Source organism: Coccinella septempunctata, chromosome 4, assembly GCF_907165205.1.
Source record: "Coccinella septempunctata chromosome 4, icCocSept1.1, whole genome shotgun sequence".
Taxonomy (NCBI): domain Eukaryota; kingdom Metazoa; phylum Arthropoda; class Insecta; order Coleoptera; family Coccinellidae; genus Coccinella; species Coccinella septempunctata.
The window spans coordinates 3,608,787-3,847,114 of NC_058192.1; the positions used below are offsets into that span (position 1 = coordinate 3,608,787).

Below are 238,328 nucleotides of genomic sequence, written 5' to 3' on the forward strand. Positions count from 1 at the left end.
GGAGTTATAGGTTCTTGATTTTCTCCTTAAAATAGTCTTCTTTATTATCCACGAATTCTGCCAAACGAAAATCACTGAAATTGGTAAGCAGGAGTGTTATCGGAAATCTCATAGAGGTACCTACCTTTTTTGCGATGCCTTGAGACACTTTTACCAAGATCAAGACAAACGAGTTTTTCGATTGGATCAAACTATTCAATAATTTCCAAGGAATTCAAATACCCATGATTTCCATAGATTTTTTCAATTGTAGCCTTCGAAAAATGAAGAAAAATTCTATAAAGATAAAGTATATTTAGTTATTTTGATTACAAATCATTGAAAAGAACAAAACAACATATGGAAACTGATTTCATATTCCATTTTCCTTTTAGAAATAGGCCTCTGCTGATAACATTCCATTTCCAAGTGCAACAACGCAACAATACAATAAAAACAACTAATAAATTTCACTCAGAATATTCTTTTCGCCTTCATTTTGTCCACGTTGCGATGAACATTGCACTGAAATTTATTCAGACAATACTACATAATGAAAATGCTGACAATTATCGGAGAAATCTGTTACAATTAACAGCTATAAACATTTAAAGAAATATAATAGATTGTCCATTTCAAAAAAGTTCAATAACGGGTATTAACGAACTGAACAACAACATTAAACATTAGATTTTGATCTGGTCTTTGATTTCAATATCAATTTTAAGTTCACACTTTTCGATGAGTAAAATCTTGAATGCAAGAAATGTAGTCTATATATTTGATCCAAGTATGCACCCTTTTGGATAACTCAAGCCAATTTGTGAATTGAATCAATTCCTTCAGTTTCTGTAAAAGGAACCATATGAAAAACAATTCCTGCATTTTAGGAGGGTCCGAACTAGACTCGGATGGATGTGAGGGACGTTCAACTTGGAAAAACGATAAAACGTAAACAAATTTCAATCCATTTTCTATCAGCGATATTCTGAATATTTGGTGGGACCTCCACACATCGCTCACACATCCGAATGAACACTGAAACCAATCAATATACAGTAAGCTCCGGAAAGTATTCAGGATTACAAAAATATCGGTTAAAAATCGTTCGACTCTTCTTAAAACATCTTCTGATGGAACTAAAAAACAGTCAGATATGATATCCAATCTGCCATTTTTGATTAACTTCAATTTAACTATATATTACATCCACTTCAATTCACGAAATCATCAAACCGAGATCTCCTGTATCTGGACCCGTTTTTTCATAGTTCCAGGCGTGGTGGGGGCACCGTGTGGTCTTAAAATACCAGTCTGATTGCACACCGAAACAGTCTTAGGCTGCGAAGGTTTATCCTCGTCTGGATCGTTTGTTTGCGAGGCCACGCAAGTATTGGACACAGTGGTGATGTCCGGAGGTTGACAGGAAGTGGACTGCGTGGATATGACCACTTCCGGTGGACGTTTGATGGGGGATGAATTGAACTGTTGGAGGGGGAGTTCTGTCATCTGCACGTCGGCGAAGATCTTCTTCTCGCACGCGTAGTCGTCGATGTAGTTGTGTAGGGATTTGCAGCTGTTGCCTCTGGGTAGGTATGGGCTTTTGCCACAGTCGTAGGAAGACATATGGCGGGTCTCGTAGCTCTTGCTGTACATCTCCGCCGATGAACTGCAGCTTCCTGGAAATTTCGAGAGACAAATTGAATTCAAGAAGGCGATGTTTCCATGAAGATCGAGAATCATAGTACCTAGTCATCAGATAGCTACAGAATGATGCACCACTCGACAATTGCTGAAGATCACGTATAGAATTCTTTATTTATTCGTGGCTTTCGATGAGTTACGAGGATGTATTGATGTCAAGTTAGCCTAAACCAGTTCCATGCATGAAAATATATTGCGTTACCATAGCAACGAACAATAACTCATTAGAAGTGTCAGTGTGAAGTTTGAGGTCAAAAAAGTAAACCAGAGTTTCGCAATAAGAAAGATGTCCACCTCGAGTATCGAGCCATCATCAAGTACCTATGTTTAAAAGGGTTAAGAGCTAAGCAGATTTACGAATATATGCTCAATACCCTTAGTGATCAATGTCCTTCGTATGCGACCGTGAATAATTGAACTGCAAGCTTCAAAAGAGGTAAATTTTCCCTTTAAGATGATGACCGATCGGGAAGACCAGTTTTTGTGTCAGTCCACGAAAATATCGATGCAGTTCATGACATGATTTTATCAGACAATCGGATATCTGAAGCACTGAATATTTCATACGAACGCGTTCATCATATAGTTCACGTCAATTTGGACATGAGAAGAATTGCTGAAAAATGGATCCCCAAATGTTTTAATGTTGACCAAAAGCGTGCAAGGGTAGAAGCATCGCGTTCGATCTGTGCTCGATTTGAAAACGATGTAGATTTCTTGAACCGAATTGTTACTATGGATTAGACTTGGGTACATTTTTACGATCCAGAAACAAAGCAACAATCGATAGAATGGCGACACTCTGGTTCTCCAAGACCTAAGAAGTTTCTTGTCCAAAAATCTGCTGGAAAAGTTCTTGCATCAGTTTTTTGGGATTGCCATGGAGTAATCATGATTGTTTTTTTGGATAAGGGTAGAACAATAACTGGAGATTACTATTCGACATTACTGACCACTCTACAGGAAAAAATTAAAGAGAAAAGACGCGGAAAGCTATCCAAAGGTGTTTTGTTATTGCAGGACAACGCCCCCGCACACAAATTTCATGTTGTCATGATTTGAATTACTAGAACACCCCCCTAATTTACCAGATTTGGCTCCATCCGACTATCATCTCTTCCCCCAACTGAAAAAACGTTTAAATGGTCGTAAATTTTCTTCCAGGTAATAAAAGCTGTGGAGGTCTGGTTTGCAAAGCAAGAAGAAACATTTTTTTTTTGAAAGGTCTACCCCCGGTTTCATAAAGCTCGATCGGGGAATCAACGCTTGATTGACAGATAAACGTCAATTTGTTTTCAATCAATAATTCAGCCATAAGAATTCGGAATTCAATTCTCGAATCAAATTATGATCTATATACATCTATTCAATGATTCTAAATTGCTTCTTGTTCAATATATATAGGAATGAAAAAGTTTTAGTGAGTTCGTTTTTGAAATCCAGTGACTGTCAAATCGTTGATCGGGCAGTAAGAGTTTTATGAAACCCGCTGGTAGAGACGTTGCAGGTCCGCTGTAATACATAACTGTATCCATTGAAGATGAGAATATGTTGAGTAATAAAATATTTTGAAATTGAAGTTTTGTTTGGTTCTAGAGTAGGCTAAGAATTTTTCAATATATCCTCGTATCTTGACATCCTCTTTTAGAAAAACTGGGATATTGAAGTTGTTTTCATCAATTATTTTTTATTTCATCAAGATTTTTCCTCTGAAATTGATTTATTGTAGTGGGCTATAGATGGTGGCATTAAAAGTATGTGATATTTGTTGCTGAAGCTGTTTTTTCTCGTGACTCCACTGAAACAAAGCGAATGACTCACCCGCTTCCGCCTGTTCTTCCTTTTTCTTCTGTTCCTTCTTCCCCCTGTCCCTCTGATGATAAATACCAGCGAAAATGAGAATGTTCAACAACAGCAAAAAACATCCCACGGCAATGGTCACTGTCAGGGCCGTAGTGTACGACTGGTATTGATTCGATGCCAGCTTTCGTAGAAGGTTGTTGTGGTTGTTCTTCGAGATGCTGGGTACGGCAAGGGTCACGTTTGGGGGACACTCTGTGGTCGTGGCCTGAACGGCTGTGTCCGATTTTGGAGGGGCAGGTGTGGAGGACGTGGGGTTGGACGTTGTGGTGCGGCTGGTCAGAGCTGTGTCGGGGACGCCGTGTATGAACGATGGTTTCTGGTTGGTCTGGGCTCGGACGGAACCTGAGTATAGAAGAAATTTCGATATTTTGATATTGAATTTCAATGAGGGTCACTATATGAGGTCTAGGCAGAATAAATTATTCTGCTGGTGTGATCATTCATTTCTATACTTCCGAAATTGAGTTACTTGTGAAGAATTTTCCAAGAATCGTATATTTTTGGTGAAAAAGCCGAATTACCAAACATATTCAGTGTTTCTGTTGGTTTTTCATGCTCATAATGCAAATGGGAGAATTCTATTCAAAATGATATTTTTCCTGGGTTCAACTAGCGTTTGGAAATGTGCTCATTACTTCTTCCAACTGTTTGCACAACTTTTCCCGCATTGGAAGTAGGTACCGCTTTTCCAGCTCGTCAGGAAAATAACCATTGAAACGATACATACTGTGAACCGGTGCATTCACCAATTTGCAACAGTGATTTAGAATTGTTGGGTTTGACTGAAACACTATGCGGCTATAGTATATTTATTTCGCCCTGACTGAAATGATAAAAAAGGAAGAGAATCCATTCTGTGATCGTGGATTCGTTCGCGTTTCGTAAATGTCAAAATTCTCGAGCTTTTTAGTCGTTTCCTATTTGTCTGCAGGGTCGAGAGTGACATCATGGCATGGTTGGATTATTAGAGTTTCGTTTGGTTTCTTTGCTGCTGGCAGAATGGTTTGGTAAAACGGAGCAATTTCCCTATTCCCAACTGTCTATATCAACTCATCGGTCATCTTCTCTCCTCCCCTCTGCTTGGTGCTCAGGAAATATATTTTTTTTTAATCGTCTCTTTATGAAATATTAGTTTTTTTTTCGTAGGATGTTTATTTTCCGAGAAGAAAACATGAAGAACATTAGTATACAAAGTGATGTAATACTACATTGTTCTTCATTTCTTTTACGATGGCCTCTATCAGACTTTTATGGAAAACTAATCGATAATGAGCTTTGCACCCAAAATATTTTCAGACCTCTGAAATAACCGGAAACAGCCTACTTATTTCAAATGATATACTTAGTATGTCGTTGGATAAAATTTCATAATTCTTTCAATTTTGCCGAAAATGGTTCATGGATTATCAACAATCCCAACGAACAATTCATTAGGGAAAATTCATGGAGATATAGCTATGTTTTTTTAGTACAACTCATGGAAAGTCAAAACTATTCATCGATTTTCATCGAATTTCAGTTTCCTTCTATGGTTTCCGGTAGTTCCAGTAGTTATAGGGTTTAGTTAGGTAGAATCTACTGGAATAATGGAAAATATAGTAAGAAAATCTTGAGTTTTCATGAGTTCAATTTGTGTAACTAGATGATCTTCTCACAAACGCCCTGTATAATTCGGTCCGATCAGCATACAGTGTTATAATACTACACAATAGATAGATAAATTATAAATCGTTAAAATTTTCCTGAACAAAACTTTTCCACAAGAAGTATAAAAATTTGATCTCCTATTTTTACCATTTATTCCATAAGAATCCCACTAACTATAAGATTGTTCAGTTTTCACCAAAAGTATGGCATATGTTGCAATTTGCATCAAATCAACTATCTAAAGATTCAAAGATATACTGTGTGTGCTGTTTGAAATGAAACTGTAGTGGCCAGTTTCCGGTATCAGTTGCAAAGGTCTCAAAAACATGAAATAGAAAAACATTCAGCACAAATTTGTGATTAATTTTCCACAAAGGCTTAGTAAGCCACCCTGTATTTTTCGGGAACTGCACAACGCAATTTTGGAGAGTACGCGATTTGCTCCGCGCGTTGAAGCCATCATAGTTTGCCCACTTATCGGGTAATCCCTTCTATCTAGCTAATCACCGAAATCATCTCCAATCCCGCCCTAATTCTTCCTGACAATATGTCACCATCCAGAAGAACCCTGCGCGCAACAAATCGCTCCCATCCTCCGTTGCGAGATAGGCGCCATTTCTGAATTTCCCGATACATTTGAATCAGGACCATACATTTCCATAAAACACACTGTCGCACCTGAATGGATTTATTTCTGTTGGCATTGAGTTACACGGCTTGTCTCATATTTCAGTTTTCGATATTAATCACGCGAAAAATGGATAAAACCCGACGTGTATACGCGGTCTTACCGTCATAATATTGATCTCCTTCCTCCTGAAAATGATGATGTCTCATTGAGATGTCATCTACAGGCTCGCCGGGACGGTGCAGCTGCGGTATTAGGTTCAGCCACAGCGACATTTTGTGCCCTCTGTAATGATTTCTCATTTCCGCTCGATTTCCTAAAATTCACATACAGTGGTTATTGATAAGGATGTATCCAGTGGTGCGGAATGGTTAGAGATGGGCTGGGGTTAATCTATTGGAGTTTAGAGGGATCAGTTTGTACAGTAATCGTCGATCGAATTACAGAATCGCCAATGGTGAAGGTGAACATTTTTGTGAGTTATTTTCCCTCTCACTTGGGATGGTAATAATTGAATTCTTCGTTCTACCAAAGTTCATGTATTGTTTCAAGACAGGACGAGTACAAGTACAAGACAAACTCTACTGTCCAATGAGTTGATATTAATACTATCTACTGGTGGATGAAGAATGAAATGGTGATGAAGAAGATATATAGAACTGAAATAAGGAGAAGATGTGTACAAAGTTAAACATGAAATGTTTACTGCATTCACATTTATTTTAGCAGTCGGTTGGCCATGAAATAATTTTCTCAAGTTTTTGTAACTAGAACGGAGTTAGGTTGGCACTTATGAAATATAGTTATTGTCATAACGCCGTTGCCACAACTAATATCAATTTCTATTACGACAATGCCGAAAGTGATTGAAAAAAGAGACAGGGTTTCAGGAAGTGCTATTTAGAATTCAGGTCCGCTCATTCAAATAGTTATACCCTGATATTCTAAAATCCACAGTACGTCAGACGGTAGCGAACATATTCAATGTAAGTGAATTTATATAATGTTTCAGCTTAATCCAGAGGACTTATATTTCAGCTGAATATTTCCACAATCAGAAAGATTGTGAATGAAGAGGATGACAAAGAATTTCCTTCTATTGGGAGACCAAAAAGAGTGGTGGCATTTGAGAATTTTATGTTTGAGTGAATTAATGCGAAAAGTTTACTACAGGATTTTCGATGAATGTCATCGTAGAATAAGTTCGCGAAAATTGATTTTTCTATTTTTCATTTGACTTGTCCTATACATTATGAATGTCTTAAGGTACCAATAAATACCTAATCATTATTATTATATCAATGTATTAAGATGAACAGCCACAAATACGCGCCAGTTGTCCTGTTAATTTTTTTATTCATGTGAAATTTTTGTTCAAAGGTTCATCTTGACTTGAAACTTCCTTCAATTCCTTTTAGTTACATTGATGCAAGATGATTTTTGTTGAAGAATTTAACATTCTTGTAATTATCTGTCAATTCGTTCGAAAGATACCCATTCCCAACCACTGCATCATATGCATTTCATCTTCGGGTAGATATTTTTGAAATCTACAAGTGATGTATTTAAAGTTTAGCCAAAGAAGATAACGAACATTAACTCTCCTCAAGCTAGCGCATACTATAATATTATACTTATCTCTTATATTTTCCATGCAAATAACTGGATTTGGCATGCCTTCAATCTGTTTGTATAAACTTCAATTATGTTCACATATTTTCCGAAGAGATTCGACATTGTGATTAAATACGTAATAAGAGAGTGTTTTACGTAGAACGGGCAACATAGCGTTGATTTAAAACCCAAAAATGTTTTGACAAGCTTCATAACCCCACGTTTTCGTACTATACAGAGCGAAATGTGTCAAATTTCCATGGCCAACCGAGTGCTAAAATAAAAGTGAATGGAGTATAGAAGAGATGAGGAGAATATGCATATGTTCCTGTTCCATTTCAAAACCATCCCTGAACAGAGATAAAAAAGGTGCTTTCGGGATGGAAGAGACACACAATTTTTCTCAATAAACAACTTCAACGCTGTCGGAATGGAAACTTCGCGAAGAATTGGTTAAACATGAGACTACGTCCCAAAGATTTATACCCTAATCCGAAAATTGCGAGAAAAATCTGAGCGCTGATTAATGTCGGACATTCGGCAAGGATCAAAAAAATTGTTCGCCATTGTTTCAAATGAATGAAATCCAATTACGCTGCACTCTTCCAGATGCCCGTGGAAGGGAGATAACGCGAGCCAGGAGAGGCTGCAAGGAAACAAATCCCGACATCAATTCTCATCGCCGCGCGGACGAAATATCAAGTTTTTCGTCTCCTCCATCCGGCAGGATTCAACGTTCTGATTATGATATAAGCAGCATGAACATTTCTCATCAGCAGATAAAATGAAACCATTTAGAGTGGCCGTAGCAGTACGCAAATTTCTGGAGATTGCAATTGGTGCCCTGGCCAGGATACGACATCTGAGGGTTGAGTTTTAATTGAATTTTCATCCCACTGAACTGTAGGCAGTTATTAATCATCATCATGGGCAAGGAGGATATTAAAAATACGGCTTCCAACCCTCCCGATGAATCCCAAAAAACTCATTCCGCGGCCGTAACTCCGGCTTTTTAATCACGGAAAAATTTCATAATTGGACACACGCATCGAATATCGTTACATTTGGGGCCATTTGGAAATTCTTCAGCGATTGATTGTCGGATATTGTTGCTGATTCTGGCTCGCGCATCGAAGAGACTGTTTGAAAATAGATACCCACATTTACGAGCTATTCCAATGGATGGGATTTTTGACCACTTAATTTCATTGTGATTTGGAGTACTCACTCTAGCCTTTTTCAATATTCAATATCAAAAGGTATGACAATGACAAGAGTAGTAGGGAACAATTCTTTATACAGGGTGGGTCTTCTAACAAATATTTTAACAGTAGATTCTTGAGGTAAAAAGAAACACTTTTTTCCTTTACCATTTTTTCCGAATCGGCTCGGTTTGAAAGATACAGGCTGTTGAAAAACCATAAAAAATGTTATTTTCAGTTCTATCTCACAAACGGTTTTGGCGAATGAAATGAATTTCTGAATATAGTTTTTCCTTTATTGGATCAATCTTTTATGAAGACAAGATATCACCTACAATTTCCAGTTTTCTCAATACGATCCTTACGTACCATAAAAATACCAAAAATTCGAAGAACCTATCTCTTGAAACTAAGTTGGACGCTATCTGATGAATATTTGAACATTTTTTAAAATAAAAGTATTCTTCATATTTTCTCGTATAATGCACTGTTTTCGAGTAATTTCATGTTCAAAAATTGAAAAGTATCTGTGAAATTCGAAAAAATTGTGTACTTTGACCGAATACAACTCTGAAGATCCACAGATGTGAAGTGTCATAGATTTAGCTAGTTATTCTGAAGGTAATTTTTATATTCCATTATGAAAACTTAAAGTGGCTATATTCATTCATTCATTGCTGTATCCTGTTACCGGGAATAAATCTACAAAAAGAAGAATAGACTTATAGTTTCTCAGGGCTAATTGCGACTGTGTGCCCTCCTGTGACTGAAGAGACCCAACCGTGACCTACAGATCCTTCCACACTCCAGGCGTGGACAGTCACCAACCAGATCTGGCCACCGCTGTATCCTTTTTGAGTCTCCATTATAACTGTGTACCAAAGACCTACACTGTGACCTGTCTAACGCTAGTTGTTCCCAGTTATGATTGGCATTAACTGATTTTAGGGATGGATGTAGTGTATCCTTAAACAGCTTATACTGGCCTCCTGGTTTCCGGGCTCCCTCTGTCAATTCGCCATACATAGCTATTTTGGGGAGTCTTGTGTCTTGCATCCTCAGAATGTGGCCACTCCATCTGAGTCGGGCCCTCGTTACTTGAGTCTCAATTGTTGTACAACTCGCGCGTTGCAAGACTCCTGCATTCGAAACTTTGTGGAACCATCTGATGTGCATTATCTGTCTTAGATGACGTTGTTGCGTTTGTTCAAGCTGTTTAATATGTCGCCTGTAGGGCGTCCAGCTTTCGCTTCCGTAAAGAAGCGTTGGGAGGACGACTGCTTTGTAAACAGCTGTCTTGGACTTCAGATTGAGGTCGTGGTTTTGAAACACTCTGACCTTTAGCTTCCAGAATGCCCGTGATGCCGAATTGATACGGCAAACATACTGAAAACAGCTGTCTTGGCTATAAATTTTTATCAGGGCCGAATAGGAAAAAATGGTAGTTTTTCTTTCGACCTCAAGAGTCTACTGTTGAAATATTTGTACGAATCAAAGACTCCCCTGTATATTTTAGTTCACTATTAACAATCAAGCTTCACCGAAATATAAGATGAAATTTTGTCTCTCTAGAAGAAAACTTGATTATAATCTGCGTCCAAAAACAATCGTCGAAAAGTATAGGTTATGGAATTTTGCATATTCTGTGTCTAAACGTAATTCTTTGCTTCTGCTATACCTTTTTCTAGGAAAAAGTTGAGTTATCGTTCTGTATTGTTATCAGATCATCTATATATATTATGAATCGATGATGAACAAGGTGATCCAATTTCCAGGATATCCTAAGACATAACTTAGCCGACTACTCATCGGTCGCAGACATGATTTACTTATCGTCATAAAACTGCCGCGGCATTTCCGCTATTCATATTTCCCGAAAACCGTAAATCATGCTAATTAAAAGCGATCCTGTATTAGATGACATCTCCATCGTCGTCGGCCCCGTAGATTAATGAATTTGTAAAATTATTCGCGAAGAATGTCGGCGGAAAATCATTTTTCAGGAGGGACTATTCGATGGCTCTATGGCAGAGCGCCCTGGTTGGGCGGTTATTTATGAAGGCATAAGGGCGTCTGATATGTGGGTAGAATGGGGGGGCCTGAAAATTAATTACCGTTTGAGAATTGGGTTAGTTATGCTCCCTACGTCGCGACTGGAGTCGCTGATATTTTATGTAGCCCCAGATAAGCTAAGAGGGTTTGCAGTTTCGAGTTTCCTTGATCTCGTTTGTGGGTAGATGTGGTGCCTGCTGAAAGTAGTGCTTAAAAGGGACATCGAAGTGACGAGAGAGATGCATACACCAGTTTTGAAGCTAAAAGTGCCGTATTATGAAGGGAGTAAAGGCTGATTCCTTGTCACAATTTTATTTTTGCAATTATTAATTTACACCCAGTATATAATACTCATTTTGAAGGTGATAAAAAATGAACAGAACATGCGAAATGAAATATCAAAACCTCAGTATTCCACAAAAATCGAGAACCCCAAAAACCACGTTCAAAATCATCTCAACCACGTCGATTCTACCCTATATATACAGTGTGGTCCAGATCGTAACCAAGAAATTTTAACCACGTATTCTTCATCAAAAATAAGTCCTAGTGTGTCATATAAACGTATGTCGAGAAATGTTTCCTCTCCGAGATACGGGTGTCAAAATTATAGGAAAAAAAATGTTTTTTTTCCTATAGCAGCGGTACGGAATATTTTCAGATAAAAATGATACGCTACTGATTTTTCCGACAATAAAAATTACTATTTGAATCCTTATTTAATTTGGAGCAAATTCGGTCTCCTGACTTTTTGCTATACGAGGCACCGTTTCCGGTTAAAAAATAAAACACATTCTCATGCATGAAGAAATCGTTCACAAAAATAGTCTTATTATTATTATGTACCTACCATATCAAATTTTGGCAATTTCTTCAAGCATGAGAATGTGTTTTATTTTTTTAACCGGAAACGGTGCCTCGTACACCAAAAAGTCAAGAGACCGAATTTGCTCCAAATTAAATAAGGATTTGAATAGTAATTTTCATTGTCGGAAAAACCACTGGCGTATCATTTTTTATCTGAAAATATTCAGTCTCGCTGCAGTACACTGGTAAAATAAATAAGGAATGATATTATGCAAAAAGTGTTCCTTGACACTCAAAACCTATGTCTCAAATTTCATGAAAATATTTCAAGCATTGTGAAAGTTATTAATAAAAAACATTTTTTTTCCTATAATTTTAACACCCCGTATCTCGGAGAGGAAACATTTCTCGACATACGTTTATATGACAAACTAGGACTTATTTTTGATGAAGAATACGTGGTTAAAATTTCTTGGTTACGATTTGGACCACCCTGTATACCTAACTTCGATTGGCTTCAAAACAAAATGATCGCGCAAACCTCCATCCATGTTCCGAATGTTCCGGCAACTTTTCACACGCGTAACTGAACACGCCAGAATATTCTTTCGGGCGCATATCAGAACCAACCAACTGATTGGAAGCTAATTATTTCCTTTCGTTTAAACAACACCGCCTATTCAATAGCAAGGGTGGAAAGTTTAGGGAGAATAATCATCCGGTCCGGAATTATTGCAAACGAAGGCAACAAGTGTGATATGGAATGTGGAAAATGAATTGGGGCTGAAAGAATGACCAGAGGAATGGTTCAACGGGAACTACAACGAAATATGACACAAAATCGATTAATATTCAGTCTAGAATCCACTGAACTGATTGAAAAATGTGCACATTTGAACTTTCACAGCTTCTGTAGCTATAGCAATGCTATAGACAGGCATCAATATGGTCAATACAAGGATGGTATCAGAGTACCTGAGTTAACGCGCGACAAGCTAGGCAAGCCACTGAGGTTCCCTTGGTATGGGAAAATCAGAAGAAGACAGAAACCCCAACAATAGCTAGGAAACATTTAGGGCCTCCTCAAACCTGAAGAATTCACCTGACACCTGACAACGATTAGATGACTCCCTGACTTCCTCAGAGACTTATACAAGGACTATTTTGAAACTCAAATATGTCCATCCCCAGACAGAGCTGTATACTGTTCTTGTCTGTAGCCTAGATGATATTAATCGAAATAAATTCAGATAAATAACATCTATTGATATAAAAATCAACGTAGATGAGGATATAAATCAAAGAAGCTAACCAACATCACTCAAAGTATCAACAGAAAGCCTATTACGTCGAGATGCTGACAATGGTTCCGTTCTTATTCGACCTCCTCAGAGCAACGAAAGGAATTGGTCCCTTTATTCGTTGCCAGTGGTAGCCACGGTGTATGAATATACCTCAGCGCCACCTGGCAAGAATCTAGGACCAACTCAATGCACTGTGTTAACTCTCCGAGTGAAGATCGCAGCGTGTACACTTCTAATGTCATGAACTTTATCGATAGTTGTTCTTTTAATCTTTATTGCTCGGTGTAATCAAAATGTCAGTCGTCGTTTATGACTTGAAACCGAAAGATTCATTCGGACATTCCAAGTAGTGAGAAATAGAGGTAGAGACAAAGGGTTTTTCCTCACCTAGCTCCAGATAGAGTTGATTGATGGTGTCGTAGGTGTCCCAGTAGTATGGCGCACCGCCCTCCTCGACGTCTTTGGCTTTTTGTTGTGCATTCTTGGCTTCCGAAGCAGATGCATTTGGAACAGCGCCATTCGGGTCTCTGCGGAATATAATACGTGTAATAAAAGTTTAATGTATAACCCTGGTTTTCTCGAATAACCGATTGCGGACTGGAAACTTTGTTTCCGCTTTTCGATCTTGCGGATCAAGGTCCGATGGTTTGGTAACCTTGATCGTTTCGCGAAATCGTAAATTATCGTGTACGAGACTGGATGAACTGGGAAGTTGACCAAATCCGCTGGAAATTTTATGACGGCTCCGGAGACAGATTTATTTTATTCCGATATTTTGACGAGTCTGATCCGAGTTGGGAGGAATCCCATATGAATTGGATCATTTCATAACTAGGTTAGGTACATACGATCGATAAGTAGTTTTGAACAAAAATGAGGCGTACCTTTTGAATATCCCTTAAATTTGAGGAAATGAACTCCTTTCCCCCCATAGCTCTATAAAAAACAACTGTAATCTTCTTTAACTGACCTCATCTTATTGGGAATTTTTCGGAGGTCAACTTTCGAGTCTCGTATCTTCCAGGAAAATTTTCGTAGATCTAAATGTGATACATATTTTGAAAGAGCAACTGTTCTAGTAATAAATCTGAGATTTTCATCCATCTCGGCACAACCGTTCGGTCTTGACAAATTTTTAACTGGCCCCATCTTTTTGGGAATATTTCGAAGGTCAACTTTCGAGTTCGGTATCTCCCAAACAAATCGTCCTGTATCAGAATGTGATACATATCCTGCAACAGCAACTCTTCCACTAATTAATCTCGAAATTTCATGGAGTTCAATGTAATCGTTCAGTCTAGACGATTTTTTAACTGATTGACAACTTTTGGGGAAATTTTCGGAGGTCAACTTTCAATACGCGGATCTCCTAGAACAGTCATGGTAGATCTAAATGTGAAACATATTCTGAAAGAGCAACTTCTTCTAGAAGTAAATAATCTAAAGGTTCTCAAAGGGGTGCAATAGCCCTCATTCGGCAAAGACTCTTTTCCATTCAATTAAATAAAGGGATAAGTTTCACATAAAGTCCTTAATGGAGAAGGAAAACTTAGGAAGCGGTGTTTTGTTGTTAACCAGTCCGTGGGGAGTATTATGTCAAACCTCGCGATCGTTTGCGTTAAAACATTTATATGATCCCTAGGGAGTTTTTTCCTTCCTTCATTGCATTTTCGATAGGCTCTTTCGCAATTCGTATTGGTAAAATCTACGTGAGGACTTGATTTCAAAATTCGATGACGTATGTAACAAATTTTTGAAGATAACGTACCACACGAAAGCAGTAAGGAAAATTTTTAAATGAAGGTAGTCAAAATCAAGTCATGGGGCTGAATAAAACCTCCTTATTCTCTCAATAAGAGGTTTCCACGAGGGAAGCAACGCATATATATAAAAAAATTCCTTAGGCACGTGGAACATCGTAGGGTTTCGAAATCCAATAATATACAGGTGAAACCGGGGATGGGGGCAATAAATCATAATAAAAAACGTCGACAGGATATAGGGGCACCGAGAGAAATGATAATTCAGTCGCATAACACAGAAATTTTCCGGGTAGGACAGGCCGCGAACAAAATACGGTTACGTGACCGCAAACATTTCCCGATTTAAACGGTGTCGACGTAACTGACTGGCATCGATCGGAAAAATATAATGGGGGGAAGCGCTCTCTCATCGTCCGGAATCGGAAGCGTGTGGAAGTCACTCGTAACTCAATTGGTTTCGCTTTTCAGCCTTCAATTTTCATGATGTTATCGGTAATTGGGAATGCATCAAGAAGACTCGGTGTTTTTATATTTTTTGCCGAATTTGATGGGTGATTCTGGGTAGGCTAGAAGCGCCAAGGAATTATTTTATTTTCCGACTTATAAGTCGGGATTATAACCTATAACTTTCGGATTCATAATATCTATCTTAAGACAGACTCGAATATAAAGATTCTTTTTAGTTGAGGAGACGACGATGCTAAATCGGGATTTACTCGAGCGTCGTGGAGACCTAGTGGATTTTGAAGATTAGATGGTAGAAAGAAGAAAAGGTTCTATGATGTATACACTTTCAGCGGTGGGGAAAGCGTCTACAGATTCTGAAAGATGTAAAACAAAAATTGTCAGGTGTACATACTCGAGCGTGTCAGATTTTCATATAGATGGTTAATCTCGGTGTTGCAGAAGTGTTGACCCATTAATCTGACACTAATCAAGAGGAGTTTTCTTAATCTGACAGTTTGAAGATGATAACAATGCATTTTTCTTAAATATCTCCTTTCCTGTAACTCTAATCGTTTTTGTATTCATCATCAAAGTCGTAGATACTTAAATTCTGAACAACTTTTGTCTGAAGCAATTTTTCCTACCCTTACCAGTATTCGAGTTACAGGGCGATAAAGGCCAGGAGCTAAGCCACACATGCGAAAGACCAAGGTCAATGTAGAAACCCAGTCTAATGTAGTATATTTGTTGCCATATATCTGGAAAACGTTCAAACGTAGAAAAAATTGCTTCGGACATAATTTGTAGAAAATGTTATGCCCAACAACTTTCATAATCAATGCGAAAACAATTTGAAGACCAGGAGAGTAGATAATTAAATAAAAACTGATTTCTGTGACCTTTATGCCTAATTTTCATTGCTCGGCTTGCTGAAACTGTCAGATTATATTTTTTCCATTTTTCTTGAAATCAATAGCTTCAGTATAAGAAAAAAAGTCACCGTGCTCGAGAATGTACACGTGACGTTTTTTATTTGCAAGTTTGGCGCCCTCCCACACATTTTCGTCACTCTCAAATTGTCAGATTAGGAGAATTTATACTTTTCCTACAGGGTCCAAGGTATATCTCCTAATATTAATCTGACACGCTCGAGTAAATCCCGAATTTACCTCTTTGGCTTCCCAACTATTTGGGAAATTGAAGAAATATAACTCATGAAATCGTATAAATCAATCATGTAGTTTCAATTACTTTGCAATTGATTGAATTATTTTCTCCGAGAGAACTTAGTTTGAGTATGTAGGTACTGTTTTGCTGTAAGAATCTGTACTGTCTGTTATTTTGTGTCGCAATTTTATCGAAAAATTGGTGACTTTCTTTGGAGTTTAGCAGCATTGGATCTCCTTAGCTTAATCGAATTCATTTTATGATCAATTTGGTTTCTATCAGTTTTGAGCATTTACCACAAAGTTTCGTTAAGCATTCTCCAGCCTTATTCAGGAGTTCGTCTGTTAATAATTGAAAAAGTTATTCAGTCACTTATCATTCGAAGAAGAATTGTTTTAAACCATTCTCTCTCAGATTAATACAGGGTTTGGTCATTCAGATGTTGACCATTCAGTTGATTTATGAATGTAGGTTAGGTTAGATAGGTCGGAACATAAAACATCGTTTTCTTTTACTAGTTAGTGGATGCGCATCTTTTTCTTCATACTGTGACGACAAAATTGAATGTGTGAATTCTTGCTTACCCCGTTTTGGCAAAATTGCTGAGGTAGTGAATCAGGGCTTTAGCTACTGCTATGTCAGTTCGGCTGTAATTGTGTATGAAGAATCCACCTTGGATTAAAGGCAATCCAAGGACATAAGGCAAGTCTTCTCCTCTCACGCTACCAGTCCTCTGAAAAAAAATCAAAATTGACAACGATACACCAAAAACTGTTTCGAAAAAATACCTAGATCGTCGATAAATCGATTTTATGCGGAAAATTGAGATTTTACCCTAATATTATCGGTAGAACGAAGACGTTTTGGTGCAATTTGAAATGCTAAAGTTCCTCGAGGAGGGAGATCGTAAAATCTCTCACGATCTCAAAACTGCGAAAGCATTCTCATCCGGGGCATAAATAACATATTGTCTTCTTCAGCGACAAGTTGAGCGAATGACACTAAACTCATTCAACTTCCCTCATTCCATATTCGACGCGACCATCCCAAAGATCTGCATGTATCTGGTATAAAACAGGCGACTTGACGTCCGACCAAAATCAACAAAATATACCGGCATATAGACAGCGTCGTTCTGAATAATAAAAGAGGTACGAAATGCACAGCAGGTGAGTGTAATTTGGTTTCGGGTGTCCCCTTAATGTCTCTTTCATGGTTGGATCTTCTTATTTTCGACCGGATGCTGCCGCGTGGAACCGTCGGCTCGAAATTAAATGAATTTGAGCGAAACCACGCCTGAATTTGCGGATATTTTATCGCCAGTTTTGTCGCCATTAAAACGGGTTCATTCGGAAGAATTAATACATTTTGTTACAGCTTCGCCACATTCATTTAATGAGAATTTGAATTTTCCGTGAAAGGAATGAAGCTCTAATGGATGCCCTAGTAAAGCTCCTCGTGTTATGCGTGTTGATTTATATTCGTACGATTGTAATGGTAAGAATATGAGGGCTAATTCGAAGGAGATTTGTACTCAAGTTGAAAAACATCTCGTGCAGGGTTATTTTTTTCAAGCTCTTCTTGTTGTACGAGGTTTAAAGCAAAAAAATCCAGTGTGAGAGGTGAACATCGCACATCATCAAAATAATGTAGAAATTATAACTACATATACTCCGTTCACTTTTATTTTAGCAGTCGGTTGGCCATGGAAATTTTACACATTTCACTCTGTATAGTACGAAACTGTGGGGTTATGACGCTTGTCAAAACATTTTTGGGTTTTAAATCAACGATAAGTTGCCCATTCTACGTAAAAGTTTCTGTTCTTACGTTTTTTATCACAATGTCGAATCTCTTCGGAAAATATGTGACGAACATAATTGAAGTTTATACAAACTGATTGAAGGCATACCAAATCCAGTTATTTGCATGGAAAATACAAGAGATCAGTATAATATCATAATATGCACTAGCTTGAAATGAGTTAATGTTTGTTATCTTCTTTGGCTAAAGTTCGGATACGTTACATCAGTTGTAAATTTCAAAAATATTAACCCGAAGATGAAATGCATATAAAGCAGTGGTTAGGAATGGGTATCTCCCGAAGGAATTAACAGATAATTACAAGAATGTTAAATTCTTCAACAAAAATCATCTTGCATCAATATAAGTAAAAGGAATTAAAGGAAGTTTCAAGTTAAGATGAACTTCACCTTTGAACAAAAATTTCGCATGAATAAACAATTAACAAGACAACTGGCGAGTATTTGTGGCTGTTCATCTTAAAACATTGATATAATAACTTATTCTACGATTACATTAATCGAAAATCCAGTAGTAAACTTTTCGCATTCATTCACTCAAACATAAAATTCTCAAATGCCACCACTTTTTAGGTCTCTCAATAAGAAGAAATTCTTTGTCATCCTCTTCATTCACAATCTTTCTGATTGTGGAAATTTTCAGCTGAAATATAAGTCGTTTAGACTCAGATGAAACATTTTATAAATTCTCTCACATTGAATATCTTCGCTACCGTCTGACGTATTGTGGATTTTAGAATATCAGGGTATAACTATTTGAATGAGCGGACCTGATTTCTAAATAGCACTTCCTGAAACCCTGTCTCTTTTTTCAATCACTTTCGGCATTTTCGTTACAAAAATTGATATTAGATGTGTCAACGGCGTTATGACATTAACGACATTTCATGAGTGCCAACCTTACTCCGTTCTAGTTACAAAAACTTGAGAAAATTATTTCATGGCCAACCGACTGCTAAAATAAATGTGAATGGAGTATAGTAAGTGTCCCACATCAATATTGGATCCATAAACATCTCCACCCCGAAGAAGAAAAACTCTAACGCGATTAACCCCTCCGAGCATCTATCCAAATCTGGACCCAACACGTGATGCATAACTTCCTAAATCGCTCTTCCTTTCACGCAACAAACGAGCGGATTAGAAAAGCTTCTGCACCAAATTTTTTCCTCGCAAAATACATTATGATACTGGCGAGCCCGATCAACTAATAATGGCAGGATTATTGTTGATGGATTATTGCTCAATATCAAACGACGCAGGGAGTCTGTACAGAAAGCCGGTTCACGGAATATTAGGGTAGGAGGTATTACCCAGTCCTTTGTTTTCGGAAAATTTGCTTCATCAATCAAGATCGGGATCGATGGGATATTGGATGACCCAATCCAGATTTTGTCGCGATTCTCAACCTTTTCATCGGAGGAAGCAAGAAGGCCTTCATCGATACTCATTCAATAGGCCTCTGAACTAATGGTTGAAATGAGATACAAAACTGAACACTCAGTATAAACGAATTCATATTACAACTATTTCTTATGAACGTGCGTCTTAGGATTCGGTAATGTATCAAAATTTTCTCACTACAAGCATGATTAACAAATTAAAGAGGCTGATTTATACACCAGTATGATTTTTTTCGATCTGCGAAGTTGGTGAACTGAAAAACTGATTGGTCAGACCGAACACCTGTAAAACTACATCCTGACCATCAACCAAGACGTTACTCACCATGGGAAAGTCTCTCTCTCCGTTCTGATGATTGAAATGTAGAAAAAACGTCTTCCCTCCCCTCAAGGCATGCAGGTAACCTATCCTAATGAGAGGCGCGGCAGTGTGACCGTCACTTAACACGTCCAACGCGGCGTCCCGCACACTCAGCGGATTCTGCGTGGGCCGCTCCCAGTCCGTGTACTCGTTTTTTAACGTCGAAAATATCTCGTTCAAATGATAGTAATAGGAATTTCTCACGAACGTCCTCAAAATGCGATCGCGCCTGCTCTCGTTAAAGCCGAATTCGAGGTCCTGCGCGCTGAGGTCCAGGTAGGACTCGGTGCTGGTCAGGGAGAGGATCAGGTCCCGCTCTGGGAAGTCCGCAAACTCGAAGCCGGCAGAGGTGGCGACGGTGCTGGAGGTACCACCGCCTGTCGTCAATGGCACATTGGTAGAGGGATTTAGGAGAATCGTACCGTCTACGAACGGTGCGAAACCTGTGGAAAAAGGTCAATTAATACGCAGTACTAACTTCGGGAAATTATGAGGGTTGAATCAGCTTTTGGGGGAACCTTCCTCCCAATCGGCTACAGAACCAAGATAAGATGTTCCTAAGGTTTAGGAGGATTTTCCCTAATAGCCGAAGGATCTTATCCTATGAAAAATACTTCGTTACTCTTCATTTGGCCTTGTTGTCCAGTTCTTGCAATCAGTGTTCGGTTACATGAATTCCAGAAGTGATGGGGTCACCTATTACGAGGATATATTGAAAAATACTTAGCCTACCATAGAACCAAACAAAATTTCAATGTCAAAATATTTTATTACTCAACATATTCTCCTCTTGATTGGATACATTTATTACAGCGAACCTGCAACGTCTCTAGACCTTTAAAAAAAAAACGTTTCTTGTTGCTCTGCAAACCAGACCTCCACAGCTTTTATTATATCCTCGTTGAAAGAACATTTGGGATCTTTTAAATTTTTTTTTAGTTAAGGAAAGGGATTATAGTCGGATGTTGCCAAATCTGATGAATAAGGGTGGTGTTCTAGTAATTCAAACCCTAAATCACGAATCTTTTGAATGGAAACATGAGATTTGTGTGAAAGGGCGTTGTCCTGCAAAAACAAAACACCTTTGGATAGCTTTCCGCGTCTTTTATCTTCAATTCTTTCCCGTAGAGTGGTCAGTAATGTCGAATAGTAATCTCCGGTTATTGTTCTACCCTTATCCAAAAAATTAATCATGATAACTCCATGGCAATCCCAAAAAACTGAAACAAGAACTTTTCCAGCAGATTTTTGGACACGAAACATCTTAGGTCTTGGATAACCAGAGTGTCGCCATTCCATCGATTGTTGCTTCGTTTCTGGATCGTAGAAATGTATCCAAGTCTCATCCATAGTGACAATTCGGTTTAAGAAGACTACATCGTTTTCAAATCGAGCACAGATCGAACGCGATGCTTCTACCCTTGCAGGCTTTTGGTCAACATTCAAACATTTGGGGATCCATTTTGCAGCAATTTTTCTCATGTCCAAATTGACGTGAACTATATGATGAACGCGCTCGTATGAAATATTCAGTGCTTCAGATATACGTTCCAGCACAATTCGACGGCTTGTTAAAATCATGTCATGAACTGCATCGATATTTTCGGGGACTGACACAGAAAGTGGCCTTCCCGATCGGTCATCATCTTCAATGGAAAATTTACCTCTTTTGAAGCTTGCAGTCCAATTTTTCACGGTCGCATACGAAGGACATTGATCACCAAGGGTATCAAGAATATCTTCGTAAATCTGCTTACCTCTTAACCCTTTTAAATACAGGTACTTGATGATGGCTCTATATTCCAACTTTTCGATTTTCACAATTTCGGTGAACATCTTCTTTCTGTTAATTTATTGCGTAACTCTGGTTTACTTTTTGGACCTCAAACTTCACACTGACACTTCTAATGAGTTATTGTTCGTTGCCTTGGTAACGCAATATTTTTTTTATGCATGGACCTGGTCTAGGCTAACTAGATATCAATACATCCTCGTATACCTTGCACTACAAAAAAATCGAATAAACTGCACGTGGCTCACCTGGTAAAAATCTAGGAGATTCGATATTCACACTAAGAAGTTGATCTAATGATTTCAGTCTCAAACAAGGCGCCAGGTCGTCTTCGAGTAGGTCTCCATGACACCCGGTATGTTCCGCCACAGTCCTTTTCACATATAACGGGTCCCTTTGAATCGCCCAAGGACTCAGACCCGACCCACTCAGCAGGATCACTCGATGAAGAAGTTCTGCAACAAATAAGAAATGGCGTTCTTCAGGGCTTGACGTCAATTGAACGATTGATTATATGACCAGGGATTTCATTTCGAATGGGAAAGTCATTAAGACCCGCTAGAGATGCGGAGGTGGAACGACAAAGAAAAAGATCTCTCGCTCTACTATGTTGAATAAAAAAAAATAATGATGTAAAAAACATTGAGATCTTGAGCACAAAACCCGAAGGGCAGTACATTTTTTGTTGAACCCTGAATGATCAAAAAATGATTATTTTGTACGAAGGGATAGATATGACTTTCAGACATGTTTCGAGTGAAAAACATGAAACTATTTCTGGAAACTTTCGTCTTTCCATCATGGAGAACAAAGGTGCAATTCTTTCAATTCGAAAACTGACTTGATCTTCATATTGACATCCGCATTGAAACATTTCACCGGTCATATCGAATATTCCAGAATATTTCCCATTCGAATAACAATAGCAGTCAGCATGCATGAGTCAGTCGTAAAATCTTCAGTTATCCCCCAATTTATTCACTGTCGAACGCTCTGTCGTAGTGTTTTACAGCTTTCAAAATAAAAACCGTAGCCTGTTCGAGCAACTTGTACGTTTGAAGAGGGTTCGTTTCAGTTTTAGTGGCACTCCAACAATCTTGCCTTGGCTTTTCACCAAGAAACTTCGCCCCAGACTCTGAATACAACTAATTTTCCAACGTTGTGGATCCTTGTTTGTGCAATTATCATGTATCACGGATGCACGCTCTATTGTGAAATGGCAAAAAACTGAATGTTTATTATTGCAGAGAATACTCGGAAAAATGAAATATATTTAGCCGTTATCGCCCAGCTGGAGATAGCGGAAAACTGAGCAAAATACCGCAGAATATTGAAAAAACGACGCGAGATGTAATGGCTGCAGATACGGGTATATATATGGAAATATTATTGAAATTAGGGTTTAATTCCAATTTCGTATACGTGGAGCCAAATCCTAGAAATGTATCGTCAAAACAAACATCTTTACTGACGTGAATCAATCAATAAACTGAAATTTCGTCTGCTCCATCGCTCCATCACCATCAGGTGAATTTTCTACTAAACGATCAAAACAATTGGGTTTTCCCTCTTAAAGGGCTGCTGTTGGCGTAGTACGAATAAAGTTTTTATGCCCATTAATCCCACCTAATTCGGAGGCAAGAACAATTCCAGTTTAAAGGTGTGCAGCTTTCTCCGGATGCTATTCATACTCGGGGAAGACTTCAAAGCAATAAAAGCACGACATCAAACTGGCAAAAACGGGAGCTGTTTCTAATAAACTTCTTGTTAGTTGTTGTTACGGTAAAATAATAATGCCCGTATTAGAGGATCGGGAGCGGCGAGATAAATCTTTCATTTGAAGTGGTTTCGGGGATTATTCTTGCTCTAATTTCGGAATGAACGCTACTTTTTCTCGAGTGGGACGAAGAAAGGAAAGGTACGCCCTTCTCAGATGGAATTACTGAACTTGATCTTCGCAAGATTCGTAAATCTTATTATTCGTTTCTGGAATATTCACTTGAAACGTTATAACTTTCGGGGAAGAAAAAGCTTCGTTATAAGCAAAGGGGAATTAACGGAATTTTAGCTAGTTACGAATTCTTCCTTTCATTTCGAAATTACTGTATTCATAGTGGGAGCGGAAAACAACCAGATGATTTTCCAGCAATGATCAGCGAGAATGAATCAGTCTATAACTGGGGAAAACAAATTGGATAAAATTACTATGTAGATTGTCTGACGGAACAAAGGTAGCAGCACGCTTTCCAGTGTAATTAATCAGTTAGCCTACTTCCACTTCTTCAAAATTAGGTTGGAGGTGTTTCTCTTTTGTATAACTACTTAGGAGAATTACCTACAGTTTTATATTACTAAGGTGGTGCCTGCTTTATACCTGACGCCACTTATTAAGCTTCACGAGTTGAAAGGAGATCATTCCAAGGATTAGGAAGATCCATCCATTTCAACGAATACTTGCTACATTGACCACCCTGACACAAAGGCTTCCATCTTCTAGAAAACCCTTGAGGTATAACAAAAATAGTCTGCTCATTCCCATAAACTTGATTCTACATACCTATAACTGGAAATTTCACACATAATCTAATACTCTCTCTCTCTCCCTCTCCCTTATAGATTGAACGTTCTATACTCTAGAGCAACTCCATGCAGTCTATAACATAGAAGCGTGGCAGAATTCCGAAGACATGAGCTTGTTGAATTTCAAACAATCCAATCGATGAAAATTGACTTCAGACCAACATAATGAATTTTTCCGTTCGTTCACTTCCCTGGTGACTGAACCCTTCGATAAAGCGTCTGGGTGGCCCTTGTGCATCTATGTGGCATGGTGATTTTTATTGTGTTCTTAGCGGATTGTGCGAGGCGGGCTCGTGACAAGGCTCTCAATCCCGACCCTGTCAGCGGTTCATTCTCTCCTTCAGTATCGCACAAGAGGGAATACATAACTTGGAACGATATAGAAAGGTTCGTGGGAGTATACAGGAGCGGATGTTGCATGCATAAAACTGGATCAGGAAGAAAGGGGATGAATTTACGGTTGATTCGATTATTTCGGGGCATACTGGGTTCGATCTGATTCTAATCGAATCATTGGAAGGTTTCGATTCTCTGCTACGTTCTGTTTTTTCCCATTCGGAACCTAACCTACAGTTGTTAGAGATCTAGAACTCGAATTCTGCATACACAACTTGTGGACTGAGCATTTTTTCATTCATTCATTCATTGCTGTATCCCGTTACCGGGAATTAATCTACAAAAAGACATAAAAAAAGAACAGACTTATAATTTCTTGGGCTAATTGCGACTTTGTGCCTTCCTGTGACTGAAGAGACCCAACCGTGACCTACAGATCCCTCCACACTCCGGGCATGGATAGTCACCAACCAGATCTGGCCGCCGCTGAATTCTTCTCGAGTCCCCATTATAACTGTGCACCATAGATCTCCACTGTGACCTGTCTAACGCTAGTTGTTCCCTGTTATGATTGGCATTAATTGATTTTAGGGATTGATGTAATGTATCCTTAAACCGCTTATACTGGCCTCCTGGTTTCTGAGTCCCCTCTGCCAATTCGCCATACAGAGCTATTTTGAGGACTCTTGTGTCTTGCATCCTTAGAATGTGGCCGCTCCGTCTGAGTCGGGCCCTCGTCACTTGAGTCTCAATTGTTGTACAACTCGCGCGTTGCAAAACTTCTACATTTGAAAATTTGTGGAACCATCTGATGTGCATTATCTGTCTTAGATGACGTTGTTGCGTTTGTTCAAGCTGTTTTATATGTCGCCTGTAGGGCGTCCAGCGTTCGCTTCCGTAAAGAAGCGTTGGGAGGACCACTGCTTTGTAAACAGCTGTCTTGGTCTTCAGATCGAGGTCGTGATTTTGAAACACTCTGTCCTTTAGCTTCCAGAATGCCCGTGAGGTCGAATTGATACGGTTGTGTATTTCCGTATCTAGGTTAGCCCTAGTATTCATGAAGCTTCCCAAGTATTTGAACTGCTCGACCTGTTCTAGGGTTTCATTCTCTTACCATCCTACTGAATTGCAGAAATATTTTGAATAAGAATCAATTTGTTGAGAAAATTCTTTTTTTTTCTACCCAGTGATCTTTCAAATATGTAAAATATGCATCTCAGCAGTTTAAACTACCCCAGAAGAAGCAATCATAGAAACGAAAGCACCAAGCACCCTCCCATAAATTTTTTTATGGCGTTACATCTCGAGTTCCTGTTTATGTTCCGCATAATCTTTCGATATAAATCAGGGGATGAAGTCCCTTATTGTAGTTTCGAATTCCTGTTGATCTATGGCCGAGCCTCCATATTTTCTTGTTATGTTGTTAACACAGAGAATGTGCCCCGATTGCGAACAAACAGATCTGGTATCTTTCTGGCGCTCATAAATGAACTCGGTGGACGTCCTATATTTCGCGGATATTGATCTAATGAATTGGCAGTATCGCCTTTTATAGCTCCGGCAGGACAGGCTAACAATGCCGCTGTTGGAACATATTTTAGCGGCTTTGGGACGTTTTATTTCTCAATTTTCGATACAAGCTGTATTTCGTTAACTCCGTCTGGGGCGTTCGGTTTTTTCGCGTGAATATTTTTTTCCAATTTATTGGTTCATTTCGGTCCTTCACGCTCTTTCTGTGTTCAATCAAAGAAACAGATTCTCCCGATAATGGTGAATATAAAACGAAATTAATTCAGAATGTCACGATCTGAACCAGCAAACCACCATCACCAAAAATATTGACAGAAATAGAGAAAGGGTAGATGCTGACTATGGTTTTGGCCTCATTTGATCTCTCATCAAAGCTACACAACTTATACCTCGAGGAAATTAGTTAGGAAAGTAAATTGAGATGGTCCTGGTTTCCTCTCAGATGGCCCTAGCGTGATGGGGATAGGGGATGGATGAAAGGGCCATCAATTTCGTCACATTTTCGTCGAGGTATGAGTTGTGTCACACTGACGAAGCCAAATGGAACCAAAACCATGGTCAGCTACTAGTTTTTCTCGACGAATTTGTATTAGTGTCGTTGAGGCCTATTTACAGAAGAAAAGTCGAGCAGTTCAAATACTTGGGAAGCTTCATAAATACTAGGGCTAACCTAGACACGGAAATACACAACCGTATCAATTCGGCATCACGGGCATTCTGGAAGCTAAAGGTCAGAGTGTTTCAAAATCACGACCTCGATCTGAAGACCAAGACAACTGTTTACAGAGCAGTCGTCCTATCAACGCTTCTTTACGGAAGCGAAAGCTGGACGCCCTACAGGCGACATATTAAACAGCTTGAACAGACGCAACAACGTCATCTAAGACAGATAATGCACATCAGATGGTTCCGCAAAGTTTCGAATGCAGAAGTCTTGCAACGCGCGAGTTGTACAATAATTGAGACTCAAGTAACGAGGGCCCGACTCAGATGGAGCGGCCACATTCTGAGAATGCAAGACACAAGACTCCCCAAAAGAGCTCTGTATGACGAATAGGCTGAGGGAACCCGGAAACCAGGAGTCCAGTATAAGCGGTTTAAGGATACACTACATCAATCCCTAAAATCAGTTAATGCCAATCATAACTGGCAACAACTAGCGTTAGACAGGTCACAGTGGAGATCTATGGTGCACAGTTATAATGGAGACTCGAGAAGGATTCAGCGGCGGCCAGATCTGGTTGGTGACTATCCATGCCCGGAGTGTGGAAGGATCTGTAGGTCACGGTTGGGTCTCTTCAGTCACTGGAGGGCTCACAGTCGCAATTAGCCCCAAGAAATTATAAGTCGGTTCTATTTTTGTGTCTTTTTGTAGATTAATTCGCGATAACGGGATACAGCAATGATGATGATGAGTGTCGTTGAATTGTACCTCCGTTTTCCAATTTATCAACTCTTTTTCTGCCTCTACACCCACCCAATCTCTTCCCTTTCAGCTAATTCCTTGTAGCAGTTAAGAACCTCGCAAACGAATGCTTAGGTGAGTTAGGGATTCGCCCGGTAACCATCCATTCAGTGTAATTGTCTGCGTACAGTGACGTACTCCACGTGTTCAGCCGTAACGTAGACACAATTATACAATCCTATCTGCCCAACGAGGATAACTAGCGCTGAAACAACAACGCCTCGATCGTTATTCCATGTACGCTTTACCGCCAAGGGAGTCGGTATCTTATTTCTCACGCTATGAAATCCCCATTTCTGGATGACAAACGTTCGCGGGGAATATCATGGAGCTGTACAACAGTCGAATGCAGGCAATTAGGGTTATGCCAAAGCAAATACATGTGATCACCTAGAGGTTAATGCCGGATTATCCTTCGGAGGCAAAATTGGGACGTCCCCGATGAAATTGCTCGCGCATACTGCCTCCGAGCTGTGGCGCAATTGGAATAACCATTATTAGTTTTCCATCATCAGGAAAAGCCGACGTGAAAATTCCGCGCCTGTTCGGAAAACGGGACTGCTTGGATGGGAAATGAACATCATGAATTAGCCGCTAAGGATACGGACTGATTATGCAGTTATGGAAACATCCATGTTTGTTCTGGCATATCGCCACGTGCGTTAAGCTGGATCCTCTGGATGAATCTCATTCGGCGGGGCTTTTCGTGTGTACACCGGTGATATGATATCTCTGTAGCCATAGCTTCGACTGAGTTTCATTTTCGAAACCATTGTCATATGAAGAAGACCCAATTGGTTGGCCACCGTTAAGAGGAAAGGTTCCCATCAGACTATCAGAGGTTCATCTCGAATTGTCAGTAACAACCTTAAAGTATTAGAGACTATAGTTAATTATCTGGTGTACAAAATATGATTCGAGATCGTAGATTACGAATATGCAATTAGATTTTTTGTAGGATCAGTATTTTAGAAAATAAATCACCTTAAGTGAAATATTTCGAAAAAATTGGTCAACTTTTAGGAGCTGTTGCAGCCAGAGAAAAAGAACTGGACATAAGCTGTTTTTCTTTGGTGATATATGGATTCTTTGCAAATATAAAATTCCAATTTTTATCCATATACCGCGAACAGTTTAGATTTTATGATTTTTTCCGCGAAGGTCCAAATTTTCCAATTTTCCATCGACCATAACTTGAGAAATGAATTTTTAAAAAAATATCCGTTTGCATATTCGTGTTATACGCCCTCGAATTAGTCGACAGCATGAGTTTGGTTTCGATCGGAGACCAAAAATTTTCTTAAAAAAAATCGCAATTTTTCCATGCATATGTATGGAAAATTTGAAAATTTTTCGATCTTCCCAATTTCCACCAAAATTTGAGTATTCACTATAGCGAGGGTGTAGATCACGAATATGAGAACAGAATTTTGCTGAAAGGATTACTTTTCAAGTTATGGTCGATGGAAAATTCGAAATTTTGGACCTTCGCGGAAAAAATCATAAAATCTAGACTGTTCGCGATAGGTGGATGAAGGTTGAATTTATTCATTCGCAAAGGATCAATCTATCACCAAAAACATCGGCATATGTCCAGTGCCTCTTTTCTAGCTGCTACAGCTCCTCAAATTTGACCAATTTGTTCGAAACTTTTCACCAAAAGTGATTTATTTCCTCAAATACTAATCCTAGGAAAAATAAAATTGCATATTCGTGATCTACGACGCTGAATTAGTCAAAAAAATGACCTGGGTCGATATATAGTTCGAAAAATTAAAAAATTTCGGATTCAGAATAATTTGTCAATTACTTGTTTACCCGCGCTTCAAAAAACAATTATTATTTTAGCTATATCGACCCTGGTAATTAAACTGACTAATTTGAGGTCGTAGATCAGGAATATGCTATTAGATTTTTCCTAGAATTAGTATTTTAGGACATGAACCACTTTTAGTGGGAAATTTCGAAAAAATTGGTCAACTTTGAAGAGCTATAGCAGCCAGAAAAAGAGGATTAAACATATGCGAAGGTCCAAATTTTTCAATTTTTCATAGACCATAACTTGATAAATAATTTTTTTTTTAAATATCCGTTTGCATATTCGTGCTATACGCCCTCGAATTAGTCGACAGCATGAGTTTGGTTCCGATCGGAGACCAAAAATTTTTTAAAAAAAAATCGCAATTTTTCCATGCATATGTATGGAAAATTTGAAAAATTTTCGATCTTCCCAATTTTCACCAAAACTGGAGTATTCACTAAATCGAGGGCGTAGATCACGAATATGCAAACAGAATTCTGCTGAAAGTATTACTTTTCAAGTTATGGTCGATGGAAAATTAAAAACTTTGGATCTTCGCGGAAAAAATCATACAATCTAGATTGTTAGCGGTAGGTGAATGAAGGTTGGATGTTTTCATTCGCAAAGGATCAATTTGAAACCAAAAAAATCGGCATATGTTCAGTGCCTCTTTTGTAGCTGATACAGCCCCTCAAAGTTGACCAATTTGTTCGAAACTTTTCACCAAGGGTGATTTTTTTGATCCTCATCCCTCTTAAAAGTTTTCTCCCTACAAATTGGAGCTTTTCCAATCAAATTGATTAATTCGGGAATTTTCTCAACATCCGAACAAGGCGTCACGTCTCAATTTACACAGGTCTTAATCAATAAGAGTACACTCCATAGGAGCCAGATGTAGACAATCCCTTATATTAACAATTACAATCTCGATGACAAACAGCATTTGGCCGCCTGGACCCAGGAGCGAGGTAACGAGAAATCTCTGAGCCACTTGGCCAGGATAACACGGTCCAGAAGCCTGGAAACAATCGGGACAACAAATTGTTATTTATAAGCGGGACCCCGGGGAAACCGGGTCCTATAATCTCTCAAGGAGGGATCCTTTAGGCCGCAAGTGAACGGTTGCTTCATCGCGTGGGAGAGAGTCATTAGGAGAATTGTTCGAGGATGGGAAATATCGAGGAACGGAGCATTCTTATCGAACGGAAGAGTTTTTTTACGGTTTCGGTGTAAATGAGATCTTGTTACGGGGTTATTCGAAGTTGAAAACGTACTCCGATCGAAACTCTTTATCACCTGGCTGGCAATTTGGTCCTGGCTGAATTTGAAGGAAGATATTCGAGAAATCAGTTTTCGGAGTTTTCCAGGGAGTGATTGAAAATGACAATTAGAATATGAAATTCACACTTACAAGGTGCCATAGACATAGAGACATGAACTTTGCCTTCCCTTTCTATCTATGCATGAAATGCGGTCAAAAAAAGTGACAGAGAGAAACGCAAGTCGGGCATGCAGTTGTCTTTTTCTAGAGTTTTGATTGGTCCACACTCACCTATATGTGAACAAAAAAGAGGCAGGTAAATGCCCGACGATCATTTCTCATTTTCTATAAAATAGACAATTTCATGCTGACATTGCTCAGTCCATGTCTCTATGTCTATGTACGAGGATGTATTGATATCTAGTTAGCCTAGACCAGTTCCATGCATAAAAAAAATATTGCGTTACCATAGCAACGAACAATAACTCATTAGAAGTGTCAGTGTGAAGTTTGAGGTCAAAAAAGTAAACCAGAGTTACGCAATAAATTGAAAGAAAGAAGATGTTCGCCGAAATCGTGAAAATTGAAAAATTGGAGTACCGAACCATATCAAGTACTTGTATTTTAAAGGGCTAAGAGGTAAGCAGATTTACGAAGATATGCTCAATACCTTTGTTGATCAATGTCCTTCGTATGCGACCGTGAAAAATTGGACTGCAAGCTTCAAAAGAGGTAAATTTTTTATTGAAGATGATATCGATGCAATTCATGACATGATTTTATTGGACCGTCGAATTGGGCTAAAACGGATATCTGAAGCACTGAATATTTCTTACGAACGCGTTCATCATATAGTTCACGTCAATTTGGACATGAGAAAAATTGCTGCAAAATGGATCCCCAAATGTTTGAATGTTGACCAAAAGCGTGCAAGGGTAGAAGCATCGCGTTCGATCTGTGCTCGATTTGAAAAAGATGTAGACTTCTTAAAACAAATTGTTACTATGGACGAGACTTGGGACGATCCAGAAACAAAGCAACAATCGATGGAATGGCGACACTCTGGTTCTCCAAGACCTAAGAAGTGTCGTGTCCAGAAATCTGCTGGAAAATTTCTTGCTTCAGTTTTTTGGGATTGCCACGGAGTAATCATGATTGATTTTTTAGATAAAGGTGGAACAATAACTGGAGATTACAATTCGACATCACTGTCTACTCTACGGGAAAAATTGAAGAGAAAAGACGCGGAAACCTATCCAAAGGTGTTTGGTTTTCACAGGACAACGCCCCTGCACACAAATCTCATGTTGCCATGCACATAATTCGTGATTTAGGGTTTGAATTACTAGAACACCCCACTCATTCACCAGATTTGGCTCCATCCGACAATCATCTCTTTCCTCAACTGAAAATAGTTTGAAAAGGTCTTAAATTTTCTTTCAACGAGGAGGTAATAAAAGCTGTGGAGGTCTGGTTTGCAGAGCAAGAAGAAACATTTTTTTTAAAGGTCTAGAGACGTTGCAGCTTCGCTGCAATAAACGTATCCAATTAAGAGGAGAATATGTTGAGTAATAAAATATTCTGACATTGAAATTTTGTTTGGTTCTATAGTAGGCTAAGAATTCACAATATATCCTCGTATAAATGATTAGTTATTGGTCGCCCCTGTTTAATCTTTGGAATCGATGTGCAAAGCATCGATTACCAAGAAACATTTCGTGATGGCATAGGATTAATCAAGTCCGTAAACCCATATCCCTGGAAGATTCGGGCCCAGCACTCAGCAATATGAATTAACTTACCCTTTAATATCCAGCCACTACGTGTTTCACAGATACAATCTATACGCAAATTGGCAACCACCATCAAGTAGAATCGGACAGGGAGAATGGAGACTGCGTCATGCTGCTTGTTTTGCCGGAATCGCTTGGACGATGTTCAAACGGATTACTGGAAGACGTGCCAAACACATCCTCGTAGTTCTCCGGGACGCAAGGTTATCGGCAAAAAGGACTGATAAAGGTGATCCAGAACACCATCAATTCCGAACTGAGGACGCCGATTCGAGATGTGGGGATGAATTCGATTAATCAGGGGATTTTTCTTTGGGGTCGTGGGGGGATGTGCAACTTACTTCCGAACTAAAGGGTGATTATTCAATTGGAAAACTTCCGCGCCGAATTTGAGCGTTTCCTTGGGACAAACTGGGGTATTAGACCTTAACACTGCTGCTGAAGGGTTCACCTGCGCAACGAGAATAGGGAATTTACCAGATTTCATACTCTGAAGAATTTTTTTCCAATTTGCTAATCATTTATACGAAGATATATTGAAAAATTCTTAGCCTACTATAGAACCAAACAAAGTTTCAATGTCAAAATATTTATTTCTCAACATATTATCCTCTTAATTGGACACATTTATTACAGCGAACCTGCAACGTCTCTAGACCTTTCAAAAAAAATGTTTCTTCTTGCTCTGCAAACCAAACCTCCACAGCTTTTATTACCTCCTCGTTGGAAGAAAATTCAAGACCTTTTTAACTTTTTTCCAGTTGAGGAAAGATATGATAATCGAATAGAGCCAAATCTGGTGAATGAGTGAGGTGTTCTAGTAATTCAAACCCTAATCACGAATTTTGTGCATGACAATATGAGATTTGTGTGCAGGGGCGTTGTTCTGCAAAAACAAAACTCCTTTGGATAGCTTTCAGCATCTTTTCTCTTTAATTTTTTCCCGTAGAGTGGTCAGTAATGTCCAATAGTAATCTTCGGTTATTGTTCTACTCTTATCCAAAAAATTGATCATGATTACTCCGTGGTAATCCCAAAAAACTGAAGCAAGAACTTTTTCAGCAGATTTTTTGACACGAAACTTCTTAGGTCTTGGAAAACCAGAGTGTCGCCATTCCATAGATTGTTGCTTTGTTTCTGGATCGTAAAAATGTACCCAAGTCTCATCCATAGTAACAATTCGGTTCAAGAAGTCTACATCGTTTTCAAATCGAGCAGAGATCTAACACTATGCTTCTACCCTTGCACGATTCTGGTCAACATTCAAACATTTGGGGATCCTTCTTGTAGCAATTTTTCTCATGTTAAATTGACGTGAACTATATGATGAACGCGTTCGTATATAATATTCAGTGCTTCAGATATCCGTTTTAGCCCAATTCGACGGTCTGATAAAATCATGTCATGAACTGCATCGATATTTTCGGGGACTGACACAGAAACTGGCTTTGCCGATCGGTCATCATCTTCAATGGAAAATTTACCTCTTTTGAAGCTTGCAGTCCAATTTTTCACCTCTGCTTACCTCTCAGCTCTTAACCCTTTTAAATACAGGTACTTGATGATGGCTCGATACTCCAACTTTTCGATATTCACAATTTCGGAGGGCTACTTCTTTCTTTTAATTTATTGCGTAACTCTGGTTTACTTTTTTGACCTCAAACTTCACATTGACACTTCTAATGAGTTACTGTTCGTTGCTATGGTAACGCAATATTTTTTTATGCATGGAACTGGTCTAGGCTAACTAGATATCAATACATCCTCATAATTAAACTAATTGGTTCAATGATGACTTATTATCAAGACATTTTCAACATAAACTCCTTGGTTATCCATTTTGATTACAAGCTCATCGCTATTCGCAGCAGCCGGCAAAAAATCATCGATTGACGCCAACCGAATTCTCCGGTTGAATAAGTAAAATTTTCAATATCAATCACATGTTCAATGAGCTACTCGCCGCGGGAAAAAATCCCGGAAAGTTCTTTCCCGCTTTTGCGGGTAGTTTGATGGGAAAATTCCGTCCCGAACGGAATCAAATGAGACAAAATCGTATGCATAATGGATGGTCCCCTTGCCGGCGCAGGGGTGCTGAATCAAGAGCAGGGTGGCGTAGGTTATTTCGCAGCATTCATTTACCGTGAGCGTGGCGCGGAATAAATTACTTCGGAAACTTCAGGGCTCTGTGTACCTATTTATATTTAGATATCTGCACGAGATAGCATGAGAAATGAATTGAAAGATCCGAAGACCGGGGATCCCAGATACGTTATCTGATGAAAGTTTGTTTGCCGCCAGCCGTACGATTTTGGAAATAAGCAAAACACTCCGAAACGGCCCCATGCCATTATGGGGAAAATTTAAACCATTCTGAACAGAGTGTTTGTAGATTATAGACTCCAGTATCTCTAGGATATCTTCGAATAGGTCACCTCCTCACCCCTGCAAAGTTTCTCGTCTGAAGCATCTTATACGTTGGCTAGAAATTCTGTCACCAGATCTGAAGTTGCCTCCTTCTTCCCACAGAATCTTAACATTCAGTTTCTGCTGGAACCATTCTCATTAGGTGCTTCCTGCGGTGACAAAGCCTTGTGAGGAGCCCATTAAGATGGTCTAGCATAGTCTTGCTGAGATCCAGACACTCCTCAGATTTCGCGAAGAAGATATACCCAAGAAACTCTCCAAGTTTTCCTTCTCCCTAATTTCTTTTTCGTTGGTGTATTTTCCAATAACTCAGTGGGATAACAGTAAGCTTTTAAAGAACTCTCATCAGTCTTTTCTCGAGCTTTAGACACTGTTTGTTGTCTTTTCATCAGGAGAAGGCCCAAGCTCTCTGATTCCTAATTCTCTCATCACCCTTACCTACCCTAGATATTTTTAGGATTTTCTTATGGTCTGATCTGGTTATCACCGAATGAAGAGCTCTGTAATGATATCCACTGCAGTGGTAGGTCACGTTTTCAAAGCTCCAGTGATGCAAGCACAGGCTAACCTTCGTATTCTTTCGAAGGTTTACTCCTACTGTTCTGACTTACCTTGATGTGCTTGCTGGATAGAGTCCTAGCTTCACTTGTCCATCGTTGTTATACTTCTATCAGGACACTTATTACTCTGAGCTCAATTTCAGACCTGTCTCCTATGAATTAGTACCTTAATTATTGTCCGGATCTGAATTTTTGAGAATAATTAATGAGCACTATTTGTACCTTGAAGAAATAACAACCGTTTCGCTTCCTTTCGAAATCCAATTATATATACGTCTGGGAAAAAGTTGCAGAGTGTATATTACAAAACTTTCAATTAGGAGTGGAAAGCAAAGGGATTCAATTAGTGCAATGTTTAATTGAATAGCGAACACTGGAGCGAAAAGTAAACAGAAAATCAACAAAAAACAAATACGGCTATCCCCAGCGGATTACGTGTATTCGGGTCACAGGTTCGTTCAAAAATCCGACGATTTGAAAAAAAAACGTTCGATACTATTGGGTTTCTGTTTGGTCACGTTGCTGATATCTGGGTGCATTAGATAGGAGTTGCTGCATGTTCGATATTTCATTCGTATTGGGTGATATGGCGGAAATAAGCCTGTTTTTTTGTTGAGAAAAAGTTGTTGGGAGGAAATTTCATCGCATTCTTTTTGATCATTCTATCCGTTGTTTCGGAAAGCTGATTTTTTCACTTTTATTCGTTTTGCTTCTTTTTTTTCTTTCAATGGAAGCTTCATCCCATTTAATACTATGGTCTTCATTACAAAATTGTTGAGCGAGGTCAGATTTGTTAGTTGCATAGCTACTTTTGGTGCACTGCTACTCTTGTTGGTGAAGGGAATTTTCACGGTATTCTACAGCATCACCCAATATGTCCTTCAAATAATACTCATCAAAATTTCATGGCATTCTGGCCTTTAGATTAGATGCTGCAGTCTTTTTAGGGAGAACAATTTCGTCAGTTGATGGATCACTGTTTTTTGATAGGAAAAAATACTGTCGAATACGAACAGTGACTTCGTTATGCGGACTCAGCACTAGGGAAATCAACTACACTGCGCAAAAAAAATTAACGCACATTATAGAAATCTCAAATTTACTCTACAACTGAAGGTGTTTCTCAATGATAAATATTTTCATCAGAATTATGCATGCATTGTTATCCGTTTTCAACGGTTTTCTTCAATACAGAGGTTTTTTCCAAGCAGGAATAAAAAAGATGATATTATCAGATTCTGAATGTATTGGCTCCATTCTAAAATCAGTTGTTCTCGATCAATTCTAGTGAGCAATAGTTTTTTTTTTCGTTTGATTTTCTACACACGATCGCTATGCAACGCGAAACACGCAATTTGACTCAAGAGGAATGTGCCCAAGCGGTAGTTTTGCGAGAAGAAGGGTGGACATTAACAAGAATTGCAGAAAGGTTTGAAGTTTCCCATACAAGTGTGTCCAGAATGTTGCAGCGATTCAGAGAGACAGGTATGAATGTCCGAAGACCAGGACAGGGTAGACCACGGGTAACAACTGTCATTCGAGAACGTTACTTGAGAGTTTCTTCGTTGAGACAACGGTTGGCAACCGCTCGCCCCCTTCAAATTTAGCTTGAGCAAACTCATGAGGTGCAAATTAGCACTCAGACAATAAGAAATCGCCTCAGAGAATATGATTTAAGGTCTCGTGTCGCGGCAAGAGGCCCAGCTTCTACCCCAGCCCATCGAAGGGCGCGTTTGGATTTTGCGAGAGAGCATATCCATTGGGAAGAGGCCGATTGCGGAAGAGTTCTCTTCACAGATGAGTCTAGATTCTGCCTCTACCATTGTGATCAACGTTCCCTTGTATACAGACGTCCACATGAAAGATATGCTCAGTGCAATTTCCTGAATACTACTGGTTTCGGGGGAGGATCGATTATGGTATGGTGTGGAATATCTTTGACTGCTCGCACAGACCTAGTGGTCGTTGATAATGGAGCTATGAACGCTGATAAGTATATAAGGAACATTCTTGAAGAGCATGTAGTGCCATTTGCCCCACATTGGTGAAAATTTCATTTTTATGGACGATAATGCCAGACCCCATCGTGCGCGCATCGTTCAGGAGTACCTTGAAGAGGTTGAAGTCTCTCGAATGGAATGGCCAGCAAGAAGTCCAGATCTCAATCCGATTGAGCAGGTTTGGGACAACCTCAATAGAAGGCTGAGAAATTCAGAAAATCATCCAGCTACTCTTAATGACTTAGGAATCCAACTCGGAGAAATCTTTAAAGGATTAGATCAGAACATTTTAAGATCACTCATTTTGAGTATGAACCGTCGTTGCCGAGCTGTAATTAACGCAAGGGGTGGAAATACCAAGTATTAAATCACTTATCAGCATTTCAGTATTTTGAAAATTGTTCATTTCTCTTCTTTCACATAAGATGAAGATGAAGATGCTCTGGTGGACCAAAATCGTCAGTTCTTCATGAAAAAAGTTCACAAAATGGTTTTGAAAACAGAAGAATGAAGCTGTGCGAGAAAGCTGTCACCTTAAAGATATCAGAAGTTCTACCCCTACATGCCTGAATCAAAAGATCGTCAGTGCACCATGTATTGAAACAAAAAGTGACGTATTCGTAAATAAATCAAGGTTTGTGGCCACATGTCCAAACTCGAGATATTAAGTAATGAATATTGCAATTTCAAGATGACCGTTTGGTGGATCCACTTTCAACAGGTGTAAAATTTATTATTGCCCGATAATCTCCGAGCAAGTCTGATGACTGATGATTCTTTTGTTCAAGAGCATATCGCCAATCCCAAGCTCTCTCCAACAAAATTCCTCCAGTTCCACTGATATTTCTGGTACACCCTGGAGCTCATTTATGCGGAACCCCCATATTCAATCGGAGGCCCTTCTGTTTAATCGCGATCGACTGGAGATATTTGCCTTCCTCAAATTAGAACCTGTGTAGCCGCAGCTTCACGGTAACCGGGGGAAAGGAGAAAGAGAACTGAGGGATCTTTCGGGCCTCGGCAAAGTTGATATTCCGTTCAGCTTTTCGCGTGTTTCGGCAGGATAAAAAAGAAAGACAAAGGTAGGAATTTTTATCTATTCTTCGGTGACGCCGCCTGGCCTCTCTTGGAAATTCTCATCGGATTTTATAAGATTATTTGAACAGAATTATACGGCTGTTGAAACTGCGGAATGGAATCAGAAGGTTTTGAGATTTGAATCTTTGCGACAAGTGAGGGAATTTTTGAGAAAATTGTTCAACGAATCGATGGATCTGTATAAAGTGATTTTTGGAGTTTTGCACACTCCACAGAGCCTTGTATACAGGGTCATTCAGTTTGTTTGCCTCATTGAGGGAAAAAAAGGGCTTTTGTTATATATACTCCATTCACTTCTATTTTAGCACTCGGTTGGCCATGGAAACTTGACACATTTTGCTCTGTATAGTAAGAAAATGTGGGGTTATGAAGCTTGTCAAAACATTTTTGGGTTTTAAATCAACGCTATGTTGCCCGTTCTACGTAAAAGTTTCTGTTGTTACGTATTTTATCACAATGTCGAATCTCTTCGGAAAATATGTGACGAACATAATTGAAGTTTATACAAATTGATTGAAGGCATACCAAATCCAGTTATTTGCATGGAAAATACAAGAGATCAGAGATCATAATATGCACTAGCTTGAGGAGGGTTAATGTTCGTTATCTTCTTTGGCTGAAGTTCGAATATGTTACATCAGTTGTAAATTTCAAAAATATTAACCCTAAAATGAAATGCACATGATGCAGTGTTTGGAAATGGGTATCTCCCGAAGGAATTAACAGATAATTACAAGAATGTTAAATTCTTCAACAAAAATCATCTCGCATCAATATAAGTAAAAGGAATTAAAGGAAGGTTCAAGTCAAGATGAACTTCACCTTTGAACATAAAAATTCCACATGAATAAACAATTAACAGGACAACTGGCGGGTATTTGTGGCTGTTCATCTTAATACATTGATATAATAATAAAAATTAGGTATTTATTGGTACATTGAGACATTTACAATGTATAGGACAAGTCAAATGAAAAATAGAAAAATCAATTTTCGGGAACTTATTCTACGATGACGTTCATCGAAAATCCTGTAGTAAACTTTCCGCATTAATTCACTCAAACATAAAATTCTCAAATGCCACTACTTTTTTTGGTCTCCCAATAGAAGGAAATTCTTTGTCATCCTCTGCATTCACAATATTTCTGCTTGTGGAAACATTCAGCAGAAATATAAGTCGTTTAGATTCGGATGAAACATTATATAAATTCTCTTACATTGAATATGTTCGCTACCGTCTGAATTCCTGAATTCTAAATAGCACTTCCTGAAACCCTGTCTCTTTTTTTCAATCACTTTCGGCATTTTCGTAACAAAAATTGATATTAGTTTTGGCAACGGGGTTATGACATTAACGACATTTCATGAGTGCCAACCTTACCCCGTTCTAGATACAAAAACTTGAGAAAATTATTTCATGGCCAATCGACTAAAATAAATGTGAATATAGAGTATATAATGTATAGATATAAATATTATGAAATATTTAAAATTATACATGTATTTAATATTCATTGGTAAATAAACTCGTATTATTATTATCGATGTTCATTATTTGGATCATAGATTTTTGTCTTTGAAACTCCAATCAATTTAACAGTAATCCGGTTGTGTAATAGCAGCTTTGCCAAAAAAACTGATCCTGATATGGAACTCATTGAGGAATATATAGGTTGTTAATGAAAACACATAAAAAATCTCTTTATTGTCCATAAAATTAAAAATTCCCGGAATCATAGTTGAATCGGTTCAAAGAATAACCGTATTTGATGGAATGCATGTTCGTTTTCATCCGATATTCGATATCTGCGATATAAATTTTCAAATGGCGTTTCATCTGCATGCAATACATGTTCTTCTTCCGTTTTTCACCGGGCCAACATGAATTTGATTTACGATTAGTGTTATTTATAGTGGATCGAAGCCGCGTCGGTGGCTTTAATAATTTCGACATTTTTTCGATAATTTTTTACGTTCTCAATTTCGCCAAAATTGAAAGAGTTTTTTCATGCCGCTAATTGGCTTACCATGAAAATATAAAGCGATGATTGGATTAGAGCGTATGCTGTTCAATATTGGGATTATTTTGACATCATTTATGGATATTCTCGACTGAGAAATATATTTTTGGAGCTGAATAATTCTCACGACTAGTGCACCTGTCAAATTGAATTGTATAAACTTAGAAGATAAAGAACTATATATGAATCTTTATCGATGTTACCCAAAAATCTCTACACTTGAATCCAAAAGGAGATTTTTATTGTGTTATCGATTGAAGAAATCCACTGTGTTTAAATATTCTCACCAATAAAGATTAGCCATCTGACCATAACTGAGGCTCATGGAAAGTATGTTCAACGTTTTCTTACGATCAAATACAGTACCTGAGAAAGCGATAATTGTAAATATCAATAAGATCTGCGCCTTGCTTTTCTATTGACCAAAGTTTTAGTAACAAAATTCCTTACTTACAAGTTAGGGCACTTGTTTGTACAGGCGTAATTGGGAATGCATTATTATCATCCAATTCGTGACAATTCGAGGTTCGAAACTGTGACCATACTATTTACCCCTGAAATTTCCTATTGGTTTCACCATGGAGTGTTGTAATGACAACTAACGATTATTGACCTGTTTGAACTGGTCTGGTCGCCACCTAAAGTTTGTCGGATTCGCATTGTGCAATGTTTGTTCAAGTTTCACTTGAATGTTGTGAGAAACCAGGAGCCTAGACTTCTATTGGAACTTTATATGAGAAGGAGGTGTTAAAAAATGAATGAAGGAGCAGAAACACTATTCCTATCTGCCAATTAACCATCTCTCATGGCTCGAAAAAATTTTTCGAGAAGGCAACTTAATTCCCAATTTTTTTTTAATACCAATATGAAACCAGCTAACGGAACCCTTTGAAAATCCCTTCGCAAACATCACGCGATGAGTGGGTGAAACAAATCTGCGCCATACGTCCACATTAAAATTGAAGGAATCAATGAAATTCCAGTGAACATCAAACTGTCCTCATTCCGATTCTGTTTATTCGTCGATGCTCACCGAAACACATTCCTATCTATACTAATCAGCACTTAATTAAATTTTTATGCAGCTGGCCGGCATTAGAATCCATATCCAGTTGTTGAATAATTGGTGAACATTCAGCGGAAACTACATAATAGGTTATCCACCTCCTGTTAATGAAAGCGGTTTTCGTGGTAGGCTTATTATGGCGTCTGTCAATGTAATTTAACAGTTACGTGGTCGATACTGACGCAATATTCTATTATCTCCAGAGTTGTATAGGGCTGGAGAATGAAAAAATAAATTCATTTCATCTCCACCCACCACATCTCTTAGAGATTATGTGTTCCTTAAAGTAGGTATTTAATGACTGAATAGGTTTTGAGAGAAGTTTTGAGAAGAAGAAGTGGAGGCAAACGAAAAACTGATGATGGAACCACCGGAAACCGAAATCATTTCAAAACCGGCTTCACCAACAGAGATGAAAGATATCATAATGAAAGCGCTGGGAGAAGATAGGATAACGAATGATATGTTGAAGAAATTGCCTAGAAAAGGAATAGCATCCTTGACGAATATAAAAAACGGAGTGATGAGGACCGAATACTACCCAAAGAAATGGAAAACTGCAGAAATGATAGTTTTCAACAAGCCTGGAAAGGAACGGAAATTGCCTCAAAATTATAGACCAATCAGTCTATCAGCACTAGGAAAAATCGTCGAGAGGGTTATCACTAAAAGGCTGAATGAGGAAACAGAAATGTTGAAGATAATTCCACCCGAACAATTTGGATTTCGACCAGAACATTCGACTGAACTCCAATTGCTACGGCTCATCGAATACGTCACCGAAGGAATGCAAGACCAAACAGGCCACAGGATTAGTTCTGATGGATATCGAGAGAGCTTTTGATAGAGTATGGCACGAAGGCCTAATCTACAAGATGAAAAAAGCAGGATATTCGACCAAGCTTTGCAAGATCATGAGGAATAGAAACTTGTATGTGAACATAGATGGAGCAACCTCTCAAACCAGACAATTGGAAACGGGAGTGCCTCAAGGATTGGTACTTGGACCTCTGCTTAACGTAATATAAGTTCATTATATCCCGAAGAATGGTAGAAATATGCTCACCTTGTATGCAGATGACACAGGAATAGCGTTCAGACATCGACGCCCAGAGATCATACACCAGAGACTGCAGGAAACCATAGATGAATTACTCAAATAGTGCATCAAATGGAAAATCCAAATCAATGGAAGAAAGACTCAAGCAATATTACTGCAGAGGAGAAGATTGAGGATGGAAGAAAACCTTGAAGTTCACGGAGAAGAGGTTGAATGGGAAAATGAAGCAACATACCTAGGAGTGAAGCTTGACAGAGGACTAACATGGAAAAACCACATCAAATGTGCAGTTGATAAAACAAAAGCCGCAATGAGTAGACTTTATCCTCTCATAGGTAGAAGAAGTCATATGAATAAGAACATCAAGTTGACGTTGATTAAAACTATCGCGCGACTACAACTCACATAAGGATCGGCGGCATGGGACTTCGCAGCCAAGATCCACATCAAGAGAATACAGGCCACTGAGAATAAATTCCTTAGAATGGCGATGGATGTGCCCTGGTTTGTTAGGAACAATCAAATCTACAAGGACTTGGAATGGAACCAGTTACAGAATTTATGAAGAGAAAGGCGGAAAGGATATTCGACAAAGCCAAACAACATCCAAATGAGGAACTACGAAGATTAGTCGACTATGATCCAATAGAAGAAGCTAGAAGGTCAAGAACCTACCACCGAAGACCGAGAGATCAGATAAGGATTTAAATGTAACCAAAGAAGAGCTTAACCTATAAAAGTTATAGGCAGCATACAACTATCAACACGACTATGATCGTGTGAGAGTCCAGAAACCATAAGAGTCAACTGGTTAATAGGCAAAATGCCCGGAACCTATGAAGAAGCAGTTTAGGGTTTTTAGTGTGTCTCGAGCTCAGGAGAGTGAGAATCCTCACACTTGTTCCCCCTCACGAGAGGGTGTGTTCGTCTGTCTTGCAGATTTTCCCCCTGCTACATAAAAAATGTGAGATCTTTAAAATCTTGCCATGTTGAATTTGCTGAACCTGACAGATTATCGTCTTATTAGTTCATTCAAATATACTCTTCGTATACCTCTGCCCACAATTTTTAATGTATTTCTGTTTCGAGTTTCAAATAAGGAAGTCTCAGATCAAAAAAGTCATAACATCTTGTTGATTCGTATGTCTTAGGTCTCCTGGAAAGTATTGAGTCCCCAGTTCAGGTAAAATCCCTGAACTGAATTACAGTTCAGGGATTTTACCTGAATTATTCAGGACAACATCAGGTCTAGGTACCTCAGGAATCTCGTATGGGTCCTTCTTTGATATTTACCACATTTATCAATAAAACTATAACTAGAACATCGATCCTACGCTCAAGTATATTTTTAACGTTTTGTGGCTCTTTCTAGTCTCTTTGGTAGTGTTTTTACTGAATATATCAATAACCATTTCATTCATGGGACAGTTTCATCATTTTAGTTTCAATTCATTCATATAGATAGTCTATTGGGCCTTAGGGATGTACCTAACCTCTATTTTCCTATAATCTCTCGGATTTGAAAGTGAGAGCAATGAAGTTTTCTGTCCAAACAAGATCACCTCGGAAAAAACAAATTTTTCGATTATTGCCTAAGCTTGTTCCAACCCCTTTTTCTCCAGGGGCGCTTCTCCCTCCGTCCACTTCCTATTTCCAGCTATGTCTATAAAAATATCGTTTTTAACCGATAATGCGGAGAATCTCTTCGGAGCAAACAATGCGTGCAGGGTTTTTTCCTCCTTTTTTTCGTCCAATCCGCCCGTATAGAGATTGGATTGGAACATCGATCAGGATTTATGTTGCTTTCCTTTAAGGGATTAGGCGAAACGTTATACGGGTCGCAGGATCCGATAGAATTGCGGAATATATGCAAAATTCATTGATGTTTATTTGCGATTCAATTAGTACGTTCAATACCTGGCTTTACGGACGAGAAACGTTGGCGGAAGAAATTGGTTTTGAACTTGCGTTCAGATTGCAAACTCCCTCCTTAAAGTCGGTTCAATAAATCGCACATTATCAAAAATTGGTCGCAAGAAAATTCAGAACCTTTACGCTTCAGGAAAGATGAGATATAAAATATTACAGAACCTTCAGGAGATCGCAGTTTATATTCCTGTTTAGACAGGTTAGTGAAACCGTAGTTTATCGTCTAGAGAAACTGAAAACGCTACCGAAACACCGAAAAGTGGAAGCTCAAGATCTGCCACTCTTGCACAAGATCGGTTTCTGACTGTGTCTACCCGCAGAGAGCCTTTGAGTACTTGTGGAGTCATGCAACAAAGGGTTTTGAATGCTCCTGGTTCTGGTTTCGATGGAAACAGTCGTCAAATACTCCGAGACGTTATTCTAGATTCTCGACGAGTTTTGAGAGGATTCCATCAACTAAAACTCATATGTGACTTCGATTGGAATGAGTGAATGAAGCGGTTCTGACTCAGAAGTGGTACAGTTACTGTTTAGGAAGGAATTTGTTTCACTGGACGTACAGACTTGTTGGTGCTTGATTCTTCAAATTTGATAGGAGTAATTTGTTCCGTAAACACAATATACTACCAGACTTCTTCGGAAGTTTGCCCACTCTTTGAGGGGATGAAGAAATGGGGTAAACCCAGACCTCTCAGTGGGATTACTGGAGTTATTTTCAGTAATAACTCGTGAATAATGAGAGATATCCGAGTACCTAATCTGTTTCCACAAGCCCAGCAATCTGAATTATTTCGGAGGAGAAGTATGAAAATATACCTATAAAATCCAGCCCATTTAATGAATTTATTCACAAACTTAAAGAGCCGTAAAATTTCGAGTAACCGAATCAACTGAAGACGCTCCACTAATTGAAGGGACACAGATATTGCATCTAAAGTTCTTCGGAAGAGTGATAATTCTTGGTAGGTGGACGAAAAAGCGAACAAACAATTCTTCATCAACTTAATTGAAATCTAGCCGAGTTCCAATTTCAGTTCCATTCCTCCAGACTTGGCAAGCCACCTACGATATATATAAGAATTGAATTGAAGGGCAAAACGAACAGGGAAGAATTCTCTTTTTTTTTTCAACAAATAATATCCTGCCTCTCTGCTTTCAGGAATGAGGTCGTTGATGATCAGGGGAGATTAGTGCATGGGATTGTCAGGTGGAATGGCAAACACGGGGTGCATATTATGATTATGGGAAGATACCATATTGTTGTAACGATAGCGAAACAGTTGTAGCTCGTTGACGTTGAATTTGTGATAGGGCAGTGATATTGCCGGAATGGTCCTGTTTGCTTCAGTCCGTTCAGGCCATTACGAAGCCTTAATTGTAAATGTTCAATGACTGTAAATGATAAAAAAATAACAGATAGGAATGGTGGTTTTGAACAAGAGTAAACCAAGACCTGAAGCATTAACCTAACTGATGTTCCTGCCATGTTCGAAATCAGGAGTTGAGATAATCAATCCAAGAAACCCCTGATCATGAAGAATCGAATTAGGGTCGATGAAACAATTTCCTGGCAGTGAATCCAATCGGTTCTTGTTTGGAGACATGTGGAGTGGAAATCATAATTCGATAAGGAGACAAACTGAATCCTGAAATCAAATATAACGAGGGAAACATCAGGAATTACAGTCAACAAGTTGGAACACGATGTATTGGAAGAATAAGAGGTTTCCTCGGGAAATTGAGATGGACTGAAATCTCCATGGCCATCGATGATTTTCTATTTGATGAGGAGCATTTGCCCAACAAAAATCCGAGGCAAATATCAGCCGATGAATATTCAACACTTCGAAATGAATGCAATTTTCCCAAAAACAATTATTCTCGTTCGCTCGCGAGTGATTGTTTTGCAGACATCGTTGAAAAGTTACTTATTATCATTCCTACTCGAAAATATACAGTGGAATTGCGCCGTCATGGTGAGAATTCGAGAGCCCTTTCATATTGCAATTCGTTTTAATTGTATCATCAGCACAATTGTCGGTACGTTAAAAGCAACACTCTCCGCACATTTCCAGATTATTCGGCTGGCGAAATAACAAATGCGGAAAATTCACCTATCCAAAGGGAGTTTTTCGTACCGGCTTACATAAATGAGGCGTTCAGAGTGAAATTTATTTCATTCAAAGTAACACAATATGCGTTTCCGTGCAGAAGTCCTAATTACTGTAGTTGTAGGGAACAAACGAAATTAGTAGCTATCTGCGGTTGTTTCCAGGGCAACCTTTTATGCGAAGTGAATTTGAAATGCATTCCGAATTGCCAAACTCCATCTAACTTACTCCGAATTAAATATATTTACATTTTAAAGCCCACTTGAGTTTCATTGTGTTTGGAGGGGAGCTTACGGTGTTTGATGGCGCCGATTTTTCCTGTATTAAAATGAGTGGGTACTCGGGGAAACGTAGACTAATTATCAAGGGTTCTTATCGCGCTTCAATGAAAACAGTTTCTCAAACCGCAACTGGGAATTTCGCACAACACTGCCGGCAATGAATGAGATCCCTCTCGGAGAAATTCCTCTGCGGTTAATTAAACGAAATACAGACTCATTCTAACGTGGCAGTGGACCTCATGCTCACCAGAATTGAATCCTATTGAATCCAGGATATATAAGCCATTGTAGGGAAGGCTGGGGCTGGTCATAGCATCCTTCTCATGAAGTGTCGTAATAACTTGAATTTAGATCAATTTCTTTAGATCTCATACTTCGATGAAACCACAAAAAACTCCACTTGTACAGGGTGGGCAAAATTCGTTGTCTACTGAGGGGATCTCGAGAACTATAGCATCTAGAAGAAAACGTATCTTTTTTCGTGACTAATCCAAATGTGAGAACAGAATCGGCCTATCATTTTTAGATTTCGAGTTATAAACAAACATTGAGATTTTGACGATTCCGAAAAGTTCTCATAATTTTTTTGTCTTTGAAGTTACAGATCTGAAACTTGAACCTTCTTAGGCACTTTCATACGTAGAATCTACTACTGACAAAAATATCAAATTCAATAAAAGTTCACAATTAAAAAAATTAAAGTTCAAGTAATGATTCGAAATGAAAAAATATTTTGAGCTCATCAGTGGATTCTACGTGAAAAAGTGCCTGTAGAAGGTTCAAGTTTCAGAATTGTAACTTCAAAAACAAAAAAGTTATGAGAACTTTACGAAATTGTCAAACTCAAAAACGAAGTATCGTAGGAGGCTGCGGTTTTCACCATTCTTTGTTTCTCCAAAAATGAACTCGGAAATGTCATCCGTATTCTTCTAGCTGCTATAGTTCTCGAGATCCTCTGAGTAGACAACGAATTTTGCCCACCGTTCTAGAGGGATCTCCACTAGTTACTCTTCAACGATATCTAGAGTTTAGGCATTATTTCATGATCTACATGGTGTTTCAATTAACGAAGCAAGATATGTATTGTGCGGCTGTCACTCGAATAGGTCATGCCAGATCGATAAGGGACGTAATATAGGAGTTCGTAAATTTGTCACAATTGGCATTGTGTTCAGGACGATTCATTGGCCTATTTACCCTTGTATACTAGGCAGCTAATGCAGTACCAGTGCAAGCAGAACAAATTTTTGCTGCCTCAAGAGAGACATCTGCTTTCAGCGAAGGCAGAATTAGGCAGAGCTTTGTTATCATCCTTTTTTCAAAGATTTGTTGCCTGGAAAAAGGTGACATAAGCAGACATCGAACATCTTATTTTGTCAATGCCTTCAGAAGTGAATACATTGTCAATGTTTTGTAATTGTCTGTCTCTGTCATATTACCAAATTTAAAAACTGATCCCTGGGATTAACACATGCCTAAAAGCAGTTTATTTTGATTTTCATTGCGTCTACTCGTGACATGTCTTGATATTTGACTCAAGGAAAGAATCTGTGTCCTTCTAAATCTACGTTTTTCGTTTTGTACTCAATTTCTCCCGCAATTAATCAAGATGCTGTTCATCTGTAAGAATCCATCCGTAAATAAACTTCCTGAGTGCCCCAAAGAGTTGTAACAGTATTAATGAAATAATTCAGGATAAGGACGAATTGAAATTTATGTATCCTACCCTTAGCAGCTGGAGAAACGGCGATGAAGTTGACCAGCGCCGCCCCGGTGCCGTGCCCCATCAAGGTTACCCTTTGGGGGTCCCCCCCGAAGGCTGGTAAGTTCTCTTTGAGCCAGTGCAATCCGGCTACCAGATCCATTAGGCCGAAGTTGCCTTGTGCGCTTCCCTTGGTGCCAGTCTTGAGGAATCCTGCAAAAAAGGAAGCTTTTAGATGAAACGGCGGAGTAATGTGGAAATGTAACCCCTAATGGAGTAACGTACGAATGTTAAAGGCGGCCGTGCTGAAATGTGAACGAAATCTAAATACATAATGGGAGTTTTGAGGGTTCAGTTGGAGGGTGGGGACCATATCAAATTATGAGCGATTTCAATGATGCATCTAGGGGTTATTGTTTATAGGTAACATCTTTATTATTTTACAATTAATTCGTGAGGTTTATGTTTCGTGGAGACTTGTGAATGATCTGAGGAGAAGTAACAACAAGATCCAGTCTTCATTTTGAAAGAACCAACTCAATATTTCTTAGTCTCAAATGTCATGAAATAATGTTTAGCAAAGATTAATTGTAAATAAAAATTTATCACATCCAACAGCGTATTTCATTGATACCAATCGATTCCAAACAATGTTCAGATGAAAACTATAACATCCTGGTCACAAAACAAAACCATCCTTTTGTTTTGTCGCTCAGGATGTTCGGTTTCTGGTATCAACAAGGACAATATTGAAATTCAATACAAGGAATAGAATTCGAATTTCGCGCCCCACAATTATAAAACAGAAAACTGTTATTAAACACTTTTTCTGTATTGATAATACGTTTTCAGCGCCATCTCATTGTCAAATGTGTTTTTACTGGCCAAAATGTAGTTGGTTTTTAGTGCTAGCGATATGAGGGCGTTTCCTATCTTTCTACTCTATAATCTTTGATGTTTAATAATCGGGTTGCCTTGTTTTTTCCTATGACATCTATCGATCTGCCCTTACATAATCAATGCTTCATCATGACAGCCAATAAAGCGTTCTGTTCGAACTATTCCCATAATGCCAATACGGAATTCAACCAATCCATTAGACGGGCCGTATGGACACTTCCTAAAAAAGTGTTGAAACTGCGTTCCAAGCCGTCAAACCATGCCATCCACTTCCCTTTATGGACGTTTGTGATCCGAGCCGAAGACATGAAAGGTTCACAGTTTCGCTTCGAGTATTATTCCCGTGAATGCAATTCGTGCCGGCTCTCGTATGATGTCATTTTCGAATCTGTTTGATATGTGCTCCAGCTACGAGCCTTTTGTTCCGGTAGATTGCGCCATCGAAAAACGAAATGTTTTCATTCATACCGACATTATACTGTTTCCTTTCACCTTTCACGGTCGGTAAACACAGATGGATGTTCCTTGGGGAATATATGGAACGATCTCCTAGCGCGTGATTGAGTTCCTGTCGCTAAAAATTGCCATTTACATATTTCATAATATCGCTTGGTGTATCCTGAATGTGCAGGATGATGACTGGGTAAGACCTCAGAAGAAAGAGTCCTGGAAACAAAAAACCCAGAGTTGCACAAGCAGAGAAACGACGAGAATGCAGGAGAATCTAGAACATGATGATCTGGTGTAAGACGCCATGTAAAAGTTGTGAAACCCCCCATAGTCATACAAAAGTGAAGCCTGTTTTGACCCCATTTCACTTCACTGGCCCTGTATGAACTTTGATTTTAAATATTGGTTGGAGAAACTTAAAGGAATTGCAGTTTGAATGTGGGTGTTCCTAAGGATTCGGTTCCTCCACCTACCCTTTCACCCTATCTATCAAAGGCTCTACTTTGTTTAAGAAGCTTATTGCCAGCACTGCTGATCTTCTTCTGAGCTGAGAGTAGCCCAGCTTTGATGAAACTGTGGCCCATTGTTGATACCGCATATACGAGGATGTATTGATATCTAGTTAGCCTAGACCATACATTAAAAAAATATTGCGTTACCATAGCAACGAACAACAACTCATTAGAAGTGTCAGTGTGAAGTTTGCGGTCAAAAAAGTAAACCAGAGTTACGCAATAAATTAAAAGAGAGAAGAAGTCTACCGAAATTGTGAAAATCGAAAAATTGGAGTATCGAGCCATCATCGTGTACCTGTATTCAAAAGCGTTAAGAGGTAAGCAGATTGACGAATATATGCTCATTACCCTTCGTGATCAATGTCCTTCGTATGCGACCGCTTCAAAAGAGGTAAATTTTTCATTGAAGATGATGACCGATCGGGAAGGCCAGTTTCTGTGTCAGTCCTCAAAAATATCGATGCAGTTCATGACATGATTTTATCAGACCGTCGAATTGGGCTAAAACGGATATCTGAAGCACTGAATATTTCATACGAACGCGTTCATCATATAGTTCACGTCAATTTGGACATGAGAACAATTGCTGCAAAATGGATCCGCAAATGTTTTAATGTTGACCAGAAGCGTGCAAGGGTAGAAGCATAGTGTTAGATCTGTGCTCGATTTGAAAACGATGTAGACTTCTTAAACCGAATTGTTACTATGGACGAGACTTGGGTTCATTTCTTCGATCTAGAAACAAAGCAGCAATTGATGGAATGGCGACACTCTGGTTTTCCAAGACCTAAGAACTTTCGTGTCCAAAAATCTGCTGGAAAAGTTCTTGTTTCAGTTTTTGGGGTTGCCATGGAGTAATCATGATTGATTTTTTGGATATGGGTGGAACAATAACCGGAGATTACTATTCGACTATACTGACCACTTTGCGGGAAAACATTAAAGAGAAAAGACACGGCAAGATATTCAAGGGTGTTTTGTTTTTGCAGGAAAACGCACCTGCACACAAATCTCATGTTGCCATGCAAAAAATTCGTGATTTAGGGTTTGAATTACTAAAACACCCCCCTTGTTCACCAAATTTGGCTCCATCCGACTATCATCTCTTTCCTCAACTGACAAAAAAAAATTAAAAGGTCGTAAATTTTCTTCCAACGAGGAGGTAATAAAAGCTGTGGAGGTCTGGTTTGCAGAGCAAGAAGAAAATTTTTTTTTGAAAGGTCTAGAGACGTTGCAGGTTCGCTGTAATGAATGTATCCAATCAAGAGGAGAATATGTTGAGTAATCAAATATTTTGACATTGAAATTTTGTTTGGTTCTATAGTAGGCTGAGAATTTTTCAATACATCCTGTTTTTTACTGGATCAAACACATGACAACGATGCCTTATGTCCCGTTAGGATAAAGGCTCTAGGTGACATCGATGTCTTGATTCCACAGGTGACGCACAGCGTCTTCTATGTGATGATGTGGCTCAGGACATCCTCATTAAACACCTTGACAAACTTCCCTGTGGTTTGAATGACTTCATAACTGAATACTCGCAAACAACTGCTTCACTAAAATCCACCAGGACACTTCCTGGTTTCACCCTATGCATGTAAAGCTGGACCTTCTAATCAAAGCGTGAGATACACAAACCATCCAAGCGAAATGAAAGAAACAAGCTACATCGCCATCGCATGATTGCGTCCTTATCGGGTAAAAATTGCCATCTGCATATTTCATAATTTCGGAGAGAGGTTATTCAGAGTCCTTTCAGAAGAGTCGGGACGGTGAGCAAACAATAAACATGGTGTCCCGGATGAATATTCCCTGTCTGCTAGCGCCAAACGGGGCTAATTGAAAAGACCGACATAAATAGATATAAAAGAGTGATTCGCTTCATCTCTGGAAATGAGGTATTCTTCGGAGTGCCTTGCTTCAAAGAATCAAACGGACGTTTTGTTTTGCCTCGACTTCCTGCTATTCAGAGGAGATTCTTCGGTCTGTTGTTACCCCTTAATGAAGCTTTCGGTATTGACAGATAGAAAAACAGAAGTAGATAGGGAATTGTTGATTGGAGGTAGAGGAAGGATATGTTGATCTCCCATTCTGCTAAAATATGCACAGCATATATTACCTTCGCAACAACACATCATCAAATTCACAGTAAAATAGCAGAGGCTCATTTGTTCCATATTTCCCCTCTGCATATACAATGTTCCTTCTTGCATTCAACAAAAGTACCATTCTAAAATTAGGTTTTCAGCTCGAAGACACAATTGTGTGGTACTCCATAGTTACGCTGTACCAGAATTCTATCATCTCGTTGCTGCAGGATCAAAACGGTTGAGCGGAAACTGGGAATCCGTATCTTGAAGGAATCTGCAATTTCCCGTGTTCCCAACAACTGAATGAGATCGCCAACTAGAAGGTTACATGTTACCTACATTCCTCGGCATCTTCTCGTTCGGAATGGTTTTCTTCCCGATTTAATATCGCGTATTCATATACAATATCGTTAGGAATTACTAAAAGTATTCCCATTAGTTTAATGCCGGAATTCCATTTTGTCATTTGCCAGGATTTTTGGAGAGAATGGTACAGAGAAAGACTTGCGTTTTTACTCTCAACAAAAGTCCCATTTCTGCTCCTTCATTCAACCAAGCGAAATATTCGTCAAGAGTAATGTTCAATTTATTGATCAAGCATCGGATGCATGCGAAATATGTCGATGAGAGAAGCCAAAATATTTAATCTTTGGTGAGTTATTATTGGAAAAAATCGACCATGAGTAAGGTCCTTTGAACCTTGAAGCGTTCCAACGAAAAAGCTCATAATGAAACACAAAAAAACATTTTCATCACATTAATGAAAAGTGATGTACCGAACCGGCCTCGTCATTAAATCTGACATACTGACATATCTCGCTAATAGAAAGAGCACAGCAACGCAGTAAGCTGCAGGAATCTTTGTCCTCCAGTTCCGTTACCAAAATCCAATTAAGACTTTGTGTTTCAACGATGAAAAGTAATTATTCCGTATGCCGCCTTAGCTTTATTCTCCAGTTATGCCCTAATATATTCACTTTGATGTTCTCAGACGCTGTTTAAACTCATTTAATATTGCCGGTACGCTTCTGGACCACAATTATTACATCAAAGATGGTTCTTTCCCTTGAATGAAAAAAGTTTCGCTGGATGTTTGTCAGCGTAATCACGTTTCAAATTGATTGGTATTTCTGGATGTTTTTCGGAGATACAAGACGGAAACATCTGAAAAGGAACTTCAGCATCGAATAAATCTGCTCTGAAAACTCCATAATGATGAACAAAGTTATTTGACAGTTCCACTGTTTCATAGAAATATCTTGTTCATTCACGAAATGAACCAGAGACTCGTGTCTATGTAAAAATAACCCTCAGGCCTCTCTATGAAATGCGTGTAATAGTGCTTCACAAAGTAGCTATTCAATCTCTTCCCCAATATTCGCGAACCTTTTCGAGTACCTCATTATCGTGGTACGTCGCATCTCTCTCACAAAAAATCTGGTCACACTTTCTTTTATGCGCCTACAGAGGCAGTACAGACACTATCAGGCTCATCAAAGGACACAGGTCACGATCCTATGTATCCCGGTTAATCAGTGGAATTGAAAATGGAGGCGCTGAAAGGGTGTAGATATAGGGACATACATACCGAGGGATGTTTGTTGAATGAAAAATATCAACGATCTCCTCATTCGAGAAAATAATACTTTATTATACCCGCTTGGGGAGTGTTGACTTATGGTTCACACGCTGAAATAGCCCATTAAATATTTATTGCTTGGTTAGTGGCTTCTTACGTTCTTTCCTTCACGTATTCCTAACGCAAAGACGTATGGTCTACTTCTTTTGGTTTGCGTTGATCTGTCCGAAACATTTTTCTCGAAAACACTGTAGTTCGACTTTTGATTCTCCATTCGAGAATATGCAAACATATTTTTGCTACAAGGATTATTTTTCAAGTTATGGTCAATGGAAAGTTTGCGATTTTGGACCTTCGCGGAAAAAATCATGAAATCTAAATTGTCCAAGGTAAGTAAATGAAATTTCGACCTTTTATTGGCAAAGAATCAATCTATCAGCAAAAAAATCAGCATATGTCCAGTGTTATGTTTCTGGCTACTATAGCACCTCAAATTTGACCAAATTTTCAGAAATTTTTCACAAAAAAGTCCGGTGGATTTTTTTTTTGAGCTATATCGACCCGGATCATTTTTTACATAGATTCGGGGTCGTAGATTACGAATAATATATCAGTTTTCCTCAGAGATCAGTATTTTGGAAAATGAATCATTTTCAAGAAAAAATTTTACTTCACTTTAAGGAGGTGTAACAGCTATAAAAATAGCACTAGACATATACTAATTTTTTCACTGATAGATTGTTTTTCGCGAATGAAAAAGTCCAAGTTTCAGTATCCTGCCGCGGAAAATTTAGATTTTATGATTTTTTCCGTGAAGATCCAAAATCACGAATTTTCCATCGACTATAACTTGAAAAATAATCCTTTCAGCAAAATTCTGTTTGCATATTCGTAATCTACGCCCTCGACTTAGTCAGTGGACCAATTTTGGTGGCGATCGGAGAGATGAAATTTTTTTCCAAATTTTCCATACATATTGTATGGAAAAATTGCGATTTTTTGAAAAAAATTTTTGTGCTCCGATCGCAACCAAATTTTCACTGAACACTAATTCGAGAGCATAGACTACGAATATGCAAACAGTTTTCAGAAACGAGGATTATTTTTCAAGTTATGGTCGTCGAAAAATTCGCGATTTTGGACTTTCGCGGAAAAAATCTTAGAATCTACACTGTTCGTGGTAGGGAAATGAAACTTAGACTTTTTCATTCGAAAAGAATCAATCTATCAGTGAAAAAATCAGCATTTGTCCAGTGGTATTTTTTTGTCTGCTACAGCACCTCAAAGTTGAACAAATTTTTGGAAATTTTTCACAAAAAGTTATTCATTTCCCAAAATACGGATGTTGGAAAAAAACACGATTTAGAACTTGTCAAATGAGGTCTTGAAGATCATAGAAAACTGGTATCATAACCTAAAAATTTATTCTGATAAATTCATGATTTCTTTGTCGCTTAGTATCGTTTTTTTCACATAAAACAGCAGGACCGTGATCCAAAGTTACGCCCTATTAGAGGGTTAGAATCCCGTTGAATTTGTCGTGATTCGTTGACGCCAGCATCCAAGGGACACGGAATCCAGTTCAACTTTTCCCATGAATTTATAGTTTCGCTCTCGCTTAAGCGGTTATATTAATACCCCCATTTCTCGCACCCCCCAGGTATGAGACTGTAATTTAACTGATCATTAAGGACAACCGAGTTGGTGTCTTGCGCGACAGAACAGGGTCGGAGAGGAACGCGATGCCATATAATAATATCTGGGAAACATAAAACAATAAACTCCGCTGCGCGATACTTATTATTTTAATTACAGTACAGAAAACAGTTCGCGGGGGTTAATTTATGGGCCCTCAAGAAAGGTGCGTTTGAAATTCGCAACGCTGGATTCGGTCTCATCAAAGGGATGCCGGTCCCATTGTCTGGACAAGTACAAAATTCGATCATTATTTCCGCTTTTAATCTCGACGTCGTCGGCCCTTGTTGTAGGAGTGCTTCTCGAGTTAATAAAAATGAGATTTCCAGGAAAAATAAAGGCCTCCGAGGGGCGAGATTAAGGCTGCAAATTGGTGTACACGCTAATCCGGAATGAGAGAATGGGGTAGGTTAGTGTAACGTTTGAATTCCGGATTTTTTTCACCGCCTGAATTTTTCGAGAACATTGGGGACAGTTTACTTAAGTCTTTCTTCTTGGAAATTTCTCGATAGTCACCGTTAGAGTAATTTTTCTCTCAATAAAACTAACCGTTGATGCAAATGTGATACATATTCTGAAGGAGCAACTCTTCTAGTAATTAATCTGAAAATTTTATCGAGCTCGATGCAGCCGTTCGTTCTTGAAGATTATTTAAGTGATTCCATCTTTTTGGAAATTTTTCGATAGTCACCGTAAGAGTAATTTTTCTCTCAATAAAACTAACCGTAGATGGAAATGTCGTACATATTCTGAAAGAGCAACTCTTCTAGTTGAAAACCTGACAATTTTATCGATTTCGATGCAGCCGTTCGGTCTTGACGTTTATTTAAGTGATTCCATCTTTTTGAAAATTTTTCGATAGCAACCTTTAGAGTAATTTTTCTCTCAATAAAACTAACCGTAGATAGAAATGTGATACATATTCTGAAAGAGCAACTCTTCTAGTTGAAAACCTGACAATTTTATCGATTTCGATGCAGCCGTTCGGTCTTGACGTTTATTTAAGTGATTCCATCTTTTTGAAAATTTTTCGATAGCAACCTTTAGAGTAATTTTTCTCTCAATAAAACTAACCGTAGATAGAAATGTGATACATATTCTGAAAGAGCAACTCTTCTAGTTGAAAACCTGACAATTTTATCGATTTCGATGCAGCCGTTCGGTCTTGACGTTTATTTAAGTGATTCCATCTTTTTGAAAATTTTTCGATAGCAACTTTTAGAGTAATTTTTCTCTCAATAAAACTAACCGTAGATAGAAATGTGATACATATTCTGAAAGAGCAACTCTTCTAGTTGAAAATCTGAAAATTTTATTCGTTCAGTCTTGACGATTATTTAAAATATACTGCTCTACAAGAGTTAGGGATTCAATCGTTTTTAAAAGTATGTAATCTTCGAGAAAATCGCTGTAAAATCATTTAAAACTCAATAACAACTTGAATCGATCCAATAAAAATCAGTATGAGACATTTCGTCAATCTGGTCGCCTTTTTTCTGAAGTTTGGTTCTTTGCATATCCTTCATGAATGTTCTTATTTTGAAATAAAGTCAGTTTATCAACGGCTTCAATTGGAAACGAGTTTTCTGAAAATGCCAAGACGTAAATTAACGAACGCTGAGGCTAATAGGGCTATCGGAATGCTACAGGGTGACCTAACTCAGGTTGTTGTAGCGGAAAGGCTCCAAGTCAGCCAAAGTGTGATATCTCGTCTTTGGAATAAATTCAGGGAGACAGGTTCCGTGTTGGAAAGACCAAGGCTTGGTGGGCGACGGAAAACAACACCTGCTCTGGATCGTTTCATCACCGTTTCGGCGAGAAGAAACCCTACATCTACGTGTAGAATGCTACGGAATACTCTTCAAAATGTAGATGGGTCCAAGTTTCCATCGAAACCATCAGAAGACGTTTGAGAGAGGTGAATCTAGGTTCTAGACGTCCATTAAGAGGAGTTCCATTAACACGTGACCATAAGCGTCAAAGGCTGGAATGGGCAAGGCAACATATCAATTTTAACGATCAATGGCGTAGTGTCCTTTTCACTGATGAATCCAGATATGGACGATTCTCAAATTCTCGAGGAATAAGGGTATAGACAATCCCACTCATACCCCGTAATCTTCGCTATGTCCAAGAAGTCCATCCATTACGAGGGGGTAGTGTTATGGTATGGGCCGGGATATGTTTCAACGGGCGCACAGATCTACACATTTGTCCTGGGAATATGACCGCCTTACACTATAGGGAGCATGTCATTGACAATGTTGTGCCAAATTTTCACGCTGCTATTGGTGAAACTTTTCAATTTCTAGACGATAACGCTAGACCGCACCGTGCTGCCATAGTTGTCAATGCGCGCTAGGAGCTTGTTATTGCACATTTACCAATACCTCCGCACTCACCAGATTTGAATTGCATAGAATATGCATGGGATATGCTTCAAAGAAGATTAGATAATCATCAACCTACCCCAGAATCCTTAAATGATCTGAGAGAGCTTCTACCCCGTTTATGGAACCAAATTCCTCAAGAAATGTTAAACAACCTCGTGTGTAGTATGCAAAGAAAATGTCAAGCTGTTATTGATGCCCATACATTGTATTGATAGTCTTAAAATGCTTGAATTCTCTGGGAATAAAATTTCGTTATTTTACTCGATTTTTCTTAACCGCCCTGTATACGCTGCAGACCTACAGGCTAAAATTAATTTGCAACTTGATATCATATTAAAATGAATTTTCACCACAAAAATCTTATTTCAACTATATTTTTTTTGCAATTTAAGTCAATATCCCTTACTCATGTGGAGCAGTTTATTTGTACGACTCAAGGAATTACCCTGTATATTCTGATTAGGAAAGGGAACTCACCCCCAAAAGCCTCAAAAATAAAGTTGAAATGGTATTCAGATGATTCGAAAACCAGGTAACGTTTTAGAAGCTTCAACCTTGCACTCCTATTGAATCATCAAAATCGAATATTATTTCAAGCTAGCCTTCTATTCTAGAAAGACGGAAATTGCCTAAAAATTGATAGGTTTTTCCGTATATCTCACGATTTCATATCGGACATAGCCAATCGGGAAATTCTATACGGTGGGAAGATGGATGCGATAAAACAAACATCATATTATGTCTTATTTCTTCCACTACGACAATAAATAGAAGCAGGTCCACCTGCTCCCTCAATTCTTATTGAGATTGGCGTTTTATCTTCCAGTTGCGTTCTCTGGGATTGCTCGAATCCCCGAAATACAAAGAATTAATTCTATCAACATTTTCAATCGACCGGCTCCTCCAGAAATTCTATTTGAAATCATGGATTTGGGGAGGATATCTCCGGGCTTGGAAAATTGAGCAGGGTAGCACTCAGACTCTCGAGAATTTGACAGTGACAAAGTAACTTAATTCTTATCGTGCATATCGAAGAATGTTCCAGCTCCACAGCTGAAATTAAACGTACTTCTCTTGAAAGTTGGTTGAGTTTCATAATAACACATATGATATTTATTTCCATTATAAATATGTAATAAGTTTCTGGGCTAACAAATTTCGATAATTTTCAGTAATAATCATACGAATTCGAAGGATGCAAATGGTCCCTGCTTCTCCGCGTTCATTTTCCATATATTCCATTCAAAAGAACGAAAACCCGCAATTGCAAAGGACATTAGGCGCGGCTCTATGTACCTACATTGCTTTTTCACATATTTTATGAACGCTGTTAAAATCACATGAGGGATTTCATTTAGTTCCCGGTTCGAGTTTTAATTTCAAGGTACGCTTTTAATTAACACTTCACGGGTTTCCATTTAGAATTTGTAGAGTTCGAATAATCCACCTGCCTACGGGAAATTAATGTAAAAACACCGAAAATTCGGGACGATTTATTATAGCGCATCTGAGCGATGTTGACCGAAAAAAATACTCTCGTACAAATCAGGTCGTCCCATAATTTCCAGAATGAAAAACCCTCGCAAAAACTCCATCCAGTGTGTATGAATCACAATGACCATTATTTTGTTCAATGGATTATTAGGTCCGTCGGTCATAATCCGGTCTCAACAGATATAAAAAATATATTGAATTTCCGATCGAATGAATTGGGTTAATATTGCGGAAATCCATTTTCGATGTTGAATTCAATTAGCTGTTCTTCAAGAGGAGTATTTATAGATGGGGAGCAGGGCTGGACCATCATCAGAAGTCGAACAGTACTCGGTGAAATCATTCCTGCCCATACACCGAAAATGAGGCGTTTTCTTGCATTTATGTTGGTGATTTATACCTTGGTGAGTTTCTATCTGAATAAATTTGTGAGAACATTGGTACATCCCAATAAAATGGACATACATTGATTGCTCAAAAAAATCTAGAAGTTTGAATACAGCATTACAGCAGTCAGCAGCTCATAGATATAGGAATAAAAAAAACACTCACTGGTTCTATCCCTGAAATTGCTACAATTCTTCAGATCGAACTGAGATCTCTTATACCTAGTTATCTATGCCAAATTCAAATAAACACACGTTTATAGAACAATGTCTTCGATGAACCCTCATCAAGACTTGTGTTCTGAGAAAGCACTCTGACATGTCATCGTCTTATACTCAATTGCTTCGTGAAGAATCAAACATTATAACGTATGTTCTTTTCAGGGAATGATCGTGGAAGGTGCTGAACAATCAACTTCAAATTCTGACGGAAACTCTGCACCTTCTTCAGATGGGGATTCTACAACTCCAGCATCTGGTGGAGATCCTTCGAAAAACCCTTCTGGCAACACCGATCAGAAATCTGATAACGGAAATCAATCCAGTGGACCTTGAACATTATATATCTATCCAGGGAAACAAATAATAAATTAGAAAGTCAATAAGTAGGGGAGAGTTCCTTTGAATCGGACGGCCCATGAACCGGACGCTACAGTTTTCTACTACACTCGATAGTAATTTAGCATCCTTTACGTAAATCCTATTTTTGCAACATCGATCGATATCTCTTGGAAAATGGCCGACCCTGTGGCTCGCGCCTTGTGGCAAAAATGGGATTTACGTAAAGGGTGCTAAATTACCATCGAGTGTAGTAGAAAACTGTAGCGTCCGGTTCATGGGCCGTCCGATTCAAAGGAACTCTCCCCTACTTATTTTCTTACTCCCTCACTAGGATAATCAGAAGCCTACTGTGATCATACCAATGACTGTTTGAGACTAAAGCCTTCTAGACTTTATTTCCTACTGAGCTGTAGGTTTTGCCAAATTGAATATTATAAGGATCACGTGAAAGAGAGACGTGCACCATATAGAGAAATAGAGACACAGCACTCTACCAAAGCCCAAGCATTCTCTTACCAGAGACTTTCTTTTGCTTCATATACATTCATCATTTTTGGTTCCATGAGATGTTTCTTTCTTGAGTGAACTATTCGAATCGATTTTGAGTACATCGTTTTGAATCTCTGTGTTTCCTTTCGCATCTACTTCAAACTATTTTTTGGTAGATCTTCTTTGCTCATCCTTTGCAGCATTGTATAAAGTTGAGTAGTTAGCTTTCAATCTGATTCAGTAGTGACCATGATGGCAAAGCAATAACAACATTCTTCATATGTATAGAATGAAGATGGTTTTGAATTCTTTTCATGTTGTTTGGTATAATAAACATCCATCGAATTGGAGAATTCTGGTCTTCTGAAATGTCGGAAGTACTATAAAGCTTTGCAATCAAAAATGGTGTACATAATTGGTTTACAAAGCACCGCCAACGCGAAAGACAAATCCTTTGTGTGCTCAAAATCAACTAGACGAATTCATCAACGTGCAGTAGTGCAATGAAAATTTCAATGGCACGAAACCATATTCCATCGCGAGCACTTTTCAGCGTTTTAGTTTAAAAGGGAACTGTGAGTTTCATGCATCCATTTTTCCTTGTGACTGGGTTTGATATATGACATTGTTCACGGTAAACGGTTAATTCATTCCATGAACGCGATAACATACCTGGAACAAGTTGAGCAAACATAATTGGAAAAACCATAGAGGAACAAACATAAACCCGGTTTCACATCGATATCATCGCATATGATGCGCGGAATGAGATAGCTTTATGTACGCTTTTTTATCAGTTTGATGTATGGGCACACTTCTCTGGGTTAAGGTTGGACGGTGTCCTGCAGCTGAACAAATAGATTTTGACGATAGGATGAATTGATAGGACATGGGGCATTTGGAGAACACAGCTCGTTTACCTTTCGAAGAATCATAATGGTCAATTGCCAAGATACGGTGGTAGTAGGTATCAAACACCTATTCAACATTTCAAGTCCAGCCAAACTGTTTTCCAGCAGTAATCAGACATTAGGTCCTCCAAAGTAGGTCAAGGTGAAAAAGCTCTAAGGATGCTTGATAACTACTTACACGGAAAGCTATCCAAAGTTGTTTTGTTTTTGTAGGACAATGCCCCTGCACACAAATCTCATGGCATGCAAAAAATAAGTGATTTAGGGTTTGAATTACTAGAACACCCCGCTTATTCAGATTTGGCTCCATCCGACTATCATCTTATTTGTAAATACTTATTGAGTTGTATATGATAGCTCTTACTCTCATCCTCTATCAGTCTATCCATCAATAACAGACATCTGATAATAATCACCAAAGCTTAAGAAGGTCTGGACAAGATCTAAGCTATGGGAAAGCCTAAAGCTTTTGCTTTTATTAGAAGAACTTCAAAAACTGTTGAGTGTACGAACAAGGTGACATTCCTCCATCGTTTCCTGAGATGATCCTACTTCAATATTTACAGTTTACATATCTGCACACATCTAAATTCCAAGCAACCCCTGAAAGGCTGAGTGAAGCAGAAAAGGTGCCGAGAGAAATCTGTACGAAATCAATGTAAATCCCCATATCCACGAGTTGCTTCCCAAGATTGATCGACGAGTTCCCCATACTGAAAATTCCGAAAGCCTCAAGGCAACCCGAAGACCTTGCCGAAAGCCGGCATATTGCCTGTTCTCACCCCTTTATCGAAAGTACAAAACATACGCAGAGTTGAGTCGTTCGGCTGGCACTCAACTTCCAGAAAGTTGCTCTATTCCGTTCGGAATTGCTCGGAAAACTCGTTTCGAGGATTCCAGTGTGGAAATCTTCAAATGTTTACGCGGCTAGAGCAGATGAGGCGATGTCGAAACAGAAGTTTCTATAGCGATGGCCTGGAATGGATTGAATATAAATATGTTGTTTTGTTGATTATTGGGGAGCGGTGGCGAAACCGGAGTGGAATAAACAGTTGGGGAATTCTTTCCAGTTAGTGTTTTCGCAGAATTCATTTGGAAGGCACGGGGTTTAATGATTCGTGGAAAATTGGGAGGGTGAAGACTCGAAAACTCGCCAAAAAACTTGTTTGGTGCTCTGGAGAAGTTTTCGCTCATAAGTCTTCTATTTCGTGAAGATGAGTAGGGAGCATTGCATGATATTGAAGCAAAAGCAATTGTATTTCTATATACAAAGTTAACAAGAAGCATTTCTTACGATTTCATACCATAAAGATTGTTATGGGGAAATCTGTTTATACGGGGATAAATTGAAAAATTCTTAGCCTACTATAGAACCAAACAAAATTTCAATGTCTAAATATTTTATTACTCAACATATGTCTCACCTACGAAGAGACGATTTTAGTGAAAATCAGATGTAGCACCCTCCGAAAATGCAGTTTCACCCCTCAAAACACAGACGAGAACTTCAGCCTCACAACTCAATATCTTCCAAAATAATTAAGAGGACAACTTCAGGTGTTCCAATTTCTCCCCCTTCCCCCCAGCCTCCTCCAACTGTACCTTCATTGCACCCTCAACACGTTTTTCTGCGATAATGAAACTCGTTCAATATGACGAAAACTGTTATCGCATAGTTCAGACGTGCTCCTGATGAGAGAAAAGGGGACCCACCAGCAGCAGCAAGTGAGGTAGTGAGATATGACAGCGATAAATTACCGCCCCAGACAATCAACGTGACGTGGTAGACAGCGGCGTTACATGAGTGGTTTGAGTACGTACGGGGGGAGACGTTATTGTTGGAATTTATTCGGATCGCGGGAATTTGATATCGAAAACTCGCAGTCTTGATGTTTCCGCCCTTAAAATGGAATGATAAGATGAAATGCGGCGTTGTAAAGGGGAAAAATGCGATAAAATTTCGAGTAGTCTTATGAGTCGATTTACGAGAGTGTACCAGTCACCTCTAATTCATGAGTATTAGATTTACTGTCTTTGCCAGATACTGCAGCTACGCTAAATGAACGCTAGTATTCATAAACCTTTTTCTGTATTAATGAGGTTCCAGGTGTAATTGGGAAATTCATTCATTCATTGCTGTATCCCGTTACCGGGAATAAATCTACAAAAAGAAGAAAAAAAAAGAAAAGAAATGCGAACAGACTTGTAATTTCTTAAGGCTAGTTGCGACTGTGTGCCCTCCTGTGACTAAAGAGACCCAACCGTGACCTGCAGATCCTTCCACACTCAGGGCATGGATAGTCACCAACCAGATCTGGCCGCCGCTGTATCCTTCTCGATTCTCCATTGAAACTGTGTACCAAAGACCTCCACTGTGACCTGTCTAACGCTAGTTGTTCCCAGTTATTATTGGCATTAACTAATTTTAGGGATTGATGTAGTGTATCCTTAAACCGCTCATACTGGCCCCCTGGTTTCCGGGCTCCCTCAGTGAATTCGTCATATAGAGCCATTTTGGGGAGTCTTGTGTCTTGCATCCTCAGAATGTGGCCGCTCCATCTGAGTCGGGCCCTCGTTACTTGAGTCTCAATTGTTGTACAACTCGCGCGTTGCAAGACTTCTGCATTCGAAACTTTGTGGAACCATCTGATGTGCATTATCTGTCTTAGATGACGTTGTTGCGTTTGTTCAAGCTGTTTAATATGTCGCCTGTAGGGCGTCCAGCTTTCCCTTCCGTAAAGGAGCGTTGGGAGGACCACTGCTTTGTAAACAGCTGTCTTGGTCTTCAGATTGAGATCGTGATTTTGGAACACTCTGTCCTTTAGCTTCCAGAATGCCCGTGATGCCGAATTGATACGGTTTTGTATTTCCGTGTCTAGATTAGCCCTACTATTTATGAAACTTCCCAAGGATTTGAACTGCTCGACCTGTTCTAGAGTTTCATTCTCCAGGCTGATATATGTTTGAAGGTTTTCTGGCGGACTTACCAGGATTTTGGTCTTGTCGATATTGAGTCTAAGGCCTAAAGCTTCGTATATATGTTTATAGTTGTCCATCATTATCTGTAGATCCTCTGAGCTGCTAGCTCAGTGAGTGAATAGTCGTCTGCATATTGAAGTTCAGTGATAAACTTGGTACTGGTTTTTGCTCTGATGCGCTTCAGGTTAAACAGGCCTCCATCAAATCTGAATATTATCCCAACACCTCTTACGGGCACTTGAGTGGAGAGGCTATAAAACGCATCCTTCCCCTTCCACCCCAATTGGGAAATAGGCCCTATTTGGAAATCTAAGATTTTTCATTGTATTCTGACTATTCAACTTATCTGGAGAGGATTATAATCTACTCCAGATCTGGGTCCATATTTTCTTTATACTCACCAAGAACTCCTAGCCGAAAGTTTATGGTGACCACAATCACTTTTCCCATTGATGCTAAAGCTGTACCATCGTAAGGATTTCCAGAATTCCACTCATAACTTTCTCCATGGACGTAAACTATGCAAGGAAGGGCTTCTGGTTCCGGATCTCCATTACCTAGAAAGAAATGTATTTTTGAATACACCCTCGGAAAATTCTGAAACACAAGGCCAAAGGCAAGAAAACTTAAAATTGAAATGCCACTTTCCAACACATTTACCGCCTAATAGTCGTACGAGCAATTCAAGCATCAGTACTTTCATAATAGTCTCTTGGTCCACCTAAATTGAATGGTTTTTATTTGGAATTTTTTGTGGCGTTTGTCTCACGTGAAAACTGTGAGGAATTGAAAGTTTCCATCGATATTCAGGCCTGAATGAAATTTGTCGCAAACTACAGCAAGAAAGATTCCGCATACTCCAGGCTTTTTCTGATTTCCTTTTGTGAAATGGTAGCCGGAGGCGTCCAAAACTTTCCAAGCAAACATTCTGCGGAAGATTTGAATTGGAAATTTCCCTTTTCAACATTGACAAAAAGTTTTGTTATTTACATACTTCAGTGGCCACTGCTATTCGCGGAATTTTTAAGACAGTTTTATCTGGAGCTTCTGCTACTCAATTAAAATGAGTAATTTATACAGGTCTCTACTTTGGGATCATACAGACCGTTTGAAGTTCAAGGATCTAATCAGGAGAATATCCAAGGAAGCTCTCCAACTATACTAGGTAGCTTTCAATCAAAACTCATCAGAATAGGAATCCAATGGTTGTCCTATAACAGTTTTTCGGATTTATATTTCAAGCAATTGAAGGTGAGTGTTAAAAAATAAGTTTTGAGACTAAGTAAGATTATTAACACTGTTCCCCCCGTGGAATTTTCTGAATTTATTGTTGAGAGGAATCAAGTCCATTTTGGATTCAGTATTTGAGTAGAGTTTACGATTATATCCTACTTGGTACCAATAATCTTTCCTACACACCTAGAGGAGCCATAAAACCCCTATATTCCTTCCATCATAAACACCTGCGATTCCTCCACAAATCAGTAGTTTTCGGGAGCATCGGTAAGCTCGGAAAATATTCAAGGCCCGCTCTAACCTTGCTATGCAGGATCGTTCTCTCGCTATAGGCCGTTCGGTCCAACCACTTCCAGGACCATTATAGTAAAAGGTGGGAGGAAATAAACGCGCAATAAAACAAGGTAATTCACCGTAAAAGTGTACAACAAGTCCTGATGTTTACTGAAGGTAAAATAACCCTAATTTATGACTGTATAAATTGAATGAAAAAAACTACCTCCAGAAAATTCGACCGAGAAGGGAAAAATGTGCTACTTGAAATAAGGGGACTTTTATGTGCCACGGAATTTCGCTCATCGTTTGCGTTGGGCAAGAAAACTGGAATAACAGTGCGAAATTGAATTATTCTGAAAGCATTCTGTGGGAAAGGGAGCGGAAGTATGAGAATGGCCTCATGAAAAATGATCCCCCGGAATAGTTGTGTGTGTGTATATATGCGGTCCTTGACTGAAACGGATCTGCACCCTGTTCACAATTCAGGATATTGGTGGGGCGTTAGCATGACGGTTGGGCAATAAAAAAAAATTGTCAATCAACTGTCAGAAGTTTTTCAATTTACTTCTTCTATTTTTCATTTTTGATACCGCATCCTTTGTGTCAAAAATTTTATGGACAATGACGTGTCAATATTCTTTGGACATAGATATGATTCCAATTCCAAAGATAGGACCATTTTGGCTATGAGTACGAGGTTCTATTGCTATCTAGTTAGCCTAGACCAGTTCCATGCATACAAAAAATATTGCGTTGCCATAGCAACGAACATTAGCTCATCAGAAGTGTCAGTGTGATGTTTGAGGTCAAAAAAGTGAACCAGAGCTACGCAATGTATTAAAAGAAGGAAGATGTTCACCGAAATTGTGAAAATCGAAAAATTAGATTATTGAGCCATAATCGAGTACCTGTATTTGAAAGGGTTAAGGGGTAAGCAGATTTACGAAGATATGCTTAATACCCTTGGTGATCAATGTCCTTCGTATGCGAGCGTGAAAACTTGGACTACAAGCTTCAAAAGAGGTAAATTTTCCATTGAAGATGATGACCGATCGGGAAGGTCAGTTTCTGTGTCAGTCCCCGAAAATATCGATGCAGTTCATGACATGATTTTATCAGACCGTCGAATTGGGCTAAAACGGATATCTGAAGCACTGAATATTTCATACGAACGCGTTCATCTTATAGTTCACGTCAATTTGGACATGAGAAAAATTGCTGCAAAATGGATCCCCAAATGTTTGAATGTTGACCAAAAGCGTGCAAGGGTAGAAGCATCGCGTTCAATCTTGAGACTTGGGTAAATTTCTACGATCCAGAAACAAAGCAACAATCGACAGAATGGCGACACTCTGGTTCTCCAAGACCTAAGAAATTTCGTGTCCAAAAATCTGCTGGAAAAGTTCTTGCATAAGTTTTTTGGGATTACCATAGAGTAATCATGACTGATTTTTTGGATAAGGATAGAACAATAACCGGAGATTACTATTCGACATTACTGACCATTCTACGGGAAAAAATTAAAGAGAAAAGACGCGGAAAACTATCCAAAGGTGTTTTGTTTTTGCAGGACAACGCCCCTGCGCACAAATCTCATGTTGCCTTGCTAAAAATTCGTGATTTAGGGTTTGAATTACTAGAACACCTCCCTTATTCACCAGATTTGGCTACATACGACTATCATCTCTTTCCTCAACTGAAAAAAAGTTTAAAAGGTCGTAAATTCCTTTTCAACGAGGAGGTAATAAGAGCTGTGGAGGTCAAGTTTGCAGAGCGAAAACGAATTTTTTCTGAACGGTCTAGAGACGTTGCAGGTTCGCTGTAATAAATGTATCCAGTTAAGAGGAGAATATGTTGAGTAATAAAATATGTTGACATTGAAATTTTGTTTGGTTCTATAGTAGGCTAAGAATTTTTCAATATATCCTTGTAGGAAATAGAAAATATGGCATTTGAAAGTAATGTCCATTGGCTAGAAAATTAAAGCAATATTACAACAGTTTTTGTGATTATCTCCATCATGCAGTCTACAAACATAATATGTCTTCTTGCTAACCTGTATTTTAAGCAAAGAATTAATGCAATAAATCCTAATATATTTATCTGTTAGGTACAGAAACATCCCTTCGAAATATTGCTCGATAAAAAGTCGACAGTTAATCACTAATTCTGAGTTTGGCAATCCTGGGTTCAATACGGAATGAAGCCAATATGGCACTCAACAATACTCTTCGGCGTGAACACTTTTCATTTCAGCCTCCATTCTCATGTGGCGAAGCCCTCGAGCGCCAATCGTATGGAAATACCAATAAATCAATTCGAGATTGTTACATGCACCATTAATCACCCATCAATGCGCTCTTCTTTCTGCTTAACCTGGCGAGGAAAATCAAGTTTGGGCGCGGCATATCCATCAGCAGACCGAATTCACGTTATTCTGAATGATAAATCGAATTTTATGTGACACGGATGGAGTCTGATATAGGAGGCTTGGGAATTGTTAGCTGCCCTGTATTTGGTTTCGATACCATTGACTCTATCCGAATTGAAAACTTCCTTTCTAGCAATAGATTATGAAAGCATCCAAATCCTGCCATAGTCAAGAAAACCTTTCTGTATCCAATAAAATTAAAATTCTGACAAAAATAGATTTCCTTTTAATAATAATAGTACAAGGACAAGGAATCACCTACTGTATTTTAGCAGCATCAACCTGTATACCTAGTGGTATACACTGAGAGTACTTAAGATGAATATGTGTAACAGTATAAAATACACTGCGCAAAAAAATTAACGCACATTCTGAAAATCTCAATTTTAATGGAAGTTAACTCTACATTGACTTTATAACTTATTTTTTATGTTCTCTCGGGAAGGTTTTGAACGAAACAAGACACATTAAATGGAAGAAAAATTCAGGATTTCACCGAATCTTATGTGAAAGAAGAGAAATGAACAATTTTCAAAATACTGAAATGCTGATAAGTGATTTAATACTTGGTATTTCCACCCCTTGCGTTAATAACAGCTCGGCAACGACGGTTCATACTCAAAATGAGTGATCTTAAAATGTTCTGATCTAATCCTTCCCAGATTTCTCCGAGTTGGATTCCTAAGTCATTAAGGAGTAGCTGGATGATTTTAACTTCTCAGCCTTCTATTGAGGTTGTCCCAAACCTGCTCAATCGGATTGAAATCTTGATTTCTGGCTGGCCATTCCATTCGAGAGACCTCTTCTAGGTATTCCTGAACGATGCGCGCACGATGGGGTCTGGCATTATCGTCCATAAAAATGAAATTTTCACTAATGTATGGGGCAAGTAGCACTACATGCTCTTCAAGAATGTTCCTTATATACTTATCAGCATTCATAGCTCCATTATCAACGACCACTAGGTCTGTGCGAGCAGTCAAAGATATTCCACCTCATACCATAATCGATCCTCCCCCGAAACCAGTAGTATTCAGGAAATTGCACTGAGCATATCTTTCATGTGGACGTCTGTATACAAGGGAACGTCGATCACAATGGTAGAGGCAGAATCTAGACTCATCTGTGAAGAGAACTCTTTCCCAATCGGCCTCTTCCCAATGGATATGCTCTCTCGCAAAAGAAAGAGCTGGGCCTCTTGCCGCGACACGAGGCCTTAAATCATATTCTCTGAGGCGATTTCTTATTGTCTGAGTGCTAATTTACACCTCATGAGTTTGCTCAAGCTGAATTTGAAGGAGGCGAGCCGTTGCAAACCGTTGTCTCAACGAAGAAACTCTCAAGTAACGTTCTTGAATGGCAGTTGTTACCCGTGGTCTACCCTGTCCTGGTCTTCGGACATTCATACCTGTCTCCCTGAATCGCTGCAACATTCTGGACACACTTGTATGGGAAACTCCAAACCTTTCTGCAATTCTTGTGTATGTCCACCCTTCTTCTCGCAAAACTACCGCTTGGGCACATTCCTCTTGGGTCGAATTGCGTGTTTCGCGTTGCATAGCGATCGAGTGTAGAAAATCAAACGAAAGAAAAACTATTGATCACTAGAATTGATCGAGAACAACTGATTTTAGAATGGAGCCAATACATTCAAAATCTGATAATATCATCTTTTTTTATTCCTGCTGGGAAAAAATATCTGTATTGAAGAAAACCGTTGAAAGTGGATAACATATGCATGCATAATTCTGATGAAAATAATTATCATTGAGAACACCTTCAGTTGTAGAATAAATTTGAGATTTCCATAATGTGCGTTAATTTTTTTGCGCAGTGTATTTACTGTAGCTCATATTATTCTCGTAAGAATGAAAGAGGTAGGTTCAAAAGCACATAATCAATCAAGAGGATTATCGCTAACAGCAAAGCACGGAAACCTGTCCCTGAGTCGAAAATGCATAACAGGAGAGAACAGGGTGAAAAATCCAATGGAATAGTCATCAGCGATCACGCCGGCACTTCGGATTGAACTCCCATCCTCCTGAAGTTGTCGGAAAATTGATTTTCGAGATTCCGAGACGTTCGAAGATATATCGGCAATTTAGTGACTTTAGAAAGCCCTTCTTCGATGTTCTCCCTCTCGAGGCTGGAGTATTAGAGTAGATTTGTCGATTTTTTGAGCGGCACCAATATTTTCCGTTTCCATCGTGAGGAATTGCCTCATATATATCGAAGCGGGTCGCAGGAAACGACTTCAAGACTACACAAAAATCTACTTTTGGTTGCCTTTTCTACAAATTGATCTCGGCGCAAAGTCTGGCGCGGTTATCCTATGAGAAATTTCATTTCTATGTGATAGTTTTATATACAGGCCGAGTCTTTGACTCCGTACAAATGTTTTAACAGTAGATTCTTTACCATTTTTTCTCGGCACAACGGAAAGTCATCTTTAGAGTCGACTATCTTCCAGGAAAATTATCGTAGATATAAACGTGATACATATTCTGAGAGAGCAAGTCTTCTAGTAATGAATTTGAGAATTTCATCAATTTCGAGAACCGTTCAGTCTTGACGAATTCTCAAGTGAAATTGAGAAATTTGAAAAATGCCAGTCCCAAAATGAAAAATCTAAACGAAGGGAGATAGGCTTTCGAAATTGCTCGCAATCGATTCAGCGTGTTTCAAAATCTATATTTTCATACCAAAATTCCAAATATCTAGCCCTGGTTAGGAGAAAATTTTTTTTTTGTTTTTTCACTTTTCATTTTCGAGTTGACTTCGAAGAGCTCTCTGGAGTGCAAGTCTCTATTGAAGCATCAACTGTTTGATTTTCTAGAACCTTCGGAACAAATTCTATGCACTCCATATCCTAGGATAGTAATAGAACATCCTGATTTTCATACAGAGTAGCAAAGAGGTCATTTCAGGGGGGTCTAACCCCTTGCTCATTTTTGACCCAAAAAATCGAGATTTTCGAAATCGAGTTTTTGTTATAGGGTAGAAGCCTAGGCAACACTGATTATATAACCGGAAATCCCAATTGGATCAGACGAATATAAAAGGAGATATCGCAGATTGAAAATTGCAATTTTTGAAAAATGCCATTTCCAAGATGAAAATCTAAACGAAGGGAGATAGGCTTTCGAAATTGCTCGCAATGGATTCAGCGTGCTCGAAAACCTATATTTCCATACCAAAATTTTGGATATCTGGCCCTGTTTAGGAGAAAATAATTTTTTTTGTTTTTCCACTTTTCATTTTCGAGTTGACTTCGAAGAGCTCTCTGGAGTGCAATTCTCTATTGAAGCATCAACGGTTTGGTTTTCTACAATCTTCAGAACAAGTTCTATGCACTTCATATCCAAAGTCAGTAATAGAATATCCTAATTTTCAGACAGAGTAGCAAATAGGTCATTTTAGGGGGGTCTAACCCCTTGCTCATTTTTGACCCAAAAAATCGATATTTTCGAAATCAAGTTTTTGTGCTTGGGTGGAAGCCTTAGCAATGCTGATTATGAAACCGGAAATCCCAATTGGATCAGACAAATATAACAGATGATATCGCAGATTGAAAATTGCAATTTTTGAAAAATGCCATTTCCAAGATGAAAATCTGAACGAAGGGAGATAGGCTTTCGAAATTGCTCGCAATCGATTCAGCGTGTTTCAAAACCTATATTTTCATACCAAAATTCCAAATATCTAGCCCTGTTTAGGAGAAAATGATTTCTTTTGTTTTTCCACTTTTCATTTTCAAGTTGACTTCGAAGAGCTCTCTGGAGTGCAACCCTCTATTGAATCATCAACTGTTTGGTTTTCTAGAATCTGCAAAACAAATTCTATACACCCCATATCCTAAGACAGTAATAGAGCATCCTGATTTTCAGACAGAGTAGAAAATAGGTCATTTTATGGGGGTCTAACCCCTTGCTCATTTTTGACCCAAAAAATCGGGATTTTCGAAATCGAGTTTTTGTACTAGGGTGGAAGCCTAGCCAACGCTGATTATATAATCGGAAATCCCAATTCGATCGGACAGATATAACAAGCGATATAGCAAATTGAAAAATGCAATTTTTGAAAAATGCCATTTCCAAAATGAAAATCTAAACTCAGAGAAATAGGCTTTCGAAATTGCTCGCAATAGATTGAGCATTTTCGAGAACCTACATCTGCTCACCAAATTTTCGTATATCTAACACTGTTCACCAGAAAATCAAGTATTTCATTTTTCCATTATTCAACTTTCGAGTTAGGTTGTATCTAGCAGAAAAATCATAGTAGATTTAAACGTGATCCATACTCTGAAAGAGCAACCTTCCTTTTATTATTTGTGTTTTAATTCGATAGAATATCGATTGGCATCTTTCAAATATTACTTTTCATTTCTATTGTGTGAATTCCAGCCTAGATAATATTGACCCAACTCGATTTGAAAGAGACCTAACAAGGAACTGGCATTGAAAACATCTCTGGACGTGTTCTTCATCCAAGTTTCCCAACAAAAACCCCACAAGGACATCCTGGAACGGCCCAAACTGCCTCCCATCTCATACAACATTCATTGAAAATGAAAATTTCGAAATACGCGCCAGGGTGCAGGTCTACAAACTGATCCCGATTCTAGTAACGCGTGTCCGCGTTCCAGAAATAATTTCGGAAATATACCTGTTCTCCTGTGAGCCATACTTCCGCAGTGGAAGTGTGGGCAGCAGGAAGGGCCTCTACTCTGAATGCGAATTCTCAGCTTCCTGCCCCGTTATGTATTCAGGATGGAAGTCGGAATTTCTGCATGACAAATTTGAATTGTGTTTCATGTTTCCGTTAGGAGTCTGCAAAAAATTGCGAAAAAATGTCCCGCATGCAGCCGGCTGGCGTTCCACGATCCTGTATTAATTTTATTCCTGCCTAGTTTTCGGATATTTTGATGGAGGTATGGACTCTTGGAATTTTATGCCTCCTGGGAGTTTATCAGCCCTCTGTAGCTTGGAAAAAAGACTGCGATTCAGCATGAAGAGTTGCTCTTTCAGAATATGTATCACGTTCAAATCTACGATGATTTTCCTGGAAGATAAATCACTCTGAAGATGACCTTCGCAAAATTCCCAAAAAGTTGGGTTCAGTTAAACCTTCCTCAAGATCGAACGGTTATGTTGAGATGAATGAAATTCTCAGATTTATTACTAGAAGAGTTGCTCTTTCAGAATATGTATCACGTTCAGATCTACGATAATTTTCCTGGAAGATATGCGACTCCCAAAAATTTGGGTTCAGTTAAACCTTCCTCAAGTTCGAACGGTTATGCCGAGAGGGTTGAAATTCTCAGATTTTGTAATAGAGGAGTTGCTCTTTCAGAATATATATCACGTTCAAATCTACGATGATTTTCCTGAAAGGTAAATCACTCTAAAGATGACCTCCGAAAAATTCCCAAAAAGTTGGGTTCAGTTAAACCTTCCTCAAAATCGAACGGTTATGTTGAGATGGATTAAATTCTCAGATTTATTACTAGAAGAGTTGCTGTTTGAGAATATGTATCACGTTCAGATCTACGATAATTTTCCTGGAAGATATGCGACTCCCAAAAATTTGGGTTCAGTTAAACCTTCCTCAAGTTCGAACGGTTATGCCGAGAGGGTTGAAATTCTCAGATTTTGTAATAGAGGAGTTGCTCTTTCAGAATATATATCACGTTCAAATCTACGATGATTTTCCTGAAAGGTAAATCACTCTAAAGATGACCTCCGAAAAATTCCCAAAAAGTTGGGTTCAGTTAAACCTTCCTCAAGATCGAACGGTTATACTGAGATGGATGAAATTCTCAGATTTATTACTAGAAGAGTTGCTCTTTCAGAATATGTATCACGTTTGGATCAACGATCATTTTCCAGCAGAATAAATTACTCGAAATTTGACCTTCGCAAAATTCCCAAAAAGTGGGGTTCAGTTAAAACTTCCTCGAGATCGAACGGTTTTGCTGCAGTGGATGAAATGTCGAGATTTATCACTGGAAAGGATTTTTCTTTCAGAATATATATCACTTCCAGCTCTACGATGATTTTTCTGGGAGTTACGCGTGTCGAAAATTGATAGACTTTCCTGATGAGTGACTAGACTCCCTATTGAATTCACAAATATTCCATCCAAATGAACGATACCGATACACCCCTGAAATCATTCCAACACGATGAAAATCCAACATCACCATTGCATAGCGTTATTATTAGCCCATTTCCCAGATGGGTCGATCCCGCGCGTTCATATCTACCACTCATCAACCTGACCCATAAATCAGAAATATAGAGCTGCAACTACCGAAGTGTCATCAATGAAACGCCGTTTTTACGCGAAAATTATGGCGTGAAACTCTCCATTTATTCTTTGAACCAGTTATTTTTTACAGCCCCAAAGACACCCAGATATTGTCACACATAATAAACACAGATTGAGTGTATTTTATGTGGGCCCTTTTATTTAGTTTCATGACTTCACGCTTGAGGGCGTTATTGCTTTTTTTGGGGGGTTTCACGGACAGGGGCGTCTCGAATTATTCCATCGAAAGCCAAAGCTAATATTTCTTTAACTGAAAAAGAAGTTTCAAAGTCTAAAGAAGCTATTCTCAGATGATCGTATACATAAGTATCGTGGTATTTTAAACCAGAAGTTTTTTGCCTGCGTAAGGAATACAATAATTTAATTTTCCCTATACTGTGCGTAACATAAAAGCATAATAAATAAAGTAGAAGCTACGGTTGCTGAATAGAAACGACCTTATAAAGGGAGGTTTCCACACATATGGTATTTTATGTCATTCTCCTCTATTTGAATACATTGTTACTGGGCAGAATGGAATATGCCAGGTCATATAATATAGAGAACACGTATGAAAATAGAATTCTCCCGGAAAATCCTGAAAAGTTTTCTGTTGCACATTTATACTGGCGCTTTCCGGCAAATTGAATTCTCCAGTTTAGGGAGGATTTTTCCTTTTTCCTGACTTCCTCGAGATACAGCTGCGCTGACTTGGTTTTTCACGGTTCGTAATGATTTGAAATGAATTAGATGAATAAGAATAGTTCGTCCTATTTTTCGAAGATTTGTTACGGGTTTGTTGGCCCAATTTTAGAGCTGTCCTTCTGAAATATTGAATTATTTTTATTTTCAAGTTGCGAGACTCAAAAGCGCTTTTTTCTAGTCGGTTATCGAACAAAACTGGCCACATTTATGCAGGGAAACGAGTTTTCTCCAAAAAAATACAACAATACTGTACAGACAAGATTTATAGCGAAAATTTGCAGAATCATCGAAATTGTAATCACGTTTAGGTTAGGTTGGATAAGGTTTTGTTAGGTTAGGTTGGGTTAGGTTTGGTTAGGTTAAGTTAGGTTGGGGTAGGTTAGGTTAGGACAGATCGAGTTGGGTTAGGGTAGATTTCTAGATTTTAAAAGGGATTGCGTTGCACTGTACAATACTGTACAGACAAGATTTATAGCAAAAATTTGAATAATCATCGAAATTGTAATCACATTTAGGTTAGGTTGGATAAGGTTTTGTTAGGTTAGGTTGGGTTAGGTTTGGTTGGGTTGAGTTAGTTCGGGAAAGGTTAGGTTAGGATAGTTTGAGTTGGCTAAGGGTAGATTTCTAGATATTAAAAGGGTTTGCGATGCACTGGGACCTCAAGATCTATCGTGTCCGGGTTTGTGTTTTCGAAGTTCTGATTCCAGTAGATCAGAGACTCTTTTCCTTTCTCTATGCAGTAGATTTATCCGTTATATAAATATGACCTTCCAACTTCCAATTGTGATTGGCTCTTGGGGTTTTTTGTTGGCACTGACTTCTCATTTTCGCCTGATTTCTCGCATGACTTCAAATCATTACTACCAATACTCAATACTCAGAGGTTCGTTTGAAAACTGTTCTGTTTTTTAAGTGAGGACATGATATTCTCTCTCTGCTCCTCCTTTCCTTAAGAAGCAGGTACCTACAGACAGAGTCTCTGCTACAGGATTCTATTGAAATTCTTTATCTATGGTGGATAATTGAGTCCCATTATGTACCTGCATCCATATCCCAAAATCCTCGTTATCGTGTAACTGCCCCAAAAATGAACTGGCTTATGAATATAAGGCTGCAAAACACTTCCACCCATATGTAATGCACAAAAGTGGCGCATAAAAAAAAACAATTTCGGAAACAAAACCCCACAAGCTGGTAAAAAGCGCGAATGGGAATTAAATTATTTAAATGAGATACCCATTACTTGAATGGAGGTCACAATGAGAATTGCTGCATACACTGCAACCGCGGTGCCGGAGCAGCCTTGCTCACATTCTCACATTTACATTTTAATCACGGCCGAGAACAATACATCCGGCAGAAAGAGAACATCAGCGCCGGTTTGCCAGTCACTTTATGGAGTCTCATTTTTCAGAACCTCTAAAAAAGAAACAATGACGCCTCTTGTCGAGTAGAAGAAAGAGGACGTCATTCAATAACAATGGAGTGTCTTAATTCAACAAGTTTTCTTTGAAAGCGCCATCAGGAGGGAGAATGCCGGATGTGCTTTTTATATAAAAGTTGTGGATATGAGGCTGTTTGCGGGTTGGAGTTTGGGGTTTTTATCACCCCGAAATGAGTGATTAAGTCATCGAAACCACAGTATTGTGATTTCTTGATTTCTGATGATAAAGACGGAAAATTTTCACGATTTATGTTACATGACATGTGGATTCTGATAGATGATGAGAAATTACGTAAATCATCCACTACCTTGAAGTAGGTTCAATAGATATCGGGATTTACTCGAGCGTCGTGGAGACCTAGTAGATTTTGAAGATTAGATGGTAAAAAAAAAAAAAGGTTCTATGATGTATGCGCTTTCAGCGGTGGGGAAAGCGTCTGCAGGGTCTTAAAGATGTAAAAAAAATCGTCAGGTGTACATACTCGAGTGTGTCAGATTAAGATACTGTCTATGCTCTACGTGTCTCTGATAATGAATTCATGCTTATCTGACAGTTTGCGCGGTGGGACTGGCCGTAAGGAAGAGTTGAAAATGGTAAAAAAACAATTCCAGCGTCTCTGATTTTTGGAAGATATGTTAATTGGACCCAAAGGAACCTACTTTTCAAGGGACTGACAATTTGGACGTGACGAAAGGTCATAGCGGTCCTTTGAAAATGTAAAAAAAAATCGTTACTTGTACATACTCGAGCGTGTCAGATTTTCATACAGATGGTTAATCTGGGTGTTGTACACGTGTTGACCTATTAATCTGACACTAATCAGGGGGGGTTTTCTTAATCTGACACTTTGAACATGATAAAAATGCCTTTTTTTCGAATATTTCCCTTCCTGTACTTCTAATCGTTTTTGTATTCATTATAAAAGTTGTAGATAATAAAATTCTACACAAATTTTGTCTGAAGCAATTTTACATACTCTTAACCGTTCTCTTAGAGGGTGATAAGGGCGAGAAGCTTAGCCACACATGCGAAAGGGCAAGGTCAATGTAGAATAATCCCAGTCTAATCTACAATTGTCAAAATGACAAGGTATTTCTATGAAGACAATTTCGAAATTAGTCACGAAAATTTTAGTGTTGTCTGTGACTGAACCTTAGAATGTACTATTTTCCAACGAGAGAATTTTCGCTTCAGCATGTATCGCTAAACACCTCGCATTTATCGTCGTATATCTAGAAAACGTATGAACGTAGAAAAAATTGCTTGGGACAAAATTTGTACAAAATGTTATGCTATACAAAAAGATTTGACACCCAGGGAAGGAGATAATTCAAAAAATTTGTGTTTTTGGTGACCTTTATGTCCAATTTTTATTGTTTCGGCTTGCTAAAACTGTCAGATTATAGTTTTTCCGTTATTCTTGAATCATTAGCTTCGAAATAAGAGAAAACGCCACCGCGCTCGAGAATGTACACGTGACGTTTTTTTTTTTGCAAGTTTGGCGCCCTCCCACACATTTTTGACAGGCTTAAATTGTCAGATTAAGTGAATATATACTTTTCAACATGTAATTAACCACATATATCTTAATCTGACACGCTCGAGTATGTACAATGATCGCTTTTTTTTACTATTCTGACAGGCTGTCCTAGACAATTCCCCCTATATACAGGTCTAATTTTTGGTAGAGTACTACTCTACAGGGTCCAAGGTATGTCCACTTATATTAATCTGACACGCTCGAGTAAATCCCGAATTTTCTTCTTCGTCTCCCCAACTACAAGTATCAATGAACTACCCTTCTCTACAATTCATTGATCCATCGTACACTCAGTTTCGGTCGCAGAAAAAACAAAAAACCACGTCTGACTCGAGTCGAGATACCTGAAATATTGTCAAAAGGGTAGAATCTCACAGATCAAAAAACGTTCATGAATCGGCTGTTATCCACGTAGCAATAATAATGAACTGAATTATTCAGTTCATTTACAACGTCTCGCCCTTTTCGAAATCAACCGACTGGAGACATTCTCTCATGATTCCTGGATAATGAGTTCAGACCTTCTCCATTTTCTGAGTAATCCGTTGATGAAAGTTCAGCAGAACAGCTCAGTTAAGACCCAAGGGATAATTCGAGGGATCTCAAAACATTTGCCTAGATTTCTTGCTCCAACGGTGCACTAAATCTCATTTTTAGCGAAATTCACTTGGGCAGCAAGAAAGGGGAGGTCCAGAGTGCCTCGGTCTGTTTTAGTCGGACTTTCAATAAACCATTATTCCATTGCATTTCTGTAAATCCCGACGTCTCAGAGAGAAGACTTTGTAACGGTCATGTGGGCTTCTATTGTCTCGAAATGATATAGATACCCACCTATTACATTTCAAAGCATATTCTTTTACTCCATAAAAGGCCTTGCCAAAGTCAGGATAAGATTGTTCTACCCTCGTGTAGTTCAATTCCAAAACTTTGAAAAACAATAAAACATACGTCAATTGCATCGAAAAAACGAGATGCCCAAATTGGTCGTTGATTGAAAACAGGAATCAAAAATGCGCAACACGAACCGAGAATCAGAATATCGAATATTCACTTCGGCGGAATGGATTTGCTTCCGAAAAAAATTAGGTCTTTTGTCTTCTGAATAATGCTCCAGACGAATCACCCACTTAAAGAGCATTTCAATTTATTTTTACGATTGGAAGGCGCTCTCTGGAAAAATGGCTGGCATCAATTCTGGAATTAAATGCACTTAACCAGTTTTTGAGGGGCCTTCAACCGGGATTGTTCCCTTTATCGACGTAAATAGATGGCATAATAATTCACGGAAAAAGCTACTTTATTCACAGCGCGTTCAAGAGACTATTTTGTCCAACTTCAGAGACAGTAGTATCTGTTAACTTAATCTAAATGAAAGGTTCACAATATAACTAGGTAATCTGAGATGCATTCTCGTTGAGGGCTGAAAAATTGTTCACTTGATAGACTCACATTCGAGAATCTGCATATTTTATAGTTTATACCTTCACGATGCCCTATCATTTTCAAACTCCAAATCTCATCTTCCCTAATACCCCCCAAATTTATTAAATGTGTCAAGCTGAGTTTCATGATCGTCAACAAGATAATGATTGTTATCTCTCGGGTAAAAACTTCGGTGAAGTTTGCAATCTGGCAAAAATTGGAGCGTGAAACTTTTCCAGCCCCTGAATTTAAAAACTGGAAAATGTTTTTTAAATGAGCGTACGAAGTTGAAGACACATTTCGTATTCATATTACCGGAAACAGTGTAAATCAAAGCATGATTCTGAAATGAAATATTTATCTGGAGAAGTTTCCCCATCGAAAAGAATATTTCTGAGAAGTGGGAAGAATAGTACTGTAGTTCAATTTTCCTGTAGTTAAAAATGAAATGACATAAAACATAACCTCAATTTCGATTTGAAATTTAGCGGGAAATACAGTTGTTGTCTTTTGCTGTTTCTATTAATTTATGCTGTGAACACTTTGAAATTATTGCTAACAATCTGCAGTTATACCATTTTATCATTGGAAAGGAAAATGGATTTCAATGAAGAACACCTTCCTGATTTATTACCCCTCTATTACAAACGACTCTTTCCACATCAATTATTCTATCAGTGGCTTAGTTATGGTAAATTAAAACTCGTTTTCGTAACAGTTTTGAAATCAAAAACTTGTTTTAGGAGACAATCAGATATTTTCCAAGAGAGAAGTATCTTTTACTCTATTTGGAGATATATACATAAGATATCAGTCCTTTGATACCTATGAACAGTTCGTTCAAGAAATCCACAAGAAACTGCCTGTGAAGATCGATATAGGTGCCATATACCTCCAAAGACCCAAAGATAAACTCACATGTCGAACACTGATACCAGTCCAAAAAGAATTGGTCTTCGATATCGATATGACAGATTACGATGATGTACGTATATGTTGCTCAGGAGCAGAAGTATGTAACAAATGTTGGAAATTCATGGTCATTGCCTGTAAAATTATAGACGTTACATTGAGAGAAGATTTCGGTTTTAAAAATATATTGTGGGTTTTCTCTGGAAGAAGAGGTATACATTGTTGGGTAGCTGACTCTAGCGTTAGACATTTAGGAGATGATGTCAGGAGCTCTGTCGCTGAGTATATACAAGTTCTGAAGGGTGGTTTATCAACTAAGAAGGTTCAACTGCCAGGGGAAAAAATTCATCATTCAATTGTGTGAGTGTTTCAGTTTTATTCACTGTAACTTACTTTTAGGAGCCCGATTTGAGAATGGATATACTGTTTATATGGGGGGTGATATTAACTGTAGTTGAACATAATGAAATTGATAATGCATGTACCACTTTTGGTTTGAGCTTAAGCTGCTCACCTAGCTATCATCACTGTAATTGAGTATTTTAGGAGATCTCTGAGTATAATTGATAAATACTTCAATGAGTCATTGGTAATTCATCAAGATATATTAGGGAAAGAAAGACTGGACAAGTTTTTGAATATTATAGATCAAGATTTACGTGGTACTTTTAAGGAAGCTTTAGAGAAATTTGATACATCTGAGGAGAGATGGAAGGCATTTGAAAATACATTCACAGATTTACTGAGAAAGGTGAGGTTACAACTCACGTTATTTATCATATTCCTTTGGATGAATAAGTCATTGAAATCTTTCAGGGTCAAATACCTAAAAACCTGAAAAATTTGAGGGAAGAAATAAAGTTACAATACTGTTATCCTCGACTGGATATTCATGTGTCGAAAGCAATGAACCATTTACTAAAAGCCCCATTTTGTGTCCATCCAAAAAGTGGCAAAATATCAGTACCTTTCAATCCACGCTTTGTCGATAATTTCGAACCTGATAAAGTTCCAACCATCACGTGAGTATTCTTTGAAAATCATCCAACCATAAATATCTAATCTGAACTTCTCACAAGCTTACTTGATCGAGAAATCAATGAATATGATGCTAAGTCCAAAACAATGACCGAGGGGGTTGAAGACTCGTCAATAAAAATCAAGGATTATAAAAAAACGAGTCTACTGAAATCTGTGGTGATTTTCGAGCAGTTTATAAGGTCTTTAGAGAGGGATATGAGGAGTAAAGAAAATACTGATATAATGGTAAGGAGTTTGTGTCAAGGATTTGTATATGGAATTTAGATGGCTTTCAATATTTTCAGGAGGTCATCTGATGGACTCAGTGGTTCGAGAAGGATTCTTACATGTTTTATTGTAATTTGAAATGTATGTTTCTCATTATTTTGTGATTCGAGAAATTTTTAACGAATTTTATTTCACATTTGGATTATAGTAGGGTTACTTATGTTTTAAATACCATTTGTAATTGTTAATGATACTTTGTTGTTTATATTTCCTTGCCTATTATGAGAATAGAAGGATTTTCGTTCTTTATTTCAACTTGATTCCCCAATGCAATCATTCTAAGGAATCAATGGGTGTTGTTAGTGCTTGATCAATAATTTAAAAGAAGTACAGGATGTTTTAAAAATCTGCATGAAAATACAATGCCAAAAATATAATTATAATTCATAAATTCATCGTGGGATTGACGTCAAGTAAACTCTGATAAACCGTGTCAGGTGAGATGTCGATGAGAAAAAAGTTCTCCCTGAATAACTCGCGAACTCATCAAACTCCCCGAACTGGAAACGTCCCCTGGCCACAAATGAGCCAAATTACTCCAAGACTGCGAACGTCTCCAGTTCCTCGACATATAAAGCACAATTTACCGTGAATTATGAAACGAACCACTCTAACGATCCCCTAAACCATATTCGCATCCCGGAATGTCCGTCACTTCATCCCCGGAAACGCATCCAGAAGAGAGAGGGCTAGATTCGAGATCCGCGCAATTCGGCGCCCCCGTGCCCCCTTAATGGGCGACGTCCGGCGTCGGAAAGATACGTCACTTACCCTTCACTGGATGGAGGGATGCCAGCAGGGTCCGAACCCTCATTTCCGCACTGCTTGCAGCCGCCAGATATAAACACTGCAATGCACTACGGAATTGAGAAGTCGGACACTATTCTGTTGTTCCGTTGGATGGAATTGCTGCCATGTCTTCCTGCAGGATTTCTCTTCGTTGTTGGGATTTAAGTGCTCGCTCTGTTACGCTAAACGGTCCTTTTTATGGAACGTTATACGCGGTTACATGAATTGGGATTAAATTGGCCACAATATGTACAAGTTGTGATGTAAAAGTGTATGGAGAAGGTGTTTGAATAAAGCCGGCTACTCACACGCCTGCTCCAGGGGCCATGTGTCCCTCGATAAAAAAAAGGATGCATTCCCTTGGATTAACACATCGATATTTGAGAGAGGACAAAAAGCTGTGGAAATGCAAGGTTTCTGGTTCTATAATCAAAAATTCCTTTTCGAATTCCGACTCCACTCGTGCGTTTTTATCATCACAAAGACATGAACACGTTGTTTGTGAGCTGCCAACACGAATTTCCCTCCGCGAGATACAAAACGTCCCACCCTTCCATTTTCATAACGAAATTTAGCGATTTTCAATTCAGGGATCCTTTTTTGCCCGGAAAGCTTCATAAATAACGGCATCCTAGTCCTCTTTTCACACGTTCCACCTCTGTTCTGAATTTCATTCGCCATTTCGAATTGTTGGTTCGAGGTCCCGGTGCCCCTTTTAATTTCTTTCGTTCTTTCCCAACAAAAATTGCTTTTTACCGTCCGACCCCTGGCGGATCTTTCAGAATTTTTCTTTCTAACGGGAATCTTCTTTATGCCGACAATTGAATTCTCTTCGAGATTGGCATTTTCCTCGATTGGGTCGAGGTTTGGAGAGTGAACAATTTGGTTGGTGCTAAGATCCAGTTTCCAAGAATCTAAAGACCATAAGAGCTCATATAAACGTGACGAAAAAGCCATATTTTATGATCCATCATGATCAAACTATACCTACCTCTTCCTCTGACGTAACAGACAATAGTTGTTAAGCAAGGAGAAATAAAATTTTTCATCTTAGCTCAAGTAGAGAAAGTTTTTATTATCGTTGCCGAGCTGTTACTTAATCAATTTACCGTTATAGTAGAACTTTTAATTACTAGTAAGGAGTCGGTCAGGACGTTAAAGTAGGAACCTGAGGGATCATTAAAATGGTGCAATCTGTGCTCCAACACGTCCTAAATTTCTCTCGTGGAAATAAAAGGGAATGAGTTTCTTTCTGGATTCTTCTGCTTGTTGGACAACCATCGACATAGGGCTTATGAGGAGAGATACATGCAGTTGCTTCTCTTTGAACACTACCTGTTTCACGGAAAACGCCAACACATCTTTATACAGTACTTTGGAAAGATTTATAATCTACATCAACATTAGGATACTCGATCCTGAAGTTGCTGAAACATTTATCAATAGGATAGGATATTCCCACTTGGCGTCTAAGAACGATAAACTGACAATTTTATCGTGTACAGCAGAAACTACGATTTACGTTTATACACAGGATATCTTTAATTCCGTAGCCTTCACTCTTATCATGAAAATAGAAATGTTCTTTTACTGATAATACCATCAGGTAATTCACGTTCTTAACACTTGAGCAATTGTAATTTACTCTCGTTCTCTTCGTGTGAACGTCCTTTCAACAATAAAGATAGAGTCGTTTCCCTCCAATAATACTCCAAGCATCAATTCCCATTCAAACCGTAATTCAGTTTTAGTTTGACGTCAATACGCACCCGACCGTCGAATTTTATAGTTCCATTCGTTTTACGATGTACATAGAATCCATTTCGGATATGAAGGAGAATGAAACCGCAAGCCGCTGTTCAGGTATCCATTCGATATATTTAATATATCCATTGATTGATTATTTACAGCGAATGCTTCAGGGCCTTATGGGCCCTAAACTTGTATCCGAGCCAGAAGGAAACCGTAAACTCAAACGTAACAGTTGGGGCAACTACGTTTGAATAATTTCGGATAGGCCCGACTCTTAAGCCCGTTTGCAACAGCCGAGAATTCTCTGGAGAATTCTCTACAAAATTCTTGCAAGAAAAGGGCGGAGCCTATTTAGTACGCAACTGAACAGAGAATTCTACCGAAAGTGCGTATGTAACGGTACATAATTCACGGCGCATGAAATCTCGAGTAAATTTTCTAGAGAATTCTCGGCTGTTGCAAACGGGCTTTAGGGGTGACTCGTTGGTGAAATATCTCTTCCGGATGGCCCCCTGAAGTTATTAATTGTCAGAACGTTGGATTTGGTCCTGGGGTATAGGCCGCTCCCGTCAGCTTAAGATTTTGCCGCCCCCTATGCCTACATATATAATTAAAGAGAAGACACAGAAAAGTAAAAAGTGCATAGTTATTTATTTCTCAAAATACTGATCCCAGAAAAAATCTAATTACATATTCGTTATCTACGACCTCGAATTAGTCAGAAAAATGACCCGGGTCGATATAGCTAAATAATTTCGGTGGTAAACACAGACCAAATTATTCTAAATCCAAAAATTTCTTATTTTTCGAACTATATCTACCCGGGTCATTTTTTCGACTGATTCGACGTTGTTGATTAAGAATATGCAATTAGATTTTTCCTAGGATCACTATTTCAGGAAAAAAGTCACTTTTAGTGAAAAATTTTGAAAAAATTGGTCAATTTTGAGGAGCTGTAGCAGCCAGAAAAGAGGCAATGGACATATGCTGCATTTTTTGGTTATGAATTGATCCTTTGCGAATGGAAACATCCAACTTTCATTCACCTACCGCGAACAGTTAAGATTTCAAAATTTTTTCCGCGAAGGTCCAAAATTTCGAATACTCCATCGACCATAACTTGAAAACTAATTCTTACAGGAAAATTCTGTTTGCATATTCGTGATCTACGCCCTCGAATTAGTAAATACTCCAATTTTGGTGGGAATCAAGGAGATCGAAAATTTTTCAAAATTTTCCATACATATGTATGGAAAAATTGCAATTTTTTTGAAAAATATTTTTGGTCTCCGATTGAAACCAAATTCATACTGTCGACTAATTCGAGGGCGAAGATATCGAATGTGAAAACAGATATTTAAAAAAAAAAATATTTTTCAAGTTATGGTCGATGAAAAATTGGAAAATTTTGACCTTCGCGGAAAAAATCATAAAATCTCAACTGTTCGCGATAGATTAATGAAAATTAGAATTTTCTATTTGCAAAGGATCTATCTATCATAAAAAAATCAGCATATGTCAAATTCTGTTTTTCTGTCTGCTATAGCTCCTCAAAGTTGGCAAATTTTTTCGAAATTTTTCACTCAAAGTGATTTATTTCCTGAAATACTGATCCTAGGGAAAATCTAATTGCATATTCGTAATCTACGATCTTGAGTTAGTCAGTGACCGAGAATATTTTGTACTATTTTACGAAACGGGACCACGCGGCTGCAACCCGGTAAGAACGGCCCTGGGGAGAGTCCTTGACTTCTACAAATATCTTAACAATAGATTCTTGAGGTCAAAAGAAACACTCCACCTCAAACAAGTTACTTCTAGTTATAGCTAGTCAAACAAAGGCAATTTTTTAGCTATCACACTTCAATTGCTGCTCAGTTTCAATTTTGGGGGCTTTTGTTCATACAAATTAGTTTTTTCGTCAAATAGGGCAAGTAGCATCATGGCTTCAATCGCCTAATGACTCTTTTTCACGACCATGATTTATTCAGTTTGTGAGATTTCTCGATTCCACTGGAGGTATCTCATATTTTCGAAACTCTCGTATAAAACCTCCAGATTTTTCCTGCCTAATACACTTTAAGCCTTCCGTCCAGCCGATCCCTGCAGCTCAGTCTAATACATTTAATGAACCCGGAGAATTAACGCCGCAGATTCAATTAACCGATCAAGGTAATTAGTTTATCTGCCGTTAAATGAGCGGTAAGATCCAGATACTGTGCTGACGAAGCTGACGACCCCCACAGCCAGCCTGTTGTACGGCCCTGGGGACCTGCTACAACACGCCTGACTTGCTAACTTAGTTTTGATTTCAGACAGTTTGATGATCAGTCATGATTCGAGTTCTACATTGTGAAACCCCTGACTGAGGGGGTGTCTGAATTTCATCTAACTTTGAAGTGACTCGCTCGTATCGTTCCATCACCTTTGGAATTCGGTCTGGTCGATTGATGGTTGAGATTAAGCACTCTGGTAGAACTTCAGGAGTGCAATTATCCTTCGTGCAAACGCGTAAGGTTTGACAATAGATTTGTGTCGTCGATAAAAGTGTCTTAGCAAGGTCCATCACAATCCATTCATCGGGAGAAGCAAGATGGTACTTAGAGGTTTCATTTTTTTCCCAACACTATGGTCTCCATTTATCTTATCGAGCATGTCTTGGACTTTCAAAGGGGTTTAAAAAAATTGTAAAAGTTGGAAGGAACGGTTCTATTTATTTGAATCAGTTGGAAATATCCGTATGGCCCGGATTTCTTCGGTTATTCGCTGTTTGACTCGTGCCAGGGTGTGTCTAAAGACCTTATCTTGATGGTAGCACTAAAGAGAGAAGTATGAATGAGACTTGTCTCCCTGGAACATCTGTCAAGCAAGCATCCAGCGAAGCTTGATGCATATAGGTCCTAATTATGGACCTATATATGGACTAAATATGAGGGCAGACCCTCAGGAACACAGGGAGCCGTTAAGCACCAACCTGCCTTAACCATAGCCTGAGCAATAGTTTATGTTTTTGAAATTTGCAATATAGGAAAATTACTACATATTAAACTAAAATTTTAATTCAATACAACAACACTATGAAGAAAGAAATCTTTCATAAAATACCAAAAATTGAGAGAATCCAACTCTTGAAACTAAGTTGGGCGCTATCTTATGAATATTTGAAAGTTTTGTAAAATAAAAGTATTCTTCATGTTTCCTCGTATAATGCGCTGTTTTCGAGTAATTTGAATTTCAGGAAATTAAAAGTACCTATATCCGTGAAATTTGAAATATTGGGTAGGGGAGACTGGGGAGGGTTGATACGTTTTTTGGAATTTGTATTCTGGAAACTGAATTATATGAAGAAGCAGGACTTTTTTTATATTATATAATTCTTCAATTAATCGTTCAACAAAATAAATATAGAAGTCGCAAAACATAAACATCTTATTCTGTACAGAACGTTGAACACAAAAACATGTAAACTGTCTCAAACCTCCCCACATATGGGAGGATTGATACGATGTACTGGGAGAGTAATCGAGAGGATTATTCAGCTCAGTAGGTAGGTCAGCAATGATACTGGCTTGCTTTGGTCCTATAGGTGTAGAAAAATCAGGAAATTGTCAGTTAGTCACTTCCACACAAGAAATGTCGGCCTCGTTAAATTCATGGGGATTGTACGGTTTTTAAAAATCCCTTTGATATTTTGAATGGTGAAGACGCCTTCATGTAGGCCTATCCAACTAGCTACGGAATATTTTTTGAAGATTATACATGTATCAGGCCTCCCCACGACAAATGTCTCAAACCTCCCTGAAAGCAATTTTTAAAGTGATTTATGTTTTCATCTTATACCCATATATTTTGAAAAGCGAATAAAACTGTAAATTGAGTAGTTTTATGCATATTTCCCAGTTAAATGTTTGTTTATGCCGAAGAATTAATGCATGGTAACTTGAGAAAAAACTTACAATTTCTCACCTCGAAACACTCTTGGTTGAATATTTCACAAACAAACTACTGTTAGCCTTACAGATTAACGTCACGCAATGCCCTCTGCCAAAGAATAGTGTTCACTAGTATAATACTTTTGAAAACGGCTGCAGATCGCGGATATAAGCCTGTATCAAGCCTCCCCATGTATCAATGCTCCCTAGTCTCCCCTATATTCAGTTGATATTCTTGTTAACAGATGTTCTAGGTAACTAAACAAATGCCACGAATGAAGACAAATTTATACGTGATTCCTAACAATTTTTGAGCAGCGTATATAGAAGTTTATTCGCTATAAACCTGCAGATTTCATGATGTCTGGCTTGAACGTTAAAATCTCGAGTTTCAGTAGGATTAAATATATTTCGTACGTTCTGGAAATGATTCACAATTCATGGGGCGATGTATCGTTTCCGAATGGTGGATTTGGTGGTTCTTCTCCCATAAACGTTCGGTGTTTGTGGGCAGCTGAAGCGCCACTGAATGCGCGAATCGAATCCGGAAATAAAAGGGTCTCAAAAGCCCGGTATAATTCGGGAATACATCGCGAACGTGCGTGTACAAGTGGAAAAAATGTAGAAAATGCAATTTAGGCTGATTCCGCCTCTCCGACGGTCGGAAAATGTGCCGATTTAGGGCTTTTCCGCTTCATGGAATCCGCGAGTTGCATTGTCGTAGTGGATTTTTATTAGCGCTCTTTTCATTTCATGCAAATTTTTTCAACCTGCTTCTGTCAAACGCAGGGAAAGGCTGATTTAATAAGAGGTAAACGGATGGTGAGCTATGGTATGTGTAATTGACAACATTTTCTCGTTGCAACGCGTTATCTGTTACGGATTTCGTGAAATCTCCATCGTCCATCGACTGAAATATGGCGGACATATGGAGCCGGGATAAAATTGCGAATTTTTGTGTTATTTATGATTGCGAATGCGAATAAAAAAAAAGTAGATTCGAAGGGTGATCCAATTCGAAATTTTATGTCCAAAATTCAGTTGATTCGAGCATTGGGTTTCAATTTTCTGAATTGATTAACTGAAACATTTTCATTCGCGATGTAACTCAAGAACATGTTTCAGCGAGTTAGATTGAAGGCTACTATTAAAATACCCCTAAATACGGACTACCTATTCATTCAAATTCCAACGAAAATAATTGAAATTATATTGTTTCAATATTCTCGATGAACCTTCAGAATTTGCACTTGATGGAGGCCGGGAAATATTGGAAAACTTCAAGCATAATCCTGCACAAGATTCAACCCTTCCTATCAGCAATATTTCTCGAGATTTCTGATAATGGGAAGCCTGCCTGGAACATATTAATTACTGCTTTCTTCGTACTCCTCCTTCTCTCAGTCCTGCCAGGTTCTTCAGATCTTTTATCTCCGTTCGGCTTCTTTGAGTGTATCGAACAAGGGATGAAAAGGATCTCAATTACTCTCCGTCAGAATGTTCAATACGCAATAATTTTGTACCCCCACGGAAAAACATTAAAAGAACTGTGTAATGAAACTAAAAAAAGGAAACGTTTTTCAGAGGATTTGACAGGAACATTCAACAACTGAAAAATGGGGGTTTATTGAGATTTTTTCACGTATGGACAAAAAAATTTTGTAATTTTTACGTCAGGGTCATTATGAGAAAACTTGAACACATGGGTGACATTTTGTGTTCGAAAAAGATTCATTCATTCGTTAAAACCGTTCGTGAGATAACATTTCTTATGGTTTTTCAACAGCCTGTATTTTTTAATCCGAACCGATTCGGAAAAAAATGGTGAAGGAAAAAAGTGTTTCCTTCGACCTAAAGAATCTACTAAAATATTTGTACGACTCAAAAATTCACCCTGTCTTTTGGAAATACAGGAAGAATAAGTGCTGGAGAGTTCAGTAACTGGATGTGTGTCCGTTCTGGCTATAAATCTGTACAAGCTCATAAAAGCCCCTGACCTCACTTCAGAACTTTCCCTTTATTTTCAATTCAAATCAGCCAGAGCGCAGAGAAAACTGATCGCGGAGCATATCACATTTCCCCGTTCAAACTACCTTCAAATTCAAATTATAAACTTCGCCCAACTTCGCGAAACACAAAGGGGTAGGGAATGCACCGCGGACGACCTAAAATACCTATTTTATCACGTTGCAAGAAATTCTACTCCAATTTGCCTGTCACGTTAGTTCCATGACTCTGGAGTGGATAGGAAATTCCGGGCACAGTTATCGACCCCCAATATTCTCTGTTAATGGACCAAGTTTTCGAAATTTCGGAGGGTGTAAAAACGGTTCACGTTTTATTAAACTGCCGGAGTGAGTTCTAGATACCGATGAAGTTGGTAATAGTTTTCCCCCCAACCTACCTCTACTGCTCCTCGGTAGTTTTCCCGGGAACTTGTACGATTTAAGACTAAAAACGATGGAATTCGTAGATAGATGGCGTTATTAGGGTGGTGATTTCAACTGTTTGTAAGATTCATATTCAGTTATATCATTCAACAGATTTTAAATTTAGGCTGATTTATTATAGCGTCCCTTGATCTCTTCATCACAAACGACCCTAAGTCCGCCCCTGTCGCTTCCGGCAAATGCGAGAACTATTCGAAAATCACCGAAAACCTCTGTTCACTATATTTCATTCCCCTTTGTTTCGATTTTGCGAAAAACTATATAGATTACAAGCAACTGTCCTCATTCATATGAAAATGAAGGCACAGAGTGTTCCCATTAAAGGAAGAGGAGTAATACTTCGACGAATGAGAGGAAAAAATCCGGACCTTTATATGCAAAACTGGTATCTCGAGAAGAACGTCAGCGTAATCCTATTGATCCGCTGTCTCTGGAAATTCCGTAAGGAGACAAATTCTTACGAGGGAGATAAAAAGAATGCGGGATTAGATTATTCCGAATACATTTGGGCTGAAATAGTTACTGGTGACTCGAAAAACTCGAATACTAACAATTTCTCAGTCGGCTCAGATGAGGAAAAAAATAAATAAAGGGAAAGAATCTGGAATGGAATTTATAAAGAAATCCCCGGTTATTTTTCTTTGAAATCTGGTTATCACCTAAATAATTGTGATTTTTGTGGGATCAATATTTCAGGAAATAAATCACTTTATGTGGAAAATTTCGAAAAAATCGGCCAACTTTGAGGAGCTGTAGCCGACAGAAAAACAGAATTTGACATATGCCGATTTTTTTTATGATAGATAGATCCTTTGCAAATAGAAAATTCTAATTTTCATTAATCTATCGCGAACAGTTGGGATTTTATGATTTTTTCCGCGAAGGTCAAAATTTTCCAATTTTTCATCGACCATAACTTGAAAAATAAATTTTTTTAAAAATATCTGTTTTCATATTCGTTATCTTCGCCCTCGAATTAGTCGACAGTATAAATTTGGTTCCGATCGGAGACAAAAAATATTTTTCAAAAAAATCGCAATTTTTCCATGCATATATGTATGGAAAATTTGAAAAATTTTCGATTTCCCCGATTTCCACCAAAATACGGATATTTACTAAATCGAGGGGGTAGATCACGAATATGCAAACAGAATTTCGCTGTAAGAATTAGTTTTCAAGTTATGGTCGATGGAGAATTCGAAATTTTGGACCTTCGCGGAAAAAATTATAAAATCTAAACTGTTCGCGGTAGGTGAATGAAAGTTGGATGTTTTTATTCGCGAAGGATCAATTCACGACCTAAAAAATCAGCACATGTCCAGTGCCTCTTTTCTGGCTGCTACAGCTTCTCAAAGATGACAAATTTTTTCGAAATTCTTCACTAAAATTGATTTTTTTCCTGAAATACTGATCCTAAGAAAAATCTAATTGCATATTCGTGATCGACAACCTCGAATCAGTCAAAAAATGACCCGGGTCGATATAGTTCGAAAAATAAAAAATTTTCGGATTTAGAATAATTTCGTCTGTTTACCACTGAAATTATTTAGCTATATCGACCCGGGTCATTTTACTGACTAATTCGAGGTCGTAGATCACGAATATACGATTAGATTACTTCTAGGATCAGTATTTTGGGAAATAAATCAGTACGCACTTTTTACTTTTCTGTGTTTTTTCTTTAATTATATGTGTAGGCATAGGGGCGGCAAAATCTTGAGCTGACGCGGGCCCTGACTCACCCTGTATACTCCCACACTGGCTGAATACTCGGCAAGCAAGTCCATCATCGATTTCTCCCAGATACTGAGGATCTCGAAAAATAACCGAACAGCCTTGGGAGTTGAAAGGAAATAAATGTTTTCGTAACCTTATCAAACGCCCGATGCATTCGCCATTTTGCGACCGACATCCATTAGGCATTCCGGTAGATGGGAGATAAGAGGGACGCTGGCCAAGTGAGAGTCGACCAATATATTCCGCGACCTTCTCCGGACATTCGATATTTTTTATCGTTGAGCGATCACCGGAGAAACTTCCGCGGAGAGTAAAAGCTTTCAGGCAAACTTTGTTTTTATCGGCGAATGCCAATAATTTTCTGGCAAGTCACACGATCCGTCCCCTGTTCCGGTTTCGGAAGTGAAAATAATCGCTGCGTCCAGTGGCGGCACCTCCGACCGGGCCCGTTGACGCTTCTCGGAAATTGAACACCTGTCGAACAGCTGACAGGTCTCTAAAACATTTTTCGAACGGTGGAGAACTTTGGTAGTTTGAGATTTTTCATGGTCCTTGATTATTTCCAAAAATTGAAGTGGTAATATTATGTTAAAACTTAAAGCATCAATCATCAATCATGATTTTTCCATGGCAATCCCAAAAAAATGAAGCAAGAACTTTTCCAGCAGATCTTTGGACACGAAACTTCTTAGGTCTTGGAGAACCAGAGTGTCGCCATTCCATCGATTGTTGCTTTGTTTCTGGATCATAGAAAGGTAGCCCAGTCTCATCCATAGAAACAATATGGTTTGAGAAGTCTACATCGTATTCGAATCGAGCACAGATCGAACACGATGCTTCTACCCTTGTACGCTTTTGGTCAACATTCAAACATTTGGGGATCCATTTTGCAGCAATTTTTCTCATGTCCAAATTGACGTGAACTATTTGATGAACGCGTTCGTATGAAATATTCAGTGCTTCAGATATCCGTCTTAGCCCAATTCGACGGTCTGATAAAATCATGTCATGAACTGCATCAATATTTTCGGGGTCTGACACAGAAACTGGCCTTCCCGATCGGTCATCATCTCCAATGGAAAATTTACGTCTTTTGAAGCTTGCAGTCCTATTTTTCACGGTCGCATACGAAGGACATTGATCACCAAGGTTACTAAGCATACCTTCGTTAATCTGCTTACCTCTTAACCCTTTCAAATACATGTACTTGATGATGACTCGATACTTCAATTTTTCGATTTCCACAATTTTGGTGGACATCTTCTTTCTTTTAATTGATTGCGTAACTCTAGTTTACTTTTTTGATCTTAAACTTCACACTGACACTTCTAATGAGTTATTATTGTTCGTTGCTATGGCAACGCAATACTATTTTTATACATGGAACTGATCTTGGCTAACTAAATATCAGTACATCCTCGTATATTCCATGATACAAGGTTTTCCAATCACAATCCTCATCTCTTCATAACTAGCAGACTTGTCGTAAACGTATCAATGAATTAGAAATCGTTTCATTTTGACGTAGAGTAAGGAAGCATACTGCCAAAAATTCAAGTAGAGAAAATCATTACTTTTGGGTGTAACATTTCTGATGTCCAATGGTTTCTATCCGACGGTCATTTTTTGAACAATGCTGGGTGAAGTAGAATGACCACAATACGACTAATCGGATGAAGACTGACCGAATTCGAAGCATTGGCATATCTCTATCATCGGCGTCCATTAAGGGACGCTCGAGCGTCGATCTGCCTCCGTTCAGTCGTCTCACCATGAAATTTAATTAGTAGCCATCGATTAATCCGATGCCGCTACCTCTATATATACATACTGGTGAACTGGAACCTTGGGAATACACCAGCCATTAATAAGTCGGCTTTATCATAGAGATAAGACGGTACATTCCGTACAGTTATCGACGATTCTATAATATGGGATGCTTGTTGATCACGCTCAGATTTTGGGGTTGGCCTGTAACGGAAAACGCGCAGGAAATTCGACCTCCGAGTGGGGGGTTCCATTTGATTGGGTTACACCGATTCGGTAATCATTAGTTGCTGGTTGATGACTCTTATACACTCGAAGAACTTGACAGTAGTCGAATTTTTTCTTCCAGTAGTTTACCCAGAAAAATATTGAAGCGTTATCATACTGTGTTGATACGAACAGGAATTTATACCTATGGTGAACATCGAAAAATTGGAGTATCGAGCCATCATCGAGTACCTGTATTTAGAAGGGTTAAAAGGTAAGCAGATTTACGAAGATATGCTCAATACCCTTGGTGATCAATGTCCTTCGTATGCGACCGTGAAAAATTGGACTGCAAGCTTCAAAAGAGGTGAATTTTCCATTGAAGGTGATGACCGATCAGGAAGGCTAGTTTCTGTGTCAGTCCCCGAAAATATCGATGCAGTTCGTAACATGATTTCATCAGACCGTCGAATTGGGCTAAAACGGATATCTGAAGCACTGAATATTTCATACGAACGCGTTCATCATATAGTTCACGTCAATTTGGACGTGAGAAAAATTGCTGCAAAATGGATCCCCAAATGTTTGAATGTTGACCAAAAGCGTGCAAGGGTAGAAGCATCGCGTTCGATCTGTGCTCGATTTGAAAACGATGTAGACTTCTCAAACCGAATTGTTAATATGGATGAGACTTTGGTACATTTCTACGATCCAGAAACCAAGCAACAATCGATGGAATGGTGACACTCTGGTTCTCCAAGACCTAAGAAGTTTCGTGTCCAAAAATCTGCTGGAATAGTTCTTGCTCCAGTTTTTTGGGATTGCCATGGAGCAATCATGATTGATTTTTTGAATAAGGGTAGAACAATAACCGGACATTTTTATTCGACATTACTGACCATTCTACGGGAAAAAATTAAAGAGAAAAGACGCGGAAAGCTATCCAAAGGTGGTTTGTTTTTGCAGGACAACGCCTCTGACCACAAATCTCATGTTGCCATGCAAAAATTCGTGATTTAGGGTTTGAATTACTAGAACACTCCCCTTATTCACCAGATTTGCCTCCATCCGACTATCATCTCTTTCCTCAACTGAAAAAAGTTTAAAAGGTCGTAAATTTTCTTCCAACGAGGAGGAAATAAAAGCTGTGAAGGTCTGGTTTGCAGAGCAAGAAGAAACATTTTTTTTGAAAGGTCTAGAAAGGTTGCAGGTTAGCAGTAATAAATATATCCAATTAAGAGGAGAATATGTTGAGTAATTAAATATTCTGACATTGAAATTTTGTTTGGTTCTATAGTAGAATAAGAATTTTTCAATATATCCTCGTATAAGTGACGTATTTTAGTAGATAACTTGAGAAATAAGATGAGAACATTCTTCCCATCGAAGACGAAACGATTTCGACGAAAAAATCACAAAGTTGCGGGTTAATTGAAGACATCTTTACCGTTAACCTGAAAGCGAAAAGATTTCACAACTTGTTACAAGCCAAAACCGAGAGTTCTTCAAAACGGAACTTTATAATTGGCGAGCTCAATTGGCCGCAACAAGAAGTTTTCGAACGAATTCGTTTTTGATCCTCGAGAGCTCCTAATCTAACTCCGGCTCGCGGTTCCACAACAGCAAAACATCCATCATTATCCCGATAAAACTGCGAGAGATGTTGGTTCTATTTAAACACTCATATCGGAATGCTTAACGCCAATTTAACTCCGGGCTTGTATGCCGAATGTGCCCCGAGGCAGCTCCAGGCCACGCCGAACCCGAAACGAAAAACGTAATCTAGATTGAAATCTGGTTGTCCTAACGTAAAATGAATAATTATCTACTCATGCTTGCCGAATTCATCCACCATTCTGGGCGCTATCTACTCCGGAACGAAACGTAATCAGTATTCATCTTGTTTTCGTTCCGTTTCTTTCACCTTGTTTCCTCGCCGGCCGAGGCAAATTGGGAACGCCAAATTACCTGAGGCTGATTGTTCGCTACTATCCGTCAAATGGACAATCGAAATTGACAAATTCCACCAACTCCGTACCCCAACGGGCCATTTAATTGCTTTTCGTCCCTTGAATATTTAACTACGATATATAGGTATTCTGAACAGGATAGTTTGAATCCCTCGATGTGTGCATAACGATGGCAAAATAAACATTTTGGCCGATTTGGATATGTATTCATGATGTATGAACTTCCCTGTGGTTTCATATCGAATAATGTGTTTGAGTTCGTCTCCACTTTATTCACATTTTTCTCTGTGAAATAAATCAATCAGCTTTTTCATGTCAAAATTGAACTACATTCTGAAATCAACAACAGGGGGAGAACTAAACTGCTCCACATGGAAATTTTATTCCCAGAAAATTCAAGCATTTTGAGACTATCAAAACAATGTATGGCCTCCACGGGCATCAATAACAGCTTGACATCTTCTTTGCATACTACACACGAGGTTGTTGAACATTTCTTGAGGAATTTGGTTCCATAAACGGGGCAGAAGCTCTCTCAGATCATTTAAGGATTCTGGGGTAGGTTGATGGGGTAGGTTGATGATTATCTAATCTTCTTTGGAGCATATCCCATGCATGTTCTATGCAATTCAAATCTGGCGAGTGCGGAGGTATTGGTAAATGTGGAATACCAAGCTCCTCGCGCGCATCCTCAACTATGGCTGCACGGTGCGGTCTAGCGTTATCGTCTATAAATTGAAAAGTTTCACCAATGGCAGCGTGAAAATTTGGCACAACATTGTCAATGCTCCCTATAGTGTAAGGCGGTCATATTCCCAGGACAAATGTGTAGATCTGTGTGCCCGTTGAAACATATCCCGGCCCATACCATAACACTACCCCCTCGGAATGGATGGACTTCTTGGACATAGCGACGATTACAGGGTATGCGTGGGATTGTCCATACCCTTATTCTTCGAGAATCTGAAACTCGTCCATATCTGGATTCATCAGTGAAAAGGACACTACGCCATTGATCGTTCCAATTGATATGTCGCCTTGCCCATACCAGTCTTTGACGCTTATAGTCACGTGTTAATGGAACTCCTCTTAATGGACGTCTAGAACCTAGATTCACCTCTCACAAACTTCGTCTGATGGTTTCGATGGAAACTTGGACCCCATCTGCATTTTGAAGAGTATTCTGTAGCATTCTACGCGTAGATGTAGGGTTTCTTCTCGCCCAAACGGTGATGAAACGATCCTCAGCAGGTGTGGTTTTTCGTCGAACACCAAGTCTTTCCAACACGGAACCTGTCTCCCTGAACCTATTCCAAAGTTGAGATATCACACTTTGGCTGACTTGGAGCCTTTCCGCTACAACAACCTAAGTTAGGCCACCCAGTAGCATTCCGATAGCCCTATTAGCCTCAGCGTTTGTTAATTTACGTCTTGGCATTTTCAGAAAACTCGTTTCAAATCGAAGCCGTTGATAAACTGACTTCATTTCAAAATGAGGACATTCATGAAGCATATGCAAAGAACCAAACTTCAGAAAAAAGACGACCAGATTGACGAAATGTCTCATACTGATTTTTATTGGATCGATTCAAGTTGTTATTGAGTTTTAAATGATTTTACAGCGATTTTCTCGAAGATTACATACTTTTAGAAACGATTGAATACGATATCCCTAACCCTTGTGGAGCAGTTTATTCACACATTAGATAAAGAGATGAACTTCAAATTCACTATACAATTAACTGATTTCAGTGTGCAGAAGCCAGAAATAAAGACTAATGTATGAGAGATCACTATCGATTGTTGTGCACTGTATTCAATAAGACCTGGCCTGAATATCCTGATGATATCTGGACTAGTACCCCTTATCCTAAGCCCCATCTTACTGGTAAATCTTGTATCTAGTGAGTCATGTATTTGCGGCGATACAATCCCAACTATTTACATTGTTCTGCTTAGTCAACCGAAAATCGAATGTCCTGCTGGAAGCAGAAACCCTGCCTTGAGACTACTTCACATTTTATCTGCCATAAATCCTTCTAGACACAATCGCAAATCATCCCCCAAAGAACAACATCCCCCGAACAGCGCCACAGTGTTGCCGAATCTTCCGAACCTCCACCGATGATAACCCGGCTCTAGCTGAAACCTATAAATTCTCCTTATGAATGTTTAACATGAAATAATCCCCTTAAATTATACGTGTTAATCGATTTCCCCACCGACCGGGGCCCGCTACAGTGGCCATATTCCGGAATTGTCCCCCCAAATCCTTCCGTCCGGGTTTCGACCCCGACGCCTCCCCCTCAACCCCCTTTCGGTGCAAAAGCAAATTCGTATCTGCGAAGCAGCCGACATAACTCTCTCTCTCCGGCTTAAACGGATTACGAAACTGAAACTCATCGAAAAATTTTGGGAGCGAAACGGGGCCCCAGAAATAATTACACATATCCTCGCTCAAATTAAAACTTCATTAAACGGTTGGTAGTGGAAATGGGGTTGGGAATGGCCAGGTTATCATTCTGTCGGTGAAGCCATGTATCGGTAATTATAGGGGCAGGAAACGAAAGCAGAGTGGAAATCGGTAAAAACCTGAGCGTTTAGATGTACCAGCGGGAATTTTTAAGGTTGCTTTCATTTCTGACAGCCAAAGTCAACGAAAATACCATAAAAAGCGCCTGAATTTTGAAAGGGAATAAAATGAGCTATATAGGGTGAGTCTTTGACTCGTACAAACGTATTAACAGTAGATTCTTGAGGTCAAAAGAAACACCTTTTTCCTACACCATTTTTTCTGAATCGACTCGGTTTAAAAGATACAGGCTGTTGAAAAACCACTGAAAAATTTCATTTTCACACACAAACGGCTTTATTAAATGAAATGAATTTCGGACTATAGTGTTTCATTCATTTGATGAATCTTTTTCGAACACAAGATGTCATCCACGTCTTCCAGTTTTCTCATTAAGACCATTACGTACTATAAAAATAAAAAAAATTCAAAGAACCCCACTCTTCAAACTAAGTTTGACCTCATCCAATAAATATTTGAACGTTTTATAAAATAAAAGTATTCTTCATATTTTCTCGTATAATGAGCAGTTTTCGAGTAATTTGATGTGCAAAAATCAAAAAGTTTCTGTGAAATTTGAAAAATTGGGTACTTTGGCTGAATACAACTCTGTTCAAAGATCCATAGATGTGTAGTGTCACATATTCAGCTAGTTATTCTGAAGGTAATAACACAGCTCGTTATTAAAACTTGAAATGGCTGTATCTTTTTATAAGGGCTGATTCGGAAAAAATGCTATAGGAAGAAAGTGTTCCTTTTGAACTCAAGAATCAACCGTTAAAATATTTGTACCAGTCAAAGACTCACCTTGTATTGGTCGCTATTGCTCCTTTGTTTTGGTGTTAATATCGCATAAATCTGGCCATGGCATAAACATCAGACTCTATCCTATGCCTAAATACTGAGTACTCGATCGCAATCTAGTAGGCGACGAGATCTAACTCGGTTTACATTGAAAAATTCAAGTTTTCTGACTTCACAATCCAGAAGAATCAATTCTCCATATTTTTTCCTTTACAATGTCACAATTTCTGTTAATAATCATGAAGCCAATTTAGAACACCAGTTTATTCAAATCTAATCATCATGAGATGAAATAGGATAGAAGAATATCCTGCAATCCCCCACCTCATCAATCGCATTGTTATGGAAACAAGGAGAAAATCAGTCGTACAATCAATAGGATCAATAATTCCATCAGAAGGAAGATGAATGCACAATCAACCTCACAATAAATTTTTTCTCATACTCATTTCTCTTTTTTGTAGGAATTAACGTTATAAATTGTTTTATGGTGAATATTAGAATTTTTTTTTTATTTTCCTGGTTATAAACCTCTTCTTATCCTCCTTCTCTCGATTGGATATCAACGCCAGCTTGAGAAAACAGGGTAGCACGGCATGATTATATCAACATTGTTAAAAACTCGATTTTTCTTCTACCTATCAAAAATCCATCATAATGGAACAAGCATCAGGAAATATGATAATAGGCTTCCGTCATTTCACCGTCGTCGAAAACTTTCTATCCGACAGCGTTCAACTTTTTCACGCTCTGTCAGATGTTATGATAAACGCATCAGTCCTAAAACTTTCTGCGGAGAATAATTTTCCCCATTCATATTCATGCATTCGGGCATCTGACTCTCATCAACGATTTCCAGGAATCTTGACTGCACATGACATTATCTCTATCGTAATTATGCAGGTTGGTCCATCCAACAAAGAGGACGTTCTCACAGTGATAGCAAGGACGAATTTTGTGTCAGGTTGAAATAAAATGTTCAGAGTTTTACTCCTACCAATTGGAACAATGTGACAGCTGGGATTCAGCGGAGGAAACTCATGAATAGTTCCGAAAAATATTTCAGAATGATTATAATTTGTTGAGATGAGTAGAGAGATGTCTCTACTCATCTATCAGTACCGTATAACTCAACTAGCGATGAAGCAAATGAAGCAGACGACCTTTCGTTGAAATTCAGTAGGAGCATCAAAGTATCAAATGAATCGATACGACATCTGGCGTTCAACGACCTAAGCTTCCTCATTCATGGCAACTTTTCTCATCATTCTTCACAGTTTTAAAGAAAAAGAAGCTTTGTGTGTCTAGGAGACTACTGAAAAGGTAACATAGCTTTCCATCAATTCGGAGTATTGTTTTCCTTGGTTAAAATCTATAATAAAGAGCTTCTTTCAATGGTAGGACATCTAAACGCCCTCTGATCTCTAGTCCAGGAGTTAGGAAACGGGAAGGGTGAGTTGACCTCCCCTTATAGATCAACATAAACCCGTACCGCAGGTATATAAGTTTCAACTTCTACAAACACATTTTTCCGAAAGCTTGCGCGTTCAAATATTTGATATCGGTGAGGAGGCCAGTGGTCGAAAGTTGTGAAATATATTCGTTGTCCAAATATTTCAACCCCTATGATAAATGGGACGCGTAAATGTATTTCAGCTGTATCTGGTGGCTGGAGATGATGGATCAGGGTTAAGGCAAGCAGCCACAATTTACCCGGGCTAAAACGAATTCTGAAGGTTAGTTTTTACACGGAAATACATATCGTATCATCCAAAAAAAACTGCAACAACCAGTTGAATATAAGGAGTGACGCAAGGAGGGTTTTCTCTCATATTAAAAAGACGCTTTTAGCTCCTGCTGTTTCCCCATTTGAATAAAGGCACAAGTAACTCATTTCGAAATGTTAGATCGTTCCTTAATTACATACGAAGATGTATTGATATCTAATAAGTCTAGACCAGTTTCATTCATAAAAAAAATATTGCGTTACCAGAGCAACGAACAATAACTGATTAGAAGTTTCAGTGTGAAGTTTGAGGTCAAAAAGGTAAACCAGAGTTACTCAATAAAATAAAAGAAAGAAGATGTACACCGGATATCTGGAGCACTGATTATTTCATAAGAACGCGTTCATCATATAGTTGACGTCAATTTGGAAATGATAAAAATTGCTGCAAAATGGATCCCCAAATGTTTGAATGTTGGCCAAAAGCGTGCAAGGGAGAAGCATCGCGTTCGATCTGTGCTCGATTTGAAAACTATGTAGACTTCTTAAACCGAATTGTTACTATGGATGAGACTTGGGTACATTTCTACGATCCAGAAACAAAGCAACAATCGATGGAATGGCGATACTATGGTGTTCTCCAAGACCTAAGTAGTTTCGTGTCCAAAAATCTGCTGGAAAAGTTCTTGCTTCAGTTTTATGGGATTGCCATGAAGTAAAATAGTTCAGTTTGGACAATTTTAATCTGCGTCTTTCAATTCGAGCAATTACAGAAACCTTGCAACATGTTGTCACATTCAATATTGCGTTCTTCGTTGAGTATCTATAGATTTTTCGTGCTTTGGGATTCAAATAATGCCTGAGCATCGATAAACTGTTAGGTGCAGATAAATTTCAATCTGACGTAGCATACATTTGGTGCATGCAAATCAAAAATTGATTGATAAATAGGAAAACGCCGGTATAAAATCAATTGTTCCGATTGTTGGGTTGAGTAACGGATGCTATATATTAGTTTTTACGATGAATATATTCCACCCATAGATTACGAGCAGGTTCCAGCTATAAATTCGTTGCGACTGCATACTGTTTCGGCTTTAGGTGGCAGGTATTTAGGTATGAATCCCAATGGTTGATCATCACACATATTTCTTGGAAAGATTCTATAACTTATTCGATTAAACTTGAGTGGGAATAACCTGTATATAGTTCCACAATTTTCTCAGGATTGTTACCTTCAGAATCCTTGTTTTTCAGCTGATGCACAATAGTAGCCTGCTTTGATGATCATTCTTATCGAATAAAACTTTATCTCGTCAAACTTCGTCGCCAACTCCGCTGAAATTGCATTTTTATCACGGGTCATTCATATTTCGAAGTATTAATAATAATCTTGTTAGCCCTTACGCCTTCAAACTCGAAGTAGAGATATAACTTTGGACCTCCCGCATAAAAACTTTTCATAACCTGACGTGAACATTAAGAAATGGCATTATTATTTTCCAGAACCTGGCGAGCTGCCAGATGCAGGTCCGAAGACTGATTTTTCTCGGAGCTAGTTTCGCGAAAACTCCTAAAATGTTTTCCGTTAACCGTAAGTCTTACTCATTCATTACGAAGTGTCAGGAATAACGACAAATGCGAACAGGCCATGTCTGGCGTTTGGATAAAGCAGCATCCACCTTTTTGGTACATTCCAAGTCTTCCGGTTTCCTGAGTTATTGTTTCCAGATGTCTGCCCTTCATAAAAATGATACTGGGCCATTCAACAATCCAGAAACCCCCGAGGAGTTCTTTTATGTGCCACGAACGTATTTTCAATATGTTGATTGTTGTTTCTTTCCTCAACTGTCGTCGGCAAACTTTTTCCAAAGTCCAACAAAAGCCACAATTTATATCTTGATAACCGATAAGAACTCACCTGCTCTAGGCACATAAATGTTGAGGAACAGACAGTCCTCACTTTGGTTCGCGAGTAGTGGAAGTAGTTTTTCCAAGTATAACAGACGACCTCTTGGGAATTCAAGTAGTGCTTCTGTTCGATTACCAATATCTGGCGGCCTCTGGGGACAAACTGCACCAAACCTGTCTGCTAATCTTGTGTTTTGCCACTGAGAAGGTGTCACTGGAGGCATGTACCTGGAACAAGATAAAACATTGGACTGGAAGGATATTTTCGAGATTGTTCCCACTTTTCTACATATACTAAAGGAAGTGAGATTATCCCTCTGATAAAAATGAAAAACTTCAACTACGCTTGTCAGTGAGAGAGATGATAAATGAGGAAGCTTTTTATCCCAGATTAATACCATAAACTTTCCACGGAAAGTTGAGAATTTGTACTTTTTCACAGGTAGACCAATTACTGCGATACAGAAGTTTTATAATTGGAAAGACACTGAAATGGCGATGATTTTTCTAGATGATAGAAAGAAAGCAGCTAACTAATCTTCTCCATATTTATCGCATAAAATGTTGCAACCAACATCCAGAAAATATTAATTAGTTCCTCTAAAATTACTCGTAAAAAAGAATCGGGTGAGAGATCAGTAAAAATCTTTTTTTATATATAAGATCAAAGCATGAATACACCTTCCTTCAAAATTCCCCCATTTCACTGATTGCCCTTCATCGTATTACCTCACGAGCTTAGTAGGTAACCCAATTGAGACAGCCGGAGAGATTGAAACAGTTGCTCCTACCTAATTGGAGCTCCGAAAGTCCTAACTGCCTTCACATCACCTGAAATGTTAGTCCAGTTCATTAAGGGCCATAAATTGCCATCTGTCCGTTTGGGACGTGAAAACGAATAATTTGGCAGGTTCGTTTGGTGGTTCTGTTCACGAGGCAAAATCATTTTTGAAGATCTTAAGAGTGTTACACATTTTGAAATTTGACTTTCTGCTCATGATTCTTAACAACTTCTACGATTTATGGAAGGCCTTCTCCATCTGATAATAATCCACACCTTAGTGATCAGATCCTCGAAAAAATTCAGTTAGAAGGGCTTATCTTGTATCCTGAAAAATATTTTTTTCAACTGATAATTTACCCCTGAAGATGAGATTAAAACAAAATTTCTATAATTTTCAAGATTGGGTGGTGATAAATGAAGATTTCTGTCACCCTCCTCAAAATTTTCCCCTGATGAAAAAGGGATCGGAGGTATAAAACCCATTCAATTATCCCTTCACAACACTTCTTTCGCATTTGGATATAATTAATTCTCCTCTCTCATCCCACTTAATTTTTACCTCCCATCGTTCTGGACGGAGGAACCTTTTATTTATCCATTAGAGAGTCGGGGAAAATTCAATCTTCGGTTCAAATTTTCCGATATTCGAGGTGCTACTTCTTTATCTCGAAGTCCATTATTCACTCCCAGGGTATGAAACGTTTCAGTGCGGTGTATTGGAAGCTAAATTCTGATCTCGATAAAGCGATTTCGGAGTTTATTTGATCGGTTCGATATCGAAAATGACGGGATGAATATTTAAAAGTTTCGTTCCATCGTATAATTTGTTTTGCCAAGAAAAATTGTGCTGATACTTGTAACAAACAAAATTGTGTGTTGGATATTAATCCTTGTGTGTAAAACACTCCTAATTTCACTGAGTATAGCTCATATTATTCGCTAATCTATAATCATGCTGACATAATCCAGTCCACTATTCACAAGATACATTATTGTAGATTGACAACTTCATCCGATAGTGTAAGTGGACAATCGAATTCCATTGGATCAGGGCTAAACGATGAGAGGTAATCTGCATTTGGACGGATGAAGGGCATCAACATGAGTAAACTATATGGTATGCTGATTGCTGGTAAACATATTATTCAAATCATTTGATACTTGGTGAAGCCACATATATGTACAGTTGGAGAAGGTCGGTGGAAACATCCCTGACAGTATCCCAATTTAGAAATGAGGAAGATTTTCAGTTTTTTCAGCAAAAAATTTGGAATTTTTCAGGATTAGAAATTTCTCACCAAAATTTTCTCAACATATGTACATAAAATGCACTGCTCAAAACTTTAAGGGTGATCTACATCGAAGCTATGTATGTTATGTTACGTTTATTCGAATTTTAAGATGAGAATATTCCTCCTTTCTTCGAAACGACCTCAAAGCCTTTGAAAATGTGGGTTACAAAACGAGTCGGAGAAAAATGTAAGAGCAAAAACGGATTACCCTCTCCGAGTTATGATGAATGATCCCTGAGAATATGTATATGCGAATACCCCCTTCAACGCAGTTTCAAGTTAAAAAATATTCGAAAAACTCGGAACCATTCATCAAGTCTTCCATTAACGGCTCAGATGTGTGAACTCTACGTGAAATTAACCCTGAAAGTGTTCAATGAAATTTTGTTTCATTCAAACGACTGTCAGGGTGTGCAATTTAAATCTACAAAAAGGCGGTGTATTCTCCGACTCACTTTGAAAAGGGATAAATGACCAAGATATGAATAAACTGCTTTTTTTCCTGGAATCGTAACAAAGTCTACTTCAGGAGCTACCAAAATAAGATTGTTTTCGAACAAAAGAGCTCGTGCTCACTACGAAGTGTTTTCTGGTAAATTTCCCTTCCATTGAGGTCAGAAAACTATCAAACAGTGCCTTAAAGTAACAACCAGAATTAATTCTGAGACCTAACTTAGCCTAACCCAACCTCTTGATGATTCACACCATGGTTTCTGTCTTATTTTACCTCATCAGAGGCACAAAAATCTCACTTCGAAGGTATTGCTGTAATGTACTGAATTCTAACCAGCTGCTAGCTCCATCTAGCAGGTAATCACTGAATGTCCGATTCCCCATTTCTTCCTTTTGCCAACAAGGACGTTGAAATATGAGAAAAGTGTCGTTTAACTCACCTCAAACTACCAACGGGCGGGGTAGCGTATGGAACTCCAAGAAAGGCCTCAACTGGCGGATGAATATGTATCATAACACCTCTCAATGGTCCATACTTGGTCTCCACAACGCGTGTGCTGTATTTGTGCACCAGCAGAGAAGTATTAACTTCTACGAACAATACAATAGCGAGTACGACGAGTATACGGAAAGAAGACGAAAAGGAACAACTCGACTGTCTCGACTTTTTTGTCGTTTCCGGTACACGCATGACGTCACCACCAACCGCGGCGTTTTTTCATCATCGACCACCAGATTTTACGGACCACCTCCTGAAAAAAACAACATATTAGGCATTAAAACATTCATTGAAGGGATTTAGTTGTTCGATATTTATATTTATGTTGAAAATGAACTTAATATTATGCACTTATATCTTATCTCTCTAAAATCACCAAGAATCAGTTAATAGTAGGGGACTAATGAGTCATTTTTCAAAACCAACCAAGCTAATTTGTACTCCAGTATCCTAACGAATGTGGGACACAAATGGATCCATTCCAAATCTTGTCGAATCTTATATCTTAGAAATTTGACTTACTCCCTTATCACCAGGAGATTTCCAACTTATTTTTATGATTCGCAGTACTAAAATTTCGAAGCGCTGGACAATTTCATCTCTCGGTTCAAACCACGCCTAAATACCCATCGAGAAAACTCTGCAGAGAGAATTTTAATCATGGAGGCATTAGACGTCAACATGAGGAGATGCCGAGATCATATTCATATCCAGAGTTATGGGGGAGAATCCTAGCCATAAGATATATAGAAGTTTTACAACAACGGGAGTCATAAAAAATTTATCGGGTCAGAAAAATGATGGCATATTTCTCAAAGTGTAGAAACTTTATGCTATCTCCCGCAAAACTCATTTCAAGAAATAAATCCCAGACAGGTAGGGAATATGATTCCTGCGGGTATGATACAACCGCAAATTAGTAATTTATTTCAATTGGGTCTCCCAGGACTAAAGTTCAAATGCAATAAGATGAGAGTCCCTGTTGATATAAGAAGATACTTAGAACATAATGGGATAGAGTGTGGAGTGAACCTTTGGAAGTATGTTATTTTGTTAACAATTCACATTGAATCACTCCAGTAATGATGCTGGGCTTTTATGAGACTCAGCCACAAATCGTTCATCATCTCGAGAAAAATCCAATATGGATTTCAGTCCATCATCCCATCGAATCTTTCTCGGATATCTCTTCGAAGGGTTCAACCCAATTTACAGATTCCCCCACTTGGCAGACATTTCTGTGGGTCATCTTTTGAGATTTCGTAAGGAATGAGGGTCAAATATCCCACCGCCAACATATTGGACTATTTGTTAGACTCGCCTAATTCAATTCCATCGGATGGCGCGGCCAAGTAGAGACCGTATATTTTGATCCATTTAATAGGGGTTGAACCCATGTTCATCTCGAATCATCATATCTGCTACAGTTGAATCCGAGCTAATGATTTGTGGACCCTTAACAAATAGGGAGTTTGGTGCTGATGATTTGTTCGCTCGGAATTGATTGGAATGTCGGTGATATCACCATTATACGGGGTGATACGCCATCTGCCCAATTGTTACAACGAATTGGGAATGTGCCTAAGCGGTAGTTTTGCGAGAAGAAGGGTGGACATACACAAGAATTGCAGAAAGGTTTGGAGTTTCCCACACAAGTGTGTCCAGAATGTTGCAGCGATTCAGGGAGATATGTATGAATGTCCGAAGACCAGGACAGGGTAGACCACGGGTAACAACTGCCATTCAAGAACGATACTTGAGAGTTTCTTCGTTGAGACAACGGTTTGCAACCGCTCGCCTCCTTCAAATTCAGCTTGAGCAAACTCATGAGGTGCAAATTAGCACTCAGACAATAAGAAATCGCCTCAGAGAATATGATTTAAGGCCTCGTGTCGCGGCAAGAGGCCCAGCTCTTATCCCAGCCCATCGAAGTGCGCGTTTGGATTTTGCGAGAGAGCATATCCATTGGGAAGAGGCCGATTGGAAAAGAGTTCTCTTCACAGATGAGTCTAGATTCTGCCTCTACCATTGTGATCGACGTTCCCTTGTATACAGACGTCCACATGAAAGATATGCTCAGTGCAATTTCCTGAATACTACTGGTTTCGGGGGAGGATCGATTATGGTATGGGGTGGAATATCTTTGACTGCTCGCACAGACCTAGTGGTCGTTGATAATGGAGCTATGAATGCTGATAAGTATATAAGGAACATTCTTGAAGAGCATGTAGTGCTATTTGCCCCATACATTGGTGAAAATTTCATTTTTATGGACGATAATGCCAAACCCCATCGTGCGCGCATCGTTCAGGAGTACCTGGAAGAGGTTGAAGTCTCTGGAATGGAATGGCCAGCAAGAAGTCCAGATCTCAATCCGATTGAGCAGGTTTGGGACAACCTCAATAGAAGGCTAAGAAGTTCAGAAAATCATCCAGCTACTCTTAATGACTTAGGAATCCAACTCGGAGAAATCTGGGAAGGATTAGATCAGAACATTTTAAGATCACTCATTTTGAGTATGAACCGTCGTTGTCGAGCTGTAATTAACGCAAGGGGTGGAAATACCAAGTATAAAATCACTTATCAGCATTTCACTATTTTGAAAATTGTTCATTTCTCTTCTTTCACATAAGATTCGGTGAAATCCTGAATTTTTCTTCCATTCATTGTGCCTTGTTTCGTTTAAAACCTTCCCGAGAGAACATAAAAAATAAGTTATAAAGTCAATGTAGAGTTAACTTTCATTAAAATTGAGATTTTCAGAATGTGCGTTAATTTTTTTGCGCAGTGTATATAGCCATATCAGATAGTCAAAAAATTTCACTATTTCGAATCTTACCACTCTGGAAACTCCACAATGTCTCGATTTTATTTGGAAAGTCGTGGACGCCCTTTAGTATATCAGTCTTCTCTAACATATTTGGCTCAGTTCAGTACCAATTGCAGCTTGTAGACTGCTCACACACCATGCATTCCTTCCAAACTTCCTCTCAGACAAAGAAAACCACTCTTCCATGCAGGCCGATGTCAAAATTACCCGAAACAGCTGACGATCGTTGCTCATTCCCAACTGTTACTCTGATATATCCTCTCCAGAAGTCCAGGAAAGTTCTGCAGTTCGATAGCTGCCAACACTACCAACTTTATCGAGAGGGGTTATATTTCCATCTGTTTCTTGACGCGTTTCAGCATCAGGATCGAAGGGCGATGATTTATCTGAGGGTTGTTCGGAATGATCTGCAAATGCGGACTATTGGTCTATCTGTGTTATAAGGTTATGATGCTGAAAGCTTATCCTCGGTTGACCTCATTCTCGTAGGAGACGTGTGCCCTGGAAAAGAAATATTGGGTTTATTTACGTGATAGAATGCTTTCCGAGAATTTTTTTTCGAGGAATCGTTTAGTTACTTGTTGGAATAGTGGGGATATTCATTTGATATTTGATTGCTACGTTTTCATACCTACCACAGCAGTAATAGAATGATTCAGATTTAAAGAGTTGCGAATAGGCTTGTCATTCTAGAAACATTATCTATGAGTATTTCTATGTTATCTATGACATTGATCCAGTATTAAAATGATTGACGTTTATTACGTAAATTGTTCTATGACTCGTGTCCATTTTCTGAAAACCCGTGAAGGTGACATTGGCGACAACTAGATTTCCAATAAACTCCAAGCATCTCGATATCTTGTAACTGTGAAAGTTTTCGCTTAAACGTCGTGTACTGTGTTTCGACAGACGTAAAAAGTGGTGCACAGCAATCGGAGACGATGTTTCAGAAAGTTCGGAACAAGTTCCGTACCTAGGACTACAGGAGATCCTCGTAATTTAATTAAACAAGGACGTTTGAGGAGAATAGAAAACTTCCTGAAAGGAACTGCGTAACGGACTTGTTTATTTTCATTCCTTCCACTGAATAGAGGGGACGAGAGAGAAGAAGAGGAAAAAGAACATACCCTCGTCCGGTATAATTAGTTTCCCAGAGTGGACATCATGACTTTTCCAGTTCGATCGTCTACTTGGCTGTGGGCTACAACACTCGAGCGTCAGTTGTTCTCTAGCACAGAATGATTCCGTTCACCAGCTCCAAAATTGAAAGAAAAAGCCTGAGACTAGGGTGGAATATTTAGTATTTGAGGGTAGAGTGGTTTAAGTGTCACAATTTTCTTGATTGGTTTCAGCCACGAAGAATTATAGATGTTGATATGTTTTTGATTAGTACAAATATTTCAACAGTAGATTCTTGAGGTCAAAAGAATCACTATTTTTTACCATATTTACTCAAAGATTATTTCATATTTTATATTAAAGCGATAAATGTCAGTGGTTGAAACTATGCAAGTTATACTTCATTCACTTTGTTTTTATAGCAGTCGGTTGGCCATGGAAATTTGACGCATTTCACTCTGTATAGTACGAAAATGTGGGGTTATGACGCTTGTCAAAAAAATTTTGGGCGCTATGTTGCCCGTTCTACGTAAAAGTTTCTGTTATTACGTATTTTATCACAATGTCGAATCTCTTCGGAAAATATGTGAAGAACATAATTGAAGTTTATACAAACTGATTGAAGGCATATCAAATCCAGTTATTTGCATGGAAAATACAAGAGATCAGTATAATATCATAATATGCACTAGCTTGAGGAGAGTTAATGTTCGTTATCTTCTTTGGCTAGAGTTTGAATACGTTACATCAGTTGTAGATTTCAAAGATATTAACCCGAAGATGAAATGCATATGATGCAGTGGTTGGGAATGGGTATCTCCCGAAGGAATTAACAGATAATTACAAGAATGTTAAATTCTTTAAGAAAAATCATCTTGCATCAATATATGTAAAAGGAATTAAAGGAAGTTTCAATCAAGATGAACTTCACCTTTGAACAAAAAGTTCACATGAATAAACAAAATTAGCAGGACAACTGTCGCGTATTTGTGGCTGTTCATCTTAATACATTGATATAATAATAATAATTAGGTATTTATTGGTACCTTAAGACATTTACAATGTATAGGATAAGTCAAATGAAGAATAGAAAAATCAATTTCCGGGAACTTATTCTACGATGACATTCATCGAAAATCCTGTAGTAAACTTTTCGCATTATTTCGCTCAAGCATAAAATTCTCGAATGCCACCACTTTTTTGGGTCTCCCAATAGAAGAAAATTCTCTGTCATCCTCTTCATTCACAATCTTTGTGATTGTGGAAATATTCAGCTCAAATATAAGTCGTTTAGATTCAGATGAAACATTATATGAATTCTCTCACATTGAATATGTGATACGTCTGACGTATTGTGGATTTTAGAATTTCAGGGTATAACTATTTGAATGAGCAGACCTGAAACCCTGTCTCTTTTTTCAATCACTTTCGGCATTTTCGTAATATTAATTGATATAAGTTGTGGCAACAGCGTTATGACATTAGCGACATTTCATGAGTGCCAACCTTTCTCCGTTCTAGTTACAAAAACTGTACAATTGATTCAGGTCGTTGTTTCACAGTTGGCATGTGTCAGAACATTGGAGGGAGAAAAATGCAGCACCAAAGAAAGGATGATCCCCACCATTAGTCGTATTTCATACCCAGAGAAGAGCACGAAGGCAAGAAGACCCAATAAATACCCTCTTTTCGCCTGGAACACGATCAGGATTCAGGACACAAAGACGGGAAATTTATTGAAATATTTCTGCCTCGATCGAAGGTTAGGAGCGAGAACGCCCGGTGACGTCCATTTCCATAAAGAGGAATCTCACTGGTCAGAATAACGGTGCCATTCCAATGACAATGGCGATTCTAAGAGACTTGAAGTACGTGACTGTCCTGCTTTTTTTCCATGGACCATTTCGGCTCTTGTTATCATAAGGGGGAGGTTATGAATGTGTGGGTTCGAGATAATAAAATTCTCTGGTATTCCGCTCTTTCTATTTGACTTCTGCATATCCAGAGTGTTTTACAGGTCGGGAAGGTTCGGTGCTGTGTTCTGAATAATGGAGATACTTATCAAAATAATGTGTAGGCTTATCATCATGGTCCTTCGTTTGAGACCAATTATATCGAATATGTTATCAAATTTCAGATAGATACGAGGATATATTGAAAAATTCTGAGCCTACTATAGAACCAAACAAAATTTCAATGTCAAAATATTTTATTTCTCAACATATTCTCCTCTTGTTTGGATACATTTATTACAGCGAAACTGCAACGTCTCCAGACCTTTTAAAGAAAATGTCTCTTCTTGCTCTGCAAACCAGACCTCCACAGTTTTTATTACCTCCTCGTTGGAAGAAAATTTACGACCTTTCAAACTTTTTTTCAGTTGAGGAAAGAGATGATTGTCGAATGGAGCCAAATCTGGTGAATCACGAAATTTTTGCATGTCAACATGAGATTTGTCTACAGGGGCGTTGTCCTGCAAAAACAAAACACCTTTGTGTAGCTTTCCGCGTCTTTACTCTTTAATTTTTTTCCGTGGAGTGGTCAGTAATGTCGAATAGTAGTCTCTGGTTATTGTTCAGAAGACTGAACCAAGAATTTTTGCAGCAGATTTTCGGACACAAAACTTCTTAGGTCTAGGAAAACCAGAGTGTCTCCATTCCATCGATTGTTGCTTTGTTTCTGGATCGTAGAAATGTACTCAAGTCTCATTCATAGTAACAATTCGGTTTAAGAAGTCTACATCGTTTTCAAATCGAGCACAGATCGAACGCGATGCTTCTACCCTTGCTCGCTTTTGGTCAACATTCAAACATTTGGGGATCTATTTTCCAGCAATTTTTCTCATGTCCAAATTGACGTGAACTATATGATGAACGCGTTCGTATGAAATATTCATTGCTTCAGATATCCGTTTTAGCCCAATTCGACGGTCTTATAAAATCATGTCATGAACTGCATCGATATTTTCGGGGACTGACATAGAAACTGGCCTTCCCGATCGGTCATCATCTTCAATGAAAAATTTACCACTTTTGAAGCTTGCAGTCCAATTTTTCACGGTCGCATACGAAGGACATTGATCACCAAGGGTATTAAGCATATCTTCGTAAATCTGCTTACATCTTAACCTTTTTTAATACAGGTACTTGATGATGGCTCGATACTCCAATTTTTCGATTTTCACAATCTCGGTCGGCATCTTCTTTCTTTCAATTTATTGCGTAAATCTGGTTTACTATTTTGACCTCAAACTTCACACTGACACTTCTAATGAGTTATTGTTCATTGCTATAGTAACGCAATATTTTTTTATGCGTGGAACTGGGCTAGGCTAACTAGATATCAACACAACATCCTCGTATATCGAAAATGCGATCCTATGATGCATATCCGATAAAAAATTTAAGTCGTGGACAACAGAAAACCCTGACGACCAATTCGTAAGACTTCTTGATCTCAACACTGACCCCTCGCTAAACACGAGCTCTTCAAAAAACCAACCGGTCTTTCAATTGCTGCCTCCGAAGCCTTGTTAAATTCAACGGTCGTAAAACGGACCTGCATGGTCCACGCTATCCTCCAATTTTAGATAATAGCCTCCCAATCTGTGTTTGTATGTTTGTCGGGAACCCTAACTGCCCCAAAAGGTGGGTGAAAAAATTTGTCCCAGGTCGTCCCAAGCCTGGGAATTACCGCAATGCTCCCTGAATATTGGATGTGCATACATGTTACGAGGCTGAGAAAGCTACTCCAACATACTGTTATCATACTTGGGTTTCGTTGGAATATTCGATGAGAAAGGGGTGATTTTAAAGGGAAGAATTTACTGTTTTTATTAACCATTTTTGATGTATGTATAACGCAGAAACATTTCTTGGAGACAATAAGTCCACTGGAATCCATTCTGTGGCTGTAGTGGGACGTGTTTCCGCTTTATCCTCCTGATGTTCTGTAGTTTTTATAGAGAAGCCACTAATTAACGCTATTTCATTCAACTGTTTGCAGCCTGGCAAAACCTACAAGCTATGGGACCTACGAGGATGTATTGATATCTAGTTAGCCTAAACCAGCTCCATGTATAAAAAAAAATATTGCGTTACCATAGCAACGAACAATTACTCATTAGAAGTGTCAGTGTGAAGTTTGAGGTCAAAAAAGTGAACCAGAGTTACGCAATAAATTAAAAGAAAGAAGATGTTCACAGAAATTGTGAAAATCGAAAAATTGGAGTATCGAGGCATCATCAGGTACCTGTATTTAAAAGGGTTAAGAGGTAAGCAGATTTACAAAGATATGCTTGATACCCTTGGTGATCAATGTCCTTCGTATGCGACCTTGAGAAATTGGACTGCAAGCTTCATAAGAGGTAAATTTTCCATTGAAGATCATGACTGATCGGGAAGGCCAGTTTCTGTGTCAGTCCCCGAAAATATCGATGCAGTTCATGACATGATTTTATCAGACCGTCGAATTGGGCTAAAACGTTTATCTGAAGCACTGAATATTTCATACGAACGCGTTCGTCATATAGTTCACGTTAATTTGGATATGAGAAAAATTGCTGCAAAATGGATCCCAAAATGTTTGAATGTTGACCAAAAGTGTGCAAGGGTAAAAGCGTTCGATCTTTGCTCGATATGAAAACGATGTAGACTTCTTAAACCGAATTGTTACTATGGATGAGACTTGGGTACATTTCTACGGTCCAGAAACAAAGTAACAATCGATGGAATGGCGACACTCTGGTTTTCCAAGACCTAAAAAGTTTCATGTCCAAAAATCTGCTGGAAAAGTTCTTGCTTCAGTTTTTTAGGATTGTCATGGAGTAATCATGATTGATTCTTTGGATGAGGTTAGAACAATAACCGGAGATAACCATTCGATATTATTGACCACTCTACAGGAAAAAATTGAAGAGAAAAGACATGGAAAGCTATCCAAAGGTGTTTTGATTTTGCAGGATAACGCCCCTGCAGACAAATCTCATGTTGCCATGCAAAAAATTCGTGATTTAGGGTTTGAATTACTAGGACACCCCCCTTATTCATCAGATTCGGCTCCATCCGACTATCATCTCTTTCTTAACTGAGAAAAAGTTTAAAGGTCGTAAATTTTCTTCCTACTTTTTTCCGCACTCTAAAATCGATAGTTTGGGGAATATTTTTAATGCTCCACTGCACATTATTGGAAATAGTGAACCAAAATGAAGGATTCGCCACATCAAATCGAAATGGAAGCTCACATAAGAAAGTTGTCTTCCCAGAGGGTCCTCAGCGAAGCATTGCTGGATATGCCCCTCTTCCATCTCACAGAGTTATCATATTATGCAAAACATCATTCGGATTGACGATCCAACTCCGCACGACCCAGAAGATCCAGAAAAAGTCTTGCGATCGAATTGAATCCTTCGTATTTCAAATCCGATAAGCGTCAAATCTCGAGCAGCTTTGTCGATTTCCATGAATGAGCCCGATTCAAAATTAAATCGACGCCATGCCGAGAAATGGCGGTTTTGATAAGACCCCGACGAATTTTCCGGTTGAATAGTGCTGCCGCGCTATTTGGCCCGCTTCTTAATAGCAACTGATAGCGGGAGATCCCCCACTGACAACTTTACGGCATAGCGTTTGACAAGTTTTATCGTCTGCAGGAAGGGCAGCAGGAATTAAACGTCACTCGTTTTGTGACTTTTTCTCGTTTAGTCTCTATAACGACGGTTGTTTTTATTCAATTTTTGAATTGTGCCGATTCTACAGGGTGAGTCTTTGGCGTGTAAAAATATTTTGATAGTAGATTCTTGAGGTCAAAAGAAACACTTTTTTCCTAAACCATTTTTCCCATTTGGCCCTGATAAAAAGATATAGCCATTTTGAGTTTTCATAATGAGCTATGCCACCCCTGGGGAAACAAATTTACCTTCAGAATAACTAGCTAAATCTTGATACTACATATCTGTGGATCTTTTAAACAGCGTTGTATTCAGCCAAAGTACCCAATTTTTCAAATTTCACAGATACTTTTTAATTTTTGAACATCAAATTACTCAAAAACGGCGCATTATACGAGAAAATATGAAGAATACTTTTATTTTGCGAAACGTTCAAATATTAGATAGCTTTCATCTTAGTTTCAAGAGTTGGGTTCTTTGAATTTTTGGTATTTTATGGTACGTAATGGTCATAATGAGAAAACTGGAAGACGTGTGTGATATCTTGTGTTCGTAAAAGATTCATCAAATAAATGAAACACTATAGAGTCATTCGGGGTAACTGAGCGCAGTGGGTAAGTGTGCGCAGTGCGTATATCTCGACTATGCAATGTATGAAAGAGGGGTTCATTTGGGTGAAGCAAGGGCGCAGAATCGCCATATTAGTTTTTCATAGGAGTGCGCCGTGCCACGTTTCTTTAACTTTTTATTTGCAATCAATCAAATTCACTAGTTTTCTTGTTAATTTTTAGCATCTCTGCACATGCTGCCAGGTCCAAGTTCCGAGTCCCTCAGTGTTAAACAATATTTTATTCCATCATGGGCATATTAATCTAAATATATAATAAAAAACTTTAGGTTCTCTTAGCTGCTCAACTCTATAAGAACGTCAATTCAAATTTTGGCTTACTGGGGAAAGTGTGCGCGGGTAAGTGTGCGCATAGATTCATTATATGGGCATTAATGTTCAGTGAGGAATAAATTATGACATTGTTGATTTTCTTGGTTAAGACTCGATCAATAATGTCCTATTTGTTCAGAAAAATATGAAGAGCCACCAACAGGGGAATGTATCAAGTGTTGTGTTCACCAGGAATTGTGGCGCGAACAATAATGCAGTGCTCGTAAAAAGGCGCTTCTGTATTGACAATAAACAGCATTTCTCTAATATTGTAACATTTTTATGACATTATTTTGTAATTTGTTTTGATTGTGTGGTTCAATAAGCACTGCATTCACTTACCCCGTGAGGGTGCGCACACTTACCAGCAATACGGGGCATGTGAACGCACTCCGACTTTCTCTATTAAATTTCTTTTTGCGGAAAGAAAACATTTTTGTTTGTTTGCTTTTTGATGTTTTTTTATAGATTAGAAAATTCTCTATCTTATGAATATGTTTTAATTTTCCTAGCTTCAACATTTGAAACAGGGTATGGCTTGAAAGGCAAAAGTGCGCACAGTTGCCCCGAATGGCTCTAATGGTCATAAAGAGAAAACTGGAAGACGTGGGTGATATCTTGTGTTCGAAAACCGTTTGTGAGAACTAAAAATAATATTTTTTTGGGTTTTCAACAGCCTGTATCTTTCAAACCGAGCCGATTCGGAAAAAATGGTTAAGGAAGAAAGTGTTGCTTTTGACCTCAAGAATCTACTGTTGAAAAATTTGCACGAGTCAAAGACTTACCCTGTATACCGAGTTATTTCAGTTGGAACTTTCATGATCCTCCATTTTGCCTCCATATTAACATTGATTTTCATGAAATAGCATATTGGCATAGAAGTAAGAGGCTTTCGCCCATGTTTTTCGTGAAGTTTTTCCAATGAGCATATTTCACTATTGTAGTTATTCTATGAATCCTCCTCTTAATCTCGAAACGTTGAATTATGAATCCCACCCACAATTTTCCACCAGACCTCCGGGGAAGAATGGGCACAATTGATAGAAGAAGAGTTTTTGGTGTTTTGTGCGATCCTTTCAATGGAAAGACTCCCTCCGCAGACAAATTTCCCGGCTGAATTTGGCCGCCATTCAGATTCATTCCATTATTCGGACCGATTGTGGAAAATTCTGCAAGAAAATGCGCACTGACAACTTTATGATTAACTCTGTGACAAGTTTCGTCAACTTGCCGAAGACCTTCGGAGATTAATTAGCTTGTTATGTTTGATCTCTTGAAGTTTGAAGGGCTTATTCGAAGCTGCGATAACGTTTCCCTGTCAAACTGGATTGTGTGAAAGGATTAGGGCATTTTAAGTGGCTTTGATGGAGGCGCTGTGATGTCCTGTACAATTCTACCGTCAAGACCAAAGTCGATGTTACTTCGAGATTTACTACAAGAAGAGTTTCTCTTTTGGAATATGTATCAAATTGACATCTACGATGATTTCTGTGGCAAATACGTCAGTAGTAATTCGACCATCGAAAAATTACCAAGAACAGCTGTTGGATTGGTTGCATTTACATTGTGGGCTGTCAATTCTTTCATTCCGAAATTCTTTGCTCTTTCGGGGGACAAATTTCAAAACGCAATTGACTGAAACAGCTCAGATAAAACGTAAGGACTATACATATTATATCTAACGATTGACTCCCTTCGACAACTTCCATAATCATCGCGGAGCCTTTGCGAATCCTCGTACGTCAGGATCAAAAAGTTACCGCCCTATCGGATAGGTACAACTTAAGAAGGATTACGAGAGATTAAAGCGGAAATCCCCCTCAAAGGATCGTTATTTTCAAAGAAAAAAATAATTTCGGAACTTCCAGCACGATGGTTCGTTTACAGGGAAAATTTAGAATAGCGTGGTTGATAAAATCGAACCCCGTTAAATCTTTCCATACCGATTCTGTGAGGTAGGAAACGGTAGCACCAATAGCTGCCTCGGAAAGTAATTTGAAAGTTAGATATGCGTGCCTGTTTATCGACCTATGGTTATCAGATATTTGGGGCAACTGAGGGTTTGTCGGATACTCACTCGAATTTGCAGACTCCTCCAACTTTGCCACATATATTAGTGTGGGAGGGGGATCGAGTTACATAAAAAAAAATACCCTGAGTTTCGTATCGAGTTTAGGTTTGTCGTAAGTGAACCCAGAACTTCCTGAACGATTTTGGCACATTAGTGGAGGGGTGCCCAAGATGCTACACTGCGCAAAAAATTAACACACATTCTGAAAATCTCAATTTTAATAAAAGTTAACTCTACATTGACTCTATAACTTATTTTTTATCTTCTCTCGGGAAGGTTTTGAACGAAACAAGACACATTAAATGGAAGAAAAATTCAGGATTTCACCGAATCTTATGTGAAAGAAGAGAAATGAACAATTTCCAAAATACTGAAATGCTGATAAGTGATTTTATACTTGGTATTTCCACCCCTTGCGTTAATTACAGCTCGGCAATGACGGTTCATACTCAAAATGAGTGATCTTAATGTTCTGATCTAATCCTTCCCAGATTTCTCCGAGTTGGATTCCTAAGTCATTAAGAGTAGCTGGATGATTTTCTGAACTTCTCAGCCTTCTATTGAGGTTGTCCCAAACCTGCTCAATCGGATTGAGATCTGAGAGACACGAGGCCTTAAATCATATTCTCTGAGGCGATTTCTTATTGTCTGAGTGCTAATTTGCACCTCATGAGTTTGCTCGAGCTGAATTTGAAGGTGGCGAGCGGTTGCGAACCGTTGTCTCAACGAAGAAACTCTCAAGTAACGTTCTTGAATGGCAGTTGTTATACCCGTGGTCTACCCTGTCCTGGTCTTCGGACATTCATACCTGTCTCCCTGAATCGCTGCAACATTCTGGACACACTTGTATGGGAAACTCCAAACCTTTCTGTAATTCTTGTGTATGTCCACGTCCACCCTTCTTCTCGCAAAACTACCGCTTGGGCACATTCCTCTTGGGTCAAATTGCGTGTTTCGTGTTGCATAGCGATCGAGTGTAGAAAAGCAAACGAAAGAAAAACTATTGATCACTAGAATTGATCGAGAACAACTGATTTTAGAATGGAGCCAATACATTCAAAATCTGATAATATCATCTTTTTTTATTCCTGCTGGGAAAAAACATCTGTATTGAAGAAAACCGTTTAGAGTGGATAACATATGCATGCATAATTCTGATAAAAATAATTATCATTGAGAACACCTTCAATTTTAGAATAAATTTGAGATTTCCATAATGTGCGTTAATCTTTTTGCACAGTGTATTTAGGCAAAAGCGCCTTGGCTTTGTTGTTATCTTTTTATAATAAAAATTTTAATTCTGGCAATTTTTCGTCCAAGTTTCGAAAAGCGAAAGTCATAGGAATTTCAAAACGTGGAGAGGATTCTTCTGATCCTAGAAGTTATCGACTATATCTTCTTAAAATATCCCAGAGTGTTTTATGGATGAAATTTGGAACAAGGCAAAAAAACAACGACTATATTTTCTTGAATGAGCCAGGCTTCATGTGGTCGTGCACGATCTTGTTAGCAAAATGGGTTGTTTCTAAAAAGATTTCATAATATTCAATGCCTAATTTGTGTTTTTGACGAAAAGAGACTGCTTTCCACTAAATTTGACTTCTTGATTGCTAAAACTAGAGCCTGATCATCATTCTTCCACGAAAGTCAAATATTCCAAACCTAGCTCAAGGGCCTAAAATGATATCCGAGCAACTTAGCCGCAACTTAACTGAATTCCCTTATTGCGGTCCGTAGTTCTCGCCATTAGTCAAACAGATAAGTTAATATTTCTCACGAGCAAACTGGGCTCGAAGTAGTGATCAATATGTCACTGCAATAAATTCGTGTGGCACAAGTTAGCTGTAATTTAATTGTACATCTGAACATGTTGTCTCTCCACACCGTTGAACTATGTAACTCGTTTTGCCTGAAATCACTTTGCAAAATCGCAAACTCCGAATTGTGCTGGATAATTAGTGCTAGTAGATTGAATATAAGCACGATCCCGGAATGCACACAAGTCTGATTGATATTGAATTAAACTTGCATCAGTAGTTCAGTTGATGAGGGTTCATAGGTATTAAAAATTATATGTTGACGTTCGGGTACAAGGAAAATCATCGTCTATTAATTTCACTTGATTGTCTGTGCTACAAATTGGTTCAATTGCCCTTTCAAACCCTCAATATGAACAGTTTCGACTATTCTGCCACGTTATTGATGTTTATGCAGGATGAGTCTTTGACTCGTACAAGTATTTTAACCGTATATTCTTGAGGTCAGAAGAAACACTTTTTTTCTATACCATTTCTTCCGATTCGGCTCTGATAATAAGATATAGCTATTTAAAGTTTTCATTATAAGCTGTGCCACCTCTGGAAAAATAAAATTACCTTCAGAATAACTATAATTCATTCAAATTTATTTTAGCAGTCGGTTGGCCATGAAATAATTTCCTCAAGTTTTTGTAACTAGAACGAAGTTAGGTTGGCACTCATGAAATGTCGTTAATGTCATAACGCCGTTGCCACAACTAATATCAATTTTTATTACGAAAATTCGAAAATGCCGAAAGTGATTGAAAAAAGAGACAGGGTTTCAGGAAGTGCTATTTAGAATTCAGGTCCGCTCATTCAAATAGTCATACCCTGATATTCTAAAATCCACAATACGTCAGACGGTAGCGAACATATTCAAGGTAAGAGAATTTATATAATGTTTCATCTGAATCTAAACGACTTATATTTCAGCTGAATATTTCCACAATCAGAAATATTGTGAATGAAGAGTAATGACAAAGAATTTCCTTCTATTGGGAGACCCAAAAAAGTGGTGGCATTTCATACAGAATTTTATGTTTGAGTGAATTAATGCGAAAAGTTAACTACAGGATTTTCGATAAATGTCATCGGAGAATGAGTTCCCTAAAATGGATTTTTCTGTTTTTCATTTGACTTGTCCTATACAATGTAAATGTCTTAAGGTACTAATAAATACCTAAATATTATAATTACATCAATTTATTAAGATGAATAGCCACAAATACACGCAAGTTGCCCTGTTACTGTTTATTCATGTGAAATTTTTGTTCAACGGTGAAGTTGCATCTTAACTTGAAACTTCCTTCAACTCCTTTCACTTATATTGATGCAAGATGATTTTTGTTGAAGAATTTAACATTCTTGTAATTATCTGTTAATTCCTCCAGGAAATACCTACCCATTCCCAACCACTGCATCATATGCATTTCATCTTCGAGTTAATATTTTTGAAATCTACAAATGATGTAAGCCAAAGAAGATAACGAACATTAACTCTCCTCAAGCTAGTGCATATTATGATATTATACTGATCTCTTATATTTTCCATGCAAATAACTGGATTTGGTATGCCTTCAATCAGTTTGTATAAACTTCAATTATGTCACATATTTTCCGAAGAGATTCGACATTGTGATAAAATACGTAATAACAGAAACTTTTACGTAGAACGGGCAACATAGCGTTGATTTAAAACCCAAAAATGTTTTGACAAGCGTCATAACCCCACATTTTCGTACTATACAGAGTGAAATGTGTCAAATTTCCATGGCCAACCGACTGCTAAAATAAAGTTGAATGAAGTATAGCTACATCTACTATACTACATTTGTGGATTTTTTCAACAGAGTTGTATTCAGCCAATTTTTCACCGATAGTTTTCAATTTTTGAATTATTATTCTACAAAACGTTCAAATATTCATTGAATGGCGTCCAACTTAGTTGGATTCTGTTGGGTTCTTTGAATGGGCAAGTTTCCTAAAACTCCAAAACCGAATTTAAAATTATTTATGGAAACCCCTTTCCATTAGTTATACAACACGTAAAAGATTCGCTTCAAAATTAAGAAATTTCAGAAATATACCCTTCGAAACTTCGAGTATGTAAAAGCTTGTGACGTAGAATGCCTTTACTAAAGTCTAGTAATTTTTGTTGATTAGACAACAGTGGAACTGATCAAGAAGATATAGAATTCTATATCCACACATTTCAAAAAATTGTTTCTGTAATCTGTGTCTATATATTCTTAAAAACGATGACATTTTGTGTCATTGTTTGATATTTCTATGCACTGTTTGTTTTCCTTGTCAAATGTGATCACCAAACTTGATATTTATTAAGTCTATGATGATCATAAAACTTTCATGACCTTTATTGATTCGACGGGCGTTGCCGGATTGTGAAAATGACGTAGAATGTTCATAAGAGAGCACTTTTGAAATCAGAATTTACGTAAGTGAATACAGACAAAACGCAATATAATATTCTAAAATAATTTCGATATATTTGAGTTATAAGGATTTCAATGACTTATATTTTGAAATTTGGGAAAATACCCCATTTCTGGTATTTTTATGGTACGTAATGGTCGTAATGAGAAAACTGGAAGACGTGGGTGATATCTTGTGTCCGGAAAAGATTCTTTGGTGAAATAAAACTAAAAATATTTTTTTATGGTTGTTCAACAGTCTGTATCTTTCGAACTGAGCCGATTCGGAAAAAATGGAAACAGAAAAAAGTGTTTCTTTTGACCGCAAGGATCTACTCTTGAAATATCCCTCTGCGTCAAAGACTGTATACGACATAGAAAACAGAACAACCAGTATTAATGAATTTATTACAAGTTTTCGCACGCAGAAAGGAAAAGGAAAAGAGAAAAATTGATACTGTGTTTTCTATTGAGGCATACCACCCCAGGGAAGTTATATATAAGGTAAATCGAGAAATCTTCAACCCAAATATCCCCGACATGTTCTATGGATGAAAGCTCGGGGTATCTAGAGAGCCGATGAAATATATAGACTTGACAAAATGACACTCTTTTTGGAAAAGTGGGTTGGACAGGTTTTCGTGTTTTTATACAGGGTGTTTCGAAAAAAGGTGACCCCGTCTCTAGGATAGGTAGAAAACCGAAAAATAATTGGGGTTTACTCAGCAAAAATTCTCGTAATGCCATCCGTTATCAAGGCATTCAGGGCATTAAAAACATAATAAATTTTAATCCAATTCATCCGTCTATATCCGCAGAATCAAAATATATGTATGAGTATTCACTCAAATCTCGTAATGAATTCCGAGGCAGCCTCTAATAAATCCCGCGAAATGATCATTTTGCTCTGTTCAACGTTACACCTTTGCTATCAAAACATCGTTACAGTTCGCTGTATGATATTCTCGTCGTATAAAGGAGCAAAAGCGCTCAGTAATATTGTAGCAGTGTTATTGTAAACGGTTATAGTCTAATAGAAAGCCGGGATTGATAACCTCTAGTCTGCGAAGTGGAATAATGGCAACATCGAATAAGAGCGAATCGACGTCTAACGTATGTACATATGCTCAAATGTACCTTTATGCACCATAATAATTACGGAGCTGAGAGATGTGTTCTCTGAATGCTGAAACCTGGAATATGAATATCAATTTCGACTACAGAATTGGAGCCACACATGTGAACGTACATATGTTACAACCGTGCCTAATTCCAATTAATATTTATCCTTACTTGGATGCTGGAATACGTGGAGTGGTCGGTATATTTGAAACAAGATTTACATCAAGAGATTACCATCTGCTTTTTCCGATACAGAGTGGATGTAAGATTCCACCGAAAAACACAGATATACTTCGAGTAAGTATCATCATGCAAGTATTAAGAGGCATTCTCCTCCCAGTGACAGCATCAGAGTGACGTGGGTGCTAACGCTGAATGAGAGCCTCAGATCTCTGTTAGTAAAACTTGTATCAGCATAATAAAAATTCGAATCGTTTTATCTTCGAAATGGAGATATAAGGGAAAATCTCTGATTTTACAAACGTGGCATTCACCTTGTGCTCTTCATACCTCAAACCGTGACCTCAAATATGAAAATTTCTCGTTTCCATCAACAACCAATGAAAATACTTTATTAATTCAGTGGGATCCCAACCAAGTCTCGAGTCCCATTAAAGATTATACCTCGACCAATAATCAAGGCAGATCAAGAACCACTCACCCCAAAATTATACTGCAAGCGTTTAGTCTGAATGGAGTAAACCACTTCTCCCATCGAAATATCCTGTTAAATAATATGCCTGGAGATCTTGAAATGAGGGCTCTCAGTGGGTGAGTTGTATCCATTACGCCGCCGCCATCTTTTATTGCCAACCCAAAGAGGAATATTTAAATATGCAGCTATTTAATCTTGTAGAGTGTTTCAATTCGTCTTGAAAATTAATTCATTTACTTTACGCTAACTTCATTCATGAGCCGTATCTTTGCGAAAAGGAATTATTTACAGCATGCTTCTGCCAGCAGCTCCAACTTTCAACGGAATATTAACGCAGGTTCAACTTTGATACGACGAAAACAAGGATACGGATGGATTTTCCGTTATGTACAAACTGGCGAATGCGCGCTAAGTATCCCGAGGTGAATTCCGATAATTCTGAATGCGAAGTTCAAATCAAAACAGAATTGAATTTAATAAATGATTCATTCGAGATTTCGATAGGTTCGAAGAAATATTTCTCTCAAGTTAATATCGAGCAAAATATGGTCCTCATGGCGCCCGCTATTGAAAATGGAGCTCCGCTTTTATCTTCCTCTATATTCAATTACATGTACGCAAATTATGCAGTGTATTTTCAGGTTTGGTGGAAATTCCTTTGCGAATATCCTCTGTCAGGTTTAAGCTGGACTGAAACTGAAAAATCACCTTTATCGCTCCGTATTACAGTGAAGATTGGATTAGTTTTGCCTGTACAGGCGGAAATGAAAGATTTATGTACTCCTCCTATTGTTGTGTTGACGTGGCGAAGAGTAAATATCATTCATCATCTTCTTCGTTGGGATGGAGGAAGTTATTTGATTCCGCCATGAGGAAATTGAAAGGCTTCATTTTTTAGATATTAGCCCAACAATCGGAGAGTGATGAACTTTTACAGTTTATGTGAAGTGAGAGCTTTATATTGTATCAGTTTGTTCTTGCAGGTTGTCCTAATTTTTCTTGTCTGTTCTCTTTACAATAATATCGACGTTTGGAGTAGTTTTATTGTTCCTTCGTCACCAGTCAAAGTGTCAAAGAGGTCTTCAACTCCTATGATTTACTAATTTTCAATTGTAATAATTGGATTGTACCTATATATTCGGAAATAATGAAAAAATGACAAGGCCTTAACAGGGAGGCAATGAATACAATAATAAGAATTAATTCAGATGCATACTACCCGCTGATATGAATATCAACAAGTACTGATGGTTTCGGTCTCATTTGACCTCGTCAGAGTAACACAGCTCCTTCCCCGATAGAAAAACGTTTGGAATTGATGGACCCTAATTAAACGCTTCTGACGAGGTCAAATGAGACCGAAACCAAGGTCAGCAGCATCTGCTCTTCTTCGGTGGAACGTTCCCCATTTACACTGCTCAAAAAAATTAACGCACATTATGGAAATCTCAAATTTATTCTACAACTGAAGGTGTTCTCAATGATAATTATTTTTATCAGAATTATGCATGCATATGTTATCCACTTTCGACGGTTTTCTTCAATAGAGATGTTTTTTCCCAGCAGGAATAAAAAAAGATGATATTATCTGATTTTGAATGTATTGGCTTCTAAAATCAATTGTTCTCGATCAATTTGACCCAAGAGGAATGTGCCCAAGCGGTAGTTTTGCGAGAAGAAGGGTGGACATACACAAAAATTGCAGAAAGGTTTGGAGTTACCCATACAAGTGTGTCCAGAATGTTGCAGCGATTCAGGGGGACAGGTATGAATGTCAGAAGACCAGGACAGGGTAGACCACGGGTAACAACTGCCGTTCAAGAACGTTACTTGAGAGTTTCTTCGTTGAGACAACGGTTTGCAACCGCTCGCCTCCTTCAAATTCAGCTTGAGCAAACTCATGAGGTGCAAATTAGCACTCAGACAATAAGAAATCGTCTCAGAGAATATGATTTAAGGCCTCGTGTCGCGGCAAGAGGCCCAGCTCTTACCCCAGCCCATCGAAGGGTGCGTTTGGATTGAACAGGTTTGGGACAACCTCAATAGAAGGCTGAGAAGTTCAGAAAATCATCCAGCTACTCTTAATGACTTAGGAATCCAACTCGGGGAAATCTGGGAAGGATTAGATCAGAACATTTTAAGATCACTCATTTTGAGTATGAACCGTCGTTGCCGAGCTGTAATTAACGCAAGGGGTGGAAATACCAAGTATTAAATCACTTATCAGCATTTCAGTATTTTGAAAATTGTTCATTTCTCTTCTTTCATATAAGATTCGGTGAAATCCTGAATTTTTCTTCCATTTAATGTGTCTTGTTTCGTTCAAAACCTTCCCGAGAGAACATAGAAAATAAGTTATAAAGTCAATGTAGAGTTAACTTTCATTAAAATTGAGATTTTCAGAATGTGCGTCAATGTGCAGTGTAGTTGGCTTAACGATGGCAAATTGGCTAGTTCAATTCACATCGTAACACTTGTTAATATCTATTATCAACCTTAATAATATCTCTTTGGTCTCAATGAAAGATTTCTTGAGTGATTCCATCAGGGGTGGCAGATTTAACATGTGCAAGGAGAAAATTCAAGGCAGCGTCTATGCTTCTATGCGTAAAGCATAGTTACAGCTTCCTTCTCTCCCACCGAATCTGGTAACTACAGCGTTTCTCCCCAGTTGTCGGCCATCCAGCGCATATATTAGCCAGCCATTCAGTCCGTTTTCCAGATATCTCAAAGACACTTCGCGATCCATTCGAGGGCCGTGTTATCCCTCTATCGCCTCTACTGGAAAGCACTCAACACTCTTTAATGGGATCAATGGAACGTAGTGGTGAGGCATGGCTGCCGTCGCCAAAAATGGGGGACGACCTGCTGCGAGAGACACTCCACACTCCAGTGTCTCGGCCCGTCTCCTACGCTCAGAAAGCGAGGAATTTATTCAGTACAATTGATTTAGGAGTCGGAACGTCGTCGTTGAGGGTGGAGACAGGATTCTGGTAGTATTTATTTCGGCGACGGTTTCCCCTGAATGGAACTGAGAGGAGATTTTTTCTTAATTCGAGCAACTTTCCCTTCACGGGCCAAATTTCCTATTCAACGAAACCTGAGTGAATCTTCATGTCTTTTTGCAGGATTGGTTAGTACACTGCTCAAAAATTTTTGCTCCAGTCTCAGATTCTTCAAAATCCCCTAGGTCTCCACGATGCTGGAGTAAATCCCGATATACACTGCGCAAAAAAATTAACGCACATTATGGAAATCTCAAATTTATTCTACAACTGAAGGTGTCCTCAATGATAATTATTTTTATCAGAATTATGCATGCATATGTTATCCACTTTCGACGGTTTTCTTCAATACAGATGTTTTTTCCCAGCAGGAATAAAAAAAGATGATATTATCAGATTTTGAATGTATTGGCTCCATTCAAAAATCAGTTGTTCTCGATCAGTTCTAGTGATCAATAGTTTTTCTTTCGTTTGATTTTCTACGCTCGATCGCTATGCAACGCGAAACACGCATTTGACCAAAGAGGAATGTGCCCAAGCGGTAATTTTGCGAGAAGAAGGGTGCACACACACGAGAATTGCAGAAAGGTTTGAATTTTCCAATACAAGTGTGTCCAGAATGTTGCAGCGATTCAGGGAGACAGGTATGAATGTCCGAAGACCAGGACAGGGTAGATCAAGGGTGACAACTGCCATTCAAGAACGTTACTTGAGAGTTTCTTCGTTGAGACAACGGTTCGCAACCACTCGTCTCCTTCAAATTCAGCTTGAGCAAACTCATGAGGTGCAAATTAGCACTCAGACAATAAGGAATCGCCTCAGAGAATATGATTTAAGGCCTCGTGTCGCGGCAAGAGGCCCAGTTCTTACCCCAGACCATCGAAAGGCGCGTTTGGATTTTGCGAGAGAGCATATCCATTGGGAAGAGGCCGATTGGGAAATAGTTCTCGTCACAGATGAGTCTAGATTCTGCCTCTACCATTGTGATCGACGTTCCCTTGTATACAGACGTCCACATGAAAGATATGCTCAGTGCAATTTCCTGAATACTACTGGTTTCGGGGGAGGATCGATTATGGTATGGGATGGAATATCTTTGACTGCTCGCGCAGACCTAGTGGTCGTTGATAATGGAGCTATGAATGCTGATAAGTATATAAGGAACATTCTTGAAGTAGTGCCATTTGCCCCATACATTGGTGAAAATTTCATTTTTATGGACGATAATGCCAGACCCCATCGTGCACGCATCGTTCAGGAGTACCTTGAAGAGGTTGAATTCTCTCGAATGGAATGGCCAGCAAGAAGTCCAGATCTCAATCCGATTGAGCAGGTTTGGGACAACCTCAATAGAAGGCTGAGAAGTTCAGAAAATCATCCAGCTACTCTTAACGACTTAGGAATCCAACTCGGAGAAATCTGGGAAGGATTAGATCAGAACATTTCAAGATCACTCATTTTGAATATGAACCGTCGTTGCCGAGCTGTAACTAACGCAAGGGGTGGAAATACCAAGTATTAAATCACTTATCAGCATTTCAGTATTTTGAAAATTGTTCATTTCTCTTCTTTCACATAAGATTCGGTGAAATCCTGAATTTTTCTTCCATTTAATGTGTCTTGTTTCGTTCAAAACCTTCCCGAGAGAACATAAAAACTAAGTTATAAAGTCAATGTAGAGTTAACTTTCATTAAAATTGAGATTTTCAGAATGTGCGTTAATTATTTTGCGTAGTGATGAAGTTGATAACGATGATTGTGGATTTTGTAAGGCAGCAAAAAATAAGCTGACAGGCTCTATTTTCCTACGAAGAGTTACAGTGCCACTTGTAGTAACTCATCTCTTGTAGCATCGAGTAACAAAATATCAATAAATTGTTTCCGATAGTGAAAAATCACGCTCGAACGTGAAAAACAGCCTACGTGGCGTTTTGCGCGTAAACGCCATAAATAAAGTACGGGCACCTATGTGAAATACGTACGACACGAAACCAGCCAAATTCGGGAATCGCATTACTCAGTTACAACGTTCCAGTTCCTGGACAGAATCCATGAAAAATGTTTCTCAATTTATGCTTCAACGTGCGTCCCCAGGGAAATATCGCTTATTTCCGAACGGAAGTCGATCCGGGGTAGTTTTTAAGAGGCGGCAAGTAATGAAAGTAGTTCCGAACGTTGCCGCATTCACGATGGAATCACGTATGGATTGGGTATTCCGTTATTCGCGATATTGAAACTCTAAATTCTCCACTGTGGTGATTCATTCTCTATCTGCGCTTCTCGTAAATCGTAATGAAATGGGAATTGTGCCGAAATTTGACTTTTATGAGGAGTTCTCTGTGAACGGGCAGGTCTCAGAGGCCGCTGCAGTCAGTTTTTGGCGAGAGTACCTCTTGGCTTCCATAGTGGGACTCAGAAAAATGTTCAGTGAGGGAATCTCGGAAACTAAAAGAGCTAGACCAAAACCGATGACACGTTTCCAAGCTTTTTTTCAAAGGTACAAATTATGGTGAAAACCGTAGCCTCCTACGATCAATCGTTTTTGAGTTATTAGCAAACATTGTGATTTGGACTGTTTCGAAAAGTTCTCATAACTTTTTTGTGATTGAAGTTACAGATCTGAAACTTGAACCTTCTACAGGCACTTTTATACGTAGAATCTACTGACAAACGATTTTTTCCAATTAAAAAATGACAAATTCTATAAAAGTTTTCATTTAAAAAACAAATTCGCCTAATAATTCGATATCTAGAACAGGATATATACGAAGCTTTAGGCCTTAGACTCAATACCGACGAAACCAAAATCCTGATAAGTCCCCAGAAAGCCTTCAAACACATATCAGCCTGGAGAATGAAACCCTAGAACAGGTCCAGCAGTTCAAATACTTGGGTAGCTTCATAAATACTAGGGCTAACCTAGACACGGAAATACACAACCGTATCAATTCGGCATCACAGGCATTCTGGAAGCTAAAGGACAGAATATTTCATAATCACGACCTCAATCTGAAGACCAAGACAGCTGTTCACAAAGCAGTCGTCCTCCCATAGCTTCTTTACGGAAGCGAAAGCTGGACGCCCTACAGGCGACATATTAAACAGCTTGAACAAACGCAACAACGTCATCTAAGACAGAAAATGCACATCAGATGGTTCCACAAAGTTTCGAATGCAAAAGTCTTGCAACGTGCGAGTTGTACAACAATTGAGACTCAAGTAACAAGTTCCCCACTCAGATGGAGCGGCCACATTCTGCGGATGCAAGACACAAGACTCACCAAAATAGCTCTGTATGGCGAATTGACAGAGGGAGCCCGGAATCCAGTAGGCCAGTATAAGCGGTTTAAGGATACACTACATCAATCCCTAAAATCAGTTAATGTCAATCATAACTGGGAACAACTAGCGTTAGACAGGCCACAGTGGAGATCTATGGTGCATAGTTATAATGGAGATTCGAGAAGAATTCAGCGGCGGCCAGATCTGGTTGGTGAATATCCATGCCCGGAGTGTGGAAGAATCTGTAGGTCACGGTTGGGTCTCTTCAGTCACAGGAGGGCACACAGTCGCAATTAGCCCCAAGAAATTATATGTCTGTTCATTTTTATGTCTTTTTGTAGATTAATTCCCGGTAACGGGATTCAGCAATGAATGAATGAATGAATGAGTAGGTACGAAGAATCTACTGACAAACGATTATTTTTCAATTAAAAAATGACAAATTCGATAAAAGTTTGCATTTAAAAAAACAAAAATTTGCCTGATAAATCAAAATCTAGAACAAGAAAAAAATATTCAGCTCATCAGTGCATTCTCCGTAAAAAAGTGCCTGTAGGAGGTTCAAGTTTCAGATGTGTAACCCCAAAGACAAAAAAGTTATGAGAACTTTTCAAAATCTTCAAAATCTCATTTTTTGCTATGCTGCAGCTATGCTCTCCAAATCTGGCGTCAGAGGAAATTGCCCAGGAAATGAGATGAACTCTCCCGCATAAACTGAACAAACTGCAAACATGACTCTACTCTCGTATTCCAAACTTTAGTTAGACTAATCCTACTCAAATACGTTCTGTTATGAATAAGAGATGGCCGGTCAAGTTCTGAAAATACATTTCGCATTAAATCCCCCCTGAGTGAACCGGAAAACGGATTCTGGACCTCGGAAGTCTCGGAAAACCATCATGTAATTGATTATGAGGATGCTGCGCCAAATAGTTTATCTGTCGAGTTATGGTTCAAGCTCCGAGTAGGAGTAGTTAAGCCTTTAGCTTCGCGTTGGGGTTATTGGCATAAGGGCCGAACCATTTGAGGTTAATTCATTTCTGACACGTAAGAACTGACTCAGTACACTTAACTGCTTCAGTATGGCATTCTTTGAAACCTAACATGATTTTCATTTCAGTTTCTGGTGTTATGAAGATTTTTTACTTGTACCTAATTGTTCAACCTACCTGTGTGAGATTTCCTGTCAACTTCGGCAATGAATCTCCCAGAAAAACATTCAATAATTCAGTATCGCATCCTCGTTAACCCTAACCCTAACGCATATCAATATCAGACGAGTATAATTGACGTCATAACCACTAATGAAGACGCGTACGATATTCAAGCCTAGCGATCAAGCTTATTAGGAGTGGCCACTTAGACAAAGCTCCCTGCTATTATCAACTATTATCCTTGACGAAGTTCGGTGCTCATTGGTTAGTCAACCCTAGTTCAAACTGAAGTTGATAATTAACCGTGGGTTTGTGGGATATGTGAATCACTGATAAAACAAACAGAATGAAATGATTGGCAATGTTCGATTGTCGTGAAACGTTTAAGGAAATATCATTGAAGGAATAAGGAAGCACCCTTGTTCAAATTCATAGGTAGAACCTATTTATTTCTTCAATTTTTCATATTCAATTGCAATATCAGCAAATGAATATTAATTGAATGTTTCGCACTTTTCCTAAGAAATTAGTTATTGTAGGTACATAGAATAACTAGACCTACCTACTCGAAGAAAATTTGTTTTATTGTGCCTCCTAGTTTACCTACTTTTCTCCCTCTAGACCATCAGTGGATGGAATGAGCTCTGAAGTTTATTTTTACAATGTACTGCCACGTCTGGAGAGCAATTTCGTAGGTCAGAATAACATTTATACGGATGAACCCTACTTCCCCCACTCAATTAGAAACAAGGTTATCTCTCAATTAGATTGAAGATTAATCTTGGTGCTGGTGGGCGATGAATTTGGAAGGGGTTGTTTTTTTTCAACCCACTCTAACAATATGAAGGGATAGTAAGCTTTTCAAATAATTCGGCTCCGCTATACAGGGTGAGTCTTTGACTCGAATAAATATTTCAGATTTAGATTCTTGAGATCAAAAGAAACTCATTTTTCCTATAACATTTTTTCCGATTTGTCCCTGATAAAAAGGTTTTAAGTTGGAAAAACAGAATCATCTTCAGAATAGCTAGCTAAATTTGTGACACTACACATCTGTGGTTCTTTTACACAAGTTGTATTCAGCCAAAGTCCCCATTTTTTCAATTTCACAGAAACTTTTTGATTTTTGAACATCGAATTACAAAAACAGCGCTTTATAAGAGAAAATACAAGAAATACTTCTATTTGATCATTAGATATCGTCTAACTTAGTTTCAAGAGTTCAGTTCTTTGAATTTTTGATATTTTTATGGTCTGAATAGTCATAATGAGAAAACTGGAAGACGTGGATGATATCCTGTATTGGGGAAAGATTCATCAAATAAATAAAAAACTATATCCCGAAATTTATTGCATTCGAAAAAACCCTTCGTTAGATACAACTAAAAATATCATTTTTTTATGGTTTTTCAACAGCCTGTATCTTTCAAACCGAGCCAATTAGGAAAAAATGGTTAGGGAAGAAATTGTTTCTTGTGACCTCAACTATCTACTGTAGGACTTTTTACCCAATAATTTATGAACTGTGTAGAACAATAATTTAGAATTGTATAGACATATTTTGGACTAATATTGCACCATAGAATAGATGGATTCGTTACCATCATTCTCATCAACATATGTACATAAGAATTGTTTCATCTTTACATTTACATACCAACAGCAACTCAAACCGAAAAGTGTTCATAAATATCCTGTACGAAAACCGGGAATAAATGGGAACTGGTTTGAATATTCGTTTCTTGTTTACATCCCTAGTGGATGCTTCACCTACACTTCGCATATTTCATGTTTCATCCAGTGGAAAAACAATACCGAAATTCCTCTTCAAATCCCCGATTACTTGGCGGAATGCAACCTTGGGAAAACATCCGGAGGAAGTTGTATATCATATACGGTATATTGTCTTCAGAGGCAGAATATCGAACGAAATGCTCAGAAATCTTTCGGATTGGAAAATTAAGTAGATTGAGGCAGAAATATACGAATGAGCATTTTGGCATTTTAGAATCAGACTGATTGCGCACTGGGTTCGACGTTGAAATGTAATTAATTTTTTTTATTCGAGTCGCTCAAATATATTAAGGCTGCGACGACCAACACAGTAAAAATTCGAAATTGAATTACTTAATTTAATTGGAGTGTTAATGCGAGGAATCAAGTGAAGAGGCAATTATGCAGATCTCCAAAAACGTGTTAAGGGGAGGGTAAATTGTTCATTATCAAATTTTTGTTCAATATAAATCTTCCAACGAAATTTTGAGAAAAAGCTCATCAATTGTAATTAACAGCGTTTTTGTTGAGGAGCAGATGCAATTCTTCAAACATGGTCATAGCGAATGAAGTATTCAAAATTCAAATCAATATTGTCCAAACCCAGCAAGACAGCAATGAAATTTCCTAATCATCTCAACGTGCGACCTTTGGAAAACGTCTTGAAGATGAACCCATACTCCGTGAGGCCCTGAATCTTAATGAAATTCTCCGAAAACACCCCATTCTATTTTATACAACCTCCTTAAGTACAGTCGTTTCATAGAACAAGAGCCTAGCGTATATACAAGATTGATGGGCTTTTTATTCAGCAGGTCCTGATATTATCCCACAAACAATGAAATTTTCACAAGGGTGTCGTTTCATTCCTATCATGGGTTATCGGAGCAGATGAAAAAGAAAGTTCATAGTTTGGAATCACTTGAAGACGTTCAAATTAGTATGAATTCGTTAAATTTTTCAATCATCCAAAATAACTCAATTTTTCCTGAAAAATTCTTAGCCTCCTGTAGAACCAAACAGTTTTGAGTTGAGGAAAGAGATGATAGTCGGATGGAGCCAAATCTGGTGAATAAGGGGGGTGTTCTAGTAATTCGAACCCTAAATCACGAATTCTTTGCAAAGCAACATGAGTTTGTGTGCATGTGCAACACCTTTGGATAGCTTTCCGCGTCTTTTTTCTTTAATTTTTTCCCGTAGAGAGGTCAGTAATGTCGAACAGTAATCTCCGGTTATTGTTCTACATTTATCCAAAAAATCAATCCTCCATGGCAATCCCAAAAAACTGAAGCAAGAACTTTTCTAGCAGATTTTTGTACACAAAACTTCTTAGGTCTTGGAGAACCAGTGTTTCCAATTACATCGATTGTTGCTTTGTTTCTGGATCGTAGAAATGTACCCTAGTCTCATCCATACTAACAATTCAGATTACATCGTTTTCAAATCGAGCACAGATCGAACGCGATGCTTCTACCCTTTCACGCTTTTGGTCAACATTCAAACATTTGGGGATCCATTTTGCAGCAATTTTTCTCATGTACAAAGTATATGATGAACGCGTTCGTATGAAATATTCAGTCCTTCAGATATCCGTTTTAGACCAATTCGACGGTCTGATAAAACCATATCATGAACTGCATCGATATTTTCGGGGACTGACACAGAAACTGGCCTTCCCGATCGGTCATCATCTTCAATGGAAAATTTACCTCTTTTGAAGCTTGCAGTCCAATTTTTCACTGTCGCATACGAAGGACATTGATCACCAAGGGTATTAAGCGTATCTTCGTAAATCTGCTTACCTCTTACCCTTTTGAATACAGGTACTTGATGATTGCTCGATACTCCAATTTTTCAATTTTCACGATTTCGGAGAACATCTTCTTTCTTTCAATTTATTACGTAACTCTGGTTTACTTTTTTGTCCTCAAACTTCACACTGACACTTCTGATGAGTTATTGTTCGTTGCTATAGTAACGCAATATTTTGCGTCTAGGCTAACTAGATATCAATACATCCTCTTACATCACAGACTCAGGTGTATACAACCAAGTTTTCGCTCTGATTAAAAAGTACATAGTTTAGTCATTTGCATCAGAGACATACGTTCGATAATTAGTCTCGAGCGAATATCACTATCTATAGTCGTTTCGTAGCAAGCTCATAGGCATGCAAATATTATTACATGAAGTTTAGATTACATTCTGGTGTGTTGATAACCCCAAGCTGCTCCGATTTAAACTAATTATTAAACATCTAAAGCATGTTCTTTGTGTATTCAATATGGTGCACGTCCTCCATCAAGGAAACTTGTCCAGAGGAGGATTATTAATGTTTCCAGATTGTCCTTCGTTTGATAGACGTACATCCCTGAGAATCCTGGAGAGAAATATCTTAGGATCCAGCAAATAACTCTAGCTTTGTTTGCCGCCATATACCTGCTTTAATGGGACAAACATAATGATCTGTGAATGACAATCATTAATCCTAACACCTTCCATCACGTTTTGGAACGTGAACTATTCCAGATTTCAGCTTGTACCACGTGGACCAACCGCAAAAGGGCGATAACAACCTGAAGTATGGTAGTAATGTAAGAAAAATCATCAGTTGAACCAATGACCATACTCAGATTGACAAGAAAATAGTATCACTGGACCCATGTTTTCCTTTTTTTAGTTGAGGAGATGGCTTGTACACCAAGAGGGTGAATTTGGAGGTTATATTCTTATCAAAACAAAACTGATTTACAAAGTACCGAAAAATAAATTGTGTATGTTGAAATGTCGTTCTTTTCCCATATTCTCCACTGGCTTTATCACTACAATTTGAATTATCATGTATACTTCGTAGTTAATACAAGAATTTCAACAAAACGGATGAACACCGAAATATTTCTATTAATAACATCTGTCAGGGTAAGAATTCCAGCCAATTTCATTTTGCGTCGAGTTTATGTCATAATAGAAACCCGAGATCCAGTCATATCTTTGGAGAACAGACAGGACTTGCTTCCCAGATAGGGGAATGGACTTTTTTCCCTAAATTTCTCTTTTTCTTTCCGCTCTTCTTTGCGGAAACCTCAACATCTGCTCTTGTTGAGATTTCGCTGTTCAGGACTGTTCGAAAACTGAGATGTAACTGAACTCTCATGAACTATACCGGGTGCTGAGATCAATTTTGTCAGTTGAATTTGTTTCATTGTAGAATTCTTTCATGTGGTGTGATTTAAATTGTTCATATTATCCGGTTTTTCACAATTTCAGGAGTTGCTGGACCGTTAATGTTGTTATTCATCCGAATCGATTTCGAATTACATTTTTGGATCACTCATTATATCCGTTCTATAATTCCGCCCCGTTTGAGATAATACTTCATTAAAATGCATTCTGCGATATTGGAATATTATACAATCTGTCATCGGCGCTATTGCCATAAATTAATTCATTTATCATTCTGTTATCTGAATATCAGCCAAAAATTGATTACTATGCAAATATTCAGCAGAGCGTTTCAATGGCGTGGGCAGATAAAGTGTGGCAACCAATTTGTTGTCAACAAATTTGAAAGAGAAACATTGAGGAATCTGCGATGTTGGAATGCTTTTGAAGCATATCGATCGGCTGTACAAATAGCAGAGGGGAAACACATCCAGTCCAATCTATAGTGTTTGTACTGCTTTAAAACAATTATAAAATAGATTATTGAAAGATTCATTTTTGGTCCTTCTATTGGAAAGGATAAATCAGGCATTCTTGAGAACCTCCATAAAACTTAATCTTCAATACATTGTCACCGTTATTGGAGAACTATTTGCTATTCGTATGGGCTCTAAATGTAAATATCAATCCAATTTATCTTGAAATTCGGCTTCAATCTAAAAATCCCTGATTGATTGAAGCTTGATTACCTTCAAAAACTCCCCCTCTGGACGTGTGAGGCAATCAGGATCCCAAAAAAATGAGGAACAATATTGAACTCACAGGATTAGCTTACACTGATTCTCCCCGTGCTAACGATGAATGAAATTGATATATGATTTTCATTTGATGGACCCACGTAATGGAATCTGATGAGAATTCGAAAATTTCCATTTAATTCAGAACCTGTGAAATGTACAGCTCTTCTAGAGGAAATTTGTTGAAGCTACTGATGTTGAATTGAGCTGGCTCAACACTATTTGAATTCCCGAAAAAAAACCTTTTTTCTCAATAAATCCAGAAAGAAATTTAAAAATAATTGATCAATTGTAATTTCTGGTGACACGCTTTGATTGTTTACTTATAATCCCCATATTTGTCACAATTTTAAAGAAAATTTTCAAATTCAATCAACCTAATCACAGTCGATGTTGTACATAAGAGCATCGCTCATAATGAATCCCCAAGAAAACAGTACAGTTCTTCCTCTTGAGTTTTCTAATTCAGTTTTAACGGGTATACCATTCGTCCACGGTGAGTGCAAAATTCCATCACAAATCGCTTAAAATATGGGAAATCTAATGAGTAAGGGAATAATTTGTAAGGCAATTTTAATTTTTCACTAGTTTAATATTCCGGACCATTCTTTTGGGACTTCCGGAGCTCTTATTAAGATCGTAAATTAATGTCGCTATAATTTCCGCTTATAGAGGAATTTTAGATGCGGAGGAGCTGGTCTCCAGATATATTAGAGCTGTTCGTGATTTTGGAAGTAATTGGTGGATTTCTGCAGATTATACATCTAACAAAGGCTACTTCAGTGGCTCCAACTGTTTTCCAGTAAATTAGACGAATGCTGCAATAAACCTATTACCACAGTAAAACCCTGAAAAATTACCCACATTTCGAATTGGTCAAATAAAACACAATCGTGCACGAGTACCAACTCAAGTGGCATGTCAATTCGAAGGGATTTTCTAACGATTTTATTTTGAACTTTCAACGCTACTAATTCTTCCTTTCATTTGATCCTGTTGTCAGCGTGAAACGAAAATATTATCATTCAACCTCCTTCAGGTTCACAGAAGAATCTCTATCCTTATCTTGGCCCTCATTAATTTGAACTTTTTATATACCACTGCTCTTCCTGATACTCTATCCATTATTTGTCCACAATCGAGGGGGCTAGGTATTCTTGGATTGATTTTCTCAGAAACATGAGAGGATTCTCCAAGGTAGGAGTGTCATCTTACAATCGTATTTTCTTTCTTCCGTTCGTACTATTGAGTACAAATGAAAACATCCGACAGGTATGATTTCCCAGTAGAATAGCTGTTCATGATGTTCTTTATGGGAGCAATTCTGGAGTTTCTCAATCAATACTGAGGAAATATACTTGCCTTCTTTCAGTCTTTCAGATACATTTTTTGTTGGACTCCTTTATAGACATTTATGATCTTTTATTTCAGTATGTTCGAAGAGATTTTCGCATTTCCCTCAATCTCATCGGTTATATGAGATGGTAGGCACCAGTTGTGATCAGAAACACAATTTTAATCTGAATTATTGCCAGAGGATGGTGGTTAGCTCTCTCGTTGTTCTGTTCCTACAACAATCACCTTCAATAAATCACAGATACGTCATATAATCCACATCATTTCTGCATTCAGACGACTAACGTTCTCGAACTGTGCAATATTCAGACATAAATCATTTTAACAATAAAGCGCACTTCCCTAATTGACGCTGATGTGTGCTATGTTTCATCTTTGTTATAAGTGAGTTAGAACTGAAACTTGGCCTGTCTTGTATATATATATATTCCACTTCCAAGTGCATAATTGGGCAGGCAAACTAGAAACGGCAGGATATTGTGCGGCAGATAGGCGAAGGGTGGAGTGCCAGAAAAAGCCATATACATTAGTAAACATACGAGGATGTATTGATATCTAGTTATCAACAAACACTAACTCATTAGAAGTGTCATTGTGAAGTTTGAGGTCAAGAATAAGAGTTCCGCAATAAATTGAAAGAAAGAAGATGTCCACCGAAATTGTGAAAATCGAAAAATTGGAATATCGAGCCATCATCAAGTACCTGTATTTAAAAGGGTAAGAGGTAAGCAGATTTACGAAGATATGCTTAATACCCTTGGTGATCAATGTCTTTTGTATGCGACCGTGAAAAATTGGACTTCAAGCTTCAAAAGAGGTAAATTTTCCATTGAACATGATGACCGATCGAGAAGGCCAGTTTCTCAGTCAGTCCCCGAAAATATCGATGCAGTTCATGACATGATTTTATCAGACCGTCGAATTGGGCTAAAACGGATATCTGCAGCACTGAATATTTCATACGAACGCGTTCATCATATAGTTCACGTCAATTTGGACATGAGAAAAATTGCTGCAAAATGGATCCCAAATGTTTCAATGTTGACCAAAAGCGTGCAAGGGTAGAAGCATCGCGTTCGATCTGTGCTCGATTTGAGAACGATGTAGACTTTTTAAACCGAATTGCTTCTATGAATGAGACTTGGGTACATTTCTACGATCCAGAAACAAAGCAACAATCGATGGAATGGCGACACTCTGGTTCTCCGAAACCTAAGAAGTTTCGTGTCCAAAAATCTGATGGAAAAGTTCTTGCTTCAGTTTTTTGGGATTGCCATGGAGTAATCATGATTGATTTTTTGGATAAGGGTAGAACAATAACCGGAGATTTCTATTCGACATTACTGACCAATCTACGGGAACAAATTAAAGAGAAAACACTCGGAAAGCTATCCAAAGGTGCTTTGTGTTTGCAGGACAACGCCCCTGCACACAAATCTCATGTTGCCATGCAAAAAATTCGTGATTTAGGGTTTGAATTACTAGAACACCCCCGTTATTCACCAGATTCGGCTCCATCCGACTATCATCTCTTTCCTCGACTCTTTCAATAAGGAGGTAATAAAAGCTGTGGAGGTCAGGTTTGCAGAGCAGGAAGAAACATTTTTTTTTTTTTTGAAAGGTCTAGCGACTAAACGTAGAGCTCATTCCTTCAAGTGTTTGAAATCAAACCCTATATAGCAGGATTGATATCTGAATATAAAGCAGGATTCAATTGTATGGAAGCCTCCCTGAATATCAAATTTTTAGTATATTGAAATGGTCCTTCCTTTCATCCCCATTCGAAAACAAGTTCAAATCTTTACGATCTTGATCATAAACTGTTGCCAATTCTGACGGGGAGATTTTTTCGCAGCATGGGGACGAAACATCAATATCCGTAATGTATTGTTTTTCCAGGCTTACTTTGATTCATCACGACTTTCCTATTCTGGCGCCTACACCCACCATTTTTCCTCCACATTTGGATATCTTCCGCGAGACTGTTGTCCATTTTCGTGATAAATCTTTCGATAAAATCGTTAAACCCCAGCCATGTTTTCCATTTATTTCACATGAATTTACTGCTTCGGTTCGACCATAAATATGAGAGTAGTTCACTTTTCCACAAGAGGCGCATGAAAGACTGTAATTTAGAAGTTTTCTCCCCTCTGAAATTCCCACGCAGCGGATATGAAAACGACTCAACTTTATTCGATTTTCACGAGGAAAAACTGCAAATTTCAAAGATTCGAATACTTTCTCTGGTTCAACCCGCAATTTTATGACAAGGTGTCTTGTAGGCTTGAATTTTCCCCATTTTAATCTGTAGGAGGATCTTTTGATACCAAGTTGGTCCCATAAGTAAGCAAAATGTTGGGATAAAATTGCAACCAATAATAAACTTGTTAGATGTATCAGTGTAGGTTTAAAAGCTTTGAAGATACTGGATAAATTAGGGAACTAATAGTCGGATGGAGCCAAATCTGGTGAACAAGGGGGGTATTCTAGTAATTCAAACCCTAAATCACGAATTTTTTGCATGCCAACATGAGATTTTTGTGCAGGGGCGTTGTCCTGCAAAACCAAAACACCTTTAGATAGCTTTCCGCGTTTTTTCTCTTCAATTTTGTCCTGTAGAGTGGTCAGTAATGTCGAATAGTGATCTCCGGTTATTGTTCTAGCCCTATCCAAAAAATCAATCATGATTACTCCATGGCAATCCCAAAACACTGAAGCAGGAACTTTTTCAGCAGATTTTTGGACACGAAACTTCTTAGATCTTGGAGAACCAGAGTGTCGCCATTCTATCGATTGTTGCTTTGTTTCTGGATCGTAGAAATGTAACCAAGTCTCATCCAAAGTATCAATTCGGTTTAAAAAGTCTACATCGTTTTCAAATCGAGCACAGATCGAACGCGATGCTTCTACCCTTGCACGCTTTTGGTTAACATTCAAACATTTGGGGATCCATTCGGGGACTGACACAGAAACTGGCCTTCCCGATCGATCATCATCTTCAATGGAAGATTTACCTCTTTTGAAGCTTGCAGTCTAATTTTTCACGATCGCATATGAAGAACGTTAATCACCAAGGGTATTAAGCATATTTTTGTCTCACCTCTTAACCCTTTTAGATACAGGTACTTGATGATGGCTCGATACTCCAATTTTTCGATTTCCACAATTTCGATGGACATCTTTCTTTCTTTTATGCATGGAACTGGTCTAGGCTAACTAGATATCAATACATCCTCGTACATATAATATTTTGACTTTTCAATTGTTAACTTCTTTCTATAAGAGGTAAATATTTCTTCTATACATCCTTGTAATAGAAAATACAGTCCACTGTGTTTTCCTTTTTATGGATACGCTTTTTGGTAGATGGAAAATAATATATCGTGCTTTATTCGAATACAATTAGGTCTCTGAACACTCATGACATTTGTAAATTCCGCTGGTGAATTCCGCAGTTTCCCATTAAGTTGGACCGAGTTTAAATGAACAGTTTGAATATATTGTACTGCACAACGCTGTAAATTAACATGCGTCACATATCGGATAATGGAAAACCAATTTATTTGTCATCGTAATTTGTTGGTAATTCATTCATTAATTCCTACTTCACAGAAATATTGCGCGTTCCTCAGGATTTATTCGCCCCTATAATTTTATTTTTCATATCGAGGATCTGCTCAAAAAAAGACAAATAGAGTCAACTGTGCGCACTTTTGCCTTTCAAGCCATACCCTGTTGAAGCTAGGAAAATTAAAACATATTCATAAGACAGAGAATTTTCAAATCTATAAGAAAACATCAAAAAGCAAACGAACAAAAACGTTTTCTTTCCGCAAAAAAAAATTTAATAAAGAAAGTCGGAGTGCGTTCACATGCCCCGTATTGCGGGTAAGTGTGCGCACCCTCACGGGGTAAGTGAACGCAGTGCTTAGTGAACCACACAATCAAAACAAATTACAAAATAATGTCATCAAAATGTTACAATATTAGAGAAATGCTGTTTATTGTCAATACAGAAGCGCCTTTTTACAAGCAGTGCATTATTGTTCGTGCCACAATTCTTGGTGAACACAACACTTGATACATTTCCCTGTTGGTGGCTCTTCATATTTTTCTGAACAAATAGGACAGTATTGATCGAGTCTTAACCAAGAAAATCAACAATGTCATAATTTATTCCTCACCGAACTAATGCCCATATAATGAATCTATGCGCACACTTACCCGCGCACACTTTCCCCAGTAAGCCAAAATTTGAATTGACGTTCTTAAAGAGTTGAGCAGCTAAGAGAACCTAAAATATTTAGATTAATATGCCCATGATCGAATAAAATATTGTTTAACACTGAGGGACTCGGAACTTGGACCTGGCAGAATGTGCAGAGATGCTAAAAATTAACAAGAAAACTAGTGAATTTGATTGATTGCAAATAAAAAGTTAAAGAAACGTGGCACGGCGCACTCCTATGAAAAACTAATATGGCGATTCTGCGCCCTTGCTTCACCCAAATGAACCCCTCTTTCATACATTGCATAGTCGAGATATACGCACTGCGCACACTTACCCACTGCGCTCAGTTACCCCGAATGACTCTATCCAAAAACTGTCTGTCATTTACTATTTCTCGATGAAAACCTTGATTCAATAATATAAAAATGCTAAGAAGATACGGAAAATCTGGATCTAAATTTTTGATGAGGAGTTTATATGATTTGAAGTGATCGATTCTCAGGAGGAAATCCAATTCGGTATTTCGAGAGATGGAGGGTGAGAATATAAGGCGGACTTTTTGTCCAATAGAAAGTTCCCTCCAAGATATATTATCATCAAACATTACCACAGAATCCCGTACATAAATTAACAGAGCCTTCACCTCCAACGTTCGGCCATTTGTCTTCAGGCAACGCAGTCCTATCCCCAAATGTCGTTAGGGTTATTTTTCGCGCCGTTCAATTGTTTGCTCTAAGTGGCGCAGTTGAATCGGCTTGAATACTAATGAGAATAATATGCGAGTATTTCTTGGAATCCAGAGTCGTTTTTTAACCTATCGCCGCTCTGGCATACTAAGCGAAAGGGGATGAATTGTGATTTCTCTGACCCAGATGTGAGTAACATGAATTTCCTTTCTGATGCATGGGGCTGTTATAGTTTCAGAATCGATATTTTGTTCTTGGTAACAGTCGCCAGCCGGATAAGTTTGTAGGAAGAAGAAAATTCGAATAAATGAGTGTTGACAGGTCTACGAAGAGCTTGTGGAGGTACCTACCCCATTAAACTTTGATTTCAAGGTGTTTGTAAGATCCTTTTCTTGTACCTGCAAAGTTCTGGAGGTTGAATCTATATTTTGTCAACTATGTTGTCGCTCTGAAGCTGTTACCACTTGAATTCCTAACCCAATACCTATACTTCATTCAACTTTATTTTAGCAGTCGGTTGGCCATGGAAATTTGACACATTTCACTCTCTATAATACGAAAATGTGGGGTTATGAAGCTTGTCAAAACATTTTTGGGTTTTGAATCAACGCTATGTTGCCCGTTCTACGTAAAAGTTTCTGTTATTACGTATTTTATCACAATGTCGAATCTCTTCGGAAAATATGTGACGAACATAATTGAACTTTATACAAACTGATTGAAGGCATACCAAATCCAGTTATTTGCATGGAAAATACAAGAGATCAGTATAATATCATAATATGCACTAGCTTGAGGAGAGTTAATGTTCGTTATCTTCTTTGGCTTACATCATTTGTAGATTTCAAAAATATTAACCCGAAGATGAAATGCATATGATGCAGTGGTTGGGAATGGGTATCTCCCGAAGGAATTAACAGATAATTACAAGAATGTTAAATTCTTCAACAAAAATCATCTTGCATCAATATAAGTAAAAGAAGTTGAAGGAAGTTTCAAGTTAAGATGCAACTTCACCGTTGAAAAAAAATTTCACATGAATAAACAAGTAACAGGGCAACTTGCGCGTATTTGTGGCTATTCATCTTAAAACATTGATGTAATTATAATAATTAGGTATTTATTAGTACCTTAAGACATTTACATTGCAAAAGACAAGTCAAATGAAAAATAGAAAAATCAATTTTCGGAAACTTATTCTACGATGACATTTATCGAAAATCCTGTAGTAAACTTTTCGCATTAATTCACTCAAACATAAAATTCCCAAATGCCACCACTTTTTTGGGTCTCCCAATAGAGCGAAATTCTTTGTCATACTCTTCATTCACAATCTTACTGATTGTGGAAATATTGAGCTGAAATATAAGTCTTTTAGATTCAGATGAAACATTATTTAAATTCTCTTACATTGAATATGTTCGCTACCGTCTGACGTATTGTGGATTTTAGAATATCAGGGTATAACTATTTGAATGAGCGGACCTGAATTCTAAATAGCACTTCCTGAAACCCTGTCTCTTTTTTCAATCACTTTGGGCATTTTCGAATTTTCGTAATAAAAATTGATATTAGTTGTGGCAACGGCGTTATGACATTAACGACATTTCATGAGTGCCAACCTTACTTCGTTCTAGTTACAAAAACTTGAGAAAATTATTTCATGGCCAACCGACTGCTAAAATAAATTTGAATGAAGTATATGTTGTCAGTCTGAAGCTGTTTTTCTTTAATGTAAAAATTTGATCACCTAACTCAATACCTATGCAGATTTACAAAATGTTTTTTTCTTGTACTCGCAGCAGCACAAACCTACCACAATTCAGTAAAAAAAAAAATTTCTGGGATGCATGAGAAGTCCACACAGCAACAAAGAGGCGCTCTTTCATTTCAAACTATAGGTTCGCTGAAGTTTATTCTTTTATTGGGGCATTTTCATTCCATAAACCAATATTTTCCACGCCCTATTCACTGATGAATACGGTTATATTCATCTGAATCGGCTGTATCGATAATTGAAAAGGAAATACGAATACTGTGAAATTCGCATGAATAATTCAATTCCGTCCGCGTATACGGTTGCGATGATAATTTAATAATCAGAGCGAGCATACACCCATCGGACACGTAATAACTACTAACGAAACAATTTCTGCTCGTTGCGAACTTTTATGGAAGATACATGGCGTATCCTTCACCGTGCAACTTCTCGATCGAATTAGAGGAGGCCAACCCTTGCTAATAGCCCCTTTTCGCCTACATTAAAAGTCGATAGCTCTACTCTTCCCATTCAACCGGAAAAATCAGCGTTATGCTGACAGAGCAGAATTGGGTCACACTACTGCATTAACAGATCTGAATTTCTGTTTGTTGGAAGTATCAGCTAAGTGAACGTCTCTCACACATTTGCTAACATGAATGGATTCATGTTAGCAGTTCCAGAAGCAGTTACGTGGCTCTTTGCTCCTGGGTATTGTGAATTTTTCTGGAAAAACTCACCACTACATAGAAAATGGGTCTTTGAGTATTGAAGTAGGTATAGTTTGTACGTTACTGAGTTAGGATAGAGTTCAACTTCGAAATATTGAAATATAAGGATATTCTTAGCCTACTATAGAACCAAACAAAATTTCCATATCAAAATATTTTATTACTAAACATATTCCGTTCTTCTCTTAATTGGATACATTTATTACACCGGACCTGCAACGTCTCTAGGCCTTTCAAAACAAATGTTTCTTCTTGCTCTGCAAACCAGACCTCCACAGCTTTTATTACCTCCTCGTTGGAAGAAAATTTACGACCTTTTAAACTTTTTTTCAGTTGACGAAAGAGATGATAGTCGGATGGGGCCAAATCTGGCGAATAAGGAGGGTTGTTCTAGAAATTCAAACCCTAAATCACGAATTTTTCGCATGGCAACATGATATTTGTGTGCAGGGGCGTTGTAATGCAAAAACATAACAACTTTGGATAGCTTTCCGAGTCTTTTCTCTTTATTTTTTTCTGTAGAGTGGTTAGTAATGTCGAATAGTGATCTCTGGCAATTGTTCTACCCTTATTCAAAAAATCAATCATGATTACTCCATGACAATCCCAAAAAACTGAAGCAAGAACTTTTCCAGCAGATTTTTGGACACGAAACTTCTTAGGTCTTGAAGAACCGGAGTGTCGCCATTCCATCGATTGTTGCTCTGTTTCTGTATCGTAGAAATATACCCAAGTCTCATCCATAGTAACTATTCGGTTTAAGAAGTCTACATCGTTTTCAAATCGAGCACAGATCGAACGCGATGCTTCTACCCTTGCACGGTTTTGGTCAACATTCAAACATTTGGGCATGCATGTTGCAGCAATTTTTTCCATGTCCAAATTGACGTGAACTATATGACGAACGCGTTCGTATGAAATATTCAGTGCTTCAGATATCCGTTTTAGCCCAATTCGACGGTCGGATAAAACCATATCATGATTGCATCGATATTTTCGGGGACTGACACAGAAACTGGCCTTCCCGATCGGTCATCAACTTCAATGGAAAATTTACTTCTTTTGAAGCTTGCAGTCCAATTTTGCACGGTCGCATACGAAGGACATTGATCACCAAGGGTATTAAGCATATCTTCGTAAATCTGCTTACTTCTTAACCCTTAAATACAGGTACTTGTTGATGGCTCGATACTCCAATTTTTCGATTTTCACAATTTCGGTGGACATCTTCTTTCTTTCAATTTATTGCGTAACTCTGGTTTACTTTTTTGACCTCAAACTTCACACTGACACTACTAATGAGTTATTCTTCGTTACTATGGTAACGCAATATTTTTTCCATGCGTGGAACTGGTCTAGGCTAACTAGAAATCAACACATCCTCGTATAGTTTATGTGTTACTGAGTAAGTAAGCAAATTGAACTTATTTCAACATTATGAGCGTTGCAAGACCAGAAATCTTCAGAGTTTCAAGGCTAAACAAACAAGAAAAGGTCCACATTTCGAGAATGTTTTTGAAACCTTGAATAGGGCCCCCATAATTGATTCCGGCGACTCTGGGGAACCCTCTAAACGCAGATATTATTCGTTTTCATTCGCAAACAGGGATAGACCTTCCAATCAACAGCATGAAACGGAAATGTCCTCTGGGAAATCTCGGCGTAGCCAAACTAACAAATTGATGTTTGTAACTGACCCAAAATTGTCCGATTCTAGGGAGCCCCATCTGGCCTAATGTTCTACCGAGGCCAGCTGATTTCATTGTCACTCCCTACGCCGTTTCCAAAATTCTAGTTATGTAACCCCGGGGTATTCTGACCGGATGTTTGGAATCGCGGGGGAATCATACATTGGTGAAAATTTCTGAGGTTGTACTACAGGTACCAAGAAATGAGTAAAAAAAGAGTACGTACTATAAATTAACTTATTATTTGAGTTATAAGAAGAACAAATGATCAAGGATAACGAAATACCATATGACCCGTGTCATTTCATTGACTTATTCGAGATCGTAGATTACGAATATGCAATTAGATTTTTTGTAGCATTAGTATTTTAGGAAATACATCACTTTGAGTGGAAAATTTCGAAAAAATTGGCCAAATTTGAGGAGCTGTAGCAGCCAGAAAAACAGAATTTGACATATATTAATTTTTTTGATGATAGATGAGTCCTTTGCAAATAAAAAATTCTAATTTTCATTCATCTATCGCGAACAGTTAAAATTTTATGATTCTTTCCGCGAAGGTCCAAATTTTCCAATTTTTCATCGACCATAACTTGAAAAATAATTTTATTTAAAGATAACTGTTTGCATTTTCGTATTCTACGCCCGCGAATTAGTCGACAGTATAAATTTGATTTCAATCGGAGACCAAAAATATTTTTCAAAAAAATCGAAATTTTTCCATGCATATGTATGGAAAATTTGAAAAATTTTCGATCTTCCCAAATTTCCACCAAAACTTGAGTATTAACTAAATCGATGGCGTAGATTACGAATATGCAAACAGAATTTTGCAGAAAGGATTTGTTTTCATGTTATGGTCCATGGAAAATTCGAAATTTTGGACCTTCGCGGAAAAAATCATAAAATCTAAACTGTTCGCGGTAGGTGCATGAAAGTTGGATTTTTCTATTTGCAAAAGATCAATCTATCACTCAAAAAATTAACATATGTCCAGTGCCTCTTTTAAAGCTGCTACCGGTTTTCAAAATTGACCAATTTTTTCGAAATTTTCCACTAAGAGTCATTCATTTCCTAAAATACTGATCCTACAAATAATCTAATTGCATATTTGCAATCTACGACCTTGAATTAGACAATGAAATGACCCGGGTCGATATCATTCGAAAAATAAAAAAATTCGGATTTTGAATAATATTCCTCTGCTACTTGAGCTGCTACCCGAGCTCCACCAGCCAACAAAAAATTATTCATTCAGCTATATCGACGCAGGTCATTTTACCGACTGATTCGAGGTCGTAGATTATGAATATGCAATTAGATTTTTTATCGGATCAGTACTTTTGAAAAAAAATCACTTTTAGTGGAAAATTTCGCAAAAATTGGTCAATTTTGAGGAGCTGTGGCAGCAAGAAAAAGAGGATTAGACATATGCTGATTTTTCTGGTGATAGATGGATCCTTTGCAAATGAAAAATTCTAATTTTCATTCATCTATCGCGAACAGTTAAAATTTTATGATTTTTTCCGCGAAGGTCCAAATTTTCCAATTTTTCATCGATCATAACTTGAAAAATAATTTTATTTTAAAATAACTGTTTGCATATTCGTATTCTACGCCCTCGAATTAGTCGCCAGTATAAATTTGCTCTCAATCGGAGACCAAAAATATTTTTCAAAAAAATCGAAATTTTTCCATGCATATGTATGGAAAATTTGAAAAATTTTCGATCTTCCCAAATTTCCACCAAAACTTGAGTATTAACTAAATCGAGGGGGTAGATTACGAATATGCAAACAGAATTTTGCTGAAAGGATTAGGTCTCAAGTTATGGTCGATGAAAAATTCGAAATTTTGGACCTTCGCGGAAAAAATCATAAAATCTAAACTGTTCGCGGTAGGTGAATGAAAGTTGGATTTTTCTATTAACAAAAGATCAATCTATCACCCAAAAAATTAACCTATGCCCAGTGCCTCTTTTCAAGCTGCTACCGCTCCTCAAAATTGACCAATTTTTTCGAAATTTTCCACTAAAAGTCATTCATTTCCTAAAATACTGATCCTACAAAAAATCTAATTGCATATTTGCAATCTACGACCTAGAATTAGTCAATGAAATGACCCGGGTGTATATCATTCGAAAAATAAAAAATTTCGGATTTTGAATAATATTCCTCTGATACTTGGGCTACCCGAGCCAGCCAACAAAAAATTATTCATTCAGCTATATCGAAGCAGTTCATTTTACCGATTAAATCAAGGTCGTAGATTATGAATATGCAATTGAATTTTTTATCGGATCAGTACTTTTGAAAAAAAATCACTTTTAGTGGAAAATTTCGCAAAAATTGGTCAATTTTGAGGAGCTGTGGCAGCAAGAAAAAGAGGATTAGACATATGCTGATTTTTCTGGTGATAGATGGATCCTTTGCAGATGAAAAATTCTAATTTTCATTCATCTATCGCGAACAGTTAAAATTTTATGATTTTTTCCGCGAAGGTCCAAATTTTCCAATTTTTCATCGATCATAACTTGAAAAATAATTTTATTTAAAAATAACTGTTTGCATTTTCGTATTCTACGCCCTCGAATTAGTCGACAGTTCAAATTTGATTTCAATCGGAGACCAAAAATATTTTTCAAAAAAATCGAAATTTTTCCATGCATATGTATGGAAAAATTTGAAAAATTTTCGATCTCTCCGATTTCCACCAAAACTGAAGTATTCACTAAATCGAGGGCGTAGATCACGAATATGCAAACAGAATTTTGCTGAAAGGATTAGTTTTCAAGTTATGGTCGATGGAAAATTGAAAATTTTGGATTTTCGCGGAAAAAATTATAAAATCCAAACTGTTCGCGGTAGGTGAATGAAACTTGGATGTTTTCATTCGCAAAGGAACAATTTATAATAAAAAAATCAGCATATGTCCAGTGCCTCTTTTCGAGCTGCTACAGCTTCTCAAAGTTGACAAATTTTTTAGAAATTTTTCACTAAAAGTGATTTATTTCGTAAAATACTGATCCTAGGAAAAATCTAATTTGCATATTCGTGATCTACGACCTCGAATTAGTAAGTAAAATGACCCGGGTCGATATAGTTCGAAAAATAAGAAATTTTCGGATTTAGAATAATTTCGTTTGTGTTTACCACCGATATTATTTAGCTATATCGACCCGGGTCATTTTACTGACTAATTCGAGGTCGTAGATAACGAATATGCAATAAGATTTTTTCTGGGATCAGTATTTTGAGAAATAAATAACTATGCACTCTTTACTTTGCTGTGTCTTTTCTTTAATTATATGTGTAGGCATAGGGGTGGCAAAATCTAAAGCTGACGCTGGCGGCCTCTACCCCGGGAACGGCCCTGTGTAGATTTACAAAGTGAAGAAAAAAATAGATTTTGGACGAAATCACAAAGAATTCTTTCCAGATTTTCCACCTTTTTCTGAAAATTCATCGTTTTAATCACGCCACGAATAGCAGTCTTCGAGATACTGTCCTTAAGTGTGACTCAAGGTTGTAGATTTACAAGATGAAGAAAGCTATAGATTTTGGGGAGAATCTAAAAGATAATATCGAAAAAAGCGTCTGCCTCTGCCACCACACGAGGCATTTCAAATTTACTGCAACTTGGGAAACCATTTCAAACAGCAATGGGTAGTTTTCATCTTTCTTGAAAAAAATCTGCATTTTCCACCGAAAAGTTCCAAGTCTCATTGTTGATTACCTTCAATCCAAAGTCCCACTTTCACCGAGGGCGAATCCTTCAATCCAACAGCATAACCATCGACAAAGGAAATATGCATGGTTCTTGAACGTTAATCATTTCTGATTCCAATCAAGGCTACTTCTTTACCGTTCCTCAGAACGCTCTAATAGCTCTTTGGTTCCATTTAATTAGAAACACGACGGAGGGATTATTCGAATCGAAAAAATCCCCACCATACATTCGGAAATGTGTGAGAGAGTTTGCCGTAGCGTAACGTTTTATTTATGAACCTCTCTCCGACGTTTTTAAGGCGTTTCTCAATTAAACTAGCTCGCCGAGGGAGTTTTTGTACTCAATACGGAGTAGTTCGATTTCTGGCTCCGGTGAATAGAGGCCGAAAGTCCGTGTTCTTTGATTTTTCGTTCGGATCGTTCTGATCGCACTGAACGGTTTAGACGTTAAGGGAACACAGTCGTTCGGAAAGAGTGCTTTGGAGATAATCGGTCACCTGGAACGTCCAAAGGGGATTACACTATGTGGAAAATGGGGAAGACTTCGCTTCCTATTTTTTTTTACTCGTACTTATTCCCTATCGAATCATCAACTGTTTGGTTTTCTCGAATTTACGAAACAGCTTCAATGCACTCCATATCCAAGTTTTAACTGACCCCATCATTTTGGGAATTTTTCGAAGGTCAACTTTCGAGTCAATAATCTTCCAGGAAAATTATCGTAGATCTTAAAGTTGTACATATTCTGAAAGAGCAACTCTTCTAGTAATAAATCTGAGAATTTCATCCATTTCGGCGCAACCGTTCGGTCTTGACGAATACTCAAGTGAAATTTGCAATTTATGAAAAATGCCATTTCCAAAGTGAAAATCTAAACGGAGGGAGACAGGCTCTCGAAATTGCTCGCAATAGATTCAGCATGTTCGAAAACCTATATTTTTATACCAAAATTTCAAATATCTGGCCCTATGTGGGAGAAAATAATTTTTTTTGTTTTTCCACTTTTTATTTTCGAGTTGACTTCGAAGAGCTCTCTGGAGTACAATTCTCTATTGAAGCATCAACTGTTTGGTTTTCTACAATCTTCGGAACAAATTCTATGCACTCCATATCCTAGGATAGTAATAGAACATCCTGATTTTCAGACAGAGTAGCAAATAAGTCATTTTAGGGGGGTCTAACCCCTTGCTCATTTTTGACCCAAAAAATCGAGATTTTCGAAATCGAGTTTTTGTGCTAGGGTGGAAGCCTTGGCAATGCTGATTATAGAACTGGAAATTCCAATTGGATCAAACTAATATAACAGGAGATATCGCAGATTGAAAATTGCAATTTTTGAAAAAATTCCATTTACAAGATGAAAATCTGAACGAAGGGAGATAGGCTTTCGAAATTGCTCACAATCGATTCAGCGTGCTCGAAAACCTATATTTCCATACCAAAAATTTGGATATCTGGCCCTGTTTAGAAGAAAATAATTTTTTTTGTTTTTCCACTTTTCATTTTCGAGTTGACTTCGAAGAGCTCTCTGGAGTGCAATTCTCTATTGAAGCATCAACGGTTTGGTTTTCTACAATCTTCGGAACAAATTCTATGCACTCCATATCCTAGGATAGTAATAGAACATCCTAATTTTCAGACAGAGTAGCAAATATGTACTTTTAGGGGGGTCTAACCCCTTGCTCATTTTTGACCCAAAAATTCGAGATTTTCGAAATCGAGTTTTTGTGCTTGGGTAGAAGCCTAGGCAATGCTGATTATATAATCGGAATTCCCAATTCGGTCAGACGAATATAACGGGAGATATGGCAGATTGAAAATTGCAATTTTTGAAAAATGCCATTTCCAAGACTAAAATCTAAACGAAGGGAGATGGGCTTTCGAAATTGCTCGGAACAGATTCAGCGTGTTCGAAAACCTTTATTTTCATAGCAAAATTTCAAATATCTGGCCCTGTTTAGGAGAAAATAATTTTTTTTGGTTTTCCATTTTTCATTTTTGAGTTGAATTCGCAGAGCTCTCTGGAGTGCAATTCTCTGTTGAAGCATCAACTGTTTGGTTTTCTACAATATTCAGAACAAGTTCTATGCACTCCATATCCTAGGATAGTAATAAAACATCCTCATTTTCAGACAGAATAGCAAATAGGTCATTTTAGGGGGGTCTAACCCCTTGCTCATTTTTGACCCAAAAAATCGAGATTTTCGAAATCGAGTTTTTGTTATAGGGTAGAAGCCTAGGCAACGCTGATTATATAACCAGAAATCCCAATTGGATCAGACGAATATAAAAGGAGATATCGCAGATTGAAAATTGCAATTTTTGAAAAATGCCATTTCCAAGATGAAAATCTAAACGAAGGGAGATAGGCTTTCGAAATTGCTCGCAATGGATTCAGCGTGCTCGAAAACCTACATTTCCATACCAAAATTTCAGATATCTGGCCCTGTTTAGGACAAAACTTCATTTTCGAGTTCACTTTGAAGGGCTCACTAAAGTGCAATTCCCAGTGGTAGTCTTGGCCGCCCTAGGCCCCTGGCCATGTAGAATGTTGTAGCCAAATAATTTGCACTCACTCTGTATAGGTATAATTATTCATTTTTATCATCAGGAAATTTTTTGTCACTATTTGCCGCTCCTAATATCTGGTCGCCCTAAACCTGGACCTACTTGGCCTTGTTATTTAACAATCATCTTCATTTCGAGTGTTCAAGCCTATTTTCCGCCGAATTTGGATCTGAAAAGACAATTCTGTAGGAGATGCTAAATTTCCAGAAAGGCGCATCAAGGAGTTCGTGGTGCTCGAAGATAAAAAGGACCAACTCACACCTCCCGAGTGACAATATAGTCTCTGGACCATTTCACGCCTACAATAATCCTGAACGGAAATAATGAAACCCGTTTCACGGCAAAATTTCTGCGCTTAATTAGCGCCCCAATGATGGATGACTCACGGAAGATCATTAGGAGAGGAAAGGGGTTGTTTCATTTGAGGTTCCGAGTCCTTCACGGAATTTCTGCTAATTAACCGAACTCCTTCCAGTGTCTCGAAACACCCTGGAGTCCTCGCAATAGATTTTCGACCCAAGCATCGTCAGTACGGTTGTTAAAAGGATATTAAATGATATAAATTTTACAGATGGGTCTTCGTGCTTGTCAGGGAAGCTGAGGAATTTTATCTTACGAGTGTACTTTATCTCGCTAGAGGGCATATACGTGTTCGCGGTAGAATTGGACCTGGCCTGGCTTCTAGCTTGATGTATTCGCTATACAGAGTGTCTCGCTATCAAGTTCCTTATCTCATATAGGAAAATTATTTAAAACCAAGAGAGTCAACTTTGGTTATAAGGGAGGAAGTTTGAATATGAGCATAAGGACTATGCTTGACGAAAAGAGGCCAGAAACAATGAAGAAATCGGAAGAATTGAAACACTGCCTCTTCTCAAGCTCTATGAACATTCTTGTTCGAAAATCAACTGGAAAAGTTCTTCGTTAGGGTTAATAATATCTGAATAGGAGTGAAACAGTTAGTAGGAGTTACTTCTCAAAGTTACTGACTACTCTACGTGAAAGAATCCTGGAAGGAAGACGTTGTGAATTAACCGAAATTGTTTTGTTTTTGCAGGACAAAGCGATTTATGTACATGTAAAAAACGCATGTTGTAGGCACGCAAACAATTGCTAATTCAGGTTTCTCAACTGCGAATGGTTTTCTCATTAATTACCCCTGATGATGGTAATATTCAATGATACTTATCTGTGCCAGTATTGAGCTCATACCATAATAATTCTCTCGAATGATTTTGTCAAGATCCAAACGAAAATTTCTCGAGGAACATAATCGGCAAGTAAACACTGAAGCTGAAATGCTCCGACAAATTAACTGAAAGTATTTTCCACGTTGCTACAGTATAGCAGCTGACGAATAAAACGTTTCTACTGAAAGAAATACATCGCCGAAGAACTGCCACATGGGAACTGATGAGGTGAATTCGCGTTCCTTACTAGACGACTAATGTTTCTGTCAATTGCAGGCTACAGTTGACAAATTTGTACGACACCAACTCGAGAACCTTGGCTCCTGCAATTCCCTGCAAGAGGAAAGCTTGTTTCAGGTAAGCTCAGTTTGATTTGGAATGATTGGATCAAGGATACTCTCAAGATTTTGGAGATGAGAAACCCTTCTGTAGAATATGATGCTTTTTCTTCTATTCCTTTGGATTCCTTGAGATCATCACTCAGTTTTGAACAGAAACTATACGTCATTATACGAGGATGTATTGACGCATAGAAAAAATATTGCGTTACCATAGCAACGAACAATAACTCATTAGAAGTGTCAGTGTGGAATTTGAGGTCAAAAAAAGCAAACCAGAGTTACGAAAGAAATTAAAAGAAAGATGTCCACCGAAATTGTGAAAATCGAAAAATTGGAGTATCGGGCCATCATCAAGTACCTGTATTTAAGGGTTAAGAGGTAAGCAGATTTACGAAGATATGCTTAATAACCTTGGTGATCAATGTCCTTCGTATGCGACCGTGAAAAATTGGACTGCAAGCTCAAAAAGAGGTAAATTTTCCATTGAAGATGATGACCGATCGGGTAGGCCAGTTTCTGTGTCAGTCCCCGAAAATATTGATGCAGTTCATGACATGATTTTATCAGACCGTCGAATTAGGCTAAAACGGATATCTGAAGCACTGAATATTTCATACGAACGCGTTTATCATATAGTTCACGTCAATTTGGTCATGAGAAAAATTGCTGCAAAATGGATCCCCAAATGTTTGAATGTTGACCAAAAGCGTGCAAGGTTAGAAGCATCGCGTTCGATCTGTGCTCGATTTCAAAACGATGTAGACTTGTTAAACCGAATTGTTACTATGGATGAGACTTGGGTATATTTCTACGATCCAGAAACAAAGCAACAATCGATGGAATGGCGACACTCTGGCTCTCCAAGACATAAGAAGTTTCGTGTCCAAAAATCTGCTGGAAAAGTTCTTGCTTCAGATTTTTGGGATTGCCATGGAGTAATCTTGATTGATTTTTTGGATAAGGATAGAACAATAACTGGAGAATACTATTCGACATTACTGACCTCTCTACGGGAGAAAATTGAGGAGAAAAAACGCGGAAAGCTATCCAAAGTTGTTTTGTTTTTGCCGGACAATGCCTCTGCACACAAATCTCATGTTGCCATGCAAAAAATTCGTTATTTAGGGTTTGAATTACTAGAACGCCCCCCTTATCCACCAGATTTGGCTCCATCCGACTATCATCTCTTTCCTCAAATGAAAAAAAGTTTAAAAGGTCGTAAATTTTCTTCCAACGAGGAGGTAATAAAAGCTGTGGAGGCCTGATTTGCAGAGCAAGAAGAAACATTTTTTTTTGAAAGGTCTAGAGCCGTTACAGGTTTGCTGTAATAAATGTATCCAATTAAGAGGAGAATATGTTGAGTAATAAAATATTTAAACATTGAAATTTTGTTTGTTTCTATAGTAGGCTAACAATTCTTCGATATATCCTCGTAAGGATGAAAACTAATCATCAATCTGTGAAAACCTACCTTCCATGAAAAGATGTCTTCATGCTTTTCTTCAAACCTCAAGTCCATAAACTGAAGGCAATTTGGTTTTCACTAAACGAAGACGTTCCGGGCAAGCTCTGAATCAATTCGGAATGAGTTTCATCCCAGTTATTTTCCCGTTGACATACTTTATGCAAATATTGTTTTCCCCAACTGGAAACCCCTCCAAATAGAAATTTCGCAAGAAAACGGAAATCGTATTTCTGTCAGGAAAGATGGGGGCAAGCTACTGTTTATAATATCTAGAAGCCTGAGGAAGATGATGGGCGAAGGGACGAACAATAAATTCCCGTTTCTTCTGAACTGGGTAATTTCATTTTTCAACTTGGAATTTTCATCCACCTTTGGAGAATAAAAGTTAATTTCTTAAGATATTTCAAAACTTTCAGTCAGTGTTATCAATTTTCGGCGAATGCAATGTTCTATTCGAAAGCTAAACGACCCTGAACATTCTAAAGTAATTCCTGCGAAATTGTAGGCACAATTTGGGCGTTAAAATTATGAAAATTGATGTGCGCGATTTCCCCTGCGCCCGGGACATTAAATCTCCTAGTTCATAAACTGAGAATCGTATATTTAGCGTTGGGAAATTTACCTAAAATTGCTGAAGGCCTGTAAATGTAATTATGACGGGGGTTTGGGAAAGAGAAGGGCCTGTTGCGGAATATAAACAGCAAATTCAATATTCAATTCAAGAGCTTCATTAAGGCTTGCTCAGTTAATTCTATTCGGGCTGATTTGAATTTTCGAGCATTATAATGGGTATTGGTTCCACTTTGGTTCGACAAGACAACAGTTTGAACTATAAAGGATCGTTTTCCATGGGAGTACAATTAATCCAGTCGAAATTATCACAATCGCAGCGGAGAGTGTTCGAGATCTCTACAATCAAACGAAAAAGCGCAGCTTGGAGCAAAAATAAGTTTAAGGCAAGTAGAACATTTTAGCTTGTTGGAATAGAGAAAATAACACACATACCTAATCGAATATCTCATCCCCTCAGTTGATAGGTACTTAGTCTAGATCACAAAACATCAATGAGTGAAGATAAAATGAGATTGGAATCATACACAACTTTCATCCACTCTATGGACTTACCCTTCATCTGGTGTATAGAAGTAGAAGTAAATTATTTTAACACAGAAATAATGATGAAATTAGAAATTATACACCATAGACCAATAGTCTCTATGTGTATGCATGCTGGTGTTGCTCAGTCTATGTCTCTATGTCTATGGTTAAAATACACTGCAATGTCACAGGTCACAAAGTTTTATAATGAAGGAGTAATTTTATTATGAAACAACTTGTTTATTCACGAAATGTTTCCAGTTAAATTTGAAAAAAATCCATGAAATATACTTGGCAGAGAAACCATCCTTCATAAGAGAAACGTCTACAAGAAGCTACAGGATCTGCCTCGAATTCAGTCCTCTGAATTTATGGAACGAGATACCAGAAACGTATTGGAATATTTTTATGTGAGTCGACGATATTTTACTGTGGATGGTGGTTAAGCAGGGTCAGGTCAACTCACAAATGGACCTATCCCCCGGTTTTTTGCTCTCCTTACCCTTCAAGATCCAGGTTCTCGCGCAAAGAATTCAAATGAGGCCCCCCACAAGAGTTTTTCCGCATCGTAGAAACGTGATGTTGGGACAGAGAGATATTTCTTTCGAATAGGTCTATCTCACACATAAGAATTCGAAGATTTACGTGAAATTCGTGATAAATTGACGACTGGCGGTCTCTGGAGTAATGCGGAATTTCAATGCTGCACATACCCACGTGGCTACGCAACAGAATTGAACAATTTTAATGGGTTTGCTTGAAGATTTATTAGACTTGCTGCGAATCGTTTCAGAGTCTCAGATTCAGTACCCAGCTAGATATTGAAATTATCTTATCCATTCTTCTTCATTCTAGGTGATTTGGATCAATCTTCTTCATGAAAAATCGAATTTCCTTTTAGAATTTTCCACTATTTTTTCGATTATATCGTGAATTACTCTAAACTTGATAAACATTCGAATTTGTTCCTTACTTTTCGATCTTATAACTCTATGGTTCGAGGTGAGCTCTGTGTTGTCATCTGTCAACACTCCCCGAAGTCTACCATGACGAATGTTCTGGGATACTCGTTAACCCAATTAAATTTTGACCATTTCTTCGCGAAAAGAATTGCGTCTTCTTCATTAGGATGACAAGACTATGAAGTTTCGAACTGGTTTGATAAACCGGACCGATATTTCACTCTCACAAAACATCATTAGCGAAAGTTCCCTCTCTTGGGGGACGCAAAAGGAAACCGCCAGAACAGAAATTCTTTTCAGGCTAAAAGGAAAAGCAACACTCCTCTCTATACCTGCTTTCCACTGCGTCAGCCTGAAGTCTTTGTAATCTCATATCTCAGTTGTTGGAATCACGAAGGAGGGAGTAGGAAATTACCAGTCTACAATGTCTTTATTTATATCTGAAGCAGGTGATGCTTGTGCGGACGTCCGAGAGAGCACGAATATCACGAAGTAATGAACAAATTCGCATTTTAAGGAAAGTTAGGATAAATTCTGCCCATTGATTTTCAGCGAAAATATTGTCAGGATTAATTTGAAATGAGTTGTCATGAAATTTCCGCATAGAACGTCAAAAATTATTCAGTTCTGTGTTCAAACATCATGCAGGTAAGGTTACACTGACAGATGGCAAAGTTTTCGCTAGATTTCTGTGAACCAAAGAGAGTGCTTTGTATACTTGATCAACCTGATATATATTCAGATGAAAATATTGCGATATTCCTCTGCCAAACACTCATCTTTATCATTTTGCAGTAATTTTTCTGATAAAAAGCATAATTGCAAATTTGACAGGAAATCACAAAATACGTTTCAAAATTTTATAACCTCTTTGTCGAAGAATGTATTTTCGATAGTTTGATAGTTTTTTATCGCCTTAACTATTCAAGTACAGAGAAAAGGGTTTCTATAAATGATTGTAACATCGTTGGAGAATTAATTTCGAATATAATATGATATTCATTAGGCAGGAACACCACAGATCCAAGGAGGAATAGAATATCGAAAAATTCACGAAAATAACCAATCGAATTAATATGGAAAATCAGCAAATCAAATAGTGACTTATTTGCCAGAAGTCAAGATGAAATGGGAAAAATAAATAAAGATAAAACTTACGCGAATTGGAGTTTGACATTACCTCTATCAATTCCCTTCAGTAAGTCAACCTGACGTAATTTGAAACTGGGGAAAATTGAATTCTTGTTGAGCTGCAACATCTTCTCTTAGAAAACATCGGTAGTCACGAAATGTTGAACATCAAAGGAATAATTAATGAATGCATCCAAGCGTGAAATGCACTGAAATAATGTTACTTGTGAATATGAAAAACATCGAATTTCAAGATGCAGAAATCAAGATCGGCGCTGCTCAGTTTTCTGTGATCCTATGAACATCTCGACAGTATTCTACGTTGATATTTTCCACCAGTGGAATGAAATCCTTCAGAGATAGAAGTGGGGTCCAAAGATATTTGAATACCTTCTCCGCCATCGAAGAATGTGCATATTGCACCATCTCCATAGGACATGTAGAAGATTCTCACATTATTGGCGGTACAACAAGGGTTCCTTATTGAATTTCCCTTTTTGAGATACATGGAATACCTCTATGGATATCAATCTCTTGGATATTTGCAATCGTCATTTCATATCCATTTATCGCTATAATATTCTTGCCGTATGGTCAACTTATCTACAACCACTTAAAATTTCTTGCAGTTCACTGTACGTGATGGTCATAATGAAGAAAATTGAAGATGTGGGTGAAATTTTTGTTGGGAGAGGATTCAACACATCAATGAAAAACTATATCCCGAATATTATTCCATTCCATAAAATCGTTTGTTAAATATTTTCATAGAGGAGCCTGTATTTCTTCAACCCAGAGGAATTGTTGTTTTTTTTTGACCTCAGGAAACCTCTCAAGTCAAAAACTCTTCCTGTTTATGTTATATTTCTTCGGTAAATGAAATTGATTGGTCGATATGATCGATTATCTTCCAAATGGTTAGAAACTCTAGCATCGTCGCTTCATTACAGTAGGCACTTGATCACAATCAGTTAGTCCGTAATATACTAACACGATTACAATAAACCATTTTGCGAAGCAGCTCACGTGAACAATCACTTATTCCACCAGAATGCTCACATGGCCAAATCAAATTCTCCTTTGAGCATTGTTATAAAAGCGTTACCTACATGTGAGATGGACGGACCGTACAGGTACAAAGAAGTTGGATTTTTACACGAAGTTATACCCCAACTTCAGAGTATCAGGTTTGTGTTTTCTTTGCCTCAGACAAAACCTTCAGAAAATGTATTTCGTTTGAAGTTTCACGTACCTAGCAGTTTCAGTCGAAGCGAACCTTTTCAGGATTGAATTTGAGTGCAGCAGGACCTTTCGCAACTAATAGAGAATTCTATTGATGCCAACTGAGTGCATATTTTGAAGTCACTACAATTATTCCAAAACATTTGAAGCCAATTTTTCCTATAGAATCCGCTTTTAAAGCAAATTCCGTTAATGAAACGGGCGCATATTACAAATGATTTCTAAATATCGTAATTTATTGTAACACTATAGTTTCACCAATGGAATACCCCTTGATGTTCGCGTGTCAAACACCATATTTGAATACTAAACTTACCCTAGAGCTCTTTTTCGGTATGAAATTAATGAAAATGTAACTCTCCAAGCCATACTGGTGTACTTTTTGAAATTATGACTGAAAAACCACCGGAATTTGAGTAATATTCAATTTCCCATGGTCTAATACAATTGTGGCTTGGGACAGATATGAGAATTGACATATTCTGGACCCTTTTTCCTTTATTTTCGTTTCATTTATATTTGAGTGTAGTCTGTGAATCCTTCAGTTTTGTTTAAGGAAGGCAGTGGTGGCAGGAAATGTCCATTGTAATTATTTGTCGAATTTGAATACTTCGATGGCTAGAAAGGGACCACAAAAGGGATCAAGAGTGGTTAAACGCAATTTAATATATCCCTAGTCTCCCATTCCAGGCGTTGTTTGCGGAAAAAAGCAATTTAGATGAAAAAGCATTCATTACGGTCTGTGACAGATAGCTTGTAATGAATAATATTCGTGGCTGGAAACCACAATTTAGCATTGTCTAGAGAAAACCCCTGGACAAAGTATGGCCAGATGAAATTCCCACTCCAACAGTCGAAACTCATCAATAATATTCATTTCTCATTCCGCTGTAATCAATTTAATCCCGCCTTTTAATACCTGGAGAACCAACTGCGAACAATGCTGGATTTTCTCCCAGGAGAAATTCTATTTCGTAATTTTAAGGGCATTGAATGAAATTGCGAGAAATAATTTCTCGGAAAAATGAAATTTTATATTCTACGATTTTTCTATGTTTCTGTGGCACCTAGTTTTGTTGACATTCTTGTTTTTTGAGAACAGAATGAAAGGTCTCATAAGAAAAAATGTTCAACTTGAAATATCCCAGATTTTCCTAACAAATTCCAGATAACTTAACAAAAACCACAAATAAAGAGAAAGTTATCCTTATTAATTATCAAGCAGTGTAGATGGAAATGAAAGAAAAAAATTATATAACACCATTATGAACTGGCTGAGCCAGTTATCATAATATCTATACTCCTACTTAATTTCCTCACGTTTCAACAAATGAGAATTGTTTTCAATAAATCGGAAAACTTTCCTGATTCCAGCGGAATGGAACAAAGCCATTTAAAGGTTCACGGACGTTTAATTCCCCATACCAATATGTGCGAATGCCACATATAAATTTAATTCCAAACCCCAAAGTTTAATAAACCTTCCAGATTCTAAGGTGGAGAGAAATAAATCTAAGTTTAGACTTCGGAACTTCTGCTCAAAGTTTCGGCTGTAGGTGCAAGGATTCAACTTCATTCGAGGGCTCCAAAGATTATTCAAAGTGACTTGAATGACAATACTTGGAAAACTGAGTTTTCGCATTAAAAAAAGTTCCACCCGTTTTGAATACTATTCGCGACATTGATTTAGGGCAATCAATTAGTTTATAGGTAGGGGAGACTAGGGAGCATTGATACATAGGGAGGCTTGATACAGGCTTATATCCGCGATCTGTAGCCGTTTTCAAAAGTATTATACTAGTGAACACTATTCTTTGGCAGAGGGCATTGCGTGACGTTAATCTGTAAGGCTAACAGTAGTTTGTTTGTGAAATATTCAACGAAGAGTGTTTCGAGGTGAGAAATTGTAAGTTTTTACTCAAGTTACCTAAGGGTTTTATGATCATGCATTAATTCTTCGGCATAAACAAACATTTCACTGGGAAATATGAATAAAACTACTCAATTTACAGTTTTATTCGCTTTTCAAAATATATGAGTATAAGATGAAAACATAAATCACTTTAAAAATTGCTTTCAGGGAGGTTTGAGACATTTGTCGTGGGGAGGCCTGATACATGTATCATCTTCAAAAAATATTCCGTAGCTAGTTGGATAGGCCTACATGAAGGCCTTTTTGACCATCCAACATATCAAAGGGATTTTTAAAAACTGGAATTTATCCGTACAATCCCCATGTATTTAACGAGGCCGACTTTTCTCGTGTGGAAGTGACTAACTGACCATTTCCTGATTTTTCTACACCTATGGGACCAAAGCAAGCCAGTATCATTGCTGACCTACCTACTGAGCTAAATAATCCTCTCGATTACTCTCCCAGTACATCGTATCAATCCTCCCATATGTGGGGAGGCTTGAGACAGTTTGATTGTTTTTGTGTTCAACGTTCTGTACAGAATAAGATGTTTATAATATGAGACTTCTATATTTATTTTGTTGAACGATTAATTGAAGAATTATATAATATAAGAAAAGTCCTGCTTCTTTATATAATTCAGTTTCCAGAATAAAAATTCCAAAAAACGTATCAACCCTCCCCAGTCTCCCCTACTTTGTAACTAGAAACAACCAATTCATGAATTATTCAATTCTAAAGTAGATGAATGACTGAATATAGTCCTTGAATATTGACCGCAGCGGCCCAAAATTGTTATCGTTATAAATCAGACTGCATAGAACAAATTTTAACTCAAAATCGACAAATACCACAAGAATAGATTAGCAGATTACAGTCACATCTATTATACTAAATACAATCAGCTTTTTACGTAGGGAAAATTAAATTAAATGATGCATTTGACCCGTTGCATTCACCAATTTGCAGTCAAATGCTGTATCTCAAAATCTTTTATTTTCAGATAACAGCATGTTGAGCTACAAAAAATTTCGAAGAGACATAATCACCGAAAATTTTCTGCATTTCTAGCAGAAAGGTGGAGCTATACACTCTTGACTTCCTCACTGAGCTAGACTCACTCTAGGGTATACAGAAAGATTTGATTCTTCTTGCAAAAATCATTAAAAGCTCCCGACTGTGTCTCAATTCTGAAACTGATGTTGAATTTTCTCTCAAAGAAATTGAGTTGAGCTTTGAACTGAGAAAAATGTCCTTCGAACACTTTAGACGTTGACAATATTTCGCCTATAACATTAATACTGTACAGTACCTACATCCTTTCATCTACTATGATTGATCTCGAATTTAATTGATTTCTGAAAGAAGTGCCAGCACTCGTCATTCATTTTATTGGCAGATCGAATGTTCATAATTAACAACCATTGATTTGAATATAACTAACACCAGAAGAAAAATTTCAAAACTTTATGATTCATCACTGAATGGGTGAATTGAAAAACTGTAATAAAGTAAGTATGGCCATATTATATGAATAAACAAACTGTAGTAGCATCATTTCCCTTTTCAGTGGGTATGTTAGTGTAGATATAACAGAAGAAGCAAATTTTCTTCTGATAGAGTTTCAGTTTTTAATAGCAAAATATCTGGAAATAAAACAAACGAACACAACAATAAAAAGACCATGTAGTCCATAAAAAGGACATGAGAAAAACCAATTCTGTTGAAGAAAGAAGAATGAGGAAGGGATATTTCAATCCTATATGGAATTTATTTTCCCAAATGATTGTATTTTTCAAGTGGATCCCAAAAATCTTATCGAAGGGCATCAAATCATACGTGCTTGGTGGCTATTGAACTCAATTTCCTCTATTGATAGGAGGGTCAGCAATTAGCACAATAAGTAGATGTCCATGATATCTTAGGATGTCACTAACAGCTTCATTATATAAATTTTTTTGTATTATTGAAATTTTTTTCAACTGGTCAACATTTTTTCATTCCATTATTGCCATTTGTGTTATCGGAATTCCAAATGGACTGAGTTGAAATGAACTTTTCAGCGAAAAAACTTGGTTATCACTTGAAAATACATCATCACGATAACTTCCCGAAATGAATGAGGCTCCTACCTTAAAATTCCATCCCCAATCAATCCTCGGAACGTGCAAACCCCCGAAATCCACCAACGCGCAAAAAATTTCTCCCTAGTTCCGGTTCGAACCCGAATCGGCACCAAACTACGTACGCGCGTCGGTCACGGACGCGACGCTCAAACCCTCAAAAGTAATCCTGATACGGCGTAAGGACACCTTCGTCCTGACTGCCGCATAGCCCGGGCCGGAGACGGATGCTGAGGGTGAACTCAGAAACGTGAAGCTGCGGCGCGCGCGCAGCATCTGTGACATCTGACGTCAATCGATATTATCTGAGAGAGATGGGTGGCCGATGCTACACGTTCTGCTTGAGGTGACTGAATCTACGTGATGAGTTTGAAGGTACTGACAGCCGCGGGTTATTTGCGTGGGAGGAGACCATAATAGTGTGAGAGGAAAGGATTTCTCGTAAACTTCCACCTCTGCACCAAGGGGTACACCTCCTGATCCCAACGGAGCAATTAACACGTATCTGCGATTCAAATTGGCGTTGTCTCGAGAAAAAGGACCTTTGTCGCATGATGAACGTGATCAGTTCAATTTTTAATTAACGGGAATTCGTGAGGCCATAAAATATTGTTTGATTCGGCTGCTGCTTCTACTCCCACGGCTCAGATGGAGCGGCAGCTCTGTGCTGAAGTCCGCCTACGCAGAATTGAATTTCAAGCTGTGTTTCATTTTCAACAAGGGTGAAAAAGGTGTCGATATATTGGTTTTCTTCCTTGCACCGCCTTTTACTGACTGTGAAATTTGTGCAGTAGCTGTAACTGACGTTTTATTCACACAGGTTATTGTTAAATTTTCATCAACTCAAAGAGTTAGGAATTTGAGGTGATCCATCGATCTTTAGATAAATTCAGACTACACTGAATTGTGGTAGATAGCAGTAACTGTCAGTGCAGAGCAGAGTCTGTGGTGATGAGGGAGAAGAAACTCTAGAATGTTCTGCCATTCCTGACCAATGTAATAAAACCTTCGGGCAAGAAACTTGTTGAGCAACTTCCATCAAGTCATCCCAGATATTGGATTTCATCAGAACTCGACGACAACATCATGAGAGGGCATAGAAGGTGGCTGTGGAGTGTATTCCCTCCAAACAATCCAAAGTCATTGTATAAACTACCTGTTGTCCTTCTTGAAGTACCTAAGGAAACCGTTCATCCCCAAGAAACACTCAAGAATCAATATTTCATAAGAGAAGGGGTATGTTTATTATACACCCTGACACACTGACAATCCGGTTTTATTTTAAATTTTAACATATCTTCTCTCTTCATATTGAAGCCACCAGTGAGGATTAACTCTCTGATGGATGTATACTCAATAATGCCACAATAATAGGTATATCCCAATACTCATCTTACATTGTGAAGTATGTGATTCATAAAAGGTGGCGACATGATAAAGTACTCCAGTTTCGAATTGAAACATTCAATATGTTGTTGTTATCTGTTTCTGAAATATACGTTGAATTCCATTCAGATATAGTCTCAGTTAATAAATTTCCAGTCACGTTTACGGAAGTTACAGGTTTTTTCTACGGAGTAACATTTATTCACCTCACCCCTTGAAAATAAAAAATGAGGAAAAATTAATGGGTAGTTTCTAATTTCGAAAAAAATGTGCGACATCCCTATAAATCTTCACTCAGATCTTCCTGCGTTTGTGTTATTCTTTCATGGGCTAGGTTGTAAAGAATAAAAAGGCAGATTGAAAATTCACTTCATTTATTGATATATTAGAATAAAAAACTGTAAATCTTATTTACATATGAATTCTTTGGTCCATTTGAATTAGAAATATTCATACTTTGATTGCACTGTGATATTGAAATCTAAAAACTTCCGCCAGTACTATACCGAAGAGCTTCAATGCTCGATTTAATCGATTTTTTCAAATTTATTTTAATCCAAGAAGGGATTGAATTTTTTCGTGAAGTGTCTGTAATGCAGCAAAGTAGAATATAATATGTACAAAAACAAAGCTAAAAACTCTTCGTCGAAAAAAATAAACAATAAACATTCGATTATAACTTAGAGCTACCAGAGACTCTTCAAAATACTTTGAAAATTAGCAGTCACATACTAGTCTTTGGTTCAACAATAAACATTTATACAACAACTAGACTTCACACATTATCTACAAAACGGGCAATTCCATTTGTCACGAAAAAGGCAATGTTATATTTACAATTGCGACTTTTGTACAGTCTATATGTAAAAATAATTTTCGTAGTCGGCATAGGAAGGAGTACCATTTCTACTCGTCAAGGCGTTGCTACTACCGAAAATCTTCAAGTCTTTGTTTTGCGTTAAATAGTATTCCCTATGTTTCGGACTGGAATTTGTAGATTTTGGTTTCTCCTCTGACTTCCTTTCAGCTGCTAAGACTGCTTGGGGTTTGGACAGTTGCAAGAGATGTGGCGTTGATTGGACCATTTTATTAGGCACTGGAGGATCCGTTATCCAAAAAATCTGAAAAAAGAAAATATTCATAGAAAAAGAGCTAAAATTTCGAAATATTCTGTGTATCATTCTAACTGAACTAGTAGAAACCTCTGTTGAAAAATCAAAGAGGTATGAAGTCGATATCTAACTTCCTTTAACAGGCTTCACTTATTACGGCATTGTTTCCTCTTTCTACCAACAGAGGGCACCTGTATACTCATTTTAATGGATGGTATATTTCAATATTCTTCTGAACTTACTTTTCTCCTGGATAGTGGCAAATAATCTGGATTTCTGCGAAGGAGAAAATGACATTTCTGATTTGGTATCCACGTCTGCTGAACCTGAAGAGGTCTGTCATCCGGATGCAGTTTCCTTTGTTGTTCCTTCTCCGTGTTGACTTCGTAGATGGAGAACTGCTCAACCCTTTCTTTACTGTTATAACAATTCAGCAGTAGAGCTATCAGTTCGTCCGAGGAAGTTTTAGCGCTGACCAACAGACTTTTATATTGAGAATTGCTGTTCAACACTGAGTCGTATATTTTCACCAAACCACCTCTTCTGGTTTGTAGAGAAAATCTGAAAAGAAAGTCATTTATTTGCGTATTCAGAAGATGACTGGCATTTAAATTTTAAAATTCATGATCTTGCACTCACTTTGAGTCTCCCTTAGGATGGCATAGTTGTAGAGCAGCAGGTCTAGCTTCATCATCAAGTGCCAAGATTGTCCTGACGCCAGCTTTTCTCACTGTCACCTCCATACTCAAGTAGAACAATTTTGGATCTCTGTGTTTCATCTTGTATTTGCCTAGCAGCATCCCAACGACTTCCTTACAAGTGCTTTGGAAGGTTATGGATAAAGTTTTGTACTCAATGTCTGACCTCAAGCACCTTGCGTATATTTTGATGGTTGTCTGCAAGAAACGAACAAGATTAGAATTATTTTCAACGAAATCTCGAATCAAAGAACAAACAGTGGCTGTTTTTTTCGATTTTTCAAATGAATATTCAGCTTTTCTGACATTTTTTCAGGTGATCTTATCATTGGGAAGAACTGAATGAAACAAGCACCTTAATTAATTTCCTCGGTTGTACAGAAAAGTATCAGGCTTCGAATAAATGAGGTATTTTTAAAAAAAGTACAATGCTGCATCATTGAGACGACTAGTAACGAAAAGAGCAGACATAATAGATTAAAAGAACAGGAGAATCTTCGTGTTTAAAAACTATTTCTTAGTTTGCATTATGGAAAGAATCACACCGAATCAATTCAAAGAAAAATGGGAATTTTGTTACGGTCCTGATACGAAAGTATATTTAAAATGTCACCTGAGACCACTGGATGCAGCTAATATCTCTTCCACTTCCTGTCGTCTAATTTTATAAGAAAGAAGAGGAAGATAATTCCTGCATTCTGTCAAAAATAGAGTCAGATGGACTCTTTCAATTCATAAAGTGACTATTGGAGCAGATGTCGTAACTATTGAAAGGTATTTGAAATAGAAGGCACATCAATATTCTTAACTAATATGTAAATCTCCTACAGCAACAATTTACCACTCCGGAGCCTTAAGAAAACAACGGCAAAAGTCTGAAAACCAAAAATGGGAGCTCTTCGAATATCAACAGGAAGTTTCTTCGACTCAATCACGAAAATGAAGTTAGGCAGGTGGCGACAGTGCTACCCGCAAACATTTTCCAGCAATTTAGTAGTCCAAACAAACATCTGCATTTGACCCATTTACTACCGGAATCGAGAATCCGTCACATATGGTTTTTTCAACCCCACGACAACATAAATCTGAACACGAGCCCTATAGCGACGTGTCAATAAAACAGTCTCAAACAAGACGTTGGCACATGCCAAGATGTACCTCCTTGTGCCGTCTTCCTGTACGTGAGAGGGTAACGAAAAACATAATATTTCACCCCACTTTCGCAGCTGTGACATGTCAAATTGAACTGCAAACACACCTTCAGCGAATCTAATTTTAGAGACTGGATTTCACTGGAGATGTGTATTTAGGTTAGGTATACCTATAAAAGAGACTGTGGGGGGTTGTAATGTTGCTGGTCTTAACAGAAAGCATTTATTTGCCCTGAATAGGGGTTTAAAGCCACTTGGGATGAACATATTCGTGATTACGTGCTAAACAATGATTGCTGGGGGATTTTTAACATTTAGCAAAAGCTGCTTTTTCTTTATCGAGTGATTGTTTCCAAAACAGAATATTTTTGCTCGATTTTCCACATCACGTTATTTTCATCAATCATATCCTACTTCCTACTATGAAAAAGTATGACTTTTGGCCTTGAGCATTCAATTGGGTTGATACTCAATGTTATTTCACGATTTTTTCATAGGAATCTCAATAACTCAACAACTGTTGAGATGGTAAATCACCATGTAGATTTCCTCGAAGTTACTCTTACAAATACTTGTTCTGCAAGGTACAGAAGAAAAATATGTTTTCATAAGGTAGAACAATCGCATCTCCAACTGGGAAGACATGTCAATAGCGAAGCCCGATACACATACCTTCCATATGGTTACCATAAGTTGCCCTGAAACTATCGCAGACCCAAAGGGTTCGTGCTGCATTTTTTTTGGTGCTTCCGAATTTTCCTTCATCCTCTTAAAACATCCTGTCGCTCACTGAATCCGGACAGATGGCTTCCCTGCAGTTTATGCTTTGCATATGTCTAAGTACCAAATGTTATTCGAACTTATTGAGTGTGCGAGCCGTGGCAAATGTTCTACGTCAGCTTTGGGGAATCGTCTATATGATGTTAAGAAAAAAGTAGAGTCTCTAATGCCTGTTTTTATTGCCTTTTGATGTGTGGAAGCTCTCAGCGTTCGAGAAGTATTTATGGATGATATTAAATTTAAACATATTAACCACGTGTCACTATAGAAAAATATCGCAACGCAAGAAATCGAAATATTTTTCGAGTATAATGCATCCCAAAACTTACGTTTTTTCTAAACGAACTCGCTCGGTGTTACGCCATATGTTTCACAGATCACTTTAACTATTTAAAGACCATTTCATCCAATTAGAAGCGTAGCTCCTTTGTTAAGGTGTGTTTTAATTTTCTTTTGATTATGCCTGGGGGAATGATTCGAGGAAGCTTGGCATGAAATTTTAATTGAGGGTTGTTGGATATCAAAGAAGTTGTGAGCTATTTGGGCGTATTCATCATCTTTCTCCAAATCCGATATTAAGCTTTAGGCTCACGCGCTTCCGGTGTATATTAACAAGCATCCAAAATTAATTTGAATACATTACGACGTTAACGTATCAATCAACGTGTTCGAAAACTTTCACGCCTAGCGATATCAGTGAAAATAATACAGAAATGATTACTTTTCGAAAAAAATATAAACAAGTTTTCAGTAAAAGGGGAAGAAAAGTTAGAACAAGAAGTTACATAATATGAAGATCCATTTTATGAGTTTGATTCACTTTCTGGTTGGTGGATAACTTCTTGGCAATGTTTCGAAGCAGTAAAAATGCAAGGATTTTCAGAATCTTTGAAAATATTCAAAAGTATTGAATGGTAATATTCCCTATTAACTGAAACCAAAGATAGCTAATTATAAATAGGATTTTCCCTATTTCTAAGCAGAATGAATTAGCTCGTTTCTCATAAAAATTTCATTTTCAGAATTCCCAATGAAACAAAGGACAAATAATTATATACGCGATCAAGGACTTTCTAATTGTTTTCAATCCAGTGCGAATTTGCAGATGAATGAAGAAAGTGGCAAAGTTCCCAAAGACAATGGACTTATTCATGAGGTTGATTGAATTAAGAAGAATTAATAGGAATAGAAACTGAGGGATAATTTTCTTATTATATGGCGGCTATTAGATGTAATATGAGAACTGTAGTAATGAATTATTGTTTAAACATGAAAGTCGGGTGTAATTATGCATACCTTCAACAATAATCAAAATACACCATCATTCCAGTTAGCATTTCTATAAGTTGATGGAGCTTGATACCAGTTCCATGCATAAAAAAAAATATTGCGTTACCAAAGCAACGAACAATAACCCAAATGTTTGAACGTTGACCAAAAGCGTGCAAGGATAGAAACATCGCGTTCGATCTGTGCTCGATTTGAAAACGATGTAGACTTCTTAAACCGAATTGTTACTATGTATGAGACTTGGGTACATTTCTACGATCCAGAAACAAAGCAACAATCGATGGAATGGCGACACTCTGGTTCTCAAAAACCTAAGAAGTTCGTGTCCAAAAATCTGCTGGAAAAGTTCTTGCCGCAGATTTTTGGGATTGCCATGGAGTAATCATGATTGATTTTTTGGATAAGGGTAGAACAATAACCGGAGATTACTATTCGACATTACTGACCACTCTACGGGAAAAAATTAAAGAGAAAAGACGCGGAAAGCTATCCAAAGGTGTTTTGTTTTTACAGGACAACGCCCCTGCACACAAATCTCATGTTGCCATGCAAAATATTCGTGATTTACGGTTTGAATTACTAGAACACCCCCTTATTCGCCATAGTTGGCTCCATCCGAATATCATCTCTTTCTTCAACTGAAATTTTCTTCCAACGAGGAGGTAATCAAAGCTGTGGAGGTCTGGTTTGCAGAGCAAGAAGAAAAAATTTTTTTTGAAAGATCTAGAGACGTTGAAGGTTCGCTGTAATAAATGTGTATCCAATTAAGAGGAGAATATGTTGAGTAATTAAATATTTTGACATTAAAATTTTGTTTGGTTCTATAGTAGGCTAAGAATTTTTCAATATATCCTAGTATATTGTGCAAAATATTGGGCATACATCGATGATCAACTTATTAACTAACCCCTATTTCGTCTGGTTTTTAGATTAGAAGCTCTAACAATCCAGCTGTGCTTCGCATGAAACGCCGTCGTAAAGATGGAGTTTTCGTAACCCTAGATTATCCCTGATTTGAAGCCTTTACCGCCTCGCGTTTAAATTTCAAGTACTCAATGTAGGGTGAAACCGTTCCTAATTGTGCTTCCTGTCACTGAGTCCCGTCTTGAACAATCTCGTATCAGGTGGGCACATATTGCGGACAGCACGTGCTACCTCCTTACAAAATGGCTGTTTCCGGTGCCCCGTATCAGCTTACAAAGTACTTACCCCCCTTTGAAAGAATCAAACTCTACATCCGCCCTCTTGTTTCGGCGAACACAAATCTTAACGGTATTACATGACTTCAAGAGTGTGGTCCACCAACCAAACAGTTCGATAAGTACGAATCTGGAAGTTTCAATTGGGGTGTGTAGAATTTAGTCCCTGAGATGCCTAATAACAGTAAAAAATGAGGAACAAGCTGTGTTAACCAGTTTGGACCTTCTAGCTGGACGTTGAACTAGCAGAACCAGCAATTTTTATATATCATAGTCATCTTAGAGTTTGGACTGATGGCCAATATGTGTTAATCCGGTACTGGTTGAGAATAAACTCAAAAAATTGAGTCTCCATGGCAGAAATTCCCACCGATGCTGTTCCGTCTGAAAAAATATTCGCGACAAGGCTGCGCGTCTAAATAGTGGCGATGTCTATCATTGCGGACCAGTGTAGCCGGTCGCCATAGCGGAAGGGCAAAGACCCATAAAACTCAGTCAGGTAAGGGAACATGGGACAGGATGAGCCTTCCCAGCTATGCGGATATCGAATGCGAGCTTGAATCGCAACTTATTAGTCGACTCACATCCTAACAGATACTGAATTCATTAGATGATTATTGTTGCTCGCGGTTAGGCCCGCCGTACAATCGGATTTTACCTAACGCTATTACGAAATCGCTGCATTTTTGGGCGAGGCGTTGAAGTGAAAAAAAATCAATTGATCTCGAGCCATATCTTATAGGAAGAGATTGTCGCTTCCGCGAGCATGGCATTTCGAAACTGGTCCACGGTTTCCACTGGAGTAAAGAATCCATTCAGATTGACTGCTCTCTACAGGGCGTTCATTGAAGATAGGACAAAATGCAGAAGGTAGAAAAAAGCCCATATTTTGTTAGCTCGATCATCACAAACTACACATATGGAAGAATTCCGTTAAAATTCTCGATAAGTTGATAGTTTTTAATGATTTTAAACAATTAAATTAGCCTACTGTTCGTTTTAGTTGCGTTTTTAGGGGTAACCAACCTGACTTCTCACAAGATGTAAGTATTCTGCTGAAAAACTCTTGTGTGTTTCAAAATGAATACTTCTCTGGTCTTATGATCTCAACCCAACGATTTCTGAGAAAAACGGCCTAAAAACTGAAAACACTGAAGCATTTTTCGAATTTTTGTGACATTCTGGCTTCCGGATTCATAAATATTGACTATTCTCTAGAGGCATCCATCTGACAGAATCTGTAACATGTTATCTTGGAACATTTTTGACGCTCCGTATCTCAGAAGGAGTATATATTTGACCCCTCGTTTCATCTTCGGTAAACACCCTGTACGTTAATGTATATTCCGCAAATGGTCAAGTGTATCACACGAATCCTTTGAAGAACCATTCGTGCTCATCAGAAATAAATTCTCAATTAACTGCTGCCAAGTACGATAGAAGAGACAAAGAAAACAAAATTATAAATAATTGATAATATACACCGCGTATTTTGAAATGGAACAATAGTGACCCACATATTTATATCAACCGCGTTTTGCATAATTCTGCCTCGTGTGACTACAGAACACAATGGTTGGCGTAAAAGATTCGGTACTTTTCTCTCGTGGAAACAATTAATTACTTTTTTCAGCTGTTTCGAAGGCTCATTCGGAATTGTCCATTGAAATTGAAATGAAAGGAGACGCGTGAAATACGCGAAAGAGCTACTGAATACAATCATTATTGTATACTGTTGTAGGTATTCTACGAAACAATTTCCTCGTTAATTTGAATGAAAATCGAGAAATATTCTCTTCACAACATGCTCCATTCAAGCTTCAAAAAAGGAGGCAATTGAACGTTCATTCAAAGCCGTATCAGTTGTGTACTTTCAATTTCTCACATATTTGTAAAAAATGATAAGAGTACAATAACTTTTTTATTCGGGAACAGAGAATTCAACAACGAAAAGGGTGCTCAACTTCACTCAAACTGAATATCTACGACTTATTCAAGATAATGTAGTATACAGAGTGAGTATTTGACTCGTACAAATATTTCAACAGAATATTTTTGAGGTCAAGAGGAACATTTTTCCCTATATCATTTTTTTCGAATCTGCTCGGTTTGAAAGATCCAGGTTGTTGAAAAAACATGAAAGAATGTTAGTACTGGTTCTATCTATGTTAAAATATTTGTAGGAGTTAAAGACTCGGCCTGTATATTGAAGCAAATCTCAAAAAGCTACCTTAACTGGGAATAAATTTCTTGAAAACCCCTCAGGAAGAAGTCTATTAACGAATTCATGAAGAATAAATAGTGACATGGGGAATAAGGGCGTTAGAATGATTTTCGAAGCAGAATCAGAGTAACCAATTCGATAAACCACAAGCGGGGTGTCTCAATACCATTGTGAGAAAGTCGATTACGACAAAATGACGCAGATTGTATCGTACCAATGATTAACTTCGCCACAATACCAGCATGGTACCAGACTACAATTAACGACAAAATGCGAGCCATTTCTTCAGTTCACCAACGTCAGAAGCCAATGTAAACGCAATGAGAACAATGGGAAAGAGCAAGGGATACTTTGTGCGGCAGCCAGATGTTATCCCATATAATGTTATGAGAACGTCCCAGCATGAACGAAATTTCTTTACCTCAGCGTTAAGTTTTTCCAGAGTCTTGCAGCATCTCCTCCACTCTCTCACGTTGAGCGCTGTGGGAGTGAGAAAGAAGAATACCAGCACTGAAATGATGTAGACTTTTAGAGCGTTGATGCGTGAGATGCTTTGATGACACTGGGATCTTAATGAAGGGATAATAACATAGGGTAAAGAACTTCCAAGGATGGAATGAACCTTTAATTTCTGAATTGGATATTTTAAGTGGTTTGTATTTGTACACGTAACATGGATTCGAGAATGCGCTTGTAGAAATTTTTCCTCAAGTTAAGACTTCAGTAAAGAATGCAAGGGGGTGATTTTTGTCCAAAAAATTAGGGATAAAGATTCCACTCTCAAAAATTGGAACTTTTCTCACGTTTTTGTTGGTGAAAATGGAAGGCTGAGATATTATTACTACTGTTAGTTGTAGTACTGTTTTTAGGTGTTACCTCTGAGCAGTGTGTTTTGGTAGTCGTACCATAGCTTTTTTCCAGAATGAAGAACTATGTTCAACATTCAAAACGATCCATTCTGTGAATATGTTCTCGCAAACTGTTGTTTAATTGTCAAATCGCATGTTCAATTAAGGTTGCATAGGATGATCTTCAATAATTTCGAGATAATTGATAGGTCTGAACTTCCAAACGGTTAGAATGTTCGATCGGAGCTTACGTCAACAATTTTTTACTTCATTTCATCTGAAGATTCGAATTCTGTCAATTAGTAAGCCAATATGACCACTCGGATATAAATCAAGTTCTATGGTTGGTGGGACTGTGCCTAAGAACATTCCCCATATGTGTTAGTCCATTTCATGCCGCATATTTCAGGGAATTTCGAAAGATGGTTAAAAAATTCCACATCTGCTGAAACTATTCCTCTTCAATGAAATAGGACACCTTTCAGTAAACTATTAGAGTATAGAATCAAATGGATGAACGAGAGTGTCAATACTTTCACTTTCCAAATCAAAACTCGGTAATATGACCCATTTAAATTTAGGATTTTTGGTGATTTTAGTCTTTCAGTGAATTTGGGTTTTTACACCAAATAATGATTTGGGAAATACATAGCTGACACAGTAAAATATTTATTCCTCAATGTTCGATGTTTTTCTCGTGTGATATCTCCAAATTTGTGTCCCAGTCTCAAGTGACAAAAAGTCGAAATCATCAACCATACCATACAGTTACTCAACACTGTCATAATCACCCAGAAACACTCGAAAGACGTGGGAAATCTCTTAACAATCCCGTAGAGAGAATTGGGTTGCAGCCATGGTAAGGTCGATTGAAGGCCTCCGAAATACAATTGAAACACGACCCAACTGTGGAACGCAACACCGAAGTGTCTTTCCCACAGATCACTGAATGTTCTCTTGAACGGGTTGTAAGTACGAAATTCCAAGACTACGGTTTCTCTCATCCGGACGGAAATGGTTGTTTTTGTTTTTCTCTCCGGATTTCGTCAAGCGACTTCGTTAGAGTCGCAGAGATCTTGGTGTTAATGATGTGCGGTCACTAATGGACTGGCTGAGAAAGGAAATCTGGGTCTCGAAATTCGCTACCGAAAGAATAGATTCTACATTTGAAGGAGGAGATCTATTGTGTCCTCATCAGAACCGTCTACGGAGTTCTAATGATAAATTCCAGTATCTGGGATGGTTTCTTCAACACAAGAATCGATTCCCGAATCAGAATATGGATGCTATTAATGTAATACGGAGGAGGACATTCAGATAACGAAACAGATAACGCCTCGATCATTCAAATCGAAAAATTGTATTTGCCTTCGAAGATAAACGCCTATTTACACACGAATCACATCCATATTCCACGGAGTGTGAGAGAACATCGCCGCACAGATCGTAAAGTACCACAGTTCCATTGTCTTCCCGGAGATCTCGACAGGGATCCATCAATTCCATTGTCGACACCTCTGGGGTCAATCTTCGAAGAATGTCCTTGTTTATTGAAATCTCCTCATTCAAATTCGCATCTCGGATGCATATTTATACGATCCCCCCATCAGTCATCCTTAACTCAGAGTAAAACGAGAATATTTTATGAGATCCCATCTCAGGTCAACCTTTCCTCGTCATTTATGCCCTTGAAAATCTTCAAGACTGCAACAATGAAGTAGATATATCTTTAGGTGCGAAATTTAAAGTACTTTCTCAAAGACAATGGAAGAATCGAATTAATCATGTCTTGGCAAACCACTGCCATTCGATTCTAAATGCTCACATGAATTTTCGTAAAACCATTCAAAAAATTAATAAGGGCAGAGTTGGAGTGGTATTTATTTAAACAGTCTGTGTTGGCAGTCATGGTGTCATAATGGAGGTCGTATAAAAACTAATCCGCTTCAGAATCCTGAAATTCAGCTGTTTCCTGAGGATGTGCTGAACGCAGAAAAATTCTGTTCTTTCGGTAAATGAAGCAGATGAGGGGAATACTCACGGGCTGTATAAATTGTACACTCCTTTTTATAGCGCTTTAACAGGTTGGGCTGACGCCATCAATCATGATGCCCCTATTCATTACATTACATGGAAACTATGAACGTAATCATGCTGAAAGGTTAATTTATTAATCGATCGAATTTAGTCTTCAATCGATTCATACTCGTCGACCAATTTTGTCGTCGTCTAGCCAATAATAGTAGATATATTCATAATGATCGCAGATATGATCGATTTTGAGTCGTCCACAAAAATTTTGCATTGCAACATGGATTCGATTGCAGTTGGGATTCTGTGCTTTGCAGAATCAGTTCATCACATGGTAAAATTGTGAGTGGGATGTAAATGAACGTAATGCAAAGTACTTACAAGTACTTACACACCTAAATAACATAATTGCTCTTCCAAAAAACTCTGTTCCTTACACAACAGCTCATCAATATTGATACAGGAGACGTTATGAGATAATGACAGGTTTGCCTGTGTTTTGTTAGGCTGGGTTGGGATTCATTGCTTATCGATACTTCGACAAGCTTAATAATAGTTGGTATAGGTCGATTCTTCCATAAAATATGGTTAACGAATGATTCAGTTACAGTTTAACCGACAATAATTGCCATTTCATGAAATATGATGCAGTTTTCAATCATGATTAGCCGGTATAGAACTGCCCATAACTAATTCAGATCAACCAGGGAAACTAGTGAGCATTCCTGAATCTATACTATGAAAAAGGCCTACAAAACCTAGCACTTCTGTTCTAATAACCGTTTCACGAGCATTTCATTTCCTCTAATTAGCAATAATGCGTTCAAACTTAATTTATGAAAGTTAACTTCCCGCACTGACATTTCTTATGGCATCTCGGAAAACGTAAAGCTCCTAATCTTTCTTGTGATTACGTATTTGGTATTCCGTATACTTATTCGTGTACTACTGTTTTTTTCTCGCAAAGGTAATAAATACTTCATTAATTTATTCCACCCATGTTTCAATATCAACAAACTCCAGAATGAAAGTGTCAACTCTTGAATTTTGATCGGCATGCATTTAACATTAACATGATTTTATTCACAACGTACATGTGTGAAATTCATATGAGGGGGAATACCTGAAGCTTAATTTTATCATTCATTCGAACAGTGGTGTTGTAGGATAGGTTGAATAAAAAGTTGATACGTATGTGTAAACCGACACAATTCCATCAAGATGTATTTTCCGCTGAATTTTCTGAAGAAACGATTAAATTAGACAGTCTCCCAGGCAGTAGATGAAAAGCGACACTCAAAAGAACTGGAACAGTTATAACTATCTCATGTAGGTATAATTGAATTAGAGACAAGTGATATAAAATGATATAAGCTGCTTCCCACGCGTTCCTTTCATTATGCTTTTATTCAATTCAGTTCTTCTTAGAAAATAAACACAAACTCTTCTCTCTAAGCTTCCTATTATCTACGTCATATGCTAGAATTTCGAATCCTTAGGTTAGGGATAAGGTAGATTTTCTCACCTGTAGGTTGTTTGTGGATTCGTTGAGCGAGGAGTAACTTGAAGATCTGCTTCCTAGGGGTTCTGGACTTAAACTTCCATAAGAAGTCGTCGAACTCAGGGAAACTGTATCCGCTCTACTCCTGTAAGGAGAAAGCTGCACATGTTTCATCATCTGTAACAAAAAAAATTCAGTAAAAAACTTTTCCAGAAAACCGAAATGAAATTTAGTTCTTCAGTTGGGAATTCATAATTTGGAAACAAACGTCTTAGTATGACATAAATCAGAATATCCACCATCTAAAACAAGAATTTCTCCCCAGACTCTGAATGATGTACTTCATGAATAATTGACCCATTGTTGTACCACCTTATTTGTTCATAACATGCGAAAAGATATTCGAAAGAAAGGAGACACTTGTGGGAGATGTGCACTGCAAAGTTTCACTTGGAGAATAATGGTCCATTTCAGACTGATTTACTTGATCACTTCAAGGCAACGTCGATTATGGTCACATTTTGTAAGGATGATGCAGATCTGTCCCAAGATTTTCTTGTTAGGATGGAAAATTGACTCATAATCGTGAGAAATACCGTGCCAATTTTCCTATTGAAAGACCTTACAACATTTCCCGAAGATATGAATCGTTTGAGCTCACACAGTTGATAATAGAAGACAAACTTATCAATATGTTTATATGAATATGACAAAAAATCATCTTTGCACCATTCCGATAATTGTTCACGAGAATTTCCCCTTGTAAATGGTCGTAAACTGTCACAATTTAAACCTCCAAGGGTAGTCAAGAGTCGGCGAAACCCAAATCACAAATGGGACAAATCTGTAATTCTGTAACTCGACGACTAGACGTGACATAAAGACAACAAGTCTCCTGAATTATTATTTATTGCGGGCAATTCTCAAGTCACAGCAATTTATTGCAGAGAACCCTCCTGTCAACAATGGTTCTTTTCACGGTGCCGATTATGACTTGTTGTATGTAGTTCAAATAAGTGTCTGGACCAAAAGAGAGCAGATAAATGTATTTCAGGCATTCCTGCGTTATCACCAGACAGAGAGAACGATTTGAAATTCCGTCCACGAGATAACAGTAACACAGCCAGTGTTTCTTTCTGTGTGAAGTGTGAATATTGCAGACATGAGAAGTGTCCATATACGCCAATTCGATTATGAACAACTGAGCACTGTTTAGCGCAAACCGCTGATCGAAAATATTCCCCATGGGAATTGTTCGTTGGGATATATGATACCCGTGTTCGAGATCTAGGAGATTCGAAAACAGAAATACAGATCGCAAGTTATCATAGGTACTACACTGTGCAAAAAAATTAACGCACATTCTGAAAAACTCAATTTTAATGAAAGTTAACTCTACATTGACTTTATAACCTATTTTTTATGTTCTCTCCGGAAGGTTTTGAACGAAACAAGACACATAAAATGGAAGAAAAATTCAGGATTTCACCGAATCTTATGTGAAAGAAGAGAAATGAACAATTTTCAAAATACTGAAATGCTGATAAGTGATTTAATACTTGGTATTTCCACCCCTTGCGTTAATTGCAGCTCGGCAACGACGGTTCATACTCAAAATGAGTGATCTTAAAATGTTCTGATCTAATCCTTCCCAGATTTCCCCGAGTTGGATTCCTAAGTCATTAAGAGTAGCTGGATGATTTTCTGAACTTCTCAGCCTTCTATTGAGGTTTGTCCCAAACCTGCTCAATCTGATTGAGATCTGGACTTCTTGCTGGCCAAGAGACTTCAACCTCTTCAAGGTACTCCTGAACGATGCGCGCACGATGGGGTCTGGCATTATCGTCCATAAAAATGAAATTTTCACCAATGTATGGGGCAAATGGCACTACATGCTCTTCAAGAATGTTCCTCATATACTTATCAGCCTTCATAGCTCCATTATCAATAACCACAATGAGCTTGTGCGAGCAGTCAAAGATATTCCACCCCATACCATAAACGATCCTCCCCCGAAACCAGTAGTATTCAGGAAATTGCACTGAGCATATCTTTCATGTGGACGTCTGTATACAAGGGAACGTCGATCACAATGGTAGAGGCAGAATCCAGACTCATCTGTGAAGAGAACTCTTTCCCAATCGGCCTCTTCCCAATGGATATGCCCTCTCGCAAAATCCAAACGCGCCCTTCGATGGGCTGGGGTAAGAGCTGGGCCTCTTGCCCTGACACGAGGCCTCTCTGAGGCGATTTCTTATTGTTTGAGTGCTAATTTGCATCTCATGAGTTTGCTCAAGCTGAATTTGAAGGAGGCGAGCTGTTGCAAACCGTTGTCTCAACGAAGAAACTCTCAAGTAACGTTCTTGAATGGCAGTTGTTACCCGTGGTCTACCCTGTCCTGGTCTTCGGACATTCATGCCTGTCTCCCTGAATCGCTGCAACATTCTGGACACACTTGTATGGGAAACTCCAAACCTTTCTGCAATTCTTGTGTATGTGCACCCTTCTTCTCGCAAAACTACCCTACCGCTTGGGCACATTCCTCTTGGGTCAAATTGCGTGTTTCGCGCGAAACTTAGTTTCAAGAGTTTGTTGGTTTTTATGGTACATAATGGTCATAATGAGAAAACTGGAAGACGTGGGTGATATCTTGTGTTCGAAATAGATTCATCAATTAAATGAAAAACTATATTCCAAAATTCATTTCGCATTCGATGAAACCGTTTGTGAGATAAAACTAAAAATAACATTTTCATAAGGTTTTTTCAACAGCCTGTATCTTTTAAACCGAGCCGATTCGGAAAAAATGGTATAGGAAAAAATGGTTCCTTTTGGCCTTAAAAATCTAGTGTTAAAATATCTGATATTCGATTCTCCAGAAAATCAGCCTGAAACATCCGTTGATTTCTGATATCACGCACGGTATTCTTCAAAAGCAAGTTTATGCGTCCTAGTTTCATACCAAGAACCTTCCAGACCACCTCAAGAAACCGCAAAAGTTTCAGTTTTCATAAAATTGTAGACCGACCATGGTCCGAGAGTAAGGATATCGATTTCACACCATTGTTGGTGGATCATTATTATTTATTAAGTCTACTCTAGAAGAATGAAGGAAATTGATACTCGATTCTGAAGCGGTAAATATTGCCGACAGTATTGTGTGAAGGAGATAGAGATGTTACATTGCTCTCTTAGGCTCAAATTCAGGAAAGCAAATTAATTAAAGCTGTATAATGAATTCAATTAATCCATTTCACCATTTTTTTCTTCAATTGAATATTTTCTGAACTCTGTCGAAGCCCCAGTTGAATCAACGCTGTGTCTGGAGTTGTTCGGCAATTTGCTGAAACAATTTCCCAACTCCTTATCTCACATCCAATGAAATAAAGCCGAAACGTTCGGAATGAATGTGTTTCTTTGAATGCAGCGTTTCGAAGGGTTCAAAAGTCAACGAAGTGTCCGTATTCTTATGGAAACAGATGAACCTTTATCCCGTGACTCGTGCCGTGAAACCTCTGAGAGCATTTCTTCGTATATAAAAATATACGTGTACTGTTGGAGCCGCTCTAAAGATTTGTGCTGCGATAACCCGAAGAACTGTGACTTTGTTAGAATCGGAGGGCACACTTATTTCGGATTTTTCCAAGGAAAACAAATAGTACGTTCCATTTGAACCCGACTCTTTGATGTTGTGAGGAGAGAACAATTTGTGGTCCACAACTCTCTCTTCATTTCAGGAAAATTCTCTATATGGTAAATGAAAGCATTTTGTTCAAAGTATTTCAAGCCATATTGTCTTTTTACAGGTCAATAAGTGTGATACAAAATTAGCCACTTGGTAGTTTTCTATCGGTTTCAATTCAACACAATAAAAAGGCTCAGTTCGACTGGGATTATCACAATATGAGATTCCATTTTGTGAGGGAAATCCAAACATTCTCCAGCATTTTTGTGAGCCTTATATGTGGAAACCAGTTTTTTAGGAAATAAATTTCAGATCACCCAAAATCAATATCAATTCCCGATTTCAATGCCCTTAATGATCTGTTCAAATGCCACTAATTGACTTCAAACGGATGTATTTAATTACTGTAAAGGTGAAAGAAGCAAGTACGCAGGATGTTTGCTTAGAAAACTATCAAATTATGCAAATCAAAACCGAAGAATTTCTTCTATGGATGAGTTATCGAATCAAGATGAAACATTCTATTGGCGACGTCGAAGAAATTGCATCCTTCATAAAAAAAGTGGCATTCGCGAAGAAAAATTCACGTATACTGACCCCAATAAAGTAAGAGCGGATGCTTTAAGGTCAGCAACATACCATTGGTAGACAACACCCGAAGAAAAAAGGAGACACTTATGAAACTTGTCTACCGAATTTGCTTTTATAGATAATGATTGAATCGATCCTTTTCAACATCTGCATTTCATTACCTACCTGTATATACCAAACCCTGGAGTTTAATGCAAAAAGATCCATTATATTGGACGGTTAATGATATAAAAATTTGTTCGTATTAGGATTTATTTAATAATCATGAGGAAACTTCAGAATAATCAATACAACTAAACACTTTCACTTTCAAATTTCTTCTGCATATCAGGAAATAGTGTTAACTAGTACTTCCCGTAATTTTTCTTGTACAGTCCAATCATTAAAAGTCACATCGAAGGCTCAAGTTTATTTACACGTTTTCTGTTAATGAGGCTGTGCAGGAAAATGCAATAAAATGATGAAATGAAGCATCAAAACAACAAAACAATTTTGTATATTACTTCAAGGATTGCCTTGAAAAGTTGTACCCATTCCAAGGAAGAAGAAAAAATGAGATATTCAATGATCAAAGGATATTTAGTCTTCCGAATCTGCTAAACAAGTTTATATGAGAGCAAACTGATATTGCCTCAGATGTTTACACTTGCAAGATTGTACATAAGAGGGGTTAATTAATTATTTACTAATTTCATACCTTGCGGTCTAATTTCATGTAGCTTTGATGATTAGGATAATTCTGAACGGATTGTTTGGTATAATGAGGTCAGTTTGATTAAATTTCGGTGACTACTGAACGTGTCATTATTACACTGGAAAACAAGTAGATTTTTCGTTTCGTCCACATTCTCTCATTACCGTTCATCGCGTTAAAATCTCGCAAAAACCCGGCCCATACGAGTTGCTACATCCATCCTACAAAATCCTGATTTCCTCCGTCTGGCAAGGCCAAATTCGGAAATTTCAACCCACCGCGTTCAATTTCTACCTTAACGGATGCGTGGGGGTGTTAATCCACCATATGTCCGAAGATATAAACCATTGTTTGACTTCAACGCAAGAACAGGACCAATTCAAACCAGTTCCCGACAACAATAAGATGCATATTCCGAAAGCAGCAAAGCTACGGACGCGAACATGAACTACATGTAGGTGCCTTTAATCACAGATGTTCGTAACTGAATGCTATTATACCAGGTGAACATTATCAGCCTACACCTATAAGCCTAGCGTAAAAATCCGAAGGATTGACAGGAAGTTGTATTAGCACCTGTCTGTGGTAACTAATCATCATTCAATGAAGAAAGATCAATATTGTCCGTGGGTGAGCAGGGCCATCAGGAGGTTATCTCATTCGACAGCCTACATTGTCAGGAATGGCATAAACCACCTTAAAGTTCAACGTTTTACTGTTACGAATTAAATTTTCTACATGAATTGCTGATGATGCAATATTTTTACGACTGAATGTGGATCTTGATCGGGGATAAGCTTAAAAGGATATCGATAAACGCTAAATGATCTGGGACACTTTGTGGGATGTTGTTTTTACATTTCGGTAACACCTACATAACGAGATGTTCGAACTCTTATTCCTTTTTCGCTACAAAAACATCTTGTTGTGGTTAAAAATATTTGTTGAAAGTCCTACTGAAGAAAAGAACCGAAAGATGATTTTTGTCCGGAAAATTGGTCGTATGTCCAAGAAATACATGAGATGGTTTAATTTTTATACCATATTATGTAGTGTGAACTTCATTGAACTTAATGAACCCAAATTGAATATTCGTTTAATGAATACAAAAATTAATGCATGTGGTGGAAATTGATGTCACTAGTCCCTCCGTGTATATAACGAGTATATTGAGTAGAGCGGAAGTCCAATGCATGGGATGTGGGTCCGGATATTGTCACTAAAACTGATTGTCCCATAATCGATGGGGATTTGGAAATGTTTCCAGAGAATGCAAACGCTGATTCAAAAATTTCGAGTAATCATCTTTCGAAAAAATTTCAAAATTCAATCAAAAATTGTAGATATATAGACTGAAATAATCAATGCTTCAACCCTAAAACTGATTCACTTTTGCTTCATTTCACACTTCTTTCGCTTGTTCATAGAAACAAGTATGTTATCTTATATCAACTTGAATTCAGTGCAGACAAAAATCCATATATTATGTAAAATAAGATTATCCTCCTCTGACTCTATTTCGGATTTTTTTATTAACAAGCTTGCATCGACTTCCTGTTATAGGACGCGTTGGAAAGCATTGACACATTGATGACTCCTCTTCGGTTCAGAACTGTCATGAAAAATTCTCAAACTTCCTGGAAAGAAACACAATATAAATCTCGAGGCGTTGAAAAGACCAGTTCATACAACAAACGAGTGATTCAGACTCTACTCTGGCTGGCCGTTTCAATAGTGAACTGTTTTAATTTCTAGTTTCCTGTATCCTGTTTGAGATCACACGGTATTTAATGCTCTCAATGCAACGTCTGATCGGTTCAAACGTGCCGTCATATCCTTTCAGTTTTATTCATGGATATAAAACGAGAAAAATAATCCTACACGAACAAATATTCGTGGAATGTCCCTTTTTTCAAACTTTTTCGAAAATTTTAAGGAGGCAGTACGCGGAATGTTGTGCACAAAGCTGGATAAAGGCGCATTCTAACCTGGGGAGTCAATTTTCTTAGAAATGCATCATCTTCAGATTCACAATGGTACCTGCTAAGGGTGTTGAACTCCAGAGTGTTACTTTTGTGTTTATATGAATAGTCCTTCAGTATACGGTAGAGTGTGGGCGAAATAACAATGATGAGAGGAGTATTGAGTGAAGAAAAGAAACACTTTGCCATGGTATCATTTTCGCGTCCATCATAGCAGCATATATCTGCAATCCTAGTAGTCAAACACACTTAGTTGATGAAAGTTGTCACCTCTGGCACAACTCTGAGAAAATTCTCTCGGTTCACTTTTTGTGAGAGCAGATAACACAGAACCCACTCTGTATCTTATTTGAAAAAATCAATTTCTAGGAATTATTACCAATAAATTGATCAATACCTACGTGCACATCCAAATAATCGATTAGGGAAACAAGTTGGCTGAGCAAATATAACTCTGATAATCATATATTGCTCTAATACCACGTCGAAAAAAGTTTCCCTATTCTCATCAGCCAAAGTGGCGAATCGACTGTATCTGGGGTATACCCAATATGGGGTTAATGCCCTGGGACAACACCTAGCCACAATACCACTATGCAGTTGGACGTACCGCACCCACAAATAGAAAACAGAGGCATCCATTCCTAATACGCCCTTTTTTCCACCCATTTTATGATTGAACATAACGACCTGGACTTGGCACGCTCTCGGACACGTGACGTGTATGACAATAATTGAGACGAACCGAAAAATAGCGTCATTAAATTTCAATTGGTTTTTACTATTGAACGCTCAAGGCTGCCACTCATTACCGTCACGGAACTAATCCGATTAGATACGGTTTTACCAGAAATTCGAAGGATTACCAATGCTTGAGTTGTAGTGTGGAAATGGAAGTATATTTTTAATACACCTGGAAATCTAGAAGTCTGAAAATTTTCAGTGGTAGGTTGTCCTGAAAGCGTGACGAAAATGTTCTTCTGATTGAATTCTTGTCGAATGATTCTAGGAATGGCATCCGAGCTATGGGATCTATTTTCCGCTAGTGAAGCTCAAAATTCCCCATGCAAATTTGTAACAACAATAACTTGATATTAATAGTTCTTAGTAGGCAAAACATGATCTTGGCCAAGAATACAACATTTGTTTTCATTCTCTCACATTTCATGAGGAGATGTTGCCCTCGGTGAATCAAGGTTCAGGAACTCACATTGTATCAGTTGTGGATTCCGCCCGATCCTCACATAAGGGATACCTATAGTTATGTGAGCAAAATAGAGCAAGTTCCAAGTTAATATTTCAAAGTGGACACTTATTAACTACGACAAGTATGTGGTATACGTAATTTTCGAAGAACTTGGGCTGTTCACAATATGCATAGGTGTCAACATACAGTCGTAACCTCAATACCTCATTGATCAAATCCACCCATATCCGAATTAATTTTATGCCGAGAAATATGAACATAGTTTATCATTACTCAATTACATAAAGTTGTCAAGCCTACACTTTATTTAGGAATATTATTGCATCTCACTCTTTATACAAATCTTCATTCGGCCAACTGACTACTTGTCTACCTCTATGTGGTGGTGCACCATGGTGCTGATACCACATTTTTATATTTTTTTTCATAAAAAGAACAGACGTGTAAAAACAGTCGAGAAAAATTGATTCATTTAGCTATATCGACCCGGGTCATTTTACTTACTAATTCGAGGTCGTAGATCACGAATATGCAATTAGATTTTTTGTAGGATCAGTATTTTGGGAAATAAATCAAATCAAATGTAAAAGTTCGAAAAAATTTATCAACTTTGAGGAGCTGTAGCAGCCAGAAAAAAAACACTAGACATGATCTGAATTTTCTAGTTATTGACTGGTTCTTTGCTAATAAAAAAACTACATTTCATACATCTAGCGCGAACTGTTTAGTTTTTATGATTTTTTCCGCGAAGGTCCAAAATTTCCGATTTTCCATCGACCATAACTTGAAGAATAATTTTTTTTTAAAATAACTGTTTGCACATTCGTATTCTACGCCCTCAAATTAGTGTACAGTATAAATTTGGTTTCGATCGGAAACCAAAAATATTTTTCAAAAAATCGCAAATTTTTCCATGCATATGTATGGAAAAATTTGAAAAATTTTCGATCTCTCCGATTTCCACCAAAATTGGATTATCTACTAAACCGAGGGCGTAGATTACGAATATGCAAACAGAATTTTGCTGAAAGAACGAGTTTTCAAGTTATGGTCGATAGAAAATCCGAAATTCAGGACCGTAGCGGAAAAAATCATAAAAACTAAAATGTTCGCGGTAGATGAATGAAATGTGGTTTTTTCTATTGGCACAGAACCAATCTATCCCAAAAAAAATCAGCTTATGTTTAGTGCTTTTTTTCCTGGCTGCTACAGCTTATCAAAGTTGACCAATACTTTTCCAATTTTTCCACTGAAACTGTTTTTTTTCCCAAAGTACTGATACTAGGAAAGAACAGGCCTAATCAAATCCTGCACTTCATTATATAAAACTATATTCGCCCAAATTTATATACTCGAGAGAATCGATTGAACAAACTCTATCACATGAAGAGTGATCCTACAATAAATATTCAATATTATTCATGATGCTACAACTTTTGCATTGAATATTTTGCATACTGATTGAGGAAGCTGACGAAAGCTTCAAATTATAATAGGCCATGACTGTTTGTTATACAAAAACGTGACAGAGAGAGACTGATCAAGGTAAGAGTGTGAGTTACAGAGAAAAAAGTGTGGGACAACGAAAACTTCACACGCCTCTTAAAAATGAAATTTATCTACTTAAATCTCGCAGTGTTAGAGTTCCCAAGGAACTTTTTGGAATGTTCCAGTCTCAATAGATTCCTCCAGTGTAATAATCTTTCGTTTTTATCCCTCTTCTCAAACGTTTCCCTGTAGGTACAAACATTTTTCTATAGCACATAGAAAGGTTCTGAGCCAATACGTAGTCAGAGAGGCCCAGGATCTGTGATTCCTAACTGTCTCTGAATTAAGACCTTGAGGGAATGATACAACCGTCTCCTGCTCAAAGTCGACAGCTCTTATGGTTCCAGGATAATCTATTTCGAAATAGCAAGAAATTTCTTTCCTCCACTAGTAATCCATCAAGTTCTCGAGTTACCCAGGGAGAGGCTGTATACAATCTATCGAATAAATTGCAGAAAACTACTGGTAACGTGTTCAATCATAACTCGATCACATCCGTCGACTGCAATAATTCGAGAGTACACCGAATTGCTACAGATACAGTCGGTCAGTTACTCTACTGTTTCGAACTAGCAACTTCCCTAGCTGCAGGCAAGGTAACACTCCAGCTCGCTCTTACGCTCAACTCACTACGGCTACCTCAGAAGCAAAAAGACCGCATTCCACAGCATCTTTTTATCGGTTTCTTTCTCGCTCGATCTTTCTTGTTGCGTTTGAAGGAAATTGTGATGACGAAATAGCGTCAGATCTTATTTCTTTTTGTGAATTCGCCACTTGCACGTATCCCCGCTGTGAAATGCTCGAGAATTTAGATACGCAAGAATGGGCATAGTGTTCGGGCGGTTGTTTCGGTTTGGGACATTTAAATTCTGATTGCGAACCGGGTAATTGCTGATATGCAAATTTCGTTGGGAGAAAATAGACGCTCACCTCTGCAGAAATTCATAGGAAATATGAATACACGTTACTGTTGTTCGCTTAGGATCTCATATTTTTGGAATTCACAAAAAACACTTTCTGATACTATGTGAAAAATGAGAGTTTTATGACAGCTTCTCGAATATAAGAGGATTATAGATGTTTACTTGAACAAAAAGCTGACATAACCTAACTCGTTTTACAAGACAAGCAACTTTATCGCTGAAGATGTCAACACACAACTTTCTCGTGTCCCCAGAGGATCTTGATCGATATAGTCCAGTATTCTGCGAAAACTGCAGTGGGGAAATGCACACAGGTAATTCTACGAAATTGGCGTAATTCTGCTCTCAATTTTCAAACAAGATACAAATGCAATTTGATGTCGCAATTACAAGAAAGAAAAGGCAAGGTCAACGAACGTACGTATGCGGAATTGTTCTTTATGTGAGCTGTCCCGTCACGGTTTTTAGTTCGGAACCAGACAAAGGATCGGTTGATTGATCTGGGGCCCGATTGCCGAATTCCCAATAGTTTTAGTTTACAGTTGAGATGTAACTGTTTCACCTTGATGCTCATCTCATCTCGGTTCTGTATCTGTTGCGTAATCTAGAATCTTTCCGTGTTTTCATACGTCATCCAGAGGCAGTGCACAGAAATTGATGGGCGTATCGAAAAATTTGAATTCCTCAGATATGGGAATTTTTCTCATGTTTCCATTCATAAAATAGGAAGAATGAAATCAGTGTTTTCTACCCTTGCAGGTCAGTTTTCTCGGAAAGGTTCCAGAAAATGCGGTTTCCAGATCAAATTAACCTTTTCGATAAGTTAGGGTGGTTTTGAGAGGTGGGTAGCCTTAAAAACAACAATAAAACCCTATTCTTCGTTTAGAACAATGACAGTCTATTGACGAATTGAAAATGTCAACGAAATATCTCTAGCTCTGTTAATTTAATCAACGAAAAAGCTCCTGCATTCTTCTCCATCTTGCCATCTTCAGTAAATATCCTGTAATTGTTTGTTTTGTCAGTTATGTAGTGGTAGCAGTGAAATTATGAGATGATACTCTGACAATTTCTCTTATACTTAAGTGAATTCTATCTGAAAAAGACAACCTTGGGATAACATATAATTGAAACGAATTTTTTCATTTCCACTCAGAACACAAATTTATAAATAATTCAATAAACGATTAACTATTTCAACAGAACGTCACCGATTAACGTAGCAATGTAACCTTGTTCGGTCTTGATGACTAAAGGTAGTGTAACGCTTACATATTTTATGGCAGAAAATAAATCAACACTTCGGCTTGCATTTATAATTTACCTACGTTAGGCTTCTGTGAAATTCGTATTTCCCGAAATTAGCAGTGACACAATTGTTCCGAGAAACAACGATACTTTTAAGTGTGGCAATTAAAGCGGAATAACCTGTACAATTTTTGAAAATCGCTTCGCTGGAATTGGCCTTACCCAGAGGGTGTTCACGAATTCCACAGGAAAGATTAGCATTTGGTGAATCAGCCTGTGAAAACCGTATTGGTATAGAAATGACGAGACAATAAGAACTTTCTCATTAGGAATTGGACAGCAAGCCATTCATGCTACAGTTTTTCGATTAGAATATTTTCCAACAAGAAAAACTTTGGATTCGGGTTTTCAATTTGCGGATATAAATGTGAGAGTTGCTACTTATTTCTCTTCGTGAATTCGAAACATGTAATTGTTTCTGATGGCTTAACTCATCCTTCGTGACAAACTCCATTTGTATCTTCATGTTGAGGAATCATGTCATTATATACCATCACAATTTATACTGAAGAAACATGTATGTATACTCGTTAATCGGAGAGATGGTAGAAATAATTTTTAAAATTGCTCGGAGAGCACAATTTAACGGAAATGTGGGACAGTAAGAGCAATATGAAATTATATTATTAAAGTAAAAAAAAGATTTGGATACCCATTAATACCCATTTATTTTTATCAAGAAATATTGCATTCGTGGAAATTTTTTTCAGAAGTCGTCAATGTTTGTGAGTTCTCTAGTGAATTAGCTTGAATTTTGTCCCAATACTTCACATATCATGTAGTCTGGCATGCCTGATTCGGCAATACGAGTGAGAATTTCAGGAAATCCTGTATTTCCCAAAGTGTTGATGGTTATGTTAATTGTTCACCCAACGTCGTTCATCATATAGTCCACGTCAGTTTGGACATGAGGAAAATTGCTGCAAAATGGATTCCCAAATGTTTGAATATTGACCAAAAACGTGCAAGGGTAGAAATATCGCGTTCGATCTGTGCTCGATTTGAAAATGATGTAGACTTCTTAAACCGAATTGTTACTATGGATGAGACTTGGGACATTTCTACGATCCAGGAACAGAGTAACAATCGATGGAATGGCGACACTCTGGTTCTACAAGACCTAAGAAGTTTCGTGTCCAAAAATCTGCTGAAAAAGTTCTTGCTTCAGTTTTTTGGGATTGCCATGATTGATTTTTTGGATAAGGGTAGAAAAATAACCGGAGATCTCTATTCGACATTAGTGACCACTCTACGGGAAATAATTGAAGAGAAAATACTAGGAAAGCTGTCCAAAGGTGTTTTGTTTTTGCAGGACAACACCCCTGCACACAAATCTCATGTTGCCATGCAAACAATCGTGATTTAGGGTTTGAGTTACTAGAACATCCCCCTTATTCCCCAGATTTGACTCCATCCGACTATCATCTCTTTCCTCAGCTGAAAAAATTGTTTAAAAGGTCGTAAATTTTCTTCCAACGAAGAGGTGATATAAGTTGTGGAGGTCTGGTTTGCAGAGCAAGAAGAAACATTTTTTTAAAAGGTCTAGAGACGTTGCAGGTTCGTAATAAATGTATCCAATTAAGAGGAGAATATATTGAGTAATAAAATATTTTGACATTGAAATTTTGTTTGGTTCTATAGTAGGCTAAGAATTTTTCAATATATCCTCGTATGTTGTTTGTTCACCCAACATCCGTTGAATATTTCCGGACTTTCTTACCCAACCAGAATTGTCAGTACAAAACAAACCTATTTCGATTGAAAATTATGGTTCAAAAGTGGAATTTTCCGCCTTTTCCCACACAATAGCACCTTCCTGACAGTGCCTAATCCGATTGTTATAGATTCATCGATGCAACCTTCCGCGTTTGTCAAATCCCACCGTACTTTTTCACGCGTATTATTACATCGACAACCTGCTAACCTGAAGCCGACAGATACGAAAGATGCGATCCACTTCCACGCATATACATTCCGTCACAGTGGCTACACTTTTTTCCGGTGCCCATTGTATCACCCCCTGGCGCTGCACCAGCAGTATATTCATGAGAATTCCGAACCGTGAGAAAAATTGTACTTCCAATTTCCTGCGCTCTCGTTGTAGTTGATGCAATTGTTGAAAAAGTCGGAAACGGAGGTTCCATAATCAGCTTTCAGAGGGGGTTGGTGTTGCGTCCTGTATAAATTACCAATGTAACTAATAACACATTTTTTCCGGGTTCTCGCCAAGGTTACAGGCCTCATTTTCTCAATAGAAAGTTGCGTAGATATGAACAATGGAGTTGTTGAAAGTGAAAATAGGAAACACTCGCAGGATTGGTTGCAAAATCAACAATAATCGGATCTAATTACGTTGGGATTGATTCTGTGCGAAGGGTAATTAATCGGTTGTTTGTTCTTCGGTCACAATAGGAGGTATCTGCTCAAATTACTTTTTATTTGTTGTATTCTATAATGAGACTCTGCGATTAGGAAAGGAAGAGAATTCTACCTGGGAATAAGTCTATTTGAAATGAAATGTGATGGGAAAATCAAGTTGAAGACAACTCGATCTCGATGATCTTTTTCTAATCTAATTACACGATAAAATTATCATCTATTTCTTCGGATAATAGAGCCAATCATCAGATATTCGAATAACAGTTATTCTCACCAAATGATTTCTAAATCATATTATGATGAACTTCCGTTGTGGACCATCGAACGGAAGTCGAGAGTCATCCATGACTGGTCCGGCATCATGTCATCAAACGATAGCACGGGCCAAAGATATATTCGAATTTTTTATTTCATTGTCCGCCTCCGACCGACTTTTAATATTACGCTCTGTTGAACATCCCTTTTTCTTCCTACACGATGAACTTCACCAGAATTCAGCAGAAAATGTGTTGTTGATCAGAGATTTCATCATATACATCATACATCCTTCGAAAAGAGAAGGTCCCATTCTTCAAAGGATTGTTTGGAACATTTTGTGGGGCACAACTTTCGAAAATTTCCGGAAAAGGTAGGGTCAGTTAAATAATCCTCAAGACCGAACGGCTGCATGGAGCTCAATAAAATTTTCAGATTTATTACTAGAAGAGTTGCTCTTTCAGAATATGTATCACATTTGTATTCGGGATGTGGACTTTGTTCGACTTTCCGAAAAAAATTGTCAGAAAAAACACTGTGACCTCAGTCAGTATCATATACTGAAATACATTATAATTTTTCACGGTTATGAGCGTCGTAGACCTTGAGTTCTTCTTCAAATAATACATATTATTCCAGATAATTTTTCCGTCTGAAAGATCATCGGGAACAAAACATCGCGGGTCTGATTTATGAAGTGCTAGACCATCAATGATCATCACTCTCAGGATATTCAAACCGAACGTACAAATTATTACATGGATCGTTTAGATATGCTCATTGGCTTGTGTAAAACAACGTTGTTCACCTTTTAAAGACGGTGTTAACGATCGAGCAACAAGACAATTAATTTTTGTTAATGGGATCAAATACATCAATTAAGTAGATGTACTACGAATAAAATCAGCAAGTGATGTGATAGAAACTAGAGGTGACCGAAGATTTACTAGGGGAATTCTAATGTTGCATCACTGTTTATTTTCAATGTCGCTCGGGTTTCCACTCATCTGCATCCTTCTTTTACTTTACATAAACTATAAACTTGAATAGGATGTGAGATGTTGAAAAAGAGTCCCTGAAGCTTAGTCGGAGTTTGGCGTTAAAAATATTCGTCTAGTCCTTTTCAAATTTGTAATGAGTGGAGACGTTTGAAATTCGCTGAGAAGCTGATATGCGTAAACTTGTTAATGTATGCTGATGAATTAGTTCATCAATCAACGAGACAGGGTGAATCTTTAATGCTGAAATTAACAGTAACATCTCAGATGCGTTGAAATTCACCAGGTGTAACAGGATCAAGATTATATTAGGATATTGTTCGAGAAACACCAAAAGATATGCACTCTGCACTCTGGTTGCAAATTATACGAGGTTGCAATGAACAGTTAACTCAACGGGAATATTTTTGTGTTGATCGTAGTTAGGTGCATCAAAATTTTTCGACTCTGTCTAGCAGTAGATGGCGGCACTGAAGAATATCACTCAAATACAGTTTTCTCTGATCAAAATAGATTATTCTCATGATGTCATCGTTCTTGTGAATATGGCAGCTGTGACAATTTATGATTTGGGCATTTAAGCGATACTAGTAATCCCCAATTTTCAAATCCAATGTAAATTATTCCCTAAATATCTCTGTAAAGCAAATATTTTCTGCATTTCGTGAATAGTCATGTGTATTCTAAGCGTTAAATAAGCAGGTAATTGAACATTCGATAAAGAACTTATCAGTCGTGTACTTTCAATTTCCCACATATTTCGAAGGATGATAAGAGCACAATAGCTTTTTATTCGAAAACAGAAAAGTTTTCGTACTGTATTTAGGTAGTTTTACTAGATAATACCTACTTTACCCGGAAAAGATGCGCGTGCTTCATATGGCGTTTGTAAATGTCTCAAAAGAAAGGCCACAATAGAAAAGTTAATGAAAGAGAAGACCACCTCATATTGTGCACAATAGATAGAACTGTCAACTTCTAGACGAATACAGTATGTATGACATCGGTAATGAATGCAATGATGACAGATGTCGTTAACAAGTGTTAACCATCCATTCCACATTGACAGAAAGGACACTTACACCAAATGCTGAGTGGAGAGGCTATATTCAGATATTGCGAAAACTTCCGGAATAGGTTAAGGTCTCTGAGACACAACACGTGTTATCCACATTCTCATAGAATTGAAAGAAAGCAATCCCAGATTGATTTTCGTTCGATCTCAAAATAGGTAAGACACTTCCTGTTGAATTATTGCGAAAGTCCCCAGCTTGTGTTGGCAATTTGGAATTCATCATTTTGGCCTCTCGTTTTTGTCCATTAAACTCATCAAATCTTGCTTCGATTATATGAGTTACCATAATCTGCTTTATCTTCTTGGTGAATTCAAGGCAACATGATTCAACCGGAGAATGTAGCAAGTTGATTTCCGCAGAATTATGAAGATTCGATCATTCTTATTGTTGTTGGTCAGTGAAATGGCATGAATCATCAATAGCATGATGGCTCATTTTTGCATGATTCAATCTGTTGGTCATTAGCTTATAAACATATTATTCCACAATATGGTTGAATATCCAGCATCTTCATGCAGGTCAGTTCTACCTCCAGCTCCAAGAAATTTATGGCTCTCCAAAAACACATTGAACTTCGTTGTTTGAGAATTGAACTCTCCAGAAACTAGCTATTCGATCATTTCTCAGCTCTGTTAGGGGGCACAATAGACCTTAAGGTCGCAGTGAACTGTAACCCCTTTTCACTATAATATCAGAAAAATCTTCTCTTCAACCCAATGTTTTGAGTTTGGTGACAACTTAATAACATACATTAATGTCATCATTCGATGTGACCCAACAAAATGAGAAAAGAATATCGTTTTTACGGTTGAAAATAATTTCAGAACCTTCATTAAGGGTATTTAGTGGATACCTGATTCTTAGCAGCCCATTCTTCATTTTTTTCGAACTAATGCCTATCTTTAGTCGAAAATACACCCTCAGTTGTGTAATTAACTAGTCAATTTTCAAATAAGGAAAACCACCTACCCCCCAAGTGAGTTCACGACATGAACAAAACGTTTTGTATGCACTGGGGCGTTACACCAGGAAATGAATAGAAAGATAAGAAAATCAACAGAGCTGTGGCCTTGGAAGTACTAGAAAATATATCATAATTTATTCTGAAGAACAGAAGAAAACCTATTGTATCTGAATATTGAATATGCAGAGTACACTTTTATATCTTGTTTAATTTCCCTTTCCTGATGGATATTCTCATGAGGAATATCCTTAAAAATAAAAATTATTGGGTATTATCAAATCATAGGTATTATTTGCGTATCAAATCAGCAATATCCTTCGGTCATGAGTGAATGAATCAATTTCCCTGCATTTTCTTCTTGGATAAGAAAAACTGCTCTGTGATCTCCCTAAAACTTTTAAATAGCATGTGAAGCTTTAACTTTTTGATAATTGAAAAACCAATGAGAAACTCTTGAGCATCTAATAGTCCTTCATAAAACATTGGGGTTTTCGTACTCATTTCATAATTTGAATTGAAAAATCATCGATAAAATGGGGATAATCGAAAAATAAGTTGAAATGAGGTTTTTATTAAGAGATTGAATATAAATAAACAATACTACTTTATTACGGGATTAAATTTTACGATTGTTTCTCTGGGAAAATTAAATCCATTCGATTTTTAAGCGCGCATCGAATAAAAAACAGAAAAAAGCTATAAAATTTTGGCTCAAACTCACCTTGATGATCCTAAAGTCTGTAAATTGTAATCCAAAATTAATGGGGTAGGTATATCATCAACAATAACACAAAATCGGCTCGCAAACAACAGTTCGGTAACCGCACATGTGTCAACGTCAGAATGAAGCAACGCTCACCGTACTCTCACGCTAGTAGAGCTTGACTGTGGCTGAGTTGAGCTTTGCTCAAGAAGTAATCTAACCAATTGTGGTACCTATTATCACCTAAATCGCGCAGACGCTAAATCGCTCCACAATAATTCTGTTTGGAAAATATTCATGAAAAAAATTGAGCTATTTGGAAAATTCAGTTGGTACGTCGATGATCATTAAAATATTTTATGTAGAATACCTATTTGCGTCATTCCCGACAAAATATGTAGGAATTTTAGATAACGTTGAATGAAAATTATATTTATCGGTATATCCTTTTCATTCTTTTCAATGAGAAAATTTCAATGTTACCTGTGCTTATCACAACTGTTCACTTCCTTGAAGATAAAATCATTTGTGTTCAGTGTAAGTTTTAAGGTCGATTAACGACGCAAATTTAAAACTTTATGCACTTTCGTGAAGTGAATTTTCACGAAAAACAATGGAGTTTGATGCTACTGCTATACCAAGCAAGATACTAGTTATTTTTTATACTCCTTGACTTTTCCCAATGGGGGACAGTAAATGCTACATATATATTTGGTTCCACCACTCCTCAAAGTTTGAGATCAACTAAGATTTTACAGAATTCTTCCTCAAAGTCGAAAAAATGTACTCCCTATCCATATTAACATGCTTAAAATAAAAATAAATCCAATAGGAAATACATTTCAGCATATTTATCCTCTCATTTCGAAGAATTAGACTCTGATCGTTGAAAAATATACAGTTCCAGAGAAGGAGTATTCAAAATTGAGCACTTTTTCACGTAGGTCCAGACTTATTCATCTAGTAAACAGGAAATCAAATAGTCAAATAGGAGCATAATAATTATTCGCATGAAGTATATCAAGAACGATAATATTTGTAGGTTTTAATTAGTTTGACTTCAATAATAAGTTATCTTAAGCTAATTGCGATTCGTCTATTTCCCAAACAAAAACCTACGCCTCGAGCAGATATAAAACCCGATGAATGAAGAAAGGTCAGGAATTCTGAGCCTTGACTCATTTTTGTAATCGCATTGTGAAATTAGTGCTTTTCATAATCTGTAGCCTATCATTCGTTCCTCTATTCCAAGAATAAGGCACAGATTTCGAAGATTTCAAAGAACCCAAAACCCTCAAACCTAGATGAACGAATTTCATTAAAAAAAATGGTATCACTATAAAGGTATCAACTTCCAGATGACTGATCTTCATTTCCACATCAACATTCAAACTTCCCAATGATTTTGATTAAATGGAAAAGAAATTAAAGAATTCAATATTTCTAATTTCAGGTTTTCTTGCATTTTGGTATTTCCTTCTAATGAACACCAATGCTAATGATTTATTTCATTTCCTCCAATTAAGTTCAATCATAGATAAAATATTCTCATCGATAAATAAATGTAAAAGATTTTCAGAGGCTAGTTCAACACAGCCAAATTGATTTTAAATTCCATAATTATACCATGCAGCAAACATGAATTAACTTTCGCCTCAGAGAATATTAGGTGTTATTTCCACCATACCTTGTTGGTACGTAGTATTTTCCGAAAAAATTGTTCGTAGATTTAATTGGTACACAGAGCTAAGTACTTTCATTCTTCGTTGGACAACTGTGGCATGATGATTATCGTTAAATTTTAATTGGGGTTCAGGTTAGTATTTGAAGACTAGTGTGGGTCATATTTTATTCCTAAAAACTAAAAAAATTAGGTCAGAGTTCCATAATGAAAGAAATTATAATTTTTAGTGCAAGATAGTCCTCATTCTCCCTTTTTTTTGTTTCAAAACGATGATAATAAAAAATACATTTTCCAATCGAAAACATTTTATTTTTCTGGTAAAAAAATGTGGGAAAAACTACAAATAAGCATGCGATAATAAACAGAAAATCTTTTGTACTCTGTCTTCAAAAGCGTATTGGTGGTGTGGTACATTTAAAGCTTGACAATTTGCTTCAGTTCCTTGACCAATCGACACAGAGGCAAACCTATAACATTGTTTACGTCGCCTTCTATCCTTTCCACAAAAGTTGCAGCTAAGCCTTGTATTCCATATCCTCCTGCTTTACCCCTATATAGAATCACATTGAAAAATTAATACAGAAATATTAAGGAAGAAACTTAAAATGACTGCCAAGTGAAATAATGAATGCTAAATCAAAAACAACCGTCAAAACAACATAAGATAAATTACTTACATGGGCTCTTTGGTCAGTATATAATTCTCTATTTCTTCATCAGTCAAATTCGTCATATGAACCCTGGTCATTTCAGAAAAGGTGTGAATTTCTCCTTTATACCATATAGCTACCCCTGTATAAACCTCATGAGGCTTGTCGCTTTGTGTTAAACTGAAAAAGTAAGTCCGATATCTCTGATGTCTCCTCAATCAATTCAATACTGGCTATCCATTGTTTCAGTTTTATATTGGAAAATGCTTGATTTCTCATATTATATACTCACTCTTTTATCATCCTTCTTGCCTCCATATTATCCTTAGGCTTTCCGTACATTTTACCGCAAAAGGTTACCATAGTATCAGCCCCAATTATCAAATCTGGCCTCTTCTCATCGTACTTCATTACCTCAAAAACATTTTCCGTTTTTCTTTGTGCCGTAGCCTCTACGAAATATTTGAATGTATAGTCGTCTGGGTTCAAATTCTCAGCAAAACTTGAGGGATATATCTCGAAATCCAAACCCTGAAGAAAAATTCACTACACTACATAGAAGATTGGGGTAATTTCCTCAATTTTATATTCTTATATTCAATAATTTCTAAAGGAGAGCATTCCAATCTGTCTCTTGTAAAAAAATTACTGAAATGAAAGCATTTTATACGGATTTTAAACGAACGTTATTCATTTTAGCGATGTTATCACATGCAGTTTAGTGTTTCATCATAACAAATATTATAGTGTGTGGTCGGAAAGTAAGTGTTGCTTGAAAATTATTATTAGCTTCTTGCTGGTGAGAGAGATAACTTTTCCTTGGATAAAACAAAATGAATGGATTAGCGCCTGCACGAATAGTCTTCCACTGAGAAGTAAGTGAGTATCAGTATCTCAGTATTGCGGATTTTAGCAGCGAAGATCTTCAGATTTGACTGTATGGTAGCGCTATCTATAAAACAAAGTACTCACCGTGCTTCGCAGAAGAACTTCTCGTTGTTTAGAACCACTGGCGAGGACTATCCTCATGGGTTTCAGTTTCCCAACCAAGGGCTCCAACATATTCAAACCTTTGTGGTAGTACGACAATAATTATTCAGTGGAAAACACGGGTAACATCAATGACGGAAAAATAACCTTCCCTGAAAGTGAAATATACATCAAATATTATATTGAAGCCTAACCTATCTAATCTATTGACGTTAGAGATGTATTATGATATGGGTGATACAATCTTTAGGGGAATTTCTGAACTAAATCGATTAAGTGGAATTTTCCCATTCATAGATGGCGCGCCATTTCCATGGGAATCGATAGGAATATTTGTAAATTCGAATTTTTTCCCTCACCTCTATAATAATCAAACTTTCATATAAAACAATTCATGGACACCCTTTATCTTATGACATTGTAACATTGTAACATATTTATTGGATGAATAGTGAGTTGTCTCTATTTTTTCATAAGATTCTTTCTAAACGCTCCTCCTAAACACGTATAACAACATTCAGGACAGTTAGAATAGAATAATACCCAGAAACTTTGTTTAGGTTGAGGATATCCTATTATAATGCATGATGCTCTTCTTCCCTACACTTCAACTGCAGCAGATCTATCGATTATTTGAAATGAATAGATCAGGCAAATCCCAAAACGCCTCGCCAAATGAAAAATTCTAAGAGCCAAGCAAGAGAAGTCGAAGAAGAAACAGGAAAAGAAAACAGCAACAAAAGAAAGGATGCTACACTGAAAATAGGGATCGATATAGCGTTAGGTACAGTTGTTAAAGTCAAACACCAATTTGACCAAGAAAATTTAGGAGAAAATTGACCACATCCATCTTAACTGATTTGTTAATGGTTGACGGAATTTGAAAAGGAAAACTTTAAATGATTACAGTGATTGACCAAGAAAAAATTCGCATCTGAATGTATCTCAGAACCTTAGACAAATCTTCAGTTGTTCAGGATTTACTATCATCTAGAAATGAACTACCTATTATAAAAATCGAAAACTTGAGGAGTGTATGTTTGATTATTACTTGATTGCGTTTTGGTTCAGATGATGTTACGTTTAAACATAAAACATCAACCTGCCAAATTCCATACCCTAATTTTTTTGAGGCATGCTACTATGTAGATCTCGTTATCTCATCTATAATATGGAAAAAACATCCAAATTACTTCGAAGTGATCCCTCACATTTGAATAGGAGCTGTTCAATTTTAAATTTGTTTTTTGGACTTGTACTTGGTCCTGTGTTGAATAGAAATCTTTTATCAGTATTTATGTGAGTATTCCTACAGCTGCATTGCATTGAAATCTCCATTCGCCATCCATAAAGGTTGAATTGGTATTATATTGTTACAACATTTATTAAAACACTTTTAATCCAATATTCTCTACAATTTATATAAATCTCATTTACAATAATCACTAATAAACGTAATAATTTGATAATTTAAAGGGACTAAGCAGAAACCGTTTCTACAATAGATTTTTTGATTATCTCTCCGAAATTTTCCGCGCACTCTGTCGTATTGTTCGTATTTTCCGCATTTTCGGTAACAACCTTATGACCATCGCCATTCTCAACTACATCCTGCGAACCGTTCATAACGAAGTTCTCGTTGAAGGACGAAAAACTGTTATAACGCCCGTGTATGAGTTCGGCGAAGGATTCCGCTTTATTATTCGTCTCTACTACCGGATTCAAACAGGTGTATTGATTTTCCTTCGATTCGGAATTTTCCGAGCTGAATCCCTCGTTAGTAGGCAACAACTGTTCATAACTACAACTCGGTGTGGAGAAATTCTGTTCGGCCGTTTTCTGACTGTCCCCCTGAAACTCCCCGTACATGGGATAAGGGTTGAAAACCGCGTTGAAATCGGTGAAACCGGGATGGTATGGAGACGGCGAGTATTGATTGGTCGAATGGGGGGCGGAGTACTGAGAGGTGCCGGCCAGGAAAACTCCGTCGGAATACCGGGTATCGGAAAACTGAAACCCGTGACCCGAGACCGGGGTTGTAGACGAGTAGGGATGCTTTATATCGACTGCGCTCCCGTCTTGTGTCGAATCCTCCCCGTAACAGTCCTCCCTGAAAGAGTACAGGTCTAGGGAATCGCTGCGTGCAGGTAGATCGCTGAAACCTTGGGGGTTCAGCCCCCCGGGGCCTTCCCCGGGCGCCCCGTAATGTAGATTCGTGAAACTGCCGTCGTGGATGCAGCTTTCCACCCCTAGCTCGTTCCTCGCGTCCGGACCGTTGGAGAATTTCATTATCCTGCAGTTTTTCGATTTTTCCTCTTTGTATTCGATATTTATCCGTTCGTTTTCCATCCAGTTCGAATCTTTTTTTTCCGATTTTAGAGCCTCCTCGTTCTCTTGCTTCTTCTCGAGTTCTAGCCGCATCAGGGTATGGATGAAATGCGTGCGCACCCTTACCGGGTTGAATTCGATTCGACCTGAGGAATTGGCGCAGTTGTCTCTGGAGCATCCACAGGGGAAATTCAAGCGATCAACTTGGCATTTGATGCCGGCTTGGCTGCAGGAACAAGTCTCAGGATCGCAGTAACCTTTACAACCGCACCCGCAAAATTCCCTGGACATTCTTATAACCCTGCAGTCGTCTTTTTCGTAAGTCTCGATTTTCCTAACCCCAGCCGCTCTGAGAAGGGCTCTTCTTTGTCGCGTCGGTACAGGTTGTAAGAAGTAATAATTATCGATGTCCATTTCGGATTCAGAGGCGTCACTTGGTTCTTCTTCACTCTCGCTCTCTTCACTGGATGTTGCAGCAGCCGCATTCGAAGCAGTGCCGTTTTTGGTCCGCATCTGCTGCATCAACTGACGGTGTATCCTCCGCTGCTCATTGGCGTGTTCCACGATCGTGAATTTCTTGGAGTGAGTGTGGTAGGCTCCCATCCCTAAAGTGGAACCCCCCTGGGAAGGGACGCAAGTGAAACCTTGTGCCCTCGGGAAATAATACACAGTAACGCTGTCAAAACTTATACCGCGTTTTTTCTTGATCTTAGGACCGGAGTCGTCATCGACTGGGAGTTTCCTCTTCAAGTTGCTCTTCTTGGGTTGTACTTTCAACATGTCCTCAGTGCTCTTAGGGATTCCTTTCTCAGCCTGGGCGATGTCCGATGGTTCTTGGACGTCGGCGTCGATTTCCGAAAAACGGTCAACGATGGTACTCTCGATGGGCATTCGTGGAAAAAATGACGCTTCCGAATCGCTGCATTCCAGGGCGTCGGTTGATGTTATTTCCTGTCTTTCCTCGCAAATTTCTGACCCCAGACCTGAGTCTGAACCGTCGGACCTGGAAAACAATAATAGTATATAAGAGATAAGAAGAGATAACATTTCTTGAATTGGGTTCAACAGATTGTACTAGAAAAATTGGAAATTGTTTTCCATATTGTATATTTCGACTGGTGTTATCGGTATTTCGAGAAATGAGTCATCAGAACCTTCAACAATTTTTGGTTCAAATTTATGTTCATCATGCATAACCCTGACTATACAGGTTGGTCAAGATCGTAACCAAGAAATTTTAACCACGTATTCTACATCGAAAATAAGCCCTAGTTTGTCATATAAACACATGTCGAGAAATGTTTCCTCTGCGAGATACGGGGTGTTACAATTATAGAAAAAAAAAATGTTTTTTATTAATAACTTTCACACTGCTTGAAATATTTTCATGAAATTTGAGACATAGGTTTCGAGCGTCAAGGGGCACTTTTTGCATAATATCATTTCATTTCTATTCTACCAGTGGCGTCCGTACTGCAGCGAGACTGAATATTTTCAGAAAAAAAATGATACGCCACTGGTTTTTCCGTCAATAAAAATTACTATTTAAATCCTCATTTAATTTGGAGCAAATTAGGTCTCTTGACTTCATGCTGTACGAAGCAGCGTTTCCGGTTAAAAAAATAAAACACATTCTCATGCATGAAGAAATCGCCAAAATTTGGTAGTAATTTTTCCAATACTGAAAATTTATTGGACTGTTTATAACTCAGACACCATAGAGAGGATTTTGTCGATTGAAGATCTCAATTGGCGTAATCGTACCTAAACTTTACTCTGAAAAGTATCCCTAGCAGACGGCTGACTGAATTCCGCCAAGTATCCTCCACCAGTGATACCATTTTCGACTCAAAATTCGAATATTCCAGACATTTGGGAAAAATGATAACGATTACGACAACTAACCTATCATGGGGCTCTTCCTGCTCCTCTTCAAGAGTCTGCAAACTTTCCGTCGCCGAATCATCTCCCTCCACTTCGATCAGTCTACTAGATAAAAAATTTTCTTTTTCTTTCATGTCGAATTCTAAGGTGTCCCTGCTTGAAATATCATTGCCCAGTTCAAAATTCTCACTAGGGGGCTTAGTAACATTACTCTCCTCCTCCGCTAAGGGTAGTTTTTCCTCAATGTCCTGCGGTTGGTCGATCGATTTATCACTGATGTGTTCCATGTCTGATCCTTCTACAGACATGGATGGTTCCTGCTTGATTTCCCCTACTTCAACAGGCATTATCTGCAAAGAAAAAGAATTGATAGCTTTAGAACATCGATCAGAATCAGAATCGAAGTTATTTTCTGAATACCTTTTTCGAATTGGAGGAATAATTTTTATGAGCCGTTAACCTTTCTAGATTCAGACTGTTCAAATGTCCTTTCAGTTCAAGGTGACTGACCTGTATTCCCCAGCGATGAAGCAGTGCAAGGCATGGAAATCATACTTTCATTTTTTTGCCAGTACCTGATAGTTACTATCACTGACGATCGTCTACGCGAATAAATAGTTTATTGGAAACACCTTGCTAATTCGGTCAGTGGAGCAAGAGCTCGCAGTTACCAACAATTTTGAGAGTGGGAGAGAATTTTCGTATACCTCCGGTATTCTCCGACTGCATCGCGTTTTCCTATCAAAACTATTCTTGTTTTTTATTCCCCCGAATTTCTAACCTCGGGAATTGTTGACAGATTGCTCGCACAGCTATGAATTGTTGAAATGCATTACAGAACCCAGAATTCATTCTTGATAAACCCATATATTCGAACAAATGTAAGCAGCTATTGAATTGGAATGATTTTTGATCAATGTCCATCAGAAGTTCGATCATTTGTGTTTAGTTTGAGATATAAATGCAAGGTTGCACATAGCACGCCCTACTTATTTTAGAAATTAATAATATTCCTGTTCATTGGATCACGAATACGCATTTCGTCATCTCAGGTGACTCTATAAAGAATCTTTTCATCACAAAAACGAAAGCCATCGCTGTAAAAAGGTAGCATCATAAAATATTCTTGTTTAAAAGTATAGTTACAGCACAGGATGTTTACACAATAAAAATTCAAGAAGTCTTTCGAGACATTCTACGCAGATATGACGGAAACTTTTTCACTGCCCCTTGTACAAAACTGCATACCCCAGGGCAATGTTCAACAAAAGCGCATCCACCTCATTCCTCTATGGAAAGAGTAGGTATTTCTCACCTATGTAGGTGGGTTTCGAAATAAGCGTGGAGTAACTCACCAGCTTATTACACATTGAAGAAAAATTAGTCAACATCTTCCACATTTTCATCCAGATCCCACTGAGAATCACTCTTGAATTTATAAACACCTGACATAAGTTGTCGGATACGTATACCGATCTGAGTATAATCCAGCACTAAGATGATTCACTCCAGGATGACGGTTACCTCAGCACAAGAATACTTGATATTTCCTCAAGGGACGTATTTAAAAATAGAAGAATTCCGCGGCGTTACTCTTAACAAATTCAAACATAATCTTGAGCCAAATCCTCAGATCTGCCTACACAATATATACGCTATCAAATTATCGTTTACAGAAAGGATGGTGGAAGTTGTTTATAGTGCGGTACAGATCAGATTCGTATTTTGCTGCTATTAAAATATTGCCTTGAAGATATACTCATAAAGGCTAGATTCGCAGGACTCGATTAAGATTAAGCTGCCTCACCATCGCTGCTTGTGTCATACTTTAAACTGGACGACGTTAGTCCACTGACATCAGTGACAACAACGGTACCTACACGAGAAACAATGCTGGGAAACTACACCTATCGAAAGTGCAAAAATTACATGAATTCGTGGAATTTTCTAAATCATCCCTAACTGAAGTCCTCACCTTGAAAAAACGAAGCTCACCCTCAAACTATTCGGTTCATTCCAACCAATATACACAAAAATCACTAAACAAAAAAGTGTAAATCAACAGGCAACAACAAAATCAACAAATATAAACGGCTTTAGTTCACTGCCTCAATACACTTCCACGGCCTGACCAACTTCTCGCTTCGATCCTTGACATCGTTATAATGCATTTTGAGGAAGCGGATAAAAATAAGGATAACTCAGATATAAAGCTGCGTTCACTTTACCGTATTGGACTTGATAATATGAAACTTCGGTTCGCCACTTCACCAGCTAATCTCCATTGATGCCAATGTTACGGAGTCGGTGCTGCGCATGCGTTTTTCACCAGAGTGAAGGTATTCGAATGAGGGTTTTGTAGAAATGGGATCGTTGGTAAATCAGGCAAGCAATACGTAAATCTATATACAGGGTCCACTCGAAATGTGAATGTTTTGCTCATTAAAACTCATAGAAGAAGCAACAAATATTTATAATGTCTAGCCCATAATCTCACACTAAATCTATCATTTATTCAAAAACCAATGAGGAACCTTTAGGTTTTGATTTCAGAAGAAATTATCCTATATATTATCCTATATAGATTTTCTGCTATTATATTTTCAGGTCGACGTTCAAAAACATTTTTCTATTAGATTCTTCGCTGAATAAACATACATCAATATGATATTCTTTCACGCAATACATAGCCATTTTAAAATCGATTCTAACAAAAACATATCTACAAAAAGATAAAAAAAAACTTTTTGATGATCATGATTAACTTATAGTTTTGTCTAGTATCCACCTATGATGCACATTTTAAATTTTTTCAAGAGACACCTTCAGCTGAGAAAAATCCAGAAGAAAAACCTGCTCTGACACTGGCGAACTTTGTTTCGAAATTAAGACAGTATCAATTTTTTTCGAAACTTGCTACTGCACTGCAATCATTTCAGTATTCGCTATAGTTAGCTCTGCTCAACGAGAAATCAATGGCATTGTACGTTTCCATAGTTATGGTGCTTGGTAGAATCATGACCGTTTTACGTCATAAACTACGCCATGATAACGTCAACTATATGTATATATACCAAATACGTAACCTGCTATGTAGATAATTTGAAAATATTCCGACGCCAACTCATATTTACAATACTAAGCGCATCCACCATTCCAAATATAAGTTCATGTACCGGGTTCGACCATTAAAATAATAGGATTCCACAAATACTGTTGCCGGTTTCAAAAAACCTGATCGAGCAATCAAAAACTTGATTGGCAGAATGTTATCGATTTTTTCCAATCGATAGTTTAGTTCAGGACAATCGAAATATCATTTTTATATCTATTAATTGATTTTCAATTACTGTATGTATCTACATAATTTCATTTCATTATGAAATAGAAAAGTTTTGAGTGATTTCATTCTGAAATACAAAGGCTGTTTAATTTGTGAAAAATTGATCAATTGTGGGTATCGTTATCGATGGTGTATTAGTTGAAGTTTCGAAAAATATGAATTTTGCACATTCACTACTGAATTTCTGAAAACCAAAAAAAAAATGTACAAAAAATATTTCAAATGACTTTGATACATGCAAATGTGTAAGTTTCAAACTGAGGAGGAAATAAAACATAAAAATCAACTGATCTACATGAATGATTAATGGATTAATAAAAATTCATGAAATATTACAAAAAAAATCGCTTATTTTCTGACCAAGTTCCACCAAACTCGATAAACCATAAGATTTCAAATTGGAATGAGATGAAAGAAACTCTTGGCTTATCCAACATAAATAATATGAAGAGCTTCAGCATCAAATCTGTGTTTTATTGTGAAGCAAATTTGAACTGTTTTATATATTTTTAATTTTTTCTAAGAATTTTGAAATCTTACCTATATGCCAATTATTAGAGCTTGTTAAAGCCAGAAGAGAAAAGGTAAAAACAGATTACAATCATTAAATATCGGAGTATTTATCCACATAATCTTAAAAAAATCTTCTTTCTATCCAGTTCCAATAACGAAAATGAACGAAAAATTTGAAGAATATTCAGAAACCGCAACATTTCATGACTTAGGGTCATAATTTTTGTACTATCTCTAGCGGTGGATCATTTTTAAAAAAAAATTCGAAGCCGGTTCAAAAATTCAGACACACCTCCTGTTTCTGTTGTTATTCAACGCTCCTCTCCTTCAAAAACAGCCGAACCGCGACAGGCAGTCTAAAAGACATACTTAGACTTACCTAAATTTGTGTTTACAAAAATTCACGTTCAAAAATTGTTATTTCAAAGAGGAGGAGGCGGCTCAGGTTCGAGGCGATGGCAGAGGGATATGTTAAACAACTGAGCTTCTTGCTGAGGCAACATGGCACATTTATATACCACGCGTGGTGCTCCGGTTCACCGTTTACCGATCCGCAGTTTGCTGAGCGTGCGCGCTGAGCACGAAACGTCGTATAAACATCAATGTGTCGTTCCGCAGCGGTCTGCCAGCGAAGGATTCATAACGACTAACAAAGGGCCTTGCATCACTTTTATTTCGTGAATTTTCTCAGAGCGTCCGTGTGGGATGTGCGCCAGTGCGCAGGTTTCATCTTCGATTTTCCACTTGTCGATCGTTCTCCTCTATTCTTTTTGTAGGTTCACCCAATTTCATCTATGGTTAACGGAAAATTGAAGGATAAGCTGCTTTTTTCCACGTCAATCACGCTCTTCAAAAGGGTGAATGGATTCTTCCCCTTGAATCGTCTTCCAGCTCTCGAGACTGAAGTTATTTATTGGTTCATAAAAAACGGATTTTCCACTTGAAGAATTTGTATAGCAAAATACATACTACTAATATTATTATATAATATTCAAATTGCAGGGTGTTTCACGTATGAGGGTCACTGAATGTTGTAATTCGGAGCCATACGATCTTCTTTTCGAGGTGAAGTTGTTCGAAATCAACACAGAAATACATCTGTTTCCAATTCGTGCAAGATTTATAACCACTTGACCTTTGAGTGTTAAAATTATGTCAAAGGGGCCGCATTGCCCTCTAACCGCAAAGAAATCACCATCCACTCATGTCGGTTTTTACCTGCCACTGCAATTTCGTCCAGTATCAAGACATGCAATAATTTATGAACAAATGATCTGGTGACATGTTATTTGTACGCCATATAATCTGAATGACCATGGTAATAAATTGAAGGAGACATTCTTAACAGTTATTAAAGTCCAAAAACATTGCAATAAAAACACGAAAGAATTCCTGTTGACGCATGTCATTTAGATAATGGACTCAAATGCCCGCACGTGCACATATTTCTTGGAAGGATTAACGATAGGCCCAAACTATTCGGAAACAAAGTGGTAATAAATTCACTGAAGTGGCAGGTACATATCCCTCGATGGAAATTACGAGCGCAATCAGTTTGTCGATTTTTTTCGCCCTTATCATGTATAAAAACATTTTCAAGCCCATAAAAAAGACACAAAAATGTCAAAGATTAAGTTTTTTCCATTAATTTATTGGAAGTATCTACATGACACAACAAGCAATAAAACCAACATCTCAATTAAGTTTTTATTTCACTGAACAGCATCTCGTTAATCTTTACCGAAAAGTAGGCAGCATTTTTTCTGTTTTTGCAAGATAGATAGCCAATTGACTGTTGAAAAAAATGTGTAACAGTCTCAAAAATGACAAAGATTAAGTTTTTATTGTAATTTATTGGAAGTATCCATCTAAATAGCATAAACAGATAATAAAAACGACAACTCGATTAAATTATAGTACCTACTTGACTAGACAGCATCTCAATAATATGTACTGAAGGGTAGGAAACATGTTTTCTGTTTTTGCGAGGTAGATAGCCACTCGAGTGTTGAAAAAATGTTACCTGAAAGAAATACTGTCAGGAAAGTTTTTAAACGCACTTTATATGGTGAGATGCTACCTGAAGTGAGTATAACTCAATGGCTATAGTCAATCCAGCTGTGAAAACTGGCAACCCACAAACGTGTGTACCTAATTTATGGTAGCAACTGGCAACCTTGCAATTCACTCTATCTCGGGAAGTAGGAGAATTATAGAAGGCATGGACTGAAAATAAAAATTTACTGTAGAGTGTGGACTTGTGGACAGAGAGTGGAGGTGGACATTGCGGAATAGGCAGTGTAGACTGTAGAATGAACAGGGGGACACGTGCTTGATCTCTGTATTCCCAAGAAATAAATCGAAATGTCATTATCCACCAATAACCGCCAATGGGTAACAGAACTCATCGAATTGTTCAAATCCGAACCATGCCTTTGGAAAGTGAACTCCGAGGAATTCAAAGATTGCGAAAAAAGAGACAGAGCTTATGAAAAGATCGTTAACAAAGTTCGGGAAGTAGAATCAGGTGCTGATAAAGAAACAGCATGGGCCAAAATAGAAAGTTTACGTTCCGAATACAGAGAGGAACTCAAAAAAGTGATAGAAACCAAGTCTGAATTCACAGGCATTGAAAAATACGTGCCAGATCTATGGTTCTTCCCACTGATGAGGTTTCTGGATAAGGAAGAACTGGTAAGTGGATGCAAAATTTTATTTTTATGATTCAACAACAACTTGATTTTTAAAACCATTCTGGACAATTTTTTCAGAAACAGTTGGATTGCATGGACGAATCTTCGGAAGGGGATGAAGAACCACAAGCTTCATGTTCAGGGGCCACTAATTCCTCATCACAAGAAGGTGATCACTTAGACTTGGACGACGAAGGAGATTATCACGATTTTTTCGGAGAAATGGTAGCGATAAAGCTCAGAGCAATGAGCGAAGAACAAAGACAGGTGGCCATCGAAATGATTGACCACATCTTACTGGAAGCTCAAAGTGGTAGACTGACGGAGAATCATGTGGTGGTCCCTGGTGCAGAAGGGGATGCAGTAAGGGTTGGAGACCTTCCACATTCTCACATAACCTCTATACTCTTCCACGCTCTCTCTTTACAAGACCCACGACAAGATGACGGAGATGCGGAGATGAAAGAAGAAAGGACCTAAATAAAAAAGTTCACAAACATATATCTCCATTTGTGAATATCCTTCCAAATGTTAGTTTTCTAACTTCACTGTTTTCTATCGATGTAAATATAGAATAAATATTATTTTTTCATTGCAGTTGAATTTGTCTCCCTTTCCTCGTCTTCAAATTATATCTAAAATAAAAAAAAATGTAAAAAAGGAATGAAATAGTAAATGAACTTATGTCAAATAGATCTGAAGATTTGTTGAACATAAAAAGCCAGATAATTAATTCATAAGTGAGCTGATAGAAAAATCTTCTCTAAAACACACTATTAAAGATCGTTGTGTGATGATTTTCTTATACAATTAGATACATGACTATTTCAACAGACTGGAGGTGATTTCCAAGAAAAACTTTTTGATTTCAATAATTTTTTGTGTGTAGCTACATATATGCAGGATGTCCCGAAATAAAAGCAACAAAATTTGATCACAGATTACGACACAAAATTTTCCAAAAGTTTGAAGGAGAGAAAATAGGTTGATGAAGAAATAAGTATTAGTATGTTTTTGTATCATTCACCTCAGAGGAAGAACAACAGCTGTAAGTATGTATTTATTATATAATTTTTTATAAATATGTATTTTACAAACTATTCTCTAATTGACTAGAACTTCTAAATTGAATATTTCCAAAATATAAACACATTTTTGTTTACTTCATTGTTACAACCCATAATTCCTCCTTGACAACTAATCCTAATACATAATTTAGTAAGTAGTACCTACAAATGGATCCATAAATGGAGAATATATTTTGTAGAAATAATACATGTATGTAATTTGTCACACTTTCCGTTATCACAATAGGGTATCTGATATAGAAATAACAATTGCGTGATCGATACTATTGCTTCAAGAAAATCACAATACAAATCAAATTTTCCAAACTTTTAAGACATTTATCTAGACAATAGTAGCATCAAACACCCTATCTACTTTGGCTGGATTCAACTTAGATCTAAAAAACGACTAGACTTTACTCTGCTATTCGATACAGAAGAAATGAGAGAAAAAAGTAAGAATAGGTTAATGTTTTGCAAAGCAGAATTTTCTTTTCAGGATAATATGTGAACAACTTGATCGAAATTTTTTGTAGTTATTCAAATTTTAACTCCAAGCTTTGGCTTGCTTGTGCAGAGCCAAAAATGTAGAAGCTCTTTCAAATTCCTTCAAAATGTTAAAAATTAGAATGTATTCAGGCATCATAATTGCCTCAATTTTGAAACTTTTATCCTGGGTCACATGTTATCTGAATACGTACTTTCTTATTGTTCAATGAAAACAACATGAAGAAAGTGAAACCATCAATAATAAATTTAAACAACGCTTTAGAGGATCAGATAGATTGCATACAAGACAGAACAAATAGTTTTCGATTCCACATAATGAATTACTTATCCCATTGACTTCACACTATAAACATCCTGACTAGAATATAAAAAAGGACATTCTGATCATCCCAGCATTCAAATATTTCCTCTACCTACAAATATTGTTAAAATATAGCGACTACTACATGGCAGATCCTGACGGTCTGGGGTTATCATTCGAAGGACCACTGTCACCTTGCATGGTCTGCTGCTGGAGGAATTTTGCTGCTGCTGGAAAACCTTGAAGGTCGAATCCAGGAGGCACAACAATGGGGGCCCCACCTGCTGTACCCTGGAGGTAAGCTATGAGGCGTTTCATCTCCTCCAGAGCGTTGGCCTGCATCAGGATGTAGTTCTTGGCGAGAAGCAACGTGGCAATTTTGCTCAGTTTCCTGACGGATGGGGAGTGGGCGTATGGTATAACCGCTCTAAGGTCGTCCAGAGCATCGTTCAAATCGTGCATTCTTCTTCTTTCCCTGGCGTTTATGTTCAGTCTTACCGTTTTACCTTGGCGGTTTTTCCCTTTTGTTCCTGGAGCATTCTGCGAATTGTTGGGCAGTGGTCGGGACTGCGGAGATCTACAACTGTGGAAAATAACTTCGCATGAGTATTTTAGGGATGATGTTTTGTTCTGCATCTCCTTCCGAAGACTATACTTTTTAGAGTACTTGCCACAAAATTATCTCTTTGATTCGTACAAATATTTCAACAGTAGATTCTTGAGGTCAAAAGAAATACTTTTTTCTTCTACCATTTCTTCCGAACGGCTCAGTTTAAAAGATACAGGCTGTTTAATAACCATAAAAAATGTTAATTTTTAGTTCTATCTCACAAACGGATTTATCGGATGAAATCTGAATATAAATTTTCATCTATTTGATGAATCTTTTTCGAACACAAGATATCACCCACGTCTTCCATTACCTACCATAAAAATACCAATTCAATGATCCCAACTCTTTAAACAAAGTTGGACGTTTTGTAAAATAAAAGTATCTTCATATTTTCTTGTATAGTGCACCGTTTTCGAGTGATTTGATGTTAAAATTTGAAAAATTGGGTATTTTGATCGAATACAACTCTGTTTAAAAGATCCACAGAATTGTGTTGTCACACTCACAGACACAGACTTAGCTAGTAATTCTGAAGACAATTTTGTTTTTCCAAAGGTGGTACAGCTCATTATAAAAACTATATCTTTTTATCAAAGCCGAATCGGAAAAAATGGTAGGTACACTTCTGTTTGATGAAGTGAAAAAGTTTAGAAATGTTGATTTTGATGAGTGAAATCTCGAAGACTTTTTGAAACTTTATTTTATTATCTAGAATGGAGCAAATGTGCAATTTGAATGCCTACCTCATATTCTGGCTAGGCCCACTTTCGGGGTTGTTCTCATCCGAAGGTCCCATGTTGCTCTGCAGGTTAGAGGGATATCCTTGAAAATAAAATCCTCCTAAACCAACAGCCCCCAAGGGGGTTCTTCGTCCTGGTATTTGACTCTCTTCGGCATTATTTGGGTGGAAGCTTGGGTAAGTGGAAGGGTCCATGGTGTTTCCAGAGGAACTTGGTCCCCCTACTGCAGCCTGAGATTCAATCATGTTTTTACTCGAAATGCATGAACGTCATTCTAAGAAAGAAAAGAAGCATTCCATTCTGGAGCTTTCATTTCAATTTCATTGAAAAAATTGGTAGTTTTCGAGTAAAAGACTCAAATCTAAATGTTTCTAAATTAATCTATGAAAATTTCAGAATCCTGTCATATGAAAATTTGATACACAACAGTGATATATGCCTATTTTGGCTATGAACATTGGACAAGACACTTTACATGGGGCAACAATGTTTTTGGAGTCTTTTCGAATGAAATTTTCACAGGTCTATTAACACTTATTAACTGAGAGAGCAAGTTATCCTTCTGATAGAAGAAATGAAAAATAGAATACATAGGAATAACTAGCAATTTCTTCAATGAACTTTCGTTGAAAAAGCATAAATTTTGTAGGTTTCGAAATATATAACAGAATTATAATATTTTTCAAAATGGATCAACCTACCCCAGTCTGCCACCCCCATCCTTGTGTGTTGGTCTTGAGCCAGTGGCTCGGTTCAACCACCGTCCGAGAAATGGGTAAAGATGAAGTTTCATCACCCTCGGATGAAGATTCGTAATCCAGAGATTTCATTGCCAGAAGCTCCAATCAGTGTCGAGACAGTCTCATTAAATCAAATACAATAATTATCACTCATCTTCTAAATCCAGTCCGAAAGCACTATTTGAGGTTAAAAATGATCACATCGAGGGTTGATTCCATGTTTTTTTCAGGAACCAGTAAAAACAAGAACCAATTCTCATTGAACAGTTCAAAACAGTCAAAATCAGAGACAATGCCATCTGAGCCGCGGTTGAATGTATGAGTGAAAAGTTGACAGATGCGACCCCATGAATGGATAGCATTTAGTGGGGTTAGAAGGCAGGGGCGTAGCGTGGGGTTAGGGGTTTTAAGCACCCTCTTCAACTGCAAGAGGAACTGAATCGGAACCACCTTGAACGATTTTTACTTGTACACTATTGTGTCCCTTTCATTTGAAAATATGATGTAGAAAAAGTAAAAACAAGAATTTTATTTCACAAAAATTGCATTATTATAGTAGATACATGTACCTATTATTTTAGATATTTTTGATGGCGTTATATTTTTGTATAAGCTGTTTAGTTCGAGCACCATCGTATGTATGATTTGTAATAAATTGTAATTGACGATACTTTTTTGGGAAATTTCCTGGTGTATCCCAAACTCCGATAACAAAATAAATAAATAAATGAATAGAATAAAATGGAGTTGAAGTCTATTCTGCGAGTAGAGTGAATTTTGAATTGAAGCATCAAGAGTCGATTGTGATGATAGTTTAGTGTCTGAAAATATAATGAAATGAAAGGTTTAGCGGCATGCAGACAGGAATTGAATTCTGAAAAAAGTACCACCCAGGTACTTTTTTCAGAATTCAATTCCTGTCTGCATGCCGCTAAACCTTTCATTTCATCAAGAGTCGATGTTTTCACATTTTTATAGAAAGGTTGAAAGTTTCGTTTCGGTTGCAAAATGTTTCATCAATGCTACACATCATTTTCGTTTAAGCTAAGGTGAATTTCGAACCGCTACTGATCTTTTTGATTCATCTAGGGGTGAGAGGAACAAAAGGCGATGCTATTGCCATGGTAACGGGGGTAGTGGAATTGAGATATGTTTCGATTAATATTGTAAAGTGGCTAGTGGTGACCTCTTTCAATGAATGAACTAATGAACAATTCACATGATCAGGAATAACAATTATTATCAGTATCAAAATTATTATTTCACATTATTTTGAATCAAATCTTCAAAACTTGAAATTTCGATCAAAGAAATGGATTGTAAAGCCTGTTTCATTAATTAGTAGATAGGTACCACATCTCGGAAAAACTGTTGAGCATATTCATTCAAAATAAATGTGGCTCGAAAGGTAGCTAAATTAAATGAAAAAAAAAACAAAAAGTTTTGTCAGGAGTGGGATTCGAACCCACGCCCTCAGAGAGGACCAGAACGCCCGAAACCTGTATCACAGGCAAGATTACCTTGAGTCTGGCGCCTTAGACCGCTCGGCCATCCTGACACATGGTAGCGGTGGAAATGTATAGAGAATACGAGGGGGTATATGAATTCATTTATAAATAATCCCAGTGCGAATGTTCAAAAATATAAAAACTAGCAAAATTTCTCCTTATATCATAGAACGTTTAAAAAAAAAATAGTTGAAAGAATATGAAATAACATCAATCAATAATTCTCTTATGTACCTGACATCTATGAAGCAAATAAGAGAACTAAATAATGGGTACATTATTTTTTCTCTAGAGGTCGCATGAATGCTAAATTCGGAATTTTTCTTCTGTATCAAGAAAATTGCGTAGATTTATTCGAGTTTTCCGAATTCGACAACAAGAAGAGTGAAAATTTTCTCGGTGGAAAATTCTATCTGACAAAAAAACCTTCAGAGTGCAGCAATCGAATTTTCCACAATAAGAATTATCTCTACCCTCAACCTGGATTTGTAACAGCTTCTGAAGATAACAAATAGGTATAAGTTTTTCTTCAGGGAAGATAGCTAGTATATTATAGGTATAGAATATGGATCAATGTGAATTATGTGAAGCTGTCCTTCCTACTAATTATCTTATCCAGAGGAATGGCCACTAAAATCAACCTCTAGAAACAATAAATCATTTCTACAAAAATCTGTTGAGCAAGAATAGTTAGTTTGTGCAACGCATTTTCTGGGAAAATCATTCACTCTAGTTCATTAGTAGATTGTTGTTATATCCTATGATTGTATTGATTGTGCACGTACTGATGAACACAGTGTACATATAGCTTATATAATAACATATCTGGTTGAATACAGTTCTAATAAATCATATCTTGGTGTTGGACTGGCGTATTCGGATTAACAGAGGGGATGATGCTCGAGGATGAGCTAGGGTGGCTTGATCCTAGCTCCCAAAGAGGAATTGGGTCGATATGCAATGTTGGCACAAAGTTTTAGGATATTACGATCATCCCTTCTATCGCTATGGATGCAAAGTGGAATTAGCAACACCTTGAAATCTTCATCTCAATTTTGGTTGAGCCTAAGAACGGATCTCTGAGGGAAGAAGAAAACAGTTTTTACGCGAAAGACTCATTTCCTGAAGCAAACCCCACAGCTCACAGCATCTAACTCTGCGATGATGTGTCATCAAGAAAATGTAACGCAGACTATGACCACAGAATAACGAAGAGTTTCAATTCTTTGGTACAACAGTTGGGGAACCTCATATATGTGGCCTTTCCTAACTGATTCCAATATTTTCAATAAAAAACGTTTCTTCTACAATCTACAATCGAGTTTCAATTCTTTTTGTTCACTTTTCCTGGAACCTACATGATTTGTCGGTTGAAGCATTGTCACCATAAACTTCCTCGAGAATTTGATGCATTTTAGCTGTACCCTTCTTTCAATTGAAGCAGAAAACTAAGAACTCTCGCCACTGTCTGCAACCTCCAAAATCAGCAGCCATTGGGGAAGATTAATAACAGTCGGAGTCATTTATTTGAAACATGCCCACAGAATTAATTTCACCTATAAAAAGTCATTTTTTCTTCCTATGCCATCACATATTCCCATCCAAATTCTACTGAAACTACGAAATCGCTATGAAAAATGCCCCCGATGCTGCTTTGTGCCTTGTCGAGACCAATATCAGCCATTACAGGCCATTTCCTCTCCATCCCATCGAATCCACAAGTTATGCAAGTTTGTGATTCTCCGCTCGTTAACAATTACTTTCAGATAAAGGGCATCCGAATGGGTCCATTTTTGGAACGTCCGACTGAATGCTGCACCGAATGCGTGTCGATTCTGTACAAGTGAGCTTTGCACGGTTTCCAAGCAACAGTCGGCAAGCGGCAGGATTTGGCATCGTTGCCATGTCAAAACCCGGAAAACTCCAGGGGTACCTGCAAAACGTCGGATTTTCGAGAGGGTGAATTGAAATCGTTAAACGTGAGTTTGCAATTAATTTCGGATGTGCTCGCTCACGCTACATCTGCAAGGATAATAGGTTTCGCACTGAAATTCCGAAGTTGAAAAAATTTCCAACTGTTCTTGACTAATACGTAGCATTAGTTCTCATTCGATCACATTCCATCAAAACCTCAAAGAATTCTGAAAAAATTGTAATTGGGTTAGAAATTTCTTGTATGTGAGTACAGACAATTGTTTTCTACAAGAACGTCAGTTTTGTTTCGTGTATTTATACCGAGAATGTGCACATCCATCCGAAAAGTTCATTTCTATCGACCTCTATAGAAGAAAACAGTTTTATAAACGAAATACGAAATCATCCATTAATGACCCTTATTAATGCTTGATTTTCCATTAATGCATGATTGACAACAGCAATGGAACATAGAAGAAATCATCGATTATATCCAAATAATGTCATGTTTTCAACGAATTCATGAAATATCGATGTGAATATATTGAAATTGTGAGAATAACGAATAATTAAAATGTATCACAATAAATAATTCGTGTGTTTTTTGTCCCTTGAAATCGTTTCGAATTTCAAAGAAGTTTCTAGACTAAAATACTATCTCCCATTTCACTGGGGAATCTTGAGGAACCACATTCAAACGTTTTTTCACTCCAAGCATAACATTGTCGCAAATATCTTCACCGGTTTGAATATTTCAAGGGGCAAAGCGAGGGTGGTCTGGGAGGCAACGGGAGAGCAACTTGAGCCATTCCGGAATTCGGCCTGGAGTTTACAGAGCAGTTTCCGGATCTCGCCAGCCCTCGAACCCACAGGACTCCAACCGTCTATGTTATAAAGATTAACTAATGTGCTCGATGCAGCAGGCTATTTATAGAATCCTGCTGGGGTCACGGCAGGACCTCCGGGCTACCGGCAAGTCAGTTGGCAAAGGAACAATAGGTAGAAGGAGCTGGCGAATTAATATTTGAGGATCTGGTGGAAAATTCTCTTTCCGCTGAGGCTAATAATGTGAAACACGGTTTGTTCACGAAAACATTTGTCCTGGTCCATTTTCTCCTGAATCCAGAAGGACCTTTTTTCTTCCATCACCTTATCTACAAATTCGAATTATTTCAGACCATTTTTATGCGTTCTATAAATCCATTTGGGTTCATTATAAGAGCTCGTCTTTTAAATACCAAAAATGATTATAATAACGTGCTGCTGACGACTTTGACACATGATGTCAGATTGTTACTCTTTTTCTATCAACAAGAATATACACAGTCACTTATTTCTTTCCATAAAATCATACGAAAGAATTTAACGTCCATAGAAAAATAGTGCGAAAAGTTCCTCAGTTTTCATTTTCTAGTACATATATTTTTCGTTGGCTACACTATACCAGATTCATATATATATATACATATCTAGATGAAAGAAATGAAATTCCATCTGGGTTTTTTCGACCTCATCAAAAATTACTGGAGTCGCAAGTATGTAAATAATGGAAATAAATTCCTCAATAAAAATGTGGGCGTACAGAAGTGAGGCTTTATAACAGTAGCGGGAATTCTGCTCCAAAATAAATACGAGAGTGAACTAGGAACAAGATGAATTGTTACATCCCTAGATGGTATCCATGGATACGGTCCAGGACTGTTACGTCAGAATATGGGCCCCAAATACCCCGGTTTGTTTGTATGGTCTGAGTTTGGAAGCCGAGTTCTGATTCGGAAGCAATTCTGTGAGATTTGATGAATTAAAATTCATCAGGCCTGGATTTCATGGGAATAAGTTGGCTGGTCGGCTGGTGTGCTTAATTTGGGGCTTTTTTATTATTCCGAGGCACAGATTGGGGGTTTTAGGTGATATCGACATCGAATTTCATTGTTCAGTTCTTTCGTCGCCAATTTCACACAAAGCCAATAGAACTGTCACCAATTTACCATTACTCTGACATTACCAATTTGAGATAATTCATTTTGGGTTTAGAATATACAAGTTTGTTGAAGATTGCTTCAATTTTCCATTAGTTCTTTGGTACTTACACCCAGCTTCAAGTCACACTGACGTATTTTATTAGGAATATGAAATTTTCATCAAAACATTCCAAACCTTCGAAGGTTTCCTTTGAAATCTCAATTATGTGACTAGGAATGAAGGCCTGTTCCATTTATACCCTTCATACGTAATATAATTCTGAAGATTCGACATGGTGATGAAGCTCTTTTCCTTGAGCGAATTCGGTAAAAATCCAATTATTTACTACTGACCCAGAAGAAAGATGAAAAGCATGCACAAATCGGGAGCCTTCTTATGGGTTCGCTTCCCTATCAGACGAGCCTCAGCGGTTCTGAATTATAATGAAAGAACATACTTTCCTTTACGGCAGTTTCTTTGAGGTTAATCAACTGTGGGATCAGGGAAATAGCAAGGAAAGGTTTCATTCGTTCCAAAGACTCCAGCAATTCCTGGGTTGTTCAAAAAACTACGCGGTTGTTTCTATTCGACACAAAATTTATCGTTTATATGGGTGAGTGAATTTTATCAGAAGTATTGTTTTTACTAGGTTTTTTCTGAGAGAGAAAACGTAGAGGAGCCTTATGGGGCCACCAGACCAGTTGAAAAATAAGACGTATTGTAGAAATTCAATCCTTTGGATGCCAATTTACTGGACTACAGCTGAAAACGTTTATTTTGGATCCGCGCATTCGCCATTTAGCAACTGTTCAAGATACAATAAAGGATACAACATGTGGTTCGAATTGAAGCATGAAAAAACTCAATAGGCAGCAGAAAAATTCAGAAAATCTTCCTTCATCAATGTAAATGATTAAATGACAGGGCAGCGGAAAGATCTCCAATTTATCTTGTTACAAAACTTCGAGTACCTAGATACAATTATTTCTGCGTTCAAAAACTGATGTCTAGTCTTTATAGTTGAAAATTACTAAAAAATGGGCATATCCAATCCAATCATTTGATTGCTTGCACCGAATGGACCAAATGATCATGCGGGAAAGAGAAAGTTATAAATTGTGGCAGATTCCATCTCACGATTCAAATTCGCGCCTCTGCTCTCCCCTCACGCACGCCCAGACGGCTGGATCGATTTTTCGGGGTTGAGCAGCAAAGAGGTGACTCAGGAATCGCATCCCGATCCTGCAAATGTCAGTCAAAGACAAACTGGAAATCCCTCAACTTTGACAGAGAGACGTTGTGGCGATAACGAACCGTTTACGACCGATGCTGCGGTTGCTCGATCTTAAATCGAAGTGGTGCTGTTTGTGGCGTGTTTTATTTTGAAGGTGAGTGTTTATTCGGTGTCTCTGAAGGTTTGTTCGATTTGATATCTATTGTTATATAATCAGGATAATCTGCGATGACACTCGTCAAATTTTCCATTGAGGTGAAGGTGCGAACAGATAATATTGGATGTTTGGGTTGAGCAGGGCAGTTATTTCTTTAGGAATGTTTGTTTACTCCGTTGTTTTTGTTTTCGATGCAGTTTGTTGACATTCCAATGTAATGTGTATATAAATTTATCTCTAACTTATGAAAATTTTGTCGGCTTGTTGAGATTTATGGATATAAACAGTGTTTTTATTAGAAAAAATAACAAACGAAATAGATATTTGGAATATTGAACGTAGAAAAACCATACGAGATGTACAAATAAAAAGTTTTAAAAACTATGCTGAAGAAACCATCGAAAATATTTCGTAATACTCATATGAGTTTCTCATGTTGCTTCAATTGCACCATTTTCATTTTCCCAAATGAAAAGAAGAACTAACACATAGAGCAAACAATACAAAAAGAATTGAAAATGTGTATTCCGGATTAATTATTCGAAAACTGAAGAAATTATTGATATCTATAGAATCTCTCTGCGTCTCTCATAATTCATAGACTTGGCTTTGGTGTTTTTGTTTAGAATCAGAAACATACCCACAGTAGAAGTCTAAAATCAATTATATCTTTCGCTATTAGAACTGATTTGTGAATTGTCAATTTTTTTGTTGAATTATATGACAAATCTGAGAAATATCGACAAAATAGTAGAAGAATAATATTAATTCTTCATTATCTTCCTTTAAAGCATACTATACTCAATAACGTAAAGTTAATAAATTCAAAACAAGTTGAATAAGGTTTTTCAATAGTTATTTCAAAACAATGTTTTATTTGGCAGATTCTAAAGGTTCAATGTTGTAGATAATATAAAATATAACACAATTGGTTGTAGAGCAAATAATTGTAGTGAAATACCTCACAGTTTTGCATGATTGAGGCCACTTTGCTTACATGGGTATATAAAGGTAACATTCATTATACAAAATTCAAACAATTGGACATCGCTCAGCCAAAATTCAGATTTGTGTGAATTAAACTCTACAGAATGTCTCGAATAAAATTATGCCTCTACAAAAAAAGTCCAATTAATGATAAAAGGACTTCTCAATCTGAATAGGGTAGTGGTTTTTCAACACACATAAAAAGCGTAAAGTTAACCTATATATTCTAAGCCGATATCATCATTGAGTTTATATTACTTCAAATTTTCTGATCTGGTTTCAGCAAAAAATGAAATATCGTTCTTTTTCAATAGTACTGTAGATTTCTATGAAATGAACTTTTGCCAAGCATGAAAGAAGAAGTAATTTTGAGGAGATTCTTTACTTTTCGGGAATCATTGAAATACAATATTGGTCAATAATTTCTCAAGATCAATTTTTTTCAATCAAAGTGGAAACACTTGTGTATCTATGATTGAAAATCAATTTGAAATGATTGACTATGTTCACATTCTGATGTTCAGAAACTATATAAAAAGGGTTGCTCTTGTCTCTGGATTACAAACCAAATTGGAGGGTCTAAAGAATTTTGGAAAAATCAATTTCGTGACTAGCTTTTATTTCAGTTTGCATTTATTGACAGATATTCACATGTGGACTTTGCTTAGTGATAAACAATCAGAAACTTCCTAATTTAAACCTACTCTATTAAATTTGAATTACAAAGTGCGACCAAAAATAAATTCATAATGTAAATCAGCACCTAACTAAAATATTCTAACTAGAAACATTTGAGTAATGAAGGAAAACAGCAATTATGGGATTTAAAATTCAAAAGCAACAAGACATAACGAATCAAACTGCAAATATTCATACAAAATACAATAACAGACAGTTAAAACTGATTGAGATCGTTAAATCTTGTCTAAAAAATTGATTCATAAGTAAGAAGACATTCCTTCCATCCATATTATCAACATTCGCAGCATCTGAATGATCTCAGCGTGAATTCAAAACAGGGAGGAAACACCCAAAATTTGAGAAACCCCAGCTCTCAGCGCCATCTATCAATGGACATCCGGCCCGCCCTGCATCCCTACATTGCATCCGTCCAATCATGACACACTGCAAAAATCCCGGCCGAAAATTATCGCGATAACCGAAAAATTATAAAAATAACGACCAATGGCGACACACGGGAATACCTTACGTATACGAAACATCGAAAAAAAAATAAATAACCGGTATAGAACAGAAAACAAATCGGAAAAACCTGCACACACACATACCCAATGGCGAAGAGCGGGGGGAGGGGTGAAATATCGGACGAATAAGGGAGGAGGGGAAGCACCGACGGTCGGTCGACGCGCCGGGACGCCAAGGGGTAGAGAAGCGTGCGCACGGCTTTCAGGTTGAAATTGCTATCGTGTGGTGACGCATCAGATAGTGTATAGACAGAGTGGCGTCTACAAGTCTAGCTCAACACCCTACTGACACTTACGGGGTAAGTTATTAACGCTTATAACCTTTCTTTAACATCCTAAAACGTTACTCGTTAAATCTACGGAGGGAACAGCCTTATTTACTTTTTTTTTATTGCCACCGGAGCCAGTGTGACGGATTTTCGAAAAACAATGCGATGTTTTCGAACTTTATATCGACTTAATGAAGGTTTTTATCGCCGCACTTGTAATTTTTTTATTTCATTCCATATAATGCAAAGTTACTGAAAATCATTCGGAATTTTCTACGGTTAATTTGTTACTCGACACTTCTGGATATTGAGAATCGAATTTGAATTTTATATTATCACATAATTAGTTTATTTATTACCCATTCCCAAATTTATCCGTAATACTGAGCACCATTAATGAAATCCAAAAAACCCTGTAGGTTTCTCGTTAATTCAAGCAGCATAAACATTTATTTTCGAGCAACATTATCAAGGGATGAAAGATATCTCCCTCTATGGCTTTCTGATTGTCCTTCATCATAAATATTTCTTCTAAATCAAGACTTTATTTAAGAGTTATTTTGATGAAAAAGTTTGTTGAAAAGTAACGTTTTCATGCTTTCGATGAAAAAACAGACCCCTTAAAGTCAACTGGGAAATCGAATGAAGTGAGCCGATGGCGTTATCACTTCATGGCACAGCTGTAATCGCGTGAATCTGAGGTTATGTGCTAATAACAATCACGTGGTTTGTTATTATAAACCGCTAAGACAGCCCCGCTATATATTGATTACCGCATAGGAGGTTTAGGTATAAACTGCGACTAGTACTGGAATTGGCTATTTCTGAACTTTTCACTGTGCTTTTATATGAAATTCGACATTCAACCAACTCATCTTAAACGCTTGGATGAATGACCAGTGAACCAGTCAATTCATCATTGGAAACTCCTCTCCAGTTTATTGACGGAGAAGGAGATGTCTGTTACAGAGTTCCTACCAAGGGATGAAGGATTAGTATTTGAATTTAAGTTTACAATCTTACAGTAACAAACAGAAATCAAGCACAAACAGCGCTGAAATTCATATTTGGATTTGTGATAATGCGAATGATTCTTGTGAAAGCATGAAATATTCAAATTATGTCAGTATACAGGGGGTCCAGAAATGCGTCCGACTATCTTGTACAGGATATTCTTGACGAGATAGGTGTGACAATAGGTGGTCTAAAAATGCTTTGTTTGGGCGCTACAGCCCTTTAAAAATGGCGGCTCGACAGCAATATTTTCCAAACGATACAAAAAATATTGTATTCTTGCCAGGATCAAGATATTCTTAGATCTTGCAACGACGATGTATCCAAGAGACTCTTTGGAATGTTCAAGTTTCGGAAGATTTCTCTAGGGTAATTCTCCGGGTTTTTCTTCTTTTGAAACTCTTTGTTGTAAGTTGTAGATACATTTTTCTATACCACAGAAAGGTTCTGGGCTAATGAAAGAAATCTGTGCATTTGGCAGATATGGAGAACAATGCCACAATTACCACTTCCAGATCAATCAGTCAACTTTTTAGGATGAATTATTCTTTGGTGCAGCAGAATATAAGTAGAGAATACTTTGATAGCACTAAATTCTAATTTGAAGAATCTATTTTAGCCTCATAAAAACCGAGTATAATTTGAAGAGTTCTAGTCGATATCAATTACTAATTCTGGAATTACCTTCACGATATATGCGAAATTTTCTGGTGATTCATACAGTAATGGGAAAAGTGAAATATTTTTCATGATAAGTCGCCATCATCATGTTTACCTCTAAATATACCCTAGAAGGAAACAGGTGGGGCAGTGGGTATTCACAGTACCGGACCTACCCAATTAGTACAGGATTTAAGGAAGAGAATATTATAAATCCACCAAAGAGTTCTTTTGAACTGATTCAAACCATGATGTTCTGCAGAAATATGTCAGATATGTTGGCCATCACCACCAACTTTTTTTTACTGCCTTATTGCTTTTATAGAATGTCAGCTCAATTTCATCTTGTAAGTTTTCTGATTTCTAAGAACCAAACTAAAATTGTTTTTCAGGTGTCATCTAATAAGCTGCTGCTCAACAAAATTTAACATGAGAGACTAGCCCTATTTCTGAACAGAAATAACCCCTTAAATTTTTTCGCAACTATTCATTGAATATTTCAAAATTTTCAAGTCAAGTAAAAGTAGGCAGAATGCTTACTTAACACTTCAACCCTCTAGAACCATTGACGTTTCATTTTTCCGTCTGTGGCTGTTATAATGGGTTATTATTACTTCATCCCTTATAACTGCCAAACTGAATCCTCCTGAATTAAGGAAATACGTTTCTGTACACCTATTTATGAGGGTAACGTCGTGAAAACCGTAATATTTAATCGATTTTAATGTGATAGGTACGGATCCATCCCTCAAATTGTCTTCGTTATCATGGTGCTGAGCTCACTTCAGTTGCCTCGACACGAAAACCCAGAATATTAATATTTGACCTTAATAAAATCAGGTGAAAATCTATTTTTATCCATTTTGAAGAGAATTAATTCTGAACGGAAGTTCAAAGAATTATAATTTCCATTAGTACAAGTCAAAATGTATGTGTCAAGGGTGAATCAAACAGAATATCATTAAATCTTCAAATATTCCTTCGATAAGGTACCTTCAGAGTGATTTCTAATGAATTCCCAATAATAAATTCTCGAAAAAGACATAATTATGCATGCAATTTCGAATTTTTTTCAAAAGATACTTCCCCATTGTTCAATGAACATTCGGTCAATGAAAAAATCGTATAAAAGTAGAATTCATTTACCACCCTTCGATTTGGCTCATATCATTGTGGACGTGACGGTAATTTTCATCACGTGACGTCATGTGTTACGTTTAGACTCGACCATAACAAACCCGATCATGCAATAAAGCTATTTGCGGTAAACTCATGCACAAAGGTATCCAAAGTGTCGAAAACCTCCTAGAAGTAACGTCACTTAATGCTATCGAAGGTTTTTGTCAATTCTACCAAGAATTCTCCTGAAATTCTCAATTTACGAAGGAGAAAAATCAGCAAAGAATTATGGAAACTCATTTGAATACCATGTAGTTATCAAATTTGGATTTTATTAAAATTCTAATAATTTTCCACATATTCGTTTTTGGAATACATGCAACCATTTTTTCTGGTTTATGAATTTTCACCTGGGTAACATGTATAATTGCAACATTTCAATTCTGATGCCTAATTAAATTTCAGACACAATTTTAAGTCAAATATAATCGAGTACCTACGAGAGTTTGTACATTTTCAGTAACCCTAACGAATTAGGAACTCTGACCTTATTTTCGTACTAGCACTGGATCAGTTGCCTCGCGATAATCCTTCATGATTCATCGGACCAGGACTCTCCAACCCCCAAATTTAATCAGTACCATCGCAGCCATTCAAAACTAGTCTGCATAGATGAACGACTAGAAAATCGATTTTCCCACTATGGATTTGAATAGAAACTCCTCGTTCATTCTCTGTGCGATTGTACGCACACACAGAAGAACTCGGAAAATAATGAAACATCGGCATCGGTCACGTGTCAGTCTGCTAAATAAGGGTGAATATGACGAGGTTCATTATCGACTGTAATGGTAGAGGGTCAGTGTTGTGAGTGTGTGTGATATCATTTCTTGGTAGCGTATCAAAGTCTGTACACGTATGTAGTTTGGGTGTGTGTGTGACACATGTGACTTCGTATCTAGGGTGAACAGTGAATCGTTTGATGGTTTGGGTCCAATTAAAAATGTGAATTTAGCTGTGGTTTCCTGTGGTGACTCGTTGAATTTTGTGAGTCACGGTGGTAATAATGTGGTCATATTCTAACCGGTTTTTTTTGACAAGCCACTTACTTAAGGGATCTTTTTAAAAGATTAAAAATAGAAGCAGTCGGTTTTTCAGACTGGTAGAGCTCTTCTCTGAGCAGCAAATAAGGAGTCCTTCGACGTCCTTCTATTATAATCACTGTATAAAGAAATCGTAGCTGGATAATCTTGGATCAAAGGTGATAAAACCACATTATTCTTTCGATGTTAGAGGACAGAATAGATGATACTGCGATATTAACTCAATTCCAAAAATGAATTGTTTCCTCCAGAAATCAAACCAAAAGCCATCTTGCTCGCCCGATTTAGATCCCTGTGATTTCTTTTCATTTTCTCCTCTCGATAGAACTCTTCAGTAACATTGTTTCTATTTAAGTGGAATATATTGAAAAATTTGAAAGAAAATTTAGGTTATTGTTATTGAATTTATCTCGAATCAGTTGAAAGTCTATGCAGACAGAACACTGAACAAACTTGATCGATTCATTTCATCCGAGAATTACTGAAGAAAGTAACAGAACAGAAACTATTTAGCTTAATTTGTTTTTGAAAATTTGAACGCCAATTATTTGTGACTGAACCAATTGCTTTGGCTTGTTTTTAGGTTTTGTTTCATAACACCATAACTAAAAAAATGTTCTCTTGCTCGTTTCTTGGCTCAAACTTCTTGAAAAAGCCTTCCAAAGTTTGTCTTGTCCTTCATCTGAGCTTTAAGCTCAACACTTTGACAGTATTCAAGTTGTTCGCTGTTATATTTCTTCACTTACACGCATAACTTGAACAGTGTATAAGGAAGTATGGAAGTCATAAGAAAATCCAATAGTAGAGCTGGAATGTCATATGGAAAACTCCTACATAGAAGGTACACCTGGAACGTAAAAATACGATAACTATCCGTTGAATAAACACAATTTTCTATTCTAATCCTATTGAATGGATTTCGACTTTAATAGTGGGGATGGATAAATCGATCAGTAAACTTTTACGAAAGCGGTGGATGTCTAGCATTAGCCTTTATACGCTATTCGTCAGATATGCTTTCGAACCACATAGACTAGACACACAGAACTTCAAGCCCAAGTAATCGATTCAAAGGACCTTGAAAGACGAAAATGATGTAACAAATAAGTTGGTGAATCTGCAATCCTGTGATACTTAGTCCTTACTTTCGTAAATCGAATTCCATGTTGACTCTCTATGGGGAAAACAAATAAAAGTCTACTTACCAATTGGAACTTATCAAAACGAAACTGATAACTGATGGTTCATATGGCAGATCACCTTTGCATTCGTAGTACTACAAATCTGAGGCAGAAACGTTCACAAAACTAAAGAAGTGTAGAAACTCATGTTGTCAATCTTGTGCTAGGTCGACAATATAGTCATACCTTGTCCTAATTTTAAATAGGCGTTGCTTATTTCCGATTTTATTCGATAATTAAAGAATTTGATAGGTACAGAGTATAATGTGAATGAAAGAGTGAGTATTCAACTAAATTCATTGGTTTTATACACTGTCAATTTACAATATTTTACTTTGTATTCTTGGAAGCTACTAACATGTATTTCAGCTTTTCATTTCGTGAAAATTTGAATGAATGGTTATTCAAATAAGGAAAGGAAGGTCCTGACAGTCTGGCAACAATGTGGCTCTGTAATTCCTGACGTAATCGCCTGGATGAAATGAATGGATCATATAAGTGAGATTTCTTCGAGCTGTCAGAGCAACGAACACGTTGGCAGTACGGAACAACGAGAAGATAGAAGAACTATGGAAAATGGACGTGGATTTGTCTTTCTCCTAGTGTTCACTGTAGGCCTCTATGTTCAGTAGTATCCATAAGGCACGCGGTGAATGCCAAGAGCAGACTTATTTCATCTCGACTTTTGGATCATTTTCAATGTATTTCGAAGTTTAAATGTTAATCTAAGAACATGTTGAGAACAAGGGTGGAGTTGTGCCTTTAGAATATATATATCAAAATGATCATTATTATAACACCCATTGTTGTTTTCATTGCCCAGAACTGCTACTACTACTGAAATTTATCAATAAATACCATAGATATGCTAGACAATCAGAGTGAGAAACTGAAAAATATATACGTAATTAATAATATCCATATCTCATAGTAATACTTCAATATCGAATTGTATTTGTTGTTGTTTGTATTGTATTTTTTCATTTATTGATTATTTATCACTTTTAATTCAAGTCCAAAAAATAGTTTCAATTATTTGATCTGTATCATGAGGATTTTGATGTATATTTTTCCAACACAATCAAATCACCATTGATAGCACCCTTGCTTCATATATTATCGTAGTTATCACAAAAACTATACGAGTAGAGTATGCCGACTGTCAGACAAAAATAATTTAATAAGCGTTTTCGTAGACCGAATCAAATCGCAAAAGTCCCATTCATACAGGCCAGACTGTAGTATCCCCTGTGAATTAAACATTACGTTGGCCCGAGGGGTTGCGTCAATGTTGGGGTGGCTGCTAGGGGTGCATGTTTTATCCTACTGCAGCCCGTCACCCCCAGACGAACCGCTCAGACCGGGGGTGTTTGATTACGATCCTAATGCTGTACACTGGTTAGGCGAATGTTGAATGTGCACCAAAAAAATTGATTCACAGACGGTCCCGTACAGTCAGTTAAGGTATTAGCTACTAGGAATAGCTTACAGAGCTGTAGAGGAAGGAAAAATTGCAACAAGTCTATGTATTGTAACATTTTTCACAAAATATTAGTGTAAAGAAATATTTTATTTATATTTATTCATAACAATATATTTAAAATAATAATAAAGTGTTGTTTTGTCTATATTCTTTTTACTTTTATCTAGTTGATTTTTGTTTTCCTTGAAATATGGGAAAGGGCTAGTAACCCGGGTATTAGATGTCAAAATGATATCGAAAGGAAATAGTAATGAAGTTTCTTTATTGAAAATTCAAGAAATACAAATCGATTCAACAAACAATAAAGCAGTTGAACAAACAACGTCATATTATCCGTCTGATAGTGGATCTCCCTTATGTGGTGGAAATTTTAATTTTTACAAAAAGTCTCCTTTTTTTCTCTGATATTTTCATAATGTGATTATGAATTTCTTGACTCAAAAACTACAAATTGAGCCAAAGCAATCCTACCAAAATGGTATTCGATCCTGGCACCAAATTACCAAATTAGGTTTATCACAAAAAAAATTGAATGGACAAGGAAAAACTGTAATCTTTTTAAAAATTGGGGATTTATCGATTAACAGCACAACAATCTTCTAAGCTCATAGCCTTGATTTTAAAGATTGGAGGGGTGCATATCAAAGGCATTTCAACTGATCACACAATTTTTGGGAAACCCTTGAAACCCTAAAATATTGAATAAAGTGGATCGTACTACAATAAAGATTTACTTTCCCCAACTTTATCCCCCAAAGCGCCCAAAGCTACGCCCTCAGGTTTCTGAATAAGGAATGTGGGTCGAGTGAAACGCCATTTAGAAGTTCTATCTAATCTGATTTGAGTCATGCATTCATTTTTTCACTCGGAATCCGAAACGAATTAAAAAATCTGCAATGCATCAAACGTCTATTTTTTTATATTGTATATTTTCTTAAGTAAGTCAAATATTATAATAAAAAGGGAAAAGAAAACAAGTCTTCAACTGTAGAGCATATTTTGTATCATTCGTTTGTAGAAATTTTGCGGAAATATGATTTGCAGCTGTTATCAGATTTTTGAACTTCGATATGTTTACCTTTCGCTTTGAAATACATTTTGTTCATCGCTTCCTGTGGATATGCATGAAAATTGTAAGGGTTATTATATCAAATTCTTTTAAATAATACAAGACCAATTATTGAAATGATATTGATTGAACTAAAACCTTTGAAAGTAAAAGGGTGGATGGACCTCATTTTGGATTATATCATATTACCAAATACTGTAGTCTGATTTTTCGAATAAAAATCAATTTTATGAAAATTTATCTTCAAACTTCCCTGAGAACGAATGAATGATTGCACTTTATGTACTTCTGGGAAAGTACAGAATACATCAATCCAATTTGGTATGAAAATTCGGGGCTATCTAGCATAGGTTATCTCAGCTCATGAGTTCAGTCGACTGATACTGAAGGTAGAAAAATTGAGGAACAGTAATAAGGTAAAAAAACCCAAAGTATCGCCTCCAACTCAAAAATAATTTTTACTCCAGATGAAAGATTGGCACAATCAGTAATAAAAAGAGATTGAAGTCTCATAAGTGGTATATCCTCGCTATGTATTGGAAAAAATGAATTGATCAAGGAAATACTAAACTGAATGAGTAGAATTTGCTTAATCTATACAAAAATTGATAGGCATAGCTGATCATTTCAACATAAGTTCAATAAATTCATTCAATAGAGAAAAAAGATTTATACTTGATTATTAACAAATATTTTCAATCATTGAATAATAGTGAGAAGGAATTTTCAGAACTCATCATAGTTTCGATTTTGCAAATGAGCAGAAATGCAAGGGATCAAGTATGTAGATTCGTCATTTAGGAGTTGAGAATTTGGAAAGGAAATTATGAAATCATAACTCAAGACTGGCTCGACATAAAATCGATAAATATGTATAATGACGTTATCTTATCTCACTGAATCCAATCAACCATGATAGTAATTCATTCTCACTTTCTGGAGCTTTGTTCCTCCTATTGTGTCTATTATACTCTAGAAAATTTGTTTCTTATTGGAAATGATTGAATTCAATAGGTCTCTTATTGTGTAAACGAAAAATATCTTTTAATGTAGGTACACTGTCGACAGAACCATCATAATGATTCTAAAAAAAATGAACAATAAACTGAATTACTTGATTTTTACTAGGATGAGTTATTTAGCCACTAGACATGTTTCGCTATAACAATAGCATAAAAAAATTGGATAGAACTCTGCTAGAAAGAAACAAGACTCGAGAGACTTATTATTTGGTCCAAATTTCTGTTATTTTTGGATATTTAACCGAAAATAGTCTCGAAGGCTCAGAAATTAAAACTGCCACTCAACTGTCAGTAGTCTCCTCAATAGAAACAGTGGGGTGATTGAGTACCTATACATTCTAAAAACGCCCGACTTCTCTCCTAACCCTATAGAACGTGATTTGGAAGAGAATTGAAGTAAACCTAAAATGTGTGCACTTTCAATATGAATAAGTATAAGGTTCTTTTCAATCTCGGGATTACATTTTTATCCAACAAGCCACCTATTCAGAATTTGAAAAAAAAACTATTTTAACTTGTTAAAAGTTCATTTTTCTATCGAATGGCAATTTATAACTTCAAGAAACTCGGAGTAAAGAGGAATTATTACATGTTCCCCGTCTGGGAAAACGGAAGAGCAAATCTGCTAATCGATTTCTATTCAGTCTGAGGTAACCCATGGCAACCATTTCAAAGAGAAATAGCTTTTGAACATTCAAAAGCCATTTCCCTCGTTTTTTTTTTAACTTCAGCGGCGGAAACGTATTGAAGTTTTCTTGTTAAGGTGACTCTACCACTAGTTCTACGCAGTTTAAATATTTTTCTTTTCATTTGGATGGTTTACGTTTCGGTTGGACAGTTATAATTTTGACTTACACACAAATAAGAGTTATCATTTAGCCCAAATGTTGAACTCATTGATGACGAATGTCTTTCGTTGGTCTCACGAAATTTTAGGGATAGTTTAAGGCTCCGAATACACCGATTGAGTTTGTTAATGGACAAAATTCGATCAATGGTTTTGGAGTTTCAGATATCTGGGAGTTTTGCATCGAATTTCGAAAAAAAAAACGATCAACTTATATTGAAACTCAGTAACTAACTGTGAGGTAGTGAAACAAGGAATTTTTGTGGGAATCTCATCACTGGAATTTTTTTTTAATATTCCCAAAACTGATGAACATTCAACCTTCAAAACGTTGTTTTAGAGCCAAGAACTAGTTTTCAACTTGATCGAATTGGGGTTTTTGGAAGTATTGGAAAATATTTTGCCTGTTTTTCTAGCATACAAGATGTATGAATTCATAGTAACCGTAGATCAGTGAAGAAATTTTCTAGTCCAAACAGTATGGGCCACTATTCACTGCTGGGTAAAAACTTGACAGTCTGAGCCTAAATTGTCGAAAGCACATAGTAATGAAGCCCACACAGAACACAACTGGTACTCCAAATAGCTCTGTAAAGAGCTTCTGAAAGTACCACATCAGTATCTATAGTAGAATTAGGGTGAAAATACATAATAATAAATTGAAGAAGTGAATTACAATAAAAATATTGCTAGGAATTTCTGAGAGAAGCGATACGCAGTAAATTAAAAAGAAATTCTTCTGATTTCAAAATAGACCTCTTGATTCTGTTGAATTTCTTCGTTTTGCTTGAAATTCTTAAGAATTTCCGCTAAAGATTTTGAAGCTAATTACACAAAATTTATGGAATTGTTTTAGTTACAATACAAACAGGCTAAAAAAGAAAGACAATGTTTAAAAAAATGGAAGAGAGCAATGATATGTGGTCATAACCAATATTACAATTCTTTGTTACAGAAAACCATATCTTACGTGTATTATACCTTTGAATCCTGCACTCTTAAAAAATATTTAATCTAGATCAAAATTTTTCTAAATAAAGCCTTTTTTCATTGTTACTTTTCTCTTTCTCCCTCAATAATCAGGACCTACACAAGAAATCGTTGACGTAGACTCATTTACACTGTCTGTTCCTTTTTTCATAACACTTAATATTACCCCCCCACTTGAATGTTTAATACTACGTCCCTGAAATGCTCGGCTCCTTGGAGAGAAGGAAAGTATCCAAGCGGAAGCATCGCTGGCTAGTTAAGGTCTCCGTTAAACCTTAACGAGCCGTTATTGAACGAGAGGAAAATTTACGGTCTCCGTGCTGAAAATTTATCACCTCTCAGGAGCGCGGGCGGTAACTGTTTTTTGATATGTTTACAACGCAAATATTTGCAGCCGGTTACGATGGAGTTCGATTTTCAAGGGATGATGGATGGGGAAATTGAAGCTGAGGAAGATACAGATTCAGTGGAAATTGATTCGTGTTGATGAGCTTTCCAAATGTTGAACTAAGCGGGATACATATTATTTTCATTTAGTGCTATGTCTGCGCATACAGGATGGCTCGCGAAAAACGTCAGGTCGATTTTTGTTTCGAAGGGGACATCTTTTCATTGCAAATTTGTGGGTGCACCGTCTGATGGCAACCCCTAAAGAATATTTAATGGCAATAGGATTCGAGTGACTCATTGTAATGAGGTTGATGCAATTCTCTTTATGTAGGGCTGTTTCAGTTG

General features: G+C 37.7%; 7 protein-coding genes and 1 non-coding gene across 12 annotated transcripts; 2 read left to right on the forward strand and 6 right to left on the reverse strand.

Annotated features, from left to right (window-relative positions):
• Window positions 1–274: 274 nt before the first annotated feature.
• LOC123311076 (neuroligin-1-like) lies at window positions 275–167,480 on the reverse strand. The gene is made up of 13 exons (XM_044894841.1): window positions 167,290–167,480; window positions 110,094–110,585; window positions 107,196–107,507; window positions 104,237–104,454; window positions 65,424–65,579; window positions 48,602–48,790; window positions 21,805–22,011; window positions 19,729–20,207; window positions 16,762–16,910; window positions 13,188–13,327; window positions 5,985–6,137; window positions 3,505–3,888; window positions 275–1,658 (listed from the first exon to the last, which is right to left on the reverse strand). The coding sequence occupies exons 3-13, from the start codon at window positions 107,444–107,446 to the stop codon at window positions 1,210–1,212; spliced, it is 2,775 nt and encodes a 924-aa protein (XP_044750776.1). The 5' UTR covers window positions 107,447–107,507; window positions 110,094–110,585; window positions 167,290–167,480; the 3' UTR covers window positions 275–1,209.
• Window positions 80,854–82,853, forward strand: LOC123311073 (DNA primase small subunit). Its single transcript, XM_044894837.1, has 6 exons — window positions 80,854–81,080; window positions 81,133–81,661; window positions 81,848–82,052; window positions 82,118–82,323; window positions 82,381–82,567; window positions 82,627–82,853. Exons 1-6 carry the CDS (start codon window positions 80,987–80,989, stop codon window positions 82,636–82,638), a joined length of 1,233 nt encoding a protein of 410 aa, XP_044750772.1. The 5' UTR covers window positions 80,854–80,986; the 3' UTR covers window positions 82,639–82,853.
• Window positions 167,481–169,023: 1,543 nt separating the features above from the next.
• LOC123311074 lies at window positions 169,024–200,027 on the reverse strand. 2 transcript variants are annotated; one of them, XM_044894838.1, is made up of 5 exons: window positions 199,832–200,027; window positions 181,525–181,677; window positions 170,418–170,674; window positions 170,021–170,339; window positions 169,024–169,787 (listed from the first exon to the last, which is right to left on the reverse strand). In XM_044894838.1, the coding sequence occupies exons 2-5, from the start codon at window positions 181,675–181,677 to the stop codon at window positions 169,524–169,526; spliced, it is 993 nt and encodes a 330-aa protein (XP_044750773.1). In that variant the 5' UTR covers window positions 199,832–200,027; the 3' UTR covers window positions 169,024–169,523. The 2 variants fall into 2 exon arrangements, with proteins under 2 accessions (XP_044750773.1, XP_044750774.1); XM_044894839.1 differs by lacking the exon at window positions 199,832–200,027 and adding an exon at window positions 182,433–182,453.
• Window positions 200,028–201,784: 1,757 nt separating this feature from the next.
• Window positions 201,785–203,352, reverse strand: LOC123311075 (dTTP/UTP pyrophosphatase). Its single transcript, XM_044894840.1, has 4 exons — window positions 203,120–203,352; window positions 202,440–202,678; window positions 202,175–202,327; window positions 201,785–202,047 (listed from the first exon to the last, which is right to left on the reverse strand). Exons 1-4 carry the CDS (start codon window positions 203,207–203,209, stop codon window positions 201,912–201,914), a joined length of 618 nt encoding a protein of 205 aa, XP_044750775.1. The 5' UTR covers window positions 203,210–203,352; the 3' UTR covers window positions 201,785–201,911.
• Window positions 203,353–204,518: 1,166 nt separating this feature from the next.
• On the reverse strand, window positions 204,519–211,732 carry LOC123311306 (cysteine/serine-rich nuclear protein 3). Of its 4 annotated transcripts, none has more exons than XM_044895197.1 (3): window positions 211,585–211,732; window positions 207,371–207,699; window positions 204,519–206,468 (listed from the first exon to the last, which is right to left on the reverse strand). In XM_044895197.1, exons 2-3 carry the CDS (start codon window positions 207,694–207,696, stop codon window positions 204,617–204,619), a joined length of 2,178 nt encoding a protein of 725 aa, XP_044751132.1. In that variant the 5' UTR covers window positions 207,697–207,699; window positions 211,585–211,732; the 3' UTR covers window positions 204,519–204,616. The 4 variants fall into 4 exon arrangements, with proteins under 4 accessions (XP_044751132.1, XP_044751131.1, XP_044751130.1 ...); XM_044895196.1 differs by lacking the exon at window positions 211,585–211,732 and adding an exon at window positions 209,345–209,639; XM_044895195.1 differs by lacking the exon at window positions 211,585–211,732 and adding an exon at window positions 209,325–209,639.
• Window positions 211,733–213,428: 1,696 nt separating this feature from the next.
• LOC123311403 lies at window positions 213,429–214,490 on the forward strand. Its single transcript, XM_044895318.1, has 2 exons — window positions 213,429–213,899; window positions 213,977–214,490. The coding sequence occupies exons 1-2, from the start codon at window positions 213,570–213,572 to the stop codon at window positions 214,376–214,378; spliced, it is 732 nt and encodes a 243-aa protein (XP_044751253.1). The 5' UTR covers window positions 213,429–213,569; the 3' UTR covers window positions 214,379–214,490.
• A 455-nt stretch (window positions 214,491–214,945) lies between these two features.
• On the reverse strand, window positions 214,946–218,476 carry LOC123311444 (class E basic helix-loop-helix protein 22). The gene is made up of 3 exons (XM_044895428.1): window positions 217,831–218,476; window positions 217,133–217,359; window positions 214,946–216,359 (listed from the first exon to the last, which is right to left on the reverse strand). Exons 1-3 carry the CDS (start codon window positions 217,957–217,959, stop codon window positions 215,918–215,920), a joined length of 798 nt encoding a protein of 265 aa, XP_044751363.1. The 5' UTR covers window positions 217,960–218,476; the 3' UTR covers window positions 214,946–215,917.
• An 837-nt stretch (window positions 218,477–219,313) lies between these two features.
• On the reverse strand, window positions 219,314–219,427 carry Trnal-caa. Its single transcript has 2 exons — window positions 219,390–219,427; window positions 219,314–219,358 (listed from the first exon to the last, which is right to left on the reverse strand). It is a non-coding gene; the product is annotated as a tRNA-Leu (tRNA).
• Between the last annotated feature and the right edge of the window lie 18,901 nt (window positions 219,428–238,328).

Bases quoted from the DNA above. Each gene is read 5' to 3' on its own strand.
- LOC123311073 (XM_044894837.1), top strand. From the start codon at position 80,987: ATGGATTTCAATGAAGAACACCTTCCTGATTTATTACCCCTCTATTAC. The intron at 82,053-82,117 runs GTGAGGTTACAA...GAAATCTTTCAG, and splicing joins TCACAGATTTACTGAGAAAG to GGTCAAATACCTAAAAACCT. The intron at 82,324-82,380 runs GTGAGTATTCTT...ACTTCTCACAAG, and splicing joins GATAAAGTTCCAACCATCAC to CTTACTTGATCGAGAAATCA.
- LOC123311076 (XM_044894841.1), bottom strand. From the start codon at position 107,446: ATGCGTGTACCGGAAACGACAAAAAAGTCGAGACAGTCGAGTTGTTCC. The intron at 22,012-48,601 runs GTAGGATACATA...TATTTGTTGCAG, and splicing joins CGTTTCTCCAGCTGCTAAGG to AACTTCTTCATCGAGTGATC. The intron at 1,659-3,504 runs GTGAGTCATTCG...CGAAATTTCCAG, and splicing joins GGAAGAACAGGCGGAAGCGG to GAAGCTGCAGTTCATCGGCG.
- LOC123311074 (XM_044894838.1), bottom strand. From the start codon at position 181,677: ATGATGAAACATGTGCAGCTTTCTCCTTACAGGAGTAGAGCGGATACA. The intron at 170,340-170,417 runs GTGAGTGCAAGA...CTTTCTTTTCAG, and splicing joins CATCCTAAGGGAGACTCAAA to ATTTTCTCTACAAACCAGAA. The intron at 169,788-170,020 runs GTAAGTTCAGAA...TTCTTTTTTCAG, and splicing joins TGCCACTATCCAGGAGAAAA to ATTTTTTGGATAACGGATCC.
- LOC123311075 (XM_044894840.1), bottom strand. From the start codon at position 203,209: ATGTTGGAGCCCTTGGTTGGGAAACTGAAACCCATGAGGATAGTCCTC. The intron at 202,328-202,439 runs GTGAGTATATAA...TTACTTTTTCAG, and splicing joins GCAAGAAGGATGATAAAAGA to TTTAACACAAAGCGACAAGC. The intron at 202,048-202,174 runs GTAAGTAATTTA...GATTCTATATAG, and splicing joins ATACTGACCAAAGAGCCCAT to GGGTAAAGCAGGAGGATATG.
- LOC123311306 (XM_044895194.1), bottom strand. From the start codon at position 208,755: ATGAAAATGTGGAAGATGTTGACTAATTTTTCTTCAATGTGTAATAAG. The intron at 207,700-208,704 runs GTGAGTTACTCC...TTTTCTTTGCAG, and splicing joins CTTCAATGTGTAATAAGCTG to ATAATGCCTGTTGAAGTAGG. The intron at 206,469-207,370 runs GTTAGTTGTCGT...ATTGTTTTCCAG, and splicing joins CAGGAAGAGCCCCATGATAG to GTCCGACGGTTCAGACTCAG.
- LOC123311403 (XM_044895318.1), top strand. From the start codon at position 213,570: ATGTCATTATCCACCAATAACCGCCAATGGGTAACAGAACTCATCGAA. The intron at 213,900-213,976 runs GTAAGTGGATGC...CAATTTTTTCAG, and splicing joins TTCTGGATAAGGAAGAACTG to AAACAGTTGGATTGCATGGA.
- LOC123311444 (XM_044895428.1), bottom strand. From the start codon at position 217,959: ATGAAATCTCTGGATTACGAATCTTCATCCGAGGGTGATGAAACTTCA. The intron at 217,360-217,830 runs GTAGGTTGATCC...ATTGAATCTCAG, and splicing joins GATGGGGGTGGCAGACTGGG to GCTGCAGTAGGGGGACCAAG. The intron at 216,360-217,132 runs GTAGGCATTCAA...TATTTTCCACAG, and splicing joins GGGCCTAGCCAGAATATGAG to TTGTAGATCTCCGCAGTCCC.